Here is a 288,358-nt window from a genome sequence, read left to right as displayed (position 1 = left end):
GAGGGAATATAAATGGATATAAATTAGTCTAAATGGGTGACACCTGGGAGAAGGAAAGGAGATGAGAAAGTGAGACCAAAACAAAGAACATCATGCAAGAGGTAGAGAAGAACGTCTGCCAGACCTTCTCACAGAACTGGCGGTGACACTCCTCCTCCTCATCCTCGTCATCCTCCAGAACTGTGCCCTGGCTGGACAATTGTGTACCTGGCGTTTGTGGGTGCAGGAACCCACCATCGGAGCTACTTGGGAATGTCTGGCCGGAAACCCTACGAAATGATCCCTCTTCCTCCTCCTGTGCCACATCCTCTTCCATCATCGCCAGCAGCGTTTTTTCAAGGAGGCATAGAAGTGGGATAGTTACGCTGAGAACGGCGTTATCGGCACTGCCCATGTTGGTGGAGTACTCGAAACAGCGCAACAAGTAACACAGGTCTCGCATGGAGGCCCAGTCATTGGTGGTGAAGTGGTGCTGTTCCACAGAGCGACTCACCCGTGCGTGCTGCAGCTGAAACTCCACTATCGCCTGTTGCTGCTCGCACAGTCGGGCCAGCATGTGCAAGGTGGAGTTCCACCTTGTGGGCACGTCGCATATAAGGCGGTGAGCGAGAAGACCGAAGTTACGTTGCAGCGCTGACAGGCGAGCAGCAGCAGGATGAGAACGCCGAAAGCGCGCACAAACGGCCCGCACTTTATGCAGCAGCTCTGACATATCGGGGTAATTTTTAAGGAATCTCTGCACCACCAAATTCAGCACATGCGCCAGTTAAGGGATGTGCGTCAAACCGGCTAGTCCCAGAGCTGCTACGAGATTTCACCCATTATCGCACACCACCAGGCCGGGCTTGAGGCTCACCTGCACAAACCACTTATCGATCTGTTGTTCAAGGCCCATCCACAGCTCCAGCGCGGTGTGGGGTTTGTCCCCCAAACAGATACGTTTTAAAACTGCCTGCTGTCATTTACCCCTGGCTGTGCTGAAGTTGGTAGTGAAGGTGTTACGCTGATCGGATGAGGAAGCAGAGTAGGAGGAGGAAGCAACAGGAGGCAAACTGAAGCGCCCTGCAATCCTCGGTGGTGGAAGGACATGCGCCAAACTGCTATCCGCCTCAGGCCCAGCCGCCACTGCATTTACTTAGTGTGCTGTTATGGAGATATAACGTCCCTGACCGTGCTTGCTCGTCCACGTATCCGTAGTCAGGTGCACATTGCCACAGATGGCGTTACGCAGTGCACACCTGATTTTGTCCCTTACTTTGTTGTGCAGGGAAGGGATGGCTCGCCTGGAAAATTAGTGGCGGCTGGGCACGACGTACTGTGGGACAGCCACCGCCATAAGGCCTTTAAAACTCTTCATCTCCACCAGATGAAATGACAACATTTTAAAGGCCAGTAATTTAGAAATGCTGGCATTCAGGGCTAGGGATCGCGGGTGGGTAGGGAGATTCTTCCTCTCCAGTGTTTGGGAGATGGATTGCTGAATGCTTCCGTGGGACATTGTGGAGATGCTTTGTGACCCAGATGGTGGTGTTGCTGGCAGATCCTCTGTTTGCGGGGTGGCAGGTGGCATTGTCACTCCAGAGGTGGATGAAGAGGCCGAGACTGCAGCAGAAGAGGAAGCAGGAGGAGCTAGAGACCTTTCTTGGTTTTTGAGGTGTCTACTCCACTGCAGCTCGTGCTTTGCACTTAAATGCCTGGTCATGCAGGTTGTGCTCAGGTTGAGAACGTTTATGCCTCGCTTCAGGCTTTGATTGCACAGCGTGCAAACCACTCGTGTCTTGTCATCAGCACATTGTCTGAAGAACTGCCACGCCAGGGAACTCCTTGGAGCTGGCTTTGGTGTGCTCGGTCCCTTGCTGCGGTGGGCAGTAGCAGGTGTACAGTCTAGAGGACGGCCGCTCCGCTTTTTCACCCTGCTCCCTCTTCTGCTGTGCTGGTGGCACTGTGCGACCACCGCCTCTTCCTCCGAACTACACAGGTCACTCGCATGACCTTGATTCCATGTGGGGTCGAGGACCTCATCGTCCTCCACATCATCTTCCACCCAGTGTTCACCCCTGCCCTCCTTGTCAGTCTGCACACTTTCGAAAGCCCCAGCAGTTAGCACCTGTGTTTCATCATCATCCGAGACGTGCTGCGGTGGTCCTCCCATGTACTCATCTTGAAACATAAGTGGTTGGGCATCGGTGCACTCAATCTCTTCCACTTCTGGGGCAGCGATAGATGGATGGCCCTGGGAAACCCTGCTAACAGAGTCATCAAAAAGCAGAAGAGACTGCTTGGCTGATTTACAAGGGGGTGAGGTGAAAGACTGATGGACATCGGCTGCAGGTGCCAACTCTGATCTTTCAGCAGAAGACTGGGTGGGAGACAATGTGAAGGAACTGGAGCCACTGTCAGCCACCCAATCTACTATCGCCTGTACTTGTTCTGGCCTCACCATTCGTAGAGCCGCATTAGGCCCGACCAAATACCGCTGCAGGTTTTGATGCCTACTCGCACCTGAGGAAGGTGTTTCACTTTTGCGTGTAGCTGGCACAGATCGACCACGTCCTCTCCCTGCAACAGGAGCTCCACAAGCAGCACCACGACCGGGGCCACGTCCCTTATTTGACGCTCTCCTCATATTTCTCAAATTTAGGATCTTGCCCTAAATGGTTTTTTTTTAATAGCAGAATAGAACAACAGTATCTAATTGGTGTATCTCACACGTACAGATGCAGAGTAGGCCGCAATTTAAGATTTTTGCCCAAAATGGGTGTTTTTCTAATAGCAGAATAGAACAACAGTATCTAATTGGTGTATCTCACACGTACAGATGTAGACTAGGCCGCAATTTAAGATTTTTGCCTAAAATGGGTGTTTTTCTAATAGCAGAATAGAACAACATTATCTAAATGGTGTATCTCACACGTACAGATGTAGACTAGGCCACAATTTAAGATTTTTGCCCAAAATGGATGTTTTTCTAATAGCAGAATAGAACAACAGTATCTAAATGGTGCATCTCACAATGACATATGTAGCAAAGGCTGCTAAATAAACTTTTTTGCCCAAAACGGGTGTTTGTTTAATAACTGAATATGACAGCAGTATATAACCCTTGAATTTCACACGTGCAGATGCTGCAAGGCCAGAAAAATTGTGTATTTTGGCAAAAAAGTGTGTTTTTAAAAACCCAAAAAATTATGGCTGTATTTCTAGCTTAAATTGCACACTGACTAATCCAGATGTTGGATATTGCAAAAAAAAAATAGTTTTTTTTACTAACTGAATATAAAAGCTGTATATAACCCTTGAATTTCACACGTGCTGATGCTGCAAGGGATGTAAAATAGTGTATTTTGTAAAAAAAGTGTGTTTTTAAAAACCTAGAAAAATATAGTTGTATTTCTAGCTTAAATTGCACACTGACTAATCCTGTAAATGCACCAGATGTTGGATTTTGCCCAAAAAGGGTGTTTTTTTTAAAACCAGATTATTAGTGCAGTATTTCAAGCTTGGATTTGAATGTCACAAAAGCTCAGATGCTGAGCTGGTGCACGAAGATTGCAGAAAATGGCCGCCGCCGCCGCCGCCACCCACCTAACTAACAGACGGATAAAAGAATTTTTTTTCTGTCACTGGGCTCAGGGCAGGTAAAAAGATTGTGCCCTGCACCCACACAACTAAATCTATGTCGATCGCTGAGTTAGATTCGAGTTCTGATCACAGATTCAGTCCTATCCTCTCCCTACACTAGTAACAGCAGAGTGACGTGCAGCGCTATGTGACTCCAGCTTATATAGAGGCTGGGTCACATGCTGCACTGGCCAATCACAGCCATGCCAATAGTAGGCATGGCTGTGATGGCTTCTAAGGTCAGACAGTTAAACACTTGTTGATTGGCTGCTCTGTAGCCTTTCAAAAAAGTGCTAAGAAATCGCTGAACACTGAACTCAAACTTTTACTGAAATGTTCGGGTTCGGGTCCGGGGTCCAAAAATCCTAAAGTTCGGTACGAACCCGAACTTTACAGTTCGGGTTCGCTCAACCCCAGTCATGGGTCAAAGTTCTTCACAATGTAAAAGAATATGGCGGGCGCGAATATCTCCATATGTTCGGCGAATCGCGAAAACGCAAAGTTCGCTGCAAAACAACCGCCGGGCGAAACGCAAGGCCATCTCGAGTCCTGAGGATGGAAATACAGTTATAGCTAACAGGCAGGCAGGACATTCGGGGCCTGGGACAAAACATCAGGGGCCCGGGCCCCGAATGTTTTGACCTAGCAATGCCCCTTACTCCCAGCATTTTTTCAGTTCTGTAGGAAAGAAATCCTAAAATGCTTTCTCCATACAAGGATCATCCCTCACATGTCACATGACCACAATTACAGATCTTCCTCCTCTCTACAGCTGACCCCGCCCCTTCACTTATCACATGATAGTGACCTCATCACAGGTCCTTCACCACCTCTTCTCCTCTCCTCTTCTAAGCCCCGCCCCCTGCACTGATCACATGACGTGACGTCACCCCAGGTCCTTCAGCTCTGGCAGTGCAGCAGATACTGGGCAGGTCCTGGTCGGTAGTCAGGGCTCTTGTTCTCTCTGGTATCAGCCATTCCTCCAGCCTGCAGGTAAGATGAGCTGTGAGGAGACAGTGTGGTGGAGAGCTCAGACATGTCACCTCTGGAGATTCTCCTCCATTACACACAAGGAATCCTTCTCCGCTCCTCAGCTTAGTATGATGGGGGAGGAGTAGTGGGGATAGTGGGGGTTGTCATCATTCACTGCCCCTGACTGTCCTGGTGAGGGGCCCCTGCCTCCAGGAGGAGAATGAATGGAGCGGGGCCCGGCCTGAGCTCAGCTCTCTCCAGTCTCTTCTCTAGGAGTTCTGGACACAGCTGAGCACAGGCCAGAGGTGGGACCTGCATCTACCAGACATTTATCTCCTGTGGAGCCACCAGAGATCTCCATGTTGGGGCCCCTGGAATCCATGTGGTGGGGGCCCTGAGAAGCGGGGCCCCTCCAGGCTCAGAAAGTGCGGCTCTGGAGGTGACATCTGGTCTTGTCCCCTGGATGATTTCCTCTCCTCTTTTCATAAAGGCGCCTGCAGTACTAGAAGCCTCCAGCTCCTCCAGTTCTCTCCTCTTCTCCTGAACGACCACCAAGGATGGACAGGAAGGAGATCAGCAGAAGAATATTAGACCTCACCTTGGAGATCATCTCCCTGCTGAGCGGAGAGGTAAACTTTTCTAGATTTCTCTCCTCTTTATTGAATTTTGTAACAAGTCAGACATCGGGGAGGAGAATCCATCATAGGAAGTGATAGGAAGAGTCCAGGGTCCTGGAGAACGGCCTCCAGACCTTCCAAGTGATGGAGAACCTGAAGATCAGCCCCCAATATGGTGAGTGATGTGTCATGTGACCAGTGACCAATAGTCATGTTGTAGGAGCCATGAGAAGGTAAGTAGGCACGTTGTACCAGGAGGAGAGGGCCGGAGGAGAGCACATGGCCCCTGAAGGGTTTATTCCCTAAGTGTCTCTCTCCATCCACAGGAGTACACAATAGTGAAGAAGACATCGGGGGACTGTGTGACTCCCATCATCCATCTCCAGGAGTCAGGAGGGCGGAGCAGGACCCCTCCCCCCATCACAGAGCCTCCCCCTCCCCCCCTGATACATGAGCAGAAGATCCTAGAACTCACCCACAAGATGATGGAGCTGCTGACTGGAGAGGTGACACTGCTGGGAATGCTGGGAAATTCTCCAGTAACAGCACTGGAGGGGTCTGGGTGATGACGGTGTCATTGTGTTGTCAGGTTCCTATAAGGTGTCAGGACGTCACTGTCTATTTCTCCATGGAGGAGTGGGAGTATATAGAAGGACACAAGGACCTGTACAAGGAGGCCATGATGGAGGAGCACCAGCCTCTTATATCACAAGGTAAGAGCCGTCATGTGCAGTGTATACACGTGTGTGCAGTGACATGTAATGGAGGAGCACCAGCCTCTTATATCACAAGGTAAGAGCCGTCATGTGCAGTGTGTGCAGTGACATGTAATGGAGGAGCACCAGCCTCTTACACTGCGTGCAGAATTATTAGGCAAATGAGTATTTTGACCACATCATCCTCTTTATGCATGTTGTCTTACTCCAAGCTGTATAGGCTCGAAAGCCTACTACCAATTAAGCATATTAGGTGATGTGCATCTCTGTAATGAGAAGGGGTGTGGTCTAATGACAGCAACACCCTATATTAGGTGTGCATAATTATTAGGCAACTTCCTTTCCTTTGGCAAAATGGGTCAAAAGAAGGACTTGACAGGCTCAGAAAAGTCAAAAATAGTGAGATATCTTGCAGAGGGATGCAGCACTCTTAAAATTGCAAAGCTTCTGAAGCGTGATCATCGAACAATCAAGCGTTTCATTCAAAATAGTCAACAGGGTCGCAAGAAGCGTGTGGAAAAACCAAGGCGCAAAATAACTGCCCATGAACTGAGAAAAGTCAAGCGTGCAGCTGCCAAGATGCCACTTGCCACCAGTTTGGCCATATTTCAGAGCTGCAACATCACTGGAGTGCCCAAAAGCACAAGGTGTGCAATACTCAGAGACATGGCCAAGGTAAGAAAGGCTGAAAGACGACCACCACTGAACAAGACACACAAGCTGAAACGTCAAGACTGGGCCAAGAAATATCTCAAGACTGATTTTTCTAAGGTTTTATGGACTGATGAAATGAGAGTGAGTATTGATGGGCCAGATGGATGGGCCCGTGGCTGGATTGGTAAAGGGCAGAGAGCTCCAGTCCGACTCAGACGCCAGCAAGGTGGAGGTGAAGTACTGGTTTGGGCTGGTATCATCAAAGATGAGCTTGTGGGGCCTTTTCGGGTTGAGGATGGAGTCAAGCTCAACTCCCAGTCCTACTGCCAGTTTCTGGAAGACACCTTCTTCAAGCAGTGGTACAGGAAGAAGTCTGCATCCTTCAAGAAAAACATGATTTTCATGCAGGACAATGCTCCATCACACGCGTCCAAGTACTCCACAGCGTGGCTGGCAAGAAAGGGTATAAAAGAAGAAAATCTAATGACATGGCCTCCTTGTTCACCTGATCTGAACCCCATTGAGAACCTGTGGTCCATCATCAAATGTGAGATTTACAAGGAGGGAAAACAGTACACCTCTCTGAACAGTGTCTTGGAGGCTGTGGTTGCTGCTGCACGCAATGTTGATGGTGAACAGATCAAAACACTGACAGAATCCATGGATGGCAGGCTTTTGAGTGTCCTTGCAAAGAAAGGTGGCTATATTGGTCACTGATTTGTTATTGTTTTGTTTTTGAATGTCAGAAATGTATATTTGTGAATGTTGAGATGTTATATTGGTTTCACTGGTAAAAATAAATAATTGAAATGGGTATATATTTGTTTTTTGTTAAGTTGCCTAATAATTATGCACAGTAATAGTCACCTGCACACACAGATATCCCCCTAAAATAGCTAAAACTAAAAACAAACTAAAAACTACTTCCAAAAATATTCAGCTTTGACATTAATGAGTTTTTTGGGTTCATTGAGAACATGGTTGTTGTTCAATAATAAAATTAATCCTCAAAAATACAACTTGCCTAATAATTCTGCACTCCCTGTATATCACAAGGTAAGAGCCGTCATGTGCAGTGTATACACGTGTGTGCAGTGACATGTAATGGAGGAGCACCAGCCTCTTATATCACAGGGTAAGAGCCGTCATGTGCAGTGTATACACGTGTGTGCAGTGACATGTAATGGAGGAGCACCAGCCTCTTATATCACAAGGTAAGAGCCGTCATGTGCAGTGTATACACGTGTGTGCAGTGACATGTAATGGAGGAGCACCAGCCTCTTATATCACAGGGTAAGAGCCGTCATGTGCAGTGTATACACGTGTGTGCAGTGACATGTAATGGAGGAGCACCAGCCTCTTATATCACAGGGTAAGAGCCGTCATGTGCAGTGTATACACGTGTGTGCAGTGACATGTAATGGAGGAGCACCAGCCTCTTATATCACAAGGTAAGAGCCGTCATGTGCAGTGTATACACGTGTGTGCAGTGACATGTAATGGAGGAGCACCAGCCTCTTATATCACAAGGTAAGAGCCGTCATGTGCAGTGTGTACACGTGTGTGCAGTGACATGTAATGGAGGAGCACCAGCCTCTTATATCACAGGGTAAGAGCCGTCATGTGCAGTGTATACACGTGTGTGCAGTGACATGTAATGGAGGAGCACCAGCCTCTTATATCACAAGGTAAGAGCCGTCATGTGCAGTGTATACACGTGTGTGCAGTGACATGTAATGGAGGAGCACCAGCCTCTTATATCACAAGGTAAGAGCCGTCATGTGCAGTGTGTACACGTGTGTGCAGTGACATGTAATGGAGGATCTCCACAGTTTCTTCTCACATTACATTAGAGGCTACGTGTTCTCTATATGTCAGTCATATCCATAGGGCTCCAGTCACATGATGAGAGCGTGTCCTTCTGGCCTCCATCGGGCCGGTATAGTAGACTATACTACAGAGACGTCTTGTACAATCCGTGTTCTGCATTGTATATATATTGTAGATTATACATGGAGTTTATGGGCAATGTCCACCCCTGTACGACTGTCTGTCATCGATGTAGAACAGGCGTGTGTTATGTAAGTCGTTGGTGTCTCAATAAAATGTGAAACAATTTGTAGTAAAATTCTTGTCTGGCATCGGCTTTAAATTACTAAATGTGATCATGTTGTCCATCACTTCAGCGATTATCTGCTCATCCCCTTCAGACTGAACGTGTGACTTCTAGCAGTAATTGCATGTCCCAGAATGTTCCAGCTGCATTAGAGCGTGTTCACACAGGGCACATTTATTGTAGACATTTCCATATATTGGGTTGTTTCTGCAGCAGGTGCATGGATTATTACAAGCCACATTCAGGGCAGCGGACAGTCACAGAAATGTCTGCAGCTGATCTGCTCTGTGTGAACTTGCTGGTAGATAACCAGTGACTGATCTGTGCTGCTCTTATAATCTGTCCAAAAAAGGGGCGATTTTAAGGTTCCACATATAGAAACAACAGGCAGGTTCTGCAGGGGCGGGGCTTACGATGCTCCATTGTGACAGAAAAGCCAACCACTAAGTGGTATAGAGGTAGACAGACTTGTGTAGCTGTGCAGCAGATCTGTCCTCCAGCCCAAGCTCCTGTGATAAATGTGGAGCCTCTCTAGATTTACTCTGTACGTTTTAAACAGGATTAGAAAATCTGCCCAGTTGTTTACCCAATTGTTGCAGGGTGTCCAGACCATGAGGCAGCAAAGCAGCTCCAAACCATAATGTCCCCCTACACCAGCTACACTCATGATGCCCCCTTTCACCAGCTACAAACCATGATGTTCCTTCCACCATCCACAAGCCATTAGACCCCACTTCATCAGCTCCAACCATGATGCTCCTTGTTTTATTCAAATGATGTCTAGTTGATGTTGAAAGGCACAATGTGTTGGCAGAGAGCAGGGCTCGTTTCCAGACATGGTCAGGCTTTTCAAATTCTTTAGTTTTGTTGTCATTATTTACTGTATGTAATAAAAGTCATGACCTGGTGTAAACCAGAATCCTGGACTTTGTCAGGACGTTATAGAAGCTTTGTAAGGCTGGGATCACAAGTGGTGTTTTTTTTGGCCAAAGTCAGGAATGGATTCCAACTGAATGAACACTTCTTCTTCCTGCTTGATCAACTTCCAGCCTAATTGGAATGTTATAAGTTTGTCTACTCTGTAGTTTGCAAAAAAAAACAAAAAAAAAATCAAAACAAATTTTCATTTTTATCTTAACAGAAAATCCCAGTAAGAAATGTGAAAATGTCATGTTACCACTAGATGAAGATATCCTGCAGCGCTCTTCAGGAGAAAACCTCATTACCCTTAATGTACATCCAGGACTTCACAGTACAGATCTGTCATATAATCCTCCTAATTGTGAGGAACCTTCTCCTGACCAATCACATATTGTTACCGCAAGTACAAGTCAGAAAAGGATTAAAAGGTTTCATTGTGGTAAAGAATCCACAAACAGCTCAGGACTTTCTACACACCGAAGACGTCACAAAGGAGAGAAAATGTATTCATGTTCAGAATGTGGGAAATGTTTTATATATAAATCAGATCTTGTTATACATGAGAGAATACATACAGGAGAGAAACCATATTCATGTTCAGAATGTGGGAAACGTTTCACATGGAAATCAATTCTTGTTAAACATGAGAGAATTCACACAGGAGAGAAAGCATATACATGTTTAGAATGTGGGAAATGTTTTAGACAAAAATCACATCTTGTTAGACATGAGAGAAGTCACACAGGAGAGAAGCCATATTCGTGTTCAGAATGTGGGAAATGTTTTACAATGAAATCCAATCTTGTTATACATAAGAGATGTCACACAGGAGAGAAGCCATATTCATGTTCAGAATGTGGGAAATGTTTTACACAGAATTCAAATCTTCGAAAACATAAGAAGAATCACACATGAGAGAAGCTGCATTCAGAATGAGAAAAATGTTTTTGTTTCTAAAGCCATAATTAGGGGTCATTAGTGAAGTCACACAAGAGAGAAGCCATATGGCCACAATATAAGGAAACAATATATCACTGGGTCATAGACATTGTTTTCATTTCAGGTTGTATATTTGGATATAAAAGCTTAATTGATGTCACATAACGGTTTCTATAAAACATCTGATAAATCCTTTTTAGGAAGACATATATTCATTAATATTGGAATTGGAGCACCGCACACTATAATTACTGGTGCCAGCAAGGACTGTATATTCTTATTTAGTAGTATGCAAATTGCGGCACACAGATTATTCAGATGTAATTTCAATATTTTATTGGTGCGATATCATACAAATCGTGATCCAGTTACTTCATGAATTAGTTTGGTTAACCGCTCTCTATAATAATGGCGACCGTATGTTTCGATTCAGGCGGACCTTCTTCAGCGGTCTGATTATTTGTAGTTGGTGGTAGAGGGGGTCTGGGCTGGATCACATATATTCTGTTCATGACATATATTTAACCCTTTCAGCCCCGAAGGGGTTTTCGCATTTTTATTTTTTACTCCCTACCTTTCCAGGACTTTTTTATTTTTCCGTTTACATAGCCGTATGAGCGCTTATTTTTTGTGGGACAAGTTGCATTTTCTAATAACACCATTTAATATTGCAAACGATGTAGTGGGGAGATGGGAAAAAAATCATTCTCCACGTCAGTACATTTACGGAGATACCACATATGTATAGTTTTTCTTGCATTTTAATAGAGATGTCCCGAACTATTCGCCGGCGAATAGTTCCCGGCGAACATAGCTTGTTCGCGTTCGCTGCGGCGGGCGAACATATGCGATGTTCGGTCCGCCCCCTATTCATCATCATTGTGTAAACCCTGTACCTCACAGTCAGCAGACACATTCCAGCCAATCAGCAGCAGACCCTCCCTCCCAGACCCTCCCACTTACTGGACAGCATCCATTTTAGATTCATTCGGAAGCTGCATTCTTAGTGAGAGGAGGGACAGTGCAGCTGCTGCTGATTTAATAGGGAAATCGATAGCTAGGCCAGTGTATTCAGTGTCCACTACAGTCCTAAAAGACTCATCTGATCTCTGCTGTAAGGACAGCACCCCAAAAAGCCCTTTTTAGGGCTAGAACATCAGTCTGCTTTTTTTTTTTTTATATGTAATCTAATTGCATTTGCGTGCCAGCGTGTGTGTCAGGCTCACAGCATATACTGTGCCCACTTGCCCAGTGCCACCACTCATATCTGGTGTCACAGTAGCTTGCATTTAAAAAAAAATAAATAAAAATTTTGACTGTAATATAATATCAGTCAGTTGCAGGCACGCGCGTGTGTTTCATGCCCTGCAAGTGCATAGTGTCACCAGCGCAACTCATATCTGGTGTCACATTCAATTCCATTTAAAGAAAAACAACAATTTTGACTGAATAAATAGCAGTCAGTTGCCTGCACGTGTTTGTGTGTTTAAGGCCCAGCTGCAAGCGCATAGTGTCACTTCAGCGCAACTCGTATCTGGTGTCACATTCGATTCCATTTAAAGAAAAACAACAATTTTGACTGTGAATAAATAGCAGTCAGTTGCACACACGTGTTTGTGTGTTTAAGGCCCAGCTGCCAGTGCATAGTGTCACTTCAGCGCAACTCATATCTGGTGTCACATTCGATTCCATTTAAAGAAAAACAACAATTTTGACTCAATAAATAGCAGTCAGTTGCACACACGTGTTTGTGTGTTTAAGGCCCAGCTGCAAGCGCATAGTGTCACTTCAGCGCAACTCATATCTGGTGTCACAGTAGCTTGCACGCATAGTACAACTTAACTAATCTAAAAAAAATTACAGGCAGAGACAGGCCACCCCGCAGGGGCCGTCGTGGTGCTGTGATTCCCTTTGGCCCTAGAATAATGCCCAGTGTTCAGAGGCCACGTACCCTGAACTTGAAAAGTTCTGAGGACATAGTTGACTGGCTACACAGGACACCCAATCTTCTATAGCTTCCGCTTGGAACCTTGACGCACCATCCTCCTCCAGCTCAGCTTCGGGCACCTCTGAAGTTACCACTCGCCCGCCTGCCGCCACCACCAACACTAGCACCACAGCCGCTTCACTTGATCTGTCAGAGGAGTTATTTACACATCAGTTGGAAGAAATGAGTGATGTGCAACCATTATTGCCAAAGGATGTAAATAACAGGGATATGTCTCAGTCAGGCAGCATTACACACATGGACGTACGGTGTGATGATGATGATGTTGTATCCGCTGCTGCTTCCTTTGCTGAGTTGTCAGATACAAGTGAAGCGGTTGATGATGACGATGTGGATGTCACGTGGGTGCCCGCTCGAAGAGAAGAACAGGTGGAAAGTTCAGATGGGGAGACAGAGAGGAGGAGGAGACGAGTTGGAAGCAGGGGGAGGTCGTCGCAAGGAGCTAGTGGCACAGTCAGACAGCATGCATCGGCACCCGGGGTCAGCCAGACAGCACGCCAATCAACGCATGCTGTTGCCACCACCAGAATGCCGTCATTGCAGAGCTCAGAAGTGTGGCATTTTTTGTGTGTGTCTGCCTCTGACAACAGCGATGCCATTTGCAACCTGTGCCAAAAGAAACTGAGTCGTGGGAAGTCCAACACCCACCTACGTACAACTGCTTTGCGAAGGAACATGATCGCACATCACAAACGCCTATGGGATCAACACATGAGTACAAGCAGCACACAAACTCAAAGCCGCCATCCTCCTCCTGGTCCAGCATCTTCAGCCACGTCAACCACTGCTGTCCTCCTTGCCCCCTCTCAACCATCCGCCACTCCGTCTCTCGCCTTGAGCAGTTCCTGCTCATCTGCCCACAGTCAGGTGTCTGTCAAGGACATGTTTGAGTGTAAGAAGCCAATGTCACAAAGTCACCCCCTTGCTCGGCGTCTGACAGCTGGCTTGTCGGAACTCTTAGCCCACCAGCTTTTACCATACAAGCTGGTGGAGTCTGAGGCCTTCCAAAAATTTGTAGCTATTGGGACACCGCAGTGGAAGGTACCCGGCCGAAATTTCTTTGCACAAGAGGCAATCCCCAACCTGTACTCGATTGTGCAAAAGGAAGTAATGGCATGTCTGGCACACAGTGTTGGGGCAAGGGTCCATCTGACCACTGATACCTGGTCTGCAAAGCACGGTCAGGGCAGGTATATCACCTACACTGCGCATTGGGTAAACCTGCTGACGGCTGCCAAGCATGGAATGCGAGTCTCTGCAGAGGAGTTGGTGACACCGCCACGACTTGCAGGCAGGCCAAAGCGTAATAAGCCACTCACAACGTCAAGGTCACCTCTTGAGTGGCTTATTACGCTTTGGCCAAAATGTACACCAATGCCTCATTCAGCATCCAGCATGGAGGCAGGGCAGAGTGCTGGTTGCAGAGTGCTATTGCATTTGTATTTTGCGTTTGTATATGTATTTCGCCATAGCGATGTGCACCTGCATACAGGGTTGTGCTGACTGAATCCCCCACATTTTTTTCTTTGTAGTATATATTGGAGGCGTGGCGATCTCCATGCAGTCATGCACACCTGACCAGTTAGTCTGCCCTGGAGGCTGGTTTTAAAGTCAGTATAAAACTGAGTCTGCTTATATAGCACCTACCAGTAGCCATTTGGCTCCAGGAGAAGTATAGCATGCATGCTGGTACTTGCATCCCTGGATCCGATGAAAGCTGTAATGGCACCAGACGGGGTTAAAAGCAGAGTGTGCTTGGTGTGCTTGCTGTACCTGCACTCCCTGGACTTTGTGTGGCTGTCATGGCCCATAACAGGTAGGAACTAGTGTTAGGGACCACTCATAGAGGCGACCTTGACGTGGTGAGTGGCTTATTACGCTTTGGCCAAAATGTACACCAATGCCGCATCCAGCATGGAGGCAGGGCAGAGTGCTGGTTGCAGAGTGCGATTGCATTTGTATTTTGCGTTTGTATATGTATTTCGCCATAGCGATGTGCACCTGCATACAGGGTTTTGCTGACTGAATCCCCCACATTTTTAAAAAATATCAGTGCATATAAAAATTATCCACATTATTAGTATTTTCTCTATATACGTATAGTATAGTGAACCCTAATACACCCAACATAAATACAGCAAGTTATAAAGCAATGTGTACATACATATACAAATAAATAACCAATGTCCTCCATTATGTAATTTATGCATTTCAGTTAAAACAACGAGTCAAGCAACGAATCGGCAGCTGCTGGAAGTCCTCCAATAGTCATTCTAAATCATAATAGATATCACAAAAGGACAGATGAACAACTCAATTAATTATTAAGAATATAATTGTCCTAAAACAGGAGAATAATTAAGCACATATATTGCGGACCAAGGGAGGTGGACCATGCACCGGGACGGGTGAGACCAGAAGAGCGCAAGCGCACAACAGGTAAAAGGACAGCCGAGCACACATATAGATGAATAATAAATACATACTCAATTAAAAAACAAATATTAATTATATATCATTAAATCCTGTATGTGTCCATAAAGTAAATTTCTCGAGCAGAACGTGTACATGCAAAGGGTGAACCAATAAATAATTCAAAAGGGCCCCACTCAAGAGAGTGGTCAGAGGAGGAGGTCATATGAGTTCTCATGACCCGGGGTCATTGGAGTCACATGATAGAAGTCATGTAGAGTCCAATGACCCAAGGTCAATAAAGTGCCAAAGTGCCATGTTGTGATAATTGTCCGTGTACACTGCGTGCAGAATTATTAGGCAAATGAGTATTTTGACCACATCATCCTCTTTATGCATGTTGTCTTACTCCAAGCTGTATAGGCTCGAAAGCCTACTACCAATTAAGCATATTAGGTGATGTGCATCTCTGTAATGAGAAGGGGTGTGGTCTAATGACATCAACACCCTATATTAGGTGTGCATAATTATTAGGCAACTTCCTTTCCTTTGGCAAAATGGGTCAAAAGAAGGACTTGACAGGCTCAGAAAAGTCAAAAATAGTGAGATATCTTGCAGAGGGATGCAGCACTCTTAAAATTGCAAAGCTTCTGAAGCGTGATCATCGAACAATCAAGCGTTTCATTCAAAATAGTCAACAGGGTCGCAAGAAGCGTGTGGAAAAACCAAGGCGCAAAAAAACTGCCCATGAACTGAGAAAAGTCAAGCGTGCAGCTGCCAAGATGCCACTTGCCACCAGTTTGGCCATATTTCAGAGCTGCAACATCACTGGAGTGCCCAAAAGCACAAGGTGTGCAATACTCAGAGACATGGCCAAGGTAAGAAAGGCTGAAAGACGACCACCACTGAACAAGACACACAAGCTGAAACGTCAAGACTGGGCCAAGAAATATCTCAAGACTGATTTTTCTAAGGTTTTATGGACTGATGAAATGAGAGTGAGTCTTGATGGGCCAGATGGATGGGCCCGTGGCTGGATTGGTAAAGGGCAGAGAGCTCCAGTCCGACTCAGACGCCAGCAAGGTGGAGGTGGAGTACTGGTTTGGGCTGGTATCATCAAAGATGAGCTTGTGGGGCCTTTTCGGGTTGAGGATGGAGTCAAGCTCAACTCCCAGTCCTTCTGCCAGTTTCTGGAAGACACCTTCTTCAAGCAGTGGTACAGGAAGAAGTCTGCATCCTTCAAGAAAAACATGATCTTCATGCAGGACAATGCTCCATCACACGCGTCCAAGTACTCCACAGCGTGGCTGGCAAGAAAGGGTATAAAAGAAGAAAATCTAATGACATGGCCTCCTTGTTCACCTGATCTGAACCCCATTGAGAACCTGTGGTCCATCATCAAATGTGAGATTTACAAGGAGGGAAAACAGTACACCTCTCTGAACAGTGTCTGGGAGGCTGTTGTTGCTGCTGCACGCAATGTTGATGGTGAACAGATCAAAACACTGACAGAATCCATGGATGGCAGGCTTTTGAGTGTCCTTGCAAAGAAAGGTGGCTATATTGGTCACTGATTTGTTTTTGTTTTGTTTTTGAATGTCAGAAATGTATATTTGTGAATGTTGAGATGTTATATTGGTTTCACTGGTAAAAATAAATAATTGAAATGGGTATATATTTGTTTTTTGTTAAAGTTGCCTAATAATTATGCACAGTAATAGTCACCTGCACACACAGATATCCCCCTAAAATAGCTAAAACTAAAAACAAACTAAAAACTACTTCCAAAAATATTCAGCTTTGATATTAATGAGTTTTTTGGGTTCATTGAGAACATGGTTGTTGTTCAATAATAAAATTAATCCTCAAAAATACAACTTGCCTAATAATTCTGCACTCCCTGTATTTGTAGTAATGATGACAGGGAAATCCAGGAGGAGAAAATCCATGATTCGGTAAGTCCTGGATTCCAAAGAACACTGATCCTGTGATCCTAAAAAGTGAAGATATATAGTAAATATATACTACTGTGAAAGAATAAACAACAAGGAAGAGGGGTGAGGAAAAACAAACATTGTGATACATAGGCCCAAAAGTTAGGAATGGGCCTATATATAAAAAACAGTGAACGTGAGTGCCTCATTAAGGCCCCCTGGAGATTGTGAACCAAGGTTGAATATCCACCTTGATTCAGAGCGGAGCAAACACTTGGAGATGTGTATGCCCCTAATGTTGCCCCGGACCAAATCCAACCCTGCCACCTGTAGGTCATCATACCTACCATTATGATGGTCCAGAAAGTGGGCTGCCACTGTTGTAAGAGGTTTTTCACCCTTGCTTCTGTCCCTTGCTGCCAGCCGAATATTTGATGTGTGCTGCTGTATTCTCTTCCTGAGCTCCTGCATGGTCTGGCCCACATATATCTTCTCATAGGGGCAAAGGAGGGCGTATACTACATTCCTGGAACGGCAGTTAACGTAGTGTTTGAGATGTAATCTGGAGTTCTCTCCATGGGAGAGAGTGTTAGAATTCAACATGAATTGGCATATGTTGCAATCCCTGCAGGGGTATGTACCTTTGAGGGCAACACCCCTGCCCGTAGATGTGCCCGGGCGTTGGAAGTGACTGCGTACTAGGGTATCTTTCAAATTCGTTGCCCTTCGTGCTATAATCTTAGGTTTGTCATCAACATGTGCCGCCAATTTGCCATCCGATTGGAGTAAAAACCAATGGGTATTCAAGATTTTATAGAGGTCCGACCACTGGTTATTATACCTAGTGATCAACCGTATTTTACTATCCCGTGATTTGGGCCTGGGCACAAATAAATCATCACGTTTAGATTCCTTCGCACCTTCGAATGCCCGGGATATGATTTTTTTTTGGGATAGCCCCTCTCATGCAATCTCAATGATAAATCTTGTGAGGCCTCCCTGAAGTCGCACAGTTCCGTACAATTACGTCGCAGCCGTAGGAACTGGCTCCTTGGTATGCCCGTCTTCAAATGTGTTGGATGAAAACTCGCAAAGTGGAGTATATTATTGGTTGCAGTATGTTTTCGAAACAGAGATGTCATAATCCTGCAGTTCTTTACTTAAATTTTAAGGTCCAAGAAGTCAACTTCAGATTCTGAAATCTTAGATGTCAGGGTTATATTGTATCGGTTCTCATTGAGCTGACTAATGAAGTCTTCACACTCCTGTCTTGATCCCTGCCAAAAAACCAAAATGTCGTCTATGAAACTGTACCAGCCCACCACATGGTCCCTGAAGCTGTCCAGTGGGTACACCCGTGTGGCCTCCCACCAACCTAAGAATAGGTTGGCGTAGGAGGGCGCACACCGTGCACCCATGGCCGTGCCCGAGACCTGCCTATAAAAAGTGCGATCAAAAACTAAATAGTTATGTGAGAGAAAAAATTCCAATAAACTCACCAAAAAGGTGTGGTGGGCTGGATCACCTACAGTGGAGCAGGACAGGAAGAACTCAACAGCAGCAATTCCATGACTATGGGCAATGTTAGAGTACAGTGACTCAACATCACATGTGACCAATAGGGTACCAGATGGTAAGGTAACATCCTTTAGTTGTTGGATAAGGTGCATGGAGTCACGAATATAGGATTTGAGGCCCAAAACGAACGACTGTAAAAAGAAATCTAAATAAATACATGCTTGTTCGCAAAGGCCTCCAATCCCAGCCACAATTGGGCGTCCTGGTGGATTCTCCAAGTGTTTGTGCACCTTGGGTACCATATAAAATGTTGGTGTGATGGGACAACTCACCTCCAAGATCTGGAGTTCCCGTTTCGTGATAATTCTCATATCGAAGGCCCTTTTAAGTAGTTGGTCCAGTTTTTTCTTAAATGTAGTGGTGGGGTCTACTGGGATGGGGGTATAAAAAATCCTGTTACCCAACTGCCGTTTGGCCTCGTTTAGATACATCCCCATATCCCACAAAACCACGTTCCCACCTTTGTCAGCTTCCTTTATGACAAAGGAACCATTTTGTTGCAATTGTTTGATAATATTGGACTCTGTTGCGGCCATGTTTCTCCCCCTGAAAGTGTTTTTTTTGGGTTTCCGGACTTCTTGAAGAACAGCTTGAAAAAATAAATTAATGTTAGGAAAAAGGCTAAGTGATGGTGTGATTGTAGATGGTTTAGATAGACTAAAGGGTCTCCTACCTAAGTCGCTCTCACTCTCCTTCAGTAGATCCATTAAGTCAAGAAAGACACCGCGTTCATCCTCCATGAGTTCTGTCACAAGTGTTGGTTGAGCATAAAGTAACTTGAAGCATAATTGTCTGCAAAATAAATAAACATCTTTAACAAACTCAAATTTGTCCAATGTACTCATAGGGGAGAAAGACAATCCCTTCTGCAGGACAAGTCTTTCTTGCTCAGATAGTACATAGGAGGAAAGATTTATGACCTGTAGTGACCCGCTAACCTGTAGATATCTAGCTTCTACATCCGTTTCCTGTGTGGTAATGGTTGGTTGTTGCCCCTGCGTAATTGGGGTCCCCTTCTTCTGGGATTTTCGTAGTCCCCTCCGGGTTCGCTGTCTTCGCTGTTTTCGGATAAAAAATCTGCATCGCTATTCATACCGGAGACCGCCTGCTTTGAAGTGGCACCATTTGGTTGATAGCCAGTGAAGCGCTTGATTTTGCGACAGCCCGACACGTTGGAATTCAACACTCCTAATGTCCGCCTGCTCCAACAAGATAAAGCCGTCAACGAGTATTTGTATGACCGGGCTGCTAGGACAGCCTCTGCGGAGCTGTGAATTTTTTTGCCACGTTACTGGACGCTCATGCGCAATGCCTGTAGGCTCATGCGTCCTTTTGAGGAGGTGACAATCCTAGTCAGTCGCACCGAAGGCACCATCAGTGACATCATACCATTTGTTTTCTTCCTGGAGCGTGCCCTGTGAAGAGTGCTGGATCAGGCCGTAGATGAGCGTGAAGAGGAAGAGTTGTGGTCACCATCACCACCAGAAACAGCCTTATCAGCATCGCTTGCTGGACTTGCGGCAACGCTGGAAGAGGATTGTGAGGAAGAGGAGTCAGAGGAGGAATGTGGCTTTGAGGAGGATGAGGAAGACAAACCACAACAGGCATCCAAGGGTGCTCGTGGTCACCTATTTGGATACCCGTGGTGTTGTACGTGGCTGGGGGGAAGAACATACCTTCAGTGAGATCACTGAGGACGAGGAACGGGACATGAGTAGCTCGGCATCCATCCTTGTGCAAATGGGGTCTTTCATGCTGTCGTGCCTGTTGAGGGACCCTCGTATAAAAAGGCTGAAGGAGAACGACCTGTACTGGGTGTCCACGCTACTAGACCCCCGGTATAAGCAGAAAGTGCCTGAAATGTTACCGAATTACCGCAAGTCGGAAAGGATGCAGCAGTTCCAAAATAAATTAAAAAGTATGCTTTACACAGCGTATAGGGGTGATGTCACAAGACAACGGGAATCTAACAGGGGAAGAGATAAAAGTAATCCTCCTCCTCCCACGACCACGCCGGCAAGGACAGGACGCTTTACAGACGTGTTGTTGATGGAGGACATGCAGAGCTTTTTAAGTCCTACGCATCGCCACAGCCCTTCGGGGTCCACCCTCAGAGAACGTCTCGACCGACAGGTAGCAAACTACCTCGCCTTAACTGCAGATATTGACACTCTGAGGAGCGATGAACCCCTTGACTACTGGGTGTGCAGGCTTGACCTATTGCCTTAGCTATCCCAATTTGCGATAGAACTTCTGGCCTGCCCAGCTTTAAGTGTCCTGTCAGAAAGGACCTTCAGTGTAGCAGGAGGTATTGTCACTGAGAAGAGAAGTCGCCTAGGTCAAAAAAGTCTAGATTACCTCACCTTTATTAAGATGAATGAGGGATGGATCCCGAAGGGACTGACAGTGGGCGATACATTCGACTAAAAAAGGCCTGATGACATGCCTTGGGCTAAAAATGGTCCACACGCTGCTGTATTTTATCTCTGAATGCCGGATGACTTGCGTGACTTATCCGCCACCAACTAGGGTTCAAGCCGCAATGTTTTAGGGCACTTTCTGCCTGGGAAACATCAATTTTTCTGGCCGCTGCAACAATACCTAATTTTTCAGGCCTCTGGTGCTGCACTGTGGCTTCAAAAACCAAACAAAAAAAAAGTCACATACATGTGTCAATTCGCCTTCGTGATCGTTACCTTGTTGTGGTGAAGGGGCTTGCATATCACAATGAAGCGACCACCTCTATGAGTATGTTGGCAATGGCAATGTTGGCACACCCCAGATGATAAGGTCGTTGCTTCATTGTGAACAGACCAAAAGCGATTGGCTGGATAATTTTGCATAGAAAAAACATTAATTTTCTTTGTGATCATCTAAGGTGATCATTAAAGCCTACTAGGCCAACAATGGGCCCACACTGCAGAATCATTGTTTTCTGGGTCACTTAACTGTCACTGAACTACCTCAGCACGACCATAGGCTTTGAAAAAACCGCCATCGCCTGCAATCTCCCAAACGTGCGCACGAGCACAGTCATCACTACACCAAGATTGACGCATAGAGTTATAAAATTTATGTCATGAGTGTGTCAACTATTGACAACTCTTTGCGGTTGTCTAAAATCTATTCCATACATGTCCCCTGATAGGGGACGTAACAGGGATTAAACTGATAGGAATAGTACTAGTTAACACACCTTATAATAATAATAATAATAATAATAATACTAGTGGACGTAACAGGGATTAAACTGATAGGAATAGTACTACTTAACACACCGCTCCTATCTGGTGGCACAGTAGATTGTACGCGCAGTACCCCAAATTGAAAGTAGGAGGACCGACCAAGCATCTTTTTTCATCTCCGGGTTCGTAAAATCGAATCCATATACACGTCCCCTGATAGGGGACGTTACAGGGATTAAACTGATAAGAATAGTACTACTTAACACACCTTATAATAACGCAGAGAGAGGAGTCTGAAGAAGAGGAGTCAGAGGAGGAAGGTGGCTTTGAGGAGGTGGAAGACCAACCACAGCAGGCGTCCCAGGGGGCTTGTTGTTACCTTTCGGGGACCCTTGGTGTTGTACATGGCTGGGTGGAGGAAGAGACCTTCAATGACATCAGTGACGACAAGGAACGGGACATGGCTAGCTTGGTATCCAACCTTGTGCTAATGGGGAGTTTGCGGTTGTGCAAATGGACTGTTTGCGGTGCGTTGAACGGGGAGTTTGGTCTGTCACTGTGAAGCGGGCGTAACCCTTACACTACCTATTCGATACAACATCATACCTGATGTTTTAAAGCACGTTATTCCAAACAATTTAGGAATGTTAGGTGATTTATGCCCTTTATGGATTAAAACCAGACTCTGCGTCAAATATGTAATTTTCCATGGGAGTTTTGCCATGGATCCCCCTCCGGCATGCCACAGTCCAGGTGTTAGTCCCCTTGAAACAACTTTTCCATCACTATTGTGGCCAGAAAGAGTCCCTGTGGGTTTTAAAATTCGTCTGCCTATAGAAGTCTAGGGCGGTTCGCCCGTTCGCGAACGTTTGCGGAAATTCGCGTTCGCCGTTCGCGAACGGAAAATTTGATGTTTGCGACATCTCTACACGTGACACGCAAAAGGTCCTAGAGATCCGAACAGGGTGCAACAATAGATCCAATACATAATCAATGCTAATATATTATAATAGATGCACCTAAAAAAAGCGCCATCATATATCCCACATAAAGCTATGTCTGGTATATATATATTAAGCAGATTATTTAGACAAAAGGCCCATATAGTCGCCAACTGGATCCATGTATAGACAAGAATGCTTCACACTGCCATTATCAACAGGTATTGTCATCAATCAGATGCCAAGAACATACGTCTATGACACAGAATCAACTAATACAAAAAGGAGCAGATGATCATATACAGTACAGACCAAAAGTTTGGACACACCTTCTCATTCAAAGGAGTATATAGAAGGATTGCGCTGCAGGAGAGAAATCTTATTTGTGTGAATAAATGTTCCTTTTATCAGTCTTCAACTAGTGTGAACACAGGCCAACCTCACAATCCGACACTGGTATGGAGACCTGTGGTGTAAAAAAGCGCACTATGGTGTAGCAAATTCCAAGCACTTAACGCACCGTGTGAATAGATTATACTCACAGGATTTCCAGTGGGTAAATGCGTGTAGAAAACTGGATGGTATCTTCAATTGGACTCTGCTGAAAGAAGAGAACTATAGCGTAGTATGTAGTGACACTTAATGCGCCTGCAACAAGATTCTACTCACAGAACTTCACTGGTAAAGTGCATGGAAAAATTCTCTGCGGAGTCTTCACAGACAGCTGGGCAAATAGAACAGGCACGAATCAGGACGCTTAGGCATGAGAAATCCTAAAAACAATCCGGCAGATGAAACGCTTCTACACCTAGATGGCAATGAACCACAGCTTCCAAGAAGGACTAGCAGGTAGGATGGATACGCACCAAAGGGTCAGATAAAAGTTATTTAATAAAAGCCAAAAATTACAGCTATAGAACATATATTAAAAATCTCTGTAGTGCCCGACCCGGGTTTCGCCGTGATGCTTCGTCTGGGGCGTTGATGAGTAATTGAATTCCACAGAGTTTAAATTACCAGGAGAACCTCCCCTATACCACGTCATAGACACATCCACAGAAATACAAAGTAAGAACAAATACATACAAGCAGATAAAATATAATAAAAGGCTAATTAGCTAATGGCAAATATATTAAAATAAGCAAGCATTAACGTCACACTCTATATTTAACCCTTGAGGCTGAATTGTTCCCAAGAGGAACATCCATTCAACCTCTTTTTTATTTATTAAGGAAATAAAATCCCCTCCACGGGTGGGTGTGTGCACTAGTTCCAGACCAAAAAATCGCAGACCTCTAGGGTTTTTATTATGATGGATTTTAAAATGTAACGAGACGCTGTGGGTCTCGAGACCTTTTTTGATATTGCGTATGTGTTCCTGCACCCGAGTCTTTAGACTCCGTGTAGTCCTACCGACATATTGGAGGCCACAAGGGCACTCCAAAAGATAAATTACGCCAACATTATTGCAGGAAAATTGGCCCCTAATTTTCAGGATGGTATCCTTTGTTTTATTACTGGTGATTGTATCCACAAACCTGCCTCGGTCTTTTAGGATACGGTTTTTGCAAGGTAGGCAAAAGCCGCACCATGTGAACCTACCTTTATCTGTGCGAACGCGTTTTTTACTAGTGGCGAGACTGGCACTGCGGACCAATTTATTGGTGAGATTGTCGGCTCTTTTAAATATTACAGGAGGCCTTTCTGGCAGATCTTTGCTGAGTACAGGATCATTTTGAAGGATATGCCAATTTTTGCGGATCATGTTTTTAGAAGGAATCATTTTTATTGGCATTTTTGTAAATTGGCAAAATGAGCCATACTTCGCAATATTTCAAAGTATAGCATTAGGTGCCTACGCAGTAGGCTTGCTCTTAAGACAATAGTATACAAGTAGAAATTGCATCTCTGGTGAGGTCTGTAACAAATAGACCGTAACATTGAGGGAAAATGGGGGGGAGGAAAGAAAGGGGAGGAGAGAAGGGGTTTGGGATGAACCCTAACTCAGTCTATCCGAAACAGAGAGAGACCTGTGTCCACTAGGCTTATCCTACTGTCTTCACTCTTAGTGCAGGAACGTCTTGGTTATTCAGGGGGTATAGTTGGAGTTATGGAGCCATGGATCCCAAGTGAGTATCCTGGATTTAAGGGAGATAATCGTGGGAGGCAGTAAACTCTCATATCTACATGTTAATCTCCTGTATAACCTCTGCTATAGTGGGTGAGATGGATTGCTTCCAATAACATGTAACAATCAATTTAGCGCTAAGTAGGACGTGACCTACCAGGTTCCTACAATTTAAGGGGATGGAATGTATACCCAAGAACAAGAGAGCCAACTCAGGGCAAGGATCCACAGCCCGAGCTAGTATCCCAGAGATCAGGTCAAAAACACTGTGCCAGTAAAGGGTAATTACGGGACATGCCCATAGGATATGAAGTAAAGAACCTCTAGAACCGCATCCTCTCCAGCAATTGGGGGAGGATGTAGGATAAATTGTATTTAGTCTCTGTGGGGTGAAATACCAGTGTAGGAGGGTCTTCAACCCCGCTTCGTAGTGGGTAACGCATTTGAAATTGGAAACCAGAAATCTGATAGCTTGTGCCCAATCTTCTACTGGAAATGTCTTCCCCAGGTCTGTTTCCCATTTTTGGATAGGTAAGGTTTTGACAAAAGTGGCTTTGTCCCCCAGAACATCGTACACATATCGCGTAGTATGTTTTTTAAAAAGGAGCGGGAACTGGAATAATCTCAATATGTCGGAATTTATTGAGGGTGGATTCTGCGTAATCTGCGCAACAAAGTGTCTAATCCTAAGGAAATTATAGAATTCGGTATGCGGCAATGCGAATAAACTGTGAATAGAATCAAAGGGGATAAGACAGCCGTCTGACATAATTTGAGATATAGAGGTGATCCCTTTTTCTCTCCAATTTGTCAAATTGATGTCAGGAATAGTTAATTCCAATGTTCTCATGGTGCGGATCATGTTTTTAATACAACCCATCTTACTATTAAATTGGGTCAAAAATGTGTATCTGAAATCCTTCTTATGTTCTTTACTATTAATAGTGGTCTGTGAAATGGTGCGCTCTTGTTCTATTTCGTCTTTGCAGTGATCTAAAAATTCATTTTCATATCCTTTTTCCAAGAATCTATTTTTGACCAACTGCCCTTGTTCTCTATAGTCTTCTAACTTGCTACAATTTTTAGAAATACGTAAGAATTGGTTTTTGGGAATTTTTAAGCCATGATGGATGGTGACAGCTGTTGAGTTCTATATACGTATTCACATCAACCGTTTTGAAGAAGGTCTTAGTTCTGAGTCTCCTCTCTTCCACAAATATAACCAAATAAGGCCTCCTGTAATATTTAAAAGAGCCGACAATCTCACCAATAAATTGGTCCGCAGTGCCAGTCTCGCCACTAGTAAAAAACGCGTTCGCACAGATAAAGGTAGGTTCACATGGTGCGGCTTTTGCCTACCTTGCAAAAACCGTATCCTAAAAGACCGAGGCAGGTTTGTGGATACAATCACCAGTAATAAAACAAAGGATACCATCCTGAAAATTAGGGGCCAATTTTCCTGCAATAATGTTGGCGTAACTTATCTTTTGGAGTGCCCTTGTGGCCTCCAATATGTCGGTAGGACTACACGGAGTCTAAAGACTCGGGTGCAGGAACACATACGCAATATCAAAAAAGGTCTCGAGACCCACAGCGTCTCGTTACATTTTAAAATCCATCATAATAAAAACCCTAGAGGTCTGCGATTTTTTGGTCTGGAACTAGTGCACACACCCACCCGTGGAGGGGATTTTATTTCCTTAATAAATAAAAAAGAGGTTGAATGGATGTTCCTCTTGGGAACAATTCAGCCTCAAGGGTTAAATATAGAGTGTGACGTTAATGCTTGCTTATTTTAATATATTTGCCATTAGCTAATTAGCCTTTTATTATATTTTATCTGCTTGTATGTATTTGTTCTTACTTTGTATTTCTGTGGATGTGTCTATGACGTGGTATAGGGGAGGTTCTCCTGGTAATTTAAACTCTGTGGAATTCAATTACTCATCAACGCCCCAGACGAAGCATCACGGCGAAACCCGGGTCGGGCACTACAGAGATTTTTAATATATGTTCTATAGCTGTAATTTTTGGCTTTTATTAAATAACTTTTATCTGACCCTTTGGTGCGTATCCATCCTACCTGCTAGTCCTTCTTGGAAGCTGTGGTTCATTGCCATCTAGGTGTAGAAGCGTTTCATCTGCCGGATTGTTTTTAGGATTTCTCATGCCTAAGTGTCCTGATTCGTGCCTGTTCTATTTGCCCAGCTGTCTGTGAAGACTCCGCAGAGAATTTTTCCATGCACTTTACCAGTGAAGTTCTGTGAGTAGAATCTTGTTGCAGGCGCATTAAGTGTCACTACATACTACGCTATAGATCTCTTCTTTCAGCAGAGTCCAATTGAAGATACCATCCAGTTTTCTACACGCATTTACCCACTGGAAATCCTGTGAGTATAATCTATTCACATGGTGCGTTAAGTGCTTGGAATTTGCTACACCATAGTGCGCTTTTTATTACACCACAGGTCTCCATACCAGTGTCGGATTGTGAGGTTGGCCTGTGTTCACACTAGTTGAAGACTGATAAAAGGAACATTTATTCACACAAATAAGATTTCTCTCCTGCAGCGCAATCCTTCTATATACTCCTATACAACGGACTTTTCCCACATTGTCTTTGGATTTGCAGCGCTAGAGAGGACGAGTATTTTCTACAGAGACTTCATTTTATTTTACCTTCTCATTCAAAGAGTTTTCTTTATTTTCATGACTATGAAAATTGTAGATTCACACTGAAGGCATCAAAACTATGAATTAACACATGTGGAATTATATACATAACAAACAAGTGTGAAACAACTGAAAATATGTCATATTCTAGGTTCTTCAAAGTAGCCACCTTCTGCTTTGATTACGGCTTTACACACTCTTGGCATTCTCTTGATGAGCTTCAAGAGGTAGACCCCTGAAATGGTTTTCACTTCACAGGTGTGCCCTGTCAGGTTTAATAAGTGGGATTTCTTGCCTTATAAATGGGGTTGGGACCATCAGTTGCATTGAGGAGAAGTCAGGTGGATACACAGCTGATAGTCCTACTGAATAGACTGTTAGAATTTGTATTATGGCAAGAAAAAAGCAGCTAAGTAAAGAAAAACGAGTGGCCATCATTACTTTAAGAAATGAAGGTCAGTCAGTCAGCTGAAAAATTGGGAAAACTTTGAAAGTAAGGGCTATTTGACCATGAAGGAGAGTGATGGGGTGCTGCGCCAGATGACCTGGCCTCCACAGTCACCGGACCTGAACCCAATCGAGATGGTTTGGGGTGAGCTGGACCGCAGAGTGAAGGCAAAAGGGCCAACAAGTGCTAAGCATCTCTGGGAACTCCTTCAAGACTGCTGGAAGACCATTTCAGGGGGCTACCTCTTGAAGCTCATCAAGAGAATGCCAAGAGTGTGCAAAGCAGTAATCAAAGCAAAAGGTGGCTACTTTGAAGAACCTAGAATATGACATATTTTCAGTTGTTTCACACTTGTTTGTTATGTATATAATTCCACATGTGTTAATTCATAGTTTTGATGCCTTCATAGTCATGAAAATAAAGAAAACTCTTTGAATGAGAAGGTGTGTCCAAACTTTTGGTCTGTACTGTATATGATCATCTGCTCCTTTTTGTATTAGTTGATTCTGTGTCATAGACGTATGTTCTTGGCATCTGATTGATGACAATACCTGTTGATAATGGCAGTGTGAAGCATTCTTGTCTATACATGGATCCAGTTGGCGACTATATGGGCCTTTTGTCTAAATAATCTGCTTAATATATATATACCAGACATAGCTTTATGTGGGATATATGATGGCGCTTTTTTTAGGTGCATCTATTATAATATATTAGCATTGATTATGTATTGGATCTATTGTTGCACCCTGTTCGGATCTCTAGGACCTTTTGCGTGTCACGTGTAGAGATGTCGCAAACATCAAATTTTCCGTTCGCAAATTACTGTAAGTAATGTGCTAATAAATATTTCTATTCTGTGAAGAAAGAAGTGTAAAACAATTATGTATATATATACCATAAAATACCCAGTAAAAACATAATATACTGAATTGGACCTCAATATTTAAAAAGGTACTCTATCTGTCTACATTATTTGCATTAAACTCATTATTCAATTCATGAGGTTGTAGAGCTTGTAAAGTAAAAATCCATTTTAGCTCTTTTTTCTTTAGCATACGTTCCCTGTCACCTCCTCTTTTTGGAATTTGCACCGAATCGATGACCCGGAATCTCAATTGGCTGACAGAGTGTCCAGAAATGTTAGGCCACTGGCTTGTCTAGCATTTTTTTCCTTATCGTACTTTTGTGTTTATTGATACGCTCTCTGATCTCCATGGTCGTCTCCCCCACATAGATTAAACTACAGGGACAGACGATCATGTAGATGACAAACTTGGAACGGCATGTGTAGTACTCCCTGATGTTATATTTTTTTCCACTATATGGGTGAACAAAGGTGTTCACTTTCAACATATTTCCACAATTACAACAACCCAAGCAAGGGAAATTACCTGTCTTCCTAGGTTTCAAATATGTCTGACCTCCTTTGTTAACTCCACCTATGTCGGTCTTAATGAGCTTGTCATGTAAATTAACTCCACGTTTGTATGCCATCAGTGGCGGTTTCTCAAATTCACAAACTGAAGGGAGACCACTGTGCAAGATATGCCAGTCATTTCTCAGGATCTGTGCAATATCCACACTGTGGTGGCCATAGGTAGATACAAACGGGATTCTTCCCGTATTCCTACTCCTAGAGGGAACCTGTACGGTGGACACCCTGTCAGCCGAGGAGATCCGGGCCCTCGACCTGTGCAACAGCCTGCTTGGATATTTTCTCTTGGCAAATTTATTGCACATCTCATCAATCCAACTTAGAAATACATCATCATCCGACACCACTCGTCTCACACGCAGCATCTGGCTCCAAGGTAAGGAGTCCAGCATGCGGCGTGGATGATTACTGTTGTATCTTAAAAGATTGTTCCTGTCTGTGGGCTTCTTATGTAAATCGGTTTTCAGTTGACCTCCCTCTAGGTATACCCTGACATCAAGAAACTGCAACTCCTCAGCAGAGGAAGTCACAGTGAATTGAAGCCCGGGTACCCCATTGTTGAGGTGTTGGTGAAAATCATTCAAATCGTCCATAGAACCACTCCAAATCATAAAAATGTCGTCGATGTAGCGCCACCAGCACAGGACCCACCGGCGATAGTCAGACGCATATACCAGTTTGTCCTCGACCTCCGCCATGAACATATTGGCATAAGTGGGTGCCACATTTGACCCCATGGCCACACCGCATGACTGTTAGTAAAAGGTGTTGCCAAAGAGAAAATAATTCCTCTTAAGAACCAATTCTAGGAGATCGAGGACAAAACGACGCGTGCCGGCCAGAGCCACATCGAAGACACTTAATCCATAATCATGCATAATGGATGTATACAAAGACACCACGTCAAAACTTACCAGATAGAAATGGGTGGGTAAACTAATCCCACGGAGTTTACTAAAAAGTGGCCGGTATCCCTGACATAGGAGGGAGCCCGAGGTCGCATGGACATCGATCCCCTGCCCGACACTATAGGTCTGCCAGGAGGATCTACCAGCCGTTTATGTATTTTAGGGAGAACATAGATCAGCGGAGTGATGGGAAAAGGTTTCTTAAGAAACTGACACAGGTCTGAATCAATAATACCCTGCGATAGGGCCGTGTCAACAATGTTTGTCACCTCTCCGGCAATCTCCCATTTAGGGTCATGTTGTCATTTCACATAAACCTCCCCATCACTCAGATGTCCATGTATCTCCCGAACATAACTCTCCGTGTCCATGATCACCACGGCTCCCCCCTTGTCGGCTGGTTAGATGGTGATGTCCTTAAGGGCCTGTCTCTCTTTGTATGATAAATTGGGACATACTGTTGCTGCTGACTACATTCCTGAAAATGTCTGATATGTTTGGTAACAATTTGAATATACGATTCCACAATGTGGTTATTATGTGGAGGCATGAAACTGCTCTTGTTACTCAGCTCAAATTTGGCCAAGGACAATTCAGCAGTTTCCCTGCTCGGCATAACCGCACTGTGGATCCTACTATCAAAAAATGCTTTCAATCTAAGACGCCTGAAAAACCGCTGTAAATCAAGTTCTAATTCAAACCAATTGGTGTCTGTCACAAGACAGAAGGAGTGTAACGGTCGCGTACACACACACACAGGGGGGGAGGGAAGTGACCACTGCGCTCCACCCTTACCCCTGGCCCTGCCTACTTGCCTCGCGAGTCCTAATGACAGGGGACAACTGGACGGCAATCCCTAACTTGGAATAAGTGCAGGGAAGACAGACAGACAAACATCAGGACGTGAACGGACCGAGTCAATACCAGGAAAGCTACAAAGTACAAAGGATTTCAGCAAAGAATGGTAAGGAGAAGCCGGGGTCAAATACCAGGAGAGCAGAGAAGTACAAGAGGAGTCCTAAGAGAGTAGTCAGGTGGGAGCCGAGGTCACAATACCAGGACGGATGCGCAGTACAGGAGGAGCAGGCAAAAGGATGGTCAAGGAACAGGATCAGGTAAGTATTCAGCAGTCCAACAAATAGCCAGGAACCTAGAAATTAACAGGCAACCTGTAGCCAGCAGGCTGCCTGTATTTATTGTGGGGAGTGAGGGTCATGTGACGTGGCCAGCGTCACATGACCGAAAGACCAACCAGTCGAGCACCGAGTGATCAGCTCGGCGCTCAAGGCAGACTTAGGAGCAGGGAGCCACCCAGCTAGTAAAGCCGCCCTGGGAATGAGGTCAAACACAGATCCTCATTCCCAAAGCTAAGCAACAGGTCTGCGGGCGATGGGGGACTGAGTGCACCTTCGGAACCCCGTGACAAGGAGAGTCCATGCGCCAAAACATTGATCTCATCCTCATTCAATTCCATAGATGATATTATTTATTTCTTGTGCATGCGTCTCGTCACCCTCTCTCGTGCTCCATGGTTGTATACCGGTGGAGGCTGGCCCTTTCTGGACTCTGTGGTGCTTTCTGCCACCACGTCGGAGTTTCCTCCTCCCACATGTCCTGCTCTCCCTAAAAAAGCAGATTTAGTGGATTCGTCTGTGGACTCTGACTCGTCAGTTGTGAATCCAAAGTGGCCCTGATCAATCCTCCTCCCTCTACCCCTTCTCCTAGGGGGTCTAGTATGGCATTGTTGGTTTTGTCCGTTATATATCCGCCCAGACTGGTAGTCCTCCAGATCACGGTACCACTTATCCCTTTTGGTTTTTTCAACCTTGACTTTATGTCGTTGTACATGTTGAGTGAGTTTCTCCTTATGAACGGCAAAATCATCCACAGATAACAGACTCTGAATCTGTGTTTCCAGTAACACAAGGACTTTTTTGATATTCACAGCCTCTTTTTGCAAATACTCGTCATTGTTGGGAAAAAGATTAGGGCGAAGGTGCGATCTTAACCCTCTGGGTACACGTTGTGCCTTATAATATTCCCTCAGTGTACTGAGATGCAATTCAATCATAGTAAGTCTCTTCGACTCATTTTCAAATTTCCTTTTTAACAGGTCAATAGATAGTGTACTGAGGAATGTCACATCACTGGCATCCTCATTAATTAACCTGTGAATGTCCTCTTCAGTATATAAGTATGCACTCATATTGGTCCTCTCAGAGGTCTTACCCGATCCAGGGGGTACTTCCATTAGTGTACAATAACCGTGTCCCCAGTGCACGCTCCTCGGATCCAAAACAGTAGTAAAAAATATTGTAGATGCGCAGGTCCACCCAAGCCATCCAACAGATCTGAAGTAACTTTGAGGCTTACTGGCTCTCAGTCAGATGAGAGCTGGTTTGGAATGTCTCATAGCGCACAAGGCTGCCATTGTAAGGTATGCTGACTAAGCCTGTCACCTGTCTCATGGATAGATTGATGGCTTGCATATACCTGGCTTTTGGCATATAGCCTTTGTGTAATTGTCTAATGTATGTCGTAGATAATAGGAGTCCAAGATGCATCCAGATATCCTCTTGATGCTGTTTCCAAAGCATTTTGATGGGGTTTCCATCAATTTCTAACCTTTTTTTGTGAACCAGACACTCTCTTCTCTTCCGAGCAGGGGGTGCCTTGGGTTCTCCCATTGACTTCCATTGTGCTCGGGTGCTCGGTAGAGCACACGAGCATACAAATGTGTTTGGCCAGAGCACACAAGCACTTTGGTGCTCGATAAACGCTACTGAAGACCCATTCATTTCAATGGGTCTGCAAAAAATGCGGTCCGCATCCGTATGTCCGTTCCGTAGCCCCTCATAAAATATAGAGCATGTCATATTCTTGTCCGTTTTGCGGACAAGGATAGGCATTGTTACAATGGATCCGCAAAAATAAACTGATGCAATACGGATGCCAAATGGACGTCATCCGTATTTTTAGCGAATCAGTGTTTTGCGGACCCCAAAACACATACGGTCGTGTGAATGTAGCCACACAACCATGTGTTGGCCGGGCCCATGCTGCGGACCACAAATTGCGGTCTGCAATGCACGGGCACTAACCGTTGTGCAGCCGCATGCGGATCACGGATTCATTCAGTTGAATAGAGTCTGCGATCCGCATCCGGCGGTCCACACCTCAAAAAAGTAGTGCATCCACTACTTTTTTGCGGTGCGGAGGCATGGACAGAAACACCAGGGAAGCACTCCGTAGAGCTTCCGTGGGGTTCCGATCCGTGCTTCCGCACCGCATCTCTGGGTTTGCTGACCCATTCAAGTGAATGGGTCTGCATTCATGATGCGGGGTGCATATGTCAGGTGCAATACGGCCACGGCGGGGCAACGCCCGTGTGCATGAGCCCTTATTCTGTGATTGAAACGTAATTTTTTCATAATTCTTTACTTTATTAATCAAGTTGATCCAGTTATTAACACAAGGTGCAGCTCTAGCCGTCCACTGGCCATGGAAAGTACTTTAGAAATACATTTAACCGTGCTGGTTGAACAAGTAAGACTCGTTAGATCATTAAAGGCTATGGACACCTTTGTGCACTAAAAATCAATAACCCCATATCTTACTGTAATGCAGCACATAATAAAATTGCACTTGTTTGTTTACTGGTATCAGCTTCGCTTCACTTGCTCCCAGAAATGCTCTTCTATGAGTTTTGCTCACTGCTGTCATCTCCTGTGAGAATCTGTGGGCGTTCCTGTGGATTTCACGTGCACCAGCAAAGCTCTTCTGCCCCGCCCCCACATCCTGTTACATAGCTCAGCCCCACCACCATATCCTGTTACATAGCTCAGCCCTGCCCCCACATCCTGTTACATAGCTCAGCCCCACCTCCCATCATCTATTTATCCCCAGGGATTCTTTATGGTAAGAGCAGTGAGACTATGGAACTCTCTGCCTGAGGAGGTGGTGATAGGGAGTTCACTAAAAGAGTTAAAGTGGGGCCTGGATGTATTTCTGGAGTGTAATAATACAGTCCTGATCAAAAGTTTAAGACCACTTGAAAAATGGCAAAAAATCCTATTTAGCATGGCTGGATCTTAGCAAGGTTCCAAGTAGAGCTTCAACATGCAACAAGAAGAAATGGGAGTGAGACAAAACATTTTTTGAGCATTCAATTTAATGAAAACAACGAATAAACTGAAACAGGCTGTTTTTCAGCTGATCAAAAGTTTAGGACCACACCTCCAAAAAAAAACTAAACCCCCCAAAAATAGAAATCCAACTTCCAAACATGAACTCAGTAATGAGTAGCTCCGTCGTTATTGTTTATCACTTCCAAAATTTGTTTCGGCATGCTTGATGCCACCGTTTCCATGAGGTGAGTGGGAACATTTCTCCAAGTGGTGAAGACGGCCGCATGAAGGCCATCTACTGTCTGGAACTGTTGTCCATTTTTGTAAACTTTCCTTGCCATCCATCCCCAAAGGTTCTCAATTGGATTTAGATCAGGGGAACATGCAGGATGGGCCAAAAGAGTGATGTTATTCTCCTGGAAGAAGTCCCTTGTCCTGCGGGCATTGTGTACTGTAGCGTTGTCCTGTTGAAAAACCCAGTCGTTACCACACAGACGAGGGCCCTCAGTCATGACGAATGCTCTCTGAAACATCTGGACATAGCCAGCGGCCGTTTGACGCCCCTGCACTTCCTGAAGCTCTATTGTTCCACTGAAGGAAAAAGCACCCCAGACCATTATGGCACCCCCTCCACTGTGGCGCGTAGAAAAGATCTCAGGTGGGATCTGCTTGCCATGCCAGTAACGTTGGAAACCATCAGGACCATCAAGGTAAAAAAAATTCTCATCAGAGAATAAAATTTTCTTCCACCTTTGAATGTCCCATGTTTGGTGCTCTCTTGCAAAGTCCAAACGAGCAGTTCTATGGCATCCAAGGAGACGAGGTCTTTGAAGACGTTTTTTGTTTTTGAAGCCCTTCAGTCTCAGATGCCGTCCGATGGTTATAGGGGTGCAGTCAGCACCAGTAAGGGCCTTAATTTGGGTCGAGGATCGTCCAGTGTCTTGACGGACAGCCAATTAGATCCTCCGGCTCAGTGCTGATGACATTTTTTGGGGTCTTCCACTTGACTTTTTTGTTCCATAACCCTCAGGATCATTTAAGAAATTCCAAATGGCTGTCTTACTGTGTCCCACCTCAGCAGCGATGGCGCGCTGTGAGAGACCCTGCTTATGCAGTTCAACAACCCGACCACGTTCAAAAAGGGAGAGTTTTTTTGCCTTTGCCATCAACGTGTAACTACCTGACAGAAAATGACAATGAATCCACATCTTTGCACAGATTTGGCCTTTTAAAGACATGTGGTCCTAAATTTTGGATCAGCTGAAAAACAGCCTGTTTCAGTTTAATCGTTATTTTAAATTAATTGAATGCTCAAAAAATGTTTTGTCTTACTCTCATTTCTTCTTGTTGTATGTTGAAGCTCTACTTGGAACCTTGTTAAGATCCAACAATGTAAAACATGATTTTTTGCAATTTTTCAAGTGGTCTTAAACTTTTGATCAGGACTGTATTACAGGCTATAGCTACTAGAGATGGGTCGTTGATCCATGGAGTTATTCTGATTGCCTGATTGGAGTCGGGAAGGAATTTTTTTGCCCTTAAGTGGGGAAAATTGGCTTCTACCTTACTGGGGTTTTTTGGCCTTCCTCCGGATCAACTTGCAGGATAACAGGCCGAACTGGATGGACAAATGTCTTTTTTTGGCCTTATATACTATGTTACTAATATGGGCAACAAGTATAAACGTGTGGCTGACAGGAAATGTATGAATGGTCCGGACCTAAGTGTGGGTAATTCTGTTTGGCTGTCCACAAGAAAAATTAAGTTGAAGGTACCATCTTGGAAGTTGGGTCCAAGGTTTATTGTTCCATATAAGATCACAGCCATTATTAATCCTGTAGATTTTTATCTTGAACTTCCTCAGGCCCTGAAAATTCATAATGTGTTCCCTAAATCTTTGTTGAAGAGATATGTTGAACCTTTGAAGCCGTCTTCTTTGCCAGCCGCTCCTGTCATTGTGGATGGTAGTTTGGAATTCCAAATCGCAAAAATAATTGACTCTCGAGTTCTCCGTAGATCACTTCAGTATCTTGTCCACTGGAAAGATTTTGGACCAGAAGAGAAGGGGGAAGGGGGGTACTGTCACGAACATTCCCGTGACAAGTGCCAGGAAATCAGGAAGACTGGCAACACATGGTCTGATCTGACAACTTCCTTGTGGATCAATTTGTGTCTGTGTTGTTTTGGTAATGGCCACACCCCTTGCTTCGGGTGTGCTTGTGTGGTCATTTAGCCTTTCCTATTTATTCCTGCATTTCCCTCTTGGGGGTGTGGTTTATAGCTTCAGTTTCTGGACTCTGGGCTAGCTGGATGTTGGATCTCGGGGTTCCTTTGCTCCATTTGAAGTGTCATCTTCCCCTTTTGTATTTTGTTTGTTGTATTTCCCTGTCTTTTGTATCTAGGTCTGAGGGAGACTCCTGTTCATCCTTCTGGGGAAGGAACAGGTCGTCTCAAGTCCTGACACTATTGCCAGGGTCCTACAGGGCGAGTTAGGGCCCTAGGTTCTGGTGTTTGAACTTTCCTACCATCGAGGTCTGTTTATACTGATAGATAGCGCGCTGTTTGCGATTGTTTTGTCATACTGATAGATAGTCAGGACTTGCATTAGGGTTGCTATACGAGGTGACTGTCACGACAGGGAGTGGGGAAAACCCCCACCGTGCATTGACAGTGGCTGCAATGCCAGATAGCAGGGAACAGGGAACAGGTCACCTCCTAATGCAACCCTGAAATCTCACTAGACTCCTAGTGCATAAGCCACCTCTGAAGGTAAGGGGGCTCATGCTCTCCAACCTAAAACCCTAGGTATCCCTGCTATGCCCTAGGCCTGATGACAGGTCAGAGACCACCCATTCATCCTTCAACATGGATGAATGGTGTTCCCAGAGGCCCAGTTTCTGGCAGAATGCAAGACTATGGGATAAGCAATACGGCAGGTAAGTAACACAGCAACAAAACAAATGCTATCCACACTTACCTGCCGCAGCCGAGATGGAAGAATGGCTCCAGGCTGGGAAGCCCACAGTCTTGTTATTGCTTTAACCCCTCCAGGAAAGCAAGCCCCTTTCGGAGCAGGCACACCAACATATAAACCTCCATAGACAGACCACAACAAAACAACATACACCAGGTGGGGGAGGAATAACAGAGACACACCGGAGGGGACACAGCCAGGGAAAGTTAAACAATATAATAAATAAGGGTGACTCACACAGACACCACATTCAGCCAGGGAGCAAAGCTCCTACACAGACTGAAAACCAACAAACTATGACTTCAGGCTCCAACACACCAATATATAAGGAGGCCTGAGGTCACACCCACCACACCACTAGTAATTAACCCTGTGCCAACCAAAACAGGGAAAAAACCATATAAAAGGAAAGTGCACGTGCAAACAACAAACTACACGTTGCCACAAGCAACGAGTCTGCACGGCAACCGCGTCACGGTCAAACACTAAAATGACCGTGACAGTGACCTGCTCCTAATTTCCAGGTCTAGATCCTGCCCCCCCCCTTCCCTCCTGTGCTCGGTGTGGAGTTTCCCACCCACACCGCACCGTGACAGGAGTAGAGAAAATCAAGGCACATCAATAAATGAATAGCTGGACCATGGACCTGTGGAGGATCACGTGCTGCAACTCAGGACCAGGTGTCTGTGCTGTAGAAGGTGAACGGCTATTGCTGAGTGTCTGATATCTGGTACCTGTAGTTCGCCCCATTTCTGCGCTCTCCCTGTGTCTAGCTTTATGACTCTTCCATACACATAGACGCTTGGCTCAAATAAGAGTGTGTGTGTTCAGGGAGAGAAGAGAAAGCCTCTGCAAGATCATTCTGTCCCCTCCAAAAATGTCTGCCCCCTCCGGACCCCTCTTTTGGTTTCACTTTGTCTGTGTGTTGCTGGTATGTCCACACCTCCTGTTCAGGTGTAGATCATGTGACCTTTACCTCTCCCTATTTAGTCTGACTTCACCCATTACTCCTTGCTTGGAATAGCTTCATTTGGTTTTGGAAGAGCTGGAGTGTGGTTCTTGTTGGAGTCCTGTTCATCCATCATCCTCAGAAGTTAAGTGCTCCGCTTGTGTTTTGTATTCCCCCACCCTGGTTGTTTACTAGGCCTCAGTGAGACGCTAGTTCCTTCACCAGGGAAGGAACGGGTGGTCTCTGCCCTGTCATTATCTTTAGGGCATCCAAGGGTCACCAGGGTTTTCTAGGTTCCTGTGTATGGGTATCTCTACCATCGAGAAGTGCCCATACGGATAGGAGTTAGGGCCAGGAACAGGGTTTTATAGGTGGTGACCCTTTTACTTTCCTAGCAGTGAGGCCTAGTATCTTTCCCCTTCCTTCTTGTTGTCTTTTGGTGTTCTCCCCTACAACATCCGTGACATTATTCCAAGCCAATACCACCATTTTTGTTCTTATCTGTGCAGCTATGGATTCTATGTCTGCACTGGTCGAACAGCTGCAGAATCTGACTTTGGAGGTAGCAGACCTCCGTGCAACTGTCTTGCAGATTCAAAGTCCACAGGCTGCTGGTTACGGTGGTGAGTCCCAGGCCTGTCCTGAACCGAAGGTGGCTCTCCCGGACAGGTTTTCCGGGGGTAGTGACAATTTCATCCAGTTCAGGGAGTCATGTAAATTATACTTTAAGCTGCGTCCATACTCTTCTGGGGATAAGTGTCAACGTGTGGGTATGATTATTCCATTGCTCAAAGAGGACGCCCGATCTTGGGCTTTTTCTCTGCCGACCGGATCACCGTCCCTCCGGTCGGTAGATGAATTCTTTAGAGCCTTGGGTCTCATCTACGATGACCTGGATCGGATCTCTCAGGCCGAGAACAAGTTACGGAGTTTGCGGCAGGGAGAACGTTCCGCAGAGACCTATTGCTCTGAATTTAGGAGATGGGCTATCGATACTGAGTGGAACGATCCTGCTCTCCGTAGCCAATTCTGTCAGGGTCTCTCTGAAAGAATGCAGGACGCGTTGGCTTCTCATGAAAATCCTGTGTCATTAGAAGCAGCTATGTGCCTTGCTGTACGTCTAGATAGACGCCTGAGGGAGAGATCTAGGGGTCCTCACCTTCAGGACGTACTGTCCAATAAGGGTACTGCTTCCTTTGACACTTATGGTGGAGAGACATTGGTGGTTGCACCTTGTGAGGAGCCTATGCAGTTAGTAGGAGCTACTCCTGTAACTACTGGCAAAAGTTTGGGTCATGTGAAAGGAGTCTGCTTTTATTGTGGCAAGAAGCGACATTTTGTGAATATTTGTCCATACTTGCAGCATCAAGGTGTAAACAAAAAGGAAAAAACATTTAATCCTCAAATTACTATTGGTGGTGTGGATGGGGAGCAAGAAAACCTACTTTTGTCTTTTACTGGTAGTACCCGTTTTTTCCTGTCTGCCGAGGTGGCGCTAGAGTCCAAAACTGTGAAAATCAAAGCATTTATCGACAGTGGGGCAGGAGTTAACTTGATTGATGGACAGTTTGTACGCATTCACGGGTTCACTACTAATGCATTAGAGAAAAGTATTTCTGTCTTTGCAATTGACTCAGCACCTCTCACCCAAAAATGCCTGTCACAGGTAGTGAATGACATTCATTTAAGAGTGGGTGATTTGCATCAGGAATCTATCTCCTGTTAGGTGTTGGAGGGTCTGCCTGCTCCGTTGGTGTTGGGCTTACCATGGTTAAGCAAACATAACCCTAACATCGACTGGAAAGCGAGACAGATTCTCGATTGGAGTGATTTTTGCATGGACAACTGTCTTAATGCATCATTCTCTATGGTTACCACTAAAACTGTACCCTCGTTCATTTCAGAATTTTCTGATGTTTTCTCTGAGAGTGGTAATCAGGAATTGCCTCTGCACTGGGAGTATGACTGTCCCGTCAATCTTATTCCCAGAGCCAAATTGCCCAAATCTCGGTTGTATAATCTTTCGGAACCCGAAAGAAAGGCCATGCGAGAGTATATTACCGAGAGTTTGGCAAAGGGACATATTAGACCTTCCAAGACCCCAGTGGCTGCTGGGTTTTTATTTGTAAAGAAAAAAGATGGTACTCTGAGACCATGTCTGGACTTCCGTGAGCTCAATCGTATTACCGTCCGTGATCCTTACCCCTTCCTTTGATTCCGGATTTGTTTAGTCAGATTGTCGGTGCCAAGGTGTTCTCTAAATTGGATCTGAGGGGGGCATATAATCTGGTAAGGATCAAGGAGGTAGATGAGTGGAAGACCGCATTTAATACCCCTGAGTGTCATTTTGAAAACCTGGTCATGCCCTTTGGGTTAACCAATGCCTCTGCGGTTTTTCAAAACTTTGTCAATGACATCTTTCATCATCTGGTGGGGAGGTTTGTCGTTGTATACCTTGATGACATACTAATTTATTCGCCTAATATGGAGACTCATCAGGATCATATGAGACAGGTGTTACAGATCTTAAGAGAGAATAAATTGTATGCTAATATGGAAAAGTGTGTATTTGCTGTACAGGAAGACCAATTTCTGGGTTACCTGCTCTCATCCTCAGGTTTTCGTATGGATCCAGACAAGGTCCGTGCCGTGTTGGACTGGGATCGACCCGAAAATCTGAAAGCGCTAATGCGGTTTTTAAGGTTTACCAACTACTACCGTAAATTTATCTTGAACTATTCATCAGTGGTTAAACCTTTAACAGACATGACTAGGAAGGGTGGGAAATTTTTCTGTCTGGTCTGATGCAGCATTACAGGCCTTTTCTGCTGTGAAAGAATGTTTTGCTTTGTCCCCTATTCTGGTGCAACCGGATGTGACTCAGCATCTTATTGTTGAGGTTGACGCGTCCGAGGGAGGGGTAGGAGCAATCTTGTCGCAGGGTCCTTCACCTAGTAAATGGCGCCCATGTGCATTTTTCTCTAAAAAACTCTCTACTGCTGAAAGGAATTATGATGTGGGGAATAGGGAATTGCTGGCCATTAAGTTGGCGTTCGAGGAATAGCGGCATTGGTTGGAAGGAGCAATTCACCCTATTATGGTAATTACGGATCACAAGAATCTGGCCTACCTGGAGTCGGCTAAGCGACTGAACCCAAGGCAGGCCAGATGGTCACTGTTTTTCACCAGATTTAACTTCATCGTCACTTACCGCCCTGGGGTTAAGAACGTCAAGGCAGACGCTTTGTCGAGTAGCTTTCCTGGGGAAGGGGGGGGGGTGAGTCTAATGACCCTAGTCCATTTTATCTGAAGGGGTAGTCATATCCGCTCTTTATCCTGATCTCGAGGCCAGGGTGTTGGAGGCACAGGAGGATGCTCCAGACTCTTGTCCTCCGGGGAAATTGTTTGTTCCCTCCGAATTACTTCACAAGGTGTTTGAGGAACATCACTGTACGGTGCTTGCTGGGCACCCTGGGAGCAGATCGACTGTAGATCTCATTTATCGCAGATTTTGGTGGCCGGGGTTGCGTAAGTGTGTTGAGGACTATGTGTCAGCCTGTGTTACCTGTGCACGTGCTAAGGTGACACATACTCGGCCTTCCGGATCTCTGCTTCCATTGCCCATCCCGTCCAGACCTTGGACCCATTTGTCCATGGATTTTATCACGGATTTACCGAATTCTTCGGGGAAAAAATTGATTCTGGTGGTAGTTGATCGTTTTAGTAAAATGTCACACTTTATTGCATTACATAGTCTACCTAATGCTAAAACTCTTGCACAGGTGTTTGTCGACAGCATCGTGAAACTACATGGCATTCCCTCTGATGTGGTGTCCGATAGAGGGACTCAGTTTGTTTCCAGATTCTGGAAAGTGTTCTATACTCGTCTGGGGGTACAATTGTCCTTCTCTTCGTCTTTTCATCCTCAGTCGAACGGACAGATGGAGCGCACTAATCAGAATCTGGAGACTTACTTGAGATGTTTTGTTTCAGAGAATCAGGAAGAGTGGTCTTCATTTTTGTCGTTAGCTGAGTTTGCTATAAATAACCGTAGACAGGAATCCACTGATAAGTCGCCGTTTTTTGGGGCATATGGGTTCCATCCACAGTTTGGTACATTTTCTGGTGCTCAAAATTCCGGCATTCCTGAGGAGGAACGATTTTCCTCTTCTTTGTTTTCTATTTGGCGGAAAATCCAAAATAACCTGAAAAAGATGGGCAACAGGTATAAGCGTGCGGCTGACAGGAGACGTATGAGTGGTCTGGACCTGAGAGTGGGTGATTCTGTGTGGTTGTCTACAAGAAACATTAAACATAAGGTACCTTCTTGGAAGTTAGGGACAAGATTTATTGGTCCATATAAGATCACTGCCATTGTTAACCCTGTAGCCTTCCGTCTTGATCTTCCTCAGGAATTGAAAATCGATAACGTATTTCATAAATCGTTGCTAAAGAAATGTGTCGTACCTTTTGAGCCGTCCACCTTACCTCCCGCTCCTGTCATGGTGGACGGCAATTTAGAATTTCAGATCAGCAGGATTGTGGACTCCCGAGTTCTGCGGAGATCCCTCCAATTCATTGGAGAGGCTACGGACCAGAGGAGAGGATGTGGGTTCCAGCGACCGATGTTAATGCTAGTCGTCTGGTGAGTGCATTCCACAGAGCTCATCCTGATAAGGTCGGTCCTGGGTGCCCAGAGGTCACCCGTAGAAGGGGGGGGGGTACTGTCACATCTGTGAGAGGTCTCAGAAGGTCTGAAAGATTATCTACGCATTAGTGATCTGACAGCCTCTTTTGGTTTCACTTTGTGTGTTGTTGGTATGTCCACACCTCCTGTTCAGGCATCGATCATGTGACCTTTACCTCGCCCTATTTATTCTGACTTTACCCATCACTCATTGCTTGGAATAGCTTCATTTGGTTTTGGAAGAGCTGGAGTGTGGTTCTTGTTGGAGTCTTGTTCATCCATCATCCTTTAGAAGTTAAGTGCTCGGCTTGTGTTTTGTATTCCCCCCCGGTTGTTTACTAGGCCTCAGTGAGACGCTAGTTCCTTCACAAGGGAAGGAACGGGTGGTCTCTGCCCTGTCATGTTCTAGGTTCCTGTGTATGGGTATCTCTACCATCGAGAGGTGCCCATATGGATAGGAGTTAGGGCCAGGAGCAGGGTTTTATAGGTGGTGATCCTTTTCCTTCCCTAGCGGTGAGGCCAAGTGTCTTTCCCCTTCCTTCTTGTTCTCTTTTGGTGTTCTCCCCTACTACATCCGTGACAACAACAAAATGACCAGTGTAACGAAGTTGTTGTGGATCCACTGTGTCATTTGAACAGGTTTGGCTTGGGGCTAGTCCAAAGTGAGTTGGCTAATTGCCCCTCTGATCTTCAACTTTTATTCGCTGTACTGCGATCTGTACTCTACTGCACAGGAACCATCAGGTTTGTGCCTCATGGAGTAGGCTTTGTTTTAGTTTTTTACTACCTGCCTACACAGAGCTATAACTTTTTTATTTTTCCGTTCACATAGCCATATGAGGGCTTGTTTTTTTGTGGGACAAGTTGTAGTTTCTAATGCCACCATTTAATATTACATAGGATGAAAAAAATTCCAAATGTAATTGGAAAAGAAAATGCAATTCCAACACAGTTTTAAGTTGTTGTTTTTTACGGTATTCACTATGAGGAAAAACTGACTTGTGCTCTTCCTTCTCCAGGTCAGTACAAATCTGACGATGCCACATATGTATAGTTTTTCTTGAATTTTAATATTTAAAAAAAATCTAAATGTTTGAAAAATAATTGTTTTCTTTTCGCCATATTATGACCCCCAAAACTTTTTTATAGTCAAGTTTACGAAGATATGTGGGCTCTCATTTTTTGTGGAACTATCTGTAGTTTTTGATAATACATTTGGGGTGTGTATTACTTGATCACTTTTTGTTCAATTTTTTTCGTGAATAAAGTGATAAAATACAGCGAATTGGCCATTTTTTTTCCTTTGCTCCATTCACCATTTACAATAACTTTTTTGTATTTTAATAGTTTGGGTGTTTTTCGCATGTGGTGAAGCCCATGATGTTATTTTTTAACATTATTTTATGGAAAGGGACCACGCTTCCAGGTTCTAACCCTCTCAGATGCCATGCTCACATTTGACCACGGCATATGAAGGGTTAAATGTCCGCGATCGTCAATTAGCTGCAGGGGCCATCTTTAAATATGGGGGTAGGTGACTGCTGAACAATAGAAGTCAATAGACACCAGTGGCTCAGGGTAAGTACGGAGATAAAGTCAGGCAGTGAAGGGTTAAATCCGGAACTCAGGCAAAAGTTGGAAGACAAAATTGGCAAACAAGCAAACAGCAAACTTTTGTAGGAAACTAACATAGTTTTTTCAACATATAACAGCGAATATATTTTTCTTTTTCTACTTATATACACCACTAAAGGCTTTTCAACATATAACTACATCGCTGAACGGCGAATATATTTTCCTTTTGCCACTAATACACGACAAACAGGCTTTTCAACATATAAGTGCAACACTGAACGGCGAATATATTTTTTTTTCCTCTTATATATGACACTAAGGCCTTTTCAACATATAACTGAAGCTCTGAATGGCGAATATATTTTTCTTTTTCTACTTATATACGCTACTAAAGGCATTTCAACATATAACTGCAGCGCTGAACGGCGAATATATTTTCTTTCTCCACTTATATATGCCACTAAGGGCTTTTCAACATATAAATGGAGCGCTGAATGACGAATATATTTTAATTTTTTGACTTGTATATGCCACTAAAGACTTTTCAACAAATACAGTGAGGAACAGAAGTATTTGAACACCCTGCGATTTTGCAAGTTCTCCCAGACATCATGGAGGGGTCTGAAATTCACATTCTGAGAGACAGAATAAAAAAAAAATTCTGGAAATAGCATTGTATGATTTTTAAAGAATTTATTTGTCTTGCACTGCTGAACATATGTATTTGAACACCTGAGAAAATCAGTGTTAATATTTGGTACAGAAGCCTTTGTTTGCAATTACAGAGGTCAAACGTTTCCTGTAGTTCTAGACCAGATTTGCACACACTGCAACAGGGATTTTGGCCCACTCCTCCAAACAGATCTCCTCTAGATCTGTCAGGTTTCGGGGCTGTCGCTGAGCAACAAGGAGTTTCAGTTCCCTCTAAAGATGTACTATTGGATTTGGGTCTGGAGACTGGCTAGGACACTCGGGTCGTTGTCATGTTGGAAGACCCAGCCACGGCCCATCTTTAATTCTCTGACCGAGGGAAGGAGGTTCTTTCTCAAAGTCTCACAATAAATGGCCCCATTCATCCTCTCCTTAATACAGTGCAGTCGTCCTGTACCCTTCGCAGAAAAGCACCCCCAAAGCATGATGTTACCAACCCCATGCTCCACAGTAGGGATGGTGTTCTTGGGATGCAACTCATCCTTCTTTTTCCTCCAAACACAACGAATGAAATTTAGACCAAAAAGTTCTACTTTAGTCTCATCTGGCCACATGACTTTCTCCCATGCCTCCTCTGGATCATCCAGATGGTCATGGACATGTGATGACTTGAGCAGGGGAACCTTCCGTGCAATGCATGATTTGAAACCATGATGGCGTAGTGTTCTACCGACAGTGACCTTTGAAACTATGGTCTCAGCTCTCTTCATGTCATTGACAAGCTCCTCCCTTGTAGTTCTGGGGTGTGGTAAGATCTTGCATGGAGCCCCAGTCCGAGGGAGACTGACAGTCGTCTTTAGCCTCTTCCATTTTCTAACAATTGCTCCAACAGTTGATCTATTTTCACCAAGATGCTTTGCTATTGCCCCGTAGCCTTTTCCAGCATTGTGGGGGTCCACAATTTTGTCTCTGGTGTCTTTTGACAGCTCTTTGGTCTTGCCCATGGTAGTAGTTGGCGACTGACTGACTGTGGGGTGGACAGGTGTCTTTAAAGAGCTCAGACAGGTGCTACTAAGTTAGATTAATGATTGGAGTAGATGTGGACTTTTTAAAGGCATAGTAACAGGTCTTTGAGAGCCAGAATTCTTGCTGTTTCTCAGGTGTTCAAATACTTATGTTCAGCTGTGCAAGAGAAATAAATTCTTTAAAAATCATACAATGTGATTTCCTGATTATTTTTTTTATTCTGTCTCTCAGAGTGGGAATGCACCTACAATGTGAATTTCAAACCCTTCCATTATTTCTAAGAGGAAGAACTTGCAAAATCGCAGGGTGAAAGGCGAATATATATATATTTTTCCACTTATATATATATAAATATTGGGACATCGACACAATTCTAATATTTTTGGCTCTATTCACTACTACAATGGATTTTAAATTAAACGAACAAGATATGCTTTAACTGCAGACTGTCAGCTTTAATTTGAGGGTATTTACATCCAAATCAGGTGAACGGTGTAGGAATTACAACAGTTTGCATATGTGCCTCCCACTTGTTAAGGAACCAAAAGTAATGGGACAAAAAAATTATCATAAATCAAACTTTCACTTTTTAATACTTGGTTACAAATCCTTTGCAGTCAATTACAGCCTGAAGCCTGGAACACAAAGACATCACCAGACGCTGGGTTTCATCCCTGGCAATCCTCTGCCAGGCCTCTACTGCAACTGTCTTCAGTTCCTGCTTGTTTTTGGGGCATTTTCCCTTCATTTTGTCTTCAGCAAGTGAAATGCACGCTCAATCGGATTCAGGTCCGGTGATTGACTTGGCCATTGCATAACATTCCACTTCTTTCCCTTAAAAACTCTTTGGTTGCTTTTGCAGTATGCTTTGGGTCATTGTCCATCTGCACTGTGAAGCGCCGTCCAATGAGTTCTGAAGCATTTGGCTGAATATGAGCAGATAATATTGCCCGAAACACTTCAGAATTTATCCTGCTGCTTTTGTCAGCAGTCACATCATCAATAAATACAAGAGAACCAGTTCCATTGGCAGCCATATATGCCCACGCCATGACACTACCACCACCATGCTTCACTGATGAGGTGGTATGCTTAGGATCTTGAGCAGTTCCTTTCCTTCTCCATACTCTTCTCTTCCCATCACTCTGGTACAAGTTGATTTTGGTCTCATCTGTCCATAGGATGTTGTTCCAGAACTGTGAAGGCTTTTTTAGATGTCGTTTGGCAAACTCTAATCTGGCCTTCCTGTTTTTGAGGCTCACCAATGGTTTACATTTTGTGGTGAACCCTCTGTATTCACTCTGGTGAAGTCTTCTCTTGATTGTTGACTTTGACACACATACACCTACCTCCTGGAGAGCGTTCTTGATCTGGCCAACTGTTGTGAAGGGTGTTTTCTTCACCAGGGAAAGAATTCTTCGGTCATCCACCACAGTTGTTTTCTGTGGTCTTCCAGGTCTTTTGGTGTTGCTGAGCTCACCGATGCGTTCCTTCTTTATAAGAATGTACCAAACAGTTGTTTTGGCCATGCTAATGTTTTTGCTGTCTCTCTGATGGGTTTGTTTTGTTTTTTCAGCCTAATGATGGCTTGCTTCACTGATAGTGACAGCTCTTTGGATCTCATCTTGAGAGTTGACAGCAACAGATTACAAATGCAAATAGCACACTTGAAATTAATTCTGGACCTTTTATCTGCTCATTGTAATGGAATAATGAGGGAATAACACACACCTGGCCATGGAACAACTGAGAAGCCAATTGTCCCATTACTTTTGGTCCCTTAACAAACTGGAGGTACATATGCAAACTGTTGTAATTCCTACGCCGTTTACCTGATTTGGATGTAAATACTTTCAAATTAAAGCTGACAGACTGCAGTTAAAGTACATCATGTTTGTTTCATTTCAAATCCATTGTGGTGGTGTATAGAGCCAAAAATGTTAGAATTGTGTCGATGTTCCAATATTTATGGACCTGACTGTAACTGCACCGCTGAACAGCGATTATATTTTTCTTTTTCTACTTATATACGCTACTAAATGGACATGGACATAAACCTGACCCATCTGTCTGCTGTACTTGTTTGAGGCTCCTTCAACATTGTTGCTGACCGACAGTCAAGGTCTAGCCTTTACAGGAGAATGGTCTCTGAATCCAGAGATCTTAAAACAAATTGCTCAGTGGAATCAGGTTCAGTGCCAAGATGGAAACATTCCTTTCCCTTTATTAGGCGGACTATCCCAGCAGATACCTTGTGCATTCCTTGGAGGTTCAGGCTGGCCTACATTTTTCCTCCAGTTTTCATGATAATTAGGGTATTGATGAAAATCAGGCTAGACCAGACGACAGTACAGCCATCATACTGTTCGGGCCAGAGAGGTCATGGTTCCCAACATACTGGAGAGTCAAGGGTGTTACTGAGACTTCTCCCAGTGTAGACCCTTGATATGAGGGCACTCAACTCTGCCAATATTTGTAAAGATTGAGCCTGACAGCCTGAAGGTTGCTAGCCTCGATTTCTATCTAGAGGCCTCTCTGATGTCATGAAGATCCTACCACACTTTGAGCCTCAATCTACCAAAAGATAATTTTTCCTAACTCATTCAGTTGAGTCAAGATTATAACTTAAAGACTTCTCCCACTGCAGTTTGTGTGTGTCTAGGACACTGAACTCTGCCAAGACCTGAAGAGGTTCAGTTTGACAGCCTCTTTAACTATCTTGAAGCCTCTTTGATTAAATCATGAAGACCTTTGCCACACTGTAGTTTGCAATTCATAAAAAGTTCATTTTGATCCCAACTCATTCAAATGAGTCAAGGGTTTATCTGAAGACTCCCACTAGTGCAAATTGTGTGTGTCTAGAGCACTCGACTCTGCCAGAACCTATGGAGTCTTAACCATACAGCCACAATATCAACCTAATGGTCTCTAAGACATAGTCTAGAAGACCTTGTCGTAGCCAGGTCTCCACTTAAAGGGCTTACACAAGGATCAAGTGAATCTATTCAACTTGAATTCTATTAAGGGGTGGATAGTTCTAAACCACAGATTATCAGCCTCTTAGGCTTCCTGCAAGACAATTTTGGAAAAGACCTTAGAATATCAACCTAAAAAGTCAACATTTTGCCTATTCTGCAAGTTTATCCTTCTCACAATAGTCCTTGATAAAAAGATTCCTGAAAGGTTTGCTAAGGTGTAGACTTCCATACTCAGAATCTGTGTCAAAATAGGACTTGACCTTAGTCCTAAAAGTTTTCAGATCATCTCCCTTTGAACCTCTTGAGGAGGCCCCACATAAATACCTAACCTAAAGAGGTTATTCCCATCTGTCCATGACATCTGCCATAAGAACAGTCTTGTCATCAGTGGATCGATACTTCAGATTCCTTCTTACTCCAAAGGATTGTTCTTTGGTAATTATAATCAGGTCTCCTCCTTCCAGTGTCTGTTATGAGCTTTACTGTAATGTTGAATATCATCTCCATTCCCTAGATCTTTCCAGATGTCCTGAGATCTATTTTGCCTGGAGTAAAGAGATCAGGAAGGTTGAGAATTTATTACTTAATTTCCAGAAGGAACAATAAGCTCTCGCATGCGCCATAGCTGCCAGGTGCCTGCTGTTTCATACAGCAGACACCAGCAGCTAATGTCAGTGACTGGCGATAACTATGATCCGACTTTTAACCCTTCAGATGCTGTGGTCAAACATGAGGATCAGGGGAGCCGGATGCATTGTGCGGCAGCCTCAGTCCTACGTAATGAACTGAAGCTGCCGCATGTTAGCTCCTATGAAGCCCCTGCCTGTGGCAGGGCTCTATAGGAATACATTGTAACTCTCATAAACTCCAATGTTGGTGTATGAGAGAAGCAATCTGATAAATGCTTTTTATAGTTCCCTATGAGAACTATAATATACAGTAAAAAAAAGTTACAAAAAAAAGTTTTGAAAAAATAATAAAAAAATCTGACAAATCACTCCCTTTCCCAAAATGTAAATAAAAAAATGGAAACTATAAAAGAAAATACACACATGGGTATTGCAGTGTCTGAAAGCGCCCATACTTTTAAACTATTAAATATTTTTCAGATATGGCAAATGGCAAAAGAAAAAAAAAAGGCAAAATGGTTGATTAGCCGTTTTTTGGTCTCTTCACATCCCACAAAAAATTAAATAAAGTAAAATGAAATAAAATAAATAAAAAAAAAGGGAGCAAAAAAAGTAACCCAGAATGGTATGAATGAAAACTACAGATCATCCCTCAAAAAATGAGCCCTCACACAGCTCCGTACACATAAAGTTATAGAGGTCACAATATGGTGATGGAGATGAAAAGAAGAAAAAAACATTTTTTTCAAAGATTTTTTTTTTTGTATTAAAATGCAAAAAAAAACGATACACATGTGGTATAGCCGTAATTGTACTGACCTGGAGAATGAAATAAAAAGGTCAGTTTTACCGTATAGGGAACACCGTAAAAACAAAACATAAAACTGTTGCGTAACTGCGTTATTTTTACAATTTCACCCCACATGGATTTTTTTTACATCTCCCCCTACACTGTTTGCAATATTAAATGGTGGAGTTAGAAAATGCAACTTGTCCCACAAAAAAAAGCTCTCATACGGCTATGTTAACATAAAAATAAAAAAGTCCTGGAAAGGCAGGGAGTAAAAAATTTAAATGCGAAAAACCCTCCGGGGCTGAAAGGGTTAACTGTAAGGATTAAAATATATGTCATAAACAGAATATATGTCTTCCTAAATAGGATTTATCAGATGTTTTATAGAAGCTGTTATGTGACATCAATTAAGCTTTTATATCCAAATATACAACCTGAAATGAAAACAATGTCTATGACCCAGTGATATATTGTTTCATTATATTGTGGCCATATGGCTTCTCTCTTGTGTGACTTCACTAATGACCCCTAATTATGGATTTAGAAACAAAAACATTTTTCTCATTCTGAATGACGCTTCTCTCATGTGTGATTCTTCTTATGTTTTAGAAGACTTGATTTATCTGAAAAAAGTTTCCCACATTCTAAACACGAATATGGCTTCTCTCCTGTGTGACATCTCTCATGTTTAACAAGATCTGATTTATCTGTAAAACATTTCCCACATTCTGAACATGAATACGGTTTCTCTCCTGTATGAAATCTCTGGTGTTTAACAAGATTTGATTTCTGTGTAAAACATTTCCTACATTCTGAACATGAATATGGCTTCTCTCCTGTGTGATATCTCTCATGTTTAACAAGATCTGATTTATCTGTAAAACATTTCCCACATTCTGAACATGAATATGGTTTCACTCCTGTGTGTCTTCTCTCATGTCTAAAAAGATGTGGTTTCTCTGTAAAACATTTCCCACATTCTGAACATGAATACGGCTTTTCCCCAGTGTGAATTCTCTCATGTTTAACAAGATTATATTTTTCTGTAAAACATTTACCACATTCTGAATATGAATACGGCTTTTCCCCAGTGTGAATTCTCTCATGTTTAACAAGATTTGATTTATCTGTAAAACATTTCCCACATTCTGAACATGTATATGATTTCTCTCCTGTGTGACTTCTCTCATGTGTAACAAGATTTGATTTGCGTGTGAAACATTTCCCACATTCTGAACATGAATACGGCTTTTCCCCAGTGTGAATTATCTCATGTTTAACAAGATGTGATTTGTGTCTAAAACATTTCCCACATTCTGAACATGTATATGATTTCTCTCCTGTGTGACATCTCTGATGTGTAACAAGATTTGATTTCTGTGTAAAACATTTCCCACATTCTGAACAGGAATATAGCTTCTCTCCTGTGTGACTTCTCTCATGTATAACAAGATGTGATTTCCGTGTGAAACATTTCCCACATTCTGAACATGAATACATTTTCTCTCCTTTCTGACGTCTTTGGTGTGTAGAAAGTCCTGAGTGGTTTGTGGATTCTTTACCAAAATGAAACCTTTTAATCCTTTTCTGACTTGTACTTGCGGTAATAATCTGTGATTGGTCCAGAGAAGGTTCCTCATAATTAGGAGGATTATATGACAGATCCATACTGTGAAGTCCTGGATGTACATTGAGGACAATGAGGTTTTCTCCTGAAGAGCGCTGCATGATATCTTCATCTAGTGGTAACATAACATTTTCACATTTCTTACTGGGATTTTCTGTTAAGATAAAAATAAAATTTGTTTTAAAGTTATTTTTTTTTTTTGTTGCAAACTACAGAGTAGACAAACTTATTAAATTCCAATTAGGCTGGAAGTTGATCAAGCAGGAAGGAGAAGTGTTCATTCATTTGGAATCCATTCCTGACTTTGGCCAAAAAAACTGCACTTGTGATCCCAGCCTTACAAAGCTTCTATAACGTCCTGACAAAGTCCAGGATTCTGGTTTACACCAGGTCATGACTTTTATTACATAAAGTAAATAATGACTTAACAAAACAAAAAAAATTGAAAATCCTGACCATGTCTGGAAACGAGCCCTACTCTCTGCCAACACATTTTGCCTTTCAACAGCAACTAGACATCATTTGAATAAAACAAGGAGCATCATGGTTGGAGCTGGTGGGGGACATCATGGTTGGAGCTGGTGAAGGGGGCCATCCTGATTTGTAGCTGGTAGGGGGGACATCATGGTTTGGAGCTGGTGAAGGGGGGCATCATTATTTAGGGCTGGTGGAGGGAACATCATGGTTTGGAGCTGGTGAAGGGGGCCATCATGATTTGGGGCTGGTGGAGGGAACATCATGGTTTGGAGCTGGTGAAGATGGGCATCATTATTCGGAGCTGGTTGATGGGACATTATCGTTTGAGCTGGTAAAGGGGGCCATCAGGATTTGGGGTTGGTGGGGGGACATCATGGTTTGGAGCTGCTTTGCTGCCTCATGGTCTGGACACCCTGCAACCATTGGGTAAACAACTGGGCAGATTTTCTAATCCTGTTTAAAACGTACAGAGTAAATCTAGAGATGCTCTACATTTATCACAGGAGCTTGGGCTGGAGGACAGATCTGCTGCACAGCTCCACAAGTCTGTCTACCTCTATACCACTTAGTGGTTGTATTTTCTGTCACAATTGGGCATCGTAAGCCCCGCCCCTGCAGAACCTGCCTGTTGTTTCTATATGTGGAACCTTAAAATCCCCCCTTTTTGGACAGATTATAAGAGCAGCACAGATCAGTCACTGGTTATCTACGAGCAAGTTCACACAGAGCAGATCAGCTGCAGACATTTCTGTGACTGTCCCGCTACCCAGAATGTGTCTTGTAATAATTCATGAACCTGCTGCAGAAACACCCAATATATGGAAATTTCTACAATAAATGTGCCATGTGTGAACACGCTCTAATGCAGCTGGAACATTCTGGGACATGCAATTATTGCTAGAAGTCACACGTTCAGTCTGAAGGGGATGAGCATATAATCGCTTAAGTGATGGACAACATGATCACATTTAGCAATTTAAAGCCGATGCCAGACAAGAATTTTAATACAAATTTTTTCACTTTATCACTCATTTTATTGAGACACCAACGACTTAGGCTAATTTCACATTAGCATTTTGGCTTTCCGTATGCGAGTTCCATCATGGGCTCTCACAAGCAGCCCAAAACGGATCGGTTTTGACCTAATGCATTCTGAATGGAAAAGGATCCGCTATAAGAGGCTGGTGCTCCTCCATTACATGTCACTGCACACACGTGTATACACTGCACATGACGGCTCTTACCTTGTGATATAAGAGGTTGGTGCTCCTCCATCATGGCCTCCTTGTACAGATGCTTGTGTCCTTCTATATACTCCCACTCCTCCATGGAGAAATAGACAGTGATATCCTGACACCTTATAGGAACCTGAAAACACAATGACACCGTCATCACCCAGACCCCTCCAGTGCTGTTACTGGAGAATTTCCCAGCATTCCCAGCAGTGTCACCTCTCCAGTCAGCAGCTCCATCATCTTGTGGGTGAGTTCTAGGATCTTCTGCTCATGTATCAGGGGGTGAGGGGGAGGCTCTGTGATGGGGGGAGGGGTCCTGCAGGGAGATGATCTCCAAGGTGAGGTCTAATATTCTTCTGCTGATCTCCTTCCTGTCCATCCTTGGTGGTTATTCAGGAGAAGAGGAGAGAACTGGAGGAGCTGGAGGCTTCTAGTACTGTAGGCGCCTTTATGAGAAGAGGAGAAGAAATCATCCAGGGGACAAGACCAGATGTCACCTCCAGAATCGCACTTTCTGAGCCAGGAGGGGCCCCGCTTCTCAAAGCCTCCACCCCATGGATCCCAGGGGCCCCCACATGGAGATTTCTGGTGGCTCCACATGATAAATGTCTGATAGATGCAGGTCCCACCTCTGGGCTGTGCTCAGCTGTGTCCAGAACTCCTAGAGAAGAGACAGGAGAGAGCTGAGCTCAGGCCGGGCCCCCGCTCCATTCATTCTCCTCCTGGATGCAGGGGCCCCTCACCAGGACAGTCAGGGCCAGAGAATAATGACAACCCCCACTATCCCCACTACTCCTCCCCCATCATACTAAGCTGAGGAGCGGAGAAGGATTCCTTGTGTGTAATGGAGGAGAATCTCCAGAGGTGACATGTCTGAGCTCTCCACCACACTGTCTCCTCACAGCTCATCTTACCTGCAGGCTGGAGGAATGGCTAATACCAGAGAGAACAAGAGCCCTGACTACCGACCAGGACCTGCCCAGTATCTGCTGCACTGCCAGAGCTGAAGGACCTGGGGTGACCTCACCGTCATGTGACCAGTGCAGGGGGCGGGGCTCAGCAGTGGAGAGGTGAAGGACCTGTGGGTGACGTCACTGTCATGTTACCAGTGCAGGGGGCGGGACTCAGCATTGGAAAGGAAAAGAGGTGGTAAAGGACCTGTGATGATGTCACTGTGCAGTAAGCCGGATTGGGGTTATGCACACTGGTGCAATAATAAGCACTGACTGGGTCAGGTGTAAATGATAGTTAAGAGTTTTTGTTTGTGACGCCAATTGCAGCGTGCGCAGGGTACAGTCTCAGGGCCCTTTAAGGTGTTGCAACTCATGTACCAGGTGAGGAATGCCAGAGTGGGGTAATGTCTCTGTATAGTAGTAGGTATAGTGTCAACGGTGTCTCCTATCTTGGTACGGCTGGACTCCTGGATCCTGGCTCACTTGCAATAAATGAGAGTGTTGCTAGTAATTTGAGGAATTTGGTGGTAATGAATGAGATCCAGACTTGTAATAAAGTTCAACTTGTCTTTACTGACGGCAGCATTAATCCTTATGAGGTACTGCATTAGTTTTGGGTCCCAGCAGGTATTTGGCAATGTATGGCAGGGATCAATATCTCTTCTGCATCTATACTATGTGCCTGGAGAATATGGCAGGAATCTGTCTTCTGCTTGGTATGGGCCTGGCTAGCTGAGGAGGAATTTGGATTCTCCTGGTCTCTGGATAGTTACTCACAGTTCTGCTCACAGGGAATGGTTCTTCCTGGAGGACTGGAGGTGCTGCTTGTTTGTCAACCAGCTGAGACAGAAGGGCTCAGACTGGGAGAGGAGATCTTTGGCCTCAGCCGAGGCATGATTCTGGGTTGGGATCCCTAGAACTGGGAGTTCCTACCAACACAGCCTTCCCCTAGCAGGGGTAGCTGGCACACTAACTATAACTTCCTTCTCCTCCCCATGAGACAGGACATGGTCCAACCCACTTCTGCTCATAGAGGGCGAGCTAAACTGGAATGTACTATTCCAGTTTAGATATGCTAAACTGTAACTAAGTTCCTGGTCACACATTGCTGCAACCTGCTGGTGTACATAGAAAACTACAGCAAATACATGAAACAGGCATAGAAAATGCACATTTTTGAGGATTGATGTTAGATTACACAGGATGACAAAATACATACACTTAACATGCTGTAGCGGGGTAAAAGAGTTTGGTAACATAACTCTGGGATGTTACAACTGTCATTTGATTAATGTAGGGGGTGGGGCTCGGCAGTGGAGAGAGGAGGTGGTAAAGGACCTGTGATGATGTCACCATCATGTGATCAGTGAAGGGGGCGGGGTAAGCTGTACAGAGTAGATAAGAAGGAGGAGTATCTGTAATTGTGGACATGTGAGGGATGATCCTGGGAGGAAAGGGGTGCAAATGAGCTCTTAACAAGCTCCACCTCTAATGCCACCAGATGTAAGGCAGCTATCCTATAAGTCAATGTTCAGCTCTTAAAATAAGCCTTGAGACATGACTTCCCTCCCAGAATTCCAGAGGAGCATGTATGGCCTATAAGTTTCCTCACACTGATTAACCTCCTCAGGACCGCCGTACGCAGGATTGCGTCTTTGCGGCCCTGCTCTTCTGGGTGGACGCGCTGGTGCGTCCTCTAGCGAGACGCGAGATTTCCTGTGAACGCGCGCACACAGGCGCGCGCGTTCACAGGATCGGAAGGTAAGCGAGTGGATCTCCAGCCTGCCAGCGGCGACCGTTCGCTGGCAGGCTGTAGATGTGATTTTTTTTAACCCCTAACAGGTATATTAGACGCTGTTTTGATAACAGCGTCTAATATACCTGCTACCTGGTCCTCTGGTGGTCCCTTTTGTTTGGATCGACCACCAGAGGACACAGGTAGCTCAGTAATATGTTGCACCAAGCACCACTACACTACACCCCCCCCCTGTCACTTATTAACCCCTTATTCATCCTTGATCACCCCATATAGACTCCCTGATCACCCCCCTGTCATTGATTACCCCCCTGTCATTGATCACCCCCTGTAAAGCTCCATTCAGATGTCCGCATGATTTTTACGGATCCACTGATAGATGGATCGGATCCGCAAAACGCATACGGACGTCTGAATGGAGCCTTACAGGGGCGTGATCAATGACTGTGGTGATCACCCCATATAGACTCCCTGATCACCCCCCTGTCATTGATTACCCCCCTGTCATTGATCACCCCCCTGTAAAGCTCCATTCAGACGTCCGCATGATTTTTACGGATCCACTGATAGATGGATCGGATCCGCAAAATACATACGGACGTCTGAATGGAGCCTTAAAGGGGCGTGATCAATGACTGTGGTGATCACCCCATAAAGACTCCCTCATCACCCCCCTGTCATTGATCACCCCCCTGTAAAGCTCCATTCAGATGTCCGCATGATTTTTACGGATCCACTGATAGATGGATCGGATCCGCAAAATGCATACGGACGTCTGAATGGAGCCTTACAGGGGCGTGATCAATGACTGTGGTGATCACCCCATATAGACTCCCTCATCACCCCCCTGTCATTGATTACCCCCCTGTCATTGATCACCCCCCTGTAAAGCTCCATTCAGATGTCCGCATGATTTTTACGGATCCACTGATAGATGGATCGGATCCGCAAAACGCATACGGACGTCTGAATGGAGCCTTACAGGGGCGTGATCAATGTCTGTGGTGATCACCCCATATAGACTCCCTGATCACCCCCCTGTCATTGATTACCCCCCCTGTCATTGATCACCCCCCTGTCAGGCTGCATTCAGATGTCCGTATGATTTTTACGGATCCACGGATACATGGATCGGATCCGCAAAACACATACGGACATCTGAATGGAGCCTTACAGGGGGGTGATCAATGACAGGGGGGTGATCACCCCATATAGACTCTCTGATCACCCCCCTGTCATTGATCACCCCCCTGTAAGGCTACATTCAGACATTTTTTTGGCCCAAGTTAGCGGAAATTATATTTTTTTTTCTTACAAAGTCTCATATTCCACTAACTTGTGTCAAAAAATAAAATCTCACATGAACTCACCATACCCCTCACGGAATCCAAATGCGTAAAATTTTTTAGACATTTATATTCCAGACTTCTTCTCACGCTTTAGGGCCCCTAGAATGCCAGGGCAGTATAAATACCCCACATGTGACCCCATTTCGGAAAGAAGACACCCCAAGGTATTCCGTGAGGGGCATATTGAGTCCATGAAAGATTGAAATTTTTGTCCCAAGTTAGCGGAAAGGGAGACTTTGTGAGAAAAAAAAAAAAAAATCAATTTCTGCTAACTTGTGCCAAAAAAATAAAGTCATGACGTACCTGAAGGCAGAGAGAATAGGTACGTCAGGCAGGTACGTCATGACTTTATCCTATATCTACCAACAGAACGACTATAATATAGAGTGCACCGATCTATACCCAACAAATCAGTCTTACCTTTACCTTGGTACCATAGAAATTGCATCCCCCACTCCTGTGCAAACTGGGGATTTCGCTTTTTAACCCTCACCCTGTTTTTTTCACCCCTTGTCTCTTTAGATTTAATATTAGGACTAAACCTTTATTAGTACACTGCCTTTTTTTTTTCCCCATTTTTTTCTTTCTATAACAGTATGTCAGTTATACTCAAGAAACCTGTATGATTACATTATATACATGTTATATATCTCTTTAGACCCCGCTGAAGAAGGTCATACAGACCGAAACGTTCGGGATTTTTCTATCTGATATGGCATAAAATACTTACTATATGTAAATGAACTTGCACTGGATGTATATCAACAGCATTCTGTTTATTAAGAATTAAATGAAATTATTCTTGCAAAAACTTTTTGGAGTGCCGTGGATATTTAACCTATATTGTCTAAACCACTCTCACAGGCACCCACACTGGACCCAAGGTGTGCAGAGTACATAATCATTCAACTGATTTCACAGAAGTGTGATTGACTTGGAGTTACATTGTGTTGTTTAAGTGTTCCCTTTATTTTTTTGAGCAGTGTATATTGGTATATAACACCCCGCTTCAATCAGTTTTTTTGGAGGGCAACTGGTATATCACACCAGTAGAAATGATTTGTTGTAATAACGCTTGTCCCTCTATATACCTGCAGTATCGCAGCAGAACCGCACACGACTGCCGCACAATACAGATGCACTATAATATACTGTCTAACATAGAAAGTATATTATAACATTGTACAAGGAAGGCAATCCATTAGAATATACATAAAGATAAAACGTAACCTTTAATAATGTTACTATGAGGGTCTATTCACACGTCCGTAAGCGTTTTGCGGATCCACAAAACACGGACACCGGCATTCCGCAATTTGCAGACCGCACATCGCCGGCACTATAATAGAAAATGCCTAATCTTGTCTGCAATTGCGGACAAGAATAGGACATGTTTTATTTTTTTGCGGAAACGGAAGCACGGATGCAGAAGTGCAGATCCGCAAATGCGGATGCGGACAGCACATTCCGGCCCCATTGAAAATGAATGGGACTGCACCCGTTCCGCAAAATTGCGGAACGGATGCGGACCCATTTTGCGAACGAGTGAATGGAAAAGATATCCCTCAAAATGAAAATAAATTAAATTATTAAAGTTAAGCAAAAAGCATAGATGTGGTCGGCAATAACAAGTGCTCGGCGGCACCAAATCAGGTGCTCGGCGGCACCAAATCAGAAACCATATGTCCTACCACAATCCGGGGGGTTCCAGTGCACATCCATGAATCCAGGAGGGAAAGCAAAAACCATCTATCCCTGGGCTAGACGATGATGTGGTATTGAAGGACAGGGTGGGCAAAGAACTGTCCCTGATATTGCCCTACAGGGGGGTGCTATTCTGGCCCTGATAGCCTAACCACAGAGCACCCGCCCTGATAAGAGCGACTCCTTCTGGGAACTTATCATATACTGTATAAAAATGGCCCTAGTAAGCCCCTAGGCCCTGACTTTCAGGTGATCACTATATAGATCTTTGTGTTTTTGACTCATTATAAAAGTATATTATAAGTATAGCGCACCCCTCTATGTATCACACCTATCAATAGCACACCTATACCAGTCTTTAAAAGGACTTTTGTGGCCCTATTAGCTAGTGTTTGGTGTCCCTAACAGCCTGTCCCTGCTCCACACAGCAACCTCTCCCTACACTGGCAAAACACTGAATGTAAAATGGCGGCCAGATCAGGTTTATTTATAAGGTAGGGGGGGTGTCCATGTGCTGAAATGTCTCAATTGGCTGTCCTGTACCACCTGATGGATGTGTCATGGGTAGAGTTGAGCAGACACCTGGATGTTTGGGTTCGACGGGTTTGGGCCGAACTTTACAAAAAAGTTCGAGTTCGGGACCCGAACTTGACCCCGAACCCGATTGAAGTCTATGGGGACCCGAACTTTTGAGCACTAAAATGGCTGTAAAAATGTCATGGCTGCAAATGGCATCAAAATGTGGTTTAGAGCATGGCAAGTGCTCTTCAAACAAATGTAGATAGGAAAATGACTTTAAGGCTACATGTACACGACCGTTGTATGTTTTGCGGTCCGCAAATTGCAGATCTGCAAAACACGGATGGCGTCTGTGTGTGTTCCGCAATTTGGATATAACTGCCTATTCTTGTCCGTTTTGCGGACAAGAATAGGACAGGTTATATTTTTTTTGCGGACCACGGAGCGGAGCAATGGATGCGGACAGCACACGGTGTGCTGTCCGCATCTTTTGCGGCCCCATTGAAGTGAATGGGTCCGCATCCAAGCCGCAAAAACTGCAGCTCGGATGCGGACCAAAACAACGGTCGTGTGCATGAGGCCTAAATAACATAAAGGAGGACGAGGTCCATATGGAGTAGGAGGTTGAGGAGGTGATGGAAGTGGCGGTGCATGTGGAAGTGGCGGTGGAGGAGGTAGCCTACACTGCTTTTTGGTTTTAAATTTATTAATATTTTTTTAAATTAGGGTACACCCCAAAACATTGGGAAATATAACCTGTGATAACCCCCTCCAGTCGTGCTAAACACATGTTCAGACAATAGACTGGCTGCAGGGCAGGCCAGCACCTCCAAGGGGTAAAGGGCAAGCTTAGGCAATGTGTCCAATTTGGAGACCCAGAAGTTGCAGGGGCTGACCCCTGTCAGTCAGTTCTTGTATACGTGTGCACACTTACTGCCCCACCATGTCGCACGTCCCCGTTATGCGCCTACCATGGTGATCACGGGTGGCGGGGAATCAGGGTTCCAGGCCAGAGAGGGAGCCTGAGAAAAGGATACCACATGCAAGGGAGGTCAATGGATGAAATTAAATGCAATCGAGCGGAAATGTGGGACAAAGTATTGAAGCAAAAGCTTCCAAGTTAAGGAGGGGGCGCGCGGCAATTACCCTCTCCTGACTCGGGGAGGTAGTGACGATAAATAACAATACAGGACTCTTAAGATGCCCTGTTATTGGAATGATTAATAAAAAATTATAGGGAATGTCACTGCAGTATTTTGGATTTGTAAACGTTAGCCAGGAGAGGCCCTGCTGCCGCTTTATTGACTCTAGATAACTTCTGCCTGATCGCACGTCCCTGTGACGTCCACCATCCATTTGGATATCTTCTCTATCAACTTTCGATGTTATTTTCTGAGCCTACCTGTCACAGTTGTTACCTCTGGCTGTGACCTTCCGTCCTTGCTCGTTCGGCGCTCCTCGCTGAAGTTTTGTTTCTGTGTGCTATTTGTGGTTCTGTATGGGTTAACTCCCCTGTGTTCCTATTAGGAGGCCACCTCTCTGCTGCACCCATGGAACCTGTATTTAAGGCTGAGGTTTCCTCAGTTCTGTGTCAGCTCTCCTGGTGTGTGTTGTCTTGTCCTGCTCCTGGTTTGTACTCTCTCTCCCATGCTGCTGACCCATGGGATCCGTGTCTGTCTGTCTGTGCTCTGTGGGTTTCCCTACTTGTTCATTCCCGTCCTCTTTGATGTCCTCTTTCCTATGTTTCTGTTATCTGTTCTGCCAGTTATGTTTGTTATGTTATATGTCTCTGTTCAGCAAGCCCTTGCTGCACCTTTCTTTGCAGCAGAGTGCAATGCGCAAGGCCATGCATTTTACTACTGGTGGAGCAAGTCCTTCTCTGCTCATTGTCACTCCTGTTTCCTTGCTATGTACTCCTGCTTGTGTTATTAGTTGCCCTGTTTGTTTTTGCCTGTCTGTTATGTATGCCTATGTGCCGTCGGTAATTCTGGTACCTGTTGTCCATTCGTTCCTGCTGTCACTGTCTAGTTCACGCTCCAGAGTGGACCCTGGCAACGTCCTGCTGCAAAGTCTAACCCTACCATCTGGGGCCCTAGTGAATACCAGGAGTTGCTTAGTCACACCCCTCTGGAGTATTACTAAACAGTGGCTCAGTGGGGGTTTTCTCCCACTGTGCTGACGGTACATAGAGCTCATGTTTTCCCTGTGTTTCCCTCCTTGGTTTTTGTTTGTGCAATAAACTCTTGTGTGTCTGTATCTGATTTCCGTTTGTTTATTGCTTGACGACGCGGTGGTCTCTCCTGGGACCTCCAACTCGTGACACTACCATGTCGATCACGGTTATCGGAGAATCAGGGTTCCACGCCGTAGAGGGTGCATGAGAAAGAGAGACCTCATCCAAGTGAGGATTAATTGTTTCAAATTAAAAATGATAGAGCGGAAATATGGGACAAAGTATTAAAGCGTAAAAGTGGGACAACTTTTTAAAGTTTAAGCATTGAATGAAATGATGTGTCGCACATCAATTAATGAAGAATTTCTTAAATTGTATTCCCTGTCAACTATGCAGAGCAGGGATTTATATCCGGCAAAATTTGAAAAATGTCACCTCACCTAGCAATGTAACAGACGATTTTTTTAAATGTATGTTCCTGTCACCTATGCAGAGGTTCCCCAGTGACATCCACCATCCAGTTGGATATCTTCTCTTTTCGATGTTCTTTTCTGATCCTACCATGTTGATCACGGTTATCGGCAAATCAGGGTTCAACGCTGGAGAGGGAGCGTGAGAAAGAGAGACCACATCCAAGGGAGATAAATGTATTACATTTTTTTTGGATCGAGCGGAAATATGGGAAAGTTATTGAGGCGCAAATGTGGGACAAATTACTGAAGCGCAAATGTGTGACAACTTTTTAAAGTTTAATCATTGAATGAAAGGAGGTTGCGCGCATCATATGAAGAAGAATTTCTTAAATTTTATTCCCTGTCATGTCCAAAATTGTATAATGTCAACCCAAGAATGTAACAGGAAAATTACAGAAATGTATTAACCTGACTACTTGGTAGAGCAGGGGTCTATGACCAAAATTGTTTATTGTCATCCGAAAATGTAAAAGAAAAATTATTGAAATTTATTAAACTTAGAGGAGGGGTATATTACACCCAAAAATTTGTGAATTTTTTTTATTTTTTTTTACCTGTCTACTAGGTATACCAGTGGTACATCACACCCAAAAATTGGTGAATTTCACCCGAAAATGTAACTGACAAATTAATTTTAATTTTTTTTACCCGCACTTCTATGGGGCTGTGCACATGAGCGGTGATTTTCACGCATGGTTGCTAAGATGATACAGTCTATTCACTGTATTATTTTCCCTTATAACATGGTTATAAGGGAAAATAATAGCATTCTTTAATACAGAATGCTTAGTAGTAGGTCAATTGAGGGTTAAAAAATTTAAAATTATTAACTCACCTCCTTCTCTTGATCGCGTAGTTGCCGATCTCTTCTTACTTCTTTAATCATGAGCTGCCGCCTAAAGGACCTGTGGTGACGTCACATCACATGGTCCATCACCGTGGTGATGGACCATGTGATGAGCTCATTGACGTCACCACAGGTCCTTTGACAGGTCCTGAAGAAAGAACAGGAGACCGGCAGCTACGCGATCAATTGGAGGAGGTGAGTTAATTTATTTTTTATTTTTTAACCCTCAATTGACCTTCTACTAAGCATTCTGTATAAAGAATGCTATTATTTTCCCTTATAACCATGTTATAAGGGAAGGCGTAAAGGGCAAGCTCAGGCCATATGCCCAACTTTGAGACCCAGAAGTTGAAGGGGGCAGACCCATAATTCAGTACGTGTAGGCGTGTGCACACATACTGCTCCACCATGTTGGTGAAATGCTGCCTCCTGCTAAGACGTTGCATATCAGCTGGTGGTGCTGGTTGTTGTGGCGTGCTGACAAAGCTTTTCCACATTTTGGCCATGCTAACCCTGCCTTCTGAGGTAATTGCAGTGTCCCAGCTCCGTTGGCAACCTCTTTCTTGTCCTCTGCCTTCGCCTTGTGCTTCCACTGTGCCCCCGCTGTCAGGTGGGAATGCCACCAGCAGCACGTCTACCAGCATGCGCTTGTACTCGCGCATCTTACGATCACGCTCCAGTGATGGAATTAAGGGCGGTACGTTGTCCTTGTAACGGGGATCCAGCAGCGTGGCCACCCAGTAATCAGCACAAGTTAGAATGTGGGCAACTCGGCGGTCATTGCAGAGACACTGCAGCATGTAATCGCTCATATGCACCAGGCTCCCCAGAGGCAACGAAAAGCTGTCCTTTGTCAGAGGCGAATTGTCTGTATCCTCTGTATTACCCCAGCCACGCACCAATGATGGCCATGAGCTGGTCTGGGTGCCACCTTGCTGTGAACATGGTTCCTCCTCCTCCATCTCCTTGTCACGGATGATGTTGCAGATAGCTGGAACTTATAAATAAACATCCGACTGGCTTGATCCCAAACTAAGGAGCATATGGGTGAGCCCTATAAAACCTTAAGAGCTCTCCCTGACTGCTATGCCCATGCAAGGGTCTCAATGGTAGACGATTGCATGCCCACATACCTAAGACTGTGTGACACCTGAAAACCCTATAATAGTGAGGGGACACGACCACCGGCTCCCTGCACTTAATACGGATGGAGTCAGGGTCACCTAGAATCAAGCCAGCAAGGAAACATAAATAAAGGAAAGGACTTATCTGAGCAAACAGCAGCAGCCTCCAGCAGTGAACACCTCATCCAGGAAGTAGTAAAAACTGCAAAGTGAAGCAGTATGGGAGGGAATATAAATGGAGACAATTAGTCTAAATGGGTGACACCTGGGAGAAGAAAATGAGATGAGAAAGTGAAGCCAAAACAAAGAACGTCATGCAAGAGGTAGAGAAGAACGTCTGCCAGACCTTCTCACAGGACTGGCGGTGACAGTACCCATCCCTCTACGGGTGGACTCCGGACACTCAGAGCCCACCTTCTCAGGATGAGACCTATGGAAAGCCCTGATGAGACGAGTGGCCTTAATGTCCGCCACTGGGACCCACATCCTCTCCTCAGGACCATAACCCTCCCAATGAACGATGTACTCGAGAGAACCGCGGATAATACGAGAATCCACAATCCTAGAGACCTGAAATTCAAGATTACCATCAATAACAATCGGAGGAGGAGGTAAAGAGGAGGGTACAGTGGGTTGGACATAAGGTTTTAATAGGGACCTGTGAAAAACATTATGGATCTTCCAAGTCTGAGGAAGATCAAGACGGAAGGCAACGGGATTGATGACGAACAAGATCTTGTAAGGCCCAATAAACTTAGGACCCAACTTCCAGGAGGGAACCTTCAGTTTGATATTCTTTGTAGACAACCACACCAGATCACCCACATTCAGGTCCAGACCAGGCACACGTCTCTTATCCGCCACACGCTTATATCTCTCACTCATCCTCTTCAGATTACCCTGAATCTTTTGCCAAATAAATGACAAAGACGAGGAAAACCTCTCCTCATCAGGTAAACCAGAAGATCCCTCTCCAGAGAATGTCCCAAACTGCGGATGAAACCCATATGCACCAAAAAATGGTGACTTATCAGAGGACTCCAGGCGACGGTTATTTAAAGCAAACTCAGCAAGGGACAAAAAAGAATACCAATCCTCCTGATTCTCCGCCACAAAACAGCGCAGATATGTCTCCAGATTCTGATTGACGCGTTCGATCTGACCATGCGACTGCAGGTGAAAAGCAGAAGAGAACGACAACCGAATCCCCAAGCGAGAACAGAAGGCCTTCCAGAATCTGGAAACAAATTGCGTGCCCCTATCAAAAACGATGTCTGAAGGAATGCCATGCAGTTTAACAATGTGATCAACAAACGCTTGTGCCAACGTCTTAGCATTGGGTAACCCAGGAAAGGGAATCAAATGAGCCATTTTGCTAAAATGGTCCACTACCAGGATCACCGTCTTCCCCGAGGAACGAGGCAGGTTCGTAATGAAGTCCATGGACAGATGTGTCCAAGGACGGGAAGGAATGGGTAACGGCAGGAGAGAACCCGATGTCTGTGAATGAGGGACCTTGGCACGAGCGCAGGTCTCGCAGGCTGACACAAACCCTCAACCGTCTTACGAAGAGCCGGCCACCAGAATCTCCGAGCAATGAGATCCACTGTGGCTCTACTCCCCGGGTGCCCAGCAAGGACAGTATCGTGGTGCTCCTTACAAACCTTGTGTCGTAAAGCTAGACGCGCAAACAACCTCCCAGGAGGACAAAGATCAGGAGCCTCTGGCTGGGCTGCCTGAATCTCTGCCTCCAAATCAGGATAAAGAGCAGAGACGACCACCCCTTCAGCCAAAATGGGACCCGGGTCTTCAAAGTTCCCCTTTCCCGGGAAACAACTTGACAGGGCATCCGCCTTCACATTTTTAACCCCAGGGCGGAACGTGACAACAAAGTTATACCTAGAAAAGAACAAAGAACAAAGACCATCTGGCCTGCCGCGGGTTCAGACACTTGGCCGATTCCAAGTAGGCCAGATTCTTATGGTCGGTAAACACGGTAATAGGGTGTCTGGCTCCCTCTAACCAATGGCGCCATTCCTCAAAAGCTAATTTGATGGCCAACAACTCCCTATCTCTCACATCGTAATTTCTCTCTGCAGAGGAGAGTTTCCTTGAGAAAAAGGCACACGGTCGCCATTTGGCAGGAGAGGGACCCTGCAATAAGACCGCACCCACACCCACCTCAGAAGTGTCCACCTCAAAAATAAAAGGTAAAGAGACATCAGGTTGTACCAAAATGGGAGCGGAAGCAAAACTCTCTTTGATACTAGAAAAGGCTTCAAGCGCACCTACGACCACGAGGAAAAATCTACCCCCTTTTTAGTCATATCAGTGAACTTTCTGTAATAATTGGCAAAACCCAAAAACCGCATCAGCGCCTTCTGAATCTCAGGAAGCTCCCAATCAAGCACAGCGCGCACCTTCTCAGGGTCCATGCGAAAACCAGAAGCGGAGAAAAGAAAACCAAGAAATTGAATCTCCGGAACCGCAAACACACATTTTTCCAGTTTAACGTACAATTTATTCTCCCACAGAATCAGCAAGACCTGATGTAGGTGGTCCTGATGAGTCTTGAAATCAGGAGAAAAAATCTAAATGTCATCTAGATACACCAGTACAAATTTCCCCATTAAATGATTTAAAAAAATGCTGTTCACAAAATGGGTAACCAAATCTTTGAAATGACCCTCAGGGGTATTGAAGGACGTTTTCCATTCGTCCCCTTCCCTGACCCTGACTGGGTTGTATGCCCCTCTCAAATCCAACTTAGAAAAACTTTAGCCCCAACAATCTGGTTAAACAGATCCGGGATCAGAGGAAGCGGATATGGGTCACGAATTGTGATACGGTTCAGCTCCCTGAAATCCAAACAAGGTCTTAAAGAAGCATCTTTTTTCATAACAAAAAAAAACCCAGCGGCAACAGGTGACTTCGAGGGTCGGATGTGTCCCTTTCTCAGGCTCTTAGAGATATAAGTACGCATAGCGACTCTTTCAGGTTGGGAGAGATTGTATAAACGTGATTTTGGCAGCTTGGCGCCTGGGATGAGATTAATAGGGCAGTCTCCTGGACACCACTTTCGGAAAACACATCCAAAAATTCAGAGAGAAAAGATGGTACAGTCTTGGTAGAAATCTCTGAAAGAGACGCCGTGAGGGAATTCTCTCTTCAAAACTCACTCCAACCATTTATTTGCCTTGCTTGCCAATCAATGGTGGGGTTATGTTTAGTGAGCCAGGGTAGCCCCAACACTAGAGGAGTAGGTAAACCGCTTAGGACGAAACACGACATATACTCAACATGAGCATCACCCACAGTTAAACGGATATTGTGAACTATGCCCTTTAACGATCTTTGAGAAAGTGGAGCGGAATCGATAGAAAAAACAAGTATATCCTTTTCCAAAGTGCATACCTGGAAACCATGCGTTATTGCTAATTGATTATCAATGAGATTGACAGCTGCTCCACTATCTACAAAAATCTCACAAACAATGTTCTTGCTGCCTAGCGCCACCCTGGCAAGTAGGAGAAAACGGGAACTACAAGCAAACGGCAAACCTTCAATTTCCGCATCAACCTTGCCAATAGTAGCCAATGGAAAGTTTTTAGAGTTTTTTTTATTTTTGTTTTTGTTTTATTACCCTCAGAAAACTCCATGATTCTCCTAGAGGGGCAAACATTAGCCAAATGATTTATACCCCTACAACAGAAACAAACCCTCCTCTGAGAGCTGAATCCTCTACTATCAGAGGCAAGCAAACCCAGCTGCATGGCCTCCTCCTCAGAGGGAATTGAGAGAGACTGAGACCCCTGCGCAGTGAATGAGACAGCCCCACTGTCCTTGGGCTGAATATGACAGGAAGGAGTAGTCTCCTCTCTCTCTCTAAGACGCCTGTCAATACGAACAGCTAGTGACATGGCAGAGTCTAACGAGGCTGGTCACTCATGAAAAGCAAATGCATCTTTTAATCTTTCCGAAAGACCATGGCAAAATTGACTTCGGAGTGCAGCATCATTCCAACCAGTATCAGCTGCCCATCTCCAAAATTCAGAACAATATATCTCTGCGGACTGTTTACCCTGGCATAAAAGACGCAGTTTAGATTCAGCCAGAGCAATACGATCCGGGTCATCATATATCTGCCCCAGGGCTACAAAAAATTAATCCACCGATCGGAGGGGCCGTTCCCCCACCGGCAGCGAAAAGGCCCAAGACTGAGCGTTATCCCTGAGCAGCGAGATGATGATCCCCACCATCTGCTCTTCATCACCAGAGGAATGGGGAAGTAGGCGAAAGAGGAGTTTGCAAGCCTCTCTAAAGCGAACAAAATTCTCACTACCCCCGGAGAACGTATCCGGAAGCGAGATCTTAGGCTCGGAACAAACTCCATGAACGCCAGCAGAACCGGTCACCTGAAACTGAGACACAGTTTTACGGTGATCTGCTACATCCAGCGAAAGACCTTGCATGCGGTCAATCAAGGCTGAAAACGGATCCATGCTTAAGACGGTTAAGGCGGTTTATAATGTCACGGATGATGTTGCAGATAGCTGGAACTTATAAATAAACATCCGACTGGCTTGATCCCAAACTAAGGAGCATATGGGTGAGCCCTATAAAACCTTAAGAGCTCTCCCTGACTGCTATGCCCATGCAAGGGTCTCAATGGTAGACGATTCCATGCCCATGTACCTAAGACTGTGTGACACCTGAAAACCCTATAATAGTGACTCCCTGCACTTAATACGGACGGAGTCAGGGTCACCTAGAATCAAGCCAGAAAGGAAACACAAATAAAGGAAAGGACTTATCTGAGCAAACAGCAGCAGCCTCCAGCAGTGAACACCTCATCCAGGAAGTAGTATAAACCGCAAAGTGAAGCAGTATGGGAGGGAATATAAATGGATATAAATTAGTCTAAATGGGAGACACCTGGGAGAAGGAAAGGAGATGAGAAAGTGAGACCAAAACAAAGAACATCATGCAAGAGGTAGTGAAGAACGTCTGCCAGACCTTCTCACAGAACTGGCGGTGACACTCCTCCTCCTCATCCTCCACCTCGTCATCCTCCAGAACTGTGCCCTGGCTGGACAATTGTGTACCTGGCGTTTGTGGGTGCAGGAACCCACCATCGGAGCTACTTGGGAATGACTGTCCGGAAACCCTACAAAATGATCCCTCTTCCTCCTCCTCCTCCTGTGCCACATCCTCTTCCATCATCGCCAGCAGCGTTTTTTCAAGGAGGCATAGAAGTGGGATAGTTACGCTGAGAACGGCGTTATCAGCACTGGCCATGTTGGTGGAGTACTCGAAACAGCGCAACAAGTAACACAGGTCTCGCATGGAGGCCCAGTCATTGGTGGTGAAGTGGTGCTGTTCCACAGAGCGACTCACCCGTGCGTGCTGCAGCTGAAACTCCACTATCGCCTGCTGCTGCTCGCACAGTCTGGCCAGCAAGTGCAAGATGGAGTTCCACCTTGTGGGCACGTCGCATATGAGGCGGTGAGCGGGAAGGCCGAAGTTACGCTGCAGCGCTGACAGGCGAGCAGCAGCAGGGTGAGAACGCCGAAAGCGCGCACAAACAGCCCGCACTTTATGCAGCAGCTCTGACATATTGGGGTCATTTTTAAGGAATCTCTGCACCACCAAATTCAGTACATGCGCCAGTTAAGGGATGTGCGTCAAACCGGCTAGTCCCAGAGCTGCTACGAGATTTCGCCCATTATCGCACACCACCAGGCCGGGCTTGAGGCTCACTGGCACAAACCACTCATCGGTCTGTTGTTCAAGGCCCATCCACAGCTCCTGCGCGGTGTGGGGTTTGTCCCCCAAACAGATACGTTTTAAAACTGCCTGCTGTCGTTTACCCCTGGCTGTGCTGAAGTTGGTGGTGAAGGTGTTACGCTGACCGGATGAGGAGCTGGTAGAGGATGAGGAAGCAGAGTAGGAGGAGGAAGCAACAGGAGGCAAACTGAAGCGCCCTGCAATCCTCGGTGGTGGAAGGACATGCGCCAAACTGCTATCCGCCTCAGGCCCAGTCGCCACTGCATTTACCCAGTGTGCTGTTATGGAGATACAATGTCCCTGACTGTGCTTGCTGGTCCACGTATCTGTAGTAAGGTGCACCTTGCCACATATGGCGTTGCGCAGTGCACACCTGATTTTGTCCCTTATTTTGTTGTGCAGGGAAGGGATGGCTCGCCTGGAAAATTTGTGGCGGCTGGGCACGGCGTACTGTGGGACAGCCACCGCCATAAGGCCTTTAAAACTCTCCAGCTCCACGAGACGGAATGACAGCATTTTAAAGGCCAGTAATTTAGAAATGCTGGCATTCAGGGCTAGGGATCGCGGGTGGGTAGGGAGATACTTCCTCTTCCTCTCCAGTGTTTGGGAGATGGATTGCTGAATGCTTCCGTGGGACATTATGGAGATGCTTTGTGACCCAGATGGTGGTGTTGCTGGCAGATCCTCTGTTTGCAGGGTGGCAGGTGGCATTGTCACTCCAGAGGTGGATGAAGAGGCCGAGACTGCAGCAGAAGAGGAAGAAGGAGGAGCCAGAGACCTTTCTTGGTTTTTGAGGTGTCTACTCCACTGCAGCTCGTGCTTTGCACTTAAATGCCTGGTCATGCAGGTTGTGCTCAGGTTGAGAACGTTTATGCCTCGCTTCAGGCTCTGATTGCACAGCGTGCAAACCACTCGTGTCTTGTCATCAGCACATTGTCTGAAGAACTGCCACGCCAGGGAACTCCTTGGAGCTGGCTTTGGGGTGCTCGGTTCCTTGCAGCGGTGGGCAGTAGCAGGCGTACAGTCTAGAGGACGGTCGCTCCACTTTTTCACCCTGCTCCCTCTTCTGCTGTGCTGGTGGCTCTGTGCGACCACTGCTTCTTCCCCTGAACTACACAGGTCCCTCGCATGACCTTGATTCCATGTGGGGTCGAGGACCTCATCGTCCTCTATATCATCTTCCACCCAGTCTTCACCCCTGCCCTCCTTGTCAGTCTGCATACTTTAGAAAGCCCCAGCAGTTAGCACTTGTGTTTCGTCATCATCCGAGACGTGCTGCGATGGTCCTCCCATGTACTCATCTTGAAACATAAGTGGTTGGGCATCGGTGCACTCAATCTCTTCCACTTCTGGGGCAGCGATAGATGGATGGCCCTGGGAAACCCTGCTAACAGAGTCATCAAAACACAGAAGAGACTGCTGCATGACTTGGGGCTCAGACTGCTTGGCTGATTTGCAAGGGGGTGAGGTGAAAGACTGATGGACATCGGCTGCAGGTACCAACTCTGATCTTTCAGCAGAATACTGGGTGGGAGACAATGTGAAGGAACTGAAGGCACTGTCAGCAACCCAATCTACTATCGCCTGTACTTGTTCTGGCCTCACCATTCGTAGAGCCGCATTAGGCCCGACCAAATAGCGCTGCAGGTTTTGACGCCTACTCGCACCTGAGGAAGGTGTTTCACTTGTGCGTGTAGCTGGCACAGATCGACCACGTCCTCTCCCTGCAACAGGAGCTCCACAAGCAGCACCACGACCGGGGCCACGTCCCTTATTTGACGATCTCCTCATATTTCTCAAATTTAGGATCTTGCCCTAAATGTTTTTTTTTTTTAATAGCAGAATAGAACAACAGTATCTAATTGGTGTATCTCACACGTAAAGATGTAGACTAGGCCGCAATTTAAGATTTTTGCCCAAAATGGGCATTTTTCTAATAGCAGAATAGAACAACAGTATCTAAATGGTGTATCTCACACGTACAGATGCAGAGTAGGCCGCAATTTAAGTTTTTTTCCCCAAAATGGGTGTTTTTCTAATAGCAGAATAGAACAACAGTATCTAATTGGTGTATCTCACATGTACAGATGCAGAGTAGGCCGCAATTTAAGATTTTTGCCTAAAATGGGTGTTTTTCTAATAGCAGAATAGAACAACAGTATCTAAATGGTGTATCTCACAATGACATATGCAGCAAAGGCTGAAAAATAAACTTTTTTGCCCAAAATGGGTGTTTGTTTAATAACGGAAAATGACAGCAGTATATAACCCTTGAATTTCACAAGTGCAGATGCTGCAAGGCCAGAAAAATTGTGTATTTTGGCAAAAAAGTGTGTTTTTTAGCTTAAAGAGTATCTTTCACCAGAAGAAAGTATGTAAACTGACCATACAGACGTGTAGAGCGGCGCCCAGGGATCCCCCTGCACTTACTGTTATCCCCGGGCGCCGCTCCGTTTTCCGGTTAAAGCCTCCGGTATGTTCGTAGTTAGGCTCCACCCAGTTGAGCCTGCCGCGGTCTCCTTCTCGTATGCTGTAGCGCTGGCCAATCGCAGCGCTCAGCTCATAGCCTTTCTTCTGGTGAAAGGTCCTCTTTAAATTGCACACTGACTATTCCAGATGCTGGATATTGGCAAAAAAAATTGTTTTTTTTACTAACTGAATATAAAAGCTGTATATAACCCTTGAATTTCACACGTGCTGATGCTGCGAGCGCTGTAAAATAGTGTATTTTGTCAAAAAAGTGTGTTTTTAAAAACCCAGAAAAATATAGCTGTATTTCTAGCTTAAATTGCACACTGACTAATCCTGTAAATGCACCATATGTTGTATATTGCCAAAAAAGGGTGTTTTAAAAAAAACTGATTATTAGTGCAGTATTTCAAGCTTGGATTTGAATGTTACAAAAGCTCAGATGCTGAGCTGGTGCACTAAGCTTTCATAAAATGGCAAAAGATTGTGCCCTGCACCCACACAACTAAATCTATGTCGATCGCTGAGTTAGATTCGAGTTCTGATCACAGATTCAGTCCTATCCTCTCCCTACACTAGTAACAGCAGAGTGACGTGCAGCGCTATGTGACTCCAGCTTATATAGGGCCTGGGTCACATGCTGCACTGGCCAATCACAGCCATGCCAATAGTAGGCATGGCTGTGATGGCTTCTAAGGTCAGACAGTTAAACGCTTGTTGATTGGCTGCTCTGCAGCCTTTCATAAAGAGCTAAGAAATCGCCGAACAAGGAACCCGAACACGAACTTTTACTGAAATGTTCGGGTCCGGGGTCCAAAAACCCTAAAGTTCGGTACGAACCCGAACTTTTATTCATGGGTCAAAGTTCTTCACAATGTAAAAGAATATGGCGGGCGCGAATATCTCCATATGTTCGGCGAATCACGAAAATGCGAAGTTCGCTGCAAAACAACCGCCGGGCGAACCGCAAGGCCATCTCGAGTCCTGAGGACGGCAATACAGTTATAGCTAACAGGCAGGCAGGACATTCGGGGCCTGGGACAAAACATCAGGGCCCCGGGCCCCGAATGTTTTGACCTAGCAATGCCCCTGACTCCCAGCATTTTTTCAGTTCTGTAGGAAAGAAATCCTAAAATGCTTTCTCCATACAAGGATCATCCCTCACATGTCACATGACCACAATTACAGCTCCTCCTCCTCCTTATCTCTGCTCTACAGCTGACCACGCCCCTTCACTGATCACATGATGGTGACATCATCACAGGTCCTTTCCCACCTCCTCGCTCCACTGCTGAGCCCCGCCCCCTGCACTGGTCACATGACAGTGATGTCACCCCAGGTCCTTCAGCTCTGGCAGTGCAGCAGATACTGGGCAGGTCCTGGTCGGTAGTCAGGGCTCTTGTTCTCTCTGGTATCAGCCATTCCTCCAGCCTGCAGGTAAGATGAGCTGTGAGGAGACAGTGTGGTGGAGAGCTCAGACATGTCACCTCTGGAGATTCTCCTCCATTACACACAAGGAATCCTTCTCCGCTCCTCAGCTTAGTATAATGGGGGAGGAGTAGTGGGGAGAGTGGGGGTTGTCATCATTCGCTGGCCCCTGACTGTCCTGGTGAGGGGCCCCTGCCTCCAGGAGGAGAATGAATGGAGCGGGGCCCGGCCTGAGCTCAGCTCTCTCCAGTCTCTTCTCTAGGAGTTCTGGACACAGCTGAGCACAGCCCAGAGGTGGGACCTGCATCTACCAGACATTTATCTCCTGTGGAGCCACCAGAGATCTCCATGTTGGGGCCCCTGGAATCCATGTGGTGGGGGATCTGAGAAGCGGGGCCCCTCCAGGCTCAGGAAGTGCGGTTCTGGAGGTGACATCTGGTCTTGTCCCCTGGATGATTTCCTCTCCTCTTCTCATAAAGGCGCCTGCAGTACTAGAAGCCTCCAGCTCCTCCAGTTCTCTCCTCTTATCCTGAATGACCACCAAGGATGGACAGGAAGGAGATCAGCAGAAGAATATTAGACCTCACCTTGGAGATCATCTCCCTGCTGAGCGGAGAGGTAAACTTTTCTAGATTTCTCTCCTCTTTATTGTATTCTGTAACAAGTCAGACATCGGGAAGGAGAATCCATCATAGGAAGTGACAGGAAGAGTCCAGGGTCCTGGAGAACGGCCTCCAGACCTTCCAAGTGATGGAGAACCTGAAGATCAGCCGCCAATATGGTGAGTGATGTGTCATGTGACCAGTGACCAATAGTCATGTTGTAGGAGCCATGAGAAGGTAAGTAGGCACGTTGTACCAGGAGGAGAGGGCCGGAGGAGAGCACATGGCCCCTGAAGGGTTTATTCCCTAAGTGTCTCTCTCCATCCACAGGAGTACACAATAGTGAAGAAGACATCGGGGGACTGTGTGACTCCCATCATCCATCTCCAGGAGTCAGGAGGGCGGAGCAGAACCCCTCACCTCATCACAGAGCCTCCCCCTCACCCCCTGATACATGAGCAGAAGATCCTAGAACTCACCCACAAGATGATGGAGCTGCTGACTGGAGAGGTGACACTGCTGGGAATGCTGGGAAATTCTCCAGTAACAGCACTGGAGGGGTCTGGGTGATGACGGTGTCATTGTGTTGTCAGGTTCCTATAAGGTGTCAGGACGTCACTGTCTATTTCTCCATGGAGGAGTGGGAGTATATAGAAGGACACAAGGATCTGTACAAGGAGGCCATGATGGAGGAGCACCAGCCTCTTATATCACAAGGTAAGAGCCGTCATGTGCAGTGTATACACGTGTGTGCAGTGATATGTAATGGAGGAGCACCAGCCTCTTATATCACAAGGTAAGAGCCGTCATGTGCAGTGTATACACGTGTGTGCAGTGACATGTAATGGAGGAGCACCAGCCTCTTATATCACAGGGTAAGAGCCGTCATGTGCAGTGTATACACGTGTGTGCAGTGACATGTAATGGAGGAGCACCAGCCTCTTATATCACAAGGTAAGACCCTCCATGTACAGTGTATACACGTGTGTGCAGTGACATGTAATGGAGGAGCACCAGCCTCTTATATCACAGGGTAAGACCCGTCATGTACAGTGTATACACGTGTGTGCAGTGACATGTAATGGAGGAGCACCAGCCTCTTATATCACAAGGTAAGAGCCGTCATGTGCAGTGTATACACGTGTGTGCAGTGACATGTAATGGAGGAGCACCAGCCTCTTATATCACAAGGTAAGAGCCGTCATGTGCAGTGTATACACGTGTGTGCAGTGACATGTAATGGAGGAGCACCGGCCTCTTATATCACAAGGTAAGAGCCGTCATGTGCAGTGTATACACGTGTGTGCAGTGTCATGTAATGGAGGAGCACCGGCCTCTTATATCACAAGGTAAGAGCCGTCATGTACAGTGTATACACGTGTGTGCAGTGACATGTAATGGAGGAGCACCAGCCTCTTATACCACAAGGTAAGAGCCATCATGTGCAGTGTATACACGTGTGTGCAGTGACATGTAATGGAGGAGCACCAGCCACTTATATCACAAGGTAAGACCCATCATGTGCAGTGTATACACGTGTGTGCAGTGACATGTAATGGAGGAGCACCAGCCACTTATATCACAAGGTAAGAGCCGTCATGTGCAGTGTATACACGTGTGTGCAGTGACATGTAATGGAGGAGCACCAGCCTCTTATATCACAGGGTAAGAGCCGTCATGTGCAGTGTATACACGTGTGTGTGCAGTGACATGTAATGGAGGAGCACCAGCCTCTTATATCACAAGGTAAGACCTGTCATGTGCAGTGTATACACGTGTGTGCAGTGACATGTAATGGAGGATCTCCACAGTTTCTTCTCACATTACATTAGAGGCTACGTGTTCTTTATATGTCAGTCATATCCATAGGGCTCCAGTCACATGATGAGAGCGTGTCCTTCTGGCCTCCATCGGGCCGGTATAGTAGACTATACTACAGAGACGTCTTGTACAATCCGTGTTCTGCATTGTATATATATTGTAGATCATACATGGAGTTTATGGGCAATGTCCGCCCCTGTATCACTGTTTGTCATCGATGTAGAACAGGCGTGTGTTATGTAAGTCGTTGGTGTCTTGTCTGGCATCGGCTTTAAATTGCTGAATGTGATCCTGTTGTCCATCACTTCAGCGATTATCTGCTCATCCCCTTCAGACTGAACGTGTGACTTCTAGCAGTAATTGCATGTCCCAGAATGTTCCAGCTGCATTAGAGCGTGTTCACACAGGGCACATTTATTGTAGACATTTCCATGTATTGGGTTGTTTCTGCAGCAGGTGCATGGATTATTACAAGCCACATTCAGGGCAGCGGGACAGTCACAGAAATGTCTGCAGCTGATCTGCTCTGTGTGAACTTGCTGGTAGATAACCAGTGACTGATCTGTGCTGCTCTTATAATCTGTCCAAAAAGGGGGGATTTTAAGGTTCCACATATAGAAACAACAGGCAGGTTCTGCAGGGGCGGGGCTTCCGATGCTCCATTGTGACAGAAAAGCCAACCACTAAGTGGTATAGAGGTAGACAGACTTGTGTAGCTGTGCAGCAGATCTGTCCTCCAGCCCAAGCTCCTGTCATAAATGTGGAGCATCTCTAGATTTACTCTGTACGTTTTAAACAGGATTAGTAAATCTGCCCAGTTGTTTACCCAATGGTTGCAGGGTGTCCAGACCATGAGGCAGCAAAGCAGCTCCAAACCATGATGTCCTACACCAGCTACAATCATGATGTTCCCTCCACAGCTCCAAACCATGATGTTTCCTCCACAGCCCCAAACCATTAGACCCCACTTCACCAGCTCCAACCATGATGCTCCTTGTTTTATTCAAATGATGTCTAGTTGATCAAATTTTCATTTTTATCTTAACAGAAAATCCCAGTAAGAAATGTAAAAATGTCATGTTACCACTAGATGAAGATATCCTGCAGCGCTCTTCAGGAGAAAACCTCATTACCCTTAATGTACATCCAGGACTTCACAGTACAGATCTGTCATATAATCCTCCTAATTATGAGGAACCTTCTCCTGACCAATCACAGATTGTTACCGCAAGTACAAGTCAGAAAAGGATTAAAAGGTTTCATTGTGGTAAAGAATCCACAAACAGCTCAGGACTTTCTACACACCGAAGACATCACAAAGGAGAGAAAATGTTTTCATGTTTAGAATGTGGGAAATGTTTTATATATAAATCAGATCTTGTTATACATGAGAGAAGTCACACAGGAGAGAAACCATATTCATGTTCAGAATGTGGGAAATGTTTCTTATGGAAATCAATTCTTGTTTTACATGAGAGAAGTCACACAGGAGAGAAATCATATACATGTTCAGAATGTGGGAAATGTTTTACACAGAAATCCAATCTTGTTAAACATGTGAGAATTCACACAGGAGAGAAAGCATATACATGTTCAGAATGTGGGAAATGTTTTAGACAAAAATCACATCTAGTTACACATGAGAGAAGTCACACAGGAGAGAAGCCATATTCGTGTTCAGAATGTGAAAAATGTTTTACAATGAAATCAAATCTTGTTAGACATGAGAGAAGTCACACAGGAGAGATGCCATATTCATGTTCAGAATGTGGGAAATGTTTTACAATGAAATCAAATCTTGTTATACATGAGAGACGTCACACAGGAGAGAAGCCATATTCATGTTCAGAATGTGGGAAATGTTTTACACAGAATTCAAATCTTCTAAAACATAAGATAAATCACACACGAGAGAAGCTGCATTCAGAATGAGAAAAATGTTTTTGTTTCTAAAGCCATAATTAGGGGTCATTAGTGAAGTCACACAAGAGAGAAGCCATATGGCCACAATATAAGGAAACAATATATCACTGGGTCATAGACATTGTCTTCATTTCAGGTTGTATATTTGGATATAAAAGCTTAATTGATGTCACATAACGGTTTCTATAAAACATCTGATAAATCCTGTTTAGGAAGACATATATTCATTAATATTGGAATTGGAGCACCGCACACTATAATTACTGGTGCCAGCAAGGAAAGGGGGTTATTTTGGGGAAAGGGGGTTATTGTTTTAGATAAAAAAATAAAAATTTAAACTTTTTTTTTTTACAGTATTTTATAGTTCCCATAGAGAACATCAGATTGCTTCTCTCATACACCAACATTGGAGTGTATGAGAGCTAGTGATTTGTAAAGTGGTAGGTCTATGTTCTCATCACGGGCATCTATGGCCCTTTTGATGCAACCCATTATCTTATTGGCCTTGGCAGCAGCTGCCTGACACTAGTTTCTGCAGCTTAGTTTGCTGTCCACTAAAATTCCTAGGTCCTTTTCCATGTCAGTGTAAGGCCTCCTGCATACGACCGTTTTTTTCCTCCGTTTACTGGCTTTTTTTTACGTTCTGTATACGGTCCGTATATGGAACCATTCATTTCAATGGTTCCGCAAAAAAAAACGGAATGTACTCCGTATGCATTCCGTTTCCGTATTTCCATTTTTCCGTTCCATTTAAAGATAGAACATGTCCTATTATTGCCCGCAAATCACGTTCCGTGGCTTCATTCAAGTCAATGGGTCCACAAAAAAACAGAACACATACGGAAATACATCCGTATGTTTTGTGTTTCCGTTCCGTTTTTTGCGGACCCATCTATTGCAAATGTTAGGCTCAGCCCAATTTTATCTATGTAAGTAGCTTAAGGCTGACATGTCAGCCTGCATTTGTGGGAGGGGCGTAGGCGCACTTAAAAGGAGGCACGCTCTCTCCCCATTTGCGTGCGTTTTCTGGTGTCATCCCGCCTTTAACGTCACGCCCTGTACTGCCGTGCTGCTCACCAGGTAAGTTGCTGAGGGTTCCCGATGCTCGCCGCTCGTTCCTGCTGCAAGGGTAAGTTAGTTACTGTCCTCCCGAACCCCCTCCCCGGCGTGCTTCTCCCCCTCCGCCCGGTTCAATCGCTACCCACCTTCTACTCCAGGTGGTGCGGGCGGCACAATCCACGCTTCCGGCGCCGGCCTGTGCAGGTCACGTGGGACGCCGGGCAGCGCCTCCATTGCCTTGGCAACGGAGCCTGTGTCCCGGCCTGCGTCTCGTGTCGGCCTCCCTCTCTCGGCTCCGGGCGTCGCAGCAGCCGGCCGCTTGCTGGTCCAGGCCCTGTCGCCCGGGGGTGGGTCCGTCCAGACCCAGGGCCGCACCAGGGGTGCCGCTTCCACTCCGTCGCAGCTGATGGCCGGCGGTTGTCAATTTTCAATAAAGTTTAATTAAGAAAAAAAAAAAGTTGTTCTCATACATACATGCTCGGTGCACACGTGAGCAGCATAATTACAAACTCATTTTAATAGCAAATACAAACATGAGCGATATAGTTTATATAGTAAAACTACATGGTCCCTATGTGCCCTCCTCTGTCATCCTGAGCTGCAGACAGCTGACGCGGCAAAACTTCCCCGCCCCCTTCCCCCCCCTATTACTCTGTCTGCATCTGTACACTCCAGCCTGAAAAAAAAAAAAAGGTCATTTTAAACACTTTGCACTACAGAGATAAGTCACTCCACAAGTTAACCCTTCACACCGCACGGTAGCAATTCCCGCTACCCTCCACGTCAGGTCCTACAAACGCAGGTCATCCGCAGCCCACCAGAGTATTCCGTTAGATCACAGGGATATATAAAGATCCCTGGGTCATGGGTCGGTAAATGGCGCAGTCTATGGCCTGCTACGAGACCCCCCCCCTCATGATACTGATTATTGTTGCAGACCCTGGGTACTCTGCCGTGCTAGCCACACATCGTCTGCCAAGGGTTCTCAAACAGTTCCGCCCGTGTCAAACGCTGCCTATTCCACTCTGCTACATCTGCGGACGTTTTTCAGTAAATACTTATTTTCCAGTCACCATATCTGTCACCAGTCACACTGCAGGTTCGCTTCTATGTCATCCCACCATGTTCGTTGCCGGGTTTTCTTCATGTTTCACATATGTCATATCATGCTCTACCATGTCTGGGGCCTGTTCCGTGTCAGGCTACGTATTATCTATTACCATCTGTTGCCCATGACGCCACGGGCTTACGTTTTTTCCCAGACCATATCTGTTGCCGGTCACGCTTCAGGCTTACGTATTATTTGCCGTCAGTGCCTGTTTCAGGGTTACGTTTCTAATATATCATGTCTGTTGCCGGTTACCTTTCAGGCTTACGTTTCTAATATATCATGTCTGTTGCCTGTTACGTTTCAGGCTTACGTTTTTCTTTTCTGTTGCCAGTTACGTTTCTGGCTTACGTTTCTAATATATCATGTCTGTTGCCTGTCACGTTTCGGGCTTACGTTTTTTCCTTTTCTGTTGCCGGTTACGTTTCCGGCTTACGTTTCTAAATATATCATGTTGCCTGTTACGTTTCAGGCTTACATTTTTTCTTCTATTTTGTCGCCTGCTACGTTTCAGGCTTACGTATCCACTGTACCACGTCTGTTGCCTGTCACGTTGTCAGGCTTACGTTTCTCTTATGTATTTATTTCCCGTTACACTTCAGGTTTACGCTTTTCATCCATTACCGGTTACAGGCCAGGTTCACGCTGTTAATTACTATTCTTTGTCGCTGTCACTTTTATTCCAGATTCGATCAATATTATTTTCTACGGTACGACCCCAGGTTTGGTTTTCTTTTCCATGTTTAAACCCCCTGTCGGTAGCCACGTCCTCGTAGCTCTTACGCCTTTTCACGCCTTAGTCTGGTAAGGTCCTCCACAGTAGTACCCCCTTTTCACAGCTCTAGGCACTCGCCCGCCCTAGTTTCTCTCTTTACCACCATTCACGGCTCGGGTGTCGTCCTTCTATCATACGGGGCCTCCAGCTCAGCTATTAATTTTTGTTTATCACCTCGCAGCCACGATATGTCGCATATTTCCAACATCGAGGAAGCCCTATCCATCCCTGAGACACCCGCATCCGAGCGGCCCAGCTCCTCATCACTAAGGAGTTGGACAATCGCAAAGCTGATCGCGGAACTCAACAGGAGAGGGATCCAACACCCCGCTTCCGCCCGGAAAGCAGAACTATTTAGGCTACTCATGGCTGAACCAGCAGCCCCGGACTTGGAGCAAGTCTCCATGTCCACTTTGCAAGTGTCCCTGACACAATTACATGCCATGATGAACACCATTGCCTCCTCAGTCTCGGACGTGCAGTCCAGACTCCTGGCCGTTGAATCCCACCAGGGGCTGGCATCCGAGCGTGCCGCCTCACCGTTGCCTGTAGCCTCCACGGCAGGGCTCGTTCCCCCAGGTAGTGTCCTTTGCGCACCCGAGGTAGCTCCAGCCCACTTTATCCCCAGCAACATCAAGAAGGATATTTTAGAGGGCAAGGACGTCAATCTGGCGTCCATCCTGATAGCTACCCATGACACGGTATAGAGCAAGACCATTGCTTGCAGCGACATGTCCATCGTCCTCAAAGCGAGGGATCCCCGCCTCAACAGGAAGCTAACCATTACGGAGTTTGTCCTCGCGTTTAGCTTATTCAGGGACGTCATCTGCTCCGTCCACCCTGAAAGGCGGGAAGAGTTGGATACATACCTTTACAGGGTTACGGACTTGGGCAACAAGTACGGTGGGCAGGCTTTTTATGATTACCATCGCTCTTTTTCAGCAAAAGCCGCCGCCTCTCTGGTCCAATTCCAGCACCTCACGAACTGGGCGGCCATGGACATGGAGCTTTTCTGCCGACATTTCGCGGGCCTCAGGGCCCCGGCATGTGCGTCATGCCAGTCCATCACTCACTCCACTGATTGGTGCCCCAACTCAGGTCCCTCCACATCCCAGGGCAGATCCCTTCGTAGTAGCTCCGGGTCCCTCCAACGACCTGGCTCAACCACGGACAAATTAGGCCGGCCAATAGTTTTCCTGGGCAATAGCCAGGTCTGTAATAATTTTAATCAGGAGGCTTGTTACTACAATAAGTGCAGGGCCCTTCACGTCTGCGCAGGCTGTTTCAGGGCTCACCCGCAGACGGCGTGTCCACAAAGAGCAAGGCCATCCTGACTAAGCGGGGTCAACGTGGTTCTGCTAGAATCCCTGTTGCACGAGCATCACAGCCCTCAATGGGTGCAGTTCTTGATTTCCGGGTTCACCATCGGGTTCCACACGGGTCTGGTAGCTCTCCCACAAGCTTCTTGGGAAGGGCCCAATTTGCTGTCCGCAATCAGGGATCCCGAGCCGGTGGGGACTCTGATCAGGTCAGAATTGGAGAAGGGGTTTCTCATCGGCCCCTTTCCCTTCATACCATTTGACCTCTGGAGGATTAACCCCATTGGTATTGTGTCCAAGCAGTTCACAAATAAAAAACGTCTAATCTATGACTTGTCGGCACCTCATGGCTCCAGCACACCCAGTCTCAACTCCTTAGTGCCATCCGAGGAGTTCTCCATGAGCTACGCCACCATAGACGAGGCCATCCAACTGATCCTCCAAGTAGGTCGGGGGGCTTGGTTGGCCAAGGCAGATATCGCCGACACCTTTAAATTGCTGCCCATTCATCCACAGCTTTGGAGGTTCTACGGCATCAAGTGGCAAGACCAATATTTCTTTGCCAATCGCCTGACGTTCGGATCCCTGGCTGTTCGACCAGTTCGCTCAGGCATTGCATTGGATCCTGGTCAACCACTGCGATTGCCCTATGGTCATCCATTACTTGGATCACTTTCTTATCATCGAAAACCCAGACCGCCAGCCTTGTAAACTCCAGTCTCTGCTGCAGCTGTTCGGCCGACTCAATGTTCCGGTGGCAGCTTCAAAAACCGAAGGCACCGCGACGGTAATTACCTTCCTGGGCATAATCTTAGACACAGGGAAGATGGAGGCCAGGTTGCCAGCCGAGAAGTTGGCAAAAATCAAGGAGGCCATCTCAGCAGCAGCAGGCAGCAGGACGTGCACCAAGGTCGAGTTGCAGTCCCTTCTAGGCATGCTCAACTTTGCCACCAAAGTCATGCCCCAGGGCAGGGCCTTCTTGTCCAGGCTCCTCCAGTTACTCCCCTCAGCCCCAGAGCAAGACAGCCTCATCACTTTAGACGCCCAAGCCATGGCCGACCTGGCCATGTGGGAGGTCTTCCTGGCTTCTTGGAACGGAGTCTCTTTGTTTGTTCCTCAGCTAGGGCCAGCTTCCACCTTGATTTTTTCGGACGCCGCCGCCTCCGGGGGGTTCGCGGCGATCTGTGGAAATCAATGGTTCACGGGCCCCTGGCCACCCGAGGTTTCTACAGCCAGAGGCGCTTTACAATCATCCCCGTTGCTGGAATTTTATCCAGTCGTAGCGGCAGCCCAGGTGTGGGGCAGCCAGTGGGCCAACTCTTCCATGGCGTTCGTCACTGACAACCAGACAGTGGTGGACATTATCACCAAGGGCAGGTCTCAGTCACCCCAGATAATGTCATTTGTCCGCAGGCTGGTCTGGCTCTCGCTGAAGTACAACTTCCATGTGGCATGCAGGCATATTCAGGGAATTCATAATGTGGCCGCAGACGCCTTGTCCCGCTTTAATTACCAAACTTTCTTTCAGGTCATGCCAGAGGCAGACCGTGTGGGGCTACCTCCTCCGATGTACCAATTTCTAGTGATGGATTAAACCTTTTCATTGATTCAGCAAAATCCTTGATGCAGAAGTCTTTATCTCATAACACTGCCAGGAATTACAGGACCGCCTGGAACACTTTCAACAGGTTCAGGGGCCTACATCCAAGACAAGACACTGACAAGACCACGTACATCACAGCTTTCATAGCCTTCTGTCATATTGATCTCAAGCTGTCCTTCAATACCATTAAATTGTATTTGGCTGGAGTCCAACATTTCTCCATGTTGGAAGACCCCGAAAGTAGGTCGGTTTTCCTATCCCAAGCAGTCAGGGCAACCCTTAGGGGTGTTACGAAAAGTAGTCACGCAGCCATCCCGAGCAGGCAGCCCGTGTCTGGGGAATTATTTAGAAAACTCTTAACCTCCCTAGATGGTCTTCCTTTTGGGCTCCTTCCCAGCACAGTCATTAAGGCCGCCATGTACCTTAGCTTCTATGGGTTCTTAAGACCCGGCAAATTCACCCGCACTTCAGCTAGGTCCAAGGGTCTCACCAGGGGTCAGCTAGTCTGGCACCACGACCATTTCTCCCTACACCTCTTCACTTCCAAAACCTCGCAGGTGGGTTCACCAGTTGAGGTGAATTTCTTCCCATCTACCAATGCATGGTGCCCGGTCCAGGTACTCAAGAGTCTGCTGTTGGCTCTGGGGGACTCCGCCCCTGATCACCCATTGCTCCCATTTCAGGCCTCAGCCCTCACGGCCTCGCAATTCATCTCGCACGTCCGCACTCTGGCAACGGGCTTGGGTTTCAACCCCAAGGCCATTTCAGGGCACTCTTTCCGCATTGGAGCTGCATCCGCAGCTTCAAAACACAACGTCCCCGGTCACATCATCCGGAAAATGGGTCGCTGGCGCTCCTCATGCTTCACGCGCTACATACCTAACCCCCAGGCCGAGATATCCCAGGCATTCCACAGTTTGGTTTTGTAACTTGGTACACTGCCAATAAAGGTATTTCTCTCCCTACTTGTGTGTCTTTTTGCCCCCTTTTAGGCTTACCCGCGGCATGGCTAAGGGCACCTCTCTCCAGCCATATTAGGTAGGCAGGGTGGTTTCCTCTGTCAGGTTCGGCACGTTCAGGGCACGAGCTCTCTGCTGTAGCCATGACCACAAGTAGCTTAAGGCTGACATGTCAGCCTGCATTTGTGGGAGGGGCGTAGGCGCACTTAAAAGGAGGCACGCCCTCTCCCCATTTGCGTGCGTTTTCTGGTGCCCCACCCACCCTCCCCTTTTTCTTTCATACTCCTCAGGGTATGCCCCCTTTTAGGCTTACCCGCGGCATGGCTAAGGGCACCTCTCCAGCCATATTAGGTAGGCAGGGTGGTTTCCTCTGTCAGGTTCGGCACGTTCAGGGCACGAGCTCTCTGCCGTAGCCATGACCACAATTACTGTATACTGTATATGCCATACGGAAAAACGGAACGAAAAAATGAACAGAAACGGAAACGCAACGGAAACGGAACAACGGATCCATGAAAAACGGACCGCAAAACACTGAGAAAGCCATACGGTCGTGTGCAGGAGGCCTTACCTAGTGTTTTACCATTTAGTATGTACGGGTGACTTGCATTTTTCCTTCCCATGTGCATAACTTTACATTTGTCAGTGTTAAACCTCATCTGCCACTTATCTGCCCAAGCCTCCAATCTATACAGATCCCTTTGTAGCAGTATACTGTCCTCTGTAGTATATATATATATTTACAGTATACTGTCCTCTGTAATATACAAGTATATATACAGTGTACTGCCCTCTGTAGTATATATACAGTATACTGTCCTCTTCCCTGTTAATTACTTTACACAGTTTAGTGTCATCTGCAAAAAATTATATTTTACTATGCAAGCCTTCTACAAGATCATTAATAAATATATTGAAGAGAATAGGGCCCAATACTGACCCCTGAGGTACCCCACTAGTGACAGTGACCCAATCTGAGTGTGTACCGTTAATAACCACCCTCTGTTTTCTATCACTCAGCCAGTTACTTACCCACATACAGGCATTTTCTCCCAGTCCGAGCATTCTCATTTTATATACTAACCTTTTATGCGGTACAGTGTCAAATGCTTTGGAGAAGTCCAGATATACGACATCCATTGATTCGCCGCTGTCAAGTCTAGAACTTACCTCCTCATAGAAACTGATTAAATTAGTTTGATATGACCGATCCCTCATGAAGCCATGCGGATATGGCGTTATTTGCTTATTTTCATTGAGGTACTCCAAGATAGCATCTCTCAGAAAACCTTCAAACAGTTTACCCACGATGGATGTTAAACTTACCGGCCTATAGTTTCCGGGCTCTGTTTTTGGATAGAGTTGAGCGGACACCTGGATGTTCGGGTTCGACGGGTTTGGCCGAACTTCACAAAAAAGTTCGAGTTTGGGACCCGAACTTGACCCAGAACCCGAACCCCATTGAAGTCAATGGGGACCCGAACTTTGGAGAACTAAAATGGCTCTAAAAAAGTAATGAAAAGGACTAGAAGGCGTTCACTGTGAAAGTCACTTTTAAAGGGGCGGGCACTGTGGAGGTCTCTGTTAAAGGGGCGGTCACTGTTAAAGGGGCGGTCACTGTTAACCGCCTCCAGACCGCCTAACGCAGGATTGTGTTCCGGCGGCGGTCGATTTATTCCTCCTTCACGCTTCGGTGCGTCATCTCGCGCGACGCGAGATTACGCGCATAGTCGGCCCGCGCATGCGCAGTGCGGGCCGGCAAAAGATAAAGGAGGAGTTCGTCACCAGCCTGCCAGCCAATGATCATCGCTGGCAGGTTGGTGATTTTCAAAAAATCTAATCACAAGCCATATAACACATTATATTTATAAATATAATGTGTTAAATGGCTTCTGTGCTCTCTGCTGGTTCCTTTTCGTCGGTTGGTTCCAGCAGAGAGCACACATCACTGTAAGTACATCACCCCAATTAACCCCTTGATCACCCCTGTCAATCACTAGTGAAACGGAAAAAAGTGATCAGTGTAAACTGTCACTTTTTTTCCCCACTGGTATTGACTGTTAGGTTTTAGGTTAGTTTAGGCCCCTTTGGTAGGTAGTTAGCATCGGTTAGCGCCCAGCCCACCGCACCGCAGTCACTGATTCGCTGATTAGCGTATCGCTAATCAGCATTGGTACTTTTATAGTATCTGTAAGTGATCAGAACTGATCACAGTCAGATCTATAATTGTATTAGTGTCACGTTATCTCGCCCTCCACCCAAAACGCAGTGTTTGCCCGATCAGGCCTGCGTTCACCCACGCCTGCCCCGCCGCAGTGACAAAAAAATGTTTTATCACTGCACAATCACTTCACAAGCGCTGCGGCAATAAAAAAAATCAGTTTGGATATTTTTTATCAATCGCAGCGGCTTCGTGTACTTCGCTAGCCTCCCATTTGTAAGACAGGCTTGCTTTTTTTCTTGGGTAGTCTCAGGGAATACCCCTAAATTTAGTAGTCCAAATGTCAAACAGGGGGTATTCTTCTGAAGAGGCCTACAGGATTCTGACCCAGTCGGATGAGGAATGGGAACCCTCATCTGACGAATCTAGCGGGTCAGAATATGAACCTGTAGAAAGCAGTGGCAGTCTGACCCAAAGTTCGGACGATGAGGTTGAGGTCCCTGATACCACCAGGCGTACCCGGCCCCGTGTTGCTAGACCACAGGTTGCGCAGGATCCGCTTCAAGGGTAGCAGAGTGGGGCTGGCGCTGTCGGATCACATGGTGAGGCATACACCAGCAGCGCAGCCCATCCTGGACCTAGTACCAGCACTGCCGTAGAACATGGTGAAGTGGCGAGCACCAGAAGGGCAGTTTAAGCTGGTACGGTGGCACGTGAATTAGTTCCCCCGTCGTAACCACCGCACAGACAGGTCCGTAGAGTCCCTGAGGTGCTGGCAAACCCTGATTGGCAGCCCCCAACTTCAGCCGCACCAGTAGTTCCCCCTTTCACAGCCCAGTCTGGAGTTCAAGGTTGAGACAGCTCAGATCGGATCGGCATTGTTTTTTTTTGAGCTGTTCTTGACTGCGGAGCTCTTGGACTTAGTCGTGGCAGAAACAAATCGGTATGCCACTCAATTTATAGCCGCCAACCCGGGAAGCTTTTATGCCCAGTCTTTCCGGTGGAAACCCGTCCAAGTTTCCGAATTTAAAACTTTTCTGGGCCTTCTCCTCAACATGGGCCTGACAAAAAAGCATGAATTGCGGTCATATTGGTCCACGAACCCAATTCATCACATGCCCATGATCTCTGCTGCCATGTCCAGGACACGATTTGAGACCATCCTGCGTTTCCTGCACTTTAGTGACAACACCACCTCTCGTCCCAGAGGCCACCCAGCTTTTGACCGGCTCCACAAAATTCGGCCCCTCATAGACCACCTTAACACCAAATTTGCAGATTTGTATACCCCTGAGCAAAACATCTGCATAGACGAGTCCCTGATACATTTTACCCGGCACCTTGACTTCAAACAATACATTCCAAGCAAGCGCGCCAGGTATGGGGTCAAATTGTATAAGCTCTGTGAAAGGGCCACAGGCTATACGCACAAATTTCGAGTCTGAGGGTAAAGATCAGACCCTGGAGCTGGTCGGTTGCCCTGACTACCTGGGGAGCAGTGGGAAGACAGTCTGGGACTTGGTGTCACCCTTATTTGGCAAGGCGTACCATCTTTATGTGGACAATTTCTACACAAGTGTGCCCCTCTTCAGGCATTTGTTTCTAGAACAGATTGGCTGCTGTGGCACCGCGCGACCTAGTCGCCGGGGCTTCCCCCAACGGCTCGTTACCACCCGTCTTGCAAGGGGGGAGAGGGCTGCCTTGTGTAACGAAGAACTGCTTGCGGTGAAATGGAGAGACAAGCGTGACGTTTACATGCTCTCCTCCATTCACGCAGACACGACAATCCAAATAGAACGAGCAACTGGAGTCATTGAAAAGCCCCTCTCGGTCCACGACTATAATTTGCTCATGGGAGGGGTGGACTTCAATGACCAGATGTTGGCTCCTTATTTAGTGTCCCGCCGCACCAGACGCTGGTATAAGAAGGTGTCTGTATGTTTAATTCAATTGGCTATGTACAATAGTTTTGTTCTCTACAGTAAGGCTGGGAGAACAGGTTCCTTCCTCAAATTTCAGGAAGAGATCATCGAGAACCTCCTGTATCCAGGAGGTTCCGTGGCCCCATCCACCAGTGTAGTGAGCCGTCTACACGAGCGACATATAGTGTAGTTAGCCGTCTACACGAGCGACATTTCCCCAGTGTCATTCCTGGTACCTCAACCCAAGCGCCACCCCGAAAAAGATGTCGTGTCTGTAGCAGGAGTGGAATAAGGTGTGACACCCGCTATTTCTGTCCTGACTGCCCTGACCAGCCTGCCCTATGCTTAGGGGAGTGTTTCCGGAAGTACCACACACAGGTACACTTAGCATAGGGATTACGTTACACAGGACAGGCATACAGGGCTATTAGGGCCCTTTCGCTCACAGCTGCTGCAAACCTCTCCTTTCACCTGGGATAAAGTGCATAATGTACTTTGCCACATCTCTGGACGATTTGCGCTTTGCACATTGTCCCATGGGGAAGGAGAGGTTTGTCCTATAAAGGGAAAAAAAAATAAAAAAAATCACCGGTAAGAAAAAAAGTTCATGTTCTGTTCCAAAAGTTCAATAAAGTTTATAAAAGTTAATGTTCTGTTCAAATGTTATATGAAGTTAATAGTGGTAGGTTGTGGTGGCTCACTAGCAAGTAGTTAAGGTATGGTGCTGCAAGCTCATATAGAGGGAATCACCCCACCCTCTCTTAAAAGGCAAATGTAGTAATAGGAAAATGAAGTAATAGGAAAATGAGCGAGCACTCGAGCAGGCAGACACTTGACCACTGAGGAAGGGAGAGTGAATCTACCCGTAACGCGTATGGTGAAACAAGTGATGTACCTGCATTGAAAAGCCTCCGATAATACTGTATGGCCATACAGAAGAAAATCTCTACAGTAAAGGATTAACTATTCTTATCGTCGAAAGCTGCACCGAAGGAAATTGCGGAACAGAGTGGCAACTCCCGCGATCTTTGGAACTCCCGCGAAATTTAAACCAGCTTGCTGTATGGAGCGACTGAATAAGCCGGCAAATATTTAAAGCTCCATTGAAGCAATAGGGAGACAGCAGACGCTAGACGGTAAGCCAAACATCGATTTAAAGTTTTCTTCAATCCAAAGCTCATATCGACCTTAAAAGGATATGCTATAAGAGACTTTTCACATTATCAGGATTCCTGTGGACACTTTATGAACATGTTGCGCTCCCAGTGAATACACATACAACATTTTCAGTGACATTCAGTTTCCCAAATTGGGATAGAGCGCTAGAAGATAGCGCCCCCTCTTCCCAAATAACAGCATATACTTGAAGTTTTTTGGTGTGATATATATTATTGAATTTATCGACACTATTGAGTGGTATCGAATATTCTATCGAATATTTCAACATTGAATTTTCTACCATTCAATTTATCGAATATTTCTATCAAATATATTTTTATTGAATATAGTATCGATCATATCTACCACAATATATGTGACTGTAATGTTGTATATTATTGCTACATTGTTCTTATAAATTTTATTACTTGTATTTTATGGGGATTTAATAAATATTTTCTGCATATGTCAATCTGGTTGCCAAGTATTGAGTGCTCGCTCATTTTCCTATTACTATATAAAGTTAATGTTAATAAAATTATTGCGTTGCGGCCTGTTTTTATTTTTTTTTACCTTCTAGGTGGACCAACCGATGAACCAGCTGCAGCACTGATGTGCATTCTGACAGAAGCATTGCGCTGCTGTCAGATTACACGCAAGTCGGTGTATGCGGCGCTGCAAGACGAGATTTCTCCTCTGCAGTAAAAGATACGTTTGCCGAGGCTTATGAGCTGAGGAGGTGGTGGTGTTCATATACTTTGGCAAACACTTTGTATATAAAAAATAAAAAAAATCCCGGCAATGATTTATTCATCCACATCGATTGATGTGAATGGAGAAATCTGGTTTGCCAGGGCATACGAGCTGAAGTGGGTATGGATGTTGGGCGGAGCTCCTATGTCCTGGCAGACGCCTTTCCCCTCCTATTTTTTGGCAGAGATTTTTTCATCCACATTGATTGATGCGAATGAAGAAATCTGTGCTGTTCATTTTTTCTTTCAGCCCAGAGGCTGAACGGAAAAAAAAATCTCATTACCTGTATGCTCAATATAAGGAGAATAGCAGAAACTCCTAATGCTGGCCATACATGTAATGATTGTGGAGACCCTCAAATGCCAGAGCAGTACAAACACCCCACAAATAACACCATTTCGGAAAGAAGACACCCCAAGGTATTCGCTGAGGGGCATATTGAGTCCATGAAAGATTGAACTTTTTGTCCCAAGTTAGCGGAAAGGGAGACTTTGTGAGAAAAAAAATAATAATAATAATTTCCGCTAACTTGTCTTCTATGAACTCACCATGCCCCTCAGGGGGTGTCTTCTTTCCAAAATGGGGTCACATGTGGGGTATTTATACTGCCCTGGCATTTTAGGAGCCCTAAAGCGTGAGAAGAAGTCTGGAATCCAAATGTCTAAAAATGCCCTCCTAAAAGATACTCATTGGAATTTGGGCCCCTTTGCGCTCCTAGGCTGCAAAAAAGTGTCACACATGTGGTATCGCTGTACTCAGGAGAAGTTGGGCAATGTGTTTTGGGGTGTCTTTTTACATATACCCATGTTGGGTGAGAGAAATATCTTTCTAAAATGACAACTTTGTATAAAAATATGGGAAAAGTTGACTTTTACAGAGATATTTCTCTCACCCAGCATGGGTATATGTAAAAATACACCCCAAAACACATTTCCCTACTTCTTCTGAGTACGGCGATACCACATGTGTGACACTTTTTTGCAGCCTAGGTGGGCAAAGGGGCCCAAATTCCAAAGAGTATCTTTACGATTTCACAGACCACACATGGAGTACTGTGTACAGTTCTGGGCTCCAGTGAACAAGGCAGACATAGCAGAGCTGGAGAGGGTCCAGAGGAGGGAAACTAAAGTAATAACTGGAATGGGGCAACTACAGTCCCTGAAAGATTATCAAAATTAGGGTTATTCACGTTAGAAAAAAGACGACTGAGGGGAGATCTAATTACTATGTATAAATATATCAGGGGTCAGTACAGAGATCTCTCCCATCCTCTATTTATCCCCAGGACTGTGACTGTGATGAGGGGACATCCTCTGCGTTTGGAGGAAAGAAGGTTTGTACACAAACATAGAAGAGGATTCTTTACGGTAAGAGCAGTGAGACTATGGAGCTCTCTGCCTGAGGAGGTGGTGATGGTGAGTACAATAAAGGAATTCAAGAGGGGCCTGGATGTATTTCTGGAGTGTAATAATATTACAGGATATAGCTACTAGAGAGGGGTCGCTGATCCAGGGAGTTATTCTGATTGCCTGATTGGAGTCGGGAAGGAATTTTTTATTCCCCTAAAGTGAGGAAAATTGGCTTCTACCTCACAGGGTTTTTTTTTGCCTTTCTCTGGATCAACTTGCAGGATAACAGGCCGAACTGGATGGACAGATGTCTTTTTTCAGCCTTATTTATTTACTATGTTATTTTTTACGCATTTGGATTCCAGACTTCTTCTCACGCTTTAGGGCCCCTAAAATGCAAGGGCAGTATAAATACCACACAAGTGACCCCATTTTGGAAAGAAGACACCCCAAGGTATTCCGTGAGGTGTATGGTGAGTTCATGTAAAATTGTAATTTTTGTCACAAGTTAGTGGAATATGAGACTTTGTAAGAAACAAAAAAAAAGGAAAATAAATAAATCATTTTCCGCTAACTTGTGACAAAAAATAAAAACTTCCATGAACTCACTATGCCCATCAGCGAATACCTTAGGGTGTCTACTTTCCGAAATGGGGTCATTTGTGGGGTGTTTCTACTGTCTGGGCATTGTAGAACCTCAGGAAACATGACAGGTGCTCAGAAAGTCAGAGCTGCTTCAAAATGCGGAAAGTCACATTTTTGTAACATAGTTTGTAAACGCTATAACTTTTGCGCAAACCAATAAATATACACTTATTGCATTTTTTTTAATCAAAGACATGTAGAGCAATAAATTTAGAGACAAATTTATATAGAAATGTAGTTTTATTTGAAAAATTTTACAACTGAAAGTGAAAAATTTCATTTTTTTGCAAAGCTCTAATAGTGAGAAGAAAAGGAGGTAAAATTCATTTGGGTGGTAAGTTGTATGACCGAGCAATAAACGGTGAAAGTAGTGTAGTGCAGAATTGTAAAAAGTGGTCTGGTCATTAAGGGGGTTTAAGCTAGGGGAGCTGAGGTGTTTAAAGGGGCGGTCACTGTGAAATTCAATGTTAAATGGGCGTTCACTGTGAAAGTCACTGTTAAAGGGGCGGTCACTGTAAAAGTCACTGTTAAAAAGGCGGTCACTGTGGAAGTCACTGTTAAAGGGGCGGGCACTGTGGAAGTCACTGTTAAGGGGGCGGGCACTGTGAAGGTCACTTTTAAAGGGGCGGCCACTATGAAGGTCACTGTTAAAGGGGTGGTCAATGGTAAAGGAGAGGGCACTGTGGAGGTCACTGTTAAAGGGTCAGGCACTGTTAAAGGGGCGGGCACTGTTGAGGTCAATGTTAAAAGGGCGGCCACTGTGGAGGTCAATGTTAAAGGGGAGGGTGTCACGACCACCCCTGTTTAAATCAGAACTCTGATCGCCAGAACACCTCAGCAGGGAGAAAAGCCCAACCGAGGGTGGACCGTGACAGGGGGGAGAGACAGAATTACCCAAACAGTCAATCCTGGACCCCCCTTAGTTTCTGCTGCCACCACATTCGTGAGTGAACGACTCTATAATTGTAGGGATAGGGGTTCGGACCACTCACATATCAGCCCCGGTACCACGCTACAAGCTAACACCAATCGAGTCATAAAACCGTTATGTCTCTAATATCAGTCGACTATAAAACAGGTAGGACTCTTCAAGGCGTAAGTACTTTGTTGCAGTGGGGCTTAGAGCGATAAGAGAGAGACAATTTAAAAGATATGAAAATATCTTTTACTTTAAGTAACACAGAAGTGAAACAAACAATGCATACAAAAATGTACAGAAAAAGATTACAATAGCAAGCTGGAATCATGTGGAAAATAAATGGGGAAAAAAAGAGAAATTACCATCTTGGATTTTGCCTATGCAAAATCCAGGCACAAAACTTACGTTCCAACGGACAGCCTATCGGCGATGTGACCACAGGGCAAAAAGCTCTCCTCTCCCATTGCGCACAGACTTTTATGCCCCATTTTGTGGGAGGGTAAGGGGGGTTGGCCCAGCCAATCGCTGGCCAGGGGCTGCACGGTGGGTGTTCCTGAAGGAGGGTTTGGGAGGGCTTGTTCGCCCCTCCCTGCTCCTGGCCAGGCCAGTTTTCCCTAATTTTACAAAAAATGGCCCATAACTTTGCCAGCATAATAAATATGAAAAATCGGGCGCTTGTGCTGGGTCCCCCATGAATTTATGGACGATTCCATGGGTGACACCACACCTTTCTCCCCTCTAAGTGACTAGTAACCTGTTTCCCAGTCTGTGAAGAACCCCAGAGCTGCCAAGTTTGGACTCTCCCGGTTCCTCTGGGTGAGAGGTGCATTTTGAGTGTACCTACATTTTTGTGTCATAATTCGATATAGCTCAAATATGCTTTTTGGGGTTCTCAGAGCACGGTTCACATGTCTCTCCTTATGTGCCCCCCCCCCCCCCCCCAGGTCTCTCTGCTTCTGATGTGTAAAGTGACTAGGCTGCAAGGAAGGGGCAACTAGCGTGTGTTTAACTTTCGTGATTTCAAAGTGGCCAGGAGACGCATGGTCTGTCCTCCGAGGTGTGAGGTGATCTCAGCAGGGGGTGATTAGAGTCTGTGGTCTACAAAGGGCTACTGGAGCGGCCATATATGGACGTCCTGTTCCCTAACTAGAAGCGGTTAATTTTTTTAAACTGACAGTCAACCGGATTCTACTCATACTGTAGAGGTCACTGTTATTGGGGAAACTGTCAATATCTTTTTACGACACACGGAATAATAAAATGAAATAGATGAAATATACCCGTGCGAAGCCGAATCCTTCAGCTAGTTCCATATATAATGCACTTATGATTATACACTGCTCAAAAAAATAAAGGGAACACAAAAATAACACATCATAGATCTGAATTAATTAAATATTCTTCTGAAATACTTTGTTCTTTACATAGTTGAATGTGCTGACAACAAAATCACACAAAAATTAAAAATGGAAATTAAATTTTTTAACCCATGGAGGTCTGGATTTGGAGTCACAATCAAAATTAAAGTGGAAAAACACACTACAGGCTGATCCAACTTTGATGTAATGTCCTTAAAACAAGTCAAAATGAGGCTCAGTAGTGTGTGTGGCCTCCACGTGCCTGTATGACCTCCCTACAACACCTGTGCATGTTCCTGATGAGGTGGCGGGGGGTCTCCTGAGGGATCTCCTCCCAGACCTGGACTAAAGCATCTGCCAACTCCTGGACAGTCTGTGGTGCAATGTGACGTTGGTGGATAGAGCGAGACATGATGTCCCAGATGTGCTCAATTGGATTCAGGTCTGGGGAACGGGCGGGCCAGTCCATAGCATCAATGCCTTCGTCTTGCAGGAACTGCTGACACACTTCAGCCACATGAGGTCTAGCATTGTCTTGCATTAGGAGGAACCCAGGGCCAACCGCACCAGCATATGGTCTCACAAGGGGTCTGAGGATCTCATCTCGGTACCTAATGGCAGTCAGGCTACCTCTGGCGAGCACATGGAGGGCTGTGCGGCCCTCCAAAGAAATGCCACCCCACACCATTACTGACCCAATGCCAAACCGGTCATGCTGGAGGATGTTGCAGGCAGCAGAACGTTCTCCGTGGCGTCTCCAGACTCTGTCACGTCTGTCACGTCTGTCACATGTGCTCAGTGTGAACCTGCTTTCATCTGTGAAGAGCACAGGGCACCAGTGGTGAATTTGCCAATCTTGGTGTTCTCTGGCAAATGCCAAACGTCCTGCACGGTGTTGGGCTGTAAGCACAACCCCCACCTGTGGACGTCGGGCCCTCATATCACCCTCATGGAGTCTGTTTCTGACTGTTTGAGCAGACACATGCACATTTGTGGCCTGCTGGAGGTCATTTTGCAGGGCTCTGGCCGTGCTCCTCCTGTTCCTCCTTGCACAAAGGCAGAGGTAGCGGTCCTGCTGCTGGGTTGTTGCCCTCCTACGGCCTCCTCCACGTCTCCTGATGTACTGGCCTGTCTCCTGGTAGCGCCTCCATGCTCTGGACACTACGCTGACAGACACAGCAAACCTTCTTGCCACAGCTCGCATTGATGTGCCATCCTGGATAAGCTGCACTACCTGAGCCACTTGTGTGGGTTGTAGACTCCGTCTCATGCTACCACTAGAGTGAAAGCACCGCCTGCATTCAAAAGTGACCAAAACATCAGCCAGGAAGCATAGGAACTGAGAAGTGGTCAGGTCACCACCTGCAGAACCACTCCTTTATTGGGGGTGTCTTGCTAATTGCCTATAATTTCCACCTGTTGTCTATCCCATTTGCACAACAGCATGTGAAATTGATTGTCACTCAGTGTTGCTTCCTAAGTGGACAGTTTGATTTCACAGAAGTGTGATTGACTTGGAGTTACATTGTGTTGTTTAAGTGTTCCCTTTATTTTTTTGAGCAGTGTACTTTAATTTCTATATCTTAACATAATAACATGTAGGATATAACATCTAATGATGTGAATCACTCTCTTTCTATTCACTGAAGATAAACTAAAACTCAGCACATTTCTACTCCATTGTCTTATCTGAGTAAATGCATTTTATTGTATCTGTCTAAACCTCTCACACAATAGTAGACTATACAAACATTTCTACACAGATACTTAATCTCAGAGTTAGCTTCCGTATATTTTGCCTTATAAGACGCACTCCCCCCCCCCCAAAAGTGCGCCTTATGGGGCGAATGTTGCAGTTTACAATGATACACCGCCGACCGCATGCTGCACAGCGCGGTCGGCGGGTGTATCAGTGGGGAGGGATCAGGGACTGGGGGCCGGCATCTAGTTTTGAATGGCAGCGGGGCCCGGTGCAGTCACTGACGTAGTGAGTTACGCTGCCAGTGCCCGCCCGGCCTCCTGCCTGATACGGATGTTAGTAAGTGAAGATTAATGGATGTATTAAAGATTATTGTTAAACAATGCCTACAGTTATAGATAAGATTACTACAGAGAGCGGGGCCCAGTGCCATTACAAAACTAGATGCTGGCCCCCACCCTCTGTATTGACATTCACACTACACAGGGACACTGTTATAAGGGGGATCTGTGGATGACACATAGCATAAGATGCTATATGTGTCATCCACAGATCCCCCCCATAACAGTGCCATCCACAAATGCCCCATAACAGTGCCATCCACAGATGTCCCCATAACAGTGCCATCCACAGATGCCCCCATAACAGTGCCATCCACAGATGCCCCCATAACAGTGCCATCCACAGATGCCCCCATAACAGTGCCATCCACAGATGCCCCCATAACAATGCCATCCACAGATGCCCCCATAATAGTGTCATCCACAGATGCCCCCATAACAGTGTCATCCGCAGATCCCCCATAACAGTGTCATCCACAGATTCCCATAATAGTGTCATCCACAGATCCCCCCATAATAGTGTCATCCACAGATTCCCATAATAGTGTCATCCACAGATTCCCATAATAGTGTCAACCACAGATCCCCCATAACAGTGTCAGCCACAGATCCCCCATAACAGTGTCATCAACAGATCCCCCCATAACAGTGTCATCAACAGATCCCCCCATAACAGTGTCATCCACAGATCCCCCATAATAGTGTCATCCACAGATCCCCCATAATAGTGTCATCCACAGATCCCCCATAATAGTGTCATCCACAGACCACCATTAGTTCAAAACCCACCATATTTTTTTCTTATTTTCCTCCTCAAGGAGTGTCTTATAGGGCGAAAAATACGGTATTTGAAATCAAAAGATTTTGAACTCATCCTGCCCTTTCAAAACCAGACAAAATGGCTCCCATACAGCACATATATATCAGTCCACATGTAGTGTACGGGGACTGTAATACCCGTCACTACCAAAGGTCACTTGGTGTGCTGTCGTCCCTCCTTAATTATGGGGAAGTTGGTGTATGTCAGTTTTATAAAATGTAATGTAATGTATGTATTTCCCTGTTGCTTGAAACTTGCATGTACAGGCCTGCTAGGGGTGTCATTCCTACTTCTAGTCCATAGAGGGAGCTAGGGAGCCCTAGTTTATATAAGGCCCAGTCAGGGAAATAGAAAGCAGACGGAGTCTAGTGTCTGTAATCTACAGTTGGAGATTAGACAATGTCTGAGACAAGTCCAGGCCTGAAGCCTGCTGCCCAGGAGAAGATTCCCTCCTGAATTCCCATGTGCAGAAACAGGAATATGTTAGACCAAGAGCCTGAGGAACCTTTCAGAAGCTGAGAGAGACAGAGGCAAAGATCAGGGAAGCCAGAGGTACTGAGAGAGACAGAGGAGGTACTTATAAAAGCCATAACCAAGGATATAAAGCCAGACTTAGGTTAATGGGCCTTGGTGAAGAATTGCTACATTCCAGGATCAGACAGAATTAGAGTGCAAGCTCCTGTGCTGCAAGTCCTGTGTTCAACACTCTGTAATTACCCTGCTGTAACTGAATTGCCTGCATCGACCGAATTGCAAAATCGACTGTATGCTAAGGAACTGCATTTCCATTATTGTCTCTGCTTGGAAAACCTACTAAAGTTGGAGTTCTGTTTTAATCCTACGTTTCCTCAATTTATTCCTGCTTTCCGCAAACGGCGTGCCACCGTTTACTTGGCACTGGCGTCACGAACTACTTTTACCTATACCTGCCCTTGCAGAGAGTCAGCTGTACCAGGTTAGTGTATATTGCACTACTACACCCAGAAACACCTATTGCACACAACTTGAGTACGCTGCACCTCTCTTTTGGCGTCACGAACAGGATACGCACGCTTTATAGTGCAAGAAGCGTGAACTTTGTGCCTTATACAGTTGCCCTGTGACCAAAGTGACCAAAGTGACAATTTTCCTGTTTATTTCAAGTGGACTTTGTGGACTGAAAATTATACCCAAAGTGTACCAAAAACTTCCAAAAAGCGCTGTGCAGTGTTGCGCTACCCAGAGGAAGAAAATCGCCGCATTGGAGTGTGGTTTTGTGGACTTTTTACAATCCTGCTTGCTGTCAGTGAACAGACAGCGTTTCTTGCTAAAAATGGCCGCTGAGCTTGCTGAATTTACTGCTGCGTCACCTTCATCCCGAAAAGGCGGGAAAAATTGGCGCCTTTCTGAGGAAAAAGCGGGAAGAAGGTCAAGGGCAGGCGCCACGGCTTATCTGGTCATTTGCATGTCTGCCAGAATGGACACCGCCTTCCATATACTGGAGTGCCTGGGGGGCGGCCTCCCAGAGCAGTGGGAGGAGCTAGCTGCTGTAATTGACGCGACCCTATCGCTCTCCTCAGAAGGATCGAGCATGTTGGATAGTGAGCAGAGTGTTACTGCAGCGTCCGCACCTGAAATTGCAAAGATGTCTGATGTTGGTGTAGAGCCAGAGGAGGCTCCACCGGCCTACGCTCCGGGACCGGAGCAACCCGCCTGCCGCCCAAGGGAGAAAGAACCCGAGCCCTACTATGGCTCGTGGAGGGACTTTTTCCAGCCATCTTTCAAATGGTCCTCCCTGATGGCGGAGATCCGAGAGGCCGCTATCAAGCGGAATACAAAGACCAAAATCATCTATGAGGAACTAACCAAGACAATACATGAGAAGCATACGCACACCCAACCCCGCCTGGAAAGGAGAAAGGGAGTGGTGCTGTCATTCGACAAAACCCGTGGCTACGGGTTCATCCAGGACTATCTAACTGGCAGAGACCTCTATGTTAATCGAAGGTCTGTCAAAAGAGACTACCTCCCTTCGTACCAGCACAGCCTCCGCGAGGGAGAGGAAGTGGAGTACACCCCTGCCGAGAGCCTGCGAGGCCCTTATGCGACTGCTGTGACCCGTCCCAAACGAGCACCTGAGGACTGGGAGGCAGAAGAAGGAGAAGACTACTCTGGCTGCGAGCGGGAACCGGAACGCTCTCCAGAGCCGGCCCATCACGCCTTTCAGGAGCGGAGCTCCTTCATTGGGCCTAATGTCTTCTGGCAGCCAACCGTGTTGGAGAAATGGGTGAGCCCTTATCCTTCCCCCGAGCTGCCTCGTCGGGAGAAGACAATATCTGAGCTGGAACAGTTAAAAGGACTTAGTGCTACCTTTCAGAACATCCGGATGGGTCGGAGACCAGACGCATCGCCAGAACCTGCAGAGGCCGAGTCCGCGCCATCGGTGACTGTACCTGCGCCGGCGGCGCCCGCAGAGGACAGAGACTCCGACACAGAAAGCATCGGTGAGCAGATCGTCCGGCTGGAGGAGAAGTTGCGGGAGTTGCGCAAGACATACACCGCCAGGATCCAGACACCGCCGAGGAAGGATGAGGTAAGGGTGCCTGTCACCACCCGTATACCGCCTTCTGTTGCCACCGCTCCGTCAGTGCCCCAGACCGGACCCGCGATTGCCGTAAACTGCTGCACCCAGAGCACCGGACCGCTTGCAGCGGCGGTGCCAAGCACGTCACACCCTGCAGTGATCATGCCAGGACCGGCACGGTCCATCAGAGGGTTCTCCCCTAGGCCCATGGGGCCAATACCTATTAGGGGCCCCTTTACTCTACAGCTGCCCCCTGATACAGTTATGTGGGCACATCCTCCTGTAGAGGACTACTACAGACGGTACTTGCCAGCGGAGCCAAGTGATTACAATATGTCACTGTGAATCAGCCTGCTAGGCCTTTGATTTATTTCATCAGAAGTTTGATGTTAATCCTTCCAGGACAGGAGTCCTATGTTTCCTGGTCCTTTGTTGCGGCTGCCAGTTTGTCCACGGCTCAGTGGTAGGTGTTGACCACTGAAATCACAATGTCAGCAAGGCCAGGTTTGTTTCCAGGATCTCCTGCCTGCTTTTGCTACCCCACGCCAAGTTGTGCCTGTTCCTTTGTTGCACCTTTTACCCTTCACCCCCTTTTCAGGTTGATCTGGGGTTTTACAGCACTTTTCTTTGCTGTCCTTTTATTGTGCAACTTGATACTAAGGAACCGTGCCCGGAGACAGACTCAAAAGAACCTGAGCCTCTGAGATTCTTACTCTTTTAAAAGTATTGTGCCCAGAGATGGACTCCACCGCATGAGAGCCTCTGTGATTTAATATGGAAATAACCTGGGTACGGACTCATGTTTGTTATTTGAGCCTCCAAAAACTTTTATACCGTTTTCTATTGTTTTATCATGGACTTATTCATTGTCATGGACTATCCCGGTTCTACAGAGAGTGCAGAATTATTAGGCAAGTTGTATTTTTGAGGATTAATTTTATTATTGAACAACAACCATGTTCTCAATGAACCCAAAAAACTCATTAATATCAAAGCTGAATATTTTTGGAAGTAGTTTTTAGTTTGTTTTTAGTTTTAGCTATTTTAGGGGGATATCTGTGTGTGCAAGTGACTATTACTGTGCATAATTATTAGGCAACTTAACAAAAAACAAATATATACCCATTTCAATTATTTATTTTTACCAGTGAAACTAATATAACATCTCAACATTCACAAATATACATTTCTGACATTCAAAAACAAAACAAAAACAAATCCGTGACCAATATAGCCACCTTTCTTTGCAAGGACACTCAAAAGCCTGCCATCCATGGATTCTGTCAGTATTTTGATATGTTCACCATCAACATTGCGTGCAGCAGCAACCACAGCCTCCCAGACACTGTTCAGAGAGGTGTACTGTTTTCCCTCCTTGTAAATCTCACATTTGATGATGGACCACAGGTTCTCAATGGGGTTCAGATCAGGTGAACAAGGAGGCCATGTCATTAGATTTTCTTCTTTTATACCCTTTCTTGCCAGCCACGCTGTGGAGTACTTGGACGCGTGTGATGGAGCATTGTCCTGCATGAAAATCATGTTTTTCTTGAAGGATGCAGACTTCTTCCTGTACCACTGCTTGAAGAAGGTGTCTTCCAGAAACTGGCAGTAGGACTGGGAGTTGAGCTTGACTCCATCCTCAACCCGAAAAGGCCCCACAAGCTCATCTTTGATGATACCAGCCCAAACCAGTACTCCACCTCCACCTTGCTGGCGTCTGAGTCGGACTGGAGCTCTCTGCCCTTTACCAATGCAGCCACGGGCCCATCCATCTGGCCCATCAAGACTCACTCTCATTTCATCAGTCCATAAAACCTTAGAAAAATCAGTCTTGAGATATTTCTTGGCCCAGTCTTGACGTTTCAGCTTGTGTGTCTTGTTCAGTGGTGGTCGTCTTTCAGCCTTTCTTACCTTGGCCATGTCTCTGAGTATTGCACACCTTGTGCTTTTGGGCACTCCAGTGATGTTGCAGCTCTGAAATATGGCCAAACTGGTGGCAAGTGGCATCTTGGCAGCTGCACGCTTGACTTTTCTCAGTTCATGGGCAGTTATTTTGCGCCTTGGTTTTTCCACACGCTTCTTGCGACCCTGTTGACTATTTTGAATGAAACGCTTGATTGTTCGATGATCACGCTTCAGAAGCTTTGCAATTTTAAGAGTGCTGCATCCCTCTGCAAGATATCTCACTATTTTTGACTTTTCTGAGCCTGTCAAGTCATTCTTTTGACCCATTTTGCCAAAGGAAAGGAAGTTGCCTAATAATTATGCACACCTAATATAGGGTGTTGATGTCATTAGACCACACCCCTTCTCATTACAGAGATGCACATCACCTAATATGCTTAATTGGTAGTAGGCTTTCGAGCCTATACAGCTTGGAGTAAGACAACATGCATAAAGAGGATGATGTGGTCAAAATACTCATTTGCCTAATAATTCTGCACGCAGTGTAATGTTACGCTGTGCCAGGTCAGCGCCCCCGTTCCATTCACTATCCTGAGAGAAGAGAACGACGCCCCTTGTCACTGCCCTGCACCTTTGCCAATTGGACCTGATGTAAATGCAGATGAATTGCATATATGTATGCCTGCATGTCTCTTTTTCTATTTCAGGTAGAGATTCCAGTTGGGCGATATGGAGTACGAGGTCGTACTCAGCTTAAAGCAGTGGGGTATGTAGTGTACGGGGACTGTAATACCCGTCACTACCAAAGGTCACTTGGTGTGCTGTCGTCCCTCCTTAATTATGGAGAAGTTGGTATATGTCAGTTTTATAAAATGTCATGTAATGTAATGCATGTATTTCCCTGTTGCTTGAAACTTGCATGTACAGGCCTGCTAGGGGTGTCATTCCTACTTCTAGTCCATAGAGGGAGCTAGGGAGCCCTAGTTTATATAAGACCCATGTGCAGAAACAGGAATATGTTAGACGAGAGCCTGAGGAACCTTTCAGAAGCTGAGAGAGACAGAGGCAAAGATCAGGAAAGCCAGAGGTACTCAGAAAGACAGAGGAGGTACTTATAAAAGCCATAATCAAGGATATAAAGCCAGACTTAGGTTAATGGGCCTTGGTGAAGAATTGCTACATTCCAGGATCAGACAGAATTAGAGTGCAAGCTCCTGTGCTGCAAGTCCTGTGTTCAACACTCTGTAATTACCCTGCTGTAACTGAATTGCCTGCATCGACCGAATTGCAAAATCGACTGTATGCTAAGGAACTGCATTTCCATTATTGTCTCTGCTTGGAAAACCTACTAAAGTTGGAGTTCTGTTTTAATCCTACGTTTCCTCAATTTATTCCTGCTTTCCGCAAACGGCGTGCCACCGTTTACTTGGCACTGGCGTCACGAACTATTTCTAATTCTATACCTGCCCATGCAGAGAGTCAGCTGTACCAGATTAGTGTATATTGCACTACTACACCCAGAAACACCTACTACACACAACTTGAGTACACTGCATACATTGTAATCTGTATAGACCTTTATAAGATAGATTCCTTTTATGCCCAATAGTTCTGACAAGCTTGTCACTTGGTCATAGTAGGACTCTCTCTCCAAGTAATTGTAATTAGGGTCTGTTGTAGGATGTATAACTTGTTTTACTAAGGGTCACTGTCCCTGATTTATAGTATTAGTATCCCTATATAACCCTAATCCTAATTTTCCCTACCTCTGTAGTATTCTAGCCTATACACAATTATCGGAGTGCCTGCAGTACACTCTGTATTGCTATTGCATACACTGCTGCATCCACATATGACCTCTTTAGTTTAAAACTCTAATCGCAGCTCCCCCGACATGTTTCGCCACCTAACGTTGCGTCTTCAGGGGTGATGGAGCTACCGCGAACACGAGTGTTTAATCTTAGGGTTCTTTAAGGATTAGGGGCAGGATCATCCATTTCGTTCAACCAGTGTCTCAAGCCTACTCGTGTTAATGGCAATGGGGGCAGCCAATACGATCCAGAATCTTACCTTGGTGAGGTATGATAGGCTCTCAGTCCGCACTTCCCTCAGTATTCCTACGGCGTTTGCGGAGGTAGTGGAAATCTCCTTCTCTGTTACATGCGTCCCCGTGCGCTACTGCGCATGTCTTGGGACTTAAAAAGTTTTTCTCAGAGTCCCGATCTTTACCTCACATCAATCATAGTTTATTAATTCTCTTTTTATAAATATCTTTTTCCAGTGAAATAAGATGTTCATTAGTAGGGCCAGATATCTCCTTTTTATATATTTGTTTCTTCATTTCCTTAATTCCAGGCTTGATTTGTATATTGTCATTGTATGATACTCTATATAGGAATATTGGTGATTCCCACATAGTATAGCACACAATTAGAAATTAATAATAATCAACAAACAATAAAAAGTGAAAGAAAATTGAGAAGGAAGGAAAATTAGAATCAGTAGAACAAAATAAGCACAATATGGGCCGAAATTATTATTTTGCTTAAATTAATTCTCCTTCTCAATGTATAGTTTATTAATTTATTCTTATGTATATGATTAATTAAGATGCTGTTCAGTCAGTCACATTTACAGAATATTAGGATCACTGTAGGCTTTAGGTCTACTAGGCAGACGTCTACAGCTCCATGATGTTTAATTCCCTTAGGCCCCTTTCACACGGGCGAGTATTCCGCGCGGATGCGATGCGCGAGTTGAACGCATTGCACCCGCACTGAATCCCGACCTATTCATTTCTATGGGGCTGTGCACATGAGGGTGATTTTCACGCATCACTTGTGCGTTGCGTGAAAATCGCAGCAAGCTCTACTTTGTGCGTTTTTCACGTAACGCAGGCCCCATAGAAGTGATGGGGCTGCGTGAAAATTGCAAGCAAGTGCGGATGCGGTGCGATTTTCACGCACGGCTGCTAGGAGACGATCGGGATGGAGACCCGATCATTATTATTTTCCCTTATAACATGGTTATAAGGGAAAATAATAGCATTCTGAATACAGAATGCATAGTAAATTAGCGCTGGAGGGGTTAAAAAAATATAAAAAATAATTAAACTCACCTTAATCCACTTGATCGCGCAGCCCGGCATCTCTTCTGTCTTCTTTCTTTGCTTTGTGCAGGAACAGGACCTGTGGTGACGTCACTTCGGTCATCACATGAGCCATCACATGATCTTTTACCATGGTGATGGATCATGTGATGGACCATGTGATGAGTGTAGTGACGTCACCACAGGTCCTGTTCCTGCACAAAGCAAAGAAAGAAGACAGAAGAGATGCCGGCTGCGCGATCAATGGATTAAGGTGAGTTTAATTATTATTATAATTTTTTTAACCCCTCCAGCGCTATTGTACTATGCATTCTGTATTCAGAATGCTATTATTTTCCCTTATAACCATGTTATAAGGGAAAATAATACATTCTTCTTCGTCCTACAGCAGCACAGAAGGGATATTTCCCGTCCGTCACTCTATCATAGGACCGCCCACCTAGAAAAATCTAACAATTAAACAATTAACAGAATTGGCAATACCGTAGGCACTCTATATAAGACGTCAAGGCACTGCATCCATTGTGTTTTTTCTAGTCCTTACTCTAGCAGGTGATTGCTCACCTTGCTGCCCACCTGGAAAGGACTTGAGCCTTGCGTTGTTCAGGCTCCGTCGGTCTGGCTAGTGGGTTCCTAGCCCAGACCTACTATAGTGTATGGTGGCTGTTGCCTACCAGTGCGTTTGCCTGGTAATACCTGTAGTAGGTCGCCGGTCTGTGTCCAGTGCGGTTGCCTGGCTGACCTGGTTCCCGGTTTTCAGACGGTTACAGCCGGGTAAGTATTAGGCTGTCTGCCGGCGTTGCCTGGCTCATGTCTGATGTATGAACACTCCGGGTGAGTTCAAGAAGGGTTAATTACCTCTTCTATGCGCTGCGGTCTCTGTGGTATAGGGGGCGCGCGCGCGCACACACACCTCCCCTTATGCTTAGACCTCGTTCCTCTTCCTGTGCGGCGTTCTGGTCCTGTGACGTCATCACGTTGGGGGCGTTTCTAGGCATCGGGGGCGTGTCTAGGCATCGGGGGCGTGTCTAGGGCGGCAAATTCAAACTTGGTTCCTATTTAGAGACTCAGAAGCTGTGTGCACTTTCCTGCTGTGCGAGGCAGCTGAGTTCTGAGTCTCTAAAGGTATTATTAAGGGTGTTGCTGCCCTGTCTGCCTCCCTTATGCATTATAGATGTACATCTAATAAATTCAATTTTTTTTTAGATGTCGAGCCGGAAGAGCCATAAAAAGATAAAGCACCGTGTTTGTGCAGGTTGTAGATTGCCGCTTCCAGATGATTTACATGATGACATCTGTGATCTCTGTGCAGAGAAGTTACGCACGCCTGTTCCGCAGCCCGCAAGATCTAAGCTATGCATCACTTGTCTACAGCCCTTATCACCAGAAGCGACATCCAATATCTGTATGGATTGTACCCCACAGGACCCGTTAGCAGAAGAAGCAAAAAAATTTTTTTCCTGGTTCAGAGAAAATATGCAGAATTTGGCTTCTACTTCTGGCAGCAAAAAGGAAAAAAGCCATCATCATCATCATCATTCAGATGACATGTCTCAATCATCAGCTATTGTCTCTCAATCTGACCTATCTTCGGATTCAGATACAGGTAGTGAAGAATTTTTCCTATTGAAAAAGGATTCAGCAGAAAAGCTCGTCAGACGCGTAAAGCGTTGTCTGGAAACTAATGAGGAAGAAGATTTGGTACAGGATAAGGGTAACCTGTATTACTTCCCTAAGAAGAAATCCAGAGTTCTCCCTGCGCATCCGGTTTTAAAAACCATCATGGAAAGGGAATGGAAAAGGCCCGATAAACGCCTGGACTTAGGACCTCGCTTCAAGTCTCTATACAAGTTAGACCCGGCTGCACCAGAGGAATGGGAATTACCATCTAAAGTTGACCCAGCCATTGCACGTCTGTCCAAAAGATCTTTTTTTCCATCAGACGATTCGTCTCTGTTAAAAGATCCTATGGATCGGAAAGCCGACACCTTCCTAAAGAGATCTCATTGCAACCTGGCTTCTCTGCAGAAGGCAGCTATGTCCTCAGTGCCTGTGGCAAGAGCGTTAAGAGTCTGGCTCAGCGAACTAACCAGAGACATCCAAGAGGGGGTACCAAGGCATGAACTGCTGGATCAAGTATCGACCCTTAAGACGGCTGCGGAATTCCTTTGTGATTTTCCGCTTGATGTCATAAAGATCTCAGCCAAGAACATGGCTTTAGCGAATTCCACAAGAAGATCGATCTAGTTAAAACCTTGGACGGGAGACGCTTCCTCTAAATCCAACTTTTGCGCTCTCCCATTTGAACCGGGAAAATTAATAGGATCCCAGTTGGATAAGATCCTGGAAGAAAATAAAAAGGAGAAGATTTTAGCTTTTCCGCAAACTTTCAGGCCCAGGTCTACCAGATTTCGTACGCAGAGGGGAAGATCTTCCTTTCAGGGTCGTAATAGACAGGAGCAAGGGAGGAAGTTTCGCCCCCGCTACCAGGACAAGGGAAAGAAGAAACCCTCTGAAGCCCCTGCCTCCAATTCAAAGTTCTGACGTCAAGCCTGCCCTCACTGTAGGCGCAAGGTTAAGAAGCTTTTATTTGAAATGGGAGAGTGTCACTTCAGACAACTGGGTTTGGAATATCATCAAGAACGGTTATTCACTCGAGTTCATTCATCTTCCAAGGGAAAGGTTCCTGTTAAACAACACAGAGGATCCAAGAATCATGCCTCTTCTTCAGGAGTTCCTACAGATGAATGCTCTGGAGAGAGTTCCAGAGGAGGAAGTATATTCAGGGGTCTATTCAAGAGTGTTTCCCGTTCCGAAACCAGACGGCAGGTGGCGCCTCATCATAGATTTAAGGTTTCTAAACAACCATTTGAAGAAGGTAAAATTCAAGATGGACAACATAAGATCTGTCCTGAGCATCCTGCAACCTGGGGAGGTTATGGCATCCATAGATCTGAAAGATGCATACCTTCATATACCTATCCACAAAGAATTGAGGAGATTTCTCAGGGTGGCGGTGAAGACTCTAGGTCAGATTTGGCACTATCAGTTCAGGGCTCTTCCCTTCGGCTATCTCCGGCACCTCGTATCTTTACGAAGGTGGTGGTCGTCCTTATTGCAGCTCTGAGGGTTCAAGGTCTAAGGATAGTGCCATATCTGGACGACTGGTTGCTTATTGCAGCTTCCAAGGAGGCTCTGAGATCGGATCTTCACACTGCTCTGAATCTACTTCAGCAAGTCGGGTTCATTGTCAACCAAAAGAAGTCGCAGCTGGTCCCCACTACGAGAATCCAGTTCCTGGGTCTTTTGTTAGACTCAGAAGTAATGAAGGTCTTTCTTCCTCCTCTCAAAGTGGCTCAGATTCTTCACAGAATTCAGTTGTTGATCTCTACAACGAAGATATCCATCCGTTCGGCGATGAGTACCCTCGGGTTATTGACAGCTGCTATAGAGGCGGTGCCAGGGGCGAAGGCTCATATGAGAGACCTGCAAAGAGAGATTCTCCACTGTTGGGACAAGAATCCCAAATCCCTAACCACTATGATGAAGATATCATATGCAACACGCAGAGGGCTGCTTTGGTGGACAAGAGTCGTTCAAAGAGTAGTGATAACCACAGATGCTTCCCGCATAGGTTGGGGTGCGCACATGGGAGATCGGTGGATTCAAGGGGAATGGCCCTCAACCATAATGAGGCAATCCTCAAACTTCAGGGAATTGAAAGCCATTCAGCTAGCCCTGCAGCATTTCGAACCTTATCTCTACCACAGAGCAGTTCTCCTGCAGACAGACAACGCAACAGCGGCATATTATGTAAACAAACAGGGGGGAACGCGTTGTCTCTCTCTACAGTCCATTTGCGACAGGATAATGTCTTGGGCAGAGCCAGTCCTACACAGCCTAGTGGCAGTTCACATCAAGGGCTCCGAGAATATCAGAGCAGATCGACTCAGTCGACAGAAGGTGTGCCCAGGAGAATGGGAATTGAACCCGAAATATTTCGCCCAAGTAGTGGAGAAATGGGGTCGTCCAGAATGGGATCTGTTTGCAACGAGGAAGAACAAGAAAGCCCTGAAGTTTTGTTCTCTCAGGAAAGCAGACAGACCCGACTGTCTGGATGCCTTCTGTCACGACTGTGACTGATCCAGACAGGTCTGGGAGGAGAAGGTCGCAGCGACTTGCTACTCGCGATAGCTTGTGAGTTTGCTCCGTGGTTCAGGGTATGTCATCTGGGTTTTGCCTTGTGAACCTTTTTGTCCTGACTGGGAGTTTGTAGGCATCCTTCTCAGGTGAGTCCTGTCTGCCACTCCCAGCTACTATATTAGTTTCACTTTCACTTGCAGTCATTGCCAGATATAGTCCTTACTTCCAGTTCTATTCTGACCTTTGAAGGAGATCGTTTGATGGTGTTGCTGTGGAGCTCTTGTCCGGCGTGGACTGTCGTGATTGGGATCGCCTTCTCTGCTCATGACTGGATAAGTCTATCTCTGATATAGTTTGTTTGTTGCTGTCTTCCCCTGCTGTTCTCCTAGACATGAGTGATGGTGACTAGTGCTCCCATCGGCCTTTCCCCACTCTAGGCTTGTTAGGGCGACTGAGGGTTTTAGGCATCCTGCTCGCCGCACGGGTTCACACCCGTCTAGGGTATCAGGGCAGACAGGTGCCAGCTTAGGGTTAGTCAGGGGTGGCCATACTATTCCCATGACTCGGCCCTTAGGAGTCAGTTCTGCCAGGGGTTGTCTAAAAAATTAAAAGACGCGCTGGCGGTATACGAGGTCCCTGGGTCTCTGGAGGCTGCTATGTCTCTGTCCATAAGAATCGACAGACGACTCAGGGAGAGACTATTAAATTTTACGGAGGCCTCTATAGGGCAGGGATCGGTTTGTTATGATCCAGTCGAACCAATGCAAATAGGGGGCGCCACTAGACGGGTGAATCCTCCTAAGTTCCGCTGTAGGTCAGAGGTTTGTTTTCGTTGTGGGGGAGGGGTCATTTTGTAAAGGTTTGTCCCTCAGAACCCAAGAGACCACAAACAAAGGAGCCGCCGGGAAAACTAGAGTCCCCAGATTGTGCGGAGTATAACAGTCTGGGTGTATTCGTTTCCTCCATACGCATGTCTCAGTTTTTGTTGTCCGCTACCGTTGAGGCGGGCAATAAGACTGAGATCTGTTCCGTCTTTTTGGACAGTGGGGCAGGGGTCAACTTGGTGGATTCACGGTTTGCTCAGGCTCTGGGTTTTACTCCAGAACCGATACGCAGAACTATTCCTGTTTTTGCCATCGACTCCTCCCCTCTTACTCAGAAAGAGTTAACTCAGATCATTCATAATATCCATCTGCAGGTAGGGGACCTCCATAAAGAGCATATCTTGTGTTATGTCCTGGACGGTCTTCCGGCTCCTATGGTATTGGGGCTTCCCTGGCTGGTGACTCACAATCCAGTGGTGGATTGGCAGGCCGGGGAGATTGTGGAGTGGAGTGAACATTGTAAGGACAACTGCTTGAGTAGTAGGTGCTCTACACTCTCTGTAACATCTTTACCTGCCTTTCTGTCAGATTTTATGGATGTGTTCTCTGAGAAGGGTTGTCAGGGGTTACCACCTCATCGTCCATATGATTGCCCGATTAATCTACTACCTGGGGCCAAACTACCTAAAACCCGGTTATACAATCTTTCCGACCCGGAGAGGAAGGCTATGAAAGATTATATTTCGGAGAGTTTGGCTAAGGGACACATCAGACCCTCTTCTTCACCTGTGGCTGCAGGGTTCTTTTTCGTTAAAAAGAAAGATGGGGGCCTACGTCCTTGCCTGGATTTCCGGGAATTAAACCGGATAACTATCCGAGATCCCTATCCTCTTCCTCTCATTCCCGACCTCTTTAATCAGGTTGCTGGTGCTAAATGGTTCTCCAAAATGGATCTCAGAGGAGCCTATAACCTGGTTCGCATCAAAGAGGGGGATGAGTGGAAGACGGCTTTTAATACTCCGGAAGGGCATTATGAAAATCTGGTCATGCCATTTGGTCTTACTAATGCGCCTGCGGTATTCCAACATTTTGTCAACGATATTTTTAGTCACCTTATCGGGAGATTTGTTGTGATATATCTTGATGACATCCTGGTCTATTCCCCGGATCTGTATACACATAAGATCCATGTGAGACAAGTGCTGCAGATATTAAGGGCCAACAAATTGTTTGCTAAGTTAGAAAAATGTTTGTTCGCCGTAAAAGAACTGCCATTTCTGGGGTATGTGTTGTCAGATTCAGGTTTCCGCATGGATCCAGAGAAAGTCCGGGCGATTATAGACTGGGATCTGCCTGAGAACCTGAAGGCATTGCAACGCTTCCTGGGGTTTGCCAATTTTTATAGAAAGTTTATAAAAAACTATTCCTTGGTGGTCAAACCACTGACGGACATGACCCGAAAGGGATCCGATTTTTCCAAATGGTCACATGCAGCCAAAACTGCCTTTGCATCTCTGAAGGAGAGATTCACCTCGGCCCCTATTCTCGTACAGCCAGATGTCTCGCTTCCTTTTATTGTAGAGGTTGACGCATCAGAGGTGGGGGTGGGAGCGGTACTATCTCAGGGCATGTCCCCTGGTGAATGGCGTCCGTGTGCTTTCTTTTCGAAGAAATTGTCTACTGCAGAAAGGAACTATGATATTGGCAACAGGGAACTTTTGGCTATTAAGTTGGCTTTTGAGGAGTGGCGTCATTTTTTGGAGGGGGCGGTTCATCCCGTCACGGTGATTACTGATCACAAAAACGTATTATATCTGGAGTCTGCTAAATGTCTCACCCCTAGACAGGCTCGTTGGTCGTTATTTTTTACTAGGTTTAATTTTGTAATAACCTATCACCCGGGGGCAAAAAATACTAAGGCGGATGCATTGTCTCGAAGTTTTCCTGGAGGGGGTGATGTTGAGGTACCAGAGCCTATTTTGCAAAAGGGGGTGGTGGTCTCTGCATTACACTCAGGTTTGGAGGGGAGGGTGTTGGAAGCTCAGGGGGACGCCCCGGCCTCCTGCCCCTCGGGTAAACTGTTTGTGCCAGAAAATTTACGACTGGAGATACTAAAAGAACACCATAACTCCACACTGGCAGGACACCCAGGTAGTAGGGCAACCTCTGAGTTAGTGTCTCGTCGGTTCTGGTGGCCTAAATGGCGCCAGGAGGTGTTGAATTTTGTGTCTGCATGTGCTACCTGTGCTCGTTCTAAGGTAGATCATACTCGTCCGGCAGGGCGTCTTTTACCTCTGGCCATCCCCAACAGGCCTTGGACGCACCTGTCAATGGATTTCATTACGGATCTACCAGTATCAGCGGGGAAGACTGTTATTCTTGTAGTTGTTGACAGATTCAGTAAAATGGTGCACTTTATTGCTCTTGCCGCATTGCCTAATGCTAACACACTGGCTCAGGTTTTTATTGACCACATTGTGAAGCTTCACGGGGTCCCTTCCGATATTGTTTCGGATCGTGGTACCCAATTCGTTTCTAAATTTTGGAAAGCTTTTTGTTCTCGTTTAGGGGTTCATCTGTCGTTTTCTTCATCTTTCCATCCACAGTCCAACGGTCAGACTGAACGTACCAATCAAAACCTAGAGACATATTTGAGATGTTTTGTTTCCGAAAATCAGGAGGAATGGTCATCTTATTTACCGTTAGCCGAGTTTGCCATTAATAATCGTCGTCAAGAATCCACCGATAAGTCACCATTTTTTGGTGCGTATGGTTTCCATCCTCAGTTTTGTACATTTAGTGAGGGGGGGCCGTCTGGGATTCCCGAGGAGGAACGATTTGCGTCTTCACTTTCTTCAGTGTGGCAGAGTGTGCAAGAAAGTTTGAAGAGAATTGGTGGTAGATACGTGCGGCTGATAGGAAGCGCTCTGAAGGTCCGGACCTTCGGGTGAATGACTTGGTGTGGTTGTCTACCAGAAATATCAAGTTGAAGGTTCCCTCGTGGAAATTAGGTCCGAGATTTATTGGTCCTTATAGGGTAATTAAGATCATTAACCCGGTGGCTTTTCGTCTTCCACAGATCTCTGCTTAAGAGATATGTAGAACCTCCTGAACCATTGCCACTACCGCCTCCACCGGTGGTTGTTGATGTCTTGAGTTTCAGGTAGAAAAGATTGTTGATTCACGATATGTTCGCCGCTCTCTTCAGTACCTGGTGCACTGGAAAGGTTATGGTTCCGAAGAGAGAATGTGGGTTCCAGCATCAGAGATAAAAGCGGACAGACTCATTCGGGCTTTTCATAGCTCCCATCTGGAGAGGCCTGGTCTTGAGGGTCCAGGGACCCTCGTAGAAAGGGGGGTACTGTCACGACTGTGACTGATCCAGACAGGTCTGGGAGGAGAAGGTCGCAGCGACTTGCTACTCGCGATAGCTTGTGAGTTTGCGCCGTGGTTCAGGGTATGTCATCTGGGTTTTGCCTTGTGAACCTTTTTGTCCTGACTGGGAGTTTGTAGGCATCCTTCTCAGGTGAGTCCTGTCTGCCACTCCCAGCTACTATATTAGTTTCACTTTCACTTGCAGTCATTGCCAGATATAGTCCTTACTTCCAGTTCTATTCTGACCTTTGAAGGAGATCGTTTGATGGTGTTGCTGTGGAGCTCTTGTCCGGCGTGGACTGTCGTGATTGGGATCGCCTTCTCTGCTCGTGACTGGATAAGTCTATCTCTGATATAGTTTGTTTGTTGCTGTCTTCCCCTGCTGTTCTCCTAGACATGAGTGATGGTGACTAGTGCTCCCATCGGCCTTTCCCCACTCTAGGCTTGTTAGGGCGACTGAGGGTTTTAGGCATCCTGCTCGCTGCACGGGTTCACACCCCGTCTAGGGTATCAGGGCAGACAGGTGCCAGCTTAGGGTTAGTCAGGGGTGGCCATACTATTCCCATCCGTAGATAAGGGTCCCCCTTCCCCTCCGTCTGGTGCGACACGACTGCTGCTGGGGTAGCGGTCGTGACACCTTCTCTCTGAATTGGAGCCACAAGTTTGTCTACCTGTTTCCTCCCATACCAATATTACCTCAGATCATACCGAAACTCCTCTCATAAGCACCAGAAGCAATACTAATAGCTCCATATTGGCCCCGCAGGGCTTGGTTTTCTGTCGTATCTCAACTTTCGAAAAACGATCACTGGACTTTGCCTCTGTACCCGGATCTTCTTCTACAAGAAGACCTTTATCATCCTCAACTGAACAAGTTGCATTTAACCGTTTGGCACCTGAAAGGGAAAGATTAAAAGAGAAAGGCCTTTCAGATGAGGTCATTTCTACTTTACTGTCCTCCAGAAAGCAGTCTACTATTGCAGTTTATAACAGATTATGGAGAAAGTTTTCTTCCTGGTTGCAGGAAAAAGAGTTACTAGTCTCTACCAACTCCATTTTGCAATTCCTGCAAGAGGGGCACGAAAAGGGCCTAAAGCCTAATACATTAAGAGTCCACATGACAGCCATTAATGCTTGGACAGAAGGACAATATGCAGGTGACGCTTTAATAGCCAGGTATTTCAGAGCGTTGAAAAAGTTGAGGCCTTCTGTGAGACCACCTATGCCCATCTGGGAATTATCACTGGTTCTAAATAGACTTACAGGTCCTCCCTTTGAACCTATTGCCGAAGTGGATCTTAGCTGGTTATCCTACAAAATCCTTTTTCTCATTGCCATTACTTGCGCAAAGAGGCTAGGGGAGTTGCAGGCTTTGTCCTCCAGAGAGCCATATTTGAAAATTTTGCCGAATGGTGTCAGACTAAGAACCATGCCTTCATTTAGACCAAAGATTGTGTCTTCAACTAACATCAATAGAGAATCTGTTCTTCCAGTATTCTACCCTGATCCTAAGTCAGATGAGGAAATGAGACTCCATACCCTGGACATTCGTAGAGCATTAATTTGCTATCTTGAAAGGCTGAGAGATTTCCGGAAGGAAGAAAATTTATTCATTTTATTCTCTGGTCCGAGGAAGGGTATGAAAGCCTCAAAAGACACTCTGGGTCGTTGGATTAAAACAACCATCTCGGAGGCCTACATTTTGGATGGTAAAGAACCGCCTCGGCCGTTGAGGGCTCACTCCACGAGAGCAACTTCTACATCTTGGGCCGAAAGACAGCAGGTTGATCTCCTAGACATCTGCAATGCAGCTTCCTGGACTTCATCCTCTACGTTTGTTCATCACTACAGGCTCAGCAATGGACCCGAGAACTCAGCCTTCAGCACAGCAGTTTTGTCAGCAGTAAAAGAAAGCTTTCCCCCCCCTTTAATTTCTATGTTATATCCCTTCTGTGCTGCTGTAGGACGAAGAAGAAAGTTGGAATTTTATTTAAGTAATTATACTTTCTTCGAGTCCGAAGGCAGCACACTAACCCTCACAATAAATTTTACTTGCATGAGTTGGTCTACGTTATTACACAATAGATGCAGTGCCTTGACGTCTTATATAGAGTGCCTACGGTATTGCCAATTCTGTTAATTGTTTAATTGTTAGATTTTTCTAGGTGGGCGGTCCTATGATAGAGTGACGGACGGGAAATATCCCTTCTGTGCTGCCTTCGGACTCGAAGAAAGTATAATTACGTAAGTAAAATTCCAACTATCTACAGAACACCGATCCCAAGCCCTAACTTCTGTGAAGAAGTTCGGGTTTGGGTACCAAACATGCTGATTTTTCTCACGCGAGTGCAAAACGCATTACAATGTTTTGCACTCGCGCGGAAAAATCGCGCATGTTCCTGCAACGCACCGGCACATTTTCCCGCAACGCCCGTGTGAAAGAGGCCTTACTATACTTAATCTGTATTGTAGTTTCATTATGTTCAAATTGTAAATTTATCCAGGTATAGATTAACCATACCACAGAGGAAGCTCCTGAGTAGAGGACTGTCCTTTTTACCAATACCACAAAGTGATACATTTTTGTGGATCAAAGATGTAAACCTTTTTGCACGTACGTTGGCCCTTCACAAAACACAGAAACAAATGGAATCAGACATACGTAGAAATTTTGAAAATGAAAAAAGAAGGGTGGAAATATTGGAAAGCCTGATTAGAGAAAATGAAGGATAAGAGGGCATTCCTGATCCACCTTTTACATCTTTGAAACCAAAATCCAGAATGACTCCATCTTTCACGCAGTTTAGAGAAATAGACTCTTTTGTACAGTTAGTGACCCAAGATATTAAGTCACTAAAAATGAGGAAAGATCGTATTATCTCTAACCTGAGCCCTGAAGAACAGATAGCCCTAGAGGAACTTAAAACAAATGCTGCAATCAATAAAACCTAGCGATAAAGGAGGAAATATTGTGATTCAAAACAGAGAGGACTATGTGGATATGGTATTCAGGTTACTTAGAAACATACAAAATACTCAAGGAAATCCCTACAAATGGTTATCTGGAAGATTTAAAACAACTCCTTCTTCAGGCTAAACAGAAAAATCTTATAACCAAAGAAGAATTTCAATACCTTTTTAAAAAGAGCCCAACCATACCAACCTTCTATGCACTTCCTAAGGTGCATAAGAATAGGACTCCGATCCCAGGGAGACCTATTGTGTCTGGAAATGACAGTCTGACACAAGGGATAAGTGAATACGTGGATAAAATCCTTAGACCTTTTGTCACCTCCCTACCTTCCTATATTAAAAACACCAAAGATCTTCTTCTCAAGATAAATGATATTGTACTGACACCAAACACTCTTATGGCAAGCTTGGGCGTGGAATCACTATACAGTAATATACAACACCATCTAGGCCTACAGGCCGTCAAATCATATTTAAGCACAAAGAGTATTAACTTTGAGGAACGTAATGGTTTAGTTATGTCTATGTTGGAATTTATTTTGGAGCACAATTATTTTTTGTTTCAATGGGAATATTGGAATGAAGTACACCTATGAAATTCAAGAGAAAAGAACTGTTTCTTAGATTTTAAAATTAAGAAAATAGAAGATGGGAGAATGGAAACAGAAATATACAGGAAGATGACCTCTACGAATAGTTATCTGCACTGGACAAGCTGGCATCCACCACCCCTTAAAAGGGGTATCCCGACTGGCCAATATTTAAGAGCACGACGCAACTGTACCAATGAGATTTCCTTTATAAAGGAAAGTGATGAATTGTTTCATAGATTCAAAAATAGAGGCTATCCAACACGACCCTTGAAAAAAGCGTTTAACTGAGCAAGAGCTACGAGAAGAGAGGACCTTTTGAAGACCCCCCCCCAAAAAAAAAAAAAAGATTCTGACATGATCAGATGCATTGGTACTTTTGACGGTTATAATGAGTAGATATATCATATCCCCAAAAAACATTGGCATATTTTACAGTCTGATAATGAGCTAAGACCTGTCTTGACATACAGTACAGACCAAAAGTTTGGACACACCTTCTCATTCAAAGAGTTTTCTTTATTTTCATGACTATGAAAATTGTAGATTCACACTGAAGGCATCAGAACTATGAATTAACACATGTGGAATTATATACATAACAAACAAGTGTGAAACAACTGAAAATATGTCATATTCTAGGTTCTTCAAAGTAGCCACCTTTTGCTTTGATTACTGCTTTGCACACTCTTGGCATTCTCTTCATGAGCTTCAAGAGGTAGTCCCCTAAAATGGTTTTCACTTCACAGGTGTGCCCTGTCAGGTTTAATAAGTGGGATTTCTTGCCTTATAAATGGGGTTGGGACCATCAGTTGCGTTGAGGAGAAGTCAGGTGGATACACAGCTGATAGTCCTACTGAATAGACTGTTAGAATTTGTATTATGGCAAGAAAAAAGCAGCTAAGTAAAAAACGAGTGGCCATCATTACTTTAAGAAATGAAGGTCAGTCAGTCACCCGAAAAATTGGGAAAACTTTGAAAGTAAGGGCTATTTGACCATGAAGGAGAGTGATGGGGTGCTGCGCCAGATGACCTGGCCTCCACAGTCACCGGACCTGAACCCAATCGAGATGGTTTGGGGTGAGCTGGACCGCAGAGTGATGGCAAAAGGGCCAACAAGTGCTAAGCATCTCTGGGAACTCCTTCAAGACTGTTGGAAGACCATTTCAGGGGACTACCTCTTGAAGCTCATCAAGAGAATGCCAAGAGTGTGCAAAGCCGTAATCAAAGCAAAAGGTGACTACTTTGAAGAACCTAGAATAGGACATATTTTCAGTTGTTTTACACTTGTTTGTTATGTATATAATTCCACATGTGTTAATTCATAGTTTTGATGCCTTCATAGTCCTGAAAATAAAGAAAACTCTTTGAATGAGAAGGTGTGTCCAAACTTTTGGTCTGTACTGTACAATCCAAGCATTACTTATCGTAGAGGTCCAAATATGAGAGACCAATTGGTCCATAGCTTCCTTCAAGAACCAAAAAATGGGGATGTTGAAATTAAAGGAAAATATTGGGGATCGGCACCTTGTGGTGACTGTTCCTTTTGCAAGTTTATCCCACGTATTAAACAATTCACGAATCCAAGTGACAACAAGGTCTATGAAATAAGACAGCTTATCACCTGTAAGACACAGGGAGCGATAAATATAGCAGCATGTCCGTGCCCAAAATTATACAATGGAAAAACGAAACAGGAATTAAGACGGCCATTTGAGTGCAGTTGAGACTGACAAACACACGTCAGACATATGAAATATGTTCACAGAAAAAATACGATTCTGGGGGGTGGAAATTCGTCTACTACGATTCTGGGGGGTGGAAAAGAGCTCAATGACGTGCTCCCCTTAGTGTTCCTGCTGGACAGGACACTAGATCGCCTGCTTGAGGCTGGGGAGAGTGCCTTGGTGGAGCATGAAGAGTCAACCATGCTCCACCAGGACCAGGCCCAGGACGAGGAGGATGATGAATTAGTGGACGTCCAGGAGTCTGGGCTTGGTTAGGAGGGAGAGCCGGTGCTGGGGGCACCGTTAGTCCGGGGGTGGGGCACCTCCGACCGGGAGCAGCAGCATCGGCAGCAGGAGGACCAAGAGGTCATGGTCCCGGGCAGCTCTGAAGAGTCAAAGCGGGCTGTGCTCTTCCCCATGGCTGCCCATATGCTGCGATGCCTCAGGAGGGACCCCCGGATCAGAAAAATAAAGGAGAGGGATGAATTTTGGTTGGCCACCCTTTTAGACCCTCGCTGCAAGGGGAAACTGGAGCAGTTTCTACCAGCCAGCCGGAGGCAGGCCCGTATTGAAAAATTGCGGGCCTGTCTGGTCCACCGGCTGGAGGATGCAAACCCTAGGCCTCACGCTCCAGTTCTCCCCGCCCATCTCACCCAGCAGGTGGCTGGAACCAGCAGCACCAGCTGAGCAGGTGACCTTATGGGTGAGATGAGGCTGTTCTACCAGTCTGCGCGACCCATTACCAGCAGCAGCATCAGTCACCGCCAGCAGCTGGTCCGCATGGTGGCAGACTACATGGGGTCCGTTGGTGCTTCCGACAGCATGAGCACCGACGACCCCATGGAGTACTGGGTTGCCAGGCTGGACACCTGCCATGAGCTCGCTCAGTATGCGCTGGAGTTACTTTCTTGCCCCCCCTCCAGCGTACTGTCTGAGCGGACTTTCAGCGCGGCAGGTGGGGTGGTCATCAACAAGAGGACCCGTCTGTCCACTGACTCCGTGGACAGACTCACATTCATCAAAATGAATGAGTCCTGGATTGGCAGTGACTTCTTGGCCCCCGCTGTCGGTTCAGGGCGCTGAAGGGTCCCTTGTTCATCCCTCTCCTTTGCTCTCCCTCCAATACTCTGTTGTTTTTTTATGTTTTTAATGACAAATCAATATTTTTATATTATTTATTTAATTATTATCATATTATTTATTTATTCAATATTTAATTTATAAATCATGCATTTGGTAATCTATTATTTTAATTATTTATGAATTCTTTCTTTGTTCTAATCATGTAATGTTTCATTGCCTTTGTATATTTATGAATTTTTTAAAATCATGTTTTTCTACTCTTTTTTCAATTAATCAATCAGGTATCCTTTATGCCAGCAACATTCAGCTATAATTTTCGATATAAGGCGCATCAATTCTGTAGCAGACCACTGCGTTAACGCAGCAAGACTCAACGTGTTCTGATTCCTCTGAGCCAGAGGGATGAAGGACTGCAAGGGTTTATGTCACGGCTGAGGATGGGGGAAATCCTCAGCCGTGCGATGTCAATATGAAGCATAGCTGCTAGGCCAGGACAGGAATCAGGGAGCAGGTCACCTCCTATCACATCCCTAATTCTGACCCTGTCTCCTAGCCATATGAGCCGACCCTGATGGTGGAAGGGCTCATACTCTGGAACCTGTGATTCCTACTAACCCTCAGGGTGACCCTGGACTAGGAGCAGGGTAAGTCGACCTGTTCCTCCTAGACACGGAGCAACAGGAGTCTCACTGGCAAAGCTGCAAAGAGAAGGGAAACATATACAGACATATGGCAATGGCAGGTAGTGAAACTAGTACCACACCTACCTGCCACAGACACACAGCCTGGAACCCGTGCACAAGTGCTGCTGTCCACAGCAACATAAACGGACACAGCACACACCAAACCCTCACACAGGAACCCAGGACCATACGCTGCAATAACGATAGAGGCACCACTAGACATATAATATAATAAGAACAATAATGTCTAACATAAGTTTATGACCACAAGGGTGGCCCTCATTGGCAGATGGTATATAACCAGGAGGATGACTCCAGCTAACCATGGCTGAAGTACCCCAGGAGCTATATAGCCCCAAGTGGCCACACCCACACACAGACACACCCAGTGTTCACACACAAGGAAGGGAATTAACCCTTCTAATACCAGGCAAGGGATGGAAACTACTTAAAAGGGAAAAACACAAAGAAGCACACACTCCACCTGTTACCACTTGCAACGGCATGTGTGGCAAGCAGGTCTTGGGGATCAGCCAGAAGGCCGAGACACTGCCACCACATGCACACAAACTCCACACGTTGCCACAGGCAACTACAAGTGAAGGAAAGTGTCACAGTGCACACATAACATAAATCCCGTGCACGCCAGACATAGGAAGTGCATACATAAAAACCACACGTTGCCAGAGGCAACCGCATGCCGTGACAGCGAGCCGCCTAGCGTCCAGCTCCGGCTGATACACTGCCAACCACATCATGTTGCCAGCGGCCACCACACGTGAGGCAACATACCAGCAGCCCTCACCATGTGGTTGACAACAGACCAAACCGCAGGCAACTGCATGCGGGTCCAAGAGTCACGATCAAGACCATGGTCGTGACAGTTTAGTAGTGTCTCTGTTGTCCTCCGTTTGTCTGTGAGGAGGGATGTGTAACACAGGTCGCCAAACCCATACATGATTATCGCTGCTCACATCCAGCGCTAAGGACATGTGCATGTCCACACCGTCCTCAGATCAAACAGAGCCCAGAAGTCAGTGAAGAAGTTGCTTGGCCTGGGCCAGTTGTGTTAGTGTCCACGTCTCCGCCACCTGGGTCAGTTCTCATTCCCCTCGTTCATGACTCTGTCATGGTCCCCGTCTACTGTCGTTGTTCATCGTCAGCTGCCTTTAGTGCGCATTATGGTTCATCTATTGCCGGTCATGCAGCTGAATAAGGCTATAGTTGCGAGGCTTGACTACACACGGGGAGTAGTGTCACACATCCCGTAGCAGACTTTACTAGTGAGGGGATGACAGGCACAGGCGAGCACCTACACTGTCATCCTGCAGAGCAAATGTTTGACTCTGTAAGCCAACATATGTGCTGTTGTTACTCAGAAGTGGAGTTATTTTTTAACGATTTTACATTTCAATTAGTATTGTTTTAAGATCTGTAAAAACAAGACTGCCATCCATTCCTCTATAATGCAGTTCTCGTTAAGTGGAAGAATAATGCAGGGGTTTCCCGTTAGAGATGGGGTACATAGATATATACAAGTGGTCCATCCTGGAATAAATTATCTAGGTACCCTATCTCTACAAAGTAGACTGGAAATTATATATAAATCAAAATATCACCATTATAGAGGAATGGATTACTCTGCATTTTTCACAAAGAAACTGGATAAGACTTTAAAAATGTCAAGTCCACATCCAAGAAGCACTGTTACTTAAGTTCGGTGGTTTAATAGTAACTACTGTTCAATGTCACTCCAGCACGTATGTTGCCTTCCAAAAAGTCTACAAGCATTGCTCTGCAGGATGACAGTGTAGGTGCTCCCCTGTGCTTGTCACCCCCTCCTGTGCTTGTCACCCCCTCCTAAATGAAGTATTCTACAGGATGTGTGACACTACTCACCGTGTGTATTCCAGCCTTGCAACTATAGCCTTATTCAGCTGCATGACCGGCAATAGATGAACCATGCTGCGCACTAAAAGCAGCTGATGAAGAACAGTAGACGGGGACCATGACAGAGTCATGAATTAGGGGAATGAGAACTGACCCAGGTGGAGGAGACGTGGACAGTAACACAACTGGCCCAGGCCAAGCAACTTCTTCTCTGACTTCTGGGCTCTGTTTGATCTGATGACAGTGTAGACATGCACATGTCCTTAGCGCTGGATGTGAGCAGCGACAATCGTGTATGGGTCTGGCGACCTGTGTTACACATCGCTCCTCACAGACAAACGGAGGACAACAGAGACACTACTAAACCCTTGCAGTCCTTCCTCCCTCTGGCTCAGAGGAATCAGGATACGTTGAGTCATGCTGCGTTAACGCAGTGGTCTGCTACAGAATTGATGCGCCTTATATCGAAAATTATAGCTGAATGTTGCTGGCGTAGAGGATACCTGATTGATTAATTGAGAATAGAGTGTGTTCAAAATGTCAAATTGCTTTACTAAAAAAAAAATTCTATGTAAATATTTCAGACATTATATATGTTACGATGTAAAGGGGGGATATTAATCACTAATATTTATGCAAATATCAATAATTAATATTCATAAATAGGAGGAGCCATCTATTGATGACTCCGCCTATTTATACCTTTATATTAATAACAATAATACAATACTTTGCCTTTACCTTACGCTAATCACTAAGCTAGCTGCATGTGCCTTACTAAACTAACTATCGCTAATAACCACACATTACACAGATAGATACAAATAAGACATAGTATTTATTAATACCAACAATACACTACGCACCCAATACACTAACACAGTACTATAAATACAGCACTAAACTACACTACACGGTTCCCAAATTCCACCCACAAACTAACTATACAGTACACACACACATGTATTAGCAGCCCGCCCCACCTGACTAATTCTATCCCTAAGAGAACGACGAAGGGTTAACGGTGGCACTACAGGGGTGAATGCAGGCCACAGACACAGACGGATAGCGGACAGCAATGCAAGGGTAGGATACAGCAATGCAAGGGTTAATACCCTGCAAGTGATAGGGGTACAACAGGGATGCTCTTGTAGGATTCGGATAGGGTAACTGAAGGTTAGGGATTCAGCAATGCAAGGGGTGTATAGTGGCAGGGGTTGGATAATCAGGGGAGATCAGGGGTGTAGGGGTTAATCAGGACAGCAGTGAAGGGACTACTGCTGGGATATACTTGGCCCTTCCAGGGTTCATGAAGCTGCTCTCTCCCATGTGTCTCTCCTTGTAGTCCAGTTCCAAAAGCCCTCTTCCTGGCTTGGGGCTCCTATATCAGCCTCAGAAACAGCCCACCTCCCCCCTCCTCAGGGATGTGACATCATAGTGTGACTGTGACGTATGCCTGCACTCAGGACAGTCGGTTGGCCCCCTGAGGCTAGCAGCACCACACGCCCAGCCATGTCACAAACACAAGGTGGGGCAGAGCATAGTAACTAGGCTGATAAACTCAACAAAAGGCCTCAGATCTAATGATCCCTTAGCCTTTGAAGTCACCAGCCACCTGGAGGCATATCCACCCTACTGCAGGAACTGGCTAAACGCTGTCCCTATGGGGGGCATTTAAGTATATATATATGTATATAGATACTTGGGGTGCATCTATATACACATATATACTCAGTATAAACCTGGGGCATACATGGACAGCTATAGGCCCATATATATATATATATATATATATATATATATACATATATATACCTGGGGGAGAGCCATGGCAGATACACATATATAGATGTATGCACTGCATACACACATCTCCATATATACATATCTACATGAGAGGGAATATATACACGGCCATACAGGAAATATATACTACCTATAAGGGGACACATATAAGGGGGGCACAGATCATATAAGGGGGCACAGGTCAACCAGGGACCACATATTTCCCACAGGGGCCACAATGAGCCCCTGAGGGCCACCAAGGGCAGATGTGCGCAGATGCGCGCAGATGCTGGGCACATCTGCGCACATCATCCTATGATGTGGCAGTCAATGCATGCATATATATCATACATGCATGCACGTGTTTGCATGCATATATGGATATATATGCATACGTCTCAACCCTTCCTCAACATACGACATTACAGTTTTATGAAAATAAAAAATTTTACGTGTTTTTATTAAATTTTGGGTTGCGTTCATGGTCTGATGGGTGGTCCATTCATGAATTCACATTCCTTCTGCATAGTTAGAAAATTATACAATCTGAGGTACAATCTCTTTAGTGTTGGTGCTGCCCCTGTTTGTTGGTGGGGCCATTCTGGGTAATATATTTTGGCTGCACATTTAGCTGCTGCTGCTGCCTGTCCTGCTGATTTGGCCCTAGCTATATGTGGGCCTCATACTAGACCATTTTCAAAAATCCTCTGGTGGATGCTGCCGCCTGTCCTGACTCCTGATCTATCTGAGTCATCTAGGGGCCTAATAACACTCGATCTGCTGCTGTCTGTCCTGCTGATTTGGCCATAGCTATATGTGGGCCTCATACTAGACCATTTTCAAAAATCCTCTGGTGAATGCTGCTGACTGTCCCGATCTATATGAGTCATGTAGACTACATTTTGTGCTTTGATGAGTCAATAAGTTTTCAAGTAATTTAACTATATAGTTGACACTTCAATGCTGACGTCCCTCCGGTCGGTAGATTAATTCTTTAGAGCCTTGGGTCTCATCTACGATGACCCGGATCGGATCTCTCAGGCCGAGACCAAGTTACGGAGTTTGCGGCAGGGAGAACGTTCCGCAGAGACCTATTGCTCTGAATTTAGGAGATGGGCTATCGATACTGAGTGGAATGATCCTGCTCTCCGTAGCCAATTCTGTCAGGGTCTCTCTGAGAGAATGCAGGATGCGTTGGCTTTTCATGAAAAAAATCCTGTGTCATTAGAAGCAGCTATGTCCCTTGCTGTACGTCTTTATAGACGCCTGAGGGAGAGATCTAGGGGTCCTCACCTTCAGGACGTACTGTCCAATAAGGGTACTGCTTCCTTTGATACTTATGGTGGAGAGACACTGGTGGTTGCACCTTGTGAGGAGCCTATGCAGTTAGTAGGAGCTACTCCTGTAACTACTGGCAAAAGTTGGGGTCATGTGAAAGGAGTCTGCTTTTATTGTGGTTGTCCGTACTTGCAGCATCAAGGTGCAAACAAAAAGGAAAAAACATTTAATCCTCAAATTACTATTGGTGGTGTGGATGGGGAGCAAGAAAACCTACTTTTGTCTTTTACTGGTAGTACCCGTTTTCTCTTGTCTGCCGAGGTGGCGCTAGAGTCCAAAACTGTGAAAATCAAAGCATTTATCGACAGTGGGGCTACTAATGCATTAGAGAAAAATATTTCTGTCTTTGCAATTGACTCAGCACGTCTCACCCAAAAATGGCTGTCGCAGGTAGTGAATGACATTCATTTAAGAGTGGGTGATTTGCATCAGGAATCTATCTCCTGTTATGTGTTGGAGGGTCTGCCTGCTCCGTTGGTGTTGGGCTTACCATAGTTAAGCAAACATAACCCTACCATCGACTGGCAAGCGAGACAGATTCTCGATTGGAGTGATTTTTGCATGGACAACTGTCTTAATGCATCATTCTCTATGGTTACCACTAAAACTGTACCCTCGTTCATGTCAGAATTTTCGGATGTTTTCTCTGAGAGTAGTAATCAGGAGTTGCCTCCCCACCGGGAGTATGACTGTCCCGTCAATCTTATTCACGGAGCTAAATTGCCCAAATCTCGGTTGTATAATCTTTCGGAACCCGAAAGAAAGGCCATGCGAGAGTATATTATCGAGAGTTTGGCAAAGGGACATATTAGACCATCCAAGACCCCAGTGGCTGCTGGGTTTTTCTTTGTAGAGAAAAAAGATGGTACCCTGAGACCATGTCTGGACTTCCGTGAGCTCAATCGTATTACCGTCCGTGATCCTTACCCCCTTCCTTTGATTCCGGATTTGTTTAGTCAGATTGTCTGTGCCAAGGTGTTCTCTAAATTGGATGTGAGGGGGGCATATAATCTGGTAAGGATCAAGGAGGGGGATGAGTGGAAGACCGCATTTAATACCCTTGAGGGTCATTTTGAAAACCTGGTCATGCCCTTTGGGTTAACCATTGCTTCTGCGGTTTTTTAACACTTTGTCAATGACATCTTTCATCCTCTGGTGGGGAGGTTTGTCGTTGTATACCTCGATGACATACTAATTTATTTGCCTAATATGGAAACTCATCAGGATCATGTGAGACAGGTGTTACAGATTTTAAGAGAGAATAAGTTGTATGCTAATATGGAAAAGTGTGTATTTGCTGTACAGGAAGTGCAATTTCTGGGTTACCTGCTCTCCTCCTCAGGTTTTCGTATGGATCCAGAGAAGGTCCGTGCCGTGTTGGACTGGGATCAACCCGAAAATCTGAAAGCGCTTATGCGGTTTTTAGGGTTTACCAACTACTACCGTAAATTTATCTTGAACTATTCATCAGTGGTTAAACCTTTAACAGACATGACTAGGAAGGGTGGGGAATTTTTCTGTCTGGTCTGACGCGGCATTACAGGCCTTTTCTGCTGTGAAAGAATGTTTTTCTTCGGCCCCTATTCTTGTGCAACCGGACGTGACTCAGCCATTTATTGTTGAGGTTGACGCGTCCGAGGTAGGGGTAGGAGCAAACTTGTCGCAGGGTCCTTCACCTAGTAAATGGCGCCCATGTGCATTTTTCTCTAAAAAACTCTCTACTGCTGAAAGGAATTATGATGTGGGGAATAGGGAATTGCTGGCCATTAAGTTGGCGTTCGAGGAATGGCGGCATTGGTTGGAAGGAGCAATTCACCCTATTACGGTAATTACGGATCACAAGAATCTGGCCTACCTGGAGTCGGCTAAGCGACTGAACCCAAGGCAGGCCAGATGGTCACTGTTTTTCACCAGATTTAACTTCATCGTCACCTACCGCCCTGTGGTTAAGAACGTCAAGGCGGACGCTTTTTCGCATAGCTTTCCTGGGGGGGGGGGGGGGGGTCAAATGACCCTAGTCCATTTTATCTGAAGGGGTAGTCATATCCGCTCTTTATCCTGATCTCGAGGCCAGGGTGTTGGAGGCACAGGAGGATGCTCCGGACTTTTGTCCTCCGGGGAAATTTTTTGTTCCCTCCAAATTACTTCACAAGGTGTTTGAGGAACATCACTGTACGGTGCTTGCTGGGCACCCTGGGAGCAGATCGACTGTCGATCTCATTTCTCGCAGATTTTGGTGGCCGGGGTTACGTAAGTGTGTTGAGGACTATGTGTCAGCCTGTGGTACCTATGCACGTGCTAAGGTGACACATACTCAGCCTTCCTGATCTCTGCTTCCATTGCCCATCCCGTCCAGACCTTGGACCCATTTGTCCATGGATTTTATCACGGATTTACCGAATTTTTCGGGAAAAAACGTAATTCTCGTGGTAGTTGATCGTTTTAGTAAAATGGCACACTTTATCGCATTACCTAGTCAACCTAATGCTAAAACTCTTGCACAGGTGTTTGTCGACAACATCGTGAAACTACATGGCATTCCCTCTGATGTGATGTCCGATAGAGGGACTCAGTTTGTTTCCAGATTCTGCAAAGCGTTCTGTACTCGTCTGGGTGTACAATTGTCCTTCTCTTCGGCTTTTCATCCTCAGTCGAACGGACAGATGGAGCGCACTAATCAGAATCTGGAGACTTACTTGAGATGTTTTGTTTCAGAGAATCAGGAAGAGTGGTCTTCATTTTTGTCGTTAGCTGAGTTTGCTATAAATAACCGTAGACAGGAATCCACTGATAAGTAGCTGTTTTTTGGGGCATATGGGTTCCATCCACAGTTTGGTACATTTTCTGGTGCTCAAAATTCCGGCATTCCTGAGGAGGAACGATTTTCCTCTTCTTTGTCTTCTATTTGGCGGAAAATCCAAAATAACCTGAAAAAGATGGGCAACAGGTATAAGCGTGCGGCTGACAGGAGACGTATGAGTGGTCCGGACCTGAGAGTGGGTGATTCTGTGTGGTTGTCTACAAGAAACATTAAACTTAAGGTACCTTCTTGGAAGTTGGGCCCAAGATTTATTGGTCCATATAAGATCACTGCCATTGTTAACCCTGTAGCCTTCCGTTTTGAACTTCCTCAGGCATTGAAAATCCATAACGTGTTTCATAAATCGTTGCTAAAGAAATGTGTTGTACCTGTTGAGCCGTCCTCCTTACCTCCCGCTCCTGTCATGGTGGACGGCAATTTAGAATTTCAGATCAGCAGGATTGTGGACTCCCGAGTTCTGCGGAGATCCCTCCAGTTCATTGGAGAGGGCACGGACCAGAGGAGAGGATGTGGGTTCCAGCGACCGATGTTAATGCTTGTCGTCTGGTGAGAGCTGTCACGGCTGAGGATGGGGAAAACCCTCAGCCGTGCGATGACCGAAGAAGGTGGTCGCTGCTCGACCAGGACGACAGAATAAGGGAGCAGGTCACCTCCTAATCGCATCCCTAATCTGACCCTGACTCCTAGCTGCATGAGCCGACCTTGATGGTAGGAGGGCTCATGCTTCGGAACCTTGAAGTCCCTGCTAGCCCTCAGGACGGCCCTAAACTAGGAGCAGGGTAAGACGACCTGTTCCTTCTGGACATGGAGGAACAGGAGTCTCACTGGCCAAGCTGCAGGGAAAAGGGGAACACAAACAGTCCTATGGATATGGCAGGTGAACTGAACTAGTTCCACCTACCTGCCACAGCCTTGATGACTGGATCCCTGTGCTGGCAAGCTGATGTCCACACAACATTAAATGAACCCAGCAAACACACATCCACACACAGGAACCCAGATCCATAGCTGCACCAAATAACAAAAGGAAAATATCAACTGAACATCACATAGACATAAACTTATGACCACAAAGGTGGCCCTCACTGGCAGATGTTATATGTGACCAGGAGAGTGCCTCCAGCTTACTACAAGGCTGGAGTACCCCTCAGACATCAGGTCTTAACTGAGGCTTTATAGGCCCAAGTAGTCACACCCACACAGACACAACCAGTGTTCAGAAACACAGGGAAGGAAGTTAACCCTTCCAACACCAGGGAGTGTAGTGGAACCACATAAAGGGGAATACACACAAACTCTCACTGCAGCTGTTACCGTTGACAACGACATGCGTGGCAAACGTGTCCTGGGAGCCGGCCAAAAGGCCGAGACATTGCCACCGCATGTACAAACACCAAACGTTGCCACGGGCAGCCACAGACGAAGGGAAAATGTCAGAGTGCATACAAAACATAAAACACAGTGCACACCAGACATTCAGAAGACACACCTAACAGACAGGTTGCCAGGTGCAACCGCATGCACATTGCAGCAAGATGCCTAGCATCAGCTCAGGCTGCTATACTGCGACAATACAAAACAACTTGTTGCCCGCGGCAAGTGAGGCAACACACTAGCGGCCGTCACCTGTGGTTGAACACCCAAACCAAACCGAAGGCAACAGCATGCGGTTAAGAGTCACGACCATGACCATGGCCGTGACAAGAGCATTCCACAGAGCTCATCCTGATAAGGTCGGTCCTCAGAGGTCACCCGTAGAAGGGGGGGTACTGTCACATCTGTGACAGGTCTCAGAAGGTCTGAAAGATTATCTACGAATTAGTGATCTGAAAGCCTCTTTTGGTTTCACTTTGTGTGTTTCTGGTATGTCCACACCTCCTGTTCAGGCGTGGATCATGTGACCTTTACCTCGCCCTATTTAGTCTGACTTTACCCATCACTCCTTGCTTGGAATAGCTTCATTTGGTTTTGGAAGAGCTGGAGTGTTGTAACGGGGTTCCGAAGGTGCACTCGGTCCCCCATTAGCCGTAGACCTGCTGCTTAGCTTCGGGAGCGAGGATCTGTGTTTGACCTCGTTCCCAGGGCGGCTTTACTAGCTGGGTGGCTCCCTGCTCCGAAGTCTGCCTTGAGCGCCGAGCTGATCACTCGGTGCTCGACTGGTTGGTCTGTCGGTCATGTGATGCTGGCGACGTCACATGACCCTCACTCCCCACTATAAATACAGGCAGCCTGCTGGCCACAGGTTGCCTGTTAATTTAGGTTCCACCTGTGGTTTTGTCTTTCCTGGCGTACTTACCTCCTGCTGAATTCCTGATGATCCTCTGCCTGCTCCTTGTGTACTTTGCTGCTCTCCTGGTATTCTGACCCCGGCCTCCTCCTGACGATCCTCTGCTGACTCTTTTGGTACTACACGACTCTCCTGGTATTTATGACCCCGGCTTCTCCTGACAATTCTCTGCTTGCTCGATTTGTACTTTGTAGCTTTCCTGGTATTGACTCGGTCCGTTCACATTCTGTTGTTTGTCTGTCTGTCTTCCCTGCACTTAGTCCAAGCTAGGGATTGCCGTCCAGTTGTCCCCTGTCATTAGGACTCGCGAGGCAAGTAGGCAGGGCCAGGGGTAAGGGTGGAGCGCAGTGGTCACTTCCCTCCCCCCGGTGTGTATGTGTACGCAACCGTTACAAGTGTGGTTCTTGTTGGAGTCCTGTTCATTTATCATCCTCAGAAGTTAAGTGCTCCGCTTGTGTTTTGTATTCCCCCCCCCTGGTTGTTTACTAGGCCTCAGTGAGTCACTAGTTCCTTCACCAGGGAAGGAACGGGTGGTCTCTGCCCTGTCATTATCTTTAGGGCATCAAAGGGTCACCAGGGTTTTCTAGGTTCCTGTGTATGGGTATCTCTACCATCGAGAGGTGCCCATACGGATAGGAGTTAGGGCCAGGAGCAGGGTTTTATAGGTGGTGACCCTTTTCCTTCCCTAGCGGTGAGGCCTAGTGTCTTTCCCCTTCCTTCTTGTCTTTTGGTGTTCTCCCCTACTACATCCGTGACAACAACAACAAAATGATCAGTGTAACAAAGCAGATGTGGATCCACTGTGTCATTTGAACAGGTTTGGCTTGGGGCTAGTCCAAAGTGAGTTGGCTAATTGCCCCTCTGATCTTCAACTTTTATTCGCTGTACTGTGATCTGTACTCTACTGCACAGGAACCATCAGGTTTGTGCCTCATGGAGTAGGCTTTGTTTTAGTTTTTTACTACCTGCCTACACAGAGCTATAACTTTTTTATTTTTCCGTTCACATAGCCATATGTGGGCTTGTTTTTTGTGGGACAAGTTGTAGTTTCTAATGCCACCATTTAATATTACATAGGATGAAAAAAATTCCAAATGTAATTGGAAAAGAAAATGCAATTCCGACACAGTTTTAAGTTGTTGTTTTTTACGGCATTAACTATGAGGAAAAACTGACCTGTGCTCTTCCTTCTCCAGGTCAGTACAAATCTGACGATGCCACATATGTATAGTTTTTCTTGAATTTTAATATTTAAAAAAATCTAAATGTTTGAAAAATAATTGTTTTCTTTTCACCATTTTCTGACCCCCCAAAACTTTTTTTATAGTCAAGTTTACGAAGATGTGTGGGGTCTCATTTTTTGTGGAACTATCTGTAGTTTTTGATAATACTTTTGGGGTGTGTATTACTTGATCACTTTTTGTTCAATTTTTTTCGTGAATAAAGTGATAAAATACAGCGAATTGTCAATTTTTTTCCTTTGCTCCATTCACCATTTGCAATAAATTTTTTGTATTTTAATAGTTTGGGTGTTTTTCGCATGTGGTGAAGACCATGATGTTATTTTTTAACATTATTTTATGGAAAGGGCGCATGCTTCCAGGTTCTAGCCCTCTCAGATGCCATGCTCACATTTGACCACGGCATATGAAGGGTTAAATGTCCGCGATCGTCAATTAGCTGCAGGTGCCATCTTTAAATATGCGGGTAGGTGACAGCTGAACAATAGAGGTCAATAGACACCAGTGGATCAGGGTAAGTACAGAGATGAAGTCAGGCAGTGAAGGGTTAAATCCGGAACTCAGGCAAAAGTAGGAAGACAAAATTGGCAAACAAGCAAACAGCAAACTTTTGTAGGAAACTAACATAGTTTTTTCAACATATAACAGCGAATATATATATATTTTTTCTACTTATATACACCACTAAAGGCCTTTCAACATACAACTGCATCGCTGAACGGCGAATATATTTTCCTTTTGCCACTAATACACGACAAACAGGCTTTTCAACATATAAGTGCAACACTGAACGGCGAATATATATTTTTTTCCTCTTATATATGCCACTAAGGCATTTTCAACATATAACTGAAGCTCTGAATGGCGAATATATTTTTCTTTTTCTACTTATATACGCTACTAAAGGCATTTCAACATATAACTGCAGCGCTGAACGGCGAATATATTTTCTTTCTCTACTTAAATATGCCACTAAGGGCTTTTCAACATATAACTGCAGCGCTGAATGACGAATATATTTTTCTTTTTCGACTTGTATACGCCACTAAAGGCTTTTCAACATTTCTTGTGAGGAACAGAAGTATTTGAACACCCTGCGATTTTGAAAGTTCTCACAGACATCATGGAGGGGTCTGAAATTCACATTTTGGTAAACAGAATAAAAAAAAAATTCAGGAAATAACATTGTATGATTTTTAAAGAATTTATTTGTCTTGCACTGCTGAACATATGTATTTGAACACCTGAGAAAATCAGTGTTAATATTTGGTACAGAAGCCTTTGTTAGCAATTACAGAGGTCAAACGTTTCCTGTAGTTCTTGGCCAGGTTTGCACACACTGCAACAGGGATTTTGGCCCACTCCTCCACACAGATCTCCTCTAGATCTGTCAGGTTTCGGGGCTGTCGCTGAGCAACATGGAGATTCAGCTCCCTGTAAAGATGTTCTATTGGATTTGGGTCTGGAGACTGGCTAGGCCACTCGGGTCGTTGTCATGTTGGAAGACCCAGCCACGACCCATCTTCAATGCTCTGACTGAGGGAAGGAGGTTGTTGCTCAAAGTCTCACAATAAATGGCCCCATTCATCCTCTCCTTAATACAGTGCAGTCGTCCTGTCCCCTTCGCAGAAAAGCACCCCCAAAGCATGATGTTACCAACCCCATGCTCCAAAGTAGGGATGGTGTTCTTGGGATGCAACTCATCCTTCTTTTTCTTTCAAACACAACAAATGAAGTTTAGACCAAAAAGTTCTACTTTGGTCTCATCTGACCACATGACTTTCTCCCATGCCTCCTCTGGTTCATCCAGATGGTCATTGGCAAATTTCAGATGGGCCTGGACATGTGATGACTTGAGCAGGGGAACCTTCCGTGCAATGCATGATTTGAAACCATGATGGCGTAGTGTTCTACCGACAGTGACCTTTGAAACTATGGTCTCAGCTCTCTTCATGTCATTGACAAGCTCCTCCCTTGTAATTCTGAGGTATGGTAAGATCTTGCATGGAGCCCCAGTCCGAGGGAGACTGACAGTCGTCTTTAGCCTCTTCCATTTTCTAACAATTGCTCAGACAGTTGATCTATTTTCACCAAGCTGCTTGGCTATTGCCCCGTAGCCTTTTGGAGGTCCACAATTTTGTCTCTGGTGTCTTTTGACAGCTCTTTGGTCTTGCCCATGGTAGTAGTTGGCGTCTGACTGGCTGTGGGGTGGACAGGTGTCTTTAAAGAGCTCAGACAAGTGCTACTAAGTTAGATTGGAGTAGATGTGGACTTTTTAAAGGCATAGTAACAGGTCTTTGAGAGACAGAATTCTTGCTGTTTCTCAGGTGTTCAAATACTTATGTTCAGCAGTGCAAGAGAAATGAATTCTTTAAAAATCATACAATGTGATTTCCTAATTATTTTTTTTATTCTGTCTCTCAGAGTGGGAATGCACCTACAATGTGAATTTCAGACCCCTCCATTATTTCTAAGAGGGAGAACTTGCAAAATCGCAGGGTGAAAGGCGAATATATATATTTTTTTCCACTTATATACACCACCAAAGTCTTTTCAACATATACAGTCAGGTCCATAAATATTGGGACATCGACACAATTCTAATATTTTTGGCTCTATACACTACCACAATGGATTTGAAATTAAACGAACAAGATGTGCTTTAACTGCAGACTGTCATCTTTCATTTGAGAGTATTTACATCCAAATCAGGTGAACGGTGTAGGAATTACAACAGTTTGCATATGTACCTCCCACTTGTTAAGGAACCAAAAGTAATGGGACAAAAAAATAATCATAAATCAAACTTTTACTTTTTAATACTTGTTGCAAATCCTTTGCAGTCAATTACAGCATGAAGCCTGGAACACATAGACATCACCAGACGCTGGGTTTCATCCCTGGCGATGCTCTGCCAGGCCTCTACTGCAAATGTCTTCAGTTCCTGCTTGTTCTTGGGGCATTTTCCCTTCAGTTTTGTCTTCAGCAAGTGAAATGCATGCTCAATCGGATTCAGGACAGCTGATTGACTTGGCCATTGCATAACATTCCACTTCTTTCCCTTAAAAAACTCTTTGTTTGCTTTTTTAGTATACTTTGGGTCATTGTCCATCTGCACTGTGAAGCGCTGTCCAATGAGTTCTGAAGCATTTGGCTGAATATGATCAGAAAATATTGCCTGAAACACTTCAGAATTCATCCTTTTGTCAGCAGTCACATCATCAATAAATACAAGAGAACCAGTTCCATTGGCAGCCATACATGCCCACACCATGACACTACCACCACCATGCTTCACTGATGAGGTGGTATGCTTAGGATCTTGAGCAGTTCCTTTCCTTCTCCAAACTCTTCTCTTCCCATCACTCTGGTACAAGTTGATCTTGGTCTCATCTGTCCATAGGATGTTGTTCCAGAACTGTAAAGGCTTTTTTAGATGTCGTTTGGCAAACTCTAATCTGGCCTTCCTGTTTTTGAGGCTCACTAATGGTTTACGTTTTGTGGTGAACCCTCTGTATTCACTCTGGTGAAGTCTTCTCTTGATTGTTGACTTTGACACACATACACCTACCTCCTGGAGAGCGTTCTTGATCTGGCCAACTGTTGTGAAGGGTGTTTTCTTCACCAGGGAAAGAATTCTTTGGTCATCCACCACAGTTGTTTTCTGTGGTCTTCCGGGTCTTTTGGTGTTGATGAGCTCACCAGTGCGTTCCTTCTTTTTAAGAGTGTTCCAAACAGTTGTTTTGGCCACGCTAATGTTTTTGCTATCTCTCTGATTGGTTTGTTTTGTTTTTTCAGCCTAATGATGGCTTGCTTCACTGATAGTGACAGCTCTTTGGATCTCATCTTGAGAGTTGACAGCAACAGATTACAAATGCAAATAGCACACTTGAAATTAATTCTGGACCTTTTATCTGCTCATTGTAATGGGATAATAAGGGAATAACACACACCTGGCCATGGAACAGCTGAGAAGCCAATTGTCCCATTACTTTTGGTCCCTTAACAAATTGGAGGCACATATGCAAACTGTTGCAATTCCTACGCCGTTCGCCTGATTTGGATGTAAATACCCTCAAATTAAAGCTGACAGTCTGCAGTTAAAGCACATCTTGTTTGTTTCATTTCAAATCCATTGTGGTGTTGTATAAAGCCAAAAATGTTAGAATTGTGTCGATGTTCCAATATTTATGGACCTGACTGTAACTGCACTGCTGAACAGCGATTATATTTTTATTTTTCTACTTATATACGTGTTAAGGAAATTATCCAGCTTTTCTGAAAGTGGATATAAAATTCATAAGATGTTTTCATTTTCTCTGTATACGTGATACAATGTGGTGACATTTGGAAAAGAACAAGCATAAGCTAAAAAACCTAGAAGAGTGAGCTGTTTGTGTTAAGATAAGATAAGGTTTGTACGTACTACTAACCAAAAATATGCATCTCTTGCTAAAACACCTAAACTCATTAGTTAACACATTTTTGCTAAAGTGAAACTGGTAAAATACTAACCAATCAATAGATAAATTCAAAAGCCATTATTGAAATGTCTGTAAACCAATCATGTTTTACTTTGAGGGGTTACACCCTTTGAACTGTGTATAAATAAAGGGTGCAGGAGACTTTCATGTTGGGATCCTGACAAGGTTTTGAACTATACTCAGACTTCTGTCATTTTCCTCCGTCGAAGTCATTCACCTGAACATGAGGCAACGATCATTACGTGGCTGACCCTTGGCCTGCCACAACTTACGCTACTAAATGGACATGGACAGAAACCTGACCCATCTGTATGCTGTACTTGTTTGAGGCTCCTTCAACATTGTTGCTGACCGACAGTCAAGGTCTAGCCTTTACAGGAGAATGGTCTCTGAATTCAGAGATCTTTAAACAAATTGAACATTTGGTGGTACTAGGCGGAATATCCCTTGGCAGCAGATACCTTGTGCATTCCTTGGAGGTTCAGGCCGGCCTACATTTTTCCTCCAGTTTCCATGATAATTAGGGTATTGATGAAAATCATGCTAGACCAGACGACAGTACAGCCATCATACTGTTCGGGCTAGAGAGGTCATGGTTCCCAACATTCTGGTGAGTCAAGGGTGTTACTGAGACTTCCCCCAGTGTAGACCCTTAATATGAGGGCACTCAACTCTGCCAATATTTGTAAAGATTGAGCCTGACAGCCTGAAGGTTGCTAGCCTCGATTTCTATCTAGAGGCCTCTCTGATGTCATGAAGATCCTACCACACTTTGAGCCTCAATCTACCAAAAGATAATTTTTCCTAACTCATTCAGTTGAGTCAAGATTATAACTTAAAGACTTCTCCCAATGCAGTTTGTGTGTGTCTAGGACACTGAACTCTGCCAAGACCTTAGGAGGTTCAGTTTGACAGCCTCTTTAACTATCTTGAAGCCTCTTTGATTAAATCATGAAGACCTTTGCCACACTGTGGTTTGCAACTCATAAAAAGTTCATTTTGATCCCAACTCATTCAAATGAGTCAAGGGTGTATCTGAAGACTCCCCCCTAGTGCAAATTGTGTGTGTCTAGAGCACTTGACTCTGCCAGAACCTGTGGAGACTCAACCATACAGCTACAATATCAACCTAATGGTCTCTAAGACATAGTCTAGAAGACCTTGCCATAGCAGGGGTCTCCACTTAAAGGGCTTACACAAGGATCAAGTGAATCTATTCAACTTGAATTCTATTAAGGGGTGGATAGTTCTAAACCACAGATTATCAGCCTCTTAGGTTTCCTGCAAGACAATTTTGGAAAAGACTTTAGAATATCAACCTAAAAAGTCTAAATTTTGCCCATTCTGCAAGTTTATCCTTGTCACAATAGTCCTTGATAAAAAGATTCCTGAAAGGTTTGCTAAGGTGTAGCCTTCCATACTCAGAATCTGTCTCAAAATAGAACTTGACCTTAGTCCCAAAAGTTTTAAGATCATCTCCCTTTGAACCTCTTGAGGAGGGCCCACATAAATACCTAACCTAAAGAGGTTATTCCCATCTGTCCATGACATCTGCCATAAGGGAGATCCTAGTCTTGTCATCAGTGGATCGATACTACATCAGTGGATCGATAATTCAGATTCCTTCTTACTCCAAAGGATTGTTCTTTGGTAATTATAATCAGGTCTCCTCCTTCCAGTGTCTGTTATGAGCTTTACTGTAATGTTGAATATCATCTCCATTCCCTAGAACTTTCCAAATGTCCTGAGATGTATTTAGCCTGGAGTAAAGAGATCAGGAAGGTTGAGAATTTATTACTTAATTTCCAGAAGGAACAATAAGCTCTCGCATGCGCCAGATCTGCCAGGTGCCTGCTGTTTCATACAGCAGACACCAGCAGCTAATGTCAGTGACTGGCGATAACTATGATCTGACTTTTAACCCTTCAGATGCTGTGGTCAAACATGCGGATCAGGTGAGCCGGATGCATTGTGCGGCCGCCTCAGTCCTCCATAATGAACTAAGGCTGCCGCATGTTAGCTCCTATGAAGCCCCTGCCTGTGGCAGGGCTCTATAAGAATACATTGTAACTCTCATAAACTCCAATGTTGGTGTATGAGAGAAGCAATCTGATGATTGCTTTTTATAGTTCCCTATGGGAACTATAATATACAGTAAAAAAAAAGTAAAAAAAAATAAAATCTAAAAAATCACCCCCTTTCCCAAAATGTAAATAAAAAAATGGAAACTATAAAAAAAATACACATCATGGGTATTGCAGTGTCTGAAAGCACCCATACGTCTAAACTATTAAATATTTTTCAGATATGGCAAATGGCAAAACGAAAAAAAAAAATGGCAAAATGGTTGATAAGCCGTTTTTTGGTCTCTTCACATCCCACTAAAAATTAAATGAAGTAAAATTAAATTAAATAAATTAAAAAAAGTGAGCAAATAAATAACCCAGAATGGTATGAATGAAAACTACAGATCATCCCTCAAAAAAATGAGCCCTCACACAGCTCCGTACACTAAAGTTATAGAGGTCACAATATGGTGAAGGCGATGAAAAGAAGAAAAAAAACCTTTTTTTCAAAGTTTTTTTTTTTACAGGTCAGCTTTACCGTATAGGAAACACCGTAAAAACAAAACATAAAACTGTTGCGTAACTGTGTTATTTTTACAATTTCACCCCACATGGAATTTTTTTACATCTCCCCTACACTGTTTGCAATATTAAATGGTGGAGTTAGAAAATGCAACTTGTCCCACAAAAACAAGCGCTCATACGGCTATGTTAACATAAAAATATAAAAAGTCCTGGAAAGGCAGGGAGTAAAAAATGAAAATGCGAAAAACCCTCCCGGGCTGAAAGGGTTAACTGTAAGGATTAAAATATAAGTCATGAACAGAATATATGTCTTCCTAAACAGGATTTATCAGAGGTTTTATAGAAGCCGTTATGTGACATCAATTAAGCTTTTATATCCAAATATACAACCTGAAATGAAAACAATGTCTATGACCCAGTGATATATTGTTTTGTTATATTGTGGCCATATGGCTTCTCTCTTGTGTGACTTCACTAATGACCCCTAATTATGGCTTTAGAAACAAAAACATTTTTATCATTCTGAATGCAGCTTCTCTCATGTGTGATTCTTCTTATGTTTTAGAAGATTTGATTTATCTGAAAAAAGTTTCCCACATTCTAAACACGAATACGGTTTCTCTCCTGTATGAAATTTCTGGTGTTTAACAAGATTTGATTTCTGTGTAAAACATTTCCCACATTCTGAACATGAATATGGCTTCTCTCCTGTGTGATATCTCTCATGTTTAACAAGATCTGATTTATCTGTAAAACATTTCCCACATTCTGAACATGAATACGGTTTCTCTCCTGTATGAAATTTCTCATGTTTAACAAGATTTGATTTCTGTGTAAAACATTTCCCACATTCTGAACATGAATATGGCTTCTCTCCTGTGTGATATCTCTCATGTTTAACAAGATCTGATTTATCTGTAAAACATTTCCCACATTCTGAACATGAATATGGTTTCACTCCTGTGTGTCTTCTCTCATGTCTAACAAGATGTGGTTTCTCTGTAAAACATTTCCCACATTCTGAACATGAATATGGCTTTTCGCCAGTGTGAATTCTCTCATGTTTAACAAGATTTGATTTCGCTGTAAAACATTTACCACATTCTGAACATGAATACGGCTTTTCCCCAGTGTGAATTCTCATATGTGTAACAAGATTTGATTTATCTGTAAAACATTTTCCACATTCTGAACATGTATATGATTTCTCTCCTGTGTGACTTCTCTCATGTGTAACAAGATTTGATTTGCGTGTGAAATATTTCCCACATTCTGAACATGAATATGGCTTCTCTCCTGTGTGATATCTCTCATGTTTAACAAGATCTGATTTATCTGTAAAACATTTCCCACATTCTGAACATGAATATGGTTTCACTCCTGTGTGTCTTCTCTCATGTATAACAAGATGTGGTTTCTCTGTAAAACATTTCCCACATTCTGAACATGAATACGGCTTTTCCCCAGTGTGAATTATCTCATGTTTAACAAGAAGTGATTTGTGTCTAAAACATTTCCCACATTCTGAACATGTATATGGTTTCTCTCCTTTGTGACATCTCTCATGTCTAACAAGATTTGATTTCTGTGTAAAACATTTCCCACATTCTGAACACGAATATAGCTTCTCTCCTGTGTGACTTCTCTCATGTATAACAAGATGTGATTTCCGTGTGAAACATTTCCTACATTCTGAACATGAATACATTTTCTCTCCTTTGTGACGTCTTCGGTGTGTAGAAAGTCCTGACTGATTTGTGGATTCTTTACCACAATGAAACCTTTTAATCCTTTTCAGACTTGTACTTGCGGTAACAATCTGTGATTGCTCAGGAGAAGGTTCCTCATAATTAGGAGGATTATATGACAGATCTGTACTGTGAAGTCCTGGATGTACATTAAGGGTAATGAGGTTTTCTCCTGAAGAGCACTGCATGATATCGTCATCTAGTGGTAACATGACATTTTCACATATCATACTGGGATTTTCTGTTAAGATAAAAGTAAAAATTTGTTTTAAAGTTGTTGTTTTTTTGTAAACTCCAGAGTAGACAAACTTATTAAATTCCAATTAGGCTGGAAGTTGATCCAGCAGGAAGGAGAAGTGTTCAGTCATTTGGAATCCATTTTTGACTTTGGCCAAAAAAACTGCACTTGTGATCCCAGCCTTACAAAGCTTCTATAACTTCCTGACAAAGTCCAGGATTCTGGTTTACACCAGGTCATGACTTTTATTATATACAGTAAATAATGACTTAACAAAACAAAAAAATTTGAAAAGCCTGACCATGTCTGGAAACGAGCCCTGCTCTCTGCCAACACATTTTGCCTTTCAACAGCAACTAGACATCATTTGAATAAAACAAGGAGCATCATGGTTGGAGCTGGTGAAGTGGGGCATCATGATTTGTAGCTGGTGGGGGACATCATGGTTTGGAGCTGGTGGATGGGACATCATGGTTTGGAGCTGGTGAAGGGGGGCATCATTATTTGGAGCTGGTGGATGGGACATCATGGTTTGGAGCTGGTGAAGGGGGCCATCATGATTTGGGGCTGGTGGATGGAACATCATGGATTGGAGCTGGTGGAGGGGGACATCATGATTTGGAGCTGCTTTGCTGCCTCATGGTCTGGACACCCTGCAACCATTGGGTAAACAACTGGGCAGATTTTCTAATCCTGTCTAAAACGTACAGAGTAAATCTAGAGATGCTCCACATTTATCACAGGAGTCTGGGCTGGAGGACAGATCTGCTGCACAGCTACACAAGTCTGTCTACCTCTATACCACTTAGTGGTTGGCTTTTCTGTCACAATGGAACAGCATAAGCCCCGCCCCTGCAGAACCTGCCTGTTGTTTCTATATGTGGAAGCTTAAAATCCCCCTTTTTTGGACAGATTATAAGAGCAGCACAGATCAGTCACTGGTTATCTACCAGCAAGTTCACACATAGCAGATCAGCTGCAGACATTTCTGTGACTGTCCCGCTGCCCTGAATGTGGCTTGTAATAATCCATGCACCTGCTGCAGAAACAACCCAATACATGGAAATGTCTACAATAAACGTGCCCTGTGTGAACACGCTCTAATGCAGCTGGAACATTCTGGGACATGCAATTATTGCTAGAAGTCACACGTTCAGTCTGAAGGGGATGAGCAGATAATCGCTGAAGTGATGGACAACAGGATCACATTCAGCAATTTAAAGCCGATGCCGGACAAGAATTTTACTACAAATTTTTTCACATTTTATTGAGACACCAACGGCTTAGGCTACTTTCACACTGGCGTTTTGGCTTCCCGTTTGTGTGATCCGTCATGGGCTCTCAGAAGCAATCAAAAACGGATTGGTTTTGACCTAATGCATTCTGAATGGAAAAGGACCTGCTATAATAGGCTGGTGCTCCTCCATTACATGTCACTGCACACACGTGTATACACTGCACATGACGGCTCTTACCCTGTGATATAAGAGGCTGGTGCTCCTCCATTACATGTCACTGCACACACGTGTATACACTGCACATGACGGCTCTTACCCTGTGATATAAGAGGCTGGTGCTCCTCCATTACATGTCACTGCACACACGTGTACACACTGCACATGACGGCTCTTACCTTGTGATATAAGAGGCTGGTGCTCCTCCATTACATGTCACTGCACACACGTGTATACACTGCACATGACGGCTCTTACCATGTGATATAAGAGGCTGGTGCTCCTCCATTACATGTCACTGCACACACGTGTATACACTGCACATGACGGCTCTTACCTTGTGATATAAGAGGCTGGTGCTCCTCCATTACATGTCACTGCACACACGTGTATACACTGCACATGACGGCTCTTACCCTGTGATATAAGAGGCTGGTGCTCCTCCATTACATGTCACTGCACACACGTGTATACACTGCACATGATGGCTCTTACCTTGTGATATAAGAGGCTGGTGCTCCTCCATTACATGTCACTGCACACACGTGTATACACTGCACATGACGGCTCTTACCCTGTGATATAAGAGGCTGGTGCTCCTCCATTACATGTCACTGCACACACGTGTATACACTGCACATGACGGCTCTTACCTTGTGATATAAGAGGCTGGTGCTCCTCCATTACATGTCACTGCACACACGTGTATACACTGCACATGACGGCTCTTACCCTGTGATATAAGAGGCTGGTGCTCCTCCATTACATGTCACTGCACACACGTGTATACACTGCACATGACGGCTCTTACCCTGTGATATAAGAGGCTGGTGCTCCTCCATTACATGTCACTGCACACACGTGTATACACTGCACATGACGGCTCTTACCTTGTGATATAAGAGGCTGGTGCTCCTCCATTACATGTCACTGCACACACGTGTATACACTGCACATGACGGCTCTTACCCTGTGATATAAGAGGCTGGTGCTCCTCCATTACATGTCACTGCACACACGTGTATACACTGCACATGACGGCTCTTACCTTGTGATATAAGAGGCTGGTGCTCCTCCATTACATGTCACTGCACACACGTGTATACACTGCACATGACGGCTCTTACCTTGTGATATAAGAGGCTGGTGCGCCTCCATTACATGTCACTGCACACACGTGTATACACTGCACATGATGGCTCTTACCTTGTGATATAAGAGGCTGGTGCTCCTCCATTACATGTCACTGCACACACGTGTATACACTGCACATGACGGCTCTTACCCTGTGATATAAGAGGCTGGTGCTCCTCCATTACATGTCACTGCACACACGTGTATACACTGCACATGACGGCTCTTACCTTGTGATATAAGAGGCTGGTGCTCCTCCATTACATGTCACTGCACACACGTGTACACACTGCACATGACGGCTCTTACCCTGTGATATAAGGGGCTGGTGCTCCTCCATTACATGTCACTGCACACACGTGTATACACTGCACATGACGGCTCTTACCTTGTGATATAAGAGGCTGGTGCTCCTCCATTACATGTCACTGCACACACGTGTATACACTGCACATGACGGCTCTTACCTTGTGATATAAGAGGCTGGTGCTCCTCCATTACATGTCACTGCACACACGTGTATACACTGCACATGACGGCTCTTACCTTGTGATATAAGAGGCTGGCGCTCCTCCATTACATGTCACTGCACACACGTGTACACACTGCACATGACGGCTCTTACCCTGTGATATAAGGGGCTGGTGCTCCTCCATTACATGTCACTGCACACACGTGTATACACTGCACATGACGGGTCTTACCTTGTGATATAAGAGGCTGGTGCTCCTCCATTACATGTCACTGCACACACGTGTATACACTGCACATGACGGCTCTTACCTTATGATATAAGAGGCTGGTGCTCCTCCATTACATGTCACTGCACACACGTGTATACACTGCACATGACGGCTCTTACCTTGTGATATAAGAGGCTGGTGCTCCTCCATCATGGCCTCCTTGTACAGGTCCTTGTGTCCTTCTATATACTCCCACTCCTCCATGGAGAAATAGACAGTGATGTCCTGACACCTTATAGGAACCTGACAACACAATGACACCGTCATCACCCAGACCCCTCCAGTGCTGTTACTGGAGAATTTCCCAGCATTCCCAGCAGTGTCACCTCTCCAGTCAGCAGCTCCATCATCTTGTGGGTGAGTTCTAGGATCTTCTGCTCATGTATCAGGAGGTGAGGGGGAGGCTCTGTGATGGGGGGAGGGGTCCTGCTCCGCCCTCCTGACTCCTGGAGATGGATGATGGGAGTCACACAGTCCCCCGATGTCTTCTTCACTATTGTGTACTCCTGTGGATGGAGAGAGACACTTAGGGAATAAACCCTTCAGGGGCCATGTGCTCTCCTCCGGCCCTCTCCTCCTGGTACAACGTGCCTACTTACCTTCTCATGGCTCCTACAACATGACTATTGGTCACTGGTCACATGACACATCACTCACCATACTGGGGGCTGATCTTCAGGTTCTCCATCACTTGGAAGGTCTGGAGGCCGTTCTCCAGGACCCTGGACTCTTCCCATCACTTCCTATGATGGATTCTCCTCCCCGATGTCTGACTTGTTACAGAATACAATACAGAGGAGAGAAATCTAGAAAAGTTTACCTCTCCGCTCAGCAGGGAGATGATCTCCAAGGTGAGGTCTAATATTCTTCTGCTGATCTCCCTCCTGTCCATCCTTGGTGGTCGTTCAGGAGAAGAGGAGAGAACTGGAGGAGCTGGAGGCTTCTAGTACTGCAGGCGCCTTTATGAGAAGAGGAGAGGAAATCATCCAGGGGACAAGACCAGATGTCACCTCCAGAACCGCACTTCCTGAGCCTGGAGGGGCCCCGCTTCTCAGAGCCCCCACCACATGGATCCCAGGGGCCCCAACATGGAGATCTCTGGTGGCTCCACAGGAGATAAATGTCTGGTAGATGCAGGTCCCACCTCTGGGCTGTGCTCAGCTGTGCCCAGAACTCCTAGAGTAGAGACTGGAGAGAGCTGAGCTCAGGCCGGGCCCCCGCTCCATTCATTCTCCTCCTGGAGGCAGGGGCCCCTCACCAGGACAGTCAGGGGCCAGTGAATGATGACAACCCCCACTATCCCCACTACTACTCCCCCATCATACTAAGCTGAGGAGCGGAGAAGGATTCCTTGTGTGTAATGGAGGAGAATCTCCAGAGGTGACATGTCTGAGCTCTCCACCACACTGTCTCCTCACAGCTCATCTTACCTGCAGGCTGGAGGAATGGCTGATACCAGAGAGAACAAGAGCCCTGACTACCGACCAGGACCTGCCCAGTATCTGCTGCACTGCCAGAGCTGAAGGACCTGCGGTGACGTCACTGTCATGTGATCAGTGCAGGGGGCGGGGCTCAGCAGTGGGGAGGAGAAGAGGTGGTGAAGGATCTGTGATGATGTCACTGTCATTTGATTAATGTAGGGGGTGGGGCTCGGCAGTGGAGAGAGGAGGTGGTGAAGGACCTGTGATGATGTCACCATCATGTGATCAGTGAAGGGGGAGGGGTCAGCTGTACAATATAGATAAGGAGGAGGATCTGTAATTGTGGACATGTGAGGGATTCCCCCCTATAACAGTGTAATGACTCCTGACATCCACAGACCCCCGATCCCCCTATAACAGTGTAATGACTCCTGACATCCACAGACCCCCGATCCCCCTATAACAGTGTAATGACTCCTGACATCCACAGACCCCCGATCCCCCTATAACAGTGTAATGACTCATGACATCCACAGACCCCCGATCCCCCTATAACAGTGTAATGACTCTTGACATCCACAGACCCCCGATCCCCCTCCCACAGACCCCCGATCCCCCTCCCACAGACCCCCGATCCCCCTCCCACCGCTCACATTTAAACATGATTTCTCTAAACGGTAAAGTAGTAAACACTGTAATCATCCAGGCTGCACTGACAGTAACTGTAAAGGGTTTCTGCACTTTCCTCTGGATAGATCATCAGCTTCTGATCGGCGCGGGTCACAGACATCCCAACCTGCAAAAACTCATTTCAGGGAGGTTTTCTTTTTTTTTCTTTCACAAACTTTCTATTACATTTCCCAGACATCTGCAGTATCTGCACACTGTGCTCTATGGTGTGGAGGACGGGGCTCATTACCCTGTATATGATTAGAGGGATTCTGTCCCCACCTATAAGCCCTGTGAGCTAAACATCTGCTCATGTCCAGGGCAGCATTCTGATTTCTAAGGTGGCCTTATAAAAGCTATTTGTGGCTTTATTCTGCGGAAAAACAGGTTTTACTAACCTGTCAATCACTGAATTAAGGTGCCCAAGCAGGGGAGGTCTGTGGATGCATGGTGCCCGGCCGCACGCATCGCCGTTCGTGCCCAGCGCCGCCTTCTACTCCTCAGTGCCGCCTCTCCCTCCCTCCCCCTCCTCCCGCTTTGAGATCCCGCGCCGTTGCGGACTGCTGGCATCGGCTTCTTCTTGCACTGTGCGCACGCGCCGAGAAGGGGACACTGCTACAGGTTGCAGGAAAGGTTTACTGCGAGTAAACTAGAGATGGGAAGGTCGGATCTTTCACATGAATCGGTTCATTCGCTGAGCTGACAAGAAGCAAGTGAACCGAAGCTTAGGTTGTACAATGCGCGGATGCTTCCATTCACTCGCTGAGTCGGCTCTTGGTCTGAGTCAGGAAGTTTATTCTGTAAAACCCTGTGTGTAATTATCTACCGCACTGTAGGGAAAAACAAGCATCCGGGGGGGGGGGTGAATTTAACACTGGGGTAAATAATAAAATTAAAATGGAGGGTTAAATGTGTAAATGTATAAAAAAAAAAATCCATCTCTCTCAATAGTTCTATAGCTACTGAATGAGACAGAAGAAGGGATGCCTTTAACATCTATATCTCCTTGAGAAGCCAATTTGACCCTAAAGGGTTAATTCAACCTGTAATGTAAACTCTGTCCTGTCACTTCTCTTATCTCTCTGCTCTGCTATCAGTGAACCTTTCGGGATATATTGTCTCACATGCGGGCGTCAGGGAGAACCTCCGGGAGACTTGAGAACCCTGGGGTCCGACACCCGGGACCCCCGCCGATCAGCTGTTTGAGAAGGCACCGGCGCTCCAGCAGCTCCGCGGCCTTCTCACTGTTTACCGCCGGCCCAGTGACGTCACGACTAGTATCAACTAGCATGGGCGGGGCTAAGCTCTGTTCACTTGAATGGAGCTTAGCCCCGCCCACGCTAGTTGATACTAGTCGTAACTCGTGACATCACTGGGCCGGCGGTAAACAGTGAGAAGGCTGCGGTGCTACTGGAGCGCCAGTGCCTTCTCAAGCAGCTGATCGGCGGGGGTCCCGGGTGTCTGACCCCCACCGATCAGAAGCTGATGATCATCAGTTAAATTAAAGTGCAGAACCCCTTTAACTTTTAAATCAGGAAGATTCAGGGGCAGCCGCCAGCAGCCAGATCTCCTCTCAGACTCAGTCAGAGTCAGATCTAATCTCTCTAGTTAGAATAGAAAGAGACTTAGTCAGTCACTAGTCACTGCTTGTAAGTTGTACCTTATTATTATTAAGTTAACCTGCTGCACCGTCACCACTAGGTCAGGCTCAGTCAGTCTCAGTCCAGTCTGTTCGGTATCGGTAGGTTAGGGCCACGCCACGCCACGCCACGTACTGTCTGTCTCACAGTCTCTAGTCTGGGCCTGGCCGGCTTAAAGGGCTTCTGTCGCCCCACTAAAGTCTTTTTTTTTGGCAACTTAAATTCCTTATAATGCGATATATCAATATATAATGCTCTTACTCATTTTGGTTGGGCAGTTTCTTCAAAAAACGGACTTTTATAATATGTAAATGAGCCAAATACAAAATAGGGCGGTTACTTGCTGGTAGCAGCCGCATCCTCCTTTCATAAAGACGCCCCCTCCTCATGTTGATTGACAGGGCCAGCGAACACGCTCGTCCTCTGGCTGGCCCTGTCTGCGTTCAAAATCTGGCGCCTGCGCCGTACATGTCTTCAGTCGGCGCAGGCGCACTGAGAGGAGGACGCTCACTCGGCCGCTCCATCCTCAATGCGCTGATGACGTCACATCTACACCCGGCGCAGGCGCATTGAGGATGGAGCAGCCGAGCGAGCGTCCTCCTCTCAGTGCGCCTGCGCCGACTGAAGACATGTACGGCGCAGGCGCCAGATTTTGAACGCAGACAGGGCCAGCCAGAGGACAAGCACGTTGACAAAAAATAAAAAATTCTAGGAACTCGCCATGCCCCTCACGGAATATCTTGGGGTGTCTTCTTTCCAAAATGGGGTCACTTGTGGGGTAGTTATACTGCCCTGGCCTTTTAGGGGCCCTAATGTGTGAGAAGTAGTTTGAAATCAAAATGTGTAAAAAATGCCCTGTGAAATCCGAAAGGTGCTCTTTGGAATGTGGGCCCCTTTGCCCACCTAGGCTACAAAAAAGTGTCACACATCTGGTATTGCCGTACTCAGGAGAAGTTGGGCAATGTGTTTTGGGGTGTCTTTTTACATATACCCATGCTGGGTGAGATAAATATCTCGGTCAAATGCCAACATTGTATAAAAAAATGGGAAAAGTTGTCTTTTGCCAAGATATTTCTCTCACCCAGCATGGGTATATGTAAATTGACACCCCAAAACACATTCCCCAACTTCTCCTGAGTACGACGATACCAGATGTGTGACACTTTTTTGCAGCCTAGATGCGCAAAGGGGCCCAAATTCCTTTTAGGAGGGCATTTTTAGACATTTGGATCCCAGACTGCTTCTCACGCTTTAGGACCCCTAAAATGCCAGGGCAGTATAAATACCCCACATGTGACCCCATTTTGGAAAGAAGACACCCCAAGGTATTCAATGAGGGGCATGGCGAGTTCATAGAATTTTATTTTTTTTGCCACAAGTTAGCGGAAATAGATTTTTTTTTGTTTTTTCTCACAAAGTCTCCCTTTCCGCTAACTTGGGACAAAAATTTCAATCTTTCATGGACTCAATATGCCCCTTAGTGAATACCTTGGGGTGTCTACTTTCCAAAATGGGGTCATTTGTGGGGTGTTTGTACTGCCCTGGCATTTGAGGGTCTCCGCAATCATTACATGTATGCCCAGCATTAGGAGTTTCTGCTATTCTCCTTATATTGAGCATACGGGTAATGAGATTTTTTTTTTTCGTTCAGCCTCTGGGCTGAAAGAAAAAATGAACGGCACAGATTTCTTCATTCGCATAGATCAATGTGGATGAAAAAATCTCTGCCAAAAAAAAAAAAAGGAGGGGAAAGGCGTCTGCCAGGACATACGAGCTCCGCCCAACATCCATACCCACTTAGCCCGTATGCCCTGGCAAACCAGATTTCTCCATTCACATCAATCGATGTGGATGAATAAATCATTGCCGGGATTTTTTTAAATTTTTTCATATGCAAAGTGTTTGCCAAAGCATAGGAACACCACCACCTCCTCAGCTCATGAGCCTCGGCAAACGTATATTTTACTGCAGACTTTTGTGTAATCTGACAGCAGCGCAATGCTTCTGTCAGAATGCACATCAGTGCTGCAGCTAGTCGATCGGTTGGTCCACCTGGAAGATAAAAAAAAAAAGAAAAAACCAGGCCGCAACGCAATAAATGTATTAACTTTATAATAAAATTTGAACGTAACATATAAACTTTATTTAACTTTTTGAACTGAACGTTAACTTTTTTGCTTACCGGTGATTTTTTTTATTTTTTTTACCTTTATAGAACAAACCTCTCCTTCCCCATGGGACAATGTGCAAAGCGCAAATCGCCCAAAGATGTGGCGAAGTACAATATGCACTTTGTCCCAGGTGAAAGGAGAGGTTTGCAGCAGCTGTGAGTGAAAGGGCCCTAAGACCCCTGTGTGCATGTCCTGTGAGATGCAATCCCTATGCTAAGTGTACCTGTGTGTGGTACTTCCGGAAACACTCCCCTAAGCATAGGGCAGGGTGGTCAGGGCAGTCAGGACAGAAATAGCGGGTGTCACGCCTTATTCCACTCCTGCTACAGACACGACATCTTTTTCGGGGTGATGCTTGGGTTGAGGTACCAGCAACGACACTGGGGAAATGTCGCTCGTGTAGACGGCTAACTACACTGGTGGATGGGGCCACGGAGCCTCCTGGAAACAGGAGGTTCTCGATGATCTCTTCCTGAAATTTGAGGAAGGATCCCGTTCTCCCAGCCTTACTGTAGAGAACAAAACTATTATATGCAGCCAATTGAATCAAATATACAGACACCTTCTTATACCAGCGTCTGGTGCGTCGGGAAACTAAATAGGGAGCCAACATCTGGTCATTGAAGTCCACCCCTCCCATGAGCAAATTATAGTCGTGGACACAGAGGGGCTTTTCAATGACACTGGTTGCTCGTTCTATTTGTATTGTCGTGTCTGCGTGAATGGAGGAAAGCATGTAAACGTCACGCTTGTCTCTCCATTTCACCGCGAGCAGTTCTTCGTTACACAAGGCAGCCCTCTCCCCCCTTGCAAGCCGGGTGGTAACGAGCCGTTGGGGGAAGCCCACGCGACTAGTTCGCGCGGTGCCACAGCAGCCAATCTGTTCTAGGAACAAATGCCTGAAGAGGGGCACACTTGTGTAAAAATTGTCCACATAAAGATGGTACCCCTTGCCAAATAAGGGTGACACCAAGTCCCAGACTGTCTTCCCACTGCTCCCCAGGTAGTCAGGGCAACCGACCGGCTCCAGGGTCTGATCTTTTCCCTCATAGATCCGAAATTTGTGGGTATAGCCTGTGGCCCTTTCACAGAGCTTATACAATTTGACCCCATACCGGGCGTGCTTGCTTGGGATGTATTGTTTGAAGCCAAGGCGCCCGGTAAAATGTATAAGGGACTCGTCTATGCAGATGTTTTGCTCAGGGGTATACAAATCTGCAAATTTGTTGTTGAAGTGGTCTATGAGGGGCTGAATTTTGTGGAGCCGGTCAAAAGCTGGGTGGCCTCTGGGACGGGAGGTGGTGTTGTCGCTAAAGTGCAGGAAACGCAGGATGGTCTCAAATCGTGTCCTGGACATAGCAGCAGAGAACATGGGCATGTGATGAATTGGGTTCGTGGACCAATATGACCGCAATTAATGCTTTTTGGTTAGACCCATGTTGAGGAGAAGGCCCAGAAAAATTTTAATTTTGGAAACTTGGACTGGTTTCCACCGGAAAGGCTGGGCATAAAAGCTTCCCGGGTTGGCGGCTATAAATTGAGTGGCATACCGGTTTGTTTCTGCCACAACTAAGTCCAAGAGCTCCGCAGTCAAGAACAGCTCAAAAATCTGGGGCTAAGTGTGGTGTTGGTGGGTACTCACAGTGATGTCTGCTCCTCTGCTGGAACCAACCGACCAAAAGGACCAGCAGAGGAGCACAGAAGCCATTTAACACCTTATATTTATAAATATAAGGTCAAAAAGAAATATAATAAACCGCGCTGGCTATCCAGTGTAAATCTACAAGTTGTATACCTGGAACAGGGTGTGTATAATAGTACCTTTGCCTTTATACCGCTGGCTTTTTAGGGGTTCCTTACGGAGCTTCCTGGTGCTTGTATTCACAGGTAGTAGTGACGACTGTGTCTTCAGGTTTCCTCTTTCAAACGCGCTCGGTCCCGGCCGGTGACTCGTGCACGTGAGGGAAACCCAGGCTGGTGATCCTGGAGGACGCTGCTTCCGTGTGACGTCACACTGAGTATGGATACTCTCTCAGACCAAAAGACCTCTCCAACGCATTTCGAAATTACCGAATTTCTTCATCAGGGATGAGTTCTGGTTGATTTCTCGTAGAGTAAATAGGCGTCCGTCTCCATGGTCAACAGTTAACCCTTCAATCCCCGCAACACATCATAACGGCACATATAGGAATCTTCATTTTAACATCTCTGCTGATGTAGTCAGATAGGGGCTTTAGAGGATAAAGTAATATGGTGTATTATAAATATAGATACGATTTCAAACAGTATAGGTTATGTAAATCCTAGAGTTATCATTATGAATTTTTTTTCAATAGCTATTGTACAGTCATAGGTACTAAGAGAAAGCAAATAATTCAATCTCTTGATTAAGTCCCGCTGGTGCAAGGGTGTTCAGATTGAAAATCCACTTTGTTTCATTTCTGGACATTGTTTTAATAAAGTCTCCGCCTCGTTGGTCAGGCTTAATATGTTCCAACGCACCAAACGTGGATCCTCTAAAAATTCCTCCGTGTTTTTCGGTGAAATGTCGGGATAGTGGGTGGCCATCAAATTTTTTCTTTATGTTAGCAATATGTTCCTTTATCCTGGTTTGCAAGGTTCTTTTAGTCCTCCCCACATATAATTTTGTGCATGGGCACTTGATAAAGTAGATCACCCCACTGGTATAACAAGTGAGGTGACCCTCGGTATCCCGACATTTCACCGAAAAAAACTGAGGAATTTTTAGAGGATCCACGTTTGGTGCGTTGGAACATATTAAGCCTGACCAACGAGGCGGAGACTTTATTAAAACAATGTCCAGAAATGAAACAAAGTGGATTTTCAATCTGAACACCCTTGCACCAGCGGGACTTAATCAAGAGATTGAATTATTTGCTTTCTCTTAGTACCTATGAATGTACAATAGCTATTGAAAATAAATTCATAATGATAACTCTAGGATTTACATAACCTATACTGTTTGAAATCGTATCTGTATTTATAATACACCATATTACTTTATCCTCTAAAGCCCCTATCTGACTACATCAGCAGAGATGTTAAAATGAAGATTCCTATATGTGCCGTTATAATGTGTTGCGGGGAGTGAAGGGTTAACTGGTGACCATGGAGACGGACGCCTATTTACTCTACGAGAAATCAACCAGAACTCATCCCTGATGAAGAATTTCGGTAATTTCGAAACGCGTTGGAGAGGTCTTTTTGTCTGAGAGAGTATCCATACTCAGTGTGACGTCACACGGAAGCAGCGTCCTCCTGGATCACCAGCCTGGGTTTCCCTCACGTGCACGAGTCACCGGCTGGGACCGAGCGCGTTTGAAAGAGGAAACCTGAAGACACAGCCGTCACTACTACCTGTGAATACAAGCACCAGGAAGCTCCGTAAGGAACCCTTAAAAAGCCAGCGGTATAAAGGCAAGGTACTATTATACACACCCTGTTCCAGGTATACAACTTGTAGATTTACACTGGATAGCCAGCGCGGTTTATTATATTTCTTTTTGATCTTATTCACTCACTTTAGGGTTTAGGCATTTTTTTCCCTACCATAGACCTGCAGCGGCACACTCCAAGGAGTGTTACTCAGTGTATTTCAGATTACATTCTGTTTTAATAAAGAAGGCAGCGCGGGTTCCCTTTGATTGTTTTTTTCTTTAGGTTTACTCCGTTAAATTGCCAGTGGCACCCAGCAGCACACCTTCATCATACCCTTATTAATTTCATTACTTTTTGTATCTAAACATACAAACAGTTTTGTAGACATGTGTGATCTTGCGGCAGATAGAAAAACTAGGATTAGATTTGTCCAGACCTTCTTCAACCTACGGGAAGGAGGATCCCTGGAAAACGTTGATTTAGTGAATAAACAAATTGAAGATGCCCTTAGTAAATTAAAAAGGTTAGAGAGACTTCTAATAAATGAAATGAGAGACATGTGGGAAATTGCATCCCTGGAGAAATATCTAGAATGGGATATTATCCCGAAGGGGCTCAGAATATATAAGACCTTGGCAGGAGACGTAGGAGATGTAAATACGCTCAAAGAATGGAATGATTTACTCCACACCTTTTCAAGAAGTGCAATACATTTCATTATTGAAAAAAGAAAAAATGGACTTATCAATACAAACAAAGAAATTGCGGCACTATTTGCGATTTTAAAACCATTCTCAGAGCACCCTGACATCATTCATCTACAAAAATCTATCAAAAATAGGATCAAAATTACAGAAAAGAAGAAACACAAATTTGAACGTGATTCCATCCCCCAAGTGACACTAGGAGAAAACCTCAGCGTAATATCGAATAGACTACAATATAGTACTCTGGATGAAGTCCTGTGTGAGGATAATATGCTTGATAGCAGAAATTTTTCCACTCATGAAATAAGTCCTGATATTTCCCCTAGGCACAACTCACCCAGGAACCAGGTGCCCCTTACCCCAATGGTACATATTAAATTTCACCATCACATAGGTCCAAAGGAGAAACATCCGAATAGACCAGAAACTAGCCCTCTGTCCATGTCTAATAGATTTAGCCCACTGGAGGACTCCGAGACAGGTATCCAAGACTGTACGGAACCCTCATTAATTAGTAACCATAATAGAAGTTATAGCGCTGCAGTTAAAAGCAATACTGCAAAGAAGGATTATATACCATTACCCAGAAGTTATACTCCCAAAAACACTAGATCTACAAAATACACAAAAAATACACCAAAAAATACACCAACACCTGAAGTTAACACTAATTCAATTATAACTAAAAACAAAACATTGAGGAAAATTGTTAAAAAGGATTTTTTTCAAGCACGTCCATCACGAAAACAACAAAAAGAAAACAACGAACCAAAAGGGGAAAAAGGGGTAAGAAACTCTCCAAAAAAATAAGTAAATCAGATGGACAAAAAATATATAATTTGAGTAAATATGTCCTCACCACCGGTGACCAAAAATTATTGCAAAAAGGTCTGAAATATGCACCATCTTCCCTCTTTAACCCCTTTAATGCGTTTGTGGGCCTCAAAAAATTCTTACGCAACCTGGCCCTCAAAAAATATTTTTTGAAAAAGGATCGCCAAAATATAACGAATGATATGACTATATTAACCATGAAAAATAAAAATGAAAATCAAATCAAAAACATTACAATGAAGAATTATACAGATAATAAGAAAACATACACGAAAAGTAATAAAATTAATATAGGAAAAACCATTATAGTGGAAATTAAGGATAACATTGAAACTAAAGTGATACCTGAAGTATTACCAAATAATAAAGTGATATATCATAATACTTTTTTAAAGAATAAGTCCAACTTTAATCCCCTGAACGAATACTCGGAAGCGTTTAAAACCTTTGAACACCTAGTATTAAGGGACTTGCGAAAAATAAAACCAAATCGAAAAAGACACAAACACAATCTAAGTCGTGACGAACAAGCAAGCATAAAATCCCTTCAAAGTAACAATGATATCATTATTCGCCCGGCTGACAAGGGCGGGGGCATCGTTGTATTGGACTACTCACAATACCATATTGAATCTATGAGACTCCTGGGGGACACTAAAACTTATCAACCACTTAAATCAAATCCGATTTTTCAATATAAACATGAGATGACCAGGCTGATACTAAGAGGGAGAAAAAAGTGTATTATCACTAAAGAGGAAGCTGAATTTATTAACATCCGATCCCCACGTATGGCTATATTTTATTACTTGCCCAAAATTCATAAGAGCACCACTGACCCACCAGGGAGGCCTATAATTTCGGGCATAGGTAGCCTCACATCAAATCTGTCAAAATATGTTGATGTGATTCTACAGCCCCATGTCCAAAAACTCCCAGCGTATTTGAAAGACACTCAGCATATTTTGGAAATCTTGGATAGAGTGGAATGGAAACCAGGATATATTTTAGGTACCCTTGACGTTTCCTCACTCTATACCGTTATTGAGAATGAGAAGGGTAGAGAAGCTGCCGAATATTTTTTAGAGAAAGACAATACACTACCATTGGAACAAATTGAGTTCATTGGGGAGTGTATTTTATTTATCTTTAAACATAATTATTTTAAATTTGAAGACAGCTTTTTCCTCCAGACATGGGGCACTGCCATGGGGACCAGATTCGCGCCGAGTTTCGCTAATTTATATATGGGACGGTGGGAGGAGCTTACCATCTACCCAAGTGGCGAGCTCCGCGCGAATCTGGTCCTCTGGCATCGTTTCATAGACGATATTGTTTTTATTTGGAGGGGCGGGCAGGAATCACTCCAAGATTTTTTAACGGAAATTAATAAAAATGAGTTTTATCTTAAATTTACCCCAACCTTCAGCACAGATCAGATTCACTTTTTAGATCTCACAATTTCCATCCAGAATGATACAATACTGACTGAAACCTATTCAAAACCAACCGATAGTAATAGCTACATCTCACTGGAAAGCTGCCATTTACCAACTTGGCTAACCAACGTGCCACGGAGTCAATTCATCAGACTAAGGAGAAACTGCACACTATTGGAGCAGTTTGATAAGGAGGCCAAGGTACTAATAAGCAAATTTGAGGAGAAGGGTTATAAGACTGATGAATTGGAGAAATTAAAGTCAGAAATAGCACTAATTGATAGGAAGTCACTTATACATAAAAAGGCCAAAAGGGAGGATAATATCCAAAAAGATCAATTAGAGAATGAAACCGACCTCATAAAAATTCCCATTATAACACAATATAGTGAAAAGGAGAAGGTTTTTAAAAGAATTGTCAAATGTCATTGGGATATCCTTAAACAGGACAAAGTAATAGGGGACAAAATATCTAAATACCCATGTTTTGTATTTCAGAAGGCCAAAAACGTGGGTAATCTAATAGCTCCGTCTGTTAAAACAATAAAAAAGAAAAACACAAAAACAACTACCCATAATCCTAATTCAGTTTTTTTTTCCGTGCAAAACCTGTAAAGCCTGCCACATTACAAGTCAGACTAAACCAATAAACACCATAGAGGGTGCGCAGGGGACATTTGGGATAGAGGGTCACCTCACTTGTTATACCAGTGGGGTGATCTACTTTATCAAGTGCCCATGCACAAAATTATATGTGGGGAGGACTAAAAGGACCTTGCAAACCAGGATAAAGGAACATATTGCTAACATAAAGAAAAAATTTGATGGCCACCCACTATCCCGACATTTCACCGAAAAACACGGAGGAATTTTTAGAGGATCCACGTTTGGTGCGTTGGAACATATTAAGCCTGACCAACGAGGCGGAGACTTTATTAAAACAATGTCCAGAAATGAAACAAAGTGGATTTTCAATCTGAACACCCTTGCACCAGCGGGACTTAATCAAGAGATTGAATTATTTGCTTTCTCTTAGTACCTATGACTGTACAATAGCTATTGAAAAAAAATTCATAATGATAACTCTAGGATTTACATAACCTATACTGTTTGAAATCGTATCTATATTTATAATACACCATATTACTTTATCCTCTAAAGCCCCTATCTGACTACATCAGCAGAGATGTTAAAATGAAGATTCCTATATGTGCCGTTATAATGTGTTGCGGGGAGTGAAGGGTTAACTGGTGACCATGGAGACGGACGCCTATTTACGAGAAATCAACCAGAACTCATCCCTGATGAAGAAATTCGGTAATTTCGAAACGCGTTGGAGAGGTCTTTTGGTCTGAGAGAGTATCCATACTCAGTGTGACGTCACACGGAAGCAGCGTCCTCCTGGATCACCAGCCTGGGTTTCCCTCACGTGCACGAGTCACCGGCTGGGACCGAGCGCGTTTGAAAGAGGAAACCTGAAGACACAGCCGTCACTACTACCTGTGAATACAAGCACCAGGAAGCTCCGTAAGGAACCCCTAAAAAGCCAGCGGTATAAAGGCAAAGGTACTATTATACACACCCTGTTCCAGGTATACAACTTGTAGATTTACACTGGATAGCCAGCGCGGTTTATTATATTTCTTTTTGATCTTATTCACTCACCTTAGGGTTTAGGCATTTTTTTCCCTACCATAGACCTGCAGCGGCACACTCCAAGGAGTGTTACTCAGTGTATTTCAGATTACATTCTGTTTTAATAAAGAAGGCAGCGCGGGTTCCCTTTGATTGTTTTTTTATAAATATAAGGTGTTAGATGGCTTGTGATTCGATTTTTTAAAAATCAGCAACCTGCCAGCCACGATCATTGGCTGGCAGGTTGCTGACGAAATACTCCTTGAACTTTTGCCGGCCCGCGATGCGCATGCGCGGGCCGGCTCTGACCGAAATCTCGCGTCTCGCGATATGACGCACTGATGCGTCCAGGAGGAATGAATCGACTGCCTCCAGGACGCATCCGTGCGTTAGGCGGTCGGGAGGTGGTTAAGCAGCTGCTGCCAGTAGTTGAATGAATCAGAATCCGCTGTCTCGACTAGCGGCGTGCTGATTTATGCACAGCACTGCCACTGAGTCTGACTGAGTCTGACTCAACTGGTCAGGTCCTGGGGGCGGGGCTGCGGCGCAGCGGCAGTGGGTGGAGACTAGAGAGTGAGACCCCAACGGCTCCGAGACTCAGTCAGATCAGATCAGATGTGAAGAAGATGTCCGGTAGGGCTGCCTAGTGCCTACGCAGTGCGCAGCACAGACCAACTAGTACCAAAATGAATGGGGGACATTTTAGTTGGGGGGGCACATGGGGGGCACAGCTTGATGTAGGGGGGGCCGTGGCCCCCTCTGGCCCCCCCCTGGTGGGAAGCTGTTTTGGTCTGGGTTGGGGACCTACACCTCTACTCAGGAGCTGCTGTACTTGAGAGAATAAGGCTTCATTCACACGTCCGCATTTTTTTCCCGCATCTTTTCCGCAAAAATGCGGAAGAGATGCGGAATATATGCGGACCCATTCATTTCAATGGGTCCGCAAAAGATGCGGACAGCATTCCGTATGCTGTCCGCATCCGCAAATCCGTACCGTTCCGCAATGCGGATCCGTCAAATAAGTACCGCATGTCCTACTTTTGCCCGCAAATTGCGGACCGTTGCCCCATTGAAGTGAATGGGTCCGCAAAAAAACGGATGACATGCGGAAAGATGTCAAATGTCATCCGCATGTCATCCGCAATTGTGTATCCTGAATTGCGGAACTGCAGGAAATAGAAAAAGAAGCCTGCCCCATGTGACCTTGAATCTCCAGGGAGACCGGTGGCAGGAAGACAGGAATTTATCTTCTGAGCCGACCAGCACATAGATTAGCAGACACTATGTGCAATTTTGAGGTAGAAAAACTTATAGTCCTCATCCAAGAGAGGCCAGCCCTGTGGGACTCCAGGACAGAAATTTACCATGAGCGGACCAGCAAAGATCAGTCATGGAATGAGGTATGCGTCGAGTTGCTGGCCACTGCATGGACCTCTGCTTCAAAAGACAAGAAAATTAAAATGCGTGAGTAAATACTTTACTTAAAAGTTATGTGTATTTAATATTAGTTATGTCATGTTGCATGGTGTGTGTACAGGCAGCCTGGCATGCACACGTGTACACCCAGCCTGCCAATGCACACATTCCTGTTGCATGGTGTGTGTACAGGCAGCCTGGCATGCACACGTGTACACCCAGCCTGCCAATGCACACATTCCTGTTGCATGGTGTGTGTACAGGCAGCCTGGCATGCACACGTGTACACCCAGCCTGCCAATGCACACATTCCTGTTGCATGGTGTGTGTACAGGCAGCCTGGCATGCACACGTGTACACCCAGCCTGCCAATGCACACATTCCTGTTGCATGGTGTGTGTACAGGCAGCCTGGCATGCACACGTGTACACCCAGCCTGCCAATGCACACATTCCTGTTGCATGGTGTGTGTACAGGCAGCCTGGCATGCACACATTCATCCACGAAAAACACTGATTGTGTGTACATGAGATAAATGTCCTTTTACATTTTTGTTTGCACAATTAAAGATTATTTAATGAATACATATTTAATTTTTTTTTACAGTGGAGCAAATTAAAAAAAGGTGGTACACATGCCGGGATCAGTTCCGTCGCGAACTCAATAGTTCACAAAAGAGCGGTGATGGTGCAAAAAGAAAGAAGCCATATATGTTTACGAGGCAGCTCCAATTTCTGAAGCAAATAATGGACGTAAGACCGTAAGTAGTTTTTAAGTTATATATTTTTGGGGGTGCACCTTTCACCAGTTTGTACTGTAAATTAAATTGTGGTACCTTACACAGTAGCACATGTGCCCTACATGTCATGTAGTAAAGAATCTTCATTATATCCTCCGTTGCGGTGCAGTAGTCCATTAGATTTATGCGCCCTGTATGTAAATACCTAGCATGGGAACAGGGAGGAGGAGACATCTGCTTTTCTCACAGGGTGATTCTTCTATCTGGCATTAGGGTACATGTGCTACAGTGTGAGGTACCACATTTAAATAGTTTTAACTGGTGAAAGGTACTATGTTAATATTTGGTTAAATTTGTAAATTTATGTTTTGATTTTTTATTATAGCACGGTCGACAACTTAACCGAAGCTTCAGGTTCTCAGACCATATCTGGAGAAGTGGCTGAGAGGCCACACACTTCCACAATGGTGGAGGACCAACCACTGGGGATGGAAGAGCATGAAGGCACTGAAGAAGCCTCATGTTCGCAGCTTCTGAGCACAGAAGAACCGACCTCTGAAAATGTTGAAGTCCCACAAATCCCTCCCAGCAACGAGGCAGCAGAGGAACCCGTTTGCCGTTCTTCTGGCAGACGAGCTAGAAGAGTTAATACCGATTCCGGTTTAGATCTCCAACAAAGAGTAAATATGATGGTGATGGAGTATCTAAACCGGAATCGGTCAGACGGGAAGGAAGAAATCACCTTAAAAGGGCTGGCTCCTTGCTTCCGCCGTGTGCCCGAAGAACGGCAAACACGTTGTGTTTCGGCAATTGCCATGCTTATGGACCTTTTTTCTGGCCCCCAGGAGCCACATCATCTGATGGACTACATGATAAATTCACGAAATGCCATGCTTCATGTCACTCCTCCTGCAAGTCACCGTCCTGATCCCCCTATGGTCCATCCTCCAGGCCCTTTCATGAGGGATTTATATGACCTCTAATTTTTGTTTTTTGGTTTGGGTTTGGTCTTAATAAAAAATGTTTTCCTTTCAAACTTTGACTGTTATTTTTCACTTTAAAGTTTAAGATTTTTTACATTTTGACAACATTTAATATTGATGACCTATTATAAATTTCGGTCATTTATATTAAAAATGGTCTAATGCACACAAAAGTTCATGCTTCAGTTCCATGCATTTGGTCCCGCAATTTGGGGTCCCCAATACACAGAGAACTAAAGTTCTGCATTCGGGACTGATCCAGACCCATTCTACTTGAATGAGTCCGGGATCCGTCCGTTCTGCATCATCGTGATTGAGAAGGCACACATATTAGTGCTATTGACATCACCAAACACAGTGCTTGGTAGAAGCATCTGCCCATCAGTGGCAATGTTTTGGGCAAATAAGGTACCCATTTCCATGCCCGATCTAGTGATGTGCAAATGAGAGCATTGTAGTATGAAATGCTCCGATTCTCACATCGCAGTGTCTACCTGGATGAAATTATGATGTAATATACTTACCTTTTCAGCGTCGAAGGATTTGCTCTGTGGATTGCAGGCCAGATTACGTCTGTTGTTGTCCTTGTTGAAAGCTAAACGCATACATATACCATTTTGTTCAAACAAATTGGACATGATCCTATTCAGCTGAGAGGACATGAACAAATGTAAAAGTTTACAAACATTATTTTATAGACGTAATTAGAAATGAGGTATTAGAAGGTATTTACACCAAATTTCACGAAAAAATTGGAATTGGCACAATACCCCAGCCCGCAAGCCCACGTCAAGGGTCCTCATTATCTTGCGAGTCCCTAATCTAAACTAACAACAGGGGATCTAACTAAACTAAGGAATTTCCATTTTTAACAAATTTAAACCAGATTCCAGCTGAAATCAGCGTCTTCCACGGATGGCATCCAACTGCCACGACAATGCCCCCTCAGGACTGCAGAAGTAGTCGGCATAGAGTTCCCGAACAGCTAGTCCAGCTGTACCAGGGCGTCCAGGCCGGCTCAGGTCTAAACTGACTGAAGATGTCATATTTAGGCCCAAATCTGCATCTGTTGCGGCATCGTGGATCCTGGTGAAGTTGTGTAGTAGTACACAAGCCTGTATCACCAGGGTGGCATTGTCCGGATTCATCTGTATGGATGACAAGAATACTCTCCACTTAGTGGACAGTATTCCAAAAGCGCACTCCACATACCGACGGGCGCGAGACAATCGATAGTTGAAAATGCGCTTCCTGTCATCCAGATCGCGTCTAGGGAAGGGCCGCATCAGGTGGGGTGCCAATGCAAATCCTTCGTCTGCCACGATCACAAATGGAGCCGGCGGACCTGCAGATCCGGGAAGTCTACTGGGCTCTGGCAGGGCAAGCTGGTTTGTGTGAAGCCGTTCACCCATTCTGGAAGCACTAAAGATGCGGGCGTCTGAAGTGCTCCCATAGGCCCCGATATCCACAATTACAAACCTGTAATTACTGTCAGCAAGGGCCATCAGCACTACAGAAAAATATTGCTTGTAATTGAAATACCGGGACCCTGAGTGAGGCGGCTTCTTCACACGGATATGCTTACCGTCCAGTGCCCCAATGCAGTTAGGAAACTGCGCAGATTGGTAAAATCCCTCGGCGATACGTAGCCAATCTTCCGCCTTGGGGGTGGGCATCACCGCTTCTCTGAGACGCTGCCATATAACTGTACAGGTATGACAGACGATCCCAGAGATTGTAGAGATTCCAAGCAGAAACTCAAAATGCAACGAAGCGAATGAATTTCCAGTAGCAAGGAATCTGAAAAATACAAAAAAGAAAAGAAAAAAAAGTTCAAACTTTCATTATAATATATTGATATTGAATATATATCAGTGGTGGTGAACCTATTGCACGGGTGCCAGAGGCCCCACTCGGAGCCCTCTCTGTGGGCACCCACACCCTGGAAAAAGTCTGACTGTACCAATATGACCTTTCCTGCCATTCATCAGCACAGGACGCACCATGAACAGCACAGGCAGCGCACTGAATGTAGACAGGCTATTATAGCTACTACATGATAAAGTACATGAAAGATATACTATATTGGACGGTAGGATTTAGGTTAACTTGCCACGTTGGCACTTTGTTTTAAATAAGAGGGTTTTGGGGTTGTGGTTTTGGACACTCGATCTCTAAAAGGGTCGCCATCACTGATATATAGGATCTAAATATGGCACATTCACTTACCTCAGGGTGACAAGCAAGCGTTGTTCAGCAGATATGCAGCGCCTCATGCTGGTGTCCATGAAATTAAGGTCAGGATGAAGAGAGACCAGCAGATGATCGAATGCTTCCATGGACATCCGGCAATAGCTTTTGAACTTTAGAGGGTCACGTCGCAGATCGTTGTATAACTTATAAAATTGTCCTTTCTGAAGGCGCTGAGCAACAATGGGATGGACCCACTGCCGTCTCCTCTTCCTCCCCGGTTCTTCATCCAGCATAGATGACGGCTGTCTGAATCGCTGAGAGAGAAGCCAGTAAAATAGTACGTTATCCATGTCTTCTGCCATGATGATCGCTGAGAAATCGGTAGAAAACTATGCCAGCCAAGCAGAGGTTTCTTACACAGCTCTGAACGACACCAAAAGCACAATAAAATGGCGACTGTACAAGCACATGTCCTCTGTTCTTATAGACCTTTTTTTTTTTCTAGGGCACACTAGCAACTTCTTTTCCTCCTTCTTTTTCTGATTTTTGCGGAAACACGGAAACACGGAAAAGATGCGGATGCACTTTTGAAAAAAAAACGGAACACGGATCAGCAAAAAAACGGAACACGGATCAGCAAAAAAACGGAACGTAAATCTGGAAAGAAAATATACTGACGTGTGAATAAAGCCTAAGACCAGTCATCTGCTCAGTTTTCTTCTGTGGAAGTGTAGACGTCATCAGATCTTTCATCTGCATAAAGTGAATCATCTATTGAATGTGTCTGCCCTCATCGGAGTACAAAGTACACAGCTTCAGGCCAGTATAGCTTAAGTCGTGGCTAACACAATGGTCAGTCACGTAGGGAACAAGCCACGTGTTGCAGGTGAATGACGTCGCAATGGTGGAATAAAGGTGTTCAGCAGACAGGTTTAGAAGTCAGCAAGATTCCCACCAAAGGAGGGTTAAGCCCCTTTATTTATAAACCTTCCAACAGGGTGTGACGGGTGTCAAAGTATCATGGTGATTGGTGACCACACATCCAAATAACACTCATAATTGGATAACACTGAAGCCATACTTTGCATTATTCATTATGGCTAATTGGGCTACTGCTAACACAAACACATTTTCTTATCTTAACATAAAGCTACTAACTTCTACATTTTTAGCAAGTCACTCAGATTGGCAGGCGGCCAGTTGCCATCTTCTTATTGTGCGCTAAGATATTTAAACACAAAATACAGTCTTGAACACAATACAGTCAGAGTCTCCAAAATGGATACCACAAAAAAGCTGAAAGTTCCTTCATCACTTACATAGTTCCTCCGCCTAAAGTTTATACATCTATTGGATATAAAGTTTTGACAGAGTCAGTTGAGATGGCTGCATATTTTATAATCTCAGCTAAGGTAGTCCTACTCCTGAGTGAGGAACAAGGCCTTATGCTCCTGCATTTCACAGCCCATCTGTTCAGGATCTCCTCAGCTATTTTGACCCTTACACGGTGGTGTCCTTTATAGCTGCTTCCTTATGAATAAAGAGAATTTTTTTGGTTCCATACCTGGATTACTTACCACCGTCAGACTTCTGGCCAGTTATTTGAGGGTTTTAGGCCTCATGTAAGTAGTTGAAGAGGTAGTGTCAAGGTCCCTCCCATGACAGAGGTGAGAGGATCAGAGAGACTGGTGGCACGTGAGGGTATCTGACAGTCTCTCTGTTTTTTCCTTTAAGTGTTATGATTGGTAATGACCACACCTCTTGTCAGGTGCAGCTTGTTGTCATTACTGAGGCCCTATTTAGTTCTGACTCACACTGCTTACCATGCGGATGATATTTCCTTCTGGAGTTGGTTGAGTTGGTGTGTTGTTCCTTTGGATCTCCTGCTCCTCCATTCTGCTTTAAGCTAAGTTAATTTTGTCTTGCATTTTGTTGTTCGCTTGTGTGTGTTGTTGTCTAGGCCTCAGGGAGACGCTGGTTCCTTCATCTGGGAAGGAACCAATAGTCTCATTCCCCGCCACCATTCCTAGGGCCTTCTAGGGTCTTCAGAGACTAGGTTCTGGTGTATGATTATTTCCACCTTCAGTGTCTACCCATACTGGCAGGAGTCAGGGAGAGGTCTAGGGATTCCTAGGAGGTCACCATCCCTCTCCCTTAGCTTTGAGGCTTAAACTCTGGTCTATTCCTTATGTGTGTCATTTGGTGTTATCCCCTTCCTATTACCCGTGACTAGTGATGGACAAATCACAGAGAAAAATGACTTTTCATCTAAAACATAACGTGCACCTTATGACACCAGGAGGTCTGCTATGCAATCATCATAAGTTTTCCCACTAATATCAGATGGGCATTTATCTAATGAAACCTGCAAGAATTTATCAACTATCCTGAGTCCCCTGATGAACCAGTCTTTACAACGTCTGGGGAAACGCGTCGGGACAAACTGCTAAAGAAGGGACGAACATCATCAATCCTTACAGGCAGGGTAACATTAGGCGACAGCGAGGGCTTAGCCACCGAGAGGTGGGGTCGCCCCTTTCGGGGCGGGTGCTCCGCCTGTAGGCAGGGGTACATTGAGGGATTTAATAGGGATATTGTTCCCTTCCCCTTATCCACCACCTCTCTCTTACCGTTTGGCCAGGTCCACAGTCATCTAACTGTAAGTTGGCGGAAATTTTTCTATATATCGGACTGCATTATCCTGATACGTCCAAAGTAAGGCCTTGTCTATTTATTTGACGTAGCCTAACATACATATTAAGATGGGGTATTATTTTAACTAATGATAGTAAAAATTATGTTTTAGATGAAAAGTCATTTTTCTCTGTGATTTATATATTGATACTTTTCGTAACCCTATAAATACCACTGTGATTAGTGATGGACAAACATCGGCTGGGATGATTCGCGAACCGCACGTTCGCGGTGGACACCATTGATTTTAATGGCAGGTGGAACTGAAAAACCTTCAGGTCATATTTGCAGCCACCAAATACTTACTAGAAGTGCACAAATAGTCCCACAACATGGACAGTGACATACCAGAGGGGGATCAATGGCAAAAATTCCCACAAAAAAGATGTATTTTAATCGGGGGCCATTTTTATGTGTCTTAAAGGGAAACTCTCAAAAATGTGCCCTGCTGGAGCCTAGAAAATTTATATTTTAGGCCACGGGAGAACAGGCCCCAAAAAGTAGGCATTCACCTGACAGAAAAGAACAAGTGATTATGTGGCTGGAGGTACATTAGGCTGTCACTGGATAACAATTTTACAGTAGGCCAGTAGAAGCCCCAAAAATTATGCATTCACCTGACAGAAAAGGCCTTTTATGCCGCTGTATATACATAAGACAAGGACCATTCTTTGTTCTGGCTGGTGGCAGATATGTGTGGCCCAGCATGAGGAAATTCAATTAGACGTGGTCGTCACAGGTGTTGAATTCCTCTAAGATCCATGCCTCATTCATTTTTAGAAATGTGAGGTAGTCCACACTGTCGTGAGCTAGGTGAGTGCGCTTATCGGTCACGATCCCCCCTGCTGCGCTGAATGTCCTTTCGGGCAGGACACTCGACGAGATGCAAGCCAAGAGTTCCATGGCAAATTGTACCAGCTCTGACCCCAGGTCAAGCCTGCACACCCAGTAGTTCAGGGGTTCCTCGCTTCTCAGAGCGTCCACATCGGCTGTTAACCTGTCGGTCTTAGGCTACTTTCACACTAGCGTTCGGGTGTCCGCTCGAGCGCTCCGTTTGAAGGGGCTCACGAGCGGCCCCGAACGCATCCGTCTGGCCCCAATGCATTCTCAGTGGAGGCTGATCCACTGAGAATGCATCCGCCTGCCAGCGCTCAGCCTCCGCTCCGCTCAGTGAGCGGACACCTGAACGCTGCTTGCAGCGTTCGGGTGTCCGCCTGGCCGTGCGGAGGCGAGCGGATCCGTCCACACTTACAATGTAAGTCAATGGGGACGGATCCGCTTGAAGATGACACCATATGGCTCAATCTTCAAGCGGATCCGTTCCCCATTGACTTACAATGTAAAGTCTGAACGGATCCGCTCAGGCTACTTTCATACGTAGAAAATTTAGTTTTAGTTTTAATGCAGACGGATCCGCTCCGAACGCTAGTGTGAAAGTAGCCTTAGCGTTCCCTGAGGCTGGATCCGGAAGACAGCTGTCCATGGGTTGCCTGCAAGAATGATCTCATATCCGTAGTGACCAACACATCTTCAAACCGCCCTCTTCTTGCAGGTGTGGTAGGATTGGTACCCGCAGCTGTTTCGCTGTGGGTGGAAATTCCTCTGCCAGCGTCCGCAACAGCAGAATGCAGCATCTCTCGCAGCAAGACCGGGAAATGCTGCATTCTGCCATCCCTCTGTGATGCTGGTAACATGTCCGCCAGTTTGTGTTTGTACCAGGGGTCTAAGTACATTGCCACCCAGTACCAGTCCTTGCCCTTTATGCTTTTTATATGGGGGTCCCTCTGCAGACACTGGAGCATGAAGGCCCCCATTTGCACTAAATTGGAAGTGGTGGAGCGCCCTGGCTCCTGCTCATCGCCCAGTAGAATGTCATCCCCGGTCTCCTCCCCCCAGCCACGGACAACACCATGGATTACCGAAAATTTTGAAGTCCGCCTCAAAGCCTGCTCTTCTTGCTCCTCCTCCTCCCCCCAGCCACCATCCTCCTCTGATTCCTCTTCAGACTCCTGCTGACTTGTCTCAGATGGAGTAGCCCTCCCTGGGAATTCATTCAGCATTGCGACTTCCTCATCTTCCAGCTCCTGCTCCTCGACGGTTTGATCAATGACACGACACAATGCACACTCCAGAAAGAAGGCATAAGGTATGATGTCACTGATGGCGCCCTGGCTGCAAATTACCTGTTTGTTGATCTCATCAAAGGGCCGCAGAAGTCTGCATGCGTTGCTCATGAGCAGCCACTGGAGCGGTGAAAAGAAACCAAGCTCCCCAGAACCTGTCCTGCTGCAGAGTTCATACAGGTAGTCGTTAACGGCACGTTGCTGCTGAAGCAGCCTATCAAGCACATACAAGGTGGAGTACCAGTGCAGCAGGCTGTCACAAACCAGACGTCTGATGGGCAAGTGGTGTCGTCGGCAAGGCAAGCTATTTCCGGGTTAGCCACTGATTGGCCTGTGACCGTAGAGCTGAACGCAGTGCAGGACCGGTGTGGCTCTTGGCTTCCAGGCACAACATCCGCAGCACAGCATGTCAACGTCTCACCTGGCACGTCAAATAGGTTCTGGGGAGCTAGGGGGGAGCAGCGGAAGAGGCGGTAGCAGTGGAAAAGGAGAAGTCAGCTGAGGAGGAGATGGAGTAGGAGGAGGAGAAGAAGAGGCAGGACTGCATACAATCCGTGGTGGTAGCACCAAATCCACACGGGTGCCACGGGTTACATGCTTGACGGCCGTCAGAAGGTTCACCCAGTGGGCAGTAAAAGTTATGCACCTTCCCTGCTCGTGTTTGCTAGACCATGTGTCTGTGGTCAGATGTATCTTGGCACCGACACTGTGTGCCAGAGATATATTCACTTGCCGCTGAACGTGGCCATATAGTTTTGGAATGCCCTTCTGGGAGAAAAAATTCCTTCCGGGGACCTTCCATTGCAGTGTGCCAATGGCCACAAATTTTCTAAAGGCCTCAGAGTCCACCAGTTTATATGGCAGTAGTTGGCGGGCTAGCAGTTCCGACAAGCCAGCGGTCAGCCGTTGGGCAAGAGGGTTATCCGGCGTCATCATCTTTTTACGCTCGAACATTTGGACCCTGGAAGCCTGCCTTATGCCAGATGAACTTGACGATGGCACGGTGGAAGGTGGAGTGGAAGATAAATGGGAGGAGAGAGGAGAAGAGGCAGAACGTGGAGCGCCGGGAGTTTGGCTTTGTGCTTTCTGACGGCGTTGCTCCCACTGGGCTCAGTGATGGGAGGCCAGGTGCCTTCTAAAGGCGGTCATCCCTAGGTGAGTGTTGGGCTTACCGCGACTTATGCGTTGACAGCACAGGCTGCAGATGGCAACACCATTGTCAGCAGCTGACACGTTAAAAAAAGCACACACTGCGGAGCCATGTGCCAGCGTCCTGGAAGCACCAGAAGTGACCGTGAATGTTGGATGGCTAGCTCCAGTTAAATTTCAATTTGATTTTGCGTCCTGTGCCCTGCGAGCTGTGCCTGCTTCTCTATCTTCTCCTCCCTCTCTGCTGCTCCGTCTCTTCCTCTGAACTCCCCTCCTCTTCCTCTCTTGTGGGCACCCACGTGACGTCCTTCGACACTTCATCATCCTCACCTTCACCACCACTGGCATTTGAGATCTCGGAGTAGGCAGCAACAGCGGGGACCTCCCTCATTGGGCTGATCTGGGTACCGTCGTCAGACCGCTGGGTGGCGGCCGTTGCTACCCCCTCTTTCTCATCCGATGTCAAGAATGGCTGCGCATCGGTAAATTCTGGGAATGGATGGGAAAATAATTCCTCTGACTCGTGTGGAGAGGCTATGGTGGTGGTGGTGGTGGATTTGGGGGTGCACACAGCTAAGACTGAGGAGGGTGCAGATACAGAGGATGAGGAGGATGCAGAAGCGGAAGGCTGAGTGAGCCACTCAACCAACTCTGGTGCGTCCTTTGAAGTAATCGCATGAGCATTCTCCAACTTCCCACGTAGACTGCAGCCTGGTGCACCTGCCCGACCCCTACCTCCTCTGCGGAACGACCTGCTTCTTCCTCTGCCTGTAATTTTAAAATGACCCTGTGCCTAAGTCCCTAGAGAAGAGCAGTATTTATGGAAGCAGGTATATCGCAAGCCTCAATCAATATTTGGTGGAAGCAGGTATATCTAACCCCTTAATAAGTCTTTTGTGGAAGCAGGTATAACATAGCCCTCAATCTGTTATTTTTGGGGGCAACTGATATATCACACCCATTGCAATTAGTTGTTCCAATAGTGTTTGTCCCTCTATATAGCTGCAGTATCGCAGCAGAACAGCACACAACTGCTGCACAGTTCAAATGTACTATATAGAAAGTATATTATAAGTATATCACACCTCTGCCTCAATCAGTTTTTTGGGGGGGCAACTGATATATCACACCCATTGCAATTAGTTGTTCCAATAGCGTTTGTCCCTCTATATAGCTGCGGTATCGCAGCAGAACCGCACACAACTGCTGCACAGTTCAAATGCACTATATAGAAAGTATATTATAGGTATATCACACCCCTGCCTCAAATATATATACTTTTTTTGGGGAAGGGGGGGCAACTGGTATATCCCACCCATTGCAATAATTTTTACCAATAGCGTTTGTCCCTCTATATAGTTGCGGTATCACAGCAGAACCGCACACAACTGCTGCACAATACAAATGCACTATAACATACTTTCTATGTTAGAAAATATATTATAAGTATATCTCACCCCTCTGTATATCACACCTATCGATAGAACACCTATACCAGTCCTTAAAAGGACTTTTGTGGCCCTATTAGCCAGCGTTTGGTGTCCCTAACAGTCTGTCCCTGCTCCACAAAGCAACCTCTCCCTACAGTGACAAAATACAGAATGTAAAATGGCAGCCAAATTGGGTTCTGTTGTAGGGTGGGGGTATGTCCATGTGCTGAAACGTCTCAATTGGCTGTCCTGTCCCACCTGATGGATGTGTCATGGGTCAAAGTTCGGCACAATGCAAAAGAATTTGGCACGCGCGAACATCGCCATTTGTTCGCATGTTCGGCCGATCGTGAACAATCAAAGTTCGCCGCGAACTGAAAGCCGGGCGCACTGCAAGGCCATCACTACTGCACAAAGAGCTGAAACAAGAGTCAGAATAACACAGTTAAATCGAGCTACTTCATATCTATCTATCTATCTATCCACACAGCTATCCATCTATTAAGTGTCTATACAGCTAACTATCTTTAAAAAATATACACATATAAATATAAAAATATAAATAAATCTATAAATATTATTAACCTACAAAAACCTCTCTGTCTATAGTTTTTTTTATTTTAAATTGAACATCTTTATTATTATACAAGGAAATAACAGAAAGACAGTAAAAAAGGGAGAACAAAGAAGTAATCATTAACATTTAATGTAATTTTATACTAACTCCCTGTTATCGCCCAGTCCCTTTTTTCCCCCTTAACACCCCCCCCCCCCTTGCGATGTGTCCAGTGACCTCCTGTAGTGTCCCACTAGGTAAATGTGGGCACTACACAAGGGTCAATTGGTGTGCATGTTACTTCTACTCACAAGGGACAGAAATGTTATATTTAATTGTGCATTTAATGTATTTTCTAATGTGTTTTTATATGCAATGTTCCCCTGTATGATGCAATAGCAGGCCTAGTTGGGTGTAGTTAGACATCCCACACACTAGAGGGAGATAGGGAGCCCCTAGTATAAATATCCAGGCCCAGACAGGGAGAGGTAGTTCAGAGTCAGGAGTCTGCAGAGACAGAAGTTAGAAGGCACCAGCCAGGGACAAGCTGAGGGCCTCCTCCTGACATGCAGCTAGACAGCCCAGGCTACTAGTTGTTACCAGGAGGCTAGTAGAGGGATCCTAGCCTACCTGCGGATCAAGAGAGCCTTAGTTAGCTCTGAAGTCACCCCAGTTGCAGGATAGAACCTCCTGGGAGAAACCTACAGTCATTATCAAGACAAGTCAGGATATTACAAGCAAAGATAAGTAACACTGATGGGCAGATGCTTTAGAAAGCAAAGCAAGGATTTAATACGAGAGGAAGATATATATATACCAAGGATTTAAGCCACCATTTAGGCATCCGGGCCTTGGGATTGAAACCAGACAGGAGTTTTAGAAAAGGACAGTGTACGCTATTTCTGAGGAAAGGTACAACCTGATTCTGAGTACATTGTGGATTTACCCTCTGAGTATCTTGCATAATCAATACCTGCCATCTTGTGGAATAAAGCCTGCTTGTGAAGTACTTGATCTAAAGGACTGTATTACCATCTGTATGTACAAAGTTGGATTGTTAAGTAAAGCAACGTTTGGTTCACTATACCACCTGTGTAACTCACTTATTCCAACTATAAATCGGTGTGCCACCGTTACAGGCACTGGCGTCACGAAACCAAAAGGGACCTTGCTTCAGGCACTCAAAATACCTGTAACATCCAGGGCACCTCATCCACCATCAGGCCTGGTCCCTACATACCGAGTGTGCCCCAGAGGAACTGTGTCTACCTCTCCTTCACTGCCGCATGCCTGCCCAGGGTTCTCCAATACAGTGAGCAACCCTCGATTGCCCATAACCGTGACCTCGCTTTGCTATACCCTGCAGGTCTGGCGTGTTGCATAAATTGGCGTCACGAACAGGATAACGAACATTCCTGCGCTATTGCGGATATACAACTGTGTGCTAAAAAGTGCCTTAAAGTGACCAAGCCCTATTGTTTTATTAAAAATTGCTGGGCCAAAGAACTGAAAAGAATTAGCGGTGTGAAGATAGTGTTTTCTGGACTGTTTGCTGCTTATTTAAGCCACCGCTTGCTGTCAGTGAATAGACAGCGTTTTGCTAAAGATGGCCGCTTAACTTGCTTGAATTTACTGCTGCGTCATCTTCATCCTGATTTGGCGGTAAAAGTTTGCGCCTTTTGCTGAAAAGAGCGGGAAAGGCTATATGTCGGTGCCACCGCCCTGTCTGGACATTTGCATGTCTGCAGAAATGGACTCCGCCTCCCCCATACTGGAGTGCCTGGGGGGCGGCCTCCCAGAGCAATGGGAGGATCTGTCTGCAATTATTGGTGCCGCCCTGTCGCTCTCCAGAGAAGGATCAAGCATGCTGAATAATGAAGATTTTCCTGACGGAATGACCTTACCTGCGAACAAGTTCCAGGAAGCCCTTGATGCCTTGCGAAAGGGAAGAAGTTAGGATCCGGCGCCGGAACATGCGGCGATCGTACCAAAGAGTTCGGATCCCGTATCTGAGCCTGCTGCAACTGTGAGGGATCCCTGCAGCGACGCAGCGCCCGAGAGACTGGAGGACCAGATTACCAGATTGGAAGTCCACCTGCATGGCCTGCGCCAACTTGCTGCATCCCGAGCGGCACTTGCGCCACCGGAAAAAGAGGATTCACCAAAGGACTCAGATGCCCCTGAGCCAGAGGTAAGGGTACCTGTCCCTACCAGCCGGCCACCTACTGCTACCACGGCTGCGTTGAGGCCCCCAAGAAGGCCCTTTCACACTGTGACTTGCTGCACAGAGCCAGTTGTTCCAGAGCCCACCGGACCGCTTGCGGCGGCGGTACCTAGGCCAGCACAACCTACGATTGTTATCCCTGCACCGGTGCGGTCAGCAACTGTCATTACCCCTAGGCCTATGGGGCCAATACCTATTAGGGGTCCCTTTATGCTGCAGCTGCCCCCCAATACCGTGTTGTGGGCACATCCGCCTGTGGAGGCTTATTACAGGCCTCATCTACAAGCAGAGCCAGGGAGCACCGCTGAGATGCAAGGTGATTATGACATGCCCCTGTGAATTGGCCTGCTAGGCCCTTCATTTATTTGCTTTGCCAAGGGATTACTTCAAGAGGATTTAACCCTTTCAGGACAGGAGTCCTTTGTTCTGGTCCTTTGTTGCTGCTGCCAGTTACCCACGGCTCAGTGGTGGTGGTCACCCACTGAAATACCAATGTCAGCAAAGCCATCTTGTTTACAGGACCTCCTGCCTGCTTCTACCTTATTACACCAAGTTGTGCCTATTTTTGTGTTGCACCTTTAACCCTTTAACCCCCTTTTCAGGTTGATTAAGGGTATTACAGCACTTGTTTTTATATATATATGCCAATGGAATAATGTGGGCTATTTTTTATGTGCTGTCTTTTTACTATGCAACATTAAATGTCAAGGAAATGTGCCCAGTGATAGACTCAAAAGTACATGAGCCTCTGAGATATTGCTACTTTAAAGAAATGTGCCCAGAGATGGACTCCACTGTAAGTGAGCCTCTGTGATCGTCTACCTTGCTTGTACCTTGCTTGAATGGTGAAGGACACTTGTTCTAAATAAGAAAGAAACCTGGGTACGGACTCATATTTGTTCCTTGAGCCTCCAAGAACTTTGAATTGTTTTATATTTTGTCTACTGTTCTATTATGGACTATCCTGGTATCACTGATACGCTGCAGGTCAGCGCCCCTGTTCCCTCACACTATCCTAGAGAAGAGAACGACGCCCCTTTTCACCGTCACTTGTTCCTAAGCCAGTGGAACTGCCTGATTTATGCATATAATGTATTTTTGCAAATGTAGATGAAATTTTCCTGCTTTGCATTATTTTCTCTTTTTCAGGTGCAGTATCCAGCTGGGCAGGGCCCCTCCATGTTGCGCCGAGGACGGGCAACGTTATAGCGTGGTGGTATGTAGTGTCCCACTAGGTAAAGGTGGGCACTACACAAGGGTCAATTGGTGTGCATGTTACTTCTACTCACAAGGGACAGAAATGTTATATTTAATTGTGCATTTAATGTATTTTCTAATGTGTTTTTATATGCAATGTTCCCCTGTATGATGCAATAGCAGGCCTAGTTGGGTGTAGTTAGACATCCCAGACGCTAGAGGGAGATAGGGAGCCCCTAGTATAAATATCCAGGCCCAGACAGGGAGAGGGAGTTCAGAGTCAGGAGTCTGCAGAGACAGAAGTTAGAAGGCACCAGCCAGGGACAAGCTGAGGGCCTCCTCCTGACATGCAGCTAGACAGCCCAGGCTACTAGTTGTTACCAGGAGGCTAGTAGAGGGATCCTAGCCTACCTGCGGATCAAGAGAGCCTTAGTTAGCTCTGAAGTCACCCCAGTTGCAGGATAGAACCTCCTGGGAGAAACCTACAGATATTACAAGCAAAGATAAGTAACCCTGATAGGCAGATGCTTTAGAAAGCAAAGCAAGGATTTAATACGAGAGGAAGATATATATTTACCAAGGATTTAAGCCACCATTTAGGCATCCGGGCCTTGGGATTGAAACCAGACAGGAGTTCTAGAAAAGGACAGTGTACGCTATTTCTGAGGAAAGGTACAACCTGATTCTGAGTGTGTTGTGGATTTACCCTCTGAGTATCTTGCATAATCAATACCTGCCATCTTGTGGAATAAAGCCTGCTTGTGAAGTACTTGATCTAAAGGACTGTATTACCATCTGTATGTACAAAGTTGGATTGTTAAGTAAAGCAACGTTTGGTTCACTATACCACCTGTGTACCTCACTTATTCCAACTATAAATCAGTGTGCCACCGTTACAGGCACTGGCGTCACGAAACCAAAAGGGACCTTGCTTCAGGCACTCAAAATACCTGTAACATCCAGGGCACCTCATCCACCATCAGGCCTGGTCCCTACATACCGAGTGTGCCCCAGAGGAACTTGTGTCGACCTCTCCTTCACTGCCGCATGCCTGCCCAGGGTTCTCCAATACAGTGAGCAACCCTCGATTGCCCATAACCGTGACCTCGCTTCGCTATACCCTGCAGGTCTGGCGTGTTGCACTCCCTCCCCCCACGCCCCCGTAGGGACGTGCGGGGAGAGAGGAGTAGGGGAAGAGAGGAAAAGAGAGAGAGAAGGAGAAGAAGAAAAAAAACCAAGCCTTTCAAAGCCTCCAAGCCTCCCATATCTTATTCCATTTCTCCAATCCACCTCTCTGCTTATACAAGATCCGTTTGTAGTTTTTAATCTTGGCAACCAAATTAATCCAGTTATTTAACTTCGGGGGATGGCGTGCAAACCAATTTCGACTGGCCAATAATAGTACTCTACCCAATAAGATCTTTTGATATTTATGGGCGGTCAATGAAGACAAATCGTTAAGCAGAAACAGTTGTGGATCAGGAGATATAGATATTTTTAACCTGTTGGCGAGAAGATTTCCATTGCCCTTCCAGTATACTGACAGACCGGGACACAGCCAGATCATATGAAAATAGTCTGCTCCTGTATTATCACAGCGAGGGCAATTCGAAGTATCTCTCAATCCACATCTGTTCATCCAAACAGGGGTAACATAAAGTCTATGGTAGATGTTAAACTGTATAAGCACATGATTAAAATTATGGGAGAGTACATCAGGGTTAGTGAAAATAGTTCCCCATCCCACCGACTTTATATTTGGGCAGTCCACTTCCCAGGCCCTTTGACCTGGTGATTGTGTATCAGAAAAACGTGACTTAATCAATAATTTATATATGTCTATAGTTGACAGCACAACGTTCCACCTGGAGCAACACACAATGTCATTACAAAAAAGCCAGTGGAAATAATATATCCAAATTCATATCACTTTATTATATATAAAATATGGAGAGAAAGGGCAAGATGGAAAAAGTTATACAGAGAAGCAAAGGGCATATATACCACTGGACTATCATGTATCCCCACAAGGCTGATAAGCACATATCGGGTACCAGGTTCGTACTGTGACACGCAAACATCCAAAATACACCAAAGAGATGTGTAGTATACCATATCCACACCCCGATGGGGAATTACACAATACACTGTAATTGCCTCAAAAGAAATCCATGGATGTTAATGCGGTCCACAGCCAACGTCCATGGCAACCATCAGTAGCATGAATATATATAGTGCCTGATACCAAACTGTCCTCAGCCTATTTAATACACAGGCACCCAATTATGTGTCTGTATCGCCTAATCAATAGCATAGGCCCAATGTGAAAGCTGTATATGGCAGTGTCTAAATTGATGTCTCAATATACACTTAAAACCTATGACGTACCTGAAGACATGACCAAGCCCAGATGAATATACAAGCCCTAAGCGCAAGACCTCGACGCGCGTTTCACCTCAGCGGCTTCGTCAGGAGGTATGGAGAAATGAAAGAGGAGGGTATATATACTGGTAACATAAGTGGGTAAGGTACCTGGATTGCGGACACCTGTGCTCCAACCGAACGGGCGCGACAGCATCATGATGTACGGCGCCATCTCTCAGCGCGTCCACGCCAACACACCGCCCATGCGCGACGCATAATGACGTACCAGAGCGCGTTGAGATGGACCCGGACAGCGCATGCGTGGAGCCGCGACCCATTGGAATGCAGGTGACCCGCAAGCACTTGGCCATTGGACAATCGACTCCCATTCGTCCCGCATCATAGCTGGATCTCAATAATAGATAATACTAGATATTCCACTCCATAACAGCGTTCCATATTGGGCCCATGTTTTACATAGTTAGTGTCCAACTCGCCCGAACATATCAAAATCGTCATGTTTGTCAATATATATATTGTAAAAATGTGGGGGGTTGAGTCCGCACAACCCGCATGTAGGTGCATATCACTATGGCGAAATACATATACAAACGGGAAAAAAATGCAAATGTGATCGCACACTACATCCAGCATTCTGCCCTGCCTCCATGCTGGATGAGACATTGGTGTACATTTTGGCCAAAGCGTAATAAGCCACTCACCAAGTCAAGGTCGTCTCATTTGAGTGGTCCCTAACACTTGTTCCTACCTGTTTATGGGCCATGACAGCCACATAAAGTCCAGGGAATGCAGGTCAGCATGCAAGCCAAGCACACTCTGCTTTTAACCCCGTCCGGTGCCATTACAGCTTTCATCGGATCCAGGGATGCAAGTACCAACATGCATGCTGAGCCCACCATATACTTCTCCTGGAGCCAAATGGCTACTGGTAGGTTCTATATAAGCAGACTCAGTTTTAGGCCTCCTGCACACGACCGTTGTGTGCACCCGTGGCCGTTGTGCCGTTTTCCGTTTTTTTTCGCGGACCCATTGACTTTCAATGGGTCCGTGGAAAAATCGGAAAATGCACCGTTTTGCAGCCGAGACCGTGATCCGTGTATCCTGTCCATCAAAAAAATAGGACCTGTCCTATTTTTTCGATGGACAACGGTTCACGGACCCATTCAAGTCAATGGGTCCGTGAAAGAACACGGATGCACACAAGATTGGCATCCGTGTCCGTGATCCGTGGCCGTAGGTTAGTTTTTATACAGACGGATCCGAAGATCCGTCTGCATAAAAGCTTTTTCATAGCTGAGTTTTCACTTCGTGAAAACTCAGAACCGACAGTATATTCTAACACAGAGGCGTTCCCATGGTGATGGGGACGCTTCAGGTTAGAATATACTAAAAGAACTGTGTACATGACTGCCCCCTGCTGCCTGGCAGGTGCTGCCAGGCAGCAGGGGGCAGACCCCCCCCCTGTAGTTAACACATTGGTGGCCAGTGCGGCCGGCCCCCCCCCCTCCCTCCCCTGTAGTTAACTCATTGGTGGCCAGTGCGGCCAGCCCCCCTCCCTCCCCTGTAGTTAACTCGTTGGTGGCCAGTGGGCCCCCCCTCCCTCCCCTGTAGTTAACTCGTTGGTGGCCAGTGGGCCTTCTCCCCTCCCTCCCCCTCCTAATTAAAATCTCCCCCCTATCATTGGTGGCAGCGGAGTGTACCGATCGGAGTCCCAGTTTAATCGCTGGGGCTCCGATCGGTAACCATGGCAACCAGGACGCTACTGCAGTCCCGGTTGCCATGGTTACTTAGCAATTTGTAGAACCATTATACTTACCTGTGAGCTGCGATGTCTGCGTCCGGCCGGGAGCTCCTCCTACTGGTAAGTGACAGGTCATGTCACTTACCAGTAGGAGGAGCTCCCGGCCAGACGTCACTTACCAGTAGGAGGAGCTCCCGGCCGGACGCAGACATCGCAGCTCACAGGTAAGTATAATGGTTCTACAAATTGCTAAGTAACCATGGCAACCGGGACTGCAGTAGCGTCCTGGTTGCCATGGTTACCGATCGGAGCCCCAGCGATTAAACTGGGACTCCGATCGGTACACTCCGCTGCCACCAATGATAGGGGGGAGATTTTAATTAGGAGGGGGAGGGAGGGGAGAAGGCCCACTGGCCACCAACGAGTTAACTACAGGGGAGGGAGGGGGGGCCCACTGGCCACCAACGAGTTAACTACAGGGGAGGGAGAGGGGCTGGCCGCACTGGCCACCAATGAGTTAACTACAGGGGAGGGAGGGGGGGGGCCGGCCGCACTGGCCACCAATGTGTTAACTACAGGGGGGGGGGGTCTGCCCCCTGCTGCCTGGCAGCACCTGCCAGGCAGCAGGGGGCAGTCATGTACACAGTTCTTTTAGTATATTCTAACCTGAAGCGTTCCCATCACCATGGGAACGCCTCTGTGTTAGAATATACTGTCGGATTTGAGTTTCACAATGTAACTCAAATCCGACGGTATAGTCTAACATAGAGGCGTTCCTATGGTGATGGGGACGCTTCAAGTTAAAATATACCATCGGATTGGAGAAAACTCCGATCCTATGGTATATTAACTCCTGACTTTACATTGAAAGTCAATGGGGACGGATCCGTTTGAAATTGCACCATATTGTGTCAACGTCAAACGGATCCGTCCCCATTGACTTGCATTGTAATTCAGGACGGATCCGTTTGGCTCCGCATGGCCAGGCGGACACCAAAACGACTTTTTTTTCATGTCCGTGGATCCTCCAAAAATCAAGGAAGACCCACGGACGAAAAAACGGTCACGGATCACGGCAAAACGGAACCCGTTTTTGCGGACCGCAAAAAAATACGGTCGTGTGCATGAAGCCTTATACTGACTTTAAAACCAGCCTCCAGGACAGATTGACTGGTCAGGTGTGCATGACTCAAAGGAGATCGCCATGCCTCCAATATAAGCTACAAAGAAAAAATGTGGGGGGTTGAGTCCGCACAACCCGCATGTAGGTGCACATCACTATGGCGAAATACATATACAAACGGAAAATGCAAATGTGATCGCACACCTGACCAGTCATGCACACCTGACCAGTCAATCTGTCCTGGAGGCTGGTTTTAAAGTCAGTATAAAACTGAGTCTGCTTATATAGAACCTACCAGTAGCCATTTGGCTCCAGGAGAAGTATATGGTGGGCTCAGCATGCATGTTGGTACTTGCATCCCTGGATCCGATGAAAGCTGTAATGGCACCGGACGGGGTTAAAAGCAGAGTGTGCTTGGCTTGCATGCTGACCTGCATTCCCTGGACTTTATGTGGCTGGCTGTCATGGCCCATAAACAGGTAGGAACAAGTGTTAGGGACCACTCAAATGAGACGACCTTGACGCGGTGAGTGGCTTATTACGCTTTGGCCAAAATGTACACCAATGTCTCATCCAGCATGGAGGCAGGGCAGAATGCTGGATGTAGTGTGCGATCACATTTGCATTTTCCGTTAAATATATATATTGTGTTGGATTGTCAATGCAACCCTCTTCTCCCACTCTTCACACACTGATAGCAACACCGCAGGAGAAATGCTAGCACAGGCTTCCAGTATCCGTAGTTTCAGGTGCTGCACATCTCGTATCTTCACAGCATAGACAATTGCCTTCAGATGACCCCAAAGATAAAAGTCTAAGGGGGTCACTGGATATGCGAAATTGCTACATGATGATGTGTTTCCCTCTTTATGCACTGAAGCTGGCACGTTCCCTGAGTTTTTCCAGCAAGATGGTGCACCCACCACCACATTATGGGTGTCAGGTCCGAGCATTCCTAGATGAACAGTTTCCTGGAAAGTGGATTAGTCGTCGTGGGCCAGTTGAATGGCCCCCAAGGTCTCCCGATCTGACCCCCTTAGACTTTTATCTTTGGGGTCATCTGAAGGCAATTGTCTATGCTGTGAAGATACGAGATGTGCAGCACCTGAAACTACGGATACTGGAAGCTGTGCTAGCATTTCTCCTGCGGTGTTGCTATCAGTGTGTGAAGAGTGGGAGAAGAGGGTTGCATTGACAATCCAACACAATGGGCAGCACATTGAACACATTTTGAAAGTGGTCAGAAACTTGTAAATAACTCATGAAAGAATAAAGTTATGTTAAAACCAAGCACACCATTGTTTTTATTGTGAAATTCCCAATAAGTTTGTGTCACATGACCCTCTTCCTATTGAAAAAACAAAAGTCGGATTCAAAATGGCCGACTTCAAAATGGCCACCATGGTCACCACCCATCTTGAAAAGTTTCCCCCCTCACATATACTAATGTGCCACAAACAGGAAGTTAATATCACCAACCATTCCCATTTTATTAAGGTATATCCATATAAATGGCCCACCCTGTACATTTAACCTTGCTGGTTGAACAAGTAAGACTCGTTAGATCATTAAAGGCTATGGACACCTTTGTGCACTAAAAATCAATAACCCCATATCTTACTGTAATGCAGCACATAATAAAATTGTACTTGTATGTTTACTGGTATCAGCTTCGCTTCACTTTCTCTCAGAAATGCTCTTCTAAGAGTTTTGCTCACTGCTGTCATCTCCTGTGAGAATCTTTGGGCGTTCCTGTGGATTTCACGTGCATCAGCAAAGCTCTTCTGCCCCGCCCCCACATCCTGTTACATTGCTCAGCCCCACCACCATATCCTGTTACATAGCTCAGCCCCACCTCCCATCATCTATTTATCCCCAGGACTGTGACTGTGACAAGGGGACATCCTCTGCGTCTGGAGGAAAGAAGGTTTGTACACAAACATAGAAGAGGAATCTTTACGGTAAAAACAGTGAGACTATGGAACTCTCTGCCTGAGGAGGTGGTGATAGTGAGTTCACTAAAAGAGTTCAAGAGGGGCCTGGATGTATTTCTGGAGTGTAATAATACAGTCCTGATCAAAAGTTTAAGACCACTTGAAAAATGGCAAAAAATCATATTTAGCATGGCTGGATCTTAACAAGGTTCCAAGTAGAGCGTCAACATGCAACAAGAAGAAATGGGAGTGAGACAAAACATTTTTTGAGCATTCAATTTAATGAAAACAACGAATAAACTGAAACAGGCTGTTTTTCAGCTGATCAAAAGTTTAGGACCACACCTCCAAAAAAAACCTAAACCCCCCCAAAATAGAAATCCAACTTCCAAACATGAACTCTGTAATGAGTAGCTCCCCCGTTATTGTTTATCACTTCCAAAATTCGTTTTGGCATGCTTGATGCAAGCGTTTCCATGAGGTGAGTGGGAACATTTCTCCAAGTGGTGAAGACAGCCGCACGAAGGCCATCTACTGTCTGGAACTGTTGTCCATTTTTGTAAACTTCCCTTGCCATCCATACCCAAAGGTTCTCAATTGGATTTAGATCAGGGGAACACGCAGGATGGGCCAAAAGAGTGATGTTATTCTCCTGGGAGAAGTTCCTTGTCCTGCGGGCATTGTGTACTGTAGCGTTGTCCTGTTGAAAAACCCAGTCGTTACCACACAGACGAGGGCCCTCAGTCATGAGGAATGCTCTCTGCAACATCTGGACATAGCCAGCGGCCGTTTGACGCCCCTGCACTTCTTGAAGCTCCATTGTTCCACTGAAGGAAAAAGCACCCCCTCCACTGTGGCGCGTAGAAAACATCTCAGGTGGGATCTGCTTGCCATGCCAGTAACGTTGGAAACTATCAGGACCATCAAGGTTAAATTTTTTCTCATCAGAGAATAAAACTTTCTTCCACCTTTGAATGTCCCATGTTTGGTGCTCTCTTGCAAAGTCCAAACGAGCAGTTCTGTGGCGTTCAAGGAGACAAGGTCTTTGAAGACCTTTTTTGTTTTTGAAGCCCTTCAGTCTCAGATGCCGTCTGATGGTTATAGGGGTGCAGTCAGCACCAGTAAGGGCCTTAATTTGGGTCGAGGATCGTCCAGCGTCTTGACGGACAGCCAATTGGATCCTCCGGCTCAGTGCTGATGAAATTTTTTGGGGTCTTCCACTTGACTTTTTTGTTCCATAACCCTCAGGATCATTTAAGTCATTCCAAATAATGGCGCGCTGTGAGAGACCCTGCTTATGCAGTTCAACAAACCGACTACGTTCAAACAGGGAGAGTTTTTTTGCCTTTGCCATCACAATGTGTGACTACCTGACAGAAAATGACAATGAATCCACATCTTTGCACAGATTTGGCCTTTTAAAGGCATGTGGTCCTAAAATTTGGATCTGCTGAAAAACAGCCTGTTTCAGTTTAATCGTTATTTTCAATTAATTGAATGCTCAAAAAATATTTTGTCTCACTCTCATTTCTTCTTGTTGCATGTTGAAGCTCTACTTGGAACCTTGTTAAGATCCAACAATGTACAATATGATTTTTTGCAATTTTTCAAGTGGTCTTAAACTTTTGATCAGGACTGTATTACAGGCTATAGCTACTAGAGATGGGTCGTTGATCCATGGAGTTATTCTGATTGCCTGATTGGAGTCAGGAAGGAATTTTATTTGCCCTTAAGTGGGGAAAATTGGCTTCTACCTTACTGGTTTTTTTTGGCCTTCCTCCGGATCAACTTGCAGGATAACAGGCCGAAGTGGATGGACAAATGTCTTTTTTTGGCCTTATATACTATGTTACTAATATGGGCAACAAGTATAAAAGTGTGGCTGACAGGAAACGTATGAATGGTCCGGACCTAAGTGTGGGTGATTCTGTTTGGCTGTCCACAAGGAAAATTTAGTTGAAGGTACCATCTTAGAAGTTGGGTCCAAGGTTTATCGGTCCATATAAGATCACAGCCATTATTAATCCTGTAGATTTTTATCTTGAACTTCCTCAGGCCCTGAAAATTCATAATGTGTTCCCTAAATCTTTGTTGAAGAGATATGTTGAACCTTTGAAGCCGTCTTCTTTGCCAGCCGCTCCTGTCATGGTGGATGGCAGATTGGAATTCCAAATCGCAAAAATAATTGACTCTCGAGTTCTCCATAGATCACTTCAGTATCTTGTCCACTGGAAGGATTATGGACCAGAAAAGAAGGGGGGGTGTACTGTCATAAACATTCCCACGACAAGTGCTAGGAGATCAGGAAGAAGGAAGACTGGCAACACGTGGTCTGATCTGACAAGTTCCTTGTGGATCAATTTGTGTCTGTGTTGTTTTGGTAATGGCCACACCCCTTGCTTCAGGTGTGCTTGTGTGATCATTTAGCCTTTCCTATTTATTTCTGCTTTTCCCTCTTGGGGTGCGGTTTATAGCTTCAGTTTCTGGACTCTGGGCTAGCTGGATGTTGGATCTCGGGGTTCCTTTGCTCCATTTGAAGTGTCATCTTCCCCTTTTGTATTTTGTTTATTGTATTTCCCTGTCTTTTGTATCTAGGTCTGAGGGAGACTCCTGTTCATCCTTCTGGTGAAGGAACAGGTCCTCTCAAGTCCTGGCTCTATTACCAGGGTCCTACAGGGTGAGTTAGGGCCCTAGGTTCTGGTGTTTGAACTTTCCTACCATCAAGGTCTGTTCATACTGATAGATAGTCAGGACTTGCATTAGGGTTGCTATAGGAGGTGACTGTCACGACAGGGATTGGGGAAAACCCCCCCACTGTGCAATAACAGTGGCTGCAACGCCAGATAGCAGGGAACATGGAGAAGGTCACCTCCTAATGCAACCCTGAAATCTCCCTAGACTCCTAGTGCATGAGCCGCCTCTGAAGGTAAGGGGGCTCATGCTCACCAACCTAGAACCCTAGGTATCCCTGCTATGCCCTAGGCCTGATGACAGGGCAGAGACCACCCCTTTCATCATAAGTTAAAAGGGGGAATGGGAGTCCCTGATCTCTCCAAATACCACAAAGCTGCAATCTTCTCGTACATCTTAGATTGGTTTCATAGTGGTTCTTCTAAGAGGTGGGTTCAGTTCGAGCGGATGGAAATGGGACTTCCAACCCAAAATCTGCTTTGGCAGGCCAGAGCCCTTAGGCCTTCGAAGCTCCCCTTCATAACGGCAGGCGTTCTGAAAGTCTGGGATAAACACATGGTGGCTCTAGGGCTTACCACTTTTCCGGTGCCGCTGATTCCTATATTTAACAATCCAGGATTTCCCATGGGGGAGGGCACTTAGAGGGTGTTAGGGCTTCGAAAAGAGGATAACCCACAAGTTAGACAGTTAGTAGCCGGCGGAGCTGTTAGACCTTTAGATTCGCTTGTTGACCCAGCCTATGGGGGGGGCGTGGTTCCAATATCACAGCATAAAGAAGTTCCTACATTCACTAGGCCCCTTAGAAAACCTATCTAGGGATCTTACCGCCTTTGAGTCTAATTGTATCCAAAATACACCACCGACACACTTAGTGTCTCTTGTTTACGGACTACTCCAGGAGGGGGGGGACCCCTCTCGTCCCTGCCATATGTGGGGGGTTGGGAGAGAGAGTTAGGTAAAACCTTCTCTTCCGACCAGTGGGAGAAGGCGCTCACACTGTCACACAAATCGTCTGTCAGTTGTAGCTTGCAAGAAAATAACTTTAAGATTCTTTCTAGATGGTACAGAACCCCCGTTCTGTTGCATTCTTTCTTCCCCACATGCCCAGATATCTGTTGGTGTTGTGAGAGAGAGAAAGGCACTATGGTACACGTTTGGTGGGAGTGTGATCGCATATCCCCATTTTGGAAGACAATCAATGAGCTGTATGGTCTAGTCAGCGGTAATACCACAAGGTGGACACCGGAGGGCGCATTGTTGTCCATGTTCCCTGGCTCCATCTCCTCCCTGAAGGGGGGTCTCCTGAGATTTTTTGTACAGGCCGCTCGCCTGGTTATCCCTCGGCATTGGAAATCTACAGAGACACTGAGCTTCGAGGAGTGGCTTAACACATTTGAAAAGATACATAGAATGGAGGAGCTTATTGCTGAGGATGGGGGTCAGGAAGCGAAATATCTTAAGATTTGGTCTCCTTGGTTGCTTTATAAAGGTTCCCAGTCTTATCTTACCTATTAGTACCTATTCTGATGGGTTTAGGCACTTCCCTTCTCTTCCCCTCTGTTTCTGTCTGTTTGTGTATATGTTCCCAGATGTTCTTGCTCTCTTCTAGAGTTGGTATATATCTATTTGCAAACTGTGTCACTTTATTGTAGGACCACCTTTATTTGCTATGTACACAACCACTTTCAATATCCTTGTACTGTAAATTTCAGAATTGTTATATTGCTATGTATTGTGGTTGTATACCTTTGCATTCACAACCTACTCTTGTCCTTAATAAAAAGATATTGAACAACAGAGACCACCCATTCATCCTTCACCACGGATGAATGGTGTCCCCAGAGGCCCAGTTGCTGGCAGGATGCAAGACTATGGGATAAGCAATACGCCAGGTAAGTAACACAGCAACAAAACAAATGCTATCCACACTTACCTGCCACAGCTGAGATGGAAGGACGGCTCCAGGCTGGGAAGCCCACAGTCTTGCTATTGCCTAAACCCTTCCAGGAAAGCAAGCCCCTTTCGGAGGAGGCAAACCAACATATAAACCGCCATACACAGACCACACCAAAACAACATACACCAGGTGGGGGAGGAATAACAGAGACACACCGGAGGGGACACACAGCCAGGGCAAGGTAAGCAATATAATAAATAAGGGTGACTCACACAGACACAACATTCAGCCAGGGAGCAAAGCTCCTACACAGACTGACAACCAACAAACTAGGACCTCAGGCTCCAACACACCAATATAAACTCACCTAAAGAATTATTAGGAACACCTGTTCTATTTCTCATTAATGCAATTATCTAGTCAACCAATCACATGGCAGTTGCTTCAATGCATTTAGGGGGGTGGTCCTGGTCAAAACAATCTCCTGAACTCCAAACTGAATGTCAGAATGGGAAAGAAAGGTGATTTAAGCAATTTTGAGCGTGGCATGGTTGTTGGTGCTAGACGGGCCGGTCTGAGTATTTCACAATCTGCTCAGTTACTGTGATTTTCACACGCAACCATTTCTAGGGTTTACAAAGAATGGTGTGAAATGGGAAAAACATCCAGTATGCGGCAGTCCTGTGGGCAAAAATGCCTTGTGGATGCTAGAGGTCAGAGGAGAATGGGCCGAATGATTCAAGCTGATAGAAGAGCAACGTTGACTGAAATAACCACTCGTTACAACCGAGGTATGCAGCAAAGCATTTGTGAAGCCACAACACGCACAACCTTGAGGCGGATGGGCTACAACAGCAGAAGACCCCACCGGGTACCACTCATCTCCACTACAAATAGGAAAAAGAGGCTACAATTTGCACGAGCTCACCAAAATTGGACTGTTGAAGACTGGAAAAATGTTGCCTGGTCTGATGAGTCTCGATTTCTGTTGAGACATTCAAATGGTAGAGTCCGATTTGGCGTAAACAGAATGAGAACATGTATCCATCCTCTGATGGCTACTTCCAGCAGGATAATGCACCATGTCACAAAGCTCGAATCATTTCAAATTGGTTTCTTGAACATGACAATGAGTTCACTGTACTAAAATGGCCCCCACAGTCACCAGATCTCAACCCAATAGAGCATCTTTGGGATGTGGTGGAAAGGGAGCTTCGTGCCCTGGATGTGCATCCCTCAAATCTCCATCAACTGCAAGATGCTATCCTATCAATATGGGCCAACATTTCTAAAGAATGCTATCAGCACCTTGTTGAATCAATGCCACGTAGAATTGAGGCAGTTCTGAAGGCAAAAGGGGGTCCAACACCGTATTAGTATGGTGTTCCTAATAATTCTTTAGGTGAGTGTATTTCTGTCTTTGCAATTGACTCAGCACGTCTCACAAAAAAATCCCTGTCGCAGGTAGTGAATGACATTCATTTAAGAGTGGGTGATTTGCATCAGGAATCTATCTCCTGTTATGTGTTGGAGGGTCTGCCTGCTCCGTTGGTGTTGGGCTTACCATGGTTAAGCAAACATAACCCTAACATCGACTGGCAAGCGAGACAGATTCTCGATTGGAGTGATTTTTGCATGGACAACTGTCTTAATGCATCATTCTCTATGGTTACCACTAAAACTGTACTCTCGTTCATTTCAGAATTTTCGGATGTTTTCTCTGAGAGTAGTAATCAGACTCATCGGGAGTATGACTGTCCCGTCAATCTTATTCACGGAGCTAAATTGCCCAAATCTCGGTTGTATAATCTTTCGGAACCCGAGAGAAAGGCCATGCGAGAGTATATTACCGAGAGTTTGGCAAAGGGACATATTAGACCATTCAAGACCCCAGTGGCTGCTGGGTTTTTCTTTGTAAAGAATAAAGATGGTACCCTGAGACCATGTCTGGACTTCCGCGAGCTCAATCGTATTACCGTCCGTGATCCTTACCCCCTTCCTTTGATTCCGGATTTGTTTAGTCAGATTGTCGGTGCCAAGGTGTTCTCTAAATTGGATCTGAGGGGGGCATATAATCTGGTAAGGATCAAGGAGGGGGATTAGTGGAAGACCGCATTTAATATCCTTGAGGGTCATTTTGAAAACCTGGTCATGCCCTTTGGGTTAACCAATGCTTCTGCTGTTTTTCAACACTTTGTCAATGACATCTTTCATCATCTGGTGGGGAGGTTTGTCGTTGTATACCTTGATGACATACTAATTTATTTGCCTAATATGGAGACTCATCAGGATCATGTGAGACAGGTGTTACAGATCTTAAGAGATAATAAGTTGTATGCTAATAGGGAAAAGTGTGTATTTGCTGTACAGGAAGTGCAATTTCTGGGTTACCTGCTCTCATCCTCAGGTTTTCGTATGGATCAAGAGAAGGTCCGTGCCGTGTTGGACTGGGATCAACCCGAAAATCTGAAAGCGCTTATGCGGTTTTTAGGGTTTACCAACTACTACCGTAAATTTATCTTGAACTATTCATCAGTGGTCAAACCTTTAACAGACATGACTAGGAAGGGTGGGACGTTTTTATGTCTGGTCTGACACGGCATTACAGGCCTTTTCTGCTGTGAAAGAATGTTTTTCTTCGGCCCCTATTCTTGTGCAACCGGACGTGACTCAGCCATTTATTGTTGAGGTTGACGCGTCCGAGGTAGGGGTAGGAGCAATCTTGTCGCAGGGTCCTTCACCTAATAAATGGCGCCCATGTGCATTTTTCTCTAAAAAACTCTCTTCTGCTGAAAGGAATTATGATGTGGGGAATAGGGAATTGCTGGCCATTAAGTTGGCGTTCGAGGAATGGCGGCATTGGTTGGAAGGAGCAATTCACCCTATTACGGTAATTACGGATCACAAGAATCTGGCCTACCTGGAGTCCACTAAGTGACTGAACCCAAGGCGGGCCAGATGGTCACTATTTTTCACCAGATTTAACTTCATCGTCACTTACCGCCCTGGGGTTAGGAACGTCAAGGCGGACGCTTTGTCGCGTAGCTTTCCTGGGGGGGGGTGAGTCAAATGACCCTAGTCCATTTTATCTGAAGGGGTAGTCATATCCGCTCTTTATCCTGATCTCGAGGCCAGGGTGTTGGAGGCACAGGAGGATGCTCCGGACTTTTGTCCTCCGGGGAAGTTTTTTGTTCCCTCCAAATTACTTCACAAGGTGTTTGAGGAACATCACTGTACGGTGCTTGCTGGGCACCCTGGGAGCAGATCGACTGTCGATCTCATTTCTCACAGATTTTGGTGGCCGGGGTTGCGTAAGTGTGTTGAGGACTATGTGTCAGCCTGTGGTACCTGTGCACGTGCTAAGGTGACACATACTCGGGCTTCCGGATCTCTGCTTCCATTGCCCATCCCGTCCAGACCTTGGACCCATTTGTCCATGGATTTTATCACGGATTTACTGAATTCTTTGGGAAAAAACGTAATTCTGGTGATAGTTGATCGTTTTAGTAAAATGGCACACTTTATCGCATTACCTAGTCTACCTAATGCTAAAACTCTTGCACAGGTGTTTGTCGACAACATCGTGAAACTACATGGCATTCCCTCTGATGTAGTGTCCGATAGAGGGACTCAGTTTGTTTCCAGATTCTGGAAAGCGTTCTGTACTCGTCTGGGTGTACAATTGTCCTTCTCTTCGGCTTTTCATTCTCAGTCGAACGGACAGATGGAGCGCACTAATCAGAATCTGGAGACTTACTTGAGATGTTTTGTTTCAGAGAATCAGGAAGAGTGGTCTTCATTTTTGTCGTTAGCTGAGTTTGCTATAAATAACCGTAGACAGGAATCCACTGATAAGTAGCTGTTTTTTGGGGCATATGGGTTCCATCCACAGTTTGGTACATTTTCTGGTGCTCAAAATTCCGGCATTCCTGAGGAGGAAGGATTTTCCTCTTTTTTTGTCTTCTATTTAGCAGAAAATCCAAAATAACCTGAAAAAGATGGGCAACAGGTATAAGCGTGCGGCTGACAGGAGACGTATGAGTGGTCCGGACCTGAGAGTGGGTGATTCTGTGTGGTTGTCTACAAGAAACATTAAACTTAAGGTACCTTCTTGGAAGTTGGGCCCAAGATTTATTGGTCCATATAAGATCACTGCCATTGTTAACCCTGTAGCCTTCCGTCTTGAACTTCCTCAGGCATTGAAAATCCATAACGTATTTCATAAATCGTTGCTAAAGAAATGTGTCGTACCTGTTGAGCCATCCTCCATACCTCCCGCTCCTGTCATGGTGGACGGCAATTTAGAATTTCAGATCAGCAGGATTGTGGACTCCCGAGTCCTGCGGAGATCCCTCCAGTTCATTGGAGAGGGTACGGACCAGAGGAGAGGATGTGGGTTCCAGCGACCGATGTTAATGCTAGTCGTCTGGTGAGAGCATTCCACAGAGCTCATCCTGATAAGGTCGGTCCTCAGAGGTCACCCGTAGAAGGGGGGGTACTGTCACATCTGTGACAGGTCTCAGAAGGTCTGAAAGATTATCTACGCATTAGTGATCTGACAGCCTCTTTTGGTTTCACTTTGTGTGTTGCTGGTATGTCCACACCTCCTGTTCAGGCGTGGATCATGTGACCTATACCTCGCCCAATTTAGTCTGACTTTACCCATCACTCCTTGCTTGGAATAGCTTCATTTGGTTTTGGAAGAGCTGGAGTGTGGTTCTTGTTGGAGTCCTGTTCATCCATCATCCTCAGAAGTTAAGTGCTCCTCTTGTGTTTTGTATTCCCCCCCCTGGTTGTTTACTAGGCCTCAGTGAGACGCTAGTTCCTTCACCAGGGAAGGAACGGGTGGTCTCTGCCCTGTCATTATCTTTAGAGCATCAAAGGGACACCAGGGCTTTCTAGGTTCCTGTGTATGGGTATCTCTACCATCGAGAGGTGCCCATACGGATAGGAGTTAGGGCCAGGAGCAGGGTTTTATAGGTGGTGACCCTTTTCCTTTCCTAGCGGTGAGACCTAGTGTCTTTCCCCTTCCTTCTTGTTGTCTTTTGGTGTTCTCCCCTACTACATCCGTGACAACAACAAAATGATCAGTGTAACGAAGCAGATGTGGATCCACTGTGTCATTTGAACAGGTTTGGCTTGGGGCTAGTCCAAAGTGAGTTGGCTAATTGCCCCTCTGATCTTCAACTTTTATTCGCTGTACTGCGATCTGTACTCTACTGCACAGGAACCATCAGGTTTGTGCCTCATGGGGTAGGCTTTGTTTTAGTTTTTTACTACCTGCCTACACAGAGCTATAACTTTTTTATTTTTCCGTTCACATAGCCATATGTGGGCTTGTTTTTTTGTGGGACAAGTTGTAGTTTCTAATGCCACCATTTAATATTACATAGGATGAAAAATATTCCAAATGTAATTGGAAAAGAAAATGCACTTCCGACACAGTTTTAAGTTGTTGTTTTTTACGGTATTCACTAGGAGGAAAAACTGACTTGTGCTCTTCCTTCTCCAGGTCAGTACAAATCTGACGATGCCACATATGTATAGTTTTTCTTGAATTTTAATATTAAAAAAAATCTAAATGTTTGAAAAATAATTGTTTTCTTTTCGCCATTTTCTGACCCCCAAAACTTTTTTTATAGTCAAGTTTACGAAGATGTGTGGGGTCTCATTTTTTGTGGAACTATCTGTAGTTTTTGATAATACTTTTGGGGTGTGTATTACTTGATCACTTTTTGTTCAATTTTTTTCGTGAATAAAGTGATAAAATACAGCGAATTGGCCATTTTTTTCCTTTGCTCCATTTACCATTTGCAATAACTTTTTAGTATTTTAATAGTTTGGGTGTTTTTCGCATGTGGTGAAGCCCATGATGTCATTTTTTAACATTATTTTATGGAAAGGGTGCACGCTTCCAGGTTCTAGCCCTCTCAGATGCCATGCTCACATTTGACCACGGCATATGAAGGGTTAAATGTCCGCGATCGTCAATTAGCTGCAGGTGCCATCTTTAAATATGGGGGTAGGTGACAGCTGAACAATAGAGGTCAATAGACACTAGTGGCTCAGGGTAATGCTACTTTCACACTATCGTTCAGAGCGGGTCCGTCTGATGTCTGCTCAGACGGATCCGCTCCTATAATGCAGACGTTTGTATCCGTTCAGAACGGATCCGTCTGCATTATAGTTTGAAAAAAATTCTAAGTGTGAAAGTAGCCTGAACGGATCTGTCCAGACTTTACATTGAAAGTCAATGAGGGACGGATCCTTTTGAAGATTGAGCCATATTGTGTCATCTTCAAACGGATCCGTCCCCATTGACCTACATTGTAAGTCTGGACGGATCCGCTTGCCTCCGCACGGCCAGGCGGACACCCGAACGCTAGTGTGAAAGTAGCCTTAGTACAGAGATTAAGTCAGGCAGTGAAGGGTTAAATCCGGAACTCAGGCAAAAGTAGGAAGACAAAATTGGCAAACAAGCAACCAGCAAACTTTTGTAGGAAACTAACATAGTTTTTTCAACATATAACAGTGAATATATATATATATTTTCTACTTATATACCCCACTAAAGGCCTTTCAACATATAACTGCATCGCTGAACGGTGAATATATTTTCCTTTTGCCACTAATACACGACAAACAGGCTTTTCAACACTGAATGGCGAATATATATATTTTTCTCTTATATATGCCACTAAGGCATTTTCAACATATAACTGAAGCTCTGAATGGCGAATATATTTATATTTTTCTACTTATATACGCTACTAAAGGCTCTTCAACATATAACTGCAGCGCTGATCGGTGAATATATTTTCTTTCTCCACTTATATATGCCACTAAGGGCTTTTCAACATATCTTGTGAGGAACATAAATATTTGAACACCCTGCGATTTTGAAAGTTCTCCCAGACATCATGGAGGGGTCTGAAATTCACATTTTGGTAAACAGAATTTAAAAAAAAAATTGGAAATAACATTGTATGATTTTTAAAGAATTTATTTGTCTTGCACTGCTGAACATAAGTATTTGAACACCTGAGAAAATCAGTGTTAATATTTGGTACAGAAGCCTTTATTAGCAATTACAGAGGTCAAACGTTTCCTGTAGTTCTTGACCAGGTTTGCACACACTGCAACAGGGATTTTGGCCCACTCCTCCACACAGATCTCCTCTAGATCTGTCAGGTTTCGGGGCTGTCGCTGAGCAACATGGACATTCAGCTCCCTCTAAAGATGTTCTATTGGATTTGGGTCTGGAGACTGGCTAGGCCACTCGGGTCGTTGTCATGTTGGAAGACCCAGCAACGACCCATCTTCAATGCTCTGACAGAGGGAGGAGGTTGTTGCTCAAAGTCTCACAATAAATGGCCCCATTCATCCTCTCCTTAATACAGAGCAGTCGTCCTGTCCCCTTCGCAGAAAAGCACCCCCAAAGCATGATGTTACCAACCCCATGCTCCACAGTAGGGATGGTGTTCTTGGGATGCAACTGATCCTTCTTTTTCCTCCAAACACAACGAATGAAGTTTAGACAAAAAAGTTCTACTTTGGTCTCATCTGACCACATGACTTTCTCCCATGCCTCCTCTGGATCATCCAGATGGTCATTGGCAAATTTCAGACGGGCCTGGACATGTGATGACTTGAGCAGGGGAACCTTCCGTGCAATGCATGATTTGAAACCATGATGGCGTAGTGTTCTACCGACAGTGATCTTTGAAACTATGGTCTCAGCTCTCTTCATGTCATTGACAAGCTCCTCCCTTGTAGTTCTGAGGTATGGTAAGATCTTGCATGGAGCCCCAGTCCGTTGGAGACTGACAGTCGTCTTTAGCCTCTTCCATTTTCTAACCTTCTTTTTACCAAGCTGCTTGGCTATTGCCCCGTAGCCCTTTGGAGGTCCACAATTTTGTCTGTGGTGTCTTTTGACGGCTCTTTGGTCTTGCCCATGGTAGTAGTTGGCGTCTGACTGACTGTGGGGTGGACAGGTGTCTTTAAAGAGCTCAGACAGGTGCTACTAAGTTAGATTGGAGTAGATGTGGACTTTTTAAAGGCATAGTAACAGGTCTTTGAGAGACAGAATTCTTGCTGTTTCTCAGGTGTTCAAATAGAAACATAGAAACATAGAATGTGTCGGCAGATAAGAACCATTTGGCCCATCCAGTCTGCCCAATATACTAAATACTATGGATAGCCCCTGGCCCTATCTTATATGAAGGATGGCCTTATGCCTATCCCATGCATGCTTAAACTCCTCCACTGTATTTGCAGCTACCACTTCTGCAGGAAGGCTATTCCATGCATCCACTACTCTCTCAGTAAAGTAATACTTCCTGATATTACTTTTAAACCTTTGCCCCTCTAATTTAAAACTATGTCCTCTTGTAGCAGTTTTTCTTCTTTTAAATATTCTCTCCTCTTTTACCTTGTTGATTCCCTTTATGTATTTAAAAGTTTCTATCATATCCCCTCTGTCTCGTCTTTCTTCCAAGCTATACATGTTAAGGTCCTTTAATCTTTCCTGGTAAGTTTTATCCTGCAATCCATGTACCAGTTTAGTAGCTCTTCTCTGAACTCTCTCCAAAGTATCAATATCCTTCTGGAGATATGGCCTCCAGTACTGAGCACAATACTCCAAATGAGGTCTCACTAGTGCTCTGTAGAGCGGCATGAGCACCTCCCTCTTTCTACTGGTAATTCCTCTCCCTATACACCCAAGCATTCTGCTAGCATTTCCTGCTGCTCTATGACATTGTCTGCCTACCTTTAAATCTTCTGAAATAATGACCCCTAAATCCCTTTCCTCAGATACTGAGGTTAGGACTGTATCACTGATTTTATATTCTGCTCTTGGGTTTTTACGTCCCAGGTGCATTATCTTGCACTTATCAACATTAAATTTTAGTTGCCATATTTTTGACCATTCCTCTAGTTTTCCTAAGTCCTTTTCCATTTGGTGTATTCCTCCAGGAACATCAACCCTGTTACAAATCTTTGTGTCATCAGCAAAAAGACAAACCTTACCATCGAGGCCTTCTGCAATTTCGCTGATAAAGATATTAAACAATATGGGTCCCAGAACAGATCCCTGAGGTACCCCACTGGTAACAAGACCTTGGTCTGAATATACTCCATTGACTACAACCCTCTGTTGCCTGTCCCTCAGCCACTGCCTAATCCATTCAACAATATGGGAGTCCAAGCCCAAAGACTGCACTTTATTGATAAGCTTTCTATGTGGGACAGTATCAAAAGCCTTACTAAAGTCTAGATAAGCGATGTCTACTGCACCTCCTCCATCTATCATTTTAGTCACCCAATCGAAAAAATCAATAAGATTAGTTTGACATGATCTCCCTGAAGTAAACCCATGCTCTTTTTCATCCTTCAATCCATGGGATTTTAGATGTTCCACAATCCTCTCCTTAAGTATGGTTTCCATTAATTTCCCCACTATTGATGTCAGGCTTACTGGCCTATAGTTGCCCGATTCCTCCCTACTACCTTTCTTGTGAATGGGCACAACATTTGCTAATTTCCAATCTTCTGGGACGACTCCTGTTGCCAGCGATTGTTTAAATAAATCTGTTAATGGTTTTGCTAGTTCAACGCTGAGCTCTTTTAATAGCTTTGGGTGTATCCCATCAGGCCCCTGTGACTTATTTGTATTAATTTTAGACAGCTGACTTAGAACCTCTTCCTCTGTAAAGACACATGCATCAAAAGATTCATTAGTCTTCTTTCCTAACTGAGGTCCTTCTCCTTCATTTTCCTTTGTAAAAACTGAACATAAATATTCATTGAGGCAGTCAGCTAGTTCTTTATCTTCTTCCATATACCTTCCTTCTTTTGTTTTTAATTTGGTAATTCCTTGTTTTAGTTTCCTTTTTTCATTTATGTATCTGAAGAATGCCTTTTGGCCTTTTTTCCCTAACTGAGCTAATTTCTCTTCTGCCTGTGCTTCAGAAGCTCTTATAACTTGTTTGGCCTCTCTCTGCCTAATCTTATAAATTTGTCTGTCATCCTCGTTTAGTTTTTTTTTTATAATTCCTAAATGCTATCTTTTTGTTTTTAATGATTTTGGCCACTTCTGCTGAGTACCACAGTGGTCTCTTCCTTTTTTTGCTTTTACTGACAAGCCTAATGCAATTTTCTGTTGCCTTCAATAGTGCCACTTTTAAGTAGTCCCATTTCTCCTGGACTCCAATGAAACTGTTCCAGTCTGATAGGGACTTGTATGCCACTAATCTAATTTTAGAAAAGTCTGTTTTTCTAAAATCTAAAACTTTTGTTTTTGTGTGGTGTGACTCAGTCACTGTACTTATAGTAAACCACACTGACTGGTGATCACTAGATCCCAAGCTTTCCCCTACAGTAATATCAGATACCAAATTCCCATTTGTGAATACTAAATCTAAAATGGCCTCCTTCCGGGTTGGCTCCTCCACTACTTGCTGTAGAGATAATCCCAGTAGGGAATTTAGAATATCTGTACTCCTGGCAGAACTAGCTATTTTGGTTTTCCAGTTTACATCTGGAAGATTGAAGTCTCCCATAATGATAACTTCCCCCTTCAATGTCATTTTAGCTATTTCCTCAACTAGTAGATCATCTAATTCTTTGACTTGGCTAGGTGGTCTATATATCACACCTACACGAGTTACCTTATGATTATCAAGCTGCACGGTAACCCAAACTGACTCTAAATTGTTCTCGCTAACTTGTATCAAATTAGATTTTATGTTATCTTTCACATACAGGGCCACCCCTCCCCCCTTCTTGCCTTCTCTGTCTTTCCTGTATAGAGAGAACCCTGGTATTGATATATCCCAGTCATTACTCCCCTTGAACCACGTCTCAGTAACAGCCACTACATCTATATTCTCAGATGCCATTATAGCCTCAAGTTAATTGATCTTATTCCCTAGACTGCGAGCATTTGTAGACAAGACTCTGAGCTTGTCATTTCTTAACCTTTGTGCTACTGGCCTCTTCTGGCATTGTTCTGGGGGGCAGTTGGACTGCTGGATTATCACTCTTTTGCCCCCCTTTCCTAGTTTAAATGCTTCTTAGCAAATACCTGGAACTGTTCACCGAGGACATTCGTTCCTTTGAGAGAAAGATGCAAACCATCTTTCTTGTACAGTTCTTTTCCATTCCAACAAGAGCTAACATGAGACACAAAGCCAAACCCTTGGTTCAGACACCATTCACCAAGCCATACATTGAATTCCTTAATGCGCATCTTCCTGTCATGCTGAAGGTTATGCATAGGCAAAACTGCAGAGAATGAAACAGTTGATGCAACCTCCCGTATATCCTTTCCAAGTGTGTGAAAAGCTTCTTTCACCTTTGAAACCTCATTGCAAGCCAGATCATTTGTCCCAAGATGGAGAATAACATCCACTTCCCTTTCCTGCTTTGCTTGCCTAACAATATTAAGGATCCGTCATCTATCCCTGCTAGCGGTAGCACCAGGGAGACATCTCACAACACCATTCTCCTCAAACTTCACACCTCTTATGATGGAATCGCCCACCAACAGCTGCTTACTATCAATCCTCACCTTCTCCTTTTTGTCTTTGTCTGCAGTCTTACATACTTTAGGCATGGGAGATGATTGTTTCTCACCCACTGTGCTTGAGCCATCCTCCATGTTGCTCTTGCACTCTGAAAGTGCTGCAAATGAATTATGGAGAGCCACAGACTGTGGGACATGCCTTCTATCCACAACTTTCAGCCTACCAGAACCTACAGTAACCCATCTCCCTATTCTAGGGGCCTCTGTGGCAGTGGCATTGCAATGTTCTCAGCCTGAGTTTGTTTAGTGGTTAATTTAAAAATCTCATATTTCAAAAAGGTAATTTCCTGCTGCATTATGGAGAGCTGTCTACAGATCAGACAGTATCCAAACCTTATGTTCAGCAGTGCAAAAGAAATAAATTCTTTAAAAATCATACAATGTGATTTCCTAATTATTTTTTTCATTCTGTCAGAGTGTCTCAGAGTGGGAATGCACCTACAATGTGAATTTCAGACCCCTCCATTATTTCTAAGAGGGAGAACTTGCAAAATCGCAGGGTAAAAGGCGAATACATATATTTTTTTCCACTTATATACACCACCAAAGGCTTTTCAAAATATACAGTCAGGTCCATAAATATTGGGACATCGACACAATTCTAATATTTTTGGCTCTATACACTACCACAATGGATTTGAAATTAAATGAACAAGATGTGCTTTAACTGCAGACTGTCAGCTTTAATTTGAGGGTATTTACATCCAAATCAGGTGAACGGTGTAGGAATTACAACAGTTTGCATATGTGCCTCCCACTTGTTAAGGGACCAAAAGTAATGGGACAAAAAGATAATCATAAATCAAACTTTCACTTTTTAATACTTGGTTGCAAATCCTTTGCAGTCAATTACAGCCTGAAGCCTGGAACACATAGACATCACCAGACGCTGGGTTTCATCCCTGGCGATGCTCTGCCAGGCCTCTACTGCAGCTGTCTTCAGTTCCTGCTTGTTCTTGGGGCATTTTCCCTTCAGTTTTGTCTTCAGCAAGTGAAATGCATGCTCAATCGGATTCAGGGCAGCTGATTGACTTGGCCATTGCATAACATTCCACTTCTTTCCCTTAAAAAACTCTTTGGTTGCTTTTTCAGTATGCTTTGGGTCATTGTCCATCTGCACTGTGAAGCCCTGTCCAATGAGTTCTGAAGCATTTGGCTGAATATGAGCAGAAAATATTGCCCGAAACACTTCAGAATTCATCCTGCTGCTTTTGTCAGCAGTCACATCATCAATAAATACAAGAGAACCAGTTCCATTGGCAGCCATACATGCCCACACCATGACACTACCACCACCATGCTTCACTGATGAGGTGGTATGCTAAGGATCTTGAGCAGTTCCTTTCCTTCTCCAAACTCTTCTCTTCCCATCATTCAGGTACAAGTTGATCTTGGTCTCATCTGTCCATAGGATGTTGTTCCAGAACTATAAAGGCTTTTTTTAGATGTCGTTTGGCAAACTCTAATCTGGCCTTCCTGTTTTTGAGGCTCACCAATGGTTTACATCTTGTGGTGAACCCTCTGTATTCACTCTGGTGAAGTCTTCTCTTGATTGTTGACTTTGACACACATACACCTACTGTACCTCCTGGAGAGTGTTCTTGATCTGGCCAACTGTTGTGAAGGGTGTTTTCTTCACCAGGGAAAGAATTCTTCGGTCATCCACCACAGTTGTTTTCCTGTGGTCTTCCGGGTCTTTTGGTGTTGATGAGCTCACCAGTGCGTTCCTTCTTTTTAAGATTGTTCCAAACAGTTGTTTTCGCCACGCTTGGTTTGTTTTGTTTTTTCAGCCTAATGATGGCTTGCTTCACTGATAGTGACAGCTCTTTGGATCTCATCTTGACAGTTGACAGCAACAGATTACAAATGCAAATAGCACACTTGAAATTAATTCTGGACCTTTTATCTGCTCATTGTAATGGGATAATAAGGGAATAACACACACCTGGCCATGAAACAGCTGTGAAGCCAATTGTCCCATTACTTTTGGTCCCTTAACAAATTGGAGGCACATATGCAAACTGTTGCAATTCCTACGCCGTTCGCCTGATTTGGATGTAAATACTCTCAAATTAAAGCTGACAGACTGCAGTTAAAGCACATCTTGTTTGTTTCATTTCAAATCCATTGTGGTGGTGTATAGAGCCAAAAATGTTAGAATTGTGTCGATGTTCCAATATTTATGGACCTGACTGTAACTGCATCGCTGAACAGCGATTATATTTTTATTTTTCTACTTATATACGCTACTAAATGGACATGGACAGAAACCTGACCCATCTGTCTGCTGTACTTGTTTGAGGCTCCTTCAACATTGTTGCTGACCGACAGTCAAGGTCTAGCCTTTACAGGAGAATGGTCTCTGAATCCAGAGATCTTTAAACAAATTGGTCAGTGGAATCAGGTTCAGTGCCAAGATGGAAACATTCTTTTCCTTTTATTAGGCGGAATATCCCTTGGCAGTAGATACCTTCTGCATTCCTTGGAGGTTCAGGCTGGCCTACATTTTTCCTCCAGTTTCCATGATAATTAGGGTATTGATGAAAATCAGCTAGACCAGACGACAGTACAGCGATCATACTGTTCGGGCCAGAGAGGTCATGGTTCCCAACATTCTGGCGAGTCAAGGGTGTTACTGAGACTTCCCCCAGTGTAGACCCTTAATATGAGGGCACTCAACTCAACTTCTCCCACTGCAGTTTGTGTGTGACTAGGACAATGAACTCTGCCAAGACCTGAAGAGGTTCAGTTTGACAGCCTCTTTAACTATCTTGAAGCCTCTTTGATTAAATCATGAAGACCTTTGCCACACTGTGGTTTGCAATTCATAAAAAGTTCATTTTGATCCCAACTCATTCAAATGAGTCAAGGGTGTATCTGAAGACTCCCCCTAGTGCAAATTGTGTGTGTCTAGAGCACTCGACTCAGCCAGAACCTGTGGAGACTCAACCATACAGCTACAATATCAACCTAATGGTCTCTAAGACATAGTCTAGAAGACCTTGCCGTAGTAGGGCTCTCCACTTAAAGGGCTTACACAAGGATCAAGTGAATCTATTCAACTTGAAAACTATTAAGGGGTGGATAGTTCTAAACCACAGATTATCAGCCCCTTAGGCTTCCTGCAAGACAATTTTGGAAAAGACTTTAGAATATCAACCTAAAAAGTCTAAATTTTGCCCATTCTGCAAGTTTATCCTTGTCACATTAATCCTTGATAAAAAGATTCCTGAAAGGTTTGCTAAGGTGTAGCCTTCCATAATCAGAATCTGTGTCAAAATAGGACTTGACCTTAGTCCCAAAAGTTTTAAGATCATCTCCCTTTGAACCTCTTGAGGAGGGCCCACATAAATACCTAACCTAAAGAGGTTATTCCCATCTGTCCATGACATCTGCCATAAGGGAGATCCTAGTCTTGTCATCAGTGGATCGATACTTCAGATTCCTTCTTACTCCAAAGGATTGTTCTTTGGTAATTATAATCAGGTCTCCTCCTTCCAGTGTCTGTTATGAGCTTTACTGTAATGTTGAATATCATCTCCATTCCCTAGATCTTTCCAAATGTCCTGAGATGTATTTAACCAGGAGTAAAGAGATCAGGAAGGTTGAGAATTTATTACTTAATTTCCGGAAGGAACAATAAGCTCTCGCATGCGCCATAGCTGCCAGGTGCCGACTGTTTCATACAGCAGACACCAGCAGCTAATGTCCGTGACTGGCGGTAACAATGATCTCAGACTTTTAACCCTTCAGATGCTGTGGTCAAACATGAGGATCAGGTGAGCCGGATGCATTGTGCGGCAGCCTCAGTCCTCCATAATGAACTGAAGCTGCTGCATGTCAGCTCCTATGAAGCCCCTGCCTGTGGCAGGGCTCTATAGGACTACAGTGTAACTTTCATAAACTCCAATGTTGGTGTATGAGAGAAGCAATCTGATGATTGCTTTTTATAGTTCCCTATGGGAACTATAATATACAGTAAAAAAAAAAAAAAGTTTTGAAAAAAAATCAAAAAAATCACCCCTTTCCCAAAATGTAAGTAAAAAAATGGAAACTATAAAAAAAATACACATCATGGGTATTGCAGTGTCTGAAAGCACCCATACGTTTAAACTATTAAATATTTTTCAGATATGGCAAATGGCAAAACGAAAAAAAAAAAAAAGGCAAAATGGTTGATAAGCCGTTTTTTGGTCTCTTCACATCCCACAAAAAATTAAATAAAGTAAAATTAAATAAAATAAATTTAAAAAAGTGAGCAAAAAAATAACCCAGAATGGTATGAATGAAAACTACAGATCATCCCTCAAAAAATTAGCCCTCACACTGCTCCGCACACTAAAGTTATAGAGGTCACAATATGGCGATGAAAAGAAGAAAAAAAAAAATTTTTAAAAGTTTTTTTTTTCAGTATTAAAATGCAAAAAAAACAATACATATGTGGTATGGCCGTAATTGTACTGACCTGGAAAATGAAATTTACAGGTCAGCTTTACCGTATAGGAAACACCGTAAAAACAAAACATAAAACTGTTGCATAACTGCATTATTTTTACAATTTCACCCCACATGGAATTTTTTTTACATCTCCCCCTACACTGTTTGCAATATTAAATAGTGGAGTTAGAAAATGCAACTTGTCCCACAAAAACAAGCGCTCATACGGCTATGTTAACATAAAAATAAAAAAGTCCTGGAAAGCCAGGGAGTAAAAAATAAAAATGTGAAAAACCCTCCGGGGCTGAAAGGGTTAACTGTAAGGATTAAAATATAAGTCATGAACAGAATATGTCTTCCTAAACAGGATTTATCAGATGTTTTATAGAAGCCGTTATGTGACATCAATTAAGCTTTTATATCCAAATATACAACCTGAAATGAAAACAATGTCTATGACCCAGTGATATATTGTTTCCTTATATTGTGACCATATGGCTTCTCTCTTGTGTGACTTCACTAATGACCCCTAATAATTTTTCTCATTCAGAATGCAGCTTCTCTCATGTGTGATTCCTCTTATGTTTTAGAAGACTTGATTTATCTGAAAAAAGTTTCCCACATTCTAAACATGAATATGGCTTCACTCCTGTGTGACATCTCTCATGTTTAACAAGATCTGATTTATCTGTAAAATATTTCCCACATTCTGAACATGAATATGGTTTCACTCCTGTGTGTCTTCTCTCATGTATAACAAGATGTGGTTTCTCTGTAAAACATTTCCCACATTCTGAACATGAATACGGTTTTTCCCCAGTGTGAATTCTCTCATGTTTAACAAGATTTGATTTCTGTGTAAAACATTTCCCACATTCTGAACATGAATACGGTTTTTCCCCAGTGTGAATTCTCTCATGTGTAACAAGATTTGATTTCTGAGTAAAACATTTCCCACATTCTGAACACGAATATAGCTTCTCTCCTGTGTGACTTCTCTCATGTATAACAAGATGTGATTTCCGTGTGAAACATTTCCTACATTCTGAACATGAATACATTTTCTCTCCTTTGTGACGTCTTCGGTTTGTAGAAAGTCCTGAGTGGTTTGTGAATTCTTTACCAAAATGAAACCTTTTAATCCTTTTCTGACTTGTACTTGCGGTAATAATCTGTGATTGGTCCAGAGAAGGTTCCTCATAATTAGGAGGATTATATGACAGATCTGTACTGTGAAGTCCTGGATGTACATTAAGGGTAATGAGGTTTTCTCCTGAAGAGCGCTGCAGGATATCTTCATCTAGTGGTAACATGACATTTTCACATTTCTTACTGAGATTTTCTGTTAAGATAAAAATGAAAATTTGTTTTAAAGTAATTTTTTTTTGTTGCAAACTACAGAGTAGACAAACTTATTAAATTCCAATTAGGCTGGAAGTTGATCAAGCAGGAAGGAGAAGTGTTCATTAATTTGGAATCCATTCCTGACTTTGGCCAAAAAAACTGCACTTGTGATCCCAGCCTTACAAAGCTTCTATAACTTCCTGACAAAGTCCAGGATTCTGGTTTACACCAGGTCATGACTTTTATTACATACAGTAAATAATGACTTAACAAAACTAAAAAATGTGAAAATCCTGACCATGTCTGGAAACGAGCCCTGCTCTCTGCCAACACATTTTGCATTTCAACAGCAACTAGACATCATTTGAATAAAACAAGGAGCATCATAATTAGAGCTGGTGAAGGGGGGCATCATGATTTGCAGCTGGTGGGGGACATCATGGTTTGGAGCTGGTGAAGGGGGGCATTATGATTTGCAGCTGGTGGGGGACATCATGGTTGGAGCTGGTGAAGGGGGGCATCATGATTTGTAGCTGGTGGATGGGACATCATGGTTTGGAGCTGGTGAAGGGGGGCATTATGATTTGCAGCTGGTGGGGGACATCATGGTTGAAGCTGGTGAAGGGGGGCATCATGATTTGTAGCTGGTGTGGGGACATCATGGTTGGGAACTGCTTTGCTGCCTCATGGTCTGGACACCCTGCAACCATTGGGTAAACAACTGGGCAGATTTACTAATCCTGTTTAAAACGTACAAAGTAAATCTAGAGATGCTCCACATTTATCACAGGAGCTTGGGCTGGAGGACAGATCTGCTGCACAGCTACACAAGTCTGTCTACCTCTATACCACTTAGTGGTTGGCTTTTCTGTCACAATGGAGCATCGTAAGCCCCGCCCCTGCAGAACCTGCCTGTTGTTTCTATATGTGGAACCTTAAAATCCCCCCTTTTTGGACAGATTATAGGAGCAGCACAGATCAGTCACTGGTTATCTACCAGCAAGTTCACACAGAGCAGATCAGCTGCAGACATTTCTGTGACTGTCCCGCTACCCAGAATGTGGCTTGTAATAATCCATGCACCTGCTGCAGAAACACCCAATACATGGAAATGTCTACAATAAATGTGCCCTGTGTGAACACGCTCTAATGCAGCTAGAACATTCTGGGACATGCAATTACTGCTAGAAGTCACACGTTCAGTCTGAAGGGGATGAGCAGATAATCGCTTAAGTGATGGACAACAGGATCACATTTAGCAATTTAAAGCCGATGCCAGACAAGAATTTTAATACAAATTTTTTCACATTTTATTAAAACACCAACGACTTAGGCTACTTTCACACTAGCATTTTAGCTTTCTGTTTGTGAGATCCGTCATGGGCTTTACCAAGCAGCCCAAAACGGATCGGTTTTGACCTAATGCATTCTGAATGGAAAAGGATCCGCTATAAGAGGCTGGTGCTCCTCCATTACATGTCACTGCACACACGTGTATACACTGCACATGACGGCTCTTACCTTGTGATATAAGAGGCTGGTGCTCCTCCATTACATGTCACTGCACACACGTGTATACACTGCACATGACGGCTCTTACCCTGTGATATAAGAGGCTGGTGCTCCTCCATTACATATCACTGCACACACGTGTATACACTGCACATGACGGCTCTTACCCTGTGATATAAGAGGCTGGTGCTCCTCCATTACATGTCACTGCACACACGTGTATACACTGCACATGACGGCTCTTACCCTGTGATATAAGAGGCTGGTGCTCCTCCATTACATGTCACTGCACACACGTGTATACACTGCACATGACGGCTCTTACCTTGTGATATAAGAGGCTGGTGCTCCTCCATTACATGTCACTGCACACACGTGTATACACTGCACATGACGGCTCTTACCTTGTGATATAAGAGGCTGGTGCTCCTCCATTACATGTCACTGCACACACATGTATACACTGCACATGACGGCTCTTACCTTGTGATATAAGAGGCTGGTGCTCCTCCATCACATGTCACTGCACACACGTGTACACACTGCACATGACGGCTCTTACCTTGTGATATAAGAGGCTGGTGCTCCTCCATTACATGTCACTGCACACACATGTATACACTGCACATGACGGCTCTTACCTTGTGATATAAGAGGCTAGTGCTCCTCCATTACATGTCACTGCACACACGTGTATACACTGCACATGACGGCTCTTACCTTGTGATATAAGAGGCTGGTGCTCCTCCATTACATGTCACTGCACACACGTGTATACACTGCACATGACGGCTCTTACCTTGTGATATAAGAGGCTGGTGCTCCTCCATTACATGTCACTGCACACACGTGTATACACTGCACATGACGGCTCTTACCCTGTGATATAAGAGGCTGGTGCTCCTCCATTACATGTCACTGCAAACACGTGTATACACTGCACATGACGGCTCTTACCTTGTGATATAAGAGGCTGGTGCTCCTCCATTACATGTCACTGCACACACGTGTATACACTGCACATGACGGCTCTTACCCTGTGATATAAGAGGCTGGTGTCCTCCATTACATGTCACTGCACACACGTGTATAAACTGCACATGACGGCTATTACCTTGTGATATAAGAGGCTGGTGCTCCTCCATTACATGTCACTGCACACACGTGTATACACTGCACATGACGGCTCTTACCTTGTGATATAAGAGGCTAGTGCTCCTCCATTACATGTCACTGCACACACGTGTATACACTGCACATGACGGCTCTTACCTTGTGATATAAGAGGCTGGTGCTCCTCCATTACATGTCACTGCACACACGTGTATACACTGCACATGACGGCTCTTACCTTGTGATATAAGAGGCTGGTGCTCCTCCATTACATGTCACTGCACACACGTGTATACACTGCACATGACGGGTCTTACCTTGTGATATAAGAGGCTGGTGCTCCTCCATTACATGTCACTGCACACACGTGTATACACTGCACATGACGGCTCTTACCTTGTGATATAAGAGGCTGGTGCTCCTCCATCAAGGCCTCCTTGTACAGATCCTTGTGTCCTTCTATATACTCCCACTCCTCCATGGAGAAATAGACAGTGACGTCCTGACACCTTACAGGAACCTGACAACACAATGACACCATCATCACCCAGACCCCTCCAGTGCTGTTACTGGAGAATTTCCCAGCATTCCCAGCAGTGTCACCTCTCCAGTCAGCAGCTCCATCATCTTGTGGGTGAGTTCTAGGATCTTCTGCTCGTGTATCAGGGGGTGAGGGGGAGGCTCTGTGATGGGGGGAGGGGTCCTGCTCCGCCCTCCTGACTCCTGGAGATGGATGATGGGAGTCACACAGTCCCCCAATGTCTTCTTCACTATTGTGTACTCCTGTGGATGGAGAGAGACACTTAGGGAATAAACCCTTCAGGGGCGATGTGCTCTCCTCCGGCCCTCTCCTCCTGGTACAACGTGCCTACTTACCTCCTCATGGCTCCTACAACATGACTATTGGTCACTGGTCACATGACACATCACTCACCATACTGGGGGCTGATCTTCAGGTTCTCCATCACTTGGAAGGTCTGGAGGCCGTTCTCTAGGACCCTGGACTCTTCCTATCACTTCCTATGATGGATTCTCCTTCCCGATGTCTGACTTGTTACAGAATACAATAAAGAGGAGAGAAATCTAGAAAAGTTTACCTCTCCGCTCAGCAGGGAGATGATCTCCAAGGTGAGGTCTAATATTCTTCTGCTGATCTCCTTCCTGTCCATCCTTGGTGGTCATTCAGGAGAAGAGGAGAGAACTGGAGGAGCTGGAGGCTTCTAGTACTGCAGGCGCCTTTATGAGAAGAGGAGAGGAAATCATCCAGGGGACAAGACCAGATGTCACCTCCAGAACCGCACTTCCTGAGCCTGGAGGGGCCCCGCTTCTCAGGGCCCCCACCACATGGATTCCAGGGGCCCCAACATGGAGATCTCTGGTGGCTCCACAGGAGATAAATGTCTGATAGATGCAGGTCCCACCTCCGGGCTGTGCTCAGCTGTGTCCAGAACTCCTAGAGAAGAGACTGGAGAGAGCTGAGCTCAGGCCTGGCCCCCGCTCCATTCATTCTCCTTCTGGAGGCAGGGGCCCCTCACCAGGACAGTCAGGGGCCAGTGAATGATGACAACCCCCACTCTCCCCACTACTCCTCCCCCATCATACTAAGCTGAGGAGCGGAGAAGGATTCCTTGTGTGTAATGGAGGAGAATCTCCAGAGGTGACATGTCTGAGCTCTCCACCACACTGTCTCCTCACAGCTCATCTTACCTGCAGGCTGGAGGAATGGCTGATACCAGAGAGAACAAGAGCCCTGACTACCGACCAGGACCTGCCCAGTATCTGCTGCACTGCCAGAGCTGAAGGACCTGGGGTGACGTCACCGTCATGTGATCAGTGCAGGGGGCGGGGCTCAGCAGTGGAGACGAAAAGAGGTGGTGAAGGACCTGTGATGATGTCACTGTCATGAGATTAATGTAGGGGGTGGGGCTCGGCAGTGGAGAGAGGAGGTGGTGAAGTACCTGTGATGATGTCACCATCATGTGATCAGTGAAGGGGGAGGGGTCAGCTGTACAATGTAGATAAGAAGGAGGAGGATCTGTAATTGTGGACATGTGAGGGATTCCCCCCCCCTCCCCTAACAGTGTCATGACATCCACAGACCCCCGATCCCCCTATAACAGTGTCATGACATCCACAGACCCCCGATCCCCCTCCCTATAACACTATAAGAGCATCATCCACAGATCCCTCCCCCTATAACAGATTAATGACTCTTGACATCCACAGACCCCCGATCCCCCTATAACAGTGTAATGACTCCTGACATCCACAGACCCCCGATCCCCCTATAACAGTGTAATGACTCCTGACATCCACAGACCCCCGATCCCCCTATAACAGTGTAATGACTCCTGACATCCACAGACCCCCGATCCCCCTATAACAGTGTAATGACTCCTGACATCCACAGACCCCCGATCCCCCTATAACAGTGTAATGACTCTTGACATCCACAGACCCCCGATCCCCCTATAACAGTGTAATGACTCCTGACATCCACAGACCCCCGATCCCCCTCCCACAGACCCCCGATCCCCCTCCCACAGACCCCCGATCCCCCTCCCACCGCTCACATTTGAGCATGATTTCTCTAAACGGTAAAGTAGTGAACACTGTAATCATCCAGGCTGCACTGACAGTAACTGTAAAGGGTTTCTGCACTTTCCTCTGGATAGATCATCAGCTTCTGATCGGCCGGGGTCACAGACATCCCAACCTGCAAAAACTCATCTCAGGGAGGTTTTCATTTTTTTTCTTTCACGAACTTTCTATTCCATTTCCCAGACATCTGCAGTATCTGCACACTGTGCTCTATGGTGTGGAGGACGGGGCTCATTACCCTGTATATGATTAGAGGGATTCTGTCCCCACCTATAAGTCCTGTGAGCTAAACATCTGCTCATGTCCAGGCAGCATTCTGATTTCTAAGGTGGCCTTATAAAAGCTATTTGTGGCTTTATTCTGCGGAAAAACTGGTTTTACTCACCTGTCAATCAATGAATTAAGGTGCCCAAGCAGGGGAGGTCTGTGGATGCACGGTGCCCGGCCGCACGCATCGCCGTTCGTGCCCAGCGCCGCCTTCTACTCCTCAGTGCCGCCTCTCCCTCCCCCTCCTCCCGCTTTGAGATCCCGCACAGGCTCAGCCTGATGCGCCGTTGCGGACTGCTGGCATCGGCTTCTTCTTGCACTGTGCGCACGCGCCGAGAAGGGGACACTGCTACAGGTTGTCGGAAAGGTTTACTGCGAGTAAACTAGAGATGGGAAGTTCGGATCTTTCACATGAATCGGTTCATTCGCTGAGCTGACAAGAAGCAAGTGAACCGAAGCTTAGGTTGTACAATGCGCATGCGCGGATGCTTCCATTCACTCGCTGAGTCGGCTCTTGGTCTGAGTCAGGAAGTTTATTCTGTAAAACCCTGTGTGTAATTATCTACCCCACTGTAGGGAAAAAACAAGCATCCGGGGGGGGTGAATTTAACACTGGGGTAAATAATAAAATTAAAATGGAGGGTTAAATGTGTAAATGTATTTTTAAAAAATCCATCTCTCTCAATAGTTCTAGGGCTACTGAATGAGACAGAAGAAGGGATTCCTTTAACATATAGATCTCCTCAGGGCTTTTTTTCTCAGAGAAAAGGTGGTGGAACTCACCCCCCCCTCCCCTGGCCACGCCCATACCCGCCCCTAAGACCGCCCCCCTACCCACCCCTAGGACCGCCCCCCCTACCCACCCCTAGGACCGCCCCCTAAAACCGCCCCTTTAGAGAACAGGGATGCAAGTAAAATTTGGGGGGGGGGGGGGGGCTATAAAAGTCCAGCCCAGCAAAGAAACCCCCCAGATGGGGATGGCACTGTTAATGGGGGATCTGGGGATGGCACTGTTAATGGGGGATCTGGGGATGGCACTGTTATGGGGTGGAGGATCTGGAGATGGCATCCACAGATCCCCCATCCTATAACAGTGCCATCCACAGACACAGACCCCCCCCATCCTATAACAGTGCCATCCACAGACCCCCCCCCCACCCCATAACAGTGCCATCCACAGACCCCCCAAACCCATAACAGTGCCGTCTGCACGGCCGGCCCCCAGCGCTCGTCCTCTGGCTGGCCCTGTCTGCATTCAAAATCTGGTGCCTGTGCCGTACATGTCTTCAGTCGGCGCAGGCGCACTGAGAGGAGGACGCTCGCTCGGCCGCTCCATCCTCAATGCGCTGATGACGTCACATATACACCCGGCGCAGGCGCACTGAGGATGGAGCGGCCGAGCGAGCTTCCTCCTCTCAGTGTGCCTGCGCCGATTTTAGTGGGGCGACAGAAGCCCTTTAAAGGGAGTCTGTCACCACATTTGGGCATATTAGACTGATCAAATAGTGTTATATGTGCCACCCAGAACTTAAAAACGGTACCTTTGTTGTGGAAAACGGACTTTTCTTTAAGCCAAAAATGAACTTTGAACATTATGTTAATGAGCCCTCTCAAGTGCCCAGGGCGGCTTCTCAATCCTCCGAGCTCCAGGCAGCACCTCCTCAACGGCTCATAACCCCGCCCTCCGTGTGCCTCTGCCCGCCCGTTTACTCCCCTCCTCTGTCCTTTTCCACTGCAGCTGCGCGGTCAAATTCGTAGCGGGCGCATGCGCAGTAGGTATTGCGATGCCCTGCCAAGATGGAAACATTCCTTTTTTCCCTTTATTAGGCGGAAAATCCCTTGGCAGCAGATACCTTGTCCATTCTTGGAGGTTCAGGCTGGCCTATATTTTTCCTCCAGTTTCCATGATAATTAGGGTATTGATGAAAATCAGGCTAGACCAGACGACAGTACAGCCATCCTACTGTTCGGGCTAGAGAGGTCATGGTTCCCAACATTCTGGCGAGTCAAGGGTGTTACTGAGACTTCCCCCAGTGTAGACCCTTAATATGAGGGCACTCAACTCTGCCAATATTTGTAAAGATTGAGCCTGACAGCCTGAATGTTGCTAGCCTCGATTTCTATCTAGAGGCCTCTCTGATGTCATGAAGATCCTACCACACTTTGAGCCTCAATCTACCAAAAGATCATTTTTCCTAACTCATTCAGTTGAGTCAAGATTATTACTTAAAGACTTCTCCCACTGCAGTTTGTGTGTGTCTAGGACACTGAACTCTGCCAAGACCTTAGAAGGTTCAGTTTGACAGCCTGAAGTTTGACCAGCCTCTAATTATATTGAAGCCTCTTTGATTAAATCATGAAGACCTTTGCCACACTGTGGTTTGCAATTCATAAAAAGTTCATTTTGATCCCAACTCATTCAAATGAGTCAAGGGTGTATCTGAAGACTCCCCCTAGTGCAAATTGTGTGTGTCTAGAGCACTTGACTCTGCCAGAACCTGTGGAGACTCAACCATACAGCTACAATATCAACTTAATGGTCTCTAAGACATAGTCTAGAAGACCTTGCCGTAGCAGGGGTCTCCACTTAAAGGGTTTACACAAGGATCAAGTGAATCTATTCAACTTGAATTCTATTAAGGGGTGGATAGTTCTAAACCACTGATTATCAGCCTCTTAGGCTTCCTGCAAGACAATTTTGGAAAAGACTTTAGAATATCAACCTAAAAAGTCTAAATTTTGCCCATTCTGCAAGTTTATCCTTGTCACAATAGTCCTTGATAAAAAGATTCCTGAAAGGTTTGCTAAGATGTCGCCTTCCATAATCAGAATCTGTCTCAAAATAGGACTTGACCTTAGTCCCAAAAGTTTTAAGATCAACTCCCTTTGAACCTCTTGAGGAGGGCCCACATAAATACCTAACCTAAAGAGGTTATTCCCATCTGTCCATGACATCTGCCATAAGGGAGATCCTAGTCTTGTCATCTGTGGATCGATACTTCATCAGTGGATACATCAGTGGATCGATAATTCAGATTCCTTCTTACTCCAAAGGATTGTTATTTGGTAATTATAATCAGGTCTCCTCCTTCCAGTGTCTGTTATGAGCTTTACTGTAGTGTTGAATATCATCTCCATTCCCTAGATCTTTCCAAATGTCCTGAGATCTATTTAGCCTGGAGTAAAGAGATCAGGAAGGTTGAGAATTTAATACTTAATTTCCAGAAGGAACAATAAGCTCTCGCATGCGCCATAGCTGCCAGGTGCCGACTGTTTCATACAGCAGACACCAGCAGCTAATGTCAGTGACTGGCGATAACTATGATCTGACTTTTAACCCTTCAGATGCTGTGGTCAAACATGCGGATCAGGTGAGCCGGATGCATTGTGCGGCAGCCTCAGTCCTCCATAATGAACTAAGGCTTCCGCATGTTAGCTCCTATGAAGCCCCTGCCTGTGGCAGGGCTCTATAGGAATACATTGTAACTTTCATAAACTCCAATGTTGGTGTATGAGAGAAGCAATCTGATGACTGCATTTTATAGTTCCCTATGGGAACTATAATATACAGTAAAAAAAAAAAAAAATCTAAAAAATCACCCCCTTTCCCAAAATGTAAATAAAAAAAATGGAAACTATAAAAAAAATACACATCATGGGTATTGCAGTGTCTGAAAGCACCCATACGTTTAAACTATTAAATATTTTTCAGATATGGCAAAATGAAAAAAAAAAAAGGCAAAATGGTTGATAAGCCGTTTTTTGGTCTCTTCACATCCCACAAAAAATTAAATAAAGTAAAATTAAATTAAATAAATTTAAAAAAGTGAGCAAAAAAATAACCCAGAATGGTATGAATGAAAACTACAGATCATCCCTCAAAAAATGAGCCCTCACACAGCTCCGTACACTAAAGTTATAGAGGTCACAATATGGTGATGGTGATGAAAAGAAGAAAAAAACTTTTTTTTCAAAGTTTTTTTTTCCAGTATTAGGCCTCATGCACACGACCGTTTTTTTTTTGCGGTCCGCAAAACGGATTTCCGTTGTTCCGTGATCTGTGACCGTTTTTTCTTCCGTGGGTCTTCCTTTATTTTTGGAGGATCCACGGACATGAAAAGTGAAAAAAAAAACTAAGTCAAGTTTGCATTGAAAATGATAGGAAAAACGGACACGGATCACGGACACGGATCACGGATGACTATCTTGTGTGCATCCGTGATTTTTCACGGACCCATTGACTTGAATGGGTCCGTGAACCGTTGTCAGTGAAAAAAATAGGACAGGTCATATTTTTTTCACGGACTGGAAAAACGGATCACGGACGCGGAAGCCAAACGGTGCATTTTCCGATTTTTCCACGGACCCATTGAAAGTCAATGGGTCCGCGAAAAAAAAACGGAAAACGGAACAACGGCCGCGGATGCACACAACGGTCGTGTGCATGAGGCCTTAAAATGCAAAAAAAAACGATACATATGTGGTATGGCCATAATTGTACTGACCTAGAGAATGAAATTTACAGGTCAGCTTTACCGTATAGGAAACACCGTAAAAACAAAACATAAAACTGTTGCGTAACTGCGTTATTTTTACAATTTCACCCCACATGGAATTTTTTTACATCTCCCCCTACACTGTTTGCAATATTAAATGGTGGAGTTAGAAAATGCAACTTGTCCCACAAAAACAAGCGCTCATACGGCTATGTTAACATAAAAATAAAAAAGTCCTGGAAAGACAGGGAGTAAAAAATGAAAATGCGAAAAACCCTCCCGGGCTGAAACGGGTTAACTGTAAGGATTAAAATATAAGTCACGAACAGAATATATGTCTTCCTAAACAGGATTTATCAGATGTTTTATAGAAGTCGTTATGTGACATCAATTAAGCTTTTATATCCAAATATACAACCTGAAATGAAAACAATGTCTATGACCCAGTGATATATTGTTTTGTTATATTGTGGCCATATGGCTTCTCTCTTGTGTGACTTCACTAATGACCCCTAATTATGGATTTAGAAACAAAAACATTTTTCTCATTCTGAATGATGCTTCTCTCATTTGTGATTCTTCATATGTTTTAGAAGATTTGATTTATCTGAAAAAAGTTTCCCACATTCTGAACATGAATATGGCTTCTCTCCTGTGTGACATCTCTCATGTTTAACAAGATCTGATTTATCTGTAAAACATTTCCCACATTCTGAACATGTATATGGTTTCTCTCCTGTGTGACATCTCTCATGTCTAACAAGATTTGATTTCTGTGTAAAACATTTCCCACATTCTGAACATGAATATGGCTTCTCTCCTGTGTGATATCTCTCATGTTTAACAAGATTTGATTTCTGTGTAAAACATTTCCCACATTCTGAACATGAATACGGCTTTTCTCCAGTGTGAATTCTCTCATGTTTAACAAGAAGTGATTTGTGTCTAAAACATTTCCCACATTCTGAACATGTATATGGTTTCTCTCCTGTGTGACTTCTCTCATGTATAACAAGATGTGATTTCCGTGTGAAACATTTCCCACATTCTGAACATGAATACGGTTTCTCTCCTGTATGAAATTTCTGGTGTTTAACAAGATTTGATTTCTGTGTAAAACATTTCCCACATTCTGAACATAAATATGGCTTCTCTCCTGTGTGACATCTCTCATGTTTAACAAGATCTGATTTATCTGTAAAACATTTCCCACATTCTGAACATGAATATGGTTTCACTCCTGTGTGTTTTCTCTCATGTATAATAAGATGTGGTTTCTCTGTAAAACATTTCCCACATTCTGAACATGAATACGGCTTTTCCCCAGTGTGAATTCTCTCATGTTTAACAAGATTTGATTTCGCTGTAAAACATTTACCACATTCTGAACATGAATACGGCTTTTCCCCAGTGTGAATTCTCTCATGTGTAACAAGAAGTGATTTGTGTCTAAAACATTTCCCACATTCTGAACATGTATATGATTTCTCTCCTGTGTGACTTCTCTCATGTGTAACAAGATTTGATTTGCGTGTGAAATATTTCCCACATTCTGAACATGAATATGGCTTCTCTCCTGTGTGATATTTCTCATGTTTAACAAGATCTGATTTATCTGTAAAACATTTCCCACATTCTGAACATGAATATGGTTTCACTCCTGTGTGTCTTCTCTCATGTATAACAAGATGTGGTTTCTCTGTAAAACATTTCCCACATTCTGAACATGAATACGGCTTTTCCCCAGTGTGAATTATCTCATGTTTAATAAGAAGTGATTTGTGTCTAAAACATTTCCCACATTCTGAACATGAATATGGTTTCTCTCCTGTGTGACATCTCTCATGACTAACAAGATTTGATTTCTGTGTAAAACATTTCCCACATTCAGAACACGAATATAGCTTCTCTCCTGTGTGACTTCTCTCATGAATAACAAGATGTGATTTCCGTGTGAAACATTTCCTACATTCTGAACATGAATACATTTTCTCTCCTTTGTGACGTCTTCGGTTTGTAGAAAGTCCTGACTGATTTGTGGATTCTTTACCAAAATGAAACCTTTTAATCCTTTTCTGACTTGTACTTGCGGTAACAATCTGTGATTGGTCCAGAGAAGGTTCCTCATAATTAGGAGGATTATATGACAGGTCTGTACTGTGAAGACCTGGATGTACATTAAGGGTAATGAGGTTTTCTCCTGAAGAGCGCTGCAGGAGATCTTCATCTAGTGGTAACATGACATTTTCACATTTCTTACTGGGATTTTCTGTTAAGATAAAAATTAAAATTTGTTTTAAAGTTGTTTTTTTTTTTTTTTTTGCAAACTACAGAGTAGACAAACTTATTAAATTCCAATTAGGCTGGAAGTTGATCCAGCAGGAAGGAGAAGTGCTCAGTCATTTGGAATCCATTTTTGACTTTGGCCAAAAAAACTGCACTTGTGATCCCAGCCTTACAGAGCTTCTATAATGTCCTGACAAAGTCCAGGATTCTGGTTTACACCAGGTCATGACTTTTATTACATACAGTAAATAATGACTTAACAAAACTAAAAAATTTGAAAAGCCTGACCATGTCTGGAAACGAGCCCTACTCTCTGCCAACACATTTTGCATTTCAACAGCAACTAGACATCATTTGAATAAAACAAGGAGCATCATGGTTGGAGCTGGTGAAGGGGGGCATCATGATTTGAAGCTGGTAGGGGGACATCATGGTTTGGAGCTGGTGAAGGGGGGCATCATGATTTGTAGCTGGTGGGGGACATCATGGTTGGAGCTGGTGAAGGGGGGCATCATGATTTGTAGCTGGTGGGGGACATCATGGTTTGGAGCTGGTGAAGGGGGGCATCATTATTTGGGGCTGGTGGAGGGAACATCGTGGTTTGGAGCAGGTAAAGAGGGCCATCATTATTTGGAGCTAGTGGATGGGACATCATGGTTTGGAGCTGGTGAAGGGGGCCATCATGATTTGGGGCTGGTGGAGGGAACATCATGGATTGGAGCTGGTGGAGAGGGGCATCATGATTTGTAGCTGGTGTAGGACATCATGGTTTGGAGCTGCTTTGCTGCCTCATGGTCTGGACACCCTGCAACCATTGGGTAAACAACTGGGCAGATTTACTAATCCTGTTTAAAACGTACAAAGTAAATCTAGAGATGCTCCACATTTATCACAGGAGCTTGGGCTGGAGGACAGATCTGCTGCACAGCTACACAAGTCTGTCTACCTCTATACCACTTAGTGGTTGGCTTTTCTGTCACAATGGAGCATCGTAAGCCCCGTCCCTGCAGAACCTGCCTGTTTCTATATGTGGAAGCTTAAAATCCGCCTTTTTTGGACAGATTATAAGAGCAGCACAGATAAGTCACTGGTTATCTACCAGCAAGTTCACACAGGGCAGATCAGCTGCAGACATTTCTGTGACTGTCCCGCTGCCCTGAATGTGGCTTGTAATAATCCATGCACCTGCTGCAGAAACAACCCAATATATGGAAATGTCTACAATAAATGTGCCCTGTGTGAACACGCTCTAATGCAGCTGGAACATTCTGGGACATGCAATTATTGCTAGAAGTCACACGTTCAGTCTGAAGGGGATGAGCAGATAATCGCTGAAGTGATGGACAACATGATCACATTCAGCAATTTAAAGCCGATGCCAGACAAGAAATTTACTACAAATTTTTTCACATTTTATTGAGACACCAACGACTTAGGCTACTTTCAAACTGGCGTTTTGGCTTCCCGTTTGTGTGATCCGTCATGGGCTCCACCAAGCAGCCCAAAAAGGATCGGTTTTGACCTAATGCATTCTGAATGGAAAAGGACCTGCTATAAGAGGCTGGTGCTCCTCTATTACATGTCACTGCACACACGTGTATACACTGCACATGACGGCTCTTACCTTGTGATATAAGAGGCTGGTGCTCCTCCATTACATGTCACTGCACACACGTGTATACACTGCACATGACGGCTCTTACCTTGTGATATGAGGCTGGTGCTCCTCCATTATATGTCACTGCACATACGTGTATACACTGCACATGACGGCTCTTACCTTGTGATATAAGAGGCTGGTGCTCCTCCATTACATGTCACTGCACACACGTGTATACACTGCACATGACGGCTCTTACCCTGTGATAGAAGAGGCTGGTGCTCCTCCATGACATGTCACTGCACACACGTGTATACACTGCACATGACGGCTCTTACCCTGTGATAGAAGAGGCTGGTGCTCCTCCATTACATGTCACTGCACACACGTGTATACACTGCACATGACGGCTCTTACCCTGTGATATAAGAGGCTGGTGCTCCTCCATTACATGTCACTGCACATGACGGCTCTTACCTTGTGATATAAGAGGCTGGTGCTCCTCCATTACATGTCACTGCACACACGTGTACACACTGAACATGACGGCTCTTACCTTGTGATATAAGAGGCTGGTACTCCTCCATTACATGTCACTGCACACACTTGTATACACTGCACATGACGGCTCTTACCTTGTGATATAAGAGGCTGGTGCTCCTCCATTACATGTCACTGCACACACGTGTATACACTACACATGACGGCTCTTACCTTGTGATATAAGAGGCTGGTACTCCTCCATTACATGTCACTGCACACACGTGTATACACTGCACATGACGGGTCTTACCCTGTGATATAAGAGGCTGGAGCTCCTCCATTACATGTCACTGCACACACGTGTACACACTGCACATGACGGCTCTTACCTTGTGATATAAGAGGCTGGTGCTCCTCCATTACATGTCACTGCACACACGTGTATACACTGCACATGACGGGTCTTACCTTGTGATATAAGAGGCTGGTGCTCCTCCATTACATGTCACTGCACACACGTGTATACACTGCACATGACGGCTCTTACTTTGTGATATAAGAGGCTGGTGCTCCTCCATTACATGTCACTGCACACACGTGTATACACTGCACATGACGGCTCTTACCTTGTGATATAAGAGGCTGGTGCTCCTCCATTACATGTCACTGCACACACGTGTACACACTGCACATGACGGCTCTTACTTTGTGATATAAGAGGCTGGTGCTCCTCCATTACATGTCACTGCACACACGTGTATACACTGCACATGACGGCTCTTACCTTGTGATATAAGAGGCTGGTGCTCCTCCATTACATGTCACTGCACACACGTGTATACACTGCACATGACGGCTCTTACCCTGTGATATAAGAGGCTGGTGATCCTCCATTACATGTCACTGCACATACGTGTATACACTGCACATGACGGCTCTTACCTTGTGATATAAGAGGCTGGTGCTCCTCCATTACATGTCACTGCACACACGTGTATACACTGCACATGACGGCTCTTACCCTGTGATATAAGAGGCTGGTGCTCCTCCATTACATGTCACTGCACACACGTGTATACACTGCACATGACGGCTCTTACCCTGTGATATAAGAGGCTGGTGCTCCTCCATTACATGTCACTGCACACACGTGTATACACTGCACATGACGGCTCTTACCTTGTGATATAAGAGGCTGGTGCTCCTCCATTACATGTCACTGCACACACGTGTATACACTGCACATGACGGCTCTTACCCTGTGATATAAGAGGCTGGTGCTCCTCCATTACATGTCACTGCACACACGTGTACACACTGCACATGACGGCTCTTACCCTGTGATATAAGAGGCTGGTGCTCCTCCATTACATGTCACTGCACACACGTGTATACACTGCACATGACGGCTCTTACCTTGTGATATAAGAGGCTGGTGCTCCTCCATTACATGTCACTGCACACACGTGTATACACTGCACATGACGGCTCTTACCTTGTGATATAAGAGGCTGGTGCTCCTCCATTACATGTCACTGCACACAGGTGTATACACTGCACATGACGGCTCTTACCTTGTGATATAAGAGGCTGGTGCTCCTCCATTACATGTCACTGCACACACGTGTATACACTGCACATGACGGCTCTTACACTGTGATATAAGAGGCTGGTGCTCCTCCATTACATGTCACTGCACACACGTGTACACACTGCACAGGACGGCTCTTACCCTGTGATATAAGAGGCTGGTGCTCCTCCATTACATGTCACTGCACACACGTGTATACACTGCACATGACGGCTCTTACCTTGTGATATAAGAGGCTGGTGCTCCTCCATTACATGTCACTGCACACACGTGTATACACTGCACATGACGGCTCTTACCCTGTGATATAAGAGGCTGGTGCTCCTCCATTACATGTCACTGCACACACGTGTATACACTGCACATGACGGCTCTTACCTTGTGATATAAGAGGCTGGTGCTCCTCCATTACATGTCACTGCACACACGTGTATACACTGCACATGACGGCTCTTACCTTGTGATATAAGAGGCTGGAGCTCCTCCATTACATGTCACTGCACACACATCTATACACTGCACATGACGGCTCTTACCCTGTGATATAAGAGGCTGGTGCTCCTTCATTACATGTCACTGCACACACGTGTACACACTGCACATGACGGCTCTTACCTTGTGATATAAGAGTCTGGTGCTCCTCTATTAGATGTCACTGCACACACGTGTATACACTGCACATGACGGCTCTTACCTTGTGATATAAGAGGCTGGTGCTCCTCCATCATGGCCTCCTTGTACAGGTCCTTGTGTACTTCTATATACTCCCACTCCTCCATGGAGAAATAGACAGTGACGTCCTGACACCTTATAGGAACCTGACAACACAATGACACCGTCATCACCCAGACCCCTCCAGTGCTGTTACTGGAGAATTTCCCAGCATTCCCAGCAGTGTCACCTCTCCAGTCAGCAGCTCCATCATCTTGTGGGTGAGTTCTAGGATCTTCTGCTCATGTATCAGGGGGTGAGGGGGAGGCTCTGTGATGGGGGGAGGGGTCCTGCTCCGCCCTCCTGACTCCTGGAGATGGATGATGGGAGTCACACAGTCCCCCGATGTCTTCTTCACTATTGTGTACTCCTGTGGATGGAGAGAGACACTTAGGGAATAAACCCTTCAGGGGCCATGTGCTCTCCTCCGGCCCTCTCCTCCTGGTACAACGTGCCTACTTACCTTCTCATGGCTCCTACAACATGACTATTGGTCACTGGTCACATGACACATCACTCACCATATTGGGGTCTGATCTTCAGGTTCTCCATCACTTGGAAGGTCTGGAGGCCGTTCTCCAGGACCCTGGACTCTTCCTATCACTTCCTATGATGGATTCTCCTTCCCGATGTCTGACTTGTTACAGAATACAATAAAGAGGAGAGAAATCTAGAAAAGTTTACCTCTCCGCTCAGCAGGGAGATGATCTCCAAGGTGAGGTCTAATATTCTTCTGCTGATCTCCTTCCTGTCCATCCTTGGTGGTCATTCAGGAGAAGAGGAGAGAACTGGAGGAGCTGGAGGCTTCTAGTACTGCAGGCGCCTTTATGAGAAGAGGAGAGGAAATCATCCAGGGGACAAGACCAGATGTCACCTCCAGAACCGCACTTCCTGAGCCTGGAGGGGCCCCGCTTCTCAGGGCCCCCACCACATGGATTCCAGGGGCCCCAACATGGAGATCTCTGGTGGCTCCACAGGAGATAAATGTCTGATAGATGCAGGTCCCACCTCTGGGCTGTGCTCAGCTGTGTCCACAACTCCTAGAGAAGAGACTGGAGAGAGCTGAGCTCAGGCCGGGCCCCGCTCCATTCATTATCCTCCTGGAGGCCGGGGCCCCTCACCAGGACAGTCAGGGGCCAGAGAATGATGACAACCCCCACTATCCCCACTACTCCTCCCCCATCATACTAAGCTGAGGAGCGGAGAAGGATTCCTTGTGTGTAATGGAGGAGAATCTCCAGAGGTGACATGTCTGAGCTCTCCACCACACTGTCTCCTCACAGCTCATCTTACCTGCAGGCTGGAGGAACGGCTGATACCAGAGAGAACAAGAGCCCTGACTACCGACCAGGACCTGCCCAGTATCTGCTGCACTGCCAGAGCTGAAGGACCTGGGGTGACGTCACCGTCATGTGATCAGTGCAGGGGGCGGGGCTCAGCAGTGGAGACGAAAAGAGGTGGTGAAGGACCTGTGATGATGTCACTGTCATGAGATTAATGTAGGGGGTGGGGCTCGGCAGTGGAGAGAGGAGGTGGTGAAGTACCTGTGATGATGTCACCATCATGTGATCAGTGAAGGGGGAGGGGTCAGCTGTACAATGTAGATAAGAAGGAGGAGGATCTGTAATTGTGGACATGTGAGGGATTCCCCCCCCCTCCCCTAACAGTGTCATGACATCCACAGACCCCCGATCCCCCTATAACAGTGTCATGACATCCACAGACCCCCGATCCCCCTATAACAGTGTCATGACATCCACAGACCCCCGATCCCCCTATAACAGTGTCATGACATCCACAGACCCCCGATCCCCCTCCCTATAACACTATAAGAGCATCATCCACAGATCCCTCCCCCTATAACAGATTAATGACTCTTGACATCCACAGACCCCCGATCCCCCTATAACAGTGTAATGACTCCTGACATCCACAGACCCCCGATCCCCCTATAACAGTGTAATGACTCCTGACATCCACAGACCCCCGATCCCCCTATAACAGTGTAATGACTCCTGACATCCACAGACCCCCGATCCCCCTATAACAGTGTAATGACTCCTGACATCCACAGACCCCCGATCCCCCTATAACAGTGTAATGACTCTTGACATCCACAGACCCCCGATCCCCCTATAACAGTGTAATGACTCCTGACATCCACAGACCCCCGATCCCCCTCCCACAGACCCCCGATCCCCCTCCCACAGACCCCCGATCCCCCTCCCACCGCTCACATTTGAGCATGATTTCTCTAAACGGTAAAGTAGTGAACACTGTAATCATCCAGGCTGCACTGACAGTAACTGTAAAGGGTTTCTGCACTTTCCTCTGGATAGATCATCAGCTTCTGATCGGCGGGGGTCACAGACATCCCAACCTGCAAAAACTCATCTCAGGGAGGTTTTCATTTTTTTTCTTTCACGAACTTTCTATTCCATTTCCCAGACATCTGCAGTATCCGCACACTGTGCTCTATGGTGTGGAGGACGGGGCTCATTACCCTGTATATGATTAGAGGGATTCTGTCCCCACCTATAAGCCCTGTGAGCTAAACATCTGCTCATGTCCAGGGCAGCATTCTGATTTCTAAGGTGGCCTTATAAAAGCTATTTGTGGCTTTATTCTGCGGAAAAACTGGTTTTACTCACCTGTCAATCAATGAATTAAGGTGCCCAAGCAGGGGAGGTCTGTGGATGCACGGTGCCCGGCCGCACGCATCGCCGTTCGTGCCCAGCGCCGCCTTCTACTCCTCAGTGCCGCCTCTCCCTCCCCCTCCTCCCGCTTTGAGATCCCGCACAGGCTCAGCCTGATGCGCCGTTGCGGACTGCTGGCATCGGCTTCTTCTTGCACTGTGCGCACGCGCCGAGAAGGGGACACTGCTACAGGTTGTCGGAAAGGTTTACTGCGAGTAAACTAGAGATGGGAAGTTCGGATCTTTCACATGAATCGGTTCATTCGCTGAGCTGACAAGAAGCAAGTGAACCGAAGCTTAGGTTGTACAATGCGCATGCGCGGATGCTTCCATTCACTCGCTGAGTCGGCTCTTGGTCTGAGTCAGGAAGTTTATTCTGTAAAACCCTGTGTGTAATTATCTACCCCACTGTAGGGAAAAAACAAGCATCCGGGGGGGGTGAATTTAACACTGGGGTAAATAATAAAATTAAAATGGAGGGTTAAATGTGTAAATGTATTTTTAAAAAATCCATCTCTCTCAATAGTTCTAGGGCTACTGAATGAGACAGAAGAAGGGATTCCTTTAACATATAGATCTCCTCAGGGCTTTTTTTCTCAGAGAAAAGGTGGTGGAACTCACCCCCCCCTCCCCTGGCCACGCCCATACCCGCCCCTAAGACCGCCCCCCCTACCCACCCCTAGGACCGCCCCCCCTACCCACCCCTAGGACCGCCCCCTAAAACCGCCCCTTTAGAGAACAGGGATGCAAGTAAAATTTGGGGGGGGGGGGGGCTATAAAAGTCCAGCCCAGCAAAGAAACCCCCCAGCTGGGGATGGCACTGTTAATGGGGGATCTGGGGATGGCACTGTTAATGGGGGATCTGGGGATGGCACTGTTATGGGGTGGAGGATCTGGAGATGGCATCCACAGATCCCCCATCCTATAACAGTGCCATCCACAGACACAGACCCCCCCCATCCTATAACAGTGCCATCCACAGACCCCCCCCCCCCCACCCCATAACAGTGCCATCCACAGACCCCCCAAACCCATAACAGTGCCGTCTGCACGGCCGGCCCCCAGCGCTCGTCCTCTGGCTGGCCCTGTCTGCATTCAAAATCTGGTGCCTGTGCCGTACATGTCTTCAGTCGGCGCAGGCGCACTGAGAGGAGGACGCTCGCTCGGCCGCTCCATCCTCAATGCGCTGATGACGTCACATATACACCCGGCGCAGGCGCACTGAGGATGGAGCGGCCGAGCGAGCTTCCTCCTCTCAGTGTGCCTGCGCCGATTTTAGTGGGGCGACAGAAGCCCTTTAAAGGGAGTCTGTCACCACATTTGGGCATATTAGACTGATCAAATAGTGTTATATGTGCCACCCAGAACTTAAAAACGGTACCTTTGTTGTGGAAAACGGACTTTTCTTTAAGCCAAAAATGAACTTTGAACATTATGTTAATGAGCCCTCTCAAGTGCCCAGGGCGGCTTCTCAATCCTCCGAGCTCCAGGCAGCACCTCCTCAACGGCTCATAACCCCGCCCTCCGTGTGCCTCTGCCCGCCCGTTTACTCCCCTCCTCTGTCCTTTTCCACTGCAGCTGCGCGGTCAAATTCGTAGCGGGCGCATGCGCAGTAGGTATTGCGATGCCCTGCCAAGATGGAAACATTCCTTTTTTCCCTTTATTAGGCGGAAAATCCCTTGGCAGCAGATACCTTGTCCATTCTTGGAGGTTCAGGCTGGCCTATATTTTTCCTCCAGTTTCCATGATAATTAGGGTATTGATGAAAATCAGGCTAGACCAGACGACAGTACAGCCATCCTACTGTTCGGGCTAGAGAGGTCATGGTTCCCAACATTCTGGCGAGTCAAGGGTGTTACTGAGACTTCCCCCAGTGTAGACCCTTAATATGAGGGCACTCAACTCTGCCAATATTTGTAAAGATTGAGCCTGACAGCCTGAATGTTGCTAGCCTCGATTTCTATCTAGAGGCCTCTCTGATGTCATGAAGATCCTACCACACTTTGAGCCTCAATCTACCAAAAGATCATTTTTCCTAACTCATTCAGTTGAGTCAAGATTATTACTTAAAGACTTCTCCCACTGCAGTTTGTGTGTGTCTAGGACACTGAACTCTGCCAAGACCTTAGAAGGTTCAGTTTGACAGCCTGAAGTTTGACCAGCCTCTAATTATATTGAAGCCTCTTTGATTAAATCATGAAGACCTTTGCCACACTGTGGTTTGCAATTCATAAAAAGTTCATTTTGATCCCAACTCATTCAAATGAGTCAAGGGTGTATCTGAAGACTCCCCCTAGTGCAAATTGTGTGTGTCTAGAGCACTTGACTCTGCCAGAACCTGTGGAGACTCAACCATACAGCTACAATATCAACTTAATGGTCTCTAAGACATAGTCTAGAAGACCTTGCCGTAGCAGGGGTCTCCACTTAAAGGGTTTACACAAGGATCAAGTGAATCTATTCAACTTGAATTCTATTAAGGGGTGGATAGTTCTAAACCACTGATTATCAGCCTCTTAGGCTTCCTGCAAGACAATTTTGGAAAAGACTTTAGAATATCAACCTAAAAAGTCTAAATTTTGCCCATTCTGCAAGTTTATCCTTGTCACAATAGTCCTTGATAAAAAGATTCCTGAAAGGTTTGCTAAGATGTCGCCTTCCATAATCAGAATCTGTCTCAAAATAGGACTTGACCTTAGTCCCAAAAGTTTTAAGATCAACTCCCTTTGAACCTCTTGAGGAGGGCCCACATAAATACCTAACCTAAAGAGGTTATTCCCATCTGTCCATGACATCTGCCATAAGGGAGATCCTAGTCTTGTCATCTGTGGATCGATACTTCATCAGTGGATACATCAGTGGATCGATACTTCAGATTCCTTCTTACTCCAAAGGATTGTTATTTGGTAATTATAATCAGGTCTCCTCCTTCCAGTGTCTGTTATGAGCTTTACTGTAGTGTTGAATATCATCTCCATTCCATAGATCTTTCCAAATGTCCTGAGATCTATTTAGCCTGGAGTAAAGAGATCAGGAAGGTTGAGAATTTAATACTTAATTTCCAGAAGGAACAATAAGCTCTCGCATGCGCCATAGCTGCCAGGTGCCGACTGTTTCATACAGCAGACACCAGCAGCTAATGTCAGTGACTGGCGATAACTATGATCTGACTTTTAACCCTTCAGATGCTGTGGTCAAACATGCGGATCAGGTGAGCCGGATGCATTGTGCGGCAGCCTCAGTCCTCCAAAATGAACTAAGGCTTCCGCATGTTAGCTCCTATGAAGCCCCTGCCTGTGGCAGGGCTCTATAGGAATACATTGTAACTTTCATAAACTCCAATGTTGGTGTATGAGAGAAGCAATCTGATGACTGCATTTTATAGTTCCCTATGGGAACTATAATATACAGTAAAAAAAAAAAAAAATCTAAAAAATCACCCCCTTTCCCAAAATGTAAATAAAAAAAATGGAAACTATAAAAAAAATACACATCATGGGTATTGCAGTGTCTGAAAGCACCCATACGTTTAAACTATTAAATATTTTTCAGATATGGCAAAATGAAAAAAAAAAAAGGCAAAATGGTTGATAAGCCGTTTTTTGGTCTCTTCACATCCCACAAAAAATTAAATAAAGTAAAATTAAATTAAATAAATTTAAAAAAGTGAGCAAAAAAATAACCCAGAATGGTATGAATGAAAACTACAGATCATCCCTCAAAAAATGAGCCCTCACACAGCTCCGTACACTAAAGTTATAGAGGTCACAATATGGTGATGGTGATGAAAAGAAGAAAAAAACTTTTTTTTCAAAGTTTTTTTTTCCAGTATTAGGCCTCATGCACACGACCGTTTTTTTTTGCGGTCCGCAAAACGGATTTCCGTTGTTCCGTGATCTGTGACCGTTTTTTCTTCCGTGGGTCTTCCTTTATTTTTGGAGGATCCACGGACATGAAAAGTGAAAAAAAAAACTAAGTCAAGTTTGCATTGAAAATGATAGGAAAAACGGACACGGATCACGGACACGGATCACGGATGACTATCTTGTGTGCATCCGTGATTTTTCACGGACCCATTGACTTGAATGGGTCCGTGAACCGTTGTCAGTGAAAAAAATAGGACAGGTCATATTTTTTTCACGGACTGGAAAAACGGATCACGGACGCGGAAGCCAAACGGTGCATTTTCCGATTTTTCCACGGACCCATTGAAAGTCAATGGGTCCGCGAAAAAAAACGGAAAACGGAACAACGGCCGCGGATGCACACAACGGTCGTGTGCATGAGGCCTTAAAATGCAAAAAAAAACGATACATATGTGGTATGGCCATAATTGTACTGACCTAGAGAATGAAATTTACAGGTCAGCTTTACCGTATAGGAAACACCGTAAAAACAAAACATAAAACTGTTGCGTAACTGCGTTATTTTTACAATTTCACCCCACATGGAATTTTTTTACATCTCCCCCTACACTGTTTGCAATATTAAATGGTGGAGTTAGAAAATGCAACTTGTCCCACAAAAACAAGCGCTCATACGGCTATGTTAACATAAAAATAAAAAAGTCCTGGAAAGACAGGGAGTAAAAAATGAAAATGCGAAAAACCCTCCCGGGCTGAAACGGGTTAACTGTAAGGATTAAAATATAAGTCACGAACAGAATATATGTCTTCCTAAACAGGATTTATCAGATGTTTTATAGAAGTCGTTATGTGACATCAATTAAGCTTTTATATCCAAATATACAACCTGAAATGAAAACAATGTCTATGACCCAGTGATATATTGTTTTGTTATATTGTGGCCATATGGCTTCTCTCTTGTGTGACTTCACTAATGACCCCTAATTATGGATTTAGAAACAAAAACATTTTTCTCATTCTGAATGATGCTTCTCTCATTTGTGATTCTTCATATGTTTTAGAAGATTTGATTTATCTGAAAAAAGTTTCCCACATTCTGAACATGAATATGGCTTCTCTCCTGTGTGACATCTCTCATGTTTAACAAGATCTGATTTATCTGTAAAACATTTCCCACATTCTGAACATGTATATGGTTTCTCTCCTGTGTGACATCTCTCATGTCTAACAAGATTTGATTTCTGTGTAAAACATTTCCCACATTCTGAACATGAATATGGCTTCTCTCCTGTGTGATATCTCTCATGTTTAACAAGATTTGATTTCTGTGTAAAACATTTCCCACATTCTGAACATGAATACGGCTTTTCTCCAGTGTGAATTCTCTCATGTTTAACAAGAAGTGATTTGTGTCTAAAACATTTCCCACATTCTGAACATGTATATGGTTTCTCTCCTGTGTGACTTCTCTCATGTATAACAAGATGTGATTTCCGTGTGAAACATTTCCCACATTCTGAACATGAATACGGTTTCTCTCCTGTATGAAATTTCTGGTGTTTAACAAGATTTGATTTCTGTGTAAAACATTTCCCACATTCTGAACATAAATATGGCTTCTCTCCTGTGTGACATCTCTCATGTTTAACAAGATCTGATTTATCTGTAAAACATTTCCCACATTCTGAACATGAATATGGTTTCACTCCTGTGTGTTTTCTCTCATGTATAATAAGATGTGGTTTCTCTGTAAAACATTTCCCACATTCTGAACATGAATACGGCTTTTCCCCAGTGTGAATTCTCTCATGTTTAACAAGATTTGATTTCGCTGTAAAACATTTACCACATTCTGAACATGAATACGGCTTTTCCCCAGTGTGAATTCTCTCATGTGTAACAAGAAGTGATTTGTGTCTAAAACATTTCCCACATTCTGAACATGTATATGATTTCTCTCCTGTGTGACTTCTCTCATGTGTAACAAGATTTGATTTGCGTGTGAAATATTTCCCACATTCTGAACATGAATATGGCTTCTCTCCTGTGTGATATTTCTCATGTTTAACAAGATCTGATTTATCTGTAAAACATTTCCCACATTCTGAACATGAATATGGTTTCACTCCTGTGTGTCTTCTCTCATGTATAACAAGATGTGGTTTCTCTGTAAAACATTTCCCACATTCTGAACATGAATACGGCTTTTCCCCAGTGTGAATTATCTCATGTTTAATAAGAAGTGATTTGTGTCTAAAACATTTCCCACATTCTGAACATGAATATGGTTTCTCTCCTGTGTGACATCTCTCATGACTAACAAGATTTGATTTCTGTGTAAAACATTTCCCACATTCAGAACACGAATATAGCTTCTCTCCTGTGTGACTTCTCTCATGAATAACAAGATGTGATTTCCGTGTGAAACATTTCCTACATTCTGAACATGAATACATTTTCTCTCCTTTGTGACGTCTTCGGTTTGTAGAAAGTCCTGACTGATTTGTGGATTCTTTACCAAAATGAAACCTTTTAATCCTTTTCTGACTTGTACTTGCGGTAACAATCTGTGATTGGTCCAGAGAAGGTTCCTCATAATTAGGAGGATTATATGACAGGTCTGTACTGTGAAGACCTGGATGTACATTAAGGGTAATGAGGTTTTCTCCTGAAGAGCGCTGCAGGAGATCTTCATCTAGTGGTAACATGACATTTTCACATTTCTTACTGGGATTTTCTGTTAAGATAAAAATTAAAATTTGTTTTAAAGTTGTTGTTTTTTTTTTTTTTGCAAACTACAGAGTAGACAAACTTATTAAATTCCAATTAGGCTGGAAGTTGATCCAGCAGGAAGGAGAAGTGCTCAGTCATTTGGAATCCATTTTTGACTTTGGCCAAAAAAACTGCACTTGTGATCCCAGCCTTACAGAGCTTCTATAATGTCCTGACAAAGTCCAGGATTCTGGTTTACACCAGGTCATGACTTTTATTACATACAGTAAATAATGACTTAACAAAACTAAAAAATTTGAAAAGCCTGACCATGTCTGGAAACGAGCCCTACTCTCTGCCAACACATTTTGCATTTCAACAGCAACTAGACATCATTTGAATAAAACAAGGAGCATCATGGTTGGAGCTGGTGAAGGGGGGCATCATGATTTGAAGCTGGTAGGGGGACATCATGGTTTGGAGCTGGTGAAGGGGGGCATCATGATTTGTAGCTGGTGGGGGACATCATGGTTGGAGCTGGTGAAGGGGGGCATCATGATTTGTAGCTGGTGGGGGACATCATGGTTTGGAGCTGGTGAAGGGGGGCATCATTATTTGGGGCTGGTGGAGGGAACATCGTGGTTTGGAGCAGGTAAAGAGGGCCATCATTATTTGGAGCTAGTGGATGGGACATCATGGTTTGGAGCTGGTGAAGGGGGCCATCATGATTTGGGGCTGGTGGAGGGAACATCATGGATTGGAGCTGGTGGAGGGGGGCATCATGATTTGTAGCTGGTGTAGGACATCATGGTTTGGAGCTGCTTTGCTGCCTCATGGTCTGGACACCCTGCAACCATTGGGTAAACAACTGGGCAGATTTACTAATCCTGTTTAAAACGTACAAAGTAAATCTAGAGATGCTCCACATTTATCACAGGAGCTTGGGCTGGAGGACAGATCTGCTGCACAGCTACACAAGTCTGTCTACCTCTATACCACTTAGTGGTTGGCTTTTCTGTCACAATGGAGCATCGTAAGCCCCGTCCCTGCAGAACCTGCCTGTTTCTATATGTGGAAGCTTAAAATCCGCCTTTTTTGGACAGATTATAAGAGCAGCACAGATAAGTCACTGGTTATCTACCAGCAAGTTCACACAGAGCAGATCAGCTGCAGACATTTCTGTGACTGTCCCGCTGCCCTGAATGTGGCTTGTAATAATCCATGCACCTGCTGCAGAAACAACCCAATATATGGAAATGTCTACAATAAATGTGCCCTGTGTGAACACGCTCTAATGCAGCTGGAACATTCTGGGACATGCAATTATTGCTAGAAGTCACACGTTCAGTCTGAAGGGGATGAGCAGATAATCGATGAAGTGATGGACAACATGATCACATTCAGCAATTTAAAGCCGATGCCAGACAAGAAATTTACTACAAATTTTTTCACATTTTATTGAGACACCAACGACTTAGGCTACTTTCAAACTGGCGTTTTGGCTTCCCGTTTGTGTGATCCGTCATGGGCTCCACCAAGCAGCCCAAAAAGGATCGGTTTTGACCTAATGCATTCTGAATGGAAAAGGACCTGCTATAAGAGGCTGGTGCTCCTCTATTACATGTCACTGCACACACGTGTATACACTGCACATGACGGCTCTTACCTTGTGATATAAGAGGCTGGTGCTCCTCCATTACATGTCACTGCACACACGTGTATACACTGCACATGACGGCTCTTACCTTGTGATATGAGGCTGGTGCTCCTCCATTATATGTCACTGCACACACGTGTATACACTGCACATGACGGCTCTTACCCTGTGATATAAGAGGCTGGTGCTCCTCCATTACATGTCACTGCACACACGTGTATACACTGCACATGACGGCTCTTACCCTGTGATATAAGAGGCTGGTGCTCATCCATTACATGTCACTGCACACACGTGTATACACTGCACATGACGGCTCTTACCTTGTGATATAAGAGGCTGGTGCTCCTCCATTACATGTCACTGCACACACGTGTATACACTGCACATGACGGCTCTTACCCTGTGATAGAAGAGGCTGGTGCTCCTCCATGACATGTCACTGCACACACGTGTATACACTGCACATGACGGCTCTTACCCTGTGATAGAAGAGGCTGGTGCTCCTCCATTACATGTCACTGCACACACGTGTATACACTGCACATGACGGCTCTTACCCTGTGATATAAGAGGCTGGTGCTCCTCCATTACATGTCACTGCACATGACGGCTCTTACCTTGTGATATAAGAGGCTGGTGCTCCTCCATTACATGTCACTGCACACACGTGTACACACTGCACATGACGGCTCTTACCTTGTGATATAAGAGGCTGGTACTCCTCCATTACATGTCACTGCACACACTTGTATACACTGCACATGACGGCTCTTACCTTGTGATATAAGAGGCTGGTGCTCCTCCATTACATGTCACTGCACACACGTGTATACACTACACATGACGGCTCTTACCTTGTGATATAAGAGGCTGGTACTCCTCCATTACATGTCACTGCACACACGTGTATACACTGCACATGACGGGTCTTACCCTGTGATATAAGAGGCTGGAGCTCCTCCATTACATGTCACTGCACACACGTGTACACACTGCACATGACGGCTCTTACCTTGTGATATAAGAGGCTGGTGCTCCTCCATTACATGTCACTGCACACACGTGTACACACTGCACATGACGGCTCTTACCTTGTGATATAAGAGGCTGGTGCTCCTCCATTACATGTCACTGCACACACGTGTATACACTGCACATGACGGCTCTTACCCTGTGATATAAGAGGCTGGTGCTCCTCCATTACATGTCACTGCACACACGTGTATACACTGCACATGACGGCTCTTACCTTGTGATATAAGAGGCTGGTGCTCCTCCATTACATGTCACTGCACACAGGTGTATACACTGCACATGACGGCTCTTACCTTGTGATATAAGAGGCTGGTGCTCCTCCATTACATGTCACTGCACACACGTGTATACACTGCACATGACGGCTCTTACCTTGTGATATAAGAGGCTGGAGCTCCTCCATTACATGTCACTGCACACACGTGTACACACTGCACATGACGGCTCTTACCTTGTGATATAAGAGGCTGGTGCTCCTCCATTACATGTCACTGCACACACGTGTATACACTGCACATGACGGGTCTTACCTTGTGATATAAGAGGCTGGTGCTCCTCCATTACATGTCACTGCACACACGTGTATACACTGCACATGACGGCTCTTACTTTGTGATATAAGAGGCTGGTGCTCCTCCATTACATGTCACTGCACACACGTGTATACACTGCACATGACGGCTCTTACCTTGTGATATAAGAGGCTGGTGCTCCTCCATTACATGTCACTGCACACACGTGTACACACTGCACATGACGGCTCTTACTTTGTGATATAAGAGGCTGGTGCTCCTCCATTACATGTCACTGCACACACGTGTATACACTGCACATGACGGCTCTTACCCTGTGATATAAGAGGCTGGTGATCCTCCATTACATGTCACTGCACATACGTGTATACACTGCACATGACGGCTCTTACCTTGTGATATAAGAGGCTGGTGCTCCTCCATTACATGTCACTGCACACACGTGTATACACTGCACATGACGGCTCTTACCCTGTGATATAAGAGGCTGGTGCTCCTCCATTACATGTCACTGCACACACGTGTATACACTGCACATGACGGCTCTTACCTTGTGATATAAGAGGCTGGTGCTCCTCCATTACAGGTCACTGCACACACGTGTATACACTGCACATGACGGCTCTTACCCTGTGATATAAGAGGCTGGTGCTCCTCCATTACATGTCACTGCACACACGTGTACACACTGCACATGACGGCTCTTACCCTGTGATATAAGAGGCTGGTGCTCCTCCATTACATGTCACTGCACACACGTGTATACACTGCACATGACGGCTCTTACCTTGTGATATAAGAGGCTGGTGCTCCTCCATTACATGTCACTGCACACACGTGTATACACTGCACATGACGGCTCTTACCTTGTGATATAAGAGGCTGGTGCTCCTCCATTACATGTCACTGCACACAGGTGTATACACTGCACATGACGGCTCTTACCTTGTGATATAAGAGGCTGGTGCTCCTCCATTACATGTCACTGCACACACGTGTATACACTGCACATGACGGCTCTTACACTGTGATATAAGAGGCTGGTGCTCCTCCATTACATGTCACTGCACACACGTGTACACACTGCACATGACGGCTCTTACCCTGTGATATAAGAGGCTGGAGCTCCTCCATTACATGTCACTGCACACACGTGTACACACTGCACATGACGGCTCTTACCTTGTGATATAAGAGGCTGGTGCTCCTCCATTACATGTCACTGCACACACGTGTATACACTGCACATGACGGCTCTTACCTTGTGATATAAGAGGCTGGAGCTCCTCCATTACATGTCACTGCACACACGTGTATACACTGCACATGACGGCTCTTACCTTGTGATATAAGAGGCTGGTGCTCCTCCATCATGGCCTCCTTGTACAGGTCCTTGTGTACTTCTATATACTCCCACTCCTCCATGGAGAAATAGACAGTGACGTCCTGACACCTTATAGGAACCTGACAACACAATGACACCGTCATCACCCAGACCCCTCCAGTGCTGTTACTGGAGAATTTCCCAGCATTCCCAGCAGTGTCACCTCTCCAGTCAGCAGCTCCATCATCTTGTGGGTGAGTTCTAGGATCTTCTGCTCATGTATCAGGGGGTGAGGGGGAGGCTCTGTGATGGGGGGAGGGGTCCTGCTCTGCCCTCCTGACTCCTGGAGATGGATGATGGGAGTCACACAGTCCCCCGATGTCTTCTTCACTATTGTGTACTCCTGTGGATGGAGAGAGACACTTAGGGAATAAACCCTTCAGGGGCCATGTGCTCTCCTCCGGCCCTCTCCTCCTGGTACAACGTGCCTACTTACCTTCTCATGGCTCCTACAACATGACTATTGGTCACTGGTCACATGACACATCACGCACCATATTGGGGGCTGATCTTCAGGTTCTCATCACTTGAAAGGTCTGGAGGCCGTTCTCCAGGACCCTGGACTCTTCCTATCACTTCCTATGATGGATTCTCCTTCCCGATGTCTGACTTGTTACAGAATACAATAAAGAGGAGAGAAATCTAGAAAAGTTTACCTCTCCGCTCAGCAGGGAGATGATCTCCAAGGTGAGGTCTAATATTCTTCTGCTGATCTCCTTCCTGTCCATCCTTGGTGGTCATTCAGGAGAAGAGGAGAGAACTGGAGGAGCTGGAGGCTTCTAGTACTGCAGGCGCCTTTATGAGAAGAGGAGAGGAAATCATCCAGGGGACAAGACCAGATGTCACCTCCAGAACCGCACTTCCTGAGCCTGGAGGGGCCCCGCTTCTCAGGGCCCCCACCACATGGATTCCAGGGGCCCCAACATGGAGATCTCTGGTGGCTCCACAGGAGATAAATGTCTGATAGATGCAGGTCCCACCTCTGGGCTGTGCTCAGCTGTGTCCAGAACTCCTAGAGAAGAGACTGGAGAGAGCTGAGCTCAGGCCGGGCCCCGCTCCATTCATTCTCCTCCTGGAGGCAGGGGCCCCTCACCAGGACAGTCAGGGGCCAGCAAATGATGACAACCCCCACTATCCCCACTACTCCTCCCCCATCATACTAATCTGAGGAGCGGAGAAGGATTCCTTGTGTGTAATGGAGGAGAATCTCCAGAGGTGACATGTCTGAGCTCTCCACCACACTGTCTCCTCACAGCTCATCTTACCTGCAGGCTGGAGGAATGGCTGATACCAGAGAGAACAAGAGCCCTGACTACCGACCAGGACCTGTATCTGCTGCACTGCCAGATCTGAAGGACCTGGGGTGACGTCACCGTCATGTGATCAGTGCAGGGGGCGGGGCTCAGGAGAGTAGAAGAGGTGGTGAAGGACCTGGGGTGACGTCGCCGTCATGTGATCAGTACAGGGGGCGGGGCTCGGCAGTGGAGAGAGGAGGTGGTGAAGGACCTGTGATGATGTCACCATCATGTGATCAGTGAAGGGGGAGGGGTCAGCTGTACAATGTAGATAAGAAGGAGGAGGCTCTGTAATTGTGGACATGTGAGGGATCCCCCCTATAACAGTGTAATGACTCCTGACATCCACAGACCCCCGATCCCCCTATAACAGTGTAATGACTCCTGACATCCACAGACCCCCGATCCCCCTATAACAGTGTAATGACTCCTGACATCCACAGACCCCCGATCCCCCTATAACAGTGTAATGACTCCTGACATCCACAGACCCCCGATCCCCCTCCCTATAACACTATAAGAGCATCATCCACAGATCCCTCCCCCTATAACAGATTAATGACTCTTGACATCCACAGACCCCCCGATCCCCCTCCCACCGCTCACATTTGAACATGATTTCTCTAAAGTTAACGGTAAAGTAGTGAACACTGTAATCATCCAGGCTGCACTGACAGTAACTGTAAAGGGTTTCTGCACTTTCCTCTGGATAGATCATCAGCTTCTGATCGGCCGGGGTCACAGACATCCCAACCTGCAAAAACTCATCTCAGGGAGGTTTTCATTTTTTTTCTTTCACGAACTTTCTATTCCATTTCCCAGACATCTGCAGTATCTGCACACTGTGCTCTATGGTGTGGAGGACGGGGCTCATTACCCTGTATATGATTAGAGGGATTCTGTCCCCACCTATAAGTCCTGTGAGCTAAACATCTGCTCATGTCCAGGCAGCATTCTGATTTCTAAGGTGGCCTTATAAAAGCTATTTGTGGCTTTATTCTGCGGAAAAACTGGTTTTACTCACCTGTCAATCAATGAATTAAGGTGCCCAAGCAGGGGAGGTCTGTGGATGCACGGTGCCCGGCCGCACGCATCGCCGTTCGTGCCCAGCGCCGCCTTCTACTCCTCAGTGCCGCCTCTCCCTCCCCCTCCTCCCGCTTTGAGATCCCGCACAGGCTCAGCCTGATGCGCCGTTGCGGACTGCTGGCATCGGCTTCTTCTTGCACTGTGCGCACGCGCCGAGAAGGGGACACTGCTACAGGTTGTCGGAAAGGTTTACTGCGAGTAAACTAGAGATGGGAAGTTCGGATCTTTCACATGAATCGGTTCATTCGCTGAGCTGACAAGAAGCAAGTGAACCGAAGCTTAGGTTGTACAATGCGCATGCGCGGATGCTTCCATTCACTCGCTGAGTCGGCTCTTGGTCTGAGTCAGGAAGTTTATTCTGTAAAACCCTGTGGGTAATTATCTGCCGCACTGTAGGAAAAAAACAAGCATCCAGGGGGGGGGGGGGGGGTGAATTTAACACTGGGGTAAATAATATAATTAAAATGGAGGGTTAAATGTGTAAATGTATAAAAAAAAAAATCCATCTCTCTCAATAGTTCTATAGCTACTGAATGAGACAGAAGAAGGGATGCCTTTAACATATAGATCTCCTTGAGAAGCCAATTTGACCCTAAAGAGTTAATCCAACTTGTAATGTAAACTCTGTCCTGTCACTTCTCTTATCTCTGCTCTGCTATCAGTGAACCTTTCCGGGATATATTGTCTCACATGCGGGTGTCAGGGAGCCGCTATCTAATAGTGGGAGACTCCCTGAACCTCCGGGAGACTTGAGATCCCTGGGGTCCGACACCCGGGACCCCCGCCGATCAGCTGTTTGAGAAGGCACCGGCCCTCGAGCAGCACCGCGGACTTCTCACTGTTTACCGCCGGCCCAGTGACGTCACGTATGAACTAGCCTGAGCGCGGCTAAGCTCTGTTCACTTGAATGGAGCTTAGCCCCGCCCACGCTAGTTGATACTAGTCGTAACTCGTGACATCACTGGGCCGGCGGTAAACAGTGAGAAGGCTGCGGCGAACTGGAGCGCCAATGCCTTCTCAAGCAGCTGATCGGCGGGGGTCCCGGGTGTCTGACCCCCACCGATCAGAAGCTGATGATCATCAGTTAAATTAAAGTGCAGAACCCCTTTAACTTTTAAATCAGGAAGATTCAGGGGCAGCCGCCAGCAGCCAGATCTCCTCTCAGACTCAGTCAGAGTCAGATCTAATCTCTCTAGTTAGAATAGAGAGAGACTTAGTCAGTCACTAGTCACTGCTTGTAAGTTGTACCTTATTATTATTAAGTTAACCTGCTGCACCGTCACCACTAGGTCAGGCTCAGTCAGTCTCAGTCCAGTCTGTTCGGTATCGGTAGGTTAGGGCCATGCCACACACTGTCTGTCTCACAGTCTCTAGTCTGGGCCTGGCCGGCTTAAAGGGCTTCTGTCACCCCACTAAAGTCATTTATTAATTTTTTGGGCAACTTAAATTCCTTATAATGCGATATATCAATATATAATGCTTGTAGCGGAGAGGTAGTACAATCCACGAGCAGGCAATAATCCAAATAGGCCGGTACATCCTTCCCTCCCAAGAACTAGACGAAACATAGGCTGGGAGTCAACTGAGGTCTTTATTCCAAGTTCCAGCATTTATACAAGTCCGTATGCAAGGGGCTTCCATAATGACATAGCAGGGGCATTCTCCACATTTCTCCCATCAGGCACTGCTGGACGAACAAAGGATCCAAAATGGCCGACCGCCGCATGGTCATTAGTCAAACGACGGCCACCCTGACTCCTCTTAACTACCGATTGCAACAATGTTGCAATCCTTAATGGGAGCCACACGACCTCCTGTGTGTGGTCTCCATTCGGTAGTTTGTTCTTTTTACGAACAGTGTTGAAATTCACTGTTCGTGAAGCACTTGCAGGAATGCTGGCGGTTTTCATGCCGCCAGCATAGGAACGTTACAGCCCACCTGAACCATATTACACAAACATATATACGCTTGGTTCTTTAAAGTGGTATACACATATGCAATAACATCATACATACAGGAATGACAATATACAGTGGCTGGGTTTGCCACAATGCTCCCCCAGAACCAAGCCGGCATACACAGTCTGATCCTAACGGATCGGCTTGGGGATGTCCGGAGGAGCACTCACGGATCACTTGTCAATGTCCGTTTGTCTGGATAACCCGTCGGTGTTGCCGTTTTGCTTCCCAGGGCGGTAGTGGATGGTAAAGTCAAAAGGCTGCAACGCCAAACTCCAGCGCAGCAGCCGGGCATTGTCTCCTGACACCCTGTTTAGCCACACCAACGGGTTGTGATCCGTGAGTAAAGAAAACGGTTGTCCGTACAAATAGGGTTGCAACTTTTTGAGGGCCCACACCACAGCCAGGCACTCCTTTTCAATGGCGGCGTAGCTCACTTCCCGGGGTAAAAGTTTCCTGCTTAAAAAAGCCACTGGATGGTCGCCGCCATCTTCTCCGACTTGGCTCAGTACTGCTCCCAATCCAAACATAGAAACGTCTGTATGAACGAGAAATCGTTTAGTTGGATCGGGAGCAGAAAGTACAGGAGAGTTAACAAGTGCCGTTTTGAGCTGTTGGAATGCCTGTTCACACTCTGGGGCCCAGGTTACTATCTTGGGAAGGTTCTTGCGGGTTAAATCAGTGAGGGGTTTGGCCAGGGCGCTGTAGTTGGGTATGAATTTGTGATAATACCCTGCGGTACCTAGGAATGCTAAACCTGTGTCTTGGTGCGAGGGGTGGGCCACTTGGCGACAGCCTCTATTTTGGCCGGCTCGGGTTTCTGCTGACCGCTTCCTACCCGGTGTCCTAAGTACTGGACCTCGGCCATCCCTATGTGGCACTTGCTGGGTTTGAGGGTCAACCCTGCTTCCCTAATCCGGTCTAGTATGGCTCCTATGTGGGTCAGATGTTCAGGCCAGGAGCAGCTAAAAATGGCGATATCGTCTAAGTAGGCGCAAGCATACTCCTGAAACCCATCCAGTAGCCGATCCACCATCCTCTGAAAGGTAGCCGGGGCATTTTTCATCCCGAATGGCATGACCTTAAACTGGTACAGGCCAAACGGGGTGACAAACGCCGACTTAGGGATGGCGTCCTCGGCTAGTGGAATTTGCCAGTACCCTTTGCACAGATCTATTGTGGTGAGGTACTGGCCTCTGGCCATTTTATCCAGGAGCTCGTCTATCCTGGGCATCGGGTAAGCATCGGAGGTGGTTTTGTCGTTGAGCCTCCGGTAGTCTATGCAGAAATGGGTCGTTCCGTCCCGTTTCGGCACTAAAACTACTGGGGAGGCCCAAGGGCTCTCAGAGTGCTCTATCACTCCTAGCTGTAGCATCTCCTCAAGCTCTTTATGCATACTCCCTTTGACTGATTCAGGGATACGGTAGGCCGGTTGGCGAAGGGGAGTCTGGTCTAGGGTTTCTACCTTATGGGTGGCCAATGGGGTGTACCCGGGTAGGTTAGAGAAGGTGGCCCCTTTTTCCCTAATTAGGTTTTGGACTTGGGCACGTTCTTGTGCGCTTAGCCGCTCTCCTAACTGTATCTCTCCCAAATCTCCGTTCCGGCCCTCCTGATCTAGGAGGTCTGGGAGAGGTAAATTATCAAAGTCTTCGGCCGCTGGTGCGCACATTGCGGTGACCTCTTCGGTCCGCTCCTGGTAAGGTTTGAGCATGTTTACGTGGAGCATGCGTTTGGGCCCTGCGCCCGTGGCTGGGCCGATCACATAGGTGGTATCACATATTTGTTCTACCACCTTGTATGGGCCCTGCCAGGAAGCCTGCAGCTTGTCTTTGTGAACTGGTCGTAAGATTAATACCTTTTGCCCGACTTGAAAGCTGCGGTCCCTGGCTCCCCTATCGTACCATCGTCTCTGCCGTTGTTGGGCCGCCTGGAGGTTGTCGCGTACAGTCTGAGTTAGAGCCTCCAAGCGTTCCCTAAACTCCAGCACATACACTGCGTGCAGAATTATTAGGCAAATGAGTATTTTGACCACATCATCCTCTTTATGCATGTTGTCTTACTCCAAGCTGTATAGGCTCGAAAGCCTACTACCAATTAAGCATATTAGGTGATGTGCATCTCTGTAATGAGAAGGGGTGTGGTCTATTGACATCAACACCCTATATTAGGTGTGCATAATTATTAGGCAACTTCCTTTCCTTTGGCAAAATGGGTCAAAAGAAGGACTTGACAGGCTCAGAAAAGTCAAAAATAGTGAGATATCTTGCAGAGGGATGCAGCACTCTTAAAATTGCAAAGCTTCTGAAGCGTGATCATCGAACAATCAAGCGTTTCATTCAAAATAGTCAACAGGGTCGCAAGAAGCGTGTGGAAAAACCAAGGCGCAAAATAACTGCCCGTGAACTGAGAAAAGTCAAGCGTGCAGCTGCCAAGATGCCACTTGCCACCAGTTTGGCCATATTTCAGAGCTGCAACATCACTGGAGTGCCCAAAAGCACAAGGTGTGCAATACTCAGAGACATGGCCAAGGTAAGAAAGGCTGAAAGACGACCACCACTGAACAAGACACACAAGCTGAAACGTCAAGACTGGGCCAAGAAATATCTCAAGACTGATTTTTCTAAGGTTTTTTTGGACTGATGAAATGAGAGTGAGTCTTGATGGGCCAGATGGATGGGCCCGTCGCTGGATTGGTAAAGGGCAGAGAGCTCCAGTCCGACTCAGACGCCAGCAAGGTGGAGGTGGAGTACTGGTTTGGGCTGGTATCATCAAAGATGAGCTTGTGGGGCCTTTTTGGGTTGAGGATGGAGTCAAGCTCAACTCCCAGTCCTACTGCCAGTTTCTGGAAGACACCTTCTTCAAGCAGTGGTACAGGAAGAAGTCTGCATCCTTCAAGAAAAACATGATTTTCATGCAGGACAATGCTCCATCACACGCGTCCAAGTACTCCACAGCGTGGCTGGCAAGAAAGGGTATAAAAGAAGAAAATCTAATGACATGGCCTCCTTGTTCACCTGATCTGAACCCCATTGAGAACCTGTGGTCCATCATCAAATGTGAGATTTACAAGGAGGGAAAACAGTACACCTCTCTGAACAGTGTCTGGGAGGCTGTGGTTGCTGCTGCACGCAATGTTGATGGTGAACAGATCAAAACACTGACAGAATCCATGGATGGCAGGCTTTTGAGTGTCCTTGCAAAGAAAGGTGGCTATATTGGTCACTGATTTGTTTTTGAATGTCAGAAATGTATATTTGTGAATGTTGAGATGTTATATTGGTTTCACTGGTAAAAATAAATAATTGAAATGGGTATATATTTGTTTTTTGTTAAGTTGCCTAATAATTATGCACAGTAATAGTCACCTGCACACACAGATATCCCCCTAAAATAGCTAAAACTAAAAACAAACTAAAAACTACTTCCAAAAATATTCAGCTTTGATATTAATGAGTTTTTTGGGTTCATTGAGAACATGGTTGTTGTTCAATAATAAAATGAATCCTCAAAAATACAACTTGCCTAATAATTCTGCACTCCCTGTATGGTACGATAGGTGTACCATTAATGGTCCCCTCCCCTTCCCAATGTTCTCGGATTAATATAGCCTTTGTCTTGTTGCTGGCTACTGTTCCCCTTGCCTCCAGTAACTCTTTCAAAGTACTTCGTTTCAAAAGTGCATAATTCGTGCCCATTCACCGGCCGTTCGTGAGTTTCCACATGTTCCCGGGTTCCGTTTTTAACCGAATGAGTAAATTCACGAATTGCTGCTTCCTTTCTTCTATTCGCTAGAATTCTGCCGAAAGTTGATTTGCTGGGTAGTTGAAATCCCGTCGCTTGCCACCAATTGTAGCGGAGAGGTAGTACAATCCACGAGGTCTCCGCTGGTAGACAGGAAAAGCAGGCAATAATCCAAATAGGCCGGTACAGCATACAATCCTTCCCTCCCAAGAACTAGACGAAACATAGGCTGGGAGTCAACTGAGGTCTTTATTCCAAGTTCCAGCATTTATACAAGTCCCCATGCAAGGGGTTTCCATAATGACATAGCAGGGGCATTCTCCACATTTCTCCCATCAGGCACTGCTGGACGAACAAAGGATCCAAAATGGCCGACCGCCGCATGGTCAGTAGTCGAACGACGGCCACCCTGACTCCTCTTAACTACCGATTGCAACATTGTTGCAATCCTTAATGGGAGCCACACGACCTCCTGTGTGTGGTCTCCATTCGGTAGTTTGTTCTTTTTACGAACAGTGTTGAAATTCACTGTTCGTGAAGCACTTGCAGGAATGCTGGCGGTTTTCATGCCGCCAGCATAGGAACGTTACAGCCCACCTGAACCATATTACACAAACATATATACGCTTGGTTCTTTAAAGTGGTATACACATATGCAATAACATCATACATACAGGAATGACAATATACAATGGCTGGGTTTGCCACAATGCTCTTACTCATTTTGGTTGGGCAGTTTCTTCAAAAAACGGACTTTTATAATATGTAAATGAGCTCTCTACCAGCAGGTAGGGCGGTTACTTGCTGGTAGCAGCCACATCCTCCTTTCATAAAGACGCCCCCTCCTCATGTTGATTGACAGGGCCAGCGAACATGCTTGTCCTCTGGCTGGCCCTGTCTGCGTTCAAAATCTGGCGCCTGCGCCGTACATGTCTTCAGTCGGCGCAGGCGCACTGAGAGGAGGACGCTCGCTCGGCCGCTCCATCCTCAATGCGCCGATGACGTCACATCTACACCCGGCGCAGGCGCACTGAGGATGGAGCGGCCGAGCGAGTGTCCTCCTCTCAGTGCGCCTGCGCCAACTGAAGACATGTACGGCGCAGGCACCAGATTTTGAACGCAGACAGGGCCAGCCAGAGGACGAGCGCGCTCGCTGGCCCTGTCAATCAACATGAGGAGGGGGCGTCTTTATGAGAGGAGGATGCGGCTGCTACCAGCAAGTAACCGCCCTACCTGCTGGTAGAGAGCTCATTTACATATTATAAAAGTCTGTTTTTTGAAGAAACTGCCCAACCAAAATGAGTAAGAGCATTATATATCGATATATCGCATTATAAGGAATTTAAGTTGGCAAAAAAAAAAAATGACTTTAGTGGGGGGACAGAAGCCCTTTAAGCAGCTGCTGCCAGTAGTTGAATGAATCAGAATCAGCTCGTCTCGACAAGCGGCGTGCTGATTTATGCACAGCACTGCCACTGAGTCTGACTGAGTCTGACTCACCTGGTCAGGTCCTGGGGCCGGGGGCGGGGCTGGGGGCGGGGCCGGGGCTGCGGCAGCGGTGGGTGGAGACTAGAGAGTGAGACCGCAACGGCACCGAGTCCGAGACTCAGTCAGATCAGATCATCAGATGTGAAGAAGATGTCCGGTAGGGCTGCCTAGTGCCTACGCAGTGCGCAGCACAGGCCAAGTAGTACCAAAATGAATGGGGGACATTTTAATTGGGGGGGCACAGCTTGATGTAGGGGGGGGCGTGGCCCCCTCTGGCCCCCCCCTGGCGAGAAGCTGTTCTGGTCTGGGTTGGGGACCTACACCTCTACTCAGGAGCTGCTGTACCTGAGAGAATAAGACCAAACAGTCATCTGCTCAGTTTTCTTCTGTGGAAGTGTAGACGTCATCAGATATTTCATCTGCATAAAGTGAATCATCTATTGAGGTGAATGTGTCTGCCCTCCTCGGAGCACAAAGTACACAGCTTCAGGCCAGTATAACTTATGTCGTGGCTAACACAATGGTCAGTCACGTAGGGAACAAGCCACGTGTTGCAGATGAATGATGTCGCAACGGTGGAATAAAGGCGTTCAGCAGAGAGGTTTAGAAGTCAGCAAGATTCCTACCAAAGGAGGGTGAAGCCCCTTTATTTATACACCTTCCAACAGGGTGTGACGGGTCTCAAAGTATCATCGTGATTGGTGAACACACATCCAAATAACACTCATAATTGGATAACACTGAAGCCATACTTTGCATTATTCATTATGGCTAATTGGGCTACTGCTAACACAAACACATTTATCTTATCTTAACATAAAGCTACTAACTTCTACATTTTTAGCAAGTCACTCAGATTGGCAGGCGGCCAGGCGCCATCTTCTTATTGTGCGCTAAGATATTTAAACACAAAATACAGTCTTGAACACAATACAGTCAGAGTCTCCAAAATGGCTACCAAAGGAAAGCTGAAAGTTCCTTCATCACTTACATAGTGGGTTCCTCCACCTAAAGTTTATACATCTATTGGATATAAAGTTTTGAGTCAGTTGAGATGGCTGCATATTTTATAATCTCAGCTAAGGTAGTCCTACTCCTGAGTGAGGAACAAGGCCTTATACTCCTGCATTTCACAGCCCATCTGTTCAGGATCTCCTCAGCTATTTTGACCCTTATACGTTGGTGTCCTTTATAGCTGCTTCCTTATGAATAAAGAGAATTTTTTTGGTTCCATACCTGGATTACTTACCACCTTCAGACTTCTGGCCAGTTATTTGAAGGTTTTAGGCCTCATGTAAGTAGTTGAAGAGGTAGTGTCAAGGTCCCTCCCATGACAGAGGTGAGAGGATCAGAGAGACTGGTGGCACGTGAGGGTATCTGACAGTCTCTCTGTTTTTTCCTTTCAGTGTTATGATTGGTAATGACCACACCTCTTGTCAGGTGCAGCTTGTTGTCATTACTGAGGCCCTATTCAGTTCTGACTCACACTGCTTACCATGCGGTTGATATTTCCTTCTGGAGTTGGTTGAGTTGGTGTGTTGTTCCTTTGGATCTCCTGCTCTTCCATTCTGCTTTAAGCTAAGTTAATTTTGTCTTGCATTTTGTTGTTCGCTTGTGTGTGTTGTTGTCTAGGCCTCAGAGAGACGCTGGTTCCTTCATCTGGGAAGGAACCAATAGTCTCATTCCCCGCCACCATTCCTAGGGCCTTCTAGGGTCTTCAGAGACTAGGTTCTGGTGTATGATTATTTCCACCTTCAGTGTCTACCCATACTGGCAGGAGTCAGGGAGAGGTCTAGGGATTCCTAGGAGGTCACCATCCCTCTCCCTTAGCTTTGAGGCTTAAACTCTGGTCTATTCCTTATGTGTGTCATTTGGTGTTATCCCCTCCCTATTACCCGTGACTAGTGATGGACAAATCACAGAGAAAAATGACTTTTCATCTAAAACATAACGTGCACCTTATGACACCAGGAGGTCTGCTATGCAATCATCATAAGTTTTCCCACTAATATCAGATGGGCATTTAGCTAATGAAACCTGCAAGAATTTATCAACTATCCTGAGTCCCCTGATGAACCAGTCTTTACAACGTCTGGGGAAACGCGTCGGGACAAACTGCTAGAGAAGGGACGAACATCATCAATCCTTACAGGCAGGGTAACATTAGGCGACAGCGAGGGCTTAGCCACCGAGAGGTGGGGTCGCCCCTTTCGGGGCGGGTGCTCCGCCTGTAGGCAGGGGTACATTGAGGGATTTAATAGGGATATTGTTCCCTTCCCCTTATCCACCACCTCTCTCTTACCGTTTGGCCAGGTCCACAGTCATCTAACTGTAAGTTGCGGGAAATTTTTCTATATATCGGACTGCATTATCCTGATACGTCCAAAGTAAGGCCTTGTCTATTTATTTGACGTAGCCTAACATACATATTAAGATGGGGTATTATTTTAACTAATGATAGTAAAAGTTATGTTTTAGATAATAAGTCATTTTTCTCTGTGATTTATATATTGATACTTTTCGTAACCCTATAAATACCACTGTGATTAGTGATGGACAAACATCAATTACCGCACGTTCGCGGTGGACACCATTGATTTTAATGGCAGGTGGAACTGAAAAACCTTCAGGTCATATTTGCAGCCACCAAATACTTACTAGAAGTGCACAAATAGTCCCACAACATGGACAGTGACATACCAGAGGGGGATCAATGGCAAAAATTCCCACAAAAAAGATGTATTTTAATCGGGGGCCATTTTTATGTGTCTTAAAGGGAAGCTCTCAAAAATGTGCCCTGCTGGAGCCTAGAAAATTTCTATTTTAGGCCACGGGAGAACAGGCCCCAAAAAGTAGGCATTCACCTGACAGAAAAGAACAAGTGGTTGTGTGGCTGGAGGTACATTAGACGGTCATTGAATAACAATTTTACTGTTGACCAGTACAGACCCCAAAAATGAGGCATTCACCTGATAGAAAAGAACAAGTGATTATCTGGCTGCAGGTACATTAGGCGGTCACTGAATAACAATTTTACTGTAGGCCAGTGGAGTACAGGCCCCCAAAATTAGGCATTCACCGTACAGAAAAGAACCAGTGATTATGTGCCTGGAGGTACATTAGGCTGTCACAATTTTACTGTAGGCCACTGAAGTAGAAGCCCCAAAAATTAGGCATTCACCTGACAGAAAAGGCCTTTTATGCCGCTGTATATACATAAGACAAGGACCATTCTTTGTTCTGGCTGGTGGCAGATATGTGTGGCCCAGCATGAGGAAATTCAATTAGACGTGGTCGTCACAGGTGTTGAATTCCTCTAAGATCCATGCCTCATTCATTTTTAGAAATGTGAGGTAGTCCACACTGTCGTGAGCTAGGTGAGTGCGCTTATCGGTCACGATCCCCCCTGCTGCGCTGAATGTCCTTTCGGGCAGGACACTCGACGAGATGCAAGCCAAGAGTTCCATGGCAAATTGTACCAGCTCTGACCCCAGGTCAAGCCTGCACACCCAGTAGTTCAGGGGTTCCTCGCTTCTCAGAGCGTCCACATCGGCTGTTAACCTGTCGGTCTTGGCGTTCCCTGAGGCTGGATCCGGAGGACAGCTGTCCATGGGTTGCCTGCAAGAATGATCTCATATCCGTAGTGACCAACACATCTTCAAACCGCCCTCTTCTTGCAGGTGTGGTAGGATTGGTACCCGCAGCTGTTTCGCTGTGGGTGGAAATTCCTCTGCCAGCGTCCGCAACAGCAGAATGCAGCATCTCTCGCAGCAAGACCGGGAAATGCTGCATTCTGCCATCCCTCTGTGATGCTGGTAACATGTCCGCCAGTTTGTGTTTGTAACAGGGGTCTAAGTACATTACCACCCAGTACCGGTCCTTGCCATTTATGCTTTTTATACGTGGGTCCCTCTGCAGACACTGGAGCATGAAGGCCCCCATTTGCACTAAATTGGAAGTGGTGGAGCGCCCTGGCTCCTGCTCATCGCCCAGTAGAATGTCATCCCCGGTCTCCTCCCCCCAGCCACGGACAACACCATGGATTACCGAAAATGTTGAAGTCCGCCTCAAAGCCTGCTCTTCTTTCTCCTCCTCCTCCCCCCAGCCACCATCCTCCTCTGATTCCTCTTCAGACTCCTGCTGACTTGTCTCAGATGGAGTAGCCCTCCCTGGGAATTCATTCAGCATTGCGACTTCCTCATCTTCCAGCTCCTGCTCCTCGACGGTTTGATCAATGACACGACACAATGCACGCTCCAGAAAGAAGGCGTAAGGTATGATGTCACTCATGGCGCCCTGGCTGCAACTGACCTGTTTGGTGATCTCATCAAAGGGCCGCAGAAGTCTGCATGCGTTGCTCATGAGCAGCCACTGGAGCGGTGAAAAGAAACCAAGCTCCCCAGAACCTGTCCTGCTGCAGAGTTCGTACAGGTAGTCGTTAACGGCACGTTGCTGCTGAAGCAGCCTATCAAGCATATACAAGGTGGAGTACCAGCGCAGCGGGCTGTCACAAACCAGACGTCTGATGGGCAAGTGGTGTCGTCGGCAAGGCAAGCTATTTCCGGGTTAGCCACTGATTGGCCTGTGACCGTAGAGCTGAACGCAGTGCAGGACCAGTGTGGCTCTTGGCTTCCAGGCACAACATCCGCAGCACAGCATGTCAACGTCTCACCTGGCACGTCAAATAGGTTCTGGGGAGCTAGGGGGGAGCAGCGGAAGAGGCGGTAGCAGTGGAAAAGGAGAAGTCAGCTGAGGAGGAGATGGAGTAGGAGGAGGAGAAGAAGAGGCAGGACTGCATACAATCCGTGGTGGTAGCACCAAATCCACACGGGTGCCACGGGTTACATGCTTGACGGCCGTCAGAAGGTTCACCCAGTGGGCAGTAAAAGTTATGCACCTTCCCTGCCCGTTTGCTAGACCATGTGTCTGTGGTCAGATGTATCTTGGCACCGACACTGTGTGCCAGAGATATATTCACTTGCTGCTAAACGTGGCCATATAGTTTTGGAATGCCCTTCTGGGAGAAAAAATTCTTTCCGGGGACCCTCCATTGCAGTGTGCCAATGGCCACAAATTTTCTAAAGGCCTCAGAGTCCACCAGTTTATATGGCAGTAGTTGGCGGGCTAGCAGTTCCGACAAGCCAGCGGTCAGCCGTTGGGCAAGAGGGTTATCCGGCGTCATCATCTTTTTACGCTCGAACATTTGGACCCTGGAAGCCTGCCTTATGCCAGATGAACTTGACGATGGCACGGTGGAAGGTGGAGTGGAAGATAAATGGGAGGAGAGAGGAGAAGAGGCAGAACGTGGAGCGCCGGGAGTGTGGCTTTGTGCTTTCTGACGGCGTTGCTCCCACTGGGCTCAGTGATGGGAGGCCAGGTGCCTTCTAAAGGCGGTAATCCCTAGGTGAGTGTTGGGCTTACCGCGACTTATGCGTTGACAGCACAGGCTGCAGATGGCAACACCATTGTCAGCAGCTGACACGTTAAAAAATGCACACACTGCGGAGCCATGTGCCAGCGTCCTGGAAGCACCAGAAGTGACCGTGAATGTTGGATGGCTAGCTCCAGTTAAATTTCTATTTGATTTTGCGTCCTGTGCCCTGCGAGCTGTGCCTGCTTCTCTATCTTCTCCTCCCTCTCTGCTGCTCCGTCTCTTCCTCTGAACTCCCCTCCGCTTCCTCTCTTGTGGGCACCCACGTGACGTCCTTCGACACGTCATCATCCTCACCTTCACCACCACTGGCATTTGAGATCTCGGAGTAGGCAGCAACAGCGGGGACCTCCCTCCTTGGGCTGATCTGGGTACCGTCGTCAGACCGCTGGGTGGCGGCCGTTGCTACCTCCTCTTTCTCATCCGATGTCAAGAATGGCTGCGCATCGGTAAGTTCTGGGAATGGATGGGAAAATAATTCCTCTGACTCGTGTGGAGGGGCTATGGTGGTGGTGGTGGTGGATTTGGGGGTGCACACAGCTAAGACTGAGGAGGGTGCAGATACAGAGGATGAGGAGGATGCAGAAGCGGAAGGCTGAGTGAGCCACTCAACCAACTCTGGTGCGTCCTTTGAAGTAATCGCATGAGCATTCTCCAACTTCCCACGTAGACTGCAGCCTGGTGCACCTGCCCGACCCCTACCTCCTCTGCGGAACGACCTGCTTCTTCCTCTGCCTGTAATTTTAAAATGACCCTGTGCCTAAGTCCCCAGAGAAGAGCAGTATTTATGGAAGCAGGTATATCGCAAGCCTCAATCAATATTTGGTGGAAGCAGGTATATCTAACCCCTTAATAAGTCTTTTGTGGAAGCAGGTATAACATAGCCCTCAATCTGTTATTTTTGGGATCAACTGGTATATCACTCCCGTTGCAATTAGTTGTTCCAATAGCGTTTGTCGCTCTATATAGCTGCAGTATCGCAGCAGAACAGCACACAACTGCTGCACAGTTCAAATGTACTATATAGAAAGTATATTATAAGTATATCACACCCCTGCCTCAATCAGTTTTTTGGGGGGGGGGCAACTGATATATCACACCCATTGCAATTAGTTGTTCCAATAGCGTTTGTCCCTCTATATAGCTGCGGTATCACAGCAGAACCGCACACAACTGCTGCACAGTTCAAATGCACTATATAGAAAGTATATTATAGGTATATCACACCCCTGCCTCAAATATATATTTTTTTTTTTTGGGGGGGGGGGCAACTGGTATATCCCACCCATTGCAATTATTTTTACCAATAGCGTTTGTCCCTCTATATAGTTGCGGTATCACAGCAGAACCGCACACAACTGCTGCACAATACAAATGCACGATAACATACTTTCTATGTTAGAAAATATATTATAAGTATATCTCACCCCTCTGTATATCACACCTATCGATAGAACACCTATACCAGTCCTTAAAAGGACTTTTGTGGCCCTATTAGCTAGCGTTTAGTGTCCCTAACAGTCTGTCCCTGCTCCACAAAGCAACCTCTCCCTACAGTGACAAAATACAGAATGTAAAATGGCAGCCAAATTGGGTTCTGTTGTAGGGTGGGGGTATGTCCATGTGCTGAAATGTCTCAATTGGCTGTCCTGTCCCACCTGATGGATGTGTCATAGGTCAAAGTTCGGCGCAATGCAAAAGAATTTGGCGCGCGCAAACATCGCCATATGTTCGCATGTTCGGCCGATCGCGATCAATCAAAGTTCGCCGCGGACTGAAAGCCGGGCGCACTGCAAGGCCATCACTACTGCACAAAGAGCTGAAACAAGAGTCAGAATAACACAGTTAAATCGAGCTACTTCATATCTATCTATCTATCCACACAGCTATCCATCTATTAACTGTCTATACAGCTAACTATCTTTAAAAAATATACACAAATAAATATAAAAATATAAATAAATCTATAAATATTATTAACCTACAAAAACCTCTCTGTCTATAGTTTTTTTTATTTTAAATTGAACATCTTTATTATTATACAAGGAAATAACAGAAAGTCAGTAAAAAAAGGGAGAACAAAGAAGTAATCATTAACATTTAATGTAATTTTATACTAACTCCCTGTTATCGCCCAGTCCCTTTTTTCCCCCTTAACACCCCCCCCCTTGCGATGCGTCCAGTGACCTCCCTCCCCCCACGCCCTCGTAGGGACGTGCGGGGAGAGAGGAGTAGGGGAAGAGAGGAAAAGAGAGAGAGAAGGAGAAGAAAAAGAAAAAAACAAGCCTTTCAAAGCCTCCAAGCCTCCCATATCTTATTCCATTTCTCCAATCCACCTCTCTGCTTATACAAGATCCGTTTGTAGTTTTTAATCTTGGCAACCAAATTAATCCAGTTATTTAACTTCGGGGGATGGCGTGCAAACCAATTTCGACTGGCCAATAATAGTACTCTACCCAATAAGATCTTTTGATATTTATAGGCCGTCAATGAAGACAAATCGTTAAGCAGAAACAGTTGTGGATCAGGAGATATAGATATTTTTAACCTGTTGGCGAGAAGATTTCCAATGCTCTTCCAGTATACTGACAGACCGGGACACAGCCAGATCATATGAAAATAGTCCGCTCCTGTATTATCAGAGCGAGAGCAATTCGAAGTATCTCTCAATCCACATCTGTTCATCCAAACAGGGGTAACATAAAGTCTATGGTAGATGTTAAACTGTATAAGCACATGATTAAAATTATGGGAGAGTACATCAGGGTTAGTGAAAATAGTTCCCCATCCCACCGACTTTATATTTGGACAGTCCACTTCCCAGGCCCTTTGACCTGGTGATTGTGTATCAGAAAAACGTGACTTAATCAATAATTTATATATAAGGGGTTGGGTCAGCACAACCTGCCTGTAGGTGCAGAACACTATGGCGAAATACATATACAAACGGAAAATGCAAATGTGATCGCACACTACATCCAGCACTCTGCCCTCCATGCTGGATGAGACATTGGTTTATATTTTGGCCAAAGCATAGTAAGCCACTCACCGCGTCAAGGTTGTCTCATGAGTGGTCCCTAACTCTTGTTCCTACCTGTTCATGGGCCATGACAGCCACATAAAATCCAGGGGATGCAGGTCAGCATGCAAGCCAAGTACACTTTGCTTGTAACCCCGTCCGGTGCCATTACAGCTTTCATCGGATCCAGGGATGCAAGTACCAACATGCATGCTGAACCCACCATATACTTCTCCTGGAGCCAGATGGCTAATGGTAGGTTCTATACAAGCAGACTCAGTTTTATACTGACTTTAAAACCAGCCTCAAGGACAGATTAACTGGTCAGGTGTGCAATGACTCCAAGGAGATCGCCACGCCTCCAATATATACTACAAAGAAAAAAATAAGGGGTTGGGTCAGCACAACCTGCCTGTAGGTGCAGAACACTATGGCGAAATACATATACAAACGGAAAATGCAAATGTGATCGCACACTACATCCAGCACTCTGCCCTCCATGCTGGATGAGACATTGGTTTATATTTTGGCCAAAGCATAGTAAGCCACTCACCGCGTCAAGGTTGTCTCATGAGTGGTCCCTAACTCTTGTTCCTACCTGTTCATGGGCCATGACAGCCACATAAAATCCAGGGGATGCAGGTCAGCATGCAAGCCAAGTACACTTTGCTTGTAACCCCGTCCGGTGCCATTACAGCTTTCATCGGATCCAGGGATGCAAGTACCAACATGCATGCTGAACCCACCATATACTTCTCCTGGAGCCAGATGCTATCACATTTGTATTTTGCGTTTGTATATGTATTTCGCCATAGTGATGTGCACCTACATACAGGTTGTGCTGACTCAATCCCCCACATTTTTTCTTTGTAGTATATATTGGAGGCGTGGCGATCTCCATGGAGTCATGCACACCTGACCAGTCAATCTGTCCTGGAGGCTGGTTTTAAAGTCAGTATAAAACTGAGTCTGCTTATATAGAACCTACCAGTAGCCATTTGGCTCCAGGAGAAGTATATGGTGGGCTCAGCGTGCATGTTGGTACTTGCATCCCTGGATCCGATGAAAGCTGTAATGGCACCGGACGGGGTTAAAAGCAGAGTGTGCTTGGCGTGCATGCTGACCTGCATTCCCTGGACTTTGTGTGGCTGTCATGGCCCATAAACAGGTAGGAACTAGTGTTAGGGACCACTCCATAGAGGCGACCTTGACGTGGTTAGTGGCTTATTACGCTTTGGCCAAAATGTACACCAATGCCTCATCCAGCATAGAGGCAGGGCAGAATGCTGGTTGCAGAGTGCTATCACATTTGTATTTTGCGTTTGTATATGTATGTCGCCATAGTGATGTGCACCTGCAGGCAGGTTGTGCTGACCCAACCCCTTATTTTTTTCTTTGTAGTATATATTGGAGGCGTGGCGATCTCCTTGGAGTCATTGCACACCTGACCAGTTAATCTGTCCTTGAGGCTGGTTTTAAAGTCAGTATAAAACTGAGTCTGCTTGTATAGAACCTACCATTAGCCATCTGGCTCCAGGAGAAGTATATGGTGGGTTCAGCATGCATGTTGGTACTTGCATCCCTGGATCCGATGAAAGCTGTAATGGCACCGGACGGGGTTACAAGCAAAGTGTACTTGGCTTGCATGCTGACCTGCATCCCCTGGATTTTATGTGGCTGTCATGGCCCATGAACAGGTAGGAACAAGAGTTAGGGACCACTCATGAGACAACCTTGACGCGGTGAGTGGCTTACTATGCTTTGGCCAAAATATAAACCAATGTCTCATCCAGCATGGAGGGCAGAGTGCTGGATGTAGTGTGCGATCACATTTGCATTTTCCGTTTAATAATTTATATATGTCTATAGTTGACAGCACAACGTTCCACCTGGAGCAACACACAATGTCATTACAAAAAAGCCAGTGGAAATAATATATCCAAATTCATATCACTTTATTATATATAAAATATGGAGAGAAAGGGCAAGATGGAAAAAGTTATACAGAGAAGCAAAGGGCATATATACCACTGGACTATCATGTATCCCCACAAGGCTGATAAGCACTTATCGGGTACCAGGTTTGTACTGTGACACGCAAACATCCAATATACACCAAAGAGGTGTGTAGTATACCATATCCACACCCCGATGGGGAATTACACAATACACTGTAATTGCCTCAAAAGAAATCAATGGATGTTAATGCGGTCCACAGCCAACGTCCATGGCAACCATCAGTAGCATGAATATATATAGTGCCTGATACCAAACTGTCCTCAGCCTATTTAATACACAGGCACCCAATTATGTGTCTGTATCGCCTAATCAATAGCATAGGCCCAATGTGAAAGCTGTATATGGCAGTGTCTAAATTGATGTCTCAATATACACTTAAAACCTGGGACGTACCTGAAGACATGACCAAGCCCATATGAATATACTAGCCCTAAGCGCAAGACCTCGACGCGCGTTTCACCTCAGCGGCTTCGTCAGGAGGTATGGAGAAATGAAAGAGGAGGGTATATATACTGGTAACATAAGTGGGTAAGGTACCTGGATTGCGGACACCTGTGCTCCAACCGAACGGGCGCGACAGCATCATGATGTACGGCGCCATCTCTCAGCACGTCCACGCCAACACACACGCCCATACGTGGCGCATAATGACGTACCGGAGCGCGTCGAGATGGACCCGGACAGCGCATGCGTGGAGCCGCGACCCATTGGAATGCATGTGACCCGCAAGCACTTGGCCATTGGACAATCGACTCCCATTCGTCCCGCATCATAGCTGGATCTCAATAATAGATAATACTAGATATTCCACTCCATAACAGCGTTCCATATTGGGCCCATGTTTTACATAGTTAGTGTCCAACTCGCCCGAACATATCAAAGTTGTCATGTTTGTCAATATATAGGCAGATAACATAACCAAGGGTTGTGATGGCCATTAGGTATACGATATATGATTACAGGCACAGTCCATACTAAGAGGCATAACACATTTCATACTATAATTCATAATACAGGGTGGGCCATTTATATGGATACACCTTAATAAAATGGGAATGGTTGGTGATATTAACTTCCTGTTTGTGGCACATTTGTATATGTGAGGGGGGAAACTTTTCAAGATGGGTGGTGACCATGGTGGCCATTTTGAAGTCGGCCATTTTGAATCCAACTTTAGTTTTTTCAATAGGAAGAGGGTCATGTGACACATCAAACTTATTGGGAATTTCCCAAGAAAAACAATGGTGTGCTTGGTATTAACGTAACTTTATTCTTTCATGAGTTATTTACAAGTTTCTGACCACTTATAAAATGTGTTCATTGTGCTGCCCATTGTGTTGGATTGTCAATGCAACCCTCTTCTCCCACTCTTCACACACTGATAGCAACACCGCAGGAGAAATGCTAGCACAGGCTTCCAGTATCCGTAGTTTCAGGTGCTGCACATCTTGTATCTTCACAGCATAGACAATTGCCTTCAGATGACCCCAAAGATAAAAGTCTAAGGGGGTCACTGGATATGCGAAATTTCTACATGATGATGTGTTTCCCTCTTTATGCACTGAAGCTGGCACGTTCCCTGAGTTTTTCCAGCAAGATGGTGCACCCACCACCACATTATGGGTGTCAGGTCCGAGCATTCCTAGATGAACAGTTTCCTGGAAAGTGGATTAGTCATCGTGGGCCAGTTGAATGGCCCCCAAGGTCTCCCGATCTGACCCCCTTAGACTTTTATCTTTGGGGTCATCTGAAGGCAATCGTTTATGCTGTGAAGATACGAGATGTGCAGCACCTGAAACTACGGATACTGGAAGCCTGTGCTAGCATTTCTCCTGCGGTGTTGCTATCAGAGTGTGAAGAGTGGGAGAAGAGGGTTGCATTGACAATCCAACACAATGGGCAGCACATTGAACACATTTTATAAGTGGTCAGAAACTTGTAAATAACTCATGAAAGAATAAAGTTACATTAAAACCAAGCACACCATTGTTTTTCTTGTGAAATTCCCAATAAGTTTGATGTGTCACATGACCCTCTTCCTATTGAAAAAACAAAAGCTGGATTCAAAATGTTCGACTTCAAAATGGCCACCATGGTCACCACCCATCTTGAACAGTTTCCCCCCTCACATATACTAATGTGCCACAAACAGGAAGTTAATATCACCAACCATTCCCATTTTATTAAGGTATATCCATATAAATGGCCCACCCTGTAGATTTAACCTTGCTGGTTGAACAAGTAAGACTCGTTAGATCATTAAAGGCTATGGACACCTTTGTGCACTAAAAATCAATAACCCCATATCTTACTGTAATGCAGCACATAATAAAATTGCACTTGTATGTTTACTGGTATCAGCTTCGCTTCACTTGCTCTCAGAAATGCTCTTCTAAGAGTTTTGCTCACTGCTGTCATCTCCTGTGAGAATCTTTGGGCGTTCCTGTGGATTTCACGTGCACCAGCAAAGCTCTTCTGCCCCGCCCCCACATCCTGTTACATAGCTCAGCCCCACCACCATATCCTGTTACATAGCTCAGCCCTGCCCCCACATCCTGTTACATAGCTCAGCCCCACCTCCCATCATCTATTTATCCCCAGGACTGTGACTGTGACAAGGGGACATCCTCTGCGTCTGGAGGAAATAAGGTTTGTACATAAACATAGAAGAGGATTCTTTACGGTAAAAACAGTTAGACTATGGAGCTCTCCTGCCTGAGGAGGTGGTGATGGTGAGTTCACTAAAAGAGTTCAAGAGGGGCCTGGATGTATTTCTGGAGTGTAATAATACAGTCCTGATCAAAAGTTTAAGACCACTTGAAAAATGGCAAAAATTCCTATTTAGCATGGCTGGATCTTAACAAGGTTCCAAGTAGAGCTTCAATATGCAACAAGAAGAAATGGGAGGGAGACAAAACATTTTTGAGCATTCAATTTAATAAAAACAACGAATAAACTGAAACAGGCTGTTTTTCAGCTGATCAAAAGTTTAGGACCACACCTCCAAAAAAAAACGAAACCCCCCCAAAATAGAAATCCAACTTCCAAACATGAACTCTGTAATGAGTAGCTCCCCCGTTATTGTTTATCACTTCCAAAATTCATTTCAGCATGCTTGATGCAAGCGTTTCCATGAGGTGAGTGGGAACATTTCTCCAAGTGGTGAAGACAGCCGCACGAAGGCCATCTACTGTCTGGAACTGTTGTCCATTTTTGTAAACTTCCCTTGCCATCCATCCCCAAAGGTTCTCAATTGGATTTAGATCAGGGGAACACGCAGGATGGGCCAAAAGAGTGATGTTATTCTCCTGGGAGAAGTCCCTTGTCCTGCGGGCATTGTGTACTGTAGCGTTGTCCTGTTGAAAAACCCAGTCGTTACCACACAGACGAGGGCCCTCAGTCATGAGGAATGCTCTCTGCAACATCTGGACATAGCCAGCGGCCGTTTGACGCCCCTGCACTTCTTGAAGCTCCATTGTTCCACTGAAGGAAAAAGCACCTCAGACCATTATGGCGCCCCCTCCACTGTGGCGCGTAGAAAACATCTCAGGTGGGATCTGCTTGCCATGCCAGTAACGTTGGAAACTATCAGGACCATCAAGGTTACATTTTTTCTCATCAGAGAATAAAACTTTCTTCCACCTTTGAATGTCCCATGTTTGGTGCTCTCTTGCAAAGTCCAAATGAGCAGTTCTGTGGCGTTCAAGGAGACGAGGTCTTTGAAGACGTTTTTTGTTTTTGAAGCCCTTCAGTCTCAGATGCCGTCTGATGGTTATAGGGGTGCAGTCAGCACCAGTAAGGGCCTTAATTTGGGTCGAGGATCGTCCAGCGTCTTGACGGACAGCCAATTGGATCCTCCGTTTCAGTGCTGATGAAATTTTTTTGGGTCTTCCACTTGACTTTTTTGTTCCATAACCCTCAGGATCATTTAAGACAATAACTGTCTTACTGCGTCCCACCTCAGCAGCGATGGCGCGCTGTGAGAGACCCTGCTTATGCAGTTCAACAACCCGACTACGTTCAAAAAGGGAGAGTTTTTTTTGCCTTTGCCATCACAATGTGTGACTACCTGACAGAAAATGACAATGAATCCACATCTTTGCACAGATTTGGCCTTTTAAAGGCATGTGGTCCTAAAATTTGAATCAGCTGAAAAACAGCCTGTTTCAGTTTAATTGTTATTTTCAATTAATTGAATGCTCAAAAAATGTTTTGTCTCACTCTCATTTCTTCTTGTTGCATGTTGAAGCTCTACTTGGAACCTTGTTAAGATCCAACAATGTACAATATGATTTTTTGCCATTTTTCAAGTGGTCTTAAACTTTTGATCAGGACTGTATTACAGGCTATAGCTACTAGAGATGGGTCGTTGATCCAGGGAGTTATTCTGATTGCCTGATTGGAGTCGGGAAGGAATTTTTTTGCCCTTAAGTGGGGAAAATTGGCTTCTACCTTACTGGGGTTTTTTGGCCTTCCTCCGGATCAACTTGCAGGATAACAGGCCGAAGTGGATGGACAAATGTCTTTTTTTGGCCTTATATACTATGTTACTAATATGGGCAACAAGTATAAACGTGTGGCTGACAGGAAACGTATGAATGGTCCGGACCTAAGTGTGGGTGATTCTGTTTGGCTGTCCACAAGAAAAATTTAGTTGAAGGTACCATCTTAGAAGTTGGGTCTAAGGTTTATCGGTCCATATAAGATCACAGCCATTATTATCCTGTAGATTTTTATCTTGAGCTTCCCCAGGCCCTGAAAATTCATAATGTGTTCCCTAAATCTTTGTTGAAGAGATATGTTGAACCTTTGAAGCCGTCTTCTTTGCCAGACGCTCCTGTCAAGGTGGATGGCAGATTGGAATTCCAAATCGCAAAAATAATTGACTCTCGAGTTCTTCATAGATCACTTCAGTATCTTGTCCACTGGAAGGATTATGGACCAGAAAAGAAGGGGGGGTGTACTGTCATGAACATTCCCGCGAACATTCCCGTGACAAGTGCCAGGAGATCAGGAAGAAGGAAGACTGGCAACACGTGGTCTGATCTGACAAGTTCCTTGTGGATCAATTTGTGTCTGTGTTGTTTTGGTAATGGCCACTCCCCTTGCTTCAGCTGTGCTTGTGTGATCATTTAGCCTTTCCTATTTATTTCTGCTTTTCCCTCTTGGGGTGCGGTTTATAGCTTCAGTTTCTGGACTCTGGGCTAGCTGGATGTTGGATATCGGGGTTCCTTTGCTCCATTTAATGTGTCATCTTCCCCTTTTGTATTTTGTTTGCTGTATTTCCCTGTCTTTTGTATCTAGGTCTGAGGGAGACTCCTGTTCATCCTTCTGGTGAAGGAACAGGTCCTCTCAAGTCCTGGCACTATTACCAGGGTCCTACAGGGTGAGTTAGGGCCCTAGGTTCTGGTGTTTGAACTTTCCTACCATCGAGGTCTGTTCATACTGATAGATAGTCAGGACTTGCATTAGGGTTGCTATAGGAGGTGACTGTCACGACAGGGATTGGGGAAAACCCCCCACTGTGCAATGACAGTGGCTGCAACGCCAGATAGCAGGGAACATGGAGCAGGTCACCTCCTAATGCAACCCTGAAATCTCCCTAGATTCCTAGTGCATGAGCCCCCTCTGAAGGTATGGGGGCTCATGCTCACCAACCTAGAACCCTAGGTATCCCTGCTATGCCCTAGGCCTGATGACAGGGCAGAGACCACCCTTTCTTCATAAGTTAAAAGGGGGAATGGGAGTCCCTGATCTCTCCAAATACCACAAAGCTGCAATCTTCTCGTACATCTTAGATTGGTTTCATAGTGGTTCTTCTAAGAGGTGGGTTCAGTTCGAGCGGATGGAAATGGGACTTCCAACCCAAAATCTGCTTTGGCAGGCCAGAGCCCTTAGGCCTTCGAAGCTCCCCTTCATAACGGCAGGCGTTCTGAAAGTCTGGGATAAACACGCGGTGGCTCTAGGGCTTACCACTTTTCCGGGGCCGCTGATTCCTATATTTAACAATCCAGGATTCCCCATGGGGGAGGGCACTTAGAGGGTGTTAGGGCTTCGAAAAGAGGATAACCCACAAGTTAGACAGTTAGTAGCCGGCGGGGCTGTTAGACCATTAGATTCGCTTATTGACCCAGCCTATGGGGGGGCGTGGTTACAATATCACAGCATAAAGAAGTTCCTACATTCACTAGGCCCCTTACAAAAATACACCACCGATACACTTAGTGTCTCTGGTTTACGGGCTATTCCAGGAGGGGGGGACCCCTCTCGTCCCTGCCATATGTGGGGGCTTGGGAGAGAGAGTTAGGTAAAACCTTCTCTTCCGACCAGTGGGAGAAGGCGCTCACACTGCCTCACAAATCGTCTGTCAGTTGTAGCTTGCAAGAAAAGAACTTTAAGATTCTTTCTAGATGGTACAGAACCCCCGTTCTGTTGCATTCTTTCTTCCCCACATGCCCAGATATCTGTTGGCGTTGTGAGAGAGAGAAAGGCACTATGGTACACGTTTGATGGGAGTGTGATCGCATATCCCCATTTTGGAAGACAATCAATGAGCTGTATGGTCTAGTCAGCAGTAATACCACAAGGTGGACACCGGAGGGCGCATTGTTGTCCATGTTCCCTGGCTCCATCTCCTCGCTGAAGGGGGGTCTCCTGAGATTTTTTGTACAGGCCGCTCGCCTGGTTATCCCTCGGCATTGGAAATCTACAGAGACACTGAGCTTCGAGGAGTGGCTTAACACATTTGAAAAGATACATAGAATGGAGGAGCTTATTGCTGAGGATGGGGGTCAGGAAGCGAAATATCTTAAGATTTGGTCTCCTTGGTTGCTTTATAAAGGTTCCCAGTCTTATCTTACGTGGTTGAGCAACGCTTAATACTACCTATTCTGATGGGTTTAGGCACTTCCCTTCTCTTCCCCTCTTTTTCTGTCTGTTTGTGTATATGTTCCCAGATGTTCTTGCTCTCTTCTAGAGTAGGTATATATCTATTTGCAAACTGTGTCACTTTATTGTTGGACTGCCTATATTTGCTATGTACACAACCACTTTCAATATCCTTGTACTGTAAATTTCAGAATTGTTATATTGCTATGTATTGTGGTTGTATACCTTTGCATTCACAACCTACTCTAGACCTTAATAAAAAGAGATTGAACAACAGAGACCACCCATTCATCCTTCACCACGGATGAATGGTGTCCCCAGAGGCCCAGTTGCTGGCAGGATGCAAGACTATGGGATAAGCAATACGGCAGGTAAGTAACACAGCAACAAAACAAATGCTATCCACACTTACCTGCCGCAGCTGAGATGGAAGGACGGCTCCAGGCTGGGAAGCCCACAGTCTTGCTATTGCTTAAACCCTTCCAGGAAAGCAAGCCCCTTTTGGAGGAGGCAAACCAACATATAAACCTCCATACACAGACCACACCAAAACAACATACACCAGGTGGGGGAGGAATAACAGAGACACACCGGAGGGGACACACAGCCAGGGCAAGGTAAGCAATATAATAAATAAGGGTGACTCACACAGACACAACATTCAGCCAGGGAGCAAAGCTCCTAAACAGACTGACAACCAACAAACTATGACCTCAGGCTCCAACACACCAATATACACTCACCTAAAGAATTATTAGGAACACCTGTTCTATTTCTCATTACTGCAATTATTTAGTCAACCAATCACATGGCAGTTGCTTCAATGCATTTAGGGGGGTGGTCCTGGTCAAGACAATCTCCTGAACTCCAAACTGAATGTCAGAATGGGAAAGAAAGGTGATTTAAGCAATTTTGAGCGTGGCATGGTTGTTGGTGCTAGACGGGCTGGTCTGAGTATTTCACAATCTGCTCAGTTACTGGGATTTTCATGCGCAACCATTTCTAGGGTTTACAAAGAATGGTGTGAAAAGGGAAAAACATACAGTATGCGGCAGTCCTGTGGGCAAAAATGCCGTGTGGATGCTAGAGGTCAGAGGAGAATGGGCCGACTGATTCAAGCAGATAGAAGAGCAACGTTGACTGAAATAACCACTCGTTACAACCGAGGTATGCAGCAAAGCATTTGTGAAGCCACAACATGCACAACCTTGAGGCGGATGGGCTACAACAGCAGAAGACCCCACCGGGTACCACTCATCTCCACTACAAATAGGAAAAAGAGGCTACAATTTGCACAAGCTCACCAAAATTGGACTGTTGAAGACTGGAAAAATGTTGCCTGGTCTGATGAGTCTCGATTTCTGTTGAGACATTCAAATGGTAGAGTCCGAATTTGGCGTAAACAGAATGAGAACATGTATCCATCCTCTGATGGCTACTTCCAGCAGGATAATGCATCATGTCACAAAGCTCGAATCATTTCAAATTGGTTTCTTGAACATGACAATGAGTTCACTGTACTAAAATGGCCCCCACAGTCACCAGATCTCAACCCAATAGAGCATCTTTGGGATGTGGTGGAACGGGAGCTTCGTGCCCTGGATGTGCATCCCTCAAATCTTCAAGATGCTATCCTATCAATATGAGCCAACATTTCTAAAGAATGCTATCAGCACCTTGTTGAATCAATGCCACGTAGAATTAAGGCAGTTCTGAAGGCAAAAGGGGGTCCAACACCGTATTAGTATGGTGTTCCTAATAATTCTTTAGGTGAGTGTATTTCTGTCTTTGCAATTGACTCAGCACGTCTCACCCAAAAATGCCTGTCGCAGGTAGTGAATGACATTCATTTAAGAGTGGGTGATTTGCATCAGGAATCTATCTCCTGTTATGTGTTGGAGGGTCTGCCTGCTCCGTTGGTGTTGGGCTTACCATGGTTAAGCAAACATAACCCTAACACCGACTGGCAAGCGAGACAGATTCTCGATTGGAGTGATTTTTGCATGGACAACTGTCTTAATGCATCATTCTCTATGGTTACCACTAAAACTGTACCCTCGTTCATTTCAGAATTTTCGGATGTTTTCTCTGAGAGTAGTAATCAGGAGTTACCTCCCCATCGGGAGTATGACTGTCCCGTCAATCTTATTCACGGAGCTAAATTGCCCAAATCTCGGTTGTATAATCTTTCGGAACCCGAAAGAAAGGCCATGCGAGAGTATATTACCGAGAGTTTGGCAAAGGGACATATTAGACCATCCAAGACCCCAGTGGCTGCTGGGTTTTTCTTTGTAAAGAATAAAGATGGTACCCTGAGACCATGTCTGGACTTCCGCGAGCTCAATCGTATTACCGTCCGTGATCCTTACCCCCTTCCTTTGATTCCGGATTTGTTTAGTCAGATTGTCGGTGCCATGGTGTTCTCTAAATTGGATCTGAGGGGGGCATATAATCTGGTAAGGATCAAGGAGGGGGATTAGTGGAAGACCGCATTTAATACCCTTGAGGGTCATTTTGAAAAACCTGGTCATGCCCTTTGGGTTAACCAATGCTTCTGCGGTTTTTCAACACTTTGTCAATGACATCTTTCATCATCTGGTGGGGAGGTTTGTTGTTGTATACCTTGATGACATACTAATTTATTTGCCTAATATGGAGACTCATCAGGATCATGTGAGACAGGTGTTACAGATCTTAAGAGATAATAAGTTGTATGCTAATATGGAAAAGTGTGTATTTGCTGTACAGGAAGTGCAATTTCTGGGTTACCTGCTCTCATCCTCAGGTTTTCGTATGGATCCAGAGAAGGTCCGTGCCATGTTGGACTGGGATCAACCCGAAAATCTGAAAGCGCTTATGCGGTTTTTAGGGTTTACCAACTACTACCGTAAATTTATCTTGAACTATTCATCAGTGGTTAAACCTTTAACAGACATGACTAGGAAGGGTGGGAAATTTTTCTGTCTGGTCTGACACGGCATTACGGGCCTTTTCTGCTGTGAAAGAATGTTTTTCTTCGGCCCCTATTCTTGTGCAACCGGACGTCACTCAGCCATTTTTTGTTGAGGTTGACGCGTCCGAGGTAGGGGTAGGAGCAATCTTGTCGCAGGGTCCTTCACCTAGTAAATGGCACCCATGTGCATTTTTCTCTAAAAAACACTCTACTGCTGAAAGGAATTATTATGTGGGGAATAGGGAATTGCTGGCCATTAAGTTGGCGTTCGAGGAATGGCGGCATTGGTTGGAAGGAGCAATTCACCCTATTAATTACGGATCACAAGAATCTGGCCTACCTGGAGTCGACTAAGCGACTGAACCCAAGGCAGGCCAGATGGTCACTGTTTTTCACCAGATTTAACTTCATCGTCACTTACCGCCCTGGGGTTAGGAACGTCAAGGCGGACGCTTTGTCACGTAGCTTTCCTGGGTAGGGGGGGGGGGTGAGTCAAATGACCCTGGTCCATTTTATCTGAAGGGGTAGTCATATCCGCTCTTTATCCTGATCTCGAGGCCAGGGTGTTGGAGGCACAGGAGGATGCTCCGAACTTTTGTCCACCGGGGAAATTTTTTGTTCCCTCCAAATTACTTCACAAGGTGTTTGAGGAACATCACTGTACGCTGCTTGCTGGGCACCCTGGGAGCAGATCGACTGTCGATCTCATTTCTCGCAGATTTTGGTGGCCGGGGTTGCGTAAGTGTGTTGAGGACTATGTGTCAGCCTGTGGTACCTGTGCACGTACTAAGGTGATGTAACGGGGTTCCGAAGGTGCACTCGGTCCCCCATTACCCGCAGACCTTTTGCTTATCTTTGGGAATGAGGATCTGTGTTTGACCTCATTCCCAGGGCGGCGTTACTAGCTGGGTGGCTCCCTGCTCCTAAGTCTGCCTTGAGCGCCGAGCTGATCACTCGGTGCTCGACTGGTTGGTCTGTCGGTCATGTGACGCTGGCCACGTCACATGACCCTCACTGCTGGCCACAGGTTGCCTGTTAATTTAGGTTCCACCTGTGATTTGGTATTTCCTGGCGTACTTACCTCCTGCTGAATTCCTGACGATCCTCTGCCTGCTCCTTGTGTACTTTGCTGCTCTCCTGGTATTTATGACCCCGGCTTCTCCTGACAATTCTATGCTTGCTCCCTTTGTACTTTGTAGCTTTCCTGGTATTGACTCGGTCCGTTCACGTCCTGTTGTTTGTCAGTCATCCCTGCACTTATTCCAAGTTAGGGATTGCCGTCCAGTTGTCCCCTGTCATTATGACTCGCGAGGCAAGTAGGCAGGGTAAGGGTGGAGCGCAGTGGTCACTTCCCTTCCCCCTGTGTGTGTGTGTGTACGCAACCATTACAGGTGACACATACTCGGCCATCCGGATCTCTGCTTCCATTGCCCATCCCGTCCAGACCTTGGACCCATTTGTCCATGGATTTTATCACGGATTTACTGAATTCTTTGGGAAAAAACGTAATTCTGGTGGTAGTTGATCGTTTTAGTAAAATGGCACACTTTATCGCATTACCTAGTCTACCTAATGCTAAAACTCTTGCACAGGTGTTTGTCGACAACATCGTGAAACTACATGGCATTCCCTCTGATGTAGTGTCCGATAGAGGGACTCAGTTTGTTTCCAGATTCTGGAAAGTGTTCTGTACTCGTCTGGGTGTACAATTGTCCTTCTCTTCGGCTTTTCATCCTCAGTCGAACGGACAGATGGAGCGCACTAATCAGAATCTGGAGACTTACTTGAGATGTTTTGTTTCAGAGAATCAGGAAGAGTGGTCTTCATTTTTGTCGTTAGCTGAGTTTGCTATAAATAACTGTAGACAGGAATCCACTGATAAGTAGCTGTTTTTTGGGGCATATGGGTTCCATCCACAGTTTGGTACATTTTCTGGTGCTCAAAATTCCGGCATTCCTGAGGAGGAAGGTTTTTCCTCTTTTTTGTCTTCTATTTGGCAGAAAATCCAAAATAACCTGAAAAAGATGGGCAACAGGTATAAGCGTGCGGCTGACAGGAGACGTATGAGTGGTCCGGACCTGAGAGTGGGTGATTCTGTGTGGTTGTCTACAAGAAACATTAAACTTAAGGTACCTTCTTGGAAGTTGGGCCCAAGATTTATTGGTCCATATAAGATCACTGCCATTGTGTACCCTGTAGCCTTCCGTCTTGAACTTCCTCAGGCATTGAAAATCCATAATGTATTTCATAAATCGTTGCTAAAGAAATGTGTCGTACCTGTTGAGCCGTCCTCCTTACCTCCCGCTCCTGTCATGGTGGACGGCAATTTAGAATTTCAGATCAGCAGGATTGTGGACTCCCGAGTCCTGCGGAGATCCCTCCAGTTCATTGGAGAGGGTATGGACCAGAGGAGAGGATGTGGGTTCCAGCGACCGATGTTAATGCTAGTCGTCTGGTGAGAGCATTCCACAGATTTCATCCTGATAAGGTCGGTCCTCAGAGGTCACCCGTAGAAGGGGGGGCACTGTCACATCTGTGACAGGTCTCAGAAGGTCTGAAAGATTATCTACGCATTAGTGATCTGACAGCCTCTTTTGGTTTCACTTTGTGTGTTGCTGGTATGTCCACACCTCCTGTTCAGGCGTGGATCATGTGACCTTTACCTCACCCTATTTAGTCTGACTTTACCCATCACTCCTTGCTTGGAATAGCTTCATTTGGTTTTGGAAGAGCTGGAGTGTGGTTCTTGTTGGAGTCCTGTTCATCCATCATCCTCAGAAGTTAAGTGCTCCGCTTGTGTTTTGTATTCCCCCCTCCCTGGTTGTTTACTAGGCCTCAGTGAGAAGCTAGTTCCTTCACCAGGGAAGGAACGGGTGGTCTCTGCCCTGTCATTATCTTTAGGGCATCAAAGGGACACCAGGGTTTTCTAGGTTCCTGTGTATGGGTATCTCTACCATCGAGAGGTGCCTATACGGATAGGAGTTAGGGCCAGGAGCAGGGTTTTATAGGTGGTGACCCTTTTCCTTCCCTAGCGGTGAGACCTAGTGTCTTTCCCCTTCCTTCTTGTTGTCTTTTGGTGTTCTCCCCTACTACATCCGTGACAACAACAAAATGATCAGTGTAACGAAGCAGATGTGGATCCACTGTGTCATTTGAACAGGTTTGGCTTGGGGCTAGTCCAAAGTGAGTTGGCTAATTGCCCCTCTGATCTTCAACTTTTAATTCGCTGTACTGCGATCTGTACTCTACTGCATAAGGAACCATCAGGTTTGTGCCTCATGGGGTAGGCTTTGTTTTAATTTTTGCCTACATAACCTGCCTACACAGAGCTATAACTTTTTTATTTTTCCGTTCACATAGCCAAATGTGGGCTTGTTTTTTTGTTGGACAAGTTGTAGTTTCTAATGCCACCATTTAATATTACATAGGATGAAAAGAATTCAAAATGTAATTGGAAAAGAAAATGCACTTCCGACACAGTTTTAAGTTGTTGTTTTTTACGGTATTCACTATGAGGGAAAACTGACTTGTGCTCTTCCTTCTCCAGGTCAGTACAAATCTGACGATGCCACATATGTATAGTTTTTCTTGAATTTTAATATAAAAAAAAAATCGAAATGTTTGAAAAATAATTGTTTTCTTTTCGCCATTTTCTGACCCCCAAAACTTTTTTTATAGTCAAGTTTACGAAGATGTGTGGGGTCTCATTTTTTGTGGAACTATCTGTAGTTTTTGATAATACTTTTGGGGTGTGTATTACTTGATCACCTTTTGTTCAATTTTTTTCCCGAATAAAGTGATAAAATACAGCGAATTGGCCATTTTTTTCCTTTGCTCCATTCACCATTTGCAATAACTTTTTTGTATTTTAATAGTTTAGGTGTTTTTCGCATGTGGTGAAGCCCATGATGTTATTTTTTAACATTATTTTATGGAAAGGGCGCACGCTTCCAGGTTCTAGCCCTCTCAGTTGCCATGCTCACATTTGACCACGGCATATGAAGGGTTAAATGTCCGCGATCGTCAATTAGCTGCAGGTGCCATCTTTAAATATGGGGGTAGGTGACAGCTGAACAATAGAGGTCAATAGACACCAGTGGCTCAGGGTAAGTACGGAGATGAAGTCAGGCAGTGAAGGGTTAAATCCGGAACTCAGGCAAAAGTAGGAAGACAAAATTGGCAAACAAGCAAACAGCAAACTTTTGTAGGAAACTAACATAGTTTTTTCAACATATAACAGCGAATATATATATATTTTTTCTACTTATTTACGCCACTAAAGGCCTTTCAACATATAACTGCATCGCTGAACGGTGAATATATTTTTATTTTTCTACTTATATATGCTACTAAAGGCTTTTCAACATATAACTGCAGCGCTGAGCGGCGAATATATTTTCTTTCTCCACTTATATATGCCACTAAGGGCTTTTCAACATATAACTGCAGCGCTGAATGACGAATATATTTTTCTTTTTCGACTTGTATATGCCACTAAAGGCTTTTCAACATATCTTGTGAGGAACAGAAGTATTTGAACACCCTGCGATTTTGAAAGTTCTCCCAGACATCATAGAGGGGTCTGAAATTCACATTTTGGTAAACAGAATTTAAAAAAAATTCAGGAAATAACATTGTATGATTTTTAAAGAATTTATTTGTCTTGCACTGCTGAACATAAGTATTTGAACACCTGAGAAAATCTGTGTTAATATTTGGTACAGAAGCCTTTATTAGCAATTACAGAGGTCAAACGTTTCCTGTAGTTCTTGACCAGGTTTGCACACACTGCAACAGGGATTTTGGCCCACTCCTCCGCACAGATCTCCTCTAGATCTGTCAGGTTTCGGGGCTGTCGCTGAGCAACATGGAGATTTAGCTCCCTCTAAAGATGTTCTATTGGATTTGGGTCTGGAGACTGGCTAGGCAACTCGGGTCGTTGTCATGTTGGAAGACCCAGCCACGACCCATCTTCAATGCTCTGACTGAGGGAAGGAGGTTGTTGCTCAAAGTCTCACAATAAATGTCCCTATTCATCCTCTCCTTAATACAGAGCAGTTCTCCTGTCCCCTTCGCAGAAAAGCACCCCCAAAGCATGATGTTACCAACCCCATGCTCCACAGTAGGGATGGTGTTCTTGGGATGCAACTGATCCTTCTTTTTCCTCCAAACACAACGAATAAAGTTTAGACAAAAAAGTTCTACTTTGGTCTCATCTGACCACATGACTTTCTCCCATGCCTCCTCTGGATCATCCAGATGGTCATTGGCAAATTTCAGACGGGCCTGGACATGTGATGACTTGAGCAGGGGAACCTTCCATGCAATGCATGATTTGAAACCATGATGGCGTAGTGTTCTACCGACAGTGACCTTTGAAACTATGGTCTCAGCTCTCTTCAGGTCATTGACAAGCTCCTCCCTTGTAGTTCTGAGGTATGGTAAGATCTTGCATGGAGCCCCAGTCCGAGGGAGACTGACAGTCGTCTTTAGCCTCTTCCATTTTCTAACAATTGCTCCAACAGTTGATCTATTTTCACCAAGCTGCTTGGCTATTGCCCCGTAGCCTTTTGGAGGTCCACAATTTTGTCTCTGGTGTCTTTTGACAGCTCTTTGGTGTTGCCCATGGTAGTAGTTGGCGTCTGACTGACTGTGGGGTGGACAGGTGTCGTTAAAGAGCTCAGACAGGTGCTACTAAGTTAGATTGGAGTAGATGTGGACTTTTTAAAGGCATAGTAACAGGTCTTTGAGAGACAGAATTCTTGGTGTTTCTCAGGTGTTCAAATACTTATGTTCAGCAGTGCAAGAGAAATAAATTCTTTATAAATCATACAATGTGATTTCCTAATTATTTTTTTTATTCTGTCTCTCAGAGTGGGAATGCACCTACAATGTGAATTTCAGACCCCTCTATTATTTCTAAGAGGGAGAACTTGCAAAATCGCAGGGTAAAAGGCGAATATATATTTTTTTTTCCACTTATATAGACCACCAAAGGCTTTTCAACATATACAGTCAGGTCCATAAATATTGGGACATCGACACAATTCTAATATTTTTGGCTCTATACACTACCACAATGGATTTGAAATTAAACGAACAAGATGTGCTTTAACTGCAGACTGTCAGCTTTAATTTGAGAGTATTTACATCCAAATCAGGTGAACACTGTAGGAATTACAACAGTTTGCATATGTGCCTCCCACTTGTTAAGGAACCAAAAGTAATGGGACAAAAAGATAATCATAAATCAAACTTTCACTTTTTAATACTTGGTTGCAAATCCTTTGCAGTCAATTACAGCCTGAAGCCTGGAACACATAGACATCACCAGACGCTGGGTTTCATCCCTGGCGATGCTCTGCTAGGACTCTACTGCAAATGTCTTCAGTTCCTGCTTGTTCTTGGGGCATTTTCCCTTCAGTTTTGTCTTCAGCAAGTGAAATGCATGCTCAATCGGATTCAGGACAGCTGATTGACTTGGCCATTGCATAACATTCCACTTCTTTCCCTTAAAAAACTCTTTGGTTGCTTTTTCAGTATGCTTTGGGTCATTGTCCATCTGCACTGTGAAGCCCTGTCCAATGAGTTCTGAAGCATTTGGCTGAATATGAGCAGAAAATATTGCCCGAAACACTTCAGAATTCATCCTGCTGCTTTTGTCAGCAGTCACATCATCAATAAATACAAGAGAACCAGTTCCATTGGCAGCCATACATGCCCACACCATGACACTACCACCAACATGCTTCACTGATGAGGTGGTATGCTTAGGATCTTGAGCAGTTCCTTTCCTTCTCCAAACTCTTCTCTTCCCATCACTCTGGTACAGGTTGATCTTGGTCTCATCTGTCCATAGGATGTTGTTCCAGAACTGTAAAGGCTTTTTTAGATGTCGTTTGGCAAACTCTAATCTGGCCTTCCTGTTTTTGAGGCTCACCAATGGTTTACATCTTGTGGTGAACCCTCTGTATTGACTCTGGTGAAGTCTTCTCTTGATTGTTGACTTTGACACACATACACCTACCTCCTGGAGAGTGTTCTTGATCTGGCCAACTGTTGTGAAGGGTGTTTTCTTCACCAGGGAAAGAATTCTTCGGTCATCCACCACAGTTGTTTTCTGTGGTCTTCCGGGTTTTTGGTGTTGATGAGCTCACCAATGCGTTCCTTCTTTTTAAGAATGTTCCAAACAGTTGTTTTGGCCACGCTAATGTTTTTGCTATCTCTCTGATTGGTTTGTTTTGTTTTTTCAGCCTAATGATGGCTTGCTTCACTGATAGTGACAGCTCTTTGGATCTCATCTTGAGAGTTGACAGCAACAGATTACAAATGCAAATAGCACACTGGAAATGACCTCTGGACCTTTTATCTGCTCATTATAATGGGATAATAAGGGAATAACACACACCTGGCCATGGAACAGCTGAGAAGCCAATTGTCTCATTACTTTTGGTCCCTTAAAAAATTGGAGGCACATATGCAAACTGTTGCAATTCATACGCCGTTCGCCTGATTTGGATGTAAATACCCTCAAATTAAAGCTGACAGACTGCAGTTAAAGCACATCTTGTTTGTTTTATTTCAAATCCATTGTGGTGTTGTATAGAGCCAAAAATGTTTGAATTGTGTCGATGTTCCAATATTTATGGACCTGAATGTAACTGCACTGCAGAACAGCGATTATATTTTTATTTTTCTACTTATATACGCTACTAAATGGACATGGACAGAAACCTGACCCATCTGTCTGCTGTACTTGTTTGAGGCTCCTTCAACATTGTTGCTGACCGACAGTCAAGGTCTAGCCTTTACAGGAGAATGGTCTCTGAATCCAGAGATCTTTAAACAAATTGCTCAGTGGAATCAGGTTCAGTGCCAAGATGGAAACATTCCTTTCCTTTTATTAGGCGGAATATCCCTTGGCAGCAGATACCTTGTGCATTCCTTGGAGGTTCAGGCTGGCCTATATTTTTCCTCCAGTTTCCATGATAATTAGGGTATTGATGAAAATCAGGCTAGACCAGACGACAGTACAGCCATCATACTGTTCGGGCTAGAGAGGTCATGGTTCCCAACATTCTGGTGAGTCAAGGGTGTTACTGAGACTTCCCCCAGTGTAGACCCTTAATATGAGGGCACTCAACTCTGCCAATATTTGTAAAGATTGAGCCTGACAGCCTGAATGTTGCTAGCCTCGATTTCTATCTAGAGGCCTCTCTGATGTCATGAAGATCCTACCACACTTTGAGCCTCAATCTTAAAGACTTCTCCCACTGCAGTTTGTGTGTGTCTAGGACACTGAACTCTGCCAAGACCTTAGGAGGTTCAGTTTGACAGCCTCTTTAACTATCTTGAAGCCTCTTTGATTAAATCATGAAGACCTTTGCCACACTGTGGTTTTCAATTCATAAAAAGTTCATTTTGATCTCAACTCATTCAAATGAGTCAAGGGTGTATCTGAAGACCCCCCCCCCCCCCCAGTGCAAATTGTGTGTGTCTAGAGCACTCGACTCTGCCAGAACCTGTGGAGACTCAACCATACAGCTACAATATCAACCTAATGGTCTCTAAGACATAGTCTAGAAGACCTTGCCGTAGCAGGGGTCTCCACTTAAAGGGTTTACACAAGGATCAAGTGAATCTATTCAACTTGAATTCTATTAAGGGGTGGATAGTTCTAAACCACAGATTATCAGCCTCTTAGGCTTCCTGCAAGACAATTTTGGAAAAGACTTTAGAATAAGAATAAGTCTAAATTTTGCCCATTCTGCAAGTTTATCCTTGTCACAATAGTCCTTGATAAAAAGATTCCTGAAAGGTTTGCTAAGGTGTAGCCTTCCATAATCAGAATCTGTCTCAAAATAGGACTTGACCTTAGTCCCAAAAGTTTTAAGATCATCTCCCTTTGAACCTCTTGAGGAGGGCCCACATAAATACCTAACCTAAAGAGGTTATTCCCATCTGTCCATGACATCTGCCATAAGGGAGATCCTAGTTTTGTCATCAGTGGATCGATACTTCATCAGTGGATACATCAGTGGATCGATACTTCAGATTCCTTCTTACTCCAAAGGATTGTTCTTTGGTAATTATAATCAGGTCTCCTCCTTCCAGTGTCGGTTATGAGCTTTACGGTAATGTTGAATATCATCTCCATTCCCTAGATCTTTCCAAATGTCCTGAGATGTATTTAGCCTGGAGTAAAGAGATCAGGAAGGTTGAGAATTTATTACTTAATTTCCAGAAGGAACAATAAGCTCTCGCATGCGCCAGAGCTGCCAGGTGCCTGCTGTTTCATACAGCAGACACCAGCAGCTAATGTCAGTGACTGGCGATAACTATGATCTGACTTTTAACCCTTCAGATGCTGTGGTCAAACATGCGGATCAGGTGAGCCGGATACATTGTGCGGCAGCCTCAGTCCTCCATAATGAACTAAGGCTGCCGCATGTTAGCTCCTATGAAGCCCCTGCCTGTGGCAGGGCTCTATAGGAATACATTGTAACTCTCATAAACTCCAATGTTGGTGTATGAGAGAAGCAATCTGATGATTGCTTTTTATAGTTCCCTATGGGAACTATAATATACAGTAAAAAAAGAAAGAAAGAAAATCACCCCCTTTCCCAAAATGTAAATAAAAAAATGGAAACTATAAAAAAAATACACATCATGGGTATTGCAGTGTCTGAAAGCACCCATACGTTTAAACTATAAAATATTTTTCAGATATGGCAAATGGCAAAACGAAAAAAAAAAAAGGCAAAATGGTTGAGAAACCGTTTTTTGGTCTCTTCACATCCCACAAAAAATGTAATAAAGTAAAATTAAATTAAATAAATTTTAAAAAAAAGAGCAAAAAAATAACCCAGAATGGTATGAATGAAAACTACAGATCATACCTCAAAAAATGAGCCCTCACACAGCTCCGTAAGCTAAAGTTATAGAGGTCACAATATGGTGATGGTGATGAAAAGAAGAAAAAAACTTTTTTTCAAATTTCTTTTTTCAGTATTAAAATGCAAAAAAACCGATACATATGTGGTATGGCCGTAATTGTACTGACCTGGAGAATGAAATTTACAGGTCAGCTTTACCGTATAGGAAACACCGTAAAAACAAAACATAAAACTGTTGCGTAACTGTGTAATTTTTACAATTTCACCCCACATGGAATTTTTTTACATCTCCCCCTACACTGTTTGCAATATTAAATGGTGGAGTTAGAAAATGCAACTTGTCCCACAAAAACAAGCGCTCATACGGCTATGTTAACATAAAAATAAAAAAGTCCTGGAAAGACAGGGAGTAAAAAATGAAAATGCGAAAAACCCTCCCGGGCTGAAAAGGGTTAACTGTAAGGATTAAAATATAAGTCATGAACAGATATATATGTCTTCCTAAACAGGATTTATCAGATGTTTTATAGAAGCCGTTATGTGACATCAATTAAGCTTTTATATCCAAATATTCAACCTGAAATGAAAACAATGTCTATGACCCAGTGATATATTGTTTTGTTATATTGTGGCCATATGGCTTCTCTCTTGTGTGACTTCACTAATGACCCCATATTATGGCTTTAGAAACAAAAACATTTTTCTCATTCTGAATGATGCTTCTCTCATTTGTGATTCTTCTTATGTTTTAGAAGATTTGATTGAACTGAAAAAAGTTTCCCACATTCTAAACACGAATATGGCTTCTCTCCTGTGTGACATCTCTCATGTTTAACAAGATCTGATTTATCTGTAAAACATTTCCCACATTCTGAACATGAATATGGTTTCTCTCCTGTGTGTCTTCTCTCATGTATAACAAGATGTGGTTTCTCTGTAAAACATTTCCCACATTCTGAACATGAATATGGCTTCTCTCCTGTGTGATATCTCTCATGTTTAACAAGATTTGATTTCTGTGTAAAACATTTCCCACATTCTGAACATGAATACGGCTTTTCCCCAGTGTGTATTCTCTCATGTTTAACAAGAAGTGATTTGTGTCTAAAATATTTCCCACATTCTGAACATGTATATGGTTTCTCTCCTGTGTGACTTCTCTCATGTATAACAAGATGTGATTTCCGTGTGAAACATTTCCTACATTCTGAACATGAATACGGCTTTTCCCCAGTGTGAATTCTCTCATGTTTAACAAGAAGTGATTTGTGTCTAAAACATTTCCCACATTCTGAACATGTATATGGTTTCTCTCCTGTGTGACTTCTCTCATGTATAACAAGATGTGATTTCCGTGTGAAACATTTCCTACATTCTGAACATGAATATGGTTTCTCTCCTTTCTGACGTCTTCGGTTTGTAGAAAGTCCTGACTGATTTGTGGATTCTTTACCAAAATGAAACCTTTTAATCCTTTTCTGACTTGTACTTGCGGTAACAATCTGTGATTGGTCCAGAGAAGGTTCCTCATAATTAGGAGGATTATATGACAGATCTGTACTGTGAAGTCCTGGATGTACATTAAGGGTAATGAGGTTTTCTCCTGAAGAGCGCTGCATGATATCTTCATCTAGTGGTAACATGACATTTTCACATTTCTTACTGGGATTTTCTGTTAAGATAAAAATTTAAATTTGTTTTAAAGTTGTTGTTTTTTTTTTTTGCAAACTACAGAGTAGACAAACTTATTAAATTCCAATTAGGCTGGAAGTTGATCCAGCAGGAAGGAGAAGTGCTCAGTCATTTGGAATCCATTTTTGACTTTGGCCAAAAAAACTGCACTTGTGATCCCAGCCTTACAGAGCTTCTATAATGTCCTGACAAAGTCCAGGATTCTGGTTTACACCAGGTCATGACTTTTATTACATACAGTAAATAATGACTTAACAAAACTAAAAAATGTGAAAATCCTGACCATGTCTGGAAACGAGCCCTGCTCTCTGCCAACACATTTTGCCTTTCAACAGCAACTAGACATCATTTGAATAAAACAAGGAGCATCATGGTTGGAGCTGGTGAAGTGGGGCATCATGATTTGTAGCTGGTGGGGGACATCATGGTTTGGAGCTGGTGAAGGGGGGCATCATGATTTGCAGCTGGTGGGGGACATCATGGTTGGAGCTGGTGAAGGGGGGCATCATGATTTGTAGCTGGTGGGGGGGACATCATGGTTTGGAGCTGGTGAAGGGGGGCATCATTATTTGGGGCTGGTGGAGGGAACATCGTGGTTTGTAGCTGGTGAAGGGGGGTATCATTATTTGGAGCTGGTGGATGGGACATCATGGTTTGGAGCTGGTGAAGGGGGGTATCATTATTTGGAGCTGGTGGATGGGACATCATGGTTTGGAGCTGGTGAAGGGGGCCATCATGATTTGGGGCTGGTGGAGGGAACATCATGGATTGGAGCTGGTGGAGGGGGGCATCATGATTTGTAGTTGGTGTGGGGACATCATGATTTGGAGCTGCTTTGCTGCCTCATAGTCTGGACACCCTGCAACCATTGGGTAAACAACTGGGCAGATTTTCTAATCCTGTTTAAAACGTACAGAGTAAATCTAGAGATGCTCCACATTTATCACAGGAGCTTGGGCTGGAGGACAGATCTGCTGCACAGCTACACAAGTCTGTCTACCTCTATACCACTTAGTGGTTGGCTTTTCTGTCACAATGGAGCATTGTAAGCCCCGCCCCTGCAGAACCTGCCTGTTGTTTCTATATGTGGAACCTTAAAATCCCCCCTTTTTGGACAGATTATAAGAGCAGCACAGATCAGTGACTGGTTATCTACCAGCAAGTTCACACAGAGCAGATCAGCTGCAGACATTTCTGTGACTGTCCCACTACCCTGAATGTGGCTTGTAATGATCCATGCACCTGCTGCAGAAACAACCCAATACATGGAAATGTCTACAATAAATGTGCCCTGTGTGAACACGCTCTAATGCAGCTAGAACATTCTGGGACATGCAATTACTGCTAGAAGTCACACGTTCAGTCTGAAGGGGATGAGCAGATAATCGCTGAAGTGATGGACAACAGGATCACATTCAGCAATTTAAAGCCGATGCCAGACAAGAATTTTAATACTAATTTTTCACATTTTATTGAGACACCAACGACTTACATAACACACGCCTGTTCTACATCGATCACATTTTTTCACATTTTATTGAGACACCAACGACTTAGGCTACTTTCAAACTGGCGTTTTGGCTTCCCATTTGTGTGATCCGTCATGGGCTCTACCAAGCAGCCCAAAACGGATAAGTTTTGACCTGATGCATTCTGAATGGAAAAGGATCTGCTATAAGAGGCTGGTGCTCCTCCATTACATGTCACTGCACACACGTGTATACACTGCACATGACGGCTCTTACCTTGTGATATAAGAGGCTGGTGATCCTCCATTACATGTCACTGCACACACGTGTATACACTGCACATGACGGCTCTTACCTTGTGATATAAGAGGCTGGTGCTCCTCCTATACATGTCACTGCACACACGTGTATACACTGCACATGACGGCTCTTACCCTGTGATATAAGAGGCTGGTGCTCCTCCATTACATGTCACTGCACACACGTGTATACACTGCACATGACGGCTCTTACCCTGTGATATAAGAGGCTGGTGCTCCTCCATTACATGTCACTGCACACACGTGTATACACTGCACATGACGGCTCTTACCTTGTGATATAAGAGGCTGGTGCTCCTCCATTACATGTCACTGCACACACGTGTATACACTGCACATGACGGCTCTTACCCTGTGATATAAGAGGCTGGTGCTCCTCCATTACATGTCACTGCACACACGTGTACACACTGCACATGACGGCTCTTACCCTGTGATATAAGAGGCTGGTCCTCCTCCATTACATGTCACTGCACACACGTGTATACACTGCACATGACGGGTCTTACCTTGTGATATAAGAGGCTGGTGCTCCTCCATCATGGCCTCCTTGTACAGATCCTTGTGTCCTTCTATATACTCCCACTCCTCCATGGAGAAATAGACAGTGACGTCCTGACACCTTATAGGAACCTGACAACACAATGACACCGTCATCACCCAGACCCCTCCAGTGCTGTTACTGGAGAATTTCCCAGCATTCCCAGCAGTGTCACCTCTCCAGTCAGCAGCTCCATCATCTTGTGGGTGAGTTCTAGGATCTTCTGCTCATGTATCAGGGGGTGAGGGGGAGGCTCTGTGATGGGGGGAGGGGTCCTGCTCCGCCCTCCTGACTCCTGGAGATGGATGATGGGAGTCACACAGTCCCCCGATGTCTTCTTCACTATTGTGTACTCCTGTGGATGGAGAGAGACACTTAGGGAATAAACCCTTCAGGGGCCATGTGCTCTCCTCCGGCCCTCTCCTCCTGGTACAACGTGCCTACTTACCTCCTCATGGCTCCTACAACATGACTATTGGTCACTGGTCACATGACACATCACTCACCATATTGGGGGCTGATCTTCAGGTTCTCCGTCACTTGGAAGGTCTGGAGGCCGTTCTCCAGGACCCTGGACTCTTCCTATCACTTCCTATGATGGATTCTCCTTCCCGATGTCTGACTTGTTACAGAATACAATACAGAGGAGAGAAATCTAGAAAAGTTTACCTCTCCGCTCAGCAGGGAGATGATCTCCAAGGTGAGGTCTAATATTCTTCTGCTGATCTCCTTCCTGTCCATCCTTGGTGGTCTTCAGGAGAAGAGGAGAGAACTGGAGGAGCTGGAGGCTTCTAGTACTGCAGGCGCCTTTATGAGAAGAGGAGAGGAAATCATCCAGGGGACAAGACCAGATGTCACCTCCAGAACCGCACTTCCTGAGCCTGGAGGGGCCCCGCTTCTCAGAGCCCCCACCACATGGATTCCAGGGGCCCCAACATGGAGATCTCTGGTGGCTCCACAGGAGATAAATGTCTGGTAGATGCAGGTCCCACCTCTGGGCTGTGCTCAGCTGTGTCCAGAACTCCTAGAGAAGAGACTGGAGAGAGCTGAGCTCAGGCCAGGCCCCGCTCCATTCATTCTCCTCCTGGAGGCAGGGGCCCCTCACCAGGACAGTCAGGGGCCAGCGAATGATGACAACCCCCACTATCCCCACTACTCCTCCCCCATCATACTAAGCTGAGGAGCGGAGAAGGATTCCTTGTGTGTAATGGAGGAGAATCTCCAGAGGTGACATGTCTGAGCTCTCCACCACACTGTCTCCTCACAGCTCATCTTACCTGCAGGCTGGAGGAATGGCTGATACCAGAGAGAACAAGAGCCCTGACTACCGACCAGGACCTGCCCAGTATCTGCTGCACTGCCAGAGCTGAAGGACCTGGGGTGACGTCACCGTCATGTGATCAGTGCAGGGGGCGGGGCTCAGCAGTGGAGAGGAGAAGAGGTGGGGAAGGACCTGGAATGACGTCACCGTCATGTGATCATGCAGGCGGCGGGGCTCAGCAGTGGAAAGGAAAAGAGGTGGTGAAGTACCTGTGATGATGTCACCATCATGTGATCAGTGAAGGGGGAGGGGTCAGCTGTACAATGTAGATAATAAGGAGGAGGATCTGTAATTGTGGACATGTGAGGGATTCCCCCCCCAGTAACAGTGACATTTCCCAGACATCTGCAGTATCTGCACACTGTGCTCTATGGTGCGGAGGACGGGGCTCATTACCCTGCCCCAAATTATCATATTTCTGAATATGAGTAAAGGGATTCTGTCCCCACCTATAAGCCCTGTGAGCTAAACATCTGCTCACGTCCAGGGTGGCAGCATTCTGATTTCTAAGGTGGCCTTATAGAAGCTATTTGTGGCTTTATTCTGCGGGAAAACTGGTTTTTCTAACCTGTCAATCACTGAATTAAGGTGCCCAAGCAGGGGAGGTCTGTGGATGCACGGTGCCCGGCCGCACGCATCGCCGTTCGTGCCCAGCGCCGTCTTCTACTCCTCAGTGCCGCCTCTCCCTCCCTCCCGCTCCTCCTGCTTTGAGATCCCGCACAGGCTCTGCCTGATGCGCTGTTGCGGACTGCTGGCATCGGCTTCTTCTTGCACTGTGCGCACGCGCCGAGAAGGGGACACTGCTACAGGTCGCCAGAAAGGTTTACTGCGAGTAAACTAGAGATGGGAAGGTCGGATCTTTCACATGAATCGGTTCATTCGCTGAGCGGACAAGAAGCAAGTGAACCGAAGCTTAGTTTGCGCAATGCGCATGCGCGGATGCTTCCATTCACTCGCTGAGTCGGCTCTTGGTCTGAGTCAGGAAGTTTATTCTGTAAATCCCTGTGTGTAATTATCTACCCCACTGTAGGGAAAAAACAAGCATCCGGGGGGGGGGGGGGGGGGTGAATTTAACACTGGGGTAAATAATATAATTAAAATGGAGGGTTAAATGTGTAAATGTATTAAAAGAAATCCATCTCTCTCAATAGTTCTAGAGCTACTGAATGAGACAGAAGAAGGGATGCCTTTAACATATAGATCTCCTTGAGAAGCCAATTTGACCCTAAAGGGTTAATTCAACCTGTAATGTAAACTCTGTCCTGTCACTTCTCTTATCTCTCTGCTCTGCTATCAGTGAACCTTTCCGGGATATATTGTCTCACATGCGGGCGTCAGGGAGCCGCTATCTAATAGTGGGAGACTCCCTGAACCTCCGGGAGACTTGAGATCCCTGGGGTCCGACACCCGGGACCCCCGCCGATCAGCTGTTTGAGAAGGCACCGGCCCTTGAGCAGCTCCGCGGCCTTCTCACTGTTTACCGCCGGCCCAGTGACGTCACGACTAGTATCAACTAGCCTGAGCCCGGCTAAGCTCTGTTCACTTGAATGGAGCTTAGCCCCGCCCACGCTAGTTGATACTAGTCGTAACTCGTGACATCACTGGGCCGGCGGTAAACAGTGAGAAGGCTGCGGCGCTACTGGAGCGCCAGTGCCTTCTCAAGCAGCTGATCGGCGGGGGGTCCCGGGTGTCTGACCCCCACCGATCAGAAGCTGATGATCATCAGTTAAATTAAAGTGCAAAACCCCTTTAACTTTTAAATCAGGAAGATTCAGGGGCAGCCGCCAGCAGCCAGATCTCCTCTCAGACTCAGTCAGAGTCAGATCTAATCTCTCTAGTTAGAATAGAAAGAGACTTAGTCAGTCACTAGTCACTGCTTGTAAGTTGTACCTTATTATTATTAAGTTAACCTGCTGCACCGTCACCACTAGGTCCGGCTCAGTCAGTCTCAGTCCAGTCTGTTCGGTATCGGTAGGTTAGGGCCACGCCACGCCACGTACTGACTGTCTCACAGTCTCTAGTCTGGGCCTGGCCGGCTTAAAGGGCTTCTGTCACCCCACTAAAGTTTTTTGTTTTTTTTTAGCAACTTAAATTCCTTATAATGCGATATATCGATATATAATGCTCTTACTCATTTTGGTTCAGCAGTTTCTTAAAAAAACGGACTTTTATAATATGTAAATGAGCCAAATACAAAATAGGGCGGTTACTTGCTGGTAGCAGCCGCATCCTCCTTTCATAAAGACGCCCCCTCCTCATGTTGATTGACAGGGCCAGCGAACGCGCTCGTCCTCTGGCTGGCCCTGTCTGCGTTCAAAATCTGGCGCCTGCGCCGTACATGTCTTCAGTCGGCGCAAGCGCACTGAGAGGAGGACGCTCCATCCTTAATGCGCTGATGACGTCACATCTACACCCGGCGCAGGCGCACTGAGGATGGAGCGGCCGAGCTACCAGCAAGTAACCGCCCTACTTGCTGGTAGAGCGCTAATTTACATATTATAAAAGTCCGTTTTTTTAAGAAACTGCCCAACCAAAATGAGTAAGAGCATTATATATCGATATATCGCATTATAAGGAATTTAAGTTGCCAAAGAAAATAATAATGACTTTAGTGGGGTGACAGAAGCCCTTTAACCCCCTCAGCCCCCCTAGCTTAAACACCCTTAATGACCAGGCCACTTTTTACACTTCTGCACTTCACTACTTTCACCGTTTATTGCTCGGTCATGCAACTTACCACCCAAATGAATTTTACCTCCTTTTCTTCTCACTAATAGAGCTTTCATTTGGTGGTATTTCATTGCTGCTGACATTTTTACTTTTTTGTTATTAATCAAAATTTAACGATTTTTTTGCAAAAAAATGACTTTCACTTTCAGTTGTAAAATTTTGCAAAAAAAACGACATCCATATATAAATTTTTCTCTAAATTTATTGTTCTACATGTCTTTGATAAAAAAAAAATGTTTGGGTAAAAGTTATAGCGTTTACAAACTATGGTATAAAAATGTGAATTTCCACTTTTTGAAGCAGCTCTGACTTTCTGAGCACCTGTCATGTTTCCTGAGGTTCTACAATGGCCAGACAGTAGAAACATCCCACAAATGACCCCATTTCGGAAAGTAGACACCCTAAGGTATTCGCTGATGGGCATAGTGAGTTCATAGAACTTTTTATTTTTTGTCACATTTTGGAATCAAAATCTGTAAAAAATGGCCGGTGAAATCCGAAAGGTGCTCTTTGGAATGTGGGCCCCTTTGCCCACCTAGGCTGCAAAAAAGTGTCACACATCTGGTATCTCCGTACTCAGGAGAAGTTGGGCAATGTGTTTTGGGGTGTCATTTTACATATACCCATGCTGGGTGAGCTAAATATCTTGGTCAAATGCCAACTTTGTATAAAAAAATGGGAAAAGTTGTCTTTTGCCAAGATATTTCTCTCACCCAGCATGGGTATGTGTAAAAAGACACCCCAAAACACTTGCCCAACTTCTCCTGAGTACGGGGATACCAGATGTGTGACACTTTTTTGTAGCCTAGTTGGTCAAAGGGGCCCACATTCCAAAGAGCACCTTTCGGATTTCACAGGTCATTTACCTACTTACCACACATTAGGGCCCCTAGAATGCCAGGGCAGTATAACTACCCCACAAGTGACCCCATTTTGGAAAGAAGACACCCCAAGGTATTCCGTGAGGGGCATGGCGAGTTCCTAGAATTTTTTATTTTTTGTCACAAGTTAGCGGAAAATGATGATTTTTTTTTTTTTCTTACAAAGTCTCATATTCCACTAACTTGTGACAAAAAATAAAAACTTCCATGAACTCACTATGCCCATCACGAAATACCTGGGGGTGTCTTCTTTCCAAAATGGGGTCACTTGTGGGGTAGTTATACTGCCCTGGCATTTTAGGGGCCGAATGCGTGAGAAGTGGTTTGAAATCAAAATCTGTAAAAAATGGCCGGTGAAATCTGAAAAGTGCTCTTTGGAATGTGGGCCCCTTTGCCCACCTAGGCTGCAAAAAAGTGTCACACATCTGGTATCTCCGTACTCAGGAGAAGTTGGGCAATGTGTTTTGGGGTGTCTTTTTACACATACCCATGCTGGGTGAGAGAAATATCTTGGCAAAAGACAACTTTTCCCATTTTTTTATACAAAGTTGGCATTTGACCAAGATATTTAGCTCACCCAGCATGGGTATATGTTAAATGACACCCCAAAACACATTGCCCAACTTCTCCTGAGTACGGAGATACCAGATGTGTGACACTTTTTTGCAGCCTAGGTGGGCAAAGGGGCCCACATTCCAAAGAGCACCTTTCGGATTTCACCGGCCATTTTTTACAGATTTTGATTTCAAACTACTTACCACACATTTGGGCCCCTAGAATGCCAGGGCAGTATAACTACCCCACAAGTGACCCCATTTTGGAAAGAAGACACCCCCAGGTATTCGCTGATGGGCATAGTGAGTTCATGGAAGTTTTTATTTTTTGTCACAAGTTAGTGGAATATGAGACTTTGTAAGAAAAAAAAAATATCATTTTCCGCTAACTTGTGACAAAAAATATAAAATTCTATGAACTCGCCATGCCCCTCACGGAATACCTTGGGGTGTCTTCTTTCCAAAATGGAGTCACTTGTGGGGTAGTTATACTGCCCTGGCATTTTCCAGGGGCCCTAATGTGTGGTAAGTAGGTAAATGACCTGTGACATCCTAAAGGTTCTCTTTGGAATGTGGGCCCCTTTGCCCACCTAGGCTGCAAAAAAGTGTCACACATGTGGTATCGCCGTATTCAGGAGAAGTTGGGCCATGTGTTTTGGGGTGTCTTTTTACATATACTCATGCTGGGTGAAAGAAATATCTCGGCAAAAGACAACTTTTCCCATTTTTTTATACAAAGTTGGCATTTGACCAAGATATTTATCTCACCCAGCATGGATATATGTAAAATGACACCCCAAAACACATTTCCCAACTTCTCCTGAGTATGGCGATACCAGATGTGTGACACTTTTTTGCATCCTAGATGCGCAAAGGGGCCCACATTCCTTTTATGAGGGCATTTTTAAACATTTGGATCCCAGACTTCTTCTCACGCTTTAGGGCCCCTAGAATGCCAGGGCAGTATAAATACCCCACATGTGACCCCATTTTGGAAAGAAGACACCCCAAGGTATTCAATGAGGGGCATGGCGAGTTCATAGAAATTTCTTTTTTTTGGCACAAGTTATCGGAAATTGATTTTATTTTTTTTTTTCTCACAAAGTCTCCCTTTCCGCTAACTTGAGACAAAAATTTCAATCTTTCATGGACTCAATATGCCCCTCACGGAATACCTGGGGGTGTCTTCTTTCCGAAATGGGGTCACATGTGGGGTATTTATACTGCCCTGGCATTCTAGGGGCCCTAAAGCGTGAGAAGAAGTCTGGAATATAAATGTCTAAAAAAATTTACGCATTTGGATTCCGTGAGGGGTATGGTGACTTCATGTGAGATTTTATTTTTTGACACAAGTTAGTGGAATATGAGACTTTGTAAGAAAAAAAATAATAATTTCCGCTAACTTGGGCCAAAAAAATGTCTGAATGGAGCCTTACAGGGGGGGTGATCAATGACAGGGGGGTGATCAATGACAGGGGGGTCTATATGGGGTGATCACCCCCCTGTCATTGATCACCCCCCTATAAGGCTCCATTCAGATGTCCGTATGTGTTTTGCGGATCCGATCCATGTATCAGTGGATCCGTAAAAATCATACGGACATCTGAATGCAGCCTGACAGGGGGGGTGATCAATGACAGGGGGGGTAATCAATGACAGGGGGGTGATCAGGGAGTCTATATGGGGTGATCACCACAGTCATTGATCACGCCCCTGTAAGGCTCCATTCAGACGTCCGTATGCGTTTTGCGGATCCGATCCATCTATCAGTGGATCCATAAAAATCATGCGGACGTCTGAATGGAGCTTTACAGGGGGGTAATCAATGACAGGGGGGTAATCAATGACAGGGGGGTGATCAGGGAGTCTATATGGGGTGATCACCACAGTCATTGATCACGCCCCTGTAAGGCTCCATTCAGACATCCGTATGCGTTTTGCGGATCCGATCCATCTATCAGTGGATCCGTAAAAATCATGCGGACGTCTGAATGGAACTTTACAGGGGGGTGATCAATGACGGGGGTAATCAATGACAGGGGGGTGATCAGGGAGTCTATATGGGGTGATCACCACAGTCATTGATCACGCCCCTGTAAGGCTCCATTCAGACGTCCGTATGCGTTTTGCGGATCCGATCCATCTATCAGTGGATCAGTAAAAATCATGCGGATGTCTGAATAGAGCTTTACAGGGGGGTGATCAATGACAGGGGGGTAATCAATGACAGGGGGGTGATCAGGGAGTCTATATGGGGTGATCAGGGGTTAATAAGTGACAGGGGGGGTGTAGTGTAGTGTGGTGCTTGGTGCTACATATTGCTGAGCTATCTGTGTCCTCTGGTGGTCGATCCAAACAAAAGGGACCACCAGAGGACCAGGTAGCAGGTATATCCGTAAAAATCATACGGACATCTGAATGCAGCCTGACGGCTTGTCAGTAAAAGCAAAAAAAGGAAGAGACCACTGTGGTACTCAGCAGAAGTGGCCAAAATCATTAAAAACAAAAAGATAGCATTTAGGAATTATAAAAAAAAAAAAACGAGGATGACAGACAAATTTATAAGATTAGGCAGAGAGAGGCCAAACAAGTTATAAGAGCTTCTAAAGCACAGGCAGAAGAGAAATTAGCTCAGTCAGGGGAAAAAAGGCGATAAGGCATTCTTCAGATACATAAATGAAAAAAGGAAACTAAAACAAGGAATTACCAAATTAAAAACTAAAGAAGGAAGGTATATGGAAGAAGATAAAGAACTAGCTGACTGCCTCAATGAATACTTCTGTTCAGTTTTCACAAAGGAAAACTCTTGTTGGAATGGAAAAGAACTGTACAAGAAAGATGGTTTGCATCTTTCTCTCAAGGGAACGAATGTCCTCGGTGAACAGTTCCAAGTATTTGCTAAGAAGCATTTAAACTAGGAAAGGGGGGCAAAAGAGTGATAATCCAGCAGTCCGACTGCCCCCCGGAACAATGCCAGAAGAGGCCAGTAGCACAAAGGTTAAGAAATGACAAGCTCAGAGTCTTGTCTACAAATGCTCGCAGTCTAGGGAATAAGATCAATGAGCTTGAGGCTATAATGGCATCTGAGAATATAGATGTAGTGGCTGTTACTGAGACGTGGTTCAAGGGGAGTAATGACTGGGATATATCAATACCAGGTTTCTCTCTTTACAGGAAAGACAGAGAAGGCAAGAAGGGGGAGGGGTGGCCCTGTATGTGAAAGATA

The 288,358-nt window shown here is 45.3% G+C and overlaps 2 protein-coding genes, 1 long non-coding RNA gene and 1 pseudogene across 3 annotated transcripts; 2 read left to right on the top strand and 2 right to left on the bottom strand.

Annotated features, from left to right (window-relative positions):
• Window positions 1-50,974: 50,974 nt before the first annotated feature.
• LOC120992022 (zinc finger protein 850-like) lies at window positions 50,975-235,858 on the bottom strand. The gene is made up of 7 exons (XM_040420784.1): window positions 235,806-235,858; window positions 229,601-231,262; window positions 216,804-217,160; window positions 215,892-216,719; window positions 204,544-204,975; window positions 140,772-141,879; window positions 50,975-52,109 (listed from the first exon to the last, which is right to left on the bottom strand). Exons 1-7 carry the CDS (start codon window positions 235,837-235,839, stop codon window positions 51,182-51,184), a joined length of 5,349 nt encoding a protein of 1,782 aa, XP_040276718.1. The 5' UTR covers window positions 235,840-235,858; the 3' UTR covers window positions 50,975-51,181.
• Window positions 58,291-84,736, top strand: LOC120991880 (gastrula zinc finger protein XlCGF17.1-like). The gene is made up of 3 exons (XM_040420623.1): window positions 58,291-58,318; window positions 78,046-78,973; window positions 84,724-84,736. Exons 1-2 carry the CDS (start codon window positions 58,291-58,293, stop codon window positions 78,873-78,875), a joined length of 858 nt encoding a protein of 285 aa, XP_040276557.1. The 3' UTR covers window positions 78,876-78,973; window positions 84,724-84,736.
• LOC120992071 lies at window positions 216,774-229,719 on the top strand. Its single transcript, XR_005776915.1, has 3 exons — window positions 216,774-216,805; window positions 227,796-227,800; window positions 229,587-229,719. It is a non-coding gene; the product is annotated as an uncharacterized LOC120992071 (long non-coding RNA).
• Window positions 235,859-276,349: 40,491 nt separating the features above from the next.
• Window positions 276,350-288,358, bottom strand: part of LOC120990617 — a 15,977-nt pseudogene continuing 3,968 nt past the window's right edge.

This window comes from Bufo bufo, chromosome 2, assembly GCF_905171765.1.
Source record: "Bufo bufo chromosome 2, aBufBuf1.1, whole genome shotgun sequence".
NCBI classification, from domain to species: domain Eukaryota; kingdom Metazoa; phylum Chordata; class Amphibia; order Anura; family Bufonidae; genus Bufo; species Bufo bufo.
This window is presented reverse-complemented; position numbering and strand designations above follow the sequence as displayed.

Excerpts from the sequence above, each read along its gene's own strand:
- LOC120992022 (XM_040420784.1), bottom strand. The coding sequence starts at position 235,839 with ATGATGGAGGAGCACCAGCCTCTTATATCACAAG. Across the intron at positions 217,161-229,600 it reads ATGTGGGAAACTTTTTTCAG|AGAAATCAAATCTTGTTAGT; the intron begins ATAAATCAAATC and ends AATGTTTTACAC. Across the intron at positions 216,720-216,803 it reads CAAATCAAATCTTGTTACAC|ATGAGAGAATTCACACTGGG; the intron begins ATGAGAGAAGTC and ends TTCTTGTTACAC.
- LOC120991880 (XM_040420623.1), top strand. The coding sequence starts at position 58,291 with ATGACGTACCTGAAGGCAGAGAGAATAG. Across the intron at positions 58,319-78,045 it reads CCTGAAGGCAGAGAGAATAG|TGCAGCGCTCTTCAGGAGAA; the intron begins GTACGTCAGGCA and ends ATGAAGATATCC.